The 211,967-nt window shown below is 40.0% G+C and overlaps 5 protein-coding genes across 10 annotated transcripts; 4 read left to right on the top strand and 1 right to left on the bottom strand.

The window, feature by feature from the left end:
• The first annotated feature begins 42,763 nt into the window (after positions 1 to 42,763).
• krt8 (keratin 8) lies at positions 42,764 to 50,464 on the top strand. The gene is made up of 8 exons (XM_054791748.1): positions 42,764 to 43,259; positions 45,270 to 45,478; positions 45,700 to 45,760; positions 47,706 to 47,801; positions 47,897 to 48,061; positions 48,149 to 48,274; positions 48,359 to 48,623; positions 49,735 to 50,464. Exons 1-8 carry the CDS (start codon positions 42,876 to 42,878, stop codon positions 49,965 to 49,967), a joined length of 1,539 nt encoding a protein of 512 aa, XP_054647723.1. The 5' UTR covers positions 42,764 to 42,875; the 3' UTR covers positions 49,968 to 50,464.
• Positions 50,465 to 83,882: 33,418 nt separating this feature from the next.
• On the top strand, positions 83,883 to 91,517 carry LOC129189969 (intermediate filament protein ON3-like). The gene is made up of 9 exons (XM_054792219.1): positions 83,883 to 84,448; positions 85,335 to 85,543; positions 85,619 to 85,679; positions 85,767 to 85,862; positions 85,962 to 86,126; positions 86,964 to 87,089; positions 87,156 to 87,376; positions 87,456 to 87,523; positions 90,794 to 91,517. The coding sequence occupies exons 1-9, from the start codon at positions 83,999 to 84,001 to the stop codon at positions 90,967 to 90,969; spliced, it is 1,572 nt and encodes a 523-aa protein (XP_054648194.1). The 5' UTR covers positions 83,883 to 83,998; the 3' UTR covers positions 90,970 to 91,517.
• Positions 91,518 to 102,793: 11,276 nt separating this feature from the next.
• On the bottom strand, positions 102,794 to 111,172 carry zgc:171775 (STKc_p38 domain-containing protein). Of its 5 annotated transcripts, none has more exons than XM_054792123.1 (12): positions 111,003 to 111,172; positions 109,541 to 109,670; positions 107,369 to 107,427; positions 107,082 to 107,193; positions 105,790 to 105,819; positions 105,408 to 105,455; positions 105,187 to 105,301; positions 105,032 to 105,103; positions 104,445 to 104,524; positions 104,278 to 104,356; positions 103,443 to 103,616; positions 102,794 to 103,335 (listed from the first exon to the last, which is right to left on the bottom strand). In XM_054792123.1, exons 1-12 carry the CDS (start codon positions 111,134 to 111,136, stop codon positions 103,274 to 103,276), a joined length of 1,095 nt encoding a protein of 364 aa, XP_054648098.1. In that variant the 5' UTR covers positions 111,137 to 111,172; the 3' UTR covers positions 102,794 to 103,273. The 5 variants fall into 5 exon arrangements, with proteins under 5 accessions (XP_054648098.1, XP_054648106.1, XP_054648136.1 ...); XM_054792131.1 differs by having other exon boundaries at positions 109,541 to 109,665; XM_054792161.1 differs by having other exon boundaries at positions 107,082 to 107,170; positions 109,541 to 109,665; positions 111,003 to 111,024.
• Positions 111,173 to 112,181: 1,009 nt separating this feature from the next.
• Positions 112,182 to 196,795, top strand: LOC129187454 (plexin-B1-like). Of its 2 annotated transcripts, XM_054786771.1 has the most exons (39): positions 112,182 to 112,418; positions 148,375 to 148,439; positions 151,131 to 152,001; positions 152,073 to 152,315; positions 153,976 to 154,158; positions 155,043 to 155,171; positions 157,257 to 157,357; positions 157,467 to 157,599; positions 157,727 to 157,883; positions 160,316 to 160,424; positions 160,861 to 160,969; positions 162,146 to 162,817; positions 164,906 to 165,004; positions 165,127 to 165,249; positions 168,751 to 168,844; positions 168,927 to 169,096; positions 170,071 to 170,222; positions 170,287 to 170,392; positions 172,544 to 172,680; positions 172,763 to 172,936; positions 174,628 to 174,847; positions 174,922 to 175,164; positions 175,618 to 175,794; positions 176,526 to 176,674; positions 176,759 to 176,859; positions 176,939 to 177,156; positions 177,240 to 177,418; positions 177,517 to 177,583; positions 179,143 to 179,289; positions 179,379 to 179,547; positions 180,104 to 180,207; positions 180,313 to 180,397; positions 180,603 to 180,775; positions 181,361 to 181,521; positions 183,145 to 183,292; positions 186,365 to 186,429; positions 194,093 to 194,168; positions 194,343 to 194,417; positions 195,305 to 196,795. In XM_054786771.1, exons 3-39 carry the CDS (start codon positions 151,141 to 151,143, stop codon positions 195,407 to 195,409), a joined length of 6,414 nt encoding a protein of 2,137 aa, XP_054642746.1. In that variant the 5' UTR covers positions 112,182 to 112,418; positions 148,375 to 148,439; positions 151,131 to 151,140; the 3' UTR covers positions 195,410 to 196,795. The 2 variants fall into 2 exon arrangements, with proteins under 2 accessions (XP_054642746.1, XP_054642757.1); XM_054786782.1 differs by lacking the exon at positions 162,146 to 162,817.
• A 3,271-nt stretch (positions 196,796 to 200,066) lies between these two features.
• Positions 200,067 to 211,033, top strand: si:ch211-220i18.4 (SRSF protein kinase 3). The gene is made up of 12 exons (XM_054786527.1): positions 200,067 to 200,178; positions 203,746 to 203,837; positions 204,048 to 204,156; positions 206,022 to 206,109; positions 206,194 to 206,281; positions 206,439 to 206,545; positions 206,617 to 206,779; positions 206,922 to 206,998; positions 208,589 to 208,696; positions 210,487 to 210,556; positions 210,638 to 210,730; positions 210,849 to 211,033. The coding sequence occupies exons 1-12, from the start codon at positions 200,126 to 200,128 to the stop codon at positions 211,031 to 211,033; spliced, it is 1,233 nt and encodes a 410-aa protein (XP_054642502.1). The 5' UTR covers positions 200,067 to 200,125.
• The last annotated feature ends 934 nt before the right edge of the window (positions 211,034 to 211,967 follow it).

The raw sequence follows: 211,967 nt of genomic DNA, 5'->3' as shown, positions 1-211,967 counted from the left end.
GTTGGCTACTTGCGGTTTTCACTTACTACGGCTATTTTGGGAACCTATAAACGAGGGAACACTGTAATGTCATCCCACAGATTCCAAGTTTCTATCGATCAGCACTCTGCATACAGAGACGAGACAACCCTTCACCCCGTGTCTTATCGAGCAATGGTTTACTGTATAATGAAACCGTTCTAGTGAGCAAGGACCAGCTACATGTCGCTACTTAGTCACGGATGCCTGCACCAATCTACCATGGAAACACTTCATAGCAGCTGACTCACTGACCAAAATGCATAAAACATCCAACTTCCCTTAAAAATAGGAAAGACACTGTAAAACATCCTGTGTATTCTCGCGTTGGTAAGTTTAACACGCTCAGGATCACCCATTCCTCAGAAGTGCAATTTCTCCCAAGTTCAGCATTGCATAACAGTGTAGGGTTACACTCCCGTGCAGACAGACGAGCTGCACAATGGCGCTTTTTTCTTTTTACCACTGTGCTCTGCAGACATCTGGACGTTGCTATATACATAGATAGAATGGAACAGCACAGACATCTGCCAAAACCCAATAGTATTACTGATTTGAACCACATTGTACACTTTTACAGAGACCCACCTCTTGCATTATGCCTGAATTTTTTAAATGAGATTCATCCATTATTGACCAAGGCAAGGCAAGGCAAGTTTATTTATAAGCACAATTCATACACAAGGTAAATCAAAGCGCTTTACAGAAATGAAGGGTAAAGTCACTTCATAAAATAATTTCATAAAAAACAAAAAAATCATTCTAAAATCATTACATAAAGTTCCATAAATCATTCTATAAAACAAAAAATAGATTCAAAATGAAGAGTGCAGATAAAAGACTTTCAGTATGCACAGTTGAATAGAAGTATTTTCAGCTCGGATTTGAACATTGTCAAAGTTGCCGCACATCTTCTGGAAGATTGTTCCAGATTTTGGCAGCATAAAACTGAAACGCAGCCTCACCGTGTTTAGCCTTAACTCTGGGCACCCACAGGAGATCGCTCCCTGAGCTTCTCAGAGCTCGAGATGGTTTATGTGGATCTAACATGTCAGAGATGTACTTTGGCACAATACCATGAAAAGACTTGTACACAAGCAGAGCTGTTTTAAAGTCTATTCTCAACAGGAAGCCAGTGCAGAGACCTGAGTACTGGAGTAATATGATCATATTTCCTGGTTCTAGTCATGACTTGAGCAGCAGCATTCTGGATGTACTGCAGCTGTTTTACAGCTCGTTTACCGAGCCCGGTGAGAAGGCGGACAGGAGTCCAGCCTGCTGGAGTCAAAGGCATGGATTAGTCTCTCTAAATCTGGCTAATGACACTATTCCCTTGATATTGGCAATGTTTTTTTAGGTGGTAAAAAGCTGATGATGTTATTGATTTAATGTGACTGTTAAAGTTCAGATCTGAGTCCATTATTACTCCGAGATTTCTAACCTGATGATTAAGTTTTAGAGAAAGAGTCTCAAGGTGACTGATAACACTTTCTCTTTGTTTCTGTGGGCCAATGATTTCAGTTTTGGCTGAGTTTAGTTAAAGAAAGTTGTTTTGCATCCACACACTGATCTGGTTGATGCAGGACCATGTTCACCGGCCGTTAGTGACACGTAGATCTGAGTGTCGTCTGCATAGTTGTGGTAGGACACATTGCAGCTGCATATTACCTGGCCGAAAGGAACCATGAACAATAGGGGTCCCATGATTGACCCCTGGGGAACACCACAGGCATAGTCATTTGCTCTGACACACAATACCATTACCAATTCCAACAAAGTACTTCCTGTCCTCCAAATAGGACTTGAACCAGTTTAGTGCAGCACCAAAGGCTCACAACCAGTTTTCTAACCTCTGTAATAAGATCACATGGTCAACTGAGTCAAAGGCGGTGCTCAGGTCCAGCAGAACTAAACGACTAAACTTTGCTTGCATCTGTGTTCAGACGGATATGATTTGTCACCTTGATCAGAGCTGTCTCAGTGCTGTGGTGGGGCCTGATTGGAGAGGAGAAAGTCAGTAAGCTGTTGGTATACAACCTTTTCTCAGACTTTTCCCAAGAATGGCAGGTTTGATATGGACCGATAGTTGTTCAGAACTGTGGCATCAAAAAGAAGCTTAATGACAGCAGTTTTTAGGGCCTTTGGAAATGTTCCAGTCTGAAGTGAGATGTTAACTAGATGTGTGATTTGTGGTAGCAAAGTAAATGAAGGAAATGGAAGAAAGAAAAATGAAAAAAAAACCTCATCTTGCAGTAGTAAAAAAAGGAGGAAAAGTATAGATAACACAAATTCTAAAATATTTACGTAACACAGAAGAAACTGAAAAACACATCAAATATAAAAGGAAAGAGCAACGACCAGTCCCTGCCTCTCACCTGAAAAGACAGCTGGGATAGACTCCAGCATACCTATTGAGCCTAATGAGGACAATTAAGTGGTACAAAATATGAATGGAAACATGGAGGAAAAAGCAAGTACAAAATAATTACACCATTTAGATACAGAAAGAGGAAGAATTGTAAAAAAAAATATATATATATAAATATAAAAGCAAAATACATAAAATATTAGACATTATTAGATTATTAAAAACACTGATAAAATCTAAAAATATAAAAGCAAATATAATTTTTTAATTTTATGTTTTAAAAGATATTTTAAAAATGATTACATTATTATTTTTCAAATGTACCGTAATTTCCAGTGTATAAGCTGCTACTTTTTTCTTAAAACTTTGAACCCTGCGACTTATACAGTGGTGCGGATAATTTATGGCTAAATTCTGTCTTTCTTGTGACACCTCCTTTACTTCCGAAGTACTACTAATCGTTTAAATACTGTGCTGCTCGTGAGTCAGTGCGGAAATGGTAACTCTTTCTTTGGCAGGAGCCAATCATGAGCTATCAGTGAACTCATAAGGAGCTCGTCAACCCACAGGAAATTGCAGGAGGTCATTACTCAATATAACAATCTGACTCACGGCGTCATCTTACAAAGAATGCTAAACTCATCACACAGCAACTTAACATTCAAAAGGTAGCTGGGAAATGTACAATACAAATACCAATTAAAAAAAAGAAATAAACAACTATTTTAACATTTTTCCATAATGCATTTCGTCCAAGCAAAGCATTTCATTGGTGCCTGCCGGGGCGCTGTTGTAATGTCATCCTCCTTCTGGGCTCCTCTGGCTCCCTCTGGTAGACAGAGGCAGTATTGTAGTGACTCAGCAGCCATCCATCCATTCATTCATCTATTTTCTATGCCGCTTGTCTTCCAATGAAATGCTTTGCTCGGACGAAATGCATTATGGGAAAACATTAAAATAGTTGTTTCATTATTTTAAACTCGTATTGGTACTTGTATTGTATATTTCATTGCTACCCTATGAGTGTTAAGTTGCTGTGTGATGAGTTTAGCGTTCTTTTGTAAGATGACACTGTGAGTCACACTGTTATATTGAGTAATGATCTCCTGTGATTTCCAATGGCTTGACAAGCTTGTCATGAGTTTTTTCATAGCTCATGATTGCGCTCCTGTCAAATAAAGAGCTGTCTGGTCCTCACGGACTCATGCGCGCCACAATATGCCATTTTATGACGTAGACATGTGCGACTTATAGTCCGGTATGTACAAATATGTTTTTCTCTCTAAATTTTACGTGTGCGACTTAAACACAGGAGCGTCTTCTACACCAGAAATTACGGTAAAAGTTTTTTTCCAAAAATGTTAGTAGAAGTTTTTGTAAAACCAAAAAACAACCAACTAGGAAAAAAAACTCATCTGTATTTATACATGGAAATAGTTAAGCCATACCGAGGCCAAATTAAATTTTAAGAGTTAAAGTAGATTTTTATTTGATTATGTCTTTCTAGGTCTCCCTTGCAAAAGAGATATTTAATCTTAATGGGATGGAAATGACACAAGAAAGTGGCAAAAGTGGCCTTAAAGGGATGGTTCAGATTTTTTTTACATGATGTTGTATCTTGTAACTCACTCCGTATCCGTCCATATTACTACATGGTCTGGCCTGTCCATTGTTGTGTGCATGTGCGTGCTAAACTTTTACCTCTAAAGGCCTAAATAACTAATTTGATTCCTTGCTGGGATGCAGGCTTACTAAAATACATCAAACATTGCTATGAAATCAACATATACTGTACATAAAGAAATGATACCTCCCACAGCAGACATAAAGCCAAGTAATCACAAGCCTCCTTGACAATCAACGACCCAGTTTGGATGCCAACGCTAAAATTGTCCTTTAGATTAGGCTAGACCTTATCTGGATCCTTTATGCAAATGATATGAAGAGCTTTCAAAATGTAAAAAAATATATAACAATGTTGACTACTATCCCTAACACAGCTTAACAAATTCTTGCCACTTTCTTGCGTTATTTCTAGCCAGAACATGTGTCTCTTTGCTGCAGTAGGGGGCAGTGTGGTGCAGGTGAGCAGGTTATGAGTCTCAGGTTAGGTGAGTAGGAAAAAAAAAGGTCAGAATTCTTGTATTGTTTCCACACAATTGCAGCCTCCTCCGCAGAACTGTAACTGCCTTTCATTGCATAATGTGGCTGACTTGCATCTGTGTGTGTGAGCAAGTGAGTGAAAGTCGGACAGCCAGTGGACAGCAAGTGGCTCTTCAGGAGCTTCAAAGCTGTGGGCCGGGGCGTTGGTGTGTCGTTATTGTAATCGAATGGGGCTGTGTGGAGAGATGAAGCAGCTGCTATCCAAAACAATGCCTCGCCGAGAAAAAACAAACTCCACATTCCCACATGCTGTTTAAAAAAGTGTTGGATTGTTATCTGGTCTCGGCATACACAGTGGGGAGGAAATAACATGTCTGCTTGCTACACCCCTCCCTGCTCTTACCTCCCTTTTGAATATCTTTTCTGTGCTTTCATTTCATTTCACCCCTCCTACATCCTAGATAATTCCATTTCCCAAACTTTTCTTTATCCTCCCTCTCTCCCTCCAACCAACCGGTGGCTGATCTTCAGGTATTTACTCTGAGGCAACAACACGTGTTGTCAAACCAGTCTACCTGCCTTTTGTTTTCCCAAACTACCATTTGCTCAGTGGAATATACTCTGGATCCACAAGAACCGAAAGCTGCTACACAACTGGCTGTGTGTTACAGTTTTGGGAATACCAAGAGGGGCACTTTGATATTCTTCACCTTTTTTGCATGACAACCAACCCGGTGTAGGTCAAGATAAACTAAGCTATTTGAGGAAAACATCACATCTTAGATTTGTATTCTGGGCGACAAATCAAATCATAATTAGTTAGTGTAACATTGAATAATATATCTGTTAATTAAGTCATTTATTTTTAGAATATGCCAGTGTCCCGTAATAAATGACATGCAGGCTGAAAATAACCCCTGGGCGGCACTTTGTACACCCTTGCCAAACATGAATATCGAAGAATGGTCATCTCGACAGGTGACATCAATGTTTTTCAGATTTCCATGCAAAATTTGCCTATAAGACTGTGTTACAGTTTATTTCTTGCAAAGATTTAAATCACTCATGCACAGTTTATGAAGGATCAAGTAAAAAAAAAAAAAAAATCTAATAATTTCCTCATATTTTATTGTATTTTTTGTTAAAGTCCCTGTCCTTCTGTAAATAGTTTTTACTGGCTCATTCTCCATTTTTATCAATTGCGAAACAAACTCTTGTGAAATAAACCATCTGGAGATGTCAGAGCCAGCAGTAGTAACTGTATGAAAATACACGCACACACACTGTAGTGTGTGTGTCTGATGCAAATTGTTTGGAGAGTTGGCCTACACCCATGCAAACCTACATGGTTTCCTTTGACTGTCAGGGTTACACAATCATCCTTTCTGGAGAACACTGTACACAATGGCTGCGCTCCAGTTGTGATGTAAATTCACACACTGCACACACATTCTCACAAAGTATACACAACTGGAAGTATGCAAAGTTACCTTTGCTTAATATCACCTGTGCTAGCTTCACTATGACTTCACTTGTTGCTTGTTGTATGTTAGTTTGTACAGCATGCGCACTGTAGTGTTTGCATTAAAGGCATGGTTACATGAATGCTGAAGAAGAGGACTATATATACTGTATATATTTTTTGATAAATAAATAGTATTGCACAACTCTGGTTCCTGTCTTTTTGCAGCTCTGAAATAGCAACTCAACACGCGTATTTCCTAGATAGGACAAGAATGCAAGTTTGGTCAAAGGGCAATTTTTTATGTGTTAATGGCAGGCTGTTGACACATTGACTAGGTGTAGATCCATATCAATTATTGACAGTGTCGCACGGGCATTACAAAAGGTGTCAGCGATCAGCCATTTGATAGTTTACACAGAGTCTTGTGCTATCACACATGCATGCAAAAACAGCAACATTGTGCACAAACAATCGGTCTTTGTATCAATTTCATCAGCACAGGCTTTGTTATTGGATGGATATTTTATCTTGGAAATCAAATATAACTGTTTTAGTCTGAAATTTTGATTACAAAATGTCCAACCAAGGAGTCACCTGGTTTCGATTTTTAATTGAAAATGGATTAAACAGTGTCGTCAATACACGTTTCAATAGGGGGGGGAAAAAAACACAGTGGTACCTCGGTTAGCGTCCGCCCCAGTTAGCATGTTTTTCTGTTAACGTTGAAAATTTATCAATTTTTCTTCGGTTTGCTTGCATTCTCTGGTTAGTGCACAATATGCCGCTCGTCTCGTGTTATTAATACACCGCGTGAGTCCAACTGTGTTCTTAACATGGAGTATTTTTTATCACACAATGTTCTTTCTTGTTAGCATCCTATTAGCTAGATAATAAAATGGCAACCACAACCAGAAGTCAGCTACATTACGTCACCCGTCCATGATGTCATCAGCAGTTGACTCTCAAAAATGTATCACAAAATTTTTACAATTATAGTTTTACATGCATCAAACAATTCTGAATGCATATACTGTAAATGATGAATGAAAGGGATAAATGAACATTTAAGGTTACTTTGACCTTCATTGAATAAGTGACTGTTTCCAAAGACATGATGTGGCAGCGAGATCAACCACCACCATCTTCCTGTTTTGCTATGAGTTATTTCTTGAATTCAATAGTGTTTCTCATCTTCTTTGTCAAAATTCTGGCACTTTATTTTGGGTTATTGAGGTGAGAAACACTACTGAATTAAAGAAATAACATATCAAAACATGAAGACGGTGGTGGTTGAGCTCGCTGCCACAGCGTGTCTTTGGGAACAGTCGGAAACAATCACGTCTTCAATGAAGGTAAAAGTAACCGTAAATGTTAATTTATCTCTTCCATTCATGATTTATATGTATTCATTTACAGTTAAAATTGTTTTCTGCATTAACCATTATAATTGTAAAACTATAAAATCTTGTTTTGTGTTAACATATTTGGCCATCTGGAACGGATTAATTGGATTATGTTACTCCTTATTAAAAGATGTTACTCGGTCAACGGCCTTATCGGTTAGAGTCTGACCTTCTGGAACAAATTAATGACACTAACTAAGGTTCCACTGTATCATGTTTTTACTTGGCTAACCATTCCCATAGGCAATATTTGCACTGCATGCTTTGGTGCCCAATTCCAGTTTTTTACTCATATCTGACTGTTTTTTGTTTTTGTTACATAAACACTTGATCCATGCACCGTAAATCCAGCTTTAAATTGTGCTAAAAGTGACTGCAAGCAACAAGGAGTTGACAACTAGAGGTGTCACGAGACACTCAGTTCACAAGATGACACGATATAGATTGGGCTGGAGATTGGGCCTACGAGAACAAATCGAGACAAGATTTTAATTACTAGATTTTTATTACTTTTAAGAAAAGTACAATGAAAAATATGTGACAATATATTGCAATCTACTAATTTAATTTCTACTACGTTACACTCTTCTGCACTCTGTGTGTATGCTAGCGGCCCCGGCTCCACCCACTGAGTCAAAGAGACTGTATGACTGACAAAAGGGCTCACTCCGTTCAGGTCGTTGCTCTATGGAACAACTGCACAGAGTGAACTCTCTTCCTGCCTGTTTGGAGGTGAGAGACGAGGAAAACAAACACATATGCACATGGCAATATATTGAGGCCGGCAAAATGATTAAGTTCATTTTCATTTATTGTGTGATCAATTAATTTATTATCGTCCCAGGCCTTGTACCCATGAGACATTTTTTTCTGAACGAGAAATCTTGTCATGTTTTAATCACGTTAGTCACGTTTTAATCTCACGAGCTCTTGTGACACCCCTATTCGCAACTCTCCTGAATCGCTGCACAAGGAAGGGGGAAAAAAATAGTATACACCCCTCCTGTGTCAACGATGCTATTATGTTGTGACAAACGTACCACATAGTGGCAATGTTATTTATGAGCCTGTCCACATGGGAACATTTTCAGGTCAAAACGGCAAAGTATTTTGGTGTTTCAGCCTCTCATCCACACAGGAACAGCGCGCTGGGTGACCTGATACATTGTTTTTTGAGAACGGATTCCAGAGTGGGAAAATCTGAAAACGCCGGCTTGCAGTTGCCATTTAGACAGGCAATACGACAACGATGACGTCGCCGACCCAACGGTGCCCCGTCGCCGTCACGTTACCAAGAACAAGAGGGAGCCCCGAGCGCGAAACTGCAATGGTGGACTTCAGAGCTTTGTTTGTGCTGCAGTTGGCGCTACTAGCAATATTGCAACAAAACCTCGCCGCCCTTTATGAACTACGCGTGGAGCAGAGACGCGTACACAATCACATGCCTCGGATTCCTTCATGGGATGGCATTGCAGTTTTGCCCTGGAGCAACTGTCTTTCAGCGTGTCTGTGATGGCAGCAATTTTAGAGTTCAGCTGCCGCATGTTTTCATTGTGACGGACTCCTCATTCGGACTCCTCCATGAGCTCTATCGTCCTCCACTTCAGCTGAAGATCCTCGTAGAAAGCAGCCTCCATTGGGGCCTTCCTAGGAGTCTGGCCTTCCTATGGTTGTCCAGTTTCATCTGTGTGAACAGAGACAACAAAAACACCATAATGCATAGTTACATTGTCATCTTTTTAATAGCCTTTATGTTTCATTTAATGAACATTTACAGTATGTTGGGAATTGTGTCTACGTTTTACCAGTGAGTGAGTTGGTGCTAGCTACGATGTAGCATAACATATACTGTAGCTCATAGCAATTAGCACTAAATTAGCATTATCAAACTTACCTGCCACAAATGTCTGCGATGGCTGACCACTCCAGGAGGAAGAATGTCACTTGTGCTGGTGTGAGGGGAGTCTAAGGAAGCCGGAGAATCAGGCGAAGGTGTTGAAGAATCATTTGGTAGCATATCCCCACTTTTGATCCCAGATGGAATGGCACAGGTTGCTGGCGACCCACCCCATATTTCCTCGCAAATTAAACAAAAAAGAAGTACCACACGTCCATAACCATTTCAGCACCCAGAATCAGCCATGTCCCCAGCAGGATACTGCTGCCGAAATGCCAACATAATATCCGAATATTTTGACTGGCACGACTCCCAGTCCACATTCTCCTGATACTTTTTGGTCTTGTACTCACTCCGTCGTCAGTCAAGACAAAGGACTCTGGTTTTTGGCGCGCACTAGCCATCTCCTTGTTGTTTTTTGCATGTAGCAAAAGGCGACGGACTTATGTGATGCATGCTTTCTTCTTCTACAGTTTGGTGTGTCACGTGATTCCGTCTGCGTGTGTGTTCACAGCGCCACAACGTAGGTGTGATGATGCGTTCCTGTACGGATGCAACGCTTTACGAATCAGGCACAGTGTGGACACAACTTTTTTTTTCAAACCGCCAAAAATAAATCCTAGGAACATTGTCGTGTTTGACCCTCATAAGTGGGATTGAATTGAAATTTCTCACACAGCTCAATGCACCCTAGAAAACCCCAACTTTAGGGTGTTTTTGAGCAAGGTTGGTTGAAAAACACAGCCATCATCAAGCAAAATGTCTTTGCAGGAGCACGGGCGGGACTTAACTAACTGTCCATAAGTCATTGAGCTTTGGTCTAATGATTTAAAATCTTTGAGGATATCTGCATCCTGTAAAGATACTGTAGGTGGTAAGGCAACTGGAACAGCATACAGTATGTGATTGTTTGGGTTGGTGTACACTGCAAGAGTTATGTAATGTGGAACCCACCTTATTTGCTGCCAAACGCTACTTCCCCAAACAGTTACTACACTATTTCCTTTTAATCAGAACAATGGACAAATTAACAAAGTCAGCCTGTGGTCTATTTAGTTTCATTAAAGCACCATACAGTCAGGGGAAGCACACACACACACACACACACACACACTATTGTTAATTCAAATTTCAAAGTAGTTTAACCTGTTGGTCTGCTAATGTAAAGCCAACTTGCATTTTCGTTATTTCTTTAGCACATAGTAATCACAATACTGTGTCTCATTGTGCGACCGGGAAAGAGAGGTTATACACACACACATGCACACATATACACATCAGCAACAGATGACAAGCTACACACAGCTAGTAGTCTAACGTCTGATCTATGTTATGATGGTTTAGCCAGTGTGTATGATGTTTGGCCAGTGTTTGTTCTTGCTTTGTGTGGTACGAATGTGTCAGTCATGAACCAAACGACTCTTAAGTGAACGGACCAGCCGAGAATCAGCAGTTTTTTTTCTCTGTATTTTTGTCTATTGAAGCCAGTTGTCAGTCAGCTGTCAACTACATAACATAGCATGTGAGTGTCTGCACTGAGCAGGACACAGGTACAACACACAGTAGCAAACAGCAAACAGACAAAGAGAGCGGGAGGAACAGGAGAGGCAAAAGAGACAAAACGCTGGAAAATGCTGACTATAATAAGCCAGATAAATAATACACATTTGATATAATGTGTTTTTTGTGTTTCGTGGGCGACCGGAGCTGGCTCCTGCCTAGAAGCTTTGTTTTGTTTTGTTGTTTTTTTGTCTATGTTTCCATTTCAAGCCTCACGTGACTGATCATCTTTCAGCTGCATGATGTGGCATCTCAATGTCTGCATTGAGCAAAATTTGGATGAATTCTTATCATATCGGTAATATAAAGAGAGTGCAGCGCTTGCAAGATTAAAATATTGTATCGATCAGGCGCCACAAATAAAACTGCATGGGCACATTAGTATAAGTGTAAGTATAATAAGCTATATAAAAAGATGTTTTGTACATTGTTAATTTATTTACGCATAACTTTACATTATCGTTGGTAATGTCAAGCAACAAAACATCTGTAGAGCCATTTGGGGGCCAAAAGGAGTCAGCTCTTTTTATTAAGCCGATCCATATGACATGATAATGCACATTTATCATGAGGACATTTTTCTTTGTGGGGACATTTTGGTTGGTCCATGCAAGAAAAATGCTAGGATGAGCTCCTTTCACCCCATTTCGAGAGAGGGTGTATGTGCATATTCCTGGGTTAGGGTGGGGGAACATGCTGCACTGGGCCATGAGTACCTCTTTTTGTTATAACAGGTGAATTTACTTTGAAGTCCACATTAGAAAGCTAAACCACATGTGCATTCCTACACATGCAAACGGACACACGCTCAAACACACACACACATAGCACCACTCCCATATAGGTCCTCTCCCATTGGGTCAGGCGCACTAATTCACTCCAAATGTCCGACAAGAGTTATTGACCTGGGTGTGGAAGTGCAGTGGGAATGAATCACACTTATGTAACGCATGATAAGATTGAGTGAAGTGAAGCAAGCATATACAGTACATGCATGCATGTTGGAGATGCTAGTATAAACTGGATTGTACAAAACAGAAAAAGAAAACACTGTTCTTGTGCTGAACTCATCTGCACTGGCCTTCGTTCGCAAACAAGAGTCCACCTGTGACTTTGTGTTAATTGACCTTGAAGATAAATGGTCGGGCACAGCGAGTCCGCTGAGGATTTTTAAGTACCTCCTTTTTCAGGCCACTTTGTAAACAGAAGACAAGTGAGGAATTGGCCACCTCACATTCTTACCTTAAAGCTATAAATCTGGCTTCAAGTGCACACTGAAGCTCTTGTTTGATGAAGGCCTCTCTGTCTCTACTTTTTTTTTTTTTTTACTGTCCTTTCACTTTATTCCCATCTATCTGCTTATCCCATAATCTATGTTTGTATTACCTGCCTCAGTGTTTGCATGAAACACATACTGTATCTATTTGCAAGGTTACATGGACAGTTCCTCTTTTCACTCTTTTTTTTTAAAAAAACTTTCTTTCTTATCCTTTACTTTAAATGGGCTATGTAATACAATAATCATACAACTGGAAATGTTGGCTCATTGTCATGTTGCTCTGAGGCAGGGGTCTCCAACTTTCATCATTATGAGGTCTTCCTGGACAAAAAGAAAGGGGAGGCGAGCTATTTGCGTTATATTTATGTCACTGGCAACATTTAAATTGTTTATTTATTTTAAATGATTTATTTAGTTATGAATCAGATCTCCACTCAACCAGTGTGGTCGTCTATATGCTATTTTTTTGGTAATTTTTCATTAAATTGACGCATGATGTATGAATTAAACATTTATAAAAATACAAAGATTTGAAACAAATATTCTATGGCTCTTTTCGTGAGCGACTCAAAATCAGGTGGCGAGCTTCCGGTAGCTCACGCCCTACTTGTTGGACTCCTGCTCTAAAGTGTCCTCGAAGGTAACTGGGTCAGTCATGTTTTAAGTCCTAAAGTTATAAAACCAATAATTGCTAATTTACCTAATTTGTTGACTTGTTTATCACTATACTGTTATATCTGTTACAGTTTTTGTTTTATTTTTAATCCTTGGTTCTCGTCTTTTACAGCCATGTTCACACAAATACATATATTTTAAAAACGCATTTTATTAATGTGTTTTGCATAACAACCGTAGGTTCTTGTCCCTAAAAACTGAGCTTTTGGAAAACTCCAAAAGAAAAAAAAATGTCAGAAACTGGATAAAACTGAGCTTTTGCTTCATGTTTTTAAACTTTTTTTAACAACAGAACATGGCGTTATTGACTTAAGGGTGTGAGTTTCATTTTTACAGATAATGACAAATAAAGATTTTAAAGATAATGTACACGCCATTGTACTGTACATCTAATATTTCATTATATTGATGAACAATGGCATTATGATGTACGACTAAGTCAGTTGTGGTTGATTTTTCAGGCTTCTGATTAGCCAAAATGTGCATGGCAGCCGGTGAATGTGTCTTTATGTGGACAGACATGTTTTAAATCTCCACTCGTGTGGATGGACATTTTTTTAAGACTGGAGTGGAGGAAAACATGTGTTTTTGAAAATATCTGCGTTCGTGTGGACATAGCTTTAATTTCTGCCAGTTGGTCAATAAAGTTAAAAACAAAAACTTGCTTTGCAGAGGCGCCCCAGACATCTCACTTTTTAAAAGTGAAGAGAAAATGTCACACAAATGTATAACAGAGTCAACTGCTATTAATATAAAATATAAAAATAATTCAACACAGATTTTCTGCTTGCTGAACGGAGGTCTTTGAGGACATCGTGTGATACAGTGTAGCTTCAGAGGTGTCATTTCTCAGAGAAATTTTGTTCAAATTCCAAATTGTACAACCTTAAGACCATTCAACTTCAGACCATCCACTGTACTCCAGTCTGTGAAGCCTCCAGGAGATAACAGGGCCTGCAGAGAGACAGTTTTATGTAGCACCAGAAACAACATTTGCATTCCCCAACAACCTTCCAAAAGATAGCGCTCGTTTGGCTTGGCTGATGAAATGTTACATAAAAGTCGAACCTCACTGGCTTTTGGTTCCAGATTTGGTGTAAATCAACTTTTTGCAGCATAGATGGCTTTTATTCTTAATGAGCTGAAGTTTCTTGAAATATGCCAGTTAGTATAGCAGGATTGCGCAAAAACTACACCACTTATTTCCATGGAACTTTGTGGCTAGGTGGCATGTGTGCACAATACAGAAAACATAACATTTTGGTGCACATCAGACTAAAAATACAGAGGAATACATTTTCCTCCTTTGACTTTATTTACTGTGCATATGACAATAAAACTCTTGAATCTTGAATCATGAATCTTTACTACGCTATCTAGCACACCTTAGCTTGCGGTGTCGCCGCACGGTGGCCGAGTGGTTAGCATGTTGGCCATACAGTCAGGAGTTCAGGAAGTCCTGGGTTCGAATCTCTGCTTGCGCATCTCTCTATATTCTCCCTGTTGCATATTCTCCTGTGCATACCTGGGTTTCCTCCCACATTCCAAAAACATGCATGTTAGGTTAATTGGTGACTCTAAATTGTCCATAGGTATGAATGTGAGTCTGAATGATTGTTTGTCTATATGTGCCCTGCCATTGGCTGGCGACCAGTCCTGGGTGTACCCCGCCTATCGCCCACAGTCAGCTGGGATAGGCTCCAGCATACCCCCGCGACCCTAATGAGGATAGAAGGCATAGAAAATGGATGGATGGATACTAGCAGTGTTTCGATGTCCCGGGTGTCCCCATGTTTTTGTCTTTTTTCACTTCCGATACAATATTGATATGCAGCCTTGAAAATCGGCCAATACTGACATTGATCCGATATTAGCACGAATCATGCATCATTTTATGACTTATTTTACAGTGTGGAATGTTAGAAAAGGCTTGATCAAGTGATATTGCTCAAACAGAGAGCAGCCACAGTAAGTACGAGAAACACTTACACATTTACTTCTTTATGTATCTGGGGTATAGTTTTATCCAAAATGTAGTGGAGGTTAGGTATTATGTAGCGTATGCTGTAGGGTGATGCTGCTTTAAATGCGCGATGAGGTTTCCCGGTTCTGTGCCAACACGGGAAACTTGCGCATGACAATCAGCTGCAGTGTCTTTTTCTGACTTTAACTAAAAATACTGCTGCACGGCCGACATCAGTCCTACTCCTTGCTACTTTGTTAACACGTTAGCTGTTGTTGCCATCACGTGGGCACTATCCGGTTGCTGCTGGATAGACGTGCTTGGACGCAGTCTGGAATTGACTGTATTGGAGTGCCAATATCGGAGATTTTAGATGCAGGCCGATATGATCAGATACTCGTTTTTTTGCTAATATCAGCCCGATATCCGTTGTCAATATCGGATTGGGACACCCCTAATTAATGTTATTTGCTTATTTCATTACCCTCTTCAGACTTGGCACAGAGCCTTCATATCATTGTTCTTAATGAATACACTTTCATTTTTATACATGTAACAATGTGAATTACAATTTTCTAAAGCAAGGGTTTTTTATTGTCTTAAGAAGCTTAAGAAAAAAAAGAAACATGTTTTACTGCACCTGATAATCTAACTTCAATTTTGTTTTAAGATTTCTTACAGTGAGAGAGTAAATGATGGGGTAAGCAGAAGACTCCACAAAATATGCTCCCAGTTTTTCAGATCATAGGGCAGGCCCCAGTTGTATTATGTTACTGAGGGGAGGATCTCTGTGCCACACTTTGAAAACCCCTTCTTTGCACTGTTTTTTTCTGTGCCTTTTTAAGTTACCGCTTGTAAAATAGCCTAAATTGTCTTTGCTGAAAGTCAAGCAGGCATTTTACATGTAAAAAGCACGTATGCAAAGTGCGTGGGAAGCTAAAGCCCTCTTGTCATGGAAGAGAACATGTTGTTCTAGCCTGACCTACAGCTGTACTGGCCTGTTGTCTTCCCTTTGGCCATCCATCCTGCAAATCCTTTCTCCGTTCGCATATCTGCGAGCCTCCACCCTCCTGCAGACACTCCTTTCCATGCCTAATGACTTTTGCTCCCGTTCTCTTTCTTCCTTTGCCCCTTTTGCCCATTCGGGCACATTCCAATCCTCTGTAATCATACGGGTTGTGCAGTGCAGGGGTTTTCTCCGCTCCAGTAAACCATGTTTTGGACAAAGACTCTCTGGTTGTTAACTGTTCCCAGCAAATGCCCTGAAAGAAAGAAGTGCATGAAAACATGACTAAACTAAACTTAAAAACACTTTATTTTGCAGATTTAGAGGATTTTCAGCATGCTCAAGATTATGTAGCTTTCCCTAAAGTCTGCAAACAGGCCCAGTCTCAACTCACGTTGCACATTAGCACAATAACCCCTTGTGAGTCAGGAGACGAAGATCATGGATTTTAAATGTTTGGAACTTTGTTTTGTGTCTTCTAATGAATGTTTTCAAGTGATAGCCACGAGGAGATGAGTCATATCAGCTTAATTTCCTTATTGTGAGTGTTGCACCGTTATGGAAATCTTTTCCCCTTTTTCTCGCAAAGCCAGCTTGCAAATTGCTTTGGCAGGCTTGAGAAAATCCATGTTACGCTTGTGAGATTAAATATATCGTCTGATGGCACAGTTTTCAGCTTGGGAAAGCTTCAAAAATATACAATAAGGTAGGAAGTTGGGACAATCAAGCAGGAAAAGGGAATTCAGACTATCAGTGTCATGCATCTTATTGTGCCAGCGCCAGAGTGACACACCTTGATGCAGCACAATAACCTTGAAGTTCATTTTTTTTCCATTTTTTTCATCATACTTTTAAAAAAAACCACCTGGTGTTCCAAATGTTCTCCAAACCATTTTCCAACAACACAACCACAACAAATTCCCCACATTGTAGAAAACAAATGCAACCACTCTTGTCCTGTTTTAGCTCCATTTGCTTTGGAATAACCTGCAGGTCCAAAAATAAAACTATCATCGTCCATGGTGCTCCTGTTTCCAAACTAAAGCTTTGTTCTTTCATGGTGAACACTTTGTGGGAGGCCATTTGGCATTTTTGGCATTTTTCTCATATCACTGCTATCCTCTCTCTGTCAGTGAGGAGGGAGATTGGAAACAGAGACTCCCTGCATTGGTTTTATCATCACTTTTTAAAGGTCCCCTGTGATGCAAAATTGACTTTTTCAATGATGACAACAGTCAAATGTGTCCCGAGAGCTTGTTTATGAGCACCAAACATGACAAAAGTCTATCGTCCCCCTCCCAGTTGAGAGAAGAGGTAGACAAACGGTCACTTTTGAAGTTTTCATGATGTCATTAAGTAAAAGCCGCCTTCCTCATGGACATGACACCGCATCTGACCTGCCCCGGCTACATTAGATGAACCCACCTTGTGTATACGCCCACTACTTCACAGGAGAGATTTGTAAAAAAAAAAAGAAAAAAGAAAAAAAGGCTTTGTTACACATCTTAAAATATGTCCTGGAACTCTGCCAACTATCCATCAGTGAGCTACAGATGTGGGAGCAATACGTTTGATCACTTTGTTTTTCTTCAGCGTGCAGGCTAACTTAGCGAAATGTGAGTGTAATGTTAGCATTTGTGTCCTCCTGTCCCACTCCTTTATGTTTTGTTGTTCTATGTGACATATGCTGTCTATTATGTTAGAGCGCTTCTTGGAGCCATACCCTGGACACAGGTGTGGACAAACACGGCTCATTAGCATTAATGCTACAGACATGGCGTGTTCCCATTAGTCCAGCATCAAGGATACAATACACTATTGCAGCACCTCTGATACTTATTTAACATTACTACAATAGTGTAATTTGGGATCTTTAATTCTTTAATTCTCATTTGAAGTCTTCTCACAACTTTATGGTTTCCATGCAACCAGCAGGGTCTCCAGGATTATCTTTTCCTGGCCCAGAAGTGGCCACCATGAGACAAAACACCTCTTGTCTGGATTAAACACTTTGTTTTATTTACTGCCTGCTGGTCGTAGCGGGTGACACTGTTGTATCGGGCATCATCATCAGTCACAGAGTAAACACACACAATGCAGTGGATCCTGGTTGACCTCCGATTTGTTTAGATTTTTATTGATGTATGTATCTATCTGTCAATATGGTACATTCCAGAGAGCTTCAACAAAATATCCCAGTTGGAGCTTCTGAGGTCTAAACTCAACGTGTCCCAGTTGAAAGTAAATAAAAAGTAAACAAAACATGGCTGTGTAAGTGTGTGTAAGTGTATTGTTTAGCACTGAAGATGCATTCGATGCAAAACAGTTTACGGTAAACGGTGTATACTGCAGTATATACAGCATATGTGTTACTATAATAAATAGGGACAACTATAGTTTAAATAACCTTCTAATTTACTTTTGTGGGCACTGCCATTAATGCGTGATGTTGGTCTGTATGATCTTGGGGAACATCGAGCTGCGTACCAGTGGACTTTTTCAAGTTGTATGTCAGAAATTTCCCACTTCCCAGTTTTCTGGAACGTACCGACTGACTGTATACAATCCGGTCTGGGTCCCACTGAAACCGGTCATTTTCTTAGCTAGTTAGTTAATTAGTGGTAAATTGGATTTCAAAAAAACAAACAAACTGCAGTACAGATTAAGATTAAGCTTTTGAGGATGGATGGTACATGTTCACAGCAAGAACCAACTCAAATTTTGGAGCACAGGTGAATAAAAATATGTATTGTTCAAGTTGTTTTCTCTCATTGCCAGCTGTTCGAAAAGAAATGATGTAAATCTGAAAACTTGCAGTAATGCAATATTATAAAGTTATTTGCAGATGACTGCAGTGCAATGTCACTGCAGGACATTTTTTTAATGAGTGTAATTTCTCTTGTGCACATATTTTTATGCCAGAAATCCCTTTGATACTACAGTCTCTCCTGAGTGACTTTCTGTGTGCATCTAATTTTGGTATTAGTTTCCACTGCTGTGGTTAGGTTTGCCAGTCAGCTGTGCCCCATTCCTGGTGTACCGCCGAGCTATGCCAATGTGTATTTAGCGTCTTTCACTTCTGTTTGGGTGTTTGTCTGGTGACAACTTGTGGTGAACACGAGTTGCTGTGTAGTCACTCATGCTTTGTTGTGATGCATTTTTTTTCACTAGTGATAATGATTGCCATACTTCTTAAAGCAATATAATACTACAGTGGAACCTTGGTTAGCATATGCCCCGGTTAGTTACTCATTGTCATTGTCAAAGTCATTGTCCCCCAGCTTCGTTGCCCTCTTTAGTTCTTTGCTAACTAAAACATTTGTCAGAAGTCTCTCCTTTTTTTTTATCGATCACAGCTGCAAAATAACCCACGATGGAGCCAAACAAAGTTTGGCTCCAAAGTGTCAGGAAATCAAGAAATAACTTGTAGCAAAGTACTGTAGGTGTTTCTCCTCCTCCCTCGCTGCTCGACATTGCCATCTTTGTCAACAATCAAGCTAAAAGTGACGTTAAATGTTCATTTAGTCCTTTCATTTGTCTTTTATATACAGTATATTTATATGCATTTACATTTTTTTTCTGTTTTTGTTGTATATTAAATACAGTGCTCCCTCATTTATCGCGGGGAATAGGTTCCCAAAACAGTGAACAGTGAAATCTGCGAAGTAGTCAACTTAATTTTTTGACAATTATTATATACAGTATGTTTTAAGGCTGTAAAAACTCTCAGCATACACTTTATACACTTTTCTCAGACAGGCATTAACATTTTTCACATTTCTCTTCTGTTTAAACACTCGCAAAGTTCAAATTTCATTTGAATTTTAATGATCAACCTGCTAAGTTGGACACAAGAAATTATTACGTGACTCACGTATATTTCACTCCCCGTCTTCATCAAGGCGCCGTTCTGCTGTAGCGTTTTTGTATCCTTGTTAACATATATTGCTCCAGTCGTTGTATTTTCCTCCTCCTCATCGTCCTCCATGAACCGAAGATTCATTTATTCCGTAATGGCGCCCTCTAGCCACAACGTCTACCTTCCTTCAGCATGTCCAGAAGTCCAACTTTTTGTGTAATGGCTGGATTCCTCTGCCTTTTGGGTGCAGAACGTTTCGTCGACATTGTGGGTTTTGTCGGGGAGAAAACTTGCAAACATACAGAATTCAGAGTCACTCTTCTTTTTTTTTTTTGGTGGTTAGCAAGCAGCTCACACGGTTAGCTAGTTTTCTAGCGATGGCCACAACAGGAGATTGATTGACAATGGTGTACAGCCAATCAGGGCGCAGAAGACAATGGGCAGTGCAGACAGGAGAGAGAGAAGAGAGAGACAAGGCCACCTCTGCTCAAGCACAGAACTACAACACTCAAATTCCCACAATGCAATTTTCTTAAAGGGCCATGCTCGGACTGTAACAGCGTTCATACACTGTAAAAAAAAACAAAAACACTAAAATTGGACACAAAAAAATCTGCAAAACAGCGAGTCCGCATAAGGTGAACTGCGATGGAGCGAGAGAACACTGTACAACAAATAAATGTTCTATATTAAAAGTGTTTTGTGCTTAAGATTTTTCGGTGTTCGGAATGGATTACAGTGATCCCTCGCTACATTGCGGTTTCGCAGCATCGCAGTTTCGCAGATGGTTTTTAGTTGTTTTCTTTTACAGTTACGAATGTGCATTGTGTTCTGCATCCTTATTGGCTAAGGGAGAACCCGCCCATTGTGTTCTGCGTCCTGATTTGCTGTAGACCGTTGTCAATCAATCTCGTGCCGTGTCTCCTGTGGTTGTGTTCTTTGCTAGCAAACAGCTAGCAGTGTGACTCTGAACTCCGTATGTTTGCAAGTTTTCTACCCGACAAAACCTACAATATCGACGAAACCATCTCACAAGAAGTTTGACTTCTGGACATGCTGAAGGAATGTAGAAGTTACACGGCTGTAGGGCACCATTGCGGAATAAATGAATCTTCGTTTTGGTACACAGTCACTATTAATTAATAATTAATTAATAATTAATAATTTCTTATGTGTCCAGCCTTGTAGGTTGATCATTCAAATTCAAACAAAGGTTTAAACTTTGAGTGTTTAAACAAGAGAGAAATGTGAGAACATGTTAATGTCTGTCTGAGAAAAGTGTTTAAAGTGTACGGTGAGGGGTTTTACAGCCTTAAAACATATTTAATAATTGTAAAAAAAATAAAGCTGACTGCTTTGCTGAGTTCACTTGTTGCGGGCTATTTTGGGAACCTATCCACCGCGATAAACTAGCGAACACTGTAATTGGATTTACATCATTCCTTATGGGAAAAAGTGATTCTGTTAGCGTTTCAATAACGTTTTGGTTTGAGGCGGACCTTCTGTAATGGATTAATGACACTAAATGAGGTTCCACTGTACTACCATAGTATAAAGTTATAGCCATAATACAAAGTGTAAAAGATTAGATGTGGCATGACTTTATGTAACTCATGGTCACGCCCGTATAAGTAGTAAAGCGGCCTCCATTCACTCTTTAACGCCAAACCATGTTTATTACACCAATATTAGGAGCACAATGCAAACACTGCACTCAGTCGTTCTATTTCTTGCACTTTTTAAAGTGCGTTTAAACACAGACACACCCAGCTAACATACAAAGCATGATACTGACTTTTTATGAAAGGACAAGAAATGTGACACCAAATCAGCCAAATCATGAATTTGCACGCATCTTGCAGATGACCTCCTGCACCCTCGCAATCGACAAATCAATCACTTCATTGACATGTCACATGAAAGATGTTCTGATGTGCTATTTCTACAACATGAGTGGTGCTTACTAGCGAGGAACATTCTTATTGAATGACACGCTTGTCAAAAAGACATGAGACTGTACACTGATGGGAAGGATGGAGAAGCACATCACTCATTCGCTTGTGAGATCTCCATAGCGACACATTGTAGCGTTGTGCTAGATAAGGGCAAAAAAGCCAATTTCACAGCAAGAAAAATCTTAATATGGATGTTGAAAGCTTGTCTAATACGATTTTGAGGTAGAAACCGTGATGGTGTAAACGTTGACCCCTGCTTCCTCAAGTATCTTTGACTGAATGTCAAAAGTCAATAGGTTTCATGTTTTTGACAGAGAGCAATACACTAAAAGTGGAAAATTGTCTGATATAAGTCTGATATAATCTACTTCAAAGCAAGTGTGTATTATCTAATATCAATAGGTTTTTTGATCTAAAGTGGGGAGTTTAACATTGATACACTGACACAAGATAACTGAGGGCAAAGGGCCAATCAGTAAGTGTTCTATTGTTGGCAGCTGATCATCTTTTGTCAAACAAAGATCCTATTGATTTTAGAAAGATAGGCAACATGCATAAAGTGCCTCGACTCAAAGGTCATAGTAGTAAATTGTTTCTTGGCCCCACTTTTTAAGGGTTCCTATTGCAATTAGTACATTAATAAAACGAGAATCCTTAACAATGAAATGCTTTTGGAAACACAACAATTTGCAAAATGCCTTTTGTCCAACAGCTGCCATACTTCCTGGTTACACCACATTAGGACCTCAGGAGCTAAACTAATAACATTCTAGAGACTTAAGCTGAATCCCGATTCTACCCCTTAGCCCTTCCCCTTCATTTTACCCCTCCCCCTACCCCTTAAAACCTAGGGCCATTAAGAAATGGGACACCACTTGATTCTCATTGCATCATCACCCTTCACCACTTGTGACTTGTGACATAGCCAGTTGGGATAATTAAATTTCATAATAAAAAATGTTTCCAACATTTCATACATTTCTACATGATACATAGCCTACCTCACAACACCTTTTTTAAACAAAAAGCACACATTTTTACAAACTGACATTTATTGCAAAACAACAAACAACTCAACGTTAGACGTTAGATTCCAAAAGTTGAATCAAGTTTGATAATGTGGTCGCCATTATGTTTACATCTTTTATTTAGCTGACCTCCTGACAATCCAAACTGTATGCTGAATGCAATAAACATATCTCACCATGACAATCGTTGGTGGACGACGGTGGCAATAATTCACAGCAAACAGACTTCACTACGAAGTGCTGCGTTACATGAATGATTAGATTAGAAAACGCCGACGTCACTGTACACTCTGGAGCGGGGAGAGCCACCTTCCATGGCCGGGCGAGGTGCATTGTAGGCGGACATACTGTATGTCCGGGCATCCTCCGCGCTTCCATGGAGCTCAGGGGACCCAGAGCATAGAGCGGGGGATAGCCACCTGCCGTGGCTGAAAAGGGGGCGCTTTAGTTTGACACAAACATGGCCAGTTCAGTAATGTAGATTCTCCTCGCTAGTGAGCGATTCATTTTAAAATACAACTTACAATGAACAGGCTAATGTAATGCTCTCTCTAACTAATCATCTACTAATTTATGAAATGCAGTAGATTGCAGTGAAGTTAGATATCGGTGTGAGCCCGGCTAGTAATAACTACCGAAAACAAACAATTCAAAACATGGCGAATATTTACATGGAGTAGCAAATGATTGAATATATAATAAAACATGAGTGACGTTACTGTGAAACTCAATAGTTGCATAGCATAATAGCATAATTACTTACATTTATATGTTTCTTTTGGTCTCTGCGGTTCCGTCTTCTCAGCGGGTGTCAGAGCTCTGCCTTCCCCATCTTTCCAACTGTGGTGTCCTACCACATTTGTTTTCAAGGGGTATATACACTCCTGATCAAAATCTTAAGACCAGTTGAAAAATTGCTAGAATTTGCATTTTGCACATTTGGATCTTAATGAGGTTTTAAGTAGAGCTACAATACGCAAAAGCAAGAAGGGGGAGTGAGACAAAAAGCATATGATAATATGATACACACACTACTGTATTTACACTACTTATGATTAAACCCATTCATGTACAAAGATATACACTTGAGAATGCAACAGGAGGAAATGACTCCCTTAAGCTAGAGTATATGAATTTACGTATGCTTCCAACTTTGTGGGAACAGTTTAGGGAAAGGCCCTCTGTTTGCTTGTACACAAAGCACGGTCCATAACGACATTCTTCGATACGTTTGCTGACCTCACAAATGGTCATTCTTGTAGAAAGTCCTCCCAGAGGAGTGTTACAATCCCACTCATTTTACACTTCCTGTAGATGTGCCATATGTCTTATTTTCCGTGCCAGTTATGCCAACCATAGAGCATTCCAGTTGGAACGTCACACACTTGTTTTCCAGGCTTCACTCCAGTTTTTTTTTTTTTTTTTGCCTTCTCTTCAGCAGAACTATAAAGTCTTTTTAGAAGAACTGCAGTGACATTTCGACTGCACACACTAGTACTATTGTTCTGTTCTGTGACTCCATTGACCGAGTACAAGACTTTTGTCACTCAGACCATCATTGAATTTTGTCTCAGTGGACATATTGTCACGAGGTGTTGTAGTGTGGCGTGGTTCTGGATCCTGAACGCAGAGGCAGGAGGCAGGTGAGGCTTTACAGAATTCATTCTGTTCCACAAAAAAACACAAGGCGATGGTGCCAGCAAAAAATGTGCACCATGGAGAAACAAACTACAAAGTACTGGCTGAAGGCGGGTACTGCTGAATGCTCAAGTAAAACTGAAAAAACGCAGGTCTTAGGGTAGCAACACAGGTGAAGCATGGAGTGGAGAGGTATAATACGGCGTTCCCCAGCTCTCAGCAGTCAGCCTAAGTAGAGGGCGTAGGCAATCAAGCTCAGGTGTGTTCATCAGCTCCACCTCCAGTCAGGAACATGGGATCTGGACAGAAGGCAAACCAAAAGGAGACAAGGGCGCCAAGCAAGGGCACGTGGAACGTGACACATATGTCATTTGTTTATGGGAGAATATGGACTTCTGATGGAAGAACATCTGTGTTGTATGAGACTAGTTGTTACACAAGATCAGTAAACGACTTCACTGTATGATATTCTATTTTTAGCAATACCGTAATTATACTGTACTGCATTAGTGAGTTGAGATGGCTTTTTTTTATATATATGTAGGGCTTTCAATTGATTAAAATATTTAATCACGATTAATCACATTTTGTCCACAGTTAACTTGCAATAATCGCAGATAGAAAGAAGTTTTTATCGATAATAAATGTACCTTTGAAAGTTCATTTAAAAGTTTATAATACGCCTATTAACATGAGACTGGATAATATATTTGCTTTATGCATTTTTTGTTTATTAAACATTCTGTTTTTTAAAATAGCTCAACACAAAATGGACCTGACGCTCTGTGAAAAGTTATTCAAGTGAATCAAGTACGCGATTCACAACTTTATGCACATGCACTCTGTGATGCGTGACTCTGCTGAATCAAGTACCCGATTCACTCCAGTGAGTGACTCATAAGAACTCGAGTCAGTAAAAGGAATTGAGTTTCCCATCATTACGCTTTTATCACCACATACTAAGGTGACACAAGTCTTCCAAATAGCTGTCTTCGGCTATCCCTGCCGGTAACTAGTAAGTCTTAACCAAAATTTTAGCTTGCAATTCAAAAAGTCAAAGACCACTGTATAAATGACAATAAAAAATACCTGCAGTGCTCCAGCAGTTTCTACAGCCGAGTCCAACAATCCAACTCACAGTGGGCTGAGGGTCAAACATGACATACACACGTTAATTACGCATCCAAAAAAACCCAGTGCCGTTAAAAAGAATTTCCTTTAACTTCTTATTATTGCACTTACTTTGACATTTTTTTAACAGTTCAGTACACATACTATTGCTGTGTTCAAGAAAAGTGGGAACTTCTGCAATCTGACAGCGAATAGAGCATAGGAATGCAGTTCAAAGTTATTTTTTTCTATTTTCTATGCTGCTAATCCTCATTAGGGGTTCACGGGGGTATGCTGTAGCTGACTTTGGGCGAGAGGCGGGGTACACCAATCACAAGGCACATATTAACAAACAACCATTCATACTCACATTCATACCTATGGACAATTTACAGTAGAGTTGCCAATAGGCCAAACGTGCATGTTTTTGGAATGTGGGAGGAAAGCAAAGTACCTAGAGAAAACCCACGCACGCACGGGAAGAACGTACAAACTCCACACAGAGATGCCCAAGCGGAGATTGATTTGTATAAAAAAAAGTATTTTAAAATAAGTTATGTTGCTGCTTCACAAACAAAGCAAATGCTGGCATCTTGTTATTGTCAGCTATGTTTTTTGTTTAATTTTTGATGATGAGCCTCGTAAGCTTCAGGTGGGATAAATCCCACTTCCCAGTAGTCTCCAACGCAGTTTATAAACTGGGGATTGTTTGTTTTCTTGATTTGTATTCTTGCTGCATTTAAATGGATGCTGCTTGTGTATCAAACAGTCAGCTGTTTCAAATCACATGCTTGTTTCATAATTTTTACACCAGCGCTGACCCTGAAGTGACCGTATCCCGTTCCTTTTGGTATGTGCTGCAGGCCTGAATACCAGAAATGGACCAGATGAAGTTGAGTAGATGAAAGCTGAAATACAAGAAGTTGGGTTTTTGTTACTGTCTAACCTGCAAGGCAAGACGGGTAGAAAAGTAAAATGGCATATTACCACAAAGATCATATTGTCATGAGAGCATTGATATTTACTGTAAAATCAGCATAATTCATAGTTGAATGGTTCATTTTGTATCCTGAGTGTGACCTGCACGCATCAATCAGACTCGGTTCAGTGAAAATATAACTTTTGTTGTCAATCATCTTCTCAAATTTGGAGGCCAGCGAAGACACTTGGGAAAAACATGATGGCATTATACATCATGTTTGCATTGGTTGTTTAGAATTTTGTAATGTTTAAAGGTCACGGTACATGTTGGAATTCATGTTTCGCCTCAATGAAGCTCCCCACTACCAGCAGCACTTGACTGTAGGCAAGACACAGTTATCCTGGCACTCCCTTGTGTTGCCAGATATTTAGACAGCAATGGCTGCGTGTTGACTCATTTTCAGTGGATAGTAAATCAATACTGCTATACAAGCTGCACACTGACTACTGTAAAGCAGTGATGGGCGGTGCATTCGGTACCTGGGCCTTCAGTGGACTGGCCAGAAATTTTTTCACCGGACACTTTGAGAGCCAGTATCTAAAAACAAAACAATAATGATCGTAAATACTGTATGTGCCATAGCAGGGTGTTGAACTTGAGTCACCTGTGCAAAGCAACATAGTGGTCATCAATGACCCATATAGGTATCTAAAGCAGTGATTCCCAACCAGGGGTACGTGCATCCCTAGTGATACGTGAGCAAATTGCAGGGGGTACATGGAAACATTTAATCTCCAAGATAATAAGTAAATATTCTCAGTCATTTCATATTAAGTCAGACAATAAAATGGAATGTGTGTGCTACAACTAGTTTCCCCAAGGAGACAATAACCTGTGTGTGGCACAGCTGTGCCAAAATCATTTCGATGATCGATGATCAACACGTATCAGTGAGGGAGTACTCATGGTATGACAAATAGGCTCTGGGGGTACACAAGACAAAAAAGGTTGGGAAACACTGATCTAGAGTGAGAGGAACTCCAACACATTAAGTAAGATTGTCGCGATACCAACACTGTCAATATACCCGACTTACATTACTGCTAGCAAATTCAAATCTGACTAATTTCCACCGGTGATTGGAGGTACGCCGGTGCTTGTAAAGTTGGCGCTCAGCCAAATGTGACGAGCAGGACGGCTCTGTGATTAAAGGTTAAGACAACTCCAAACATCTACACTACATCATTTGAAGAAGTTCACAATCAATGCTTATCTAATAACAACGAAAGAAATATAAAATATTGTAAGAAAAATACATCTATTTAATTTTACAGTATTGCCCCTTAAAAAGATGCACTTGCTGCTACATGCGGATCATGTTAGAATGATGAGTGCATACTATACAAAGAATTACTCAGTTTTGTAACATTCCACTGTACTTATATATAGCATTGTAAGCATTAGTCTCCTTTGTGAAACTGTCATGTCCAGACAGCTACACCTACGGGAGCTGAAGAAACACAATGGACTTTTGTGCTAAAATAGTTAGCGCCAAAAGGGGATTTGTCAAAAAGAGCAAGAAAGATTGGTAACACTTTTCGGCACTTATTTTACACTCAGTTAGGGAAAGGAAAAATAAATACGTTCATAGACTTCCCTTTTCTGTGGTGTTTGTCTTTGTATTGTTCTGCAGCCCTGAGGGACTGTTTGGGTTAGAACACAGACATTCCTCACCACAGAAGAAGTGCCAAAGGGAACACAACCCAATACACACAACCCACAATATTGATGTGCATGAGGCACAGCAAATCTCCATCATGCCTCTTAAGTCAAGCTTCTGTGTGTATGTCCGTATCCATGGTGACCACACTCAATGTCAAGAGCAGTTGCATACATGTGCTTCTGGTCTAGTCGTCAGTGCGCTGTGGTAAACCCTGTTTCCATAGCGATTGTGGGTGTGGCAAAGGGTAAAGTCAGATGTGCGGTAGGCAGGGAAGAGGGATCACGGGAGGACATGAGGGAAACACATGGGACGCACAAAGTTTACGTTCAGTCATTTTAAGTAATCACTGTTTGTTGAATAAGGCAGGAAATTCTGTGGATCAAAATAAATGGAACGGAATGCAGGAGACAGGATCAAATTAGGAATATTTTTGTGGGTGGAGCGCTGGTGGTACCATCAGGTTTTTTCGCCTTTGCCACTTTTCCATTGTGCAAATTCATGCCTTGCTTTGGTTAGTAAGCAAAGTAAGGACAAGGCCTGGCATGAATCATGGCTGTGTGGCAACAGTGTGAAAAGTAGCATCCATGTGATGAAGTTGTGTTTCATGTGTGCTTGAAAAATGTTTTTTTAAACATATGGACACTCGTTAGACTCTCGTATGGACACTCCAATAGACGTCTAGGGCTAGACTGCCCTGCTAAGGGTTAAAAGTGACTTCCTTTTCTACGCCTTTTGTTGCCATGGTGATGGCAACAACACAGGGCCACACTCCATGCGGTTGTGGTTTCCCTCAGAGTATGTGACTCGATGTCGGAAGTGAGTCTTGTGGTTGAAAAAGAACAATGTGATTCGTAAAAAAAAAGTCTGTGCGATGTAAATGTCCATTAAGAATGGATAGTGAATTGCCATTGTGCTCAGTCATTGTATCATATATCATATCATAGCATAGCATAGCATAGCATAGCATAGCATAGCATATATCATATATCATATATTATATCATATATCATATAGCATAGCTTAACATAGCATAGCATAGCATAACACAGCATATACATATATATATATATATATATATATATATATATATATATATATATATATATATATATATATATATATATATCATATATCATATATCATATAGCATAGCATAGCATAGCATAGCATAGCATAGCATAGCATATATCATGTCAAAAAGTTGACATTTTGTTCCATGATAGAGATTGTAAAAATGTGACAATGACCATAGAACCGGAAATTTAAGTTACTGTGACATAGTGTTGCAGTGAAAATAGTCCTGGTATCTCTGCCTCAGGCAAAAAGTTGACATAATGAGTGTGAAATGTTAGTAATTACAAAGGTAGGAAAATGTGATGTCATTGTGACCTAGCATTGCAGTCAAAGTGGTACAGGTGTCTCTATCCGGGTCTGCTAAAACGACAGTAAGTCAACAACAATAATAATAAAAGAAGGATGCATTTACATGACGATGCATGCAAATTTGCCGTGTGAGTCGGTACACTCCTCTCTGTTCAGGCTGCTCAGTGGAATATGCCTGCGTCGGCAATAAATTGACAATAATAAAAGAAAAATAACTATACAGTTGAAAGATTCTATGCACATTTTATAATTTTTATGTTGTTTCTTTTCCTTCTTCTTTTTGCACTTACACCTGATGAGAATGTTAAAATGTAAAAATGTACAACATTGCCTGATAGATTTTGTGAGCTTGACCCCGGTACAGATTAATTCACTGTACTGTACTGTTTCAGTTTCTAAATATGTCCCACTTGGTCCTATAGTGTGCCATAGTGTACCCAAGTGTTGAATACAAAGTTGCTGCTGTAAAAGCTTCTTGAGGCCTGTAGGATCACCCAACTGTATTATTATAAACATGCCTGCCATTCCATAGCAGGATGTTGATTGAACATTCAGTTCAGCTTGTAGTTGTACTGTTAATAACAGCTGTGTTGGAGCATACAACACAATGACACTGAGCAGCAGTGACTTCCACAAAAATAAACTTACTGTATTCGTGCAGAAATACCTTTTACTGTATATTTTTATATCATGCTACTGATGAGGGTTGGGCATCGTTTGAATTTAAGCGATTCCGGTTCTGATTCTGAGTCCTCGTTTGGATTCCGTTTCCTAAAAATTCTCAATTCCAATTCTTTTCAGAGATATGTATCAAACCATTGAACTTGAACATAAAAGTTTTGAAGTCTCTTTAGCGTTACACGATCACAAATGATTTTTATTTTTCAAAACCTCATAAAAACACAATTACAGACATCCTGTTGTTTATGTGTGGGAGAGTGTCTTATGATGCAGAATAGATAACGTGTAGTTTAACCATGTTACCGAGCTCCTACGAGCCTGCATGTTGAATATCAAACAAGTACGGTGAATGGTGAACACAACGCGGGGTTTGGTCAACTTCCTGGATACAGCTAGCGTTAACGTCGGGTTAACACAGCCTTACATTAGCTGGATACTTGAGTTGGCCACCGTATTTGCAGCACAAAGTATAATTTGTTTGCTGCTTCAATGTTGGCATAAAATCAACGGAATGTATTGTTTACCTGACTGGTTGGAAAAAGTCCAGTGTACTGCGTCAAAAACAGAGCACTAATCATGTGTTTAATCATGTTAGTGGTGCACCCTCTTTTGCATGATATGATGGCGTTGCAAATGTTTTCGTGCAGAATTTCAGCCAAACTTTTGAGCTCTGTTGCACACTGTCCATGGTTGAAATTGATGAACACAAACGCTTCCTGACGCTTCTTCTTTGTTGGTGTTATACGGCCATTTTTTCCGGTCAGCAGGCTGGTCGGTCATCGACAGTAGGAATCCAAATTTTAGAAAATGAACGATCCCGGGAGAATCGGAATGTTAGTCCTGGTTCCCGTCAATCCTGGATGCCCAACCCTGCTACTGATACTATGATATCACATAGGTTAGTGCTTGTCATTTTTCTTTAGAGCATACAGCATAATGGGAAAGTGAAACAATAGGGAATAATGTAAAGGAAGTGTCCAGTTTACTTGTTTACCTACATGATTATCCCAGACGTCCAACAAAAGTACAATAATCTTCGTTGTCAGAACTTGTAAAATAAAGTAGATAAATATACATACCCACATCACTTTCCAGGACTGTAGTGTTTTCAATTGCATTGTTACATACATGAATTACCCCCACATTGAAGTAATCCACATTTGCTTCTTAAAGACTGATATCACATGAATTTTGGAAAAAATATTACAATTGTTAATATTACATTACTATAAAATTAGTATTGCTATTATTCTTGCCCCTATCAAATTTTAAAGAATATTTGCATTGGTTTATTTAATGTTTAAATTACTTTTAATTAAAATGTTGAAACAACCATAAGTGAAAAACGTAATTATGCATTAAAACAAGGTTACCAGTAGGTCAACAATGTTACGTCTGATAATGAATTTCAGAATTACGTTGCATTCTTTTGACATGTTTTATGTCATCACTTGGAAGACAAGTTCATACTTAGAGTTCCTTGAAGGACCATGTGACGCCTAAAATGACTCACTTGCCAGAATGCGTCATTTTCAAATGAAATGTGCCAAATTGTCTGTAAGCCTCAGCTTTCTACTACACAATGGAAAATATGAACTCCAACAGGCTCTCGTCACTAAGATTCACGGTTGAATGTTAATAGAGAGGGAGTGGCGATGTGTCCGTCTTCAAATAAAAATGAATCTTCCAAAGAAAATTCCAAGCATCATCAGTGGTGTTTCTACTGTATGTCATATCATCTACTATAACATATTGACCCCTTAATGGGGAGAAACATTTTACCTGTTAAGGTTAATTTTATCTTCTTATTGAATATATGTTTATCCATCCATCCATTTCCTGTACTGGTTGTCGCTCACTAGTGTCGCAGGTATGCTGGAGCCTATCCCAGCTGACTTCAGGCGGGCGAGATGCGGGGTACACCCTGGACTGGTCGCCAGCCAATCGCAGGGCACATATAAACAAACAACCATTCACACTCACATTCATACCTATGGACAATTTAGACTCACCAGTTTACCTAACATGCATGTTTTTGGAATGTGGGAGGAAACCGGAGTACACGGAGAAAACCCACGCACGCACGGGGAGTTAACATGCAGGGGAAGCAAACTCCACACAGAACCCACGATCACCTGACAGTGAGGCCAACATGCAACCACTAGGCCACCATGCAATCAAATTTATATTTAGTTTCTTATATTTAGTTTCATATTTTAGTTTTTTAGTGGGGCGTAGACAACCATGTAGATCTGTCAGGTGTATCAGGTTGGCCACGCCTCAAAATTACAGCTGATAAGCGACACTTCACAGTGGTCAGGTGACACTTCTGAGGAAGACTTCAGGTAATGGGCGATTCATGTCAAGGTAAAACACCATCTAACATACCTAAAAATAGCTTGTAAGAAAATAAGAAAATAAACATATATTCTATTCTCAGACAACATGGATAAGGAAAGCACTGTTTGGTCTAAAGAAGGCTCTAAGTAGAATTTGAAAATGCAAAAAGAACAAATGGGCGAGAGACCAAAGAGTTTTTGACTAAGCAATTTATTGCAAACAACCATTAATTTGAAATGGGCTGTTCATCAGCTGATCAGAAGTTTAAGACCATAGCTAAAAAAAAACCCTAAAATAGAAAAATCGTTCCGAAAAGGACTCAGTAATGAGTAGCTGCGCCATTCTTGTTAATCACCAGTGTTCCCAGGTGGTGAAGATGGCTTCACAGAGGGCATTCACTGAATGGAACTGATGTCCATTTTTGTAAACTTCTATTGCAATTCCCCAAATGTTCTCAATTGAGATCAGGGGAACACACAGGATGGCCCAAAACAGTGTCGTTATCATTGTCAATTACAGCATTGTCCCAGTCATTACCACACAGACGAGGGCCTTCAGTCATGAGGGATGCCCTCTGCAACATCTCCACATAGCCATCAGCCGTTTGACACCCCTGCACAATCTGAAGCACCATTGTTCCATTGAATGAAGAAGTACCCCAGATCATGATGGTGCTTCACTGTGCCGTTGTAGAAAACATCTCAGGTGGTATCTCCTTGTAATGCCAGTAATGTTGGAAACCATCGAGTCCATCAAGGTTCCATTTCCACTTTCTTCCACCTTTCAGTGTCCCATATGTGGTGCTCTCGTGCATTTCCCAAACAGGCAATTTTGGTGGCATTGAAGGTTAGTTGCTTTTATTTTAGTATGATTGCACACATGAATCTGACATTTGATATACAACGCTTAAATCAAAGACCGAGGCCGCTGCTCCATGTTTTCCACTCTCAATTTTTCCAGAACTTTCCAAGGAACCTGGTGTTCTGGAGGAAAGTGTAGTAAAAAAAACAGCTCAGTGCCAGCGAAGAGGGAGGCTGCTTTTTTACACAACTTAATGTTGTACAATGTTCAAACACACACAACACAATGGGGTCTTAAAAAACACAAAGGCTCGTTTATGTGCATAGTAATTACTGTGTATCCTGACAGGAAAGCCTGCCGGACAACCTGATCTTATTGATAACTTGAAAAATGGTTGTAAAAAAGGAGAGAAAATCAACCTATTTAAGCCAAATGTATAATTTGCCAACAATAATAAAGATGCTGAGAAGCCTGTTATTGTGAGAAATTATTCAGATATGCTACTTCTGCCAAGATGGGTGGTGTTATTTATGTTGGTGCCATGGTCTGGCAATATATCGCTCAATAGTCCAATCGTGTATGTACTTGACTTTTCTTACCATTTCCTACTAAGTAAATTCTCACGAGAACACGTTGCTTACTATTAAACAAATATTGCTTCCAACACGGCCATTGTTCTTGCTCTAGCTTCAGATCACACAACACTGTAATTGTGTGCAGAAATACAGTGGTGTGAAAAAGTGTTTGTCCCCACAGTTAATCCATAATTTAACTGAGATTAATTGAGATCTATCAGTCTGGAAAAGGTTATAAAGCCATTTCTAAAGCTTTGGCTCTCACAGCCAAAAACAGTGACAGGCATTAAGATGAACCTTTCCAGGAGTGGCCGGCCAACCAAAATGACCCCATGAGCTCAGCGACGACTCATCCGAGAGGTCACAAAAGACACCACAACAGCATCCAAAGAACTGCAAGCCTCACTTGCCTCAGTTAAGGTCAGTGTTCATGACTGCACCATAAGAAAGACACTGGACAAAAAGGGCCTACGTGGCAGAGTTCAAAGACGAAAACCAATGCTGAACAAAAAGAACACTAAGGCTCGTCACCTTGATGATCCCCAAGACCTTTGGGAATATACTCTGTGGTCTGACGAGACAAATGTTGTACTTTTTGCAAGGTGTGTGTCCCATTACACCTGGCGTAAAAGTAACTCCGCATTTCAGAAAAAGAACATCATACCAACAGTAAAATATGGTCGTGGTAGTGTGATGGTCTGGGGCTGGAAGACTTTATGTGATAAATGAAGCCATGAATTCTGCTGTTTACCAAAAAATCCGGAAGGAGAATGACTGCCCATCTGTTTATGACCTCAAGCTGAGACCAACTTGGGTTCTGCAGCAGGACAATGATCCAAAACACTCCAGCAAGTCCACCTCTGAATGGCTGAAGAAAAACTAAATGAAGACTTTGGAGTGGCCTAGTCAAAGAACTGACCTGAATCCTATGGAGATGCTGTGGCATGACCTTAAAATGGCGCTTCATGCTCGAAAACCCTCCATTGTGGCTGAATTACAACAATTCAAAGATGAGTGGGCCAAAATTCCTCCACAGCGCTGTAAGAGACTCATTGCAAGTTATCTCAAACCCTTGATTGCAGTTGTTGCTGGTAAGGGTGGCCCAACAAGTTATTTATATTTTATGGGGCAATCACCTTTTGTGTTTGGGCAACAGTTGTGTTGTCTTTGACTAATATTTAAATTACTTTGATGATCTGAGACACTTAGGTGTGACAAACATGCAAAAAAATAAGAAATCAGGAAGGGAGCAAACACTTTTTCACACCACTGTAAGCAACTGTTGAGTATTCATAGGTTAAACCGATGCCTTTGAAAATGTACAATTTGTACTTTTTGAGGTAAGACTATCCCTCTAAAGATGCACAATATGTCACCATTTCAATCATGGCCAATAGATATGCTTGCTCATGTGGAGTTCAGCTGGTTTCTTTTTTCATTTATGAGGAGTGCGTTCATAGACCTACTTAATGTGGAAAGTGCCTTGAGATAACTTTTGTTGTGATTTGGTGCTATATAAATAAAAATTTAATTGAACTGAATAATCCAGCCATCCATCATTTTACGGATTTGCTGCGACATCCAAGCCAATTAGTAAGCAGTAAAACTCCAGTGGTGTCTCAATACTTACGTCCAACATGATCATGCACATCCTCAATTGTTTAAAAGCTTAATTGATTTTTTTTTTTACACCTATATGACAATTAACAATGCTTAAATATGATGCGTGAGGTGCTTTTTGTGCTAATATTAACAAGGCGTATTTTATTTTTTACACCTTCATGACATAAATAAGTTGATCAATGTGTTAATTAAAAATTGCCTGTTCAGTTAATAACGACTTGAGGGGCGGCATGGCTCAGGTGGTAGAGTGGTTGTCTCTCACACTGAACATTGCGGGTTCAATTCTCTGTCCTCCCGTGATCGTGTCCTTGGGCAAGAAACTGAACCCCCAGCTGCTCTTGATGCTGCGTCATCAGTAAGTAAATGTGCTAACAGTGTCAAAGCTTTGAGTACTTTGGAGGTGGGAAAGTGCTATAAAGTGGAAGACCATTTACATATTGATGCTGGAACAGATTATTTCTATTTCCATTATTATTTATGGTGAAAAAAGCCAAAGAGGGCACTATCAGAAATCAAATGATGTTTACTATTGGTCTATTTCATCATAAAAACAATGGCACAGCACCAGAAGCGTGCTCTTTGCAGAATGATTGTGTATCATCTGTCTGATCACAAGTAAGGTGGGTCTGATATTTCTTGTGACTGAGGTCAAGCCAGCCATGTGGACTATACCACAGGATACATGCATGCACGCACACACTCTATGTGGACCTTTAGTCGCTAAGAATCCATAGTAGACGTCCCAGCATAGAGACATCTTAGGGAACCTATCTCTGTCCACAAAGTATGTTGCAATTTGCCATTGTATGTGTGTTTGTAAGTGCTGACTATGATGAGTGTTGATGGGTGTGACCCGCACTCTTGACCTCAAAATACACACACGGTGAAGTGTTTGCGATGTTTAATCATGATTAAAATGATGAGAGCTGAGGCCGTACTCCTTATGACATGTCACTATTTGTTTGCATAAGATTTTAGTAGGAAATTGCACAAAAATATCAAGTACTGTATCATGTGGGCAGATTTTTCTGGGAAAAAAAAGCCACATAAAAACCTTACGAACTACATTAAAAAAAAATCTTAAAAGTGTAAAAGGAAGTCAACCACTGGTGAACATCAAAAAGCAACAAAACACTCTGATACTTTGACAAGAAAGCATAGTGCTGGACAAAAGTATTTGGACACTTCTAGAGTCTTACGGCTTGGAATTTGTGTGACTTCCACAGTGGAGCTCTGTGCAAAAGTCTTGGGCCAACATGAGATGATCACCGACAACTAGAATGTCACTTAGCAGAGCACAAACCCCAGCGAAGGCTGAATTGTTTACACAATTACAAATAATAATTATCATTTGTTTGTTAGTTAGCAGGCAACTTCCTGCTTCATGGAGGACGATAGACAGGGATGCCATTATAATTGTGGGGCAGGTGGACCATTATCTGGTGGCATTAAATTGTAATAATAAATTCCTAATAAATTCCTGCATTAGCCTCTTTGGATGTTTCTGTTGGGGTGAGGACACTACAACCTCACTACACTGTCTAATTAGCTGGCAGCACAAGTGAATGTCGGGATATAGGACTGGACAAACAGACTTTTTTATTTAACTGAGTCACAAAACAATGCTGGTACATTTTGAAATGTTTTATAACTTTGCATTTTGGCCTAAGCATGATGCTTTTAACTGGTGAACTTCCTTCCACAAATTGTAACAAAAAGTAAAAATGATAAAAGTTAAAATAAAGACGGCAGTTGTAGCTGCTGCTACTAATCATTTATGTTCATGTGTAGTTATGTAAAGACACGTGTAAAATGTACCGCAGATTGCAGTAGATTAGCTTTATATTTATGCTGAAAGAACTACAGTTCCCATGATGTTTAGAGTGCATTACCATTGAGTAGGTCAGAATTAGACGCTCGTATCACATGTGTTGATAGAAGTCATATGCAGCGATTGTGTTTCGATCTGACAAATCTTAAGTAAGTTTACTACAACTCCTGCTTGGACATGAACACCGCCACAGTTGTTGATGAAAAGGTACTGTAGGCTGGGTTGCGAGGTTGATAGTGTACACAAAGCACTGCCACTTCCATATTACATGTATGATCATTCACAGTAGTGATGGCATAGTTCACAGTCCAATAGACATCTGGCTGGCCTGCTCCCTCAAGACACCTGAGAAATATTGTCACGGTTTAATGTTGTCACACCCCTGCTGCTCTGCTGTACATACTGTACACTGAACACTAGTATATGCACATTTCATTTCTATATTATTGTCCCTTTTAGATAAACACTGGTGTGTTTGCCACAACTCAGTAATTTGGTGAGCATTTAGCAGGATTGTATTCTTGACTGTCGATGGACAGATGGTTCACAGTCAACCACATGATGACTCAAACTCAGAATTGGTGAAATCCTTCCAAGCACTGACAATAGTTCCCGTTTCTGTAGATTTGAATCAACCAGCCACATAATTATAATGCAATCATAATGCCTTCTCTACTGCCATGTTGGTTTCGCAAAGCAACTTTATTGATGCACATTTCGCTTTCTCTCAGTCACAGTCACAACATGGTAGCAATATTGCCAAATGTTCTTTTTAGGCTTTGGGTCAGAGCCCTCTTTTGCTTTGCAGCCCTGTGTTGAATGCCTCTGCTCTGGCTGGCATCTGCTGCGGTCTAAAGGGGAGGATGTGAGTTTTATTTTGGTACATTTCCATGACGATGATGCAGGAGATGTGCCAATGGCGGGAAAGGAGAAGGAAGAAATGAAAAAGAAACAGAGGAGGAGAGGTTATGGCGTTGAGGCTTGGACTGGTTAATGTTAAGCCATGAGTCACCATGGCGAGGGACTAGGGAGGGAGGAAGGAGGAGAGAACGCTGGGCGGGGTGGGCCTTGGTGGATCGCAGCCTAGTGAGGAAAAAAAGTGAAGTTACATTGCTGGAAGTTATGAGTGATATCAGCATGCAAGAATGATGAATAGGCCTGCACCATCGAATGCAATGCTTTACAAGAACTGCTTAGTAAAAATGAACAAAGATAGTAATGTTCAGCTTTAATCTAACAATATGTTCTCTCAGATAATAAACGTCATCATTTTCTTGGTAAACAAACTTTTTAGATTATGTCTCGAGGAATTGTATCTGTTCTGTGTTGTTTATCAGTAGTCAGATACATGTCACTGTTATGGCAACACATGATATACTGTACAACCACATTTACAATTTGGGTCTTAAGATGAAAAAGGCTTGCAATGCAGTTCAATGCCTGTGTAAACTACAACCACAATAATGAAGATATTGTTCTATTAACACCTCTCAGGCAGTCTACATCAAAATTGTATTTTATTTTTATTTTTTTAATCCGGTTATTGCTCAGTTAGTAATACCTCACTGACAGTTCCAACCAAAAATGTTATTTCATTGAATTATATTTTATTTTTAGTTCTATTTTTACCTTACAAAATGACAACTGAAATAATAAAGCTTTAATGAATGAATACACGATGACAGTCGCATAATTATAATTATTTTGTTTTGGTTTTAATACTTCTTCTTATGGGTACGTAATGTCAATCAAAATGTATTTTGTTTTATTTTACTATTAGAGACCCTCAATTGGTACTAAATGTTGTGGTCGTTGAACGAAAGATGAGTCATATTATGTTCACATTAGGATGAAGGTCATAACATGTATATAATACCACATATGTTGTATTGGAGACACGTGACTGTAGTGTAAATTGGCACAGATAACAAACAGTAGGATATTGTCTTAAATGTCTTTGTAACAGTACAAAAGGGTCCATGCTAAATTGCTTTATGTTAAGTCTAACATAATCCAGGTCCCATCGTAATGAAAGACAGCTGGTAGAAAGTGTACAGCTCAGTCTTCTATTGAGAACTTGACGGTAATAACCAAAGAATCTTGAGCTCTAAAGCTCCCCAAAAGTGCGAACACAACAGTAAAATGTCTGGATGAAAGATACCTGAGCGGTGATGGATGTTATGTGACGAGCCAAAGCCAACAAGTCCACTCTTGGGTCAACTTTTATCAGGAGCCGCTCTTAATCTTCTACATCAATAGACGTCATCGCTGCAAATACAGTATGCCCACATTCTGGAAGGGTCGTTGTAGTGCTTCAGGAAAGGTGAAACACATAATGAAAAGTGGTAATATCACTAGACCTCAATTCAGCGAGCATCCAAGCATTAATCTGGGCTTTTGTTTAGCTTTTACTTTGTTTTTTGTGGGGTTTTTTTGCAGTCCGAAAGATGGAGCGGCCTCAAAATTAATTTGCACTGGAAGTTATAGGCAGTAGGACAGGACGTAGCCCAGGCATTGCTCAGGTTAGTCATTAACCAGGTTGCTACTTTTTACGACTCGTTACCAAGGGTGCATCCTCATCCTCAGAGTCACGGGGTTATGCTGGAGCCTATCCCAGCTGACTTCGGCCGACAGGCGGGGTACACCCTGGACTGGTCGCCAGCCAATCCCAAGGCACATATAGACAAACAACCATTCACACTCACATTCATACCTATGGACAATTTAGAGTCTCCAATTAACCTAACATGCATGTTTTTGGAAGGTGGGAGGAAACCGGAGTGCCCGGAGAAAACCCACACACGCACAGGGAGAACATACAAACTCCACATGGAAAATGCCCAACGGTGATTCGAACACAGGTCTTCCTGATCTCCTGCCTGACTGTGTGGCCAACATGCTAACCACTAGACCACCGTGTGGTAATGATTAAATGTAATATTTATTATTTAAAAAATATATATATATATATATATATATATATATATATATATATATATATATATATATATATATATAAATACAGTACATATATAATTTGTATATTTTCATATTCAGTATATATATTTATATTATATATTATTGGATATATAATTATTATTTTCAAAAAAAAGAATTAAGTTAAAAGATAAGATAAAGATAAAGACTTTAGTTAGGTAGTGATGGTATGATTATTAATGGTGTTTGTAATCCTGTCCAGCTCTCAACCCACAGCCACTTATTGTACACTACAACAAAAGTGCTTATAACAGCAAACATTAGTTTGATTGTTGCATTTTTTCATAAATGTAGTGTATTTTAGTAATTAGTATCTATTTAGTACTTTATCAAAACTTAAACAGCCCCTGATAGGAAAAAGGATCCCCACCCCGATCTAGAATAAAGACAGGAAACTGGCCTGTTAAAACAATCTTAAGGAGACGGGAGGAAAAAAAGACAGGAAAGTTGTCTTGAATAACGGTATTGCAACGTAACAATAACAGATACATTTAGTGAAAGCGATTCATTTTTTAAAAGTAAGATAATAACAAACTGCATTGCTGAAATGTGTTGATGACAAATTTGTTGTCTACATGTGAAACAAATGAGGGAGATCCTGCATGCTACAGTGTGGACACATATATTAGTTTTTGTGACATACTGATTGTAAAATAATAGTCAAATTCCATTGGTTCTGCATTAACTGTTGTCATTCATGAATCCCTTAAAGATCCTGGGGATATGTTTTGCCTTTCAGTTTTTTTTATTTTTAATATGTCATTTTGGCTATAGGTGGAATTTGTCAGAGGATATTCATTCTTATATTAATTTTCGAATCATTTATTTTTGACCGCTATAAGTGAATTTCTGCGAAGTAGGATTCAATATTAATAAACTGAATATTTTTGTAGTTAGAGCATAGAAAACATGTTTATGACTTTCTAAATCCAGGTTTTAACATTATTGGAGCCCTGTAGACATGAGCTGAACACCCCAATAGTCACTTTTACACTATTATTCTTTGTTTACATTGCTCAGGCTCATCACATTGCTCAGGCTACGGGATCACTGCAGGGACAACAAACAGTTGCCGCTAGCATAGCAAGCTTCTGAGCTAACTAATTAGCCTCTCCAATTTACTTAATCTAAACTTAAGAAAGTGTTTCAAACGAAGGGGGGAGGAGGACAAAGAAGCCAAAAACGTACCACTTCCACACAGAATGAGAGAAGAAACTTTTTTTCATTCGATCTCAGCCATGGCATGTCGGCTCCGCTATGCTGGCTCTTTGGCCAGTCACTATGCAGTGTGAAAGGTAATGTAATCTAACATCAGGTCTCATAACATTACTGATGCATAGTGACCAGAATACTACATATAACTTCATTGAATATTGATTAATAATAGGCAATCCTTTATTAATTAATTATTTTTTGAAAAAACGCTATATAGTGAGGGAGCAATATTCAAACTGTGACATAGCGAGGGACGACTGTGTAGGTGCTTGTTTTCACTTTATTTTAATTTATTTTCCTGATAAAAAAAACAGTTCTATAGATAGTTCTAAGATCTGACTCCAGAAAGCCAAAAATGTTCAAATAAAACACATTTTTACAGTTTTACAGTTATAATTTTACAGGCGGAAAACAATTCTAAATGCATATAAATATATAGAAATGACAAATAAAAGGAATAAATGTAGAATTTAACGCCATTTTTACCTTGATTGAAGACGTGTTTGTTGACCGCTGATTTAGCTAATAGGCAGCTAACAAGTATGTTTGGTAATGAAATACATAAAGAACACAGCTGGACTCGCTTAGTGTATTAATAACTCAATAAGATATGCACCGTATTGGACGCTAACTGGGAAATTTACACAATCCAAGGCAAAATTTTGCCATACATTTTTTATCTTAACTGAAAAACACACTAACCGAGTGTTCTGCTGTATTTGATATGTATATTTCAGGCAGAAGTAGTTTTAAAAGAGGGAGTCGTTTAAAGTGGAATAAAATATAAAAATATATTAATTTTATAGCAATTTTTGGGAAGCTGACATATTTGGTCCTTGAGTGAGAGTTTTTATTTAGAATCTGATGCTGTGGAAAAAATAACAATGCATCAAAATCAATGTTCCTGCCGATCAATGACCCATCTCTGGGCATAAACACAATAATAATTTATTTCATATATAAGTGCATTATTTGTTTTTTCAATAAAATAAAACAGTTGACAGGCTTCAAAGGGGTAAAACCCCACAAATATAATTAATGTTTGATATGCATAGTTTCAGGCTGAAGTAGTTTTAAGAGAGTACTCTAAACTGATAGCAGACCAGCCTTGACAACATTGTTCACAGTACAGTAGTAAGCAGCAAAGCCTCCAAAAAAGTTTTCTGTTACAACATGGAGGCCTGCAGGAAGGTCAGGTAATGGTTTTCAGTGGCTGACAATGTGTCATAGGAGTGTAATATTACAGCCCGGCCTCCAGGCCTTTGCTCAGGCCTGCAGCCAATAGGAGTGCAGCACAGTCTCCTCCCATACAGCAACAAGTGCTTTAAAACTCCTCACTAGTCCCAACTCTTCCTATCCACTCTGGTCTCTCTTCCCTCTGCTGTCCTGCCTGCCTGCGTTGCCAAAAAAACTTCTTCATCCAGCACAAAAGCAAAGAACCACCTCTAGATCTCACCATGGCAGCCAGTTACAGGACCAGCACGTACAGCGTGAAGAGCTCCAGCGCCCCCAGGAACTTCAGCAGCAACTCCTACGCCGGATCGGGAGGTATCAGCTCCCGCAAGAGCTACACTGTCAAGAGTTCCTACGGCGGGAGTGGCGGCAGGGGTTTCGGCATGGGCATCACCAGCTCCAACGCCTACGGCCTGGGTTCCAGCATGGGCATGAGCATGGGGGGCTCCATGGGAATCGGCCAGGCCCCCATCACCGCCGTGACTGTCAACAAGAGCTTGCTGGCCCCACTCAACCTGGCCATCGACCCCACCATCCAGGCTGTCCGCACCCAGGAGAAGGAGCAGATCAAGACCCTCAACAACCGCTTTGCCTCATTCATTGACAAGGTAAGACCAGTGATGCACACTAAAGCTGTGCTTCTCCCTACTACTTTTCATGCATGTTGAATTCAATAAACTTGATGTACTTCAATGTAACCTTGTTAAGCAAGGTTCGAAACAAACTACACCCTTTTATTCCAATGGTGATCCCGTCACCAATGCTCCCCATGCCCCTACCCCATCCTCCCACCCCAGGCGGCTTTTTTCATGATGTACAGACAAAAAGAGAGCAAGATAGCAAAGGGTGTGTCAGGCCACAGCACAAGTTACCTTGGGACTGGTTTCCTCCCTTTAGCAGGGGTGGGGTTCTTTCTTATTGCTCACCCCACCCCCACCCCAACTCTGACCTTTGGAGCACTGAAATGCTTCATTTTATCACAAGTGTGCTCTTATAAGGCCTGAGTTAATATTTCAAAAGGCTGCCGGTGTCATGTTCGCCTTACAGCAGCTGTTGGGTGCAACAAGGTTAAACTTCCTTGTAGTTTCTTCAATTTAAAAGAATATACAAGCAAATAGCAGTGAGATTGTAACGTGTACCCTTTGCTGTCACACTTCTAACTTGGGTAAATATTTACCCCCACCCCTCTATCTGCCTGTAGATGAAACTTTGCTCTATCCCTCCTCCTCCTCCTTTCCCCTCTGCATTTGCCTTTGCAAAAGGCTCCATTTACAAAAACAGGAAGGCACAAGGGGAGAAGGGTTAACACGCTCTGTTCCTCCATCACCACATTTTTCCACCATGTTCTCTCTCTCTCTCCCTCCACACCCCGTACCCAAACCCAACAACCTACGAGCCCACCTCCATCGCCCACCTCCCTCCGTCTCCTGTCAGGATGCATGTTCTACGTCACGGCCTTCCGTACTAAAAAGGCACAGGCAAGCCAGCAAAGTTCCAAAGCAGACAGATAAGATCAACAATGACTGTAGAAGGCGAACAGGAGACATGGCCAGGTTGACCGCCCCCCCTGTCCCCCTCCTTCCCAGCCTCACCCCACTACAAGTCATTGTCAGAATTTTAGAAAGTGGAAGGAATATTATTAATTATAATTATTATATTTAATATATTTTAAAAGTATATATTAAAATACTGTACATACAAGTATAGTCTTCATTTCAGACCCAGACATAATATATTTATTTTTAAGGTTTAAAAAAATTCTCTATTTCAGGACCACATCCCTTACTTATTTGCATTTTTTTTAATTAAAATATAACATTAACATATTTTTATTTATAAAATAAAATAAATGTATTCTCCATTTCAAGACCATATTTTTTTATTCATTTTTTAATATATATTAAAACCGATACAAAAATACTGTGTCAGATTCAGAGCCCATGTTTATTCTATATTTTTACTTGCCAAATTTGAAGTTCATTCATTCATTTTCTATGCCTCTTGTCGTCATTAGAGTTGCGGGGGTATGCTGGAGCCTATCCCAGCTGGCTTTGGACGAGATGTGGCGTACATCTAATTATAATAATTATATAATTATATTCTGTATTTCAGACCTCTAGTATACTATATATTTTTTATTTAAAAATGCATAGATTAAAAATAATTAAATGTATTACTATTATTTTATATTATTATACATGATTGTCAATGTATTACAATACATTTAAAAAATAATAATGTCCCATAATTATTGAAATCTTTTTCAATGTAAAACTGTATGATAGTCAGAATAAAATAATAATATAATATATAATAAATAATATTATTTTATTATATACATACTTTTAAATAAGACTATTTATTTCTTGTATTAATAATTACATGTATACATTCAAATTAATTTCTAAAAATAATAGGATTCTTCAATTCTAGACTAGTAAACCACTGAGTAGTAAAGGAAGGAAAAATGTATATATTTGTGTTCATGTCCATACAGTACATACACGCATGGTCAATAAAACAACTTGATTTAAAAGTATGAGAAAGCAATGAGTATTAGACAAGAAATCTGACCAAATAACACAAATATTTATTCCTCTTTTGCTGTATCCTCACAGGTGCGCTTCCTGGAGCAGCAGAACAAAATGCTAGAGACCAAGTGGAACCTGCTGCAGGGTCAGACCACCACCCGCTCCAACATCGACGCCATGTTTGAGGCCTACATCGCCAACCTGCGCAGACAGCTGGACAGCTTGGGCAACGACAAAATGAAGCTGGAGGCCGACCTGCATAACATGCAGGGCCTGGTGGAGGACTTCAAAAACAAGTGCGCACATATGATTGTATTAATAGAAGTATAGTTGCACATTGCACACAGCAGCATGCAGGCCTGCGCATGTCTGCGTTACAAACACTTGTATTGTTTTCTTCATTTGTTTCCACTAACCAGCTAAGGACTCCCAAGGGAGAAAAGTCAGCCTTTAGTGATGGAGGACTTACACCTCCTAGTGTTTCATTGGTGTATGACACTCGCTCTTTGTCTTCCAGGTATGAAGATGAGATCAACAAGCGTACAGAGTGTGAGAATGACTTCGTCCTCATCAAGAAGGTCAGCAATCTTTAATTCACTTTGTTTTCTTTTTTTCTTTTTTTAGTTAGTCAAGTCAATGCACTTCTCATATGAAGCACACCACTCTTCTTTTCATCAGAAACCAAAAGAACTACAGAGGCAAAAGAAAGAACATAGTTTTACAATGAAGTGTGGCCGTCAACTAGTCGAGTCGAGAGATATAAAATATACAGTCAAGACAGGGCGTTGAGTGTGTGGGTGTTGAGTGAAAAACACGTATGTCAAGTTTTTGGTGCGTTATTGGCTTTCTTTGTTTTTGGAACAATCAAAAACACCTAAAAACTTTTGTTGTTGTTGGGGAAAAAAAACCCTCACTAAATGTGTAAATACAAACTTTTCATTAAACAACAAAAAATAAAAAAATTAAAATATTTTGTGTTGTGGATTAGAAAAATAAAAAAATAAAAAAAATCACAACTGTGTAGATACATGATTTTTTTTTTACCGTAAAAACAAATGATTTTCAAATTTAAAAAATTGCAATATTTGGAGATACGGTCGTCCCTCGCTACATCTTGGTTCCAACATCTCTTCTTGACTCTATTGCGGTTTTTCAAACTTGCGGTTTTTCAAACGTAAAAAAAATGTATAAAATATCGCTGTTTTGTGGTTGACTACGGCCTATGATTAGTCCATAAATATGCATATTTAAGCAAATCGTATGTATTTTCAAATTAAGCATTTTCAAGCATAAAATGGCTATATGAACTAAAATACAAACACAGTATAAGCCATTAACCAACTTGTGAATGTAGTATTCTACATCGGTCACTAGGTGTCAGTAATTGCTCGGTGAGACCACCACGACCGAAGCACCAGACTTGAACAACCGTCTTTTATTGCAGGTTTAAATTAGCTCACAACAAGCACAATAATAATAACATAATAATCATAACAACAACACACTGTTGTTGCTGATGTTACTGGCCATAGCCCACCACAAGTTAAAACTCAACTCTGAACTCTCAACATCACTTGCTCCCCGACAAGGTAAACTGTCTTAAATGGCTTATTTTCTCTGATTATATCTACTATATTGGGTTATATGAATGTAAAGGTGTAAGGTGTATTGTATTGTGTCTGGTGTATGGGTGTTATTTCCTGTCTAGGTGGCTCTAATAAGGTTAAAAATCGTATTTAGAAGATCGTAAACTTTTCTATTCCATAACTATGAAAGTATTACATTTATAAAGAACGAATTCTACCTCGCGGAAATTCACTTATCAGTAGAGTCTGGAACCAATTAACCACTGTAAATGAGGGATTACTGTACATGTTTTTCGCCGGAAAAACATTTATTTTTTTGGATACAAAGAAAAAAACTCACTCAATGTTTTATCAAAGACATACTTGAAACATTTTTTTTGTTCTTTCGGTTAAATAAAAGCAAAACTTGAAACAAATGGGAAATACCAGATTTTCATTTGAAAAAAGTGACCAAAACTTCTGTTGGTTTTTGATTAAAAAATAACAAACAAATAGATGCTTTGTAATGGAAGATAGATACTTTATTGATCTCCAAGAGAAATTCACAAGAACCACATAACATACATTTCTTTTTGGATCAGAAGAAGACACATGTTTTTTGTTTTCATTCATTCATTCATTTTTTTCCATTTGTTTGATTAGTTTTTTGCATTTTGGAAAAAAGAGGTTATTTGGAGGAACATGCTTTTCTATGAATCCCAACAAATGTTTTGTATTTTTGTTGTCTTTTGGGATAAAAAGAAAACTGAAAAAAAACTATATATATAGATATTTTTATATATATAGATAGATATATATATATATAATAGAAAAATTCACCACATTTGGAGATGCACTTATTTATTTGATATTCTAAAGTTACTTTACGATCAAATTCTTGCTGTTCTTACTTGTACATTAGACATATAAAGCATATGTATCTCTTTGTTGTGTCCAGGATGTTGACGAGGCCTACATGAATAAGGTGGAACTGGAGGCTAAGCTGGAGAGTCTGACAGATGAGATAAACTTCCTCAGGTCCATCTATGAGGAGGTATGGACACAAAAAGACTTAAACACTTGTAATATTATACCGTAGTATAGCACTCCTTAGACGGCTGGAATTAAAATGTTATTTTTCTTGTTTAGGAACTGCGTGAGCTCCAGAGCCAGATCAAGGACACTTCTGTCATTGTGGAGATGGACAACAGTCGTAACTTGGACATGGACGCCATCGTAGCAGAAGTAAAGGCTCAGTATGAGGACATCGCCAACCGCACCCGGGCTGAGGCAGAGACATGGTACAAGACCAAGGTAAAAAAAGAACAGTCTGGCCATTTAAAAAAAATCATGTTTCAGAATTAGTGCCTAAAACGGATTGTTTTGCTGATGTTCCCTTAGTATGAGGAGATGCAGACATCCGCCAACAGATATGGAGATGACCTCAGGGCTACCAGGACAGAAATTGCAGACCTTAACCGCATGATTCAGAGGCTGACATCTGAGATTGATGCAGTCAAGGGACAGGTATGGCGATGGAGAAGTCCCACGTTGAAACCCAAATCATCCAGAGAAAGTGCCTTCATATTTGCTGATCTAAATTTCTTCCAGCGCGCCAACCTGGAGGCTCAGATTGCCGAGGCAGAGGAGCGTGGCGAGCTGGCGGTGAAGGACGCCAAGTCCCGCATCAGGGACCTGGAGGAGGCACTGCAGAGAGCCAAGCAGGACATGGCCCGCCAGATTCGCGAATACCAGGACCTGATGAATGTCAAGCTGGCTCTGGACATCGAGATCGCCACTTACAGGAAGCTGCTGGAGGGCGAGGAGGACAGACTGGCCAACGGCATCAAGTCCATCAACATTTCCAAACAAAGCAGTAAGTCTCCTTCATCGTACTCCAAATGTGTTTGTCTTAATGAACATTTCTCAGAGATGAGTTTTTCCTGCTTAGTTTGCATAGATACTTGCTTGTTGCTAGGCAGAATTCACATGGCAAAATCTAACAGAGACTCACAAATGGGAAGTTCTTTCCCAAAAGCAGCACTATAAGGATTTTGAGGCAAGTTTATTCAACAGCTTTTTACAATGGAAACACTGCTCTGTAGTAAATATAAAATGCATATGGAAGATGGAGACACATACTAAGGAAGTTTTTATATATTTATTACATTGTTGATATTTTTAAAAACATTTATTTTATATATTTTTAATAATTTAGATTTTTATTTAATAATTTAATACATGCATTCTTTTATTTGAACTGCTGCTCTGTGTTATATATAATTAGACATCTTTTTTATATTTAATTATTTTTATTTTTAAATTATCTTGTTAAATAAATTGCATAAGAATTAATATAATTACATAAATATATAATATATTATATAAATAGTTATTATTTGTTTCATTCAATTCATGTTTTAATAATTAATTTTTTTGTTTTATTTGAATCACTATTCAGTATTACATGTGACTATTTTTTAATTATTAATTTTATTTTATTTTTATTTGAATTGCTGCTCTGCATTACATATAGCAGAAAAAGCATTTAACATTTTACAAATTATTTATATACTTTTTAAATTGCAATTATTCAGTAAAATTGTAAATTCACGGAATACAAGCTAAGAAAATGACTTCATGATAAGAACAATGGCAGATGTTTATGTTTATATACATTAATTTCACTGTTCTGTAGTTAATACAAAATGCATCTAAGCTGCATCGCAGAAAATAAGACTGACACACACGAAGGAATTTTCCAACTTTAAGTTGACAATTTTATTTTTATATACATTAATTTCACATTTGAATTTAAGTGCTCTGTATTACTCATAAAAGTCAGTGTCAGAGGGCAGTGAGAGGTCACAGTACATACATACTGCAACTGATTCAACAGCGCCTCGGCTGGTTGCAGAAGTGCGCCACCAATGTCTCCATTGCATTTTAGTCCTGCTAAAAGTGTATGTGTTGTTCTGGTTCCCCAGCGAGTTACGTCCCCATGGACATGAAGAGCAGCTACTCCAGCACCTACTCCAGCGGCTACGGCGGCAGCGGCTACGGCAGCGGCGGCTACGGCAGCGGCCTGGGCGGCTTCAGCAGTAGCAGCGGCAGCAGCTACAGCACCAGCACCCAGAGCAAGAAGAATGTGGTCATTAAGATGATTGAGACCAAGGACGGCCGAGTGGTGTCCGAGTCCTCCGAGGTCATTGAGGATTGAGCTAGTTTCTATGAGCTCCCTTTATTTTTGTCCTTCTTTGGTAGTTTTTACACTTACATTTCAAGCCCGCCCACACACACTTAACATCTTTTTTGTCATTAACATGTTTTAAGCTTGCCAGTCACATAATAAACAATAAAATATGCTACCAATTACATGAAAGGGACCAAAGAATCTATTGTGTATGTCTGATAGCTGTCTCTGGAAAGTGACGTTAAAAGTGAAGGCAACTCCGAAATTTGAACATACAGCTACTCCACTCACTAAAGGACTGCTGCCCTCCTCCTCCTTGTGGTGAACAGTGGCGTCGAAGGAACGTGAACGTACTGAAGTGTCCATGGTCTAACTAATGTCTATCAAACTCCTGCTACAGTAGGTAGTGCATGTCTTCCCCCCAGCCTGTGCGTGTCCTGTAACCGGAGAGCGCCCACGTGACGATAGTGTTGTCCTGAGGTGCTGTTTTTGCTACCACACCAAATAAAAATGTCTGAAAAACATGCTGTTTTTGTTTCTGTTTGACTCCCTCATTGAGGAGCACTCAGGGGACTATAATATAGAAATATGAATGACAGTAATCAGTGTACAGCTTATATAACAGTATACATTTACAGTACTATTAACTGAGAATGAGTCAACACAGCCATTGTTGTTTAAAGAAAGGACAACACAAGTGAGTAACAAGGTTGTGACTTGCCCATACTGTACAGTCAGGCATGGTGGTTCTAGAGTCATGGTCTGGGGCTGCATGAGTGATGCCAGCAACTGGAAACCTGTGGCTCATTGAGAGGAAACATCAATATATACTTTGATATTGTGAAGCAGAAACTGCTTTGGGTACAGATGGAGCACCACATTGCCTTCTCTAAGAGGGATGGCCACAACAATCTTTGGGTCAGGATGAAGACTGTCATCAATCAACTATTTGTCACTGCCCTGTCCACAGCACCTGATGCCTGCTCCTCCACATGGATTGTACAGAGTCTATTATTGGGCACCCCTCCAGGTATGCTTGTAAATTTGGTCTTTGTTCCCAATTTATCCCTTACTGCACTCTAGAGAGACCAGCAGCCGTACGCTTACTCCACAGATAAGGCTTAAGTCCGCATTATGATAAGTTTGCTTGCTGGTAAGATAGCACCATGGGCCTTTCCACTGCAGTCACCCATCCCGAACGCCACACTGGAGATGGTGGAGTATTGACTGAGTTGTCCAAAACTCGCAGGTTTTTCACTGGAATCGCAGGTATTCGTCTCTGTTAGCTTGTTCACTTACCCTGCTGCCGCTAGCTAAATTAAAAAGCAAACCAGGTAACATGGCATTGATTGTGCAACTGTGACTCTAACTGCATTTATAGAAATGCATTAAACCTGTGGAAAAAAGCAACAGATCTGCTTCTTCCCTCAAATCTTGTCACATTCAAGATTCAAGAGAGTTTTATTGTCATGTGCATGGTAAAACAGCAGTTATACCATGCAATGAAAATCTTATTCTGTTCATTCTCCCACGAAAAGAAAGAAAACACAAGAAAGAATAAGAACATAAGAAACATAAACACATAAACATATATACCAATAAATTAAGCAACAACAACAGAAGAGACATTAATACAAATAAATAATACAAATAAATAAATAAATAAATAAAGTGCTATGAGTGTGTGCGTGTGTTGCGTGCGGCGTGTGTGAGTGCTTCGTTGAGAAGCCTGATGGCCTGTGGGTAAAAGCTGTTTGCCAGCCTTGTGGTCCTGGACTTCAAACTCCTGTAGCGTCTGCCTGACGGTAGGAGTGTGAATAATGAGTGTTGTGGATGTGTGCTGTCCTTGATGACATAGCTAGAGTTAAGTAGAAATGTTGTTATTACACGATAAGAATTACACCATATGTTCTTATAATAGTCACACATTGATCAATTGCTTATATGAGGCTAGATTCAAGCATAATGTTATTACATATTCTAGTTTTAAGAATATTGTTCTTCAAAACAGGCTTTCCCACATTCAGAATTTCTCCAATTAAACTAACCTATATACAGTATTTATGGGACATGGCAACTCCACACAGAGATCACGTTGCAACAGAGATTTGAACCCAGATAACCTGATTGTCAGGCCACCATGCAAGCCACTCGTCCACTGTGCAGCCAACAATGGTGCTCATTGGCATGTGCTCACTCCTCCCATGCTATGTTTACCACCATACTTATTGTTTCTCTATACATGAGCTGTTTAACAAACATTAAAAAAATATTCAAATTACTGTATATGGATGGGACATTTTATTTTCAAAAAGTGTGATTGTGTCTAAATTTTGCTTAATTTAAGAAGACCTGTTGTTGGCTTGATTTGCATGTAAATTCACCAATTTTTATGGTAATGACTTACATCGGAGTACATCACATATTACAATTCACAGTTCCACATGTCCAAAAGGAGCAGGAAGAAGCAAAGGTTATTTAATCCTACCCTTTTTACACTAATTACAATACATTTGTTTGCTCCCTGTATTCCAAATGCACTCTCTTCTGGTTGAATGCATGATGTAATAATGTGGTGAAATATTAGTCACTAGAGTCCCTTGATAGAGAGAGTTACAACATGACGAGTCGAAAAAATACGGTCACGTGACTCGTGGAGCCATCTTGGAGCCAAATTCACGTTTGCGTTCGCCTTTATACAACAGAATACAACAGTATTCTTGGCTGTATTGTTGTTTATTCATCAAAAATGCCGGGTTGTTGTGCATTTGGATGCACAAATAGACACGACAAGGGTTTCAAGCTGTACAGATTCCCTTCAGATATCAACAGACGGACAATTTGGGAGAATAAAATCAACCGTTTGAGCTGGAAGCCAAACTCGTCTTCAAAGCTGTGCGAGGTAGTTCAATTGAGAGTGTTCGGTCCCATGTGTTGTATATTATACTGTTTATAATGTGGCCCAATTTTAGATTTATTTTGATCTGTATGGTTGGGGAACCTCATTTCGTGCACTTAATCTAAACTGCAGTTATTTTATGGATATTACATTGAATACCTTAATATTCTTTATACCACTTTTTACATGCATTGTCGTACTGTGCACGCATGAATTGGCCCCAACATGGCGGCATAATCTCAGTTGTCGTAACTCTCTCTATCAAGGGACTTTAGTAGTCACATTTCTTGTCACCATAAGTACTTCATATGACAATCATAATAAATAATATGTATGCAATAGACATAATAGAACATAGCTGATAATGGGTGAATACTGACAATGAACTCACAAAAATGAAGAGTTGGTAATAAGTGTGGTAGTGATTAGACATAGCATTGACAAATAAAAAAGAACAGAACATAGTTGGATAATGGGTGAGTACTGGCAATGTATTCACATAGGAATGAGGAGTAATAAGTGACAAGAATGAAGAGTTAGTACAAGTAGTGAGTATAGTCATGATTAAACATAGCATTGTATGTACACAGTGTGTCAAGACTCTTCTTCCTTGTACTTTACAAACATCAACTGCTTGTATTGTTTCTTGAAATCGCTCATGTTAGTGTATTGTTTGAATTCCTTGCTGAATGCTGAAGGTTTTTAATGTTCCCAAGTAAAAAAAAAACCCATGCGCGGTCCTCGGGACCATAACCCCCCCAGTCGATGAGGTACCCGCCCCGCCGTCCAAGATAGCTTTGGCGGTGAAAGCGGGGTGACCCTCAATCACTTTCTTCGACTTTCTTCGATTCCACTGGCAGGGGCAGGTCCCGGGAAGACAACCAACCTTCTGTCCCGGCTTATAGTCCGGGGCGGCAGTCCGATGGCGATTGGCCAGCTTCTGATTGCGCCATGCAGTGCAGGTCAGGGCGGCCTGAGTGTTGCGCCAAACACGGTGGACACGGCGGAGATGGGAGGCCACTGAAGGAACCGTGCATTCAGGTTCCTGGGAGGGAAAAACTGAAGGCTGGAAACCATAGACCACATGAAAAGTGGACATTCCAGTGGAGGAACACACCAGCGTGTTATGTGCATATTCCACCCACGGAAGGAAGAGGGACCAAGAGGTGGGGTCTTGGTGACAAACACACCGAAGGGAGGCCCACAGGTCTTGGTTGACTCGTTCTGTCTGCTCGTTGGATTGGGGGTGGTACCCTGAAGAGAGACTGGCCGTGGCCCCCAGAGGCTTGCAGAATGCCTTCCAGGTGGAGGAGGAAAATTGCGGGCCTCTGTCAGATACCACGTCACTGGGGATGCCAAGGGGGCGGACCACATGTTGGACTAGGAGCTTGGCGGTCTGACGGGCAGATGGTAGTTTGTGGAGAGGAACAAAGTGGGCAAATTTGGAGAACCTGTCAATGATGGAAAGGACGGCCGTAAAGCCTCTGGATGCGGGGAGTCCAGGAACAAAGTCCAATGAAATGTGTGACCATGGGCGGGACGGGATGGGAAGTGGCCGCAGAAAAAAAGCCGGAGCCCAGTGGGAGGACTTGCTTCTGGCACAAATGGAACAGGCCACCACAAAGCTCTTGGAATCTGCGTGAAGAGTGGGCTACCCGAAATGTTGGGAGATCAGGAAGGCAGTCCGCCTAGCTCCAGGGTGACAGGCGAGCTTGGACCTGTGGGCCCACGTCAATACATCAGAGCGGAGGGCACGAGGAACAAATCGACCGACAGGGTGTGTCTTTCCCGGCCTCCATCACACGGTTCATCGCCTGCCATTGGATGGCACCGAGGATCCGAGCCTTAGGAAGGATGGTCTCTGGGCAGAAGTCCTCAACAGTAGGGGCAAACATCTGCCACAGCGCATCCGGCTTCCCGTTGCGTGGCCCAGGATGGAAGGTGAGAGTGAAATTGAATCTCGTCGGGAACAACGACCACCGTGCCTGGCGAGGGTTGAGGCATTGGGTGGAGCGGATGACAGGTTCCTGTGGTCTGTGTAGATCGTGAAGGGATGAGCTGCTGCTTCCAACCAGTGACTCCACTCCTGAAGGGCCAGAACTACAGCCAACAACTCCCTGTTGCCAACATCATAGTTACGCTCAGCTGGCGACAGACGCCTGGAGGAAAAGGCGCAGGGGTGCAGCTTCTGGTCGGAGCTGGAGCACTGGGAGAGTACAGCCCGACTCCTGTGTCGGACGCGTCAACCTCGACAACAAAAGGGAAAGAGGGGTTAGGATGGGTAGGAACCGGGGCGGAGGAAAATAAACTCTTAAGGCGCCGAAAGGCCAGGTCAGCCTCAGGCGTCCGGCAAAACGGAACTTTAGAGGATGTTAGCTTGTTCAGAGGTTCAGCAACTTTACTAAAATGACGAATAAAGCACCGGTAAAAGTTAGCAAACCCAAGGAACCTTTGCAAAAGCTGCCTATACGTAGGAGTGGGACATTCGACCACTGCTTGGACCTTAGCAGGGCCTGGTCTGATCTGCCCCTTCTCCACAGTAAAGCCCAAAAAGGGTACCGAAGAAGCGTGAAAGGAACATTTTTGAGCTTTAACAAATAACCGGTTCTCTAATAATCTCTGAAGCACGAGCTGAACGTGAAGATGGTGAAGCTGTAAAGAGGGCAAAAAAATGAGGATGTCGTCCAAGTAAATGAAAACAAACCTACCTAACATGTGCCGAAGGACGTCATTAATAAGGCATTGAAATACCGCAGGCGCATTGGTGAGGCCAAAGGGCATGACGCAGTACTCGAAATGGCCAAGGGGTGTACTGAAAGCCTTTTTCTACTCGTCTCCCACTCGCACTCTAATGAGGTGAGCTGCGAATGTTCAATTTGGTGAATATTACCGCATCATGCAGAGAAGTGAATGTCGCATCGAGGAGAGAGAGGGGATATTTATTGCGAATGGTGATTATATTGAGCGCGCGAAAGTCAATACATGGCTGCAAGGTGCAATCTTTTTTCCTTACAAAGAAAAAACCCGCCGCCAAAGGGGACGAAGAAGGTCTAATGTGCCCCGCGGCCAGGGAGGAGGAAATGCACTCCTCTAGGGACCTCTGTTTGGGCTGCGAAATGTTGTACAGCCGTGTGGAGGGCAGCAGCGCACCCAGTAACAGGTCAATGACGCAATCATACGGGCGGTGGGAGGGAAGTGTCATAGCGCGGTCTTTACAGAACACCTCACTAAAGGAGTGATATTCCTCGAGGACCAGCGAGAGGTCGGGTGGAACAGGTGTGTAAGGCTTAGAGAGAGTGACGAGAGGAGAGGCAGAGCGCAGGCAATGATAATGGCAAAATGTGCTCCAACTAGTGATCTTAAGTGTGAAGGGAAGACCTAATATGACGGGAGCAGACCGAGAAGACATAACAAAAAAGGAAATAGTTTCGTGGTGATTACTGGAGAGAGGGAGAGAAGTCGAGCGTGTCTGATGTGTGATGTTAGCGAGGAGGCGTTCGTCAAGAGAACAAACATTTTTATTGTCTACAGGCTCAACAGGGATACAAAATTGCTCCACAAGCCCCCTGTCAATAAAATGTTCATCCGCACCCGAGTCTACCAGAGCACAAATGGGATGACCACCTCCCCAACCCAGGACAACATACCGTCAATCTGTAGACGTCCCACGGCAGACTTGACGGCAGGGAGGGGAGGTGAAGTCTGATCGTTCGAAGTGACGCTCCTGGCTGGAGAAGGTCGTCGTGGACGGTTGGGACAGCGGGAGATGGAGTGGTCCGCCGCTCCATAGTACAAGCACAGCCGGAGAAGCATGCAACGCCTCCTCTGGCCTACAGCCGGTTGTCTCCCAGCTGCATAGGCACCACCTCCTCCGCGAGCTCCGTCGAGGGTCCAGACGAGGGAGGGGAGGAAGGCGGCAGAAGCGGAAGCATCTCCTGGCGGCGTGGTGATGATGGCGCAGTCATGGGAGGAGGAAGCACCCTCAGCTGCCAGGCGAGCTCTCGCATGCGGTTATCCAGTCTGATGGAAAGGGAGATGCGTGCAGGTCTCATCGCGAGCTGCCAGTTCGTCCTGCATACGAGAGCTGAAGCTGGCCAAGAACACGCACCGCAGGGCTTTCTCATCCCAGCCGCTTTCCAGTGCCAGGATGCGGAAAGATATGGAGTGATCCGCCACTGAACCAGAGCCCTGGCGCAAGAACAGGAGGCGTAGACCAGACCAATTAGGCAGACTGGTAAGCAGTTCCGGTTTACTCTCACACACCACCATAGCCCACTTGGAGGCTATATGCCACTTTGGCAGAGTCTGAGGAAAAGGTCTGAGGCTGCTGATTAAAGACCAAAAGTCAGTGATGCAGGAAGAGTCTGCACCCACCAAAGTCCCCTGCATACCTGGCAGGGTGTGGCAAATTGGGCTCCCGTGGGAAGTGGCTGGAGGACGGGAGGGCCGGTGAGCCTGAGGGCAGCGGAGAAGGAGCCTCTGGTGCTGCTGCCAATGACGGCTCTGTCAAGCGGTCCATGCATGTCCCTTATGAGCGTTGAAAGGTCCTCCAGCGTCTGTTCATGGCGACTGAGCACATGGCCCTGTGTTTTTGAGGGCAAACTGAACACGCTCCTGTTCTGCGGATCCATAATCTGGCTGGATTATTCTGTCAGGCTCAGGGAGCCATGTTTCTTGGATCCTGAAATGCAGACAAAGGGATTAGTCCAAAAGTACAAGGTATATTTAATGTAGAAACAGAGGAGGCAAAAAACAGGAACTCAGGGCGACGGTGCAAAAACTAAGGAGGGCACAGTGGGCAAAAAACAAGGACAGCACTGAACAAAAAGGTACTGGAACTACCACGTGAGCTGGACGGATAACTGATGCAGCAGGACGACAGAGCTGGTTGGAGTGGCGAGATGAGCTGCAACAGGAGGATAAAGGTAAGTGGTAGCAGGAGAAAGCAGATGAGGAGACTAAAAAGGGTGCTGATTGAAAACAGCTGCAGGGATCCAGTAGCTCCGCCCAGCTGAGGAGATGTCAGAATCTGAACAAGTCAACAGAGGAGTAGTGAGCAATAACCTACAACATAAGAGGAAAGACAATATTTTTTCAAAGGTGAGGTGTTTGTTAGCCTTGTCTGATATGTGGACATCCATCAATATGGATGCCTAGCTCGCTGTATGCCATTTTATGGATGAGAAAACCAGGCTTGGTTTGGTGCTGAGGGGAGTGCAGGCCTTCCGCCAGACTCACACTGCTGAAAATATTGCTCGTATGAAAGCCTCCATGATGGAGGAATTGGGCATTACCAATAAGGTGACATGTATGGTCACTGATGGTGCTCCCAATATAGTTGGCTGTGTGAGAGAGCTCAAGCTTCGGCACCATATTTGCATCGCACACACACTGAACCTGCCTGTGAAGAAGGCACTTGACCAGCACCCTGTGCTCTCTGGCGTCCGAGCCAAAGCAAGGAAGCTGGTTGACTACTTTAGAAGCAGCACAGCTGCTAAGGTATGCTTTTTCCCTTTATTCCAATTTATAATAACGTTAATAGTTTGTCTGTGCTTCTACTGCAGTGATTTCATGGCCTACTCATCTGCATCTTTGAAGGAGAAGCTTACTCAAGTACAGTTTCATCTGGGGATGAATAACTTGAAATTAATCTAGGAAGTGGAGACCAGGTGGAACAGCACGTATTTGATGCTGCAATGTTTGGTTGAGTTCAGGGAGCCGGTTGGAGCAGCATTAGCTGGGCTGCAACACGACATCCCATTCTTGACCTCAGATGAATTCAGTATCATCGGAGGCTGCCTGTCTTTACTAGCTCCATTCTACGATGCCACTGTAGAGCTGTCAGCAGAGGAAAACGTGTCTGCCTCTAGAGTCGTACCCTTCATGAAAATGCTGGAACAAACACTTCAGGAGGAGGTAACAAAGCCAGCACCTGCAGTGGCACTGGAAGTGGGTGACCAGCTCATCAAGCAACTCCGTGAGAAGCTGTACACTTTGCAGTCGATGAGCATCACGTCACTTCTGGACCCCCACTTTAAAGTCATCAGATTTTTCAGCCAAACAAAAGCCACAGAGGCAATAAAGCGACTGACCTCAGAGTGTGCCACCATTATAAGATCAAAACAAAACACAGAGGAAATTTCCAAGTCTTCCACCTCTCGTGATGTCACTGGAGGTAATCTATTATTTTACATTTTGAGATCATTTATTTTTATTAGAACACTTACTAACACGATCTGTGGTTTCTTTTTAGGTCGCAAACTGGACACCAGTGTCATGGAAGCACGAAAAACCCAAAATGTAACTGAAGATGCCACTATGGAGGTCCAGCTGTACCTTTCTGAACCAAATATCAGCAGGCTGGAGAACCCCCTGGTGTACTGGGAGAGGTAAAAACTGTTGTACCCACATTTATTTAAACTGGCAATTGCATTTTTGTGCACGCCAGCATCTTCTGTCCTGTGGGTGTTTTCAAAGGCTAGAGAAGTTGTGTCAAAAAAAAGAAATCGTTTAAAACCAAAAACTGTTGAGAAACTGTTATTTTTTAATACAAATGAATAAAATCTCCCCTGTCCCGTACATCATTGACCTAGTTCCACAAGCATATTCACTGTCCTCTGCCGGCATAAACCCATGTCATTTTTCTAAAGTGACAGAAAAACATGATTACACAACCTTCCATATCATATGATAGTACCATTTGGGGAAAATGTACACAAACAGAATACATTCAAAAAATATTTTATTGTACACATATGTGGTCATTAATGTAGAGACATTTCCTCATACATTTTTTGTTATTCATGTACACAAAAATTCAATGAATCATTCACAATGTGGTTCGGATATACAGTAGCTGCCTGTGATTATACCTGGCCAGTAGGTGGTTTCGTGCACATGAAGCTTCGAGAAATGAACCCTTTCTCGAACCAATTGGCTCAAGTGGTTCGATGCCTCATGAGGCTTCATCTCACCATCACTAGCTAACGCTAGCACAAACCACTGCGGGAAATAGCTTGGCAGGGAACAAACAGATATTTACAAAAAGCAAAGAAAAGGGCGACCAGAAAGTAACTAAGCACAAGGGTACTACAATGCTGGGAGGAGCAAGGAGCAGGTAGCAGCTAGCAGGTAGCAGGTATCAGGTAACAATGGCAATGAGTGTAGTCCACAATCTAGCTTTAGAAGGCCGGATGGTTAATTGCACACAGGTGTGTCAATTAGCTCCTCCCAGGTGGCTCAGCATGAATTAAACAAAATTGGCCAAATTGAAACAAAATAAATTAGCAAACTAGGATAATAGAACCCAGAGGAAAATGTTATTGCTCAAAGCTTGCTCCTCTCCAGCTCAGTGGAAATTCTCATCTCGGCCTCATTTTAGAGTGTATTTAAATGTATGCACCTTAAAATACAAACATTTAATTTAAAATACAGATGCTAAAAACCCAAAACAGCTAATGCTTTTGATGCAGCATCTTAATAAAAAATAAAAAACCAAAACACTGACTTATACTTCATCATCAGCTGAGATTATGCAGCTAGCTGTAAACACGACCACATTGGATGTAAATTCGAAAACAAAGCATTACTACTGAAAATAGTACTAGAGCAGAACCTTGGTTAGCGTCATTAATCCGTTCCAGACAGTCCGACTCTAACCGAAACAGACTATAAACCTAATTAAATTCTCCCATAAGTATTAATGTAAATACAATTAGTCCGCTCCAGAAAGCCAAAAATGTGAACACAAAACATGTTTTTATAGTTTGACATGCAGAAAACAATTGGAAATGCATATAAATACATCTAAATGATGAACGAAAAGGACAAATGAACATTTAATGCTACTTTTACCTTCAATGAAGGCGTGATTGTTGCCAAAGACACAATGTGGTAGCGAGATCGACACGGACACCACCTTTGTGTTGTGAGTTATTTCTTGAATTTAATAGTGTTTAATAGTGTTCCTCACTCACCTCAAGTATCTGCCTTCCTTTGCTTTTGTTACCTTGTCAGTGTCGTACGGGCAACCTGACTACAGCAAAGAAGAAAACATCTCCTGTCGCTTCCAACAACTTTTATTTCGAATGCGGCAGCAAGAGAGCAGCTCAGAACACACCAACCACTAGGCCTTCAGCCTCTCACCTCTTCTTCACCCTCGCCCCTTGCACATGTGGCCAAAGGTCACACAAGACCCCGACTACATAGCTGTCCGGGCAATGCCTGTAACACTTTTCCCTGCAATATAAATAATCCAAAATGAAACCAAAGAAAGTTAAAAAGAGCCAGAACTTTGACAAAGAAGGTGAAAGACACTATTGAATTCAACAAATAACTCATAGCAAAACACCAGTAGATCTATTTTACGGCAGAAAGCATCCCTTCTCCACTCCCAAATTGCATTGCTTAACTTTTTACGTAGCTCAGTACGTAGCTCAGTCTTGGTGGATGTCATAAGACGCCATGTTAACGAAGTATTTTAACAAGAGTCACATATAAAATAACCTCCCAACATATTACATATATAAAATGTGGTTATTGACCATTTATGTTCATACATTTAAAACATAACTATCATGGCACGTGACGTCGCAGAAGCGCTGTTGTTAAAATTAGCTAAAGGAGGAAGTGACGTAGTCCTTGCGCATGTGTGGGACCGATTGCGCTTCGGGTACGTATTGCGCAGTGACGGGCGTTGGAGCTGACTTCCACTTCCTGTTTCCATGTATTACCAAGCTAGCAGGCTGCCAACAAGGTCATTTTGTGAAGAAACTACATTAACAGTTAGCCTTATGCAGTGTATTAATAACACAAGATGAGTGTCATACTGTATGCTAACTGGAAAATGTAAGCAGACCAAGGCAGCATTTATGACATTCAACACACTAACCAAGCAGTATGCTAACCGAGGTTCCACTGTATACCATTAATGGAAACAAAGAGGTTACTGATATCTTCTGTTCTTTTACAGCAACATAATCCAAAACTATTGTTTTGATAGTTATTTTATTCACAAATGTGTCCCCTATTGGAGGCAATGGTAGTCGTAGTAGTATTTTTATTTGTGAAATGCACTGGGAAGAGGACCTTGCACTGTATCAGAGTATGTCGTGCAAAAAAAGCATCAACATTTCATTTCCTCCTCCTCCCATCTCCTCCGCCCACGTCCGCCGCAAGGGGCCCAATGTGTTATAAATTGTGGAAATACAAGTCTGGGCAGGGTCACGAGTGAGCAGCATGTCAATCAAAGACTCGTGCCTCTCCATCATGCCTCTCTTGAACTCTACTTTCTCTGTTCAATAATAAAAATAATACAAAAATGCATTTTTACCAGAAGGAAAGCTCTGACTTGCATGTCGATAACCAGATCAAATCAGAGAAAAATTTGACGCCACCTGTTGATTTGCTGCATAAATCTCTAAAACCTAAGATGACACATCTTTTTCAGACTTTTTTCCAGGGAGAAAATCAGTGGTGTAGTATTTTTGGGCAATAAAAAAAGATTTCAAGCTTGACAACAACATGCTGAAACCACATATTTGGAAGGTCGAGCTGTGGGTTCCGAGTACTGAAAGGAAAAAGTTGTAAAGTCCAAAAGCTTTACAGTTTACAGATTAAAAAAAAAGTTGGCATTTGCAGTGCGGGATGCTTAGGATGAGACTGAAGTGGCTGCTGAGAAACCACTACATGCCTGAACATTCATCCTCCCATTGCCTTTGTTCCTCTCTGTCTTTGTCACATCCATACATTCAACTCACAGAGGTCTCTACATCTGAGATACAAAGTCCACTGTTTGTGTGCCAAACTAGTAAAATCCTTGCATACTGAGTATAAATTAAACGGCAAGCTCTTTGAATCATCACAAAACACCTTAAAAGTGCTTTGTGAGGCTCATTTGTTGGTGTTTTTTTAGTTCAGGGGAAGCAAACCAAGCAAATGCAAACGGATTCAGCCTTATGTGAACCCATGCCAAATACTACACCTGCAAGAATCACTTTAGGCCTGAATTGGTCATTGAAATACATAATATTTTGAGAAATTAAACAAAAAAACAGAAATCTTTTTCACCGATTTCGGGGGCAATTTTGCTCACTAACAAACAAATATAAAAACTTGATGACCTCGAGTGGTGGATTAAACTCATTTTAAACACAATTTACCACTGGTTGCGCTACATCCAAATGGCCACCAGAGGGTGACATTTTCCCATAAAACTAGTGTTTTGTTACAACATTAGGTACACTTGCACATCTATTGAACTCCAACATGAAAATAAAGACTAACCACAGCCTGTCAAAACTTTTAGAGAACACAATTTTTCCTGTTTTTAGAGACTGTCCTGGCGACTCCATGTTTTCAAAGATAACATCTTGTGTTACTTTTCCTGAAGTAGCTCTGACATAGCTTTTTTGACTTATGTTTTGGGTCATTATTTTGCTGTAGAACAGTTCTTCTCAAATAGTGGGGCGAGCCTCCTTGTGGGCGCGGTGAACTGTCAGGGGGAGCGTGAGAGGCAGGAAGGACTTTCAATATTAGTGCAGACCTGCCATCATGTATGAATTTATCGTACTCAGCATGCAATTTGACTCTTGAATATGCTCGTATGCTTCACTGCTCTCCATTCTGTTGCATTTCACTGGTTTTGGTTTCGAGTTCAGTCTGTACAGTACAGATAAATAAACACTGTTGTCAGTTTCTCAATAGTATTTCAATTTCTGTTCCCCAGTGGGGTCATGACAGAAAATAATTGAGAACCTGCTATAGGATGAACCCCTTACCAACTACGTGCATAGCTGAGGGTACTGCATGGCGCTGCAGAATGCTGTGGTAGTCGTTTTGGTTAAGGGTGTCTCTCACGTAACCAGGCAGGGTTCGTACTAGTCACCAACCCTGGATCCAGGAAAACAGCTCCACACTATCGCACTTCCTTTTCAATTTTTGATTAATCTGTTCATAATACCTTATTCCAGTCTTCAGTAGTCCGTTGGCGGTGTTTCATGGCCCAGGCAGGCCTCTTTGTTTTTTTCTGACGCCTTAAAAATGGTGCGATTGGCTGGCGACCAATCCAGTGTGTACCCTAAAGTCAGCTGGGATAGGCTGCAGCATACCCGCGACCCTAGTCAGGATAAGCGGCATAGAAAATGGGTGGATGGATGGATCTTAACAACAGCTTTCTTGCTGCAACTCCTTAATACTGCAGCTCTTCACAGTTGAAACTGAGACTTGCTTACTACGACCACTATTAAGCTAGACTTGAAGCTGTTACCCTGTGAGCCACCTAACGCAAGCTGTTAACTCTCACAAACTTGTGTTCTGATTCGGTTGTGGCTTTGTGTCAGTCAGGCCTGTTCTTGTCAGAGTTTGCCGAAGTTTCTGAATGCCTTTTGATGGTGAAGGAACCTGTACTCGCTGACACTTTGACTTTCTCTGCACTTTCTCTGTAGGAAAAACCTACATTTTTAAGTGTTACGATGGTCTGTCTCTCGTCCATTGTTGCCTTTCTCTTGCGATGTTTGTAGAAAGACCTTGCTTTCTGCAGTACAATACTGTTCAACTGATGCTCACAAGGGTATAGTAGCACAGCCAACTGTCAAGGCTTGATAAACCTCCATTGCCGCAGAACAGCTTGAAATTGATAATCCATTTTGTGGTCTCTGAAAAAGGCCTTTTTGTATAATTCTGCAATGTACATTATTTTTCAGTTTTGGGTAACCTTACCCCTTTTTTTTAAACTCTGGCACTTCACCATGTACCTTTGTAGCATTTCAAGCTATTCATTGGACTTGAACGACTTGAATTGCAATAAATAACTGAAAAAATTGGGCTGTTGTACAACTTTTGACCGATAGTTTATATGAAATTATAATATTTATTGTCATCTTAATGTGATACACTACCAATGACACAAAACTACCTGGTGGTGTTTCTAATATATTGATTTCCTTATTATTGTTAAATGACTCCGCTCCCCGAACATTATGATGCATTTATAGTTGTACACCACTGCAAACTACAACCACAGCAACAGAAGCCATCGTGAAAGCTTTAAAGAGTATAATTGAGTTTCTAATTACATCAGAAGAAGACCTTTAAAGAAGAATGCTGTGAAGGGTGCAGCAGAGCATGTAGAAACCTGAATGTACTTAAATGTACTTCTACTTTCCCAGAAGGAGGATTACTGATCTTACTATTTTATAGCAACAGAAAGACTTCGGCCTTAAAAGTCGGTTGGTTCGTGTGTCTGGTGTTTGAATTGAGTATTTTAGAAGGGAATTATGTACAAAGATGTACCATAGAGGTGGATGAACCCAAATAATGACATGTTCTTTGTTTTTAATTACATAGCAATGTTCATGAAGGGAGGTTATGGCAAAATGGTTTAAATGTTCATGCAGAAGAATAATTCACAGTGGGAAAGTATGCTTGGGTACGTTTTATTGCTTTTTGAACATAAGATAGCACAACTACACAAAAATAACTTGTTCATTTGCTGTAAATCCCATTGGAGGTGTAGGTCATTGATGTAGAGCTGGATAATGGATCAGAACCAGGAATGATATTCAAACTACTACCACTATTTTAACTATTACAGATATGTATTTGACAATATTTTATTTGACCAGCTGTGTTCAAATTTTATTTGAAAAAAATTAATTCTCCTTCATTTTACAGTGAATAATACAGTTTCTCATATATGCCCAGCGGTGTCTGTTTATGCATTTTGCATTCTTATACTATTACCATATACTATAGCAGTGGTCCCCAACCTTTTTTGACCCACAAACACAAGCCGGGGGGGGTGTCGTACATTATAGCGATCTAATTTATCTTATTTATTATGTATTGTGTAAAACTAAGACATGAATAACATCAAATTAAAAGTACAAAATGAATGCCGACCCACCATCCACCAGTTCAAGTTCCAGCCAAGTTTTTCCAGAGAGATTATTACATCGCTGTTTGACGTGTGTGGTAAAAGGCAGTGTGCTAGCATGAATGAACTTGAGACAAATGTGCACATTAGCACTCAATAAGTCATCAAAACTTACCTTTATGCATTCCCACATAGTATCAGCATTTGACACCAAATATGAGGTGAAAGAAAAATGGTAGAAATACAGTAGTAGTCTATCTGTGCGGCATGAGATAAAGTTAGCACACGCACAATGGACATGCGTCAAGTGAGACGGATGGAACAGAGAGAATCCGGCCACTTTTCAAAATAAAACATAAAAAAATGAAATAATGGAAGTTATTTTTTCTTTCTGTGCGGCCCGGTACCAAATGACCCACGGCCCGGTACCATTGTACTATATTATACAAACTAATTATATTCTTATATACTAAATTACTAATATTGAACATGTTTTATTTATATTATTTATTTTACACAAATACATAAGATACAGACTGAAAGGGGCAAAGCAAAGGGGAGTGAAGGTGATCCCACCGCGGCCAGCAGCCAGCCACAGCTAATGCAGCCATTATCGGCGCAAGGTGTGCTCCCCGTCTCGCCAGCACTGGGTGCATATAACGGCGAAGGCGTTGGATGAGGGAAGAGATGTGTGTGCGAATGTGCATGTGAGTGTCCCTGGATGCATGAGTGTGTAGGCCCGAAGACGTTCCCCCAGACTGGTGCCTGATCTTGGAGCCTCAGTTCGCAGGGTGTCATCGTGATAACACAGCAGTTGTCATGGAGATGTCCATGAATGTGCCCTTGACAGAGACAACAAACAACAGATGTTTGTGAGGAAGAGTAGGGGGGGCCAGAGCGTTACTTGATAAATGTATCAAGTAATATATATAAGTAAATATCTTAAGTTACTTGATAAACATACTGTATAATCATGTATTATCAACATCACATGCAGCAAGACTTTTCTTTTCAATTGCCAATGTAAACATCAGCTTTACGGTGCCTTGTCCACTGGGGAGGCAGGAGCTCGCAAAATCCAGCATTCATCCACTTTGCCTGTTACACAGAATCCCCAGCATCCCCCGATAAGATAATTAGATGAGTGATGTTGACGCTAGCGTGCGGTGTGTTGTGTGAAATACTTAGCGACAATTCATTAAAACACAACAGTGGCGGGAAAAGTGAGTGTCCGGTGTTAACCTTCCCATTGTGGAATAACCTGACACACAGACGGTGTCCTACCTCTTTTACGGCTCTGATACGACCTTTGAAGGTAGAAGATAGATTGCTCAGCTCGGTGGAGCTTTTCACTCGACTGAGCAGACGCAGCATGAGGAGCTAAATTTCCTTATAAGGTATGTAAGTTCTTCACATTTGTCTGGGTGGGTGAGGCTCCACCTTGTGTGCAAAAAGAGTGGGCGGAATAAAAAATGCCCGTGATGGATGGCTAATTTAATGATGCTATCCGGCATATGTTCCTTAGCAATTAGATGTGCACATGCGCTTCTCATTGCTCTCTGTTTCAAATGTCAATCTTGATTAGAGTCAGCGCTGCTATTTCAGCCTGCATTCTTCACTGACTGCTGCCTGTGGGCTGGGCTGGCTTTTTTTTGGCAAGGCTGCAGAAAGCAGGTCCAGGCAAGAAGACACCATAGCTCAGCTAATGAGAAAGAGGTCAGATTTGAGGATGGAGGACCTGCACAGTGGCGATGCAAAAGTCACAGGGAAATGAAAATGTAATGATTAGTAAACATATCGCATGAATTAACTAAAAAACCTACATGCTTTTGTTTTACTATCAAAACATGTGTCAAATGAATGGATTCAAACACTAACATAAAAAAGTGTGGCCAATTGAGGAAAGTTTACTTTATGCAACCCCAGCACATTCAGAAATACAGTCTTCAACTTTTTGTCAAACACAAAGGTGAAAGCACAAAATAATGAACGATTCTGCAACTTAGTACATTTCCAGTCAAATGACTTTGATGTCATCCTTATATTGCTTGCAACCACTTGGAGAAATATGAGGAAATACTGTGATGACACAGCCATACAGTAGAAGCCTTTGTTCATTTTTACCAGCATTCGGAATTCTGGGTATTGCATCTTGTAGTTATTGTTGTTTACAATTGTTTTAAAATTATGATTGAACGTATTTTGGGGGATTTAAAAAAAAATTGTGTATTATTTAATGTGAATAATATTAAATAATAACAAATAACAATAAAAACAATATACATGCTTAATAATATATAATACCACACAATATTATAATAATGGTCTAAAACAAATAATATTAAATTGGATTTTCTATTACGTAACTGCAGTTAATAAATATTATTAATATACTATTATTAATAATATACTATTATTAATAATAGAAATATAAACTCTTAACTGATTTAAAATACATCCTACTAAATTTAAGTTGTATGATTTAATTGTATTTAATATAAATACCATTAAGTAATAATTCAAATATAATATTTATGTAATTATATAAAATAATTAAACTATGCATAATATTGATGACCCTAAAATACATCATATTGAATTTTATTTTGTATGGTTGCATATAAATATTATTTGGTAGTAAAAAGATAATATAATCTTAATCAGTCCGCCGCACGGTGGTCTAGTGGTTAGCATGTTGGCCAACACGGTAACATCTTGGAGAGCGGGAAGATCTGGGGTCGATTCTCCATTGGGCATTTCTGTGTGGAGTTTGCATGTTCTCCCCGTGCGTGCGTGGGTTTTTTCCGGACACTCTGGTTTCCTCCCACATTCCAAAAACATGCATGTTAGGTTAATTGGCGACTCTAAATTGTCCATAGGTATGAATGTGAATGTTAATGGTTGTTTGTCTATATGTGCCCTGCCATTGGCTGGCGACCAGTCCAGGGTGTACCCCGCCTGTCGCCCGAAGTCAGCTGGGATAGGCTCCAGCATGCCCCCACGACCCTAATGAGGATGGCATCTTAATCAATAATATAAAGATAATGTTGATTTAATATAAATAATATTTATTTTTTAGGATTTTATTTTTATGATTAGCCAAAGAGGCCATCGCATGGACGTCATGTATGCATGAAGTCAATCTTTGGGACTGTGACGGTCGATCCTGGGTGGGAAAAATAAAGGCATTATCACATCATTGCCCTCCCCTCCCAAAGGGTGACCAACAGACATGCCATTTTTACCCCTGAGCATGCATGTACTGGTAGTTCTCGCCGCTCTCCAGGCCCACACCTCTCCATCCTCAGCCCTGAGCCTAATCCCCAAAACCCAGAGGTGCCAGCGCATGCCGCATGCTTGCCCTGCAAACTACAAGTGTTGTGTGACATGCACCTCCAAACAAATCCTCGAGCTCGCGAAAGGCTGACTCTTGTATTGCATCGAACAGCCGCAAAAAAAAAAAAAAATCCCCTCAACCAATATTGCTCGTCTGAGACAGGAAGCCATCAAGCCAAACAGAGGTGTGGTTTGCTCACTGAGCTGACACCACACATTGAAGCCCGACAAAGAACCACAAAAGCAGGGGCGCTCAAAGTGCGACCCAGGGGCCATCCACGGCCCATGGCTCGTTTGTCATCGGCCCGAGGCACACTGCAAAACAAAATTAAACAAAAAAAACCCAGCAAAAGTGGCAAAAAAATAGAGCAAAAGTCACAATGAGAAAAAGCTGAAACATTGACAACAACAACCAATGACCAATAATAACACAAAGCTTTGTGTTTAAATATGTATAACTTTTTAAATACCTTTCAACAAAATAAAAAAAAAACATACACTCCTGATCAAAATCTTAAGATCAGTTGAAAAATTTCTAGAATTAGCATTTTGCACATTTGGATCTTAATGAGGTTTTAAGTAGAGCTACAATATGCAAAAACAAGAAGGGGGAATGAGACAAAAAACATTTTGAAAAAGTAATTTATTGAAAACAACAATTAAACTGAAATAGGCTGTTTATCAGCTGATCAAAAAATAACAAAAAATGTTCTTAGTAGGACTCAGTAATGAGTAGCTCCACCGTTCTTGTTAATCACTGCAAAAGTGCGAGTGTTTCCAGGAGGCTAGTGGGAACTTTGCTCCAAGTGGTGAAGATGGCTTCATGAAGGGCATCAACTGTCTGGAACTGATGGCCATTTTTATAAACTTCCCTTTCCATCCATCCCCAAATGTTCTCTATGGGATTTAAATCAGGGGAACATGCAGGATGGTCGAAAGTCTGCATGCCAAGCTCCAGCTGTCCTCCTCATCCCTACCCGCGTGACCTCCTGTGCAACGCTGAGAGGCGGTCAGTCCACCCCCCGCTCCTGCACCTCAGCTCCTGCGCCATGTCATCTCCCGACACCACCGGTGTCCTCTCCACAATGTCCCGGTGTCCTCTCCAGACCCCCCCTGTGCCTGCTAAAAACTCACACAGAGCAATGAAGAACTTCATGCTGCGTCTCCTTCCTTCTACTATGACTGTGTGCTCTTTGCTATGAGGCATTCAGGTGCACTCGTAAATGTATTCGGAGCTAATTGTTTTTCATTTTTATTCACGTACCCCCTATGACAATTGGCCCACTTTATTGTAAAGACCACAGCGCTGTCTGCTGCATATTGTGGGGCACTGGCCTACTTGCCCCTACAATGTAAAATTACTATTATAAGTTTAAAAATTTTCATATGCCTTTTGTCTCAGAGCTTGGCAGCATATTAGTGCATGTGCTGAACACGTGTACCTGAATCTCAACTCTGACCACTTTGAGTTTGCATGATGCCACATCCCCACAACATTAAGTGGAGTCTCTAAACTGTCCAAAGGTGTGAATGTGAGTGTGAATAATGTCAAAGGGGGTAAGATTGCAAGAGAAATGAATGAAGGAACCATTCAGGGTTAATTTTTCACATGCGAGGAGGTGTGGTTTTTACCTTGAGGTGCTTTGCATTCTTTTCATGACACATCTGGCCTATTAATTGAGCCCAAAAGCCAAACCCTAACCTAAAGGTGCGGGACAAAGAAAGTACAAAGATCACTGTAAAAACTGTAAAACAGCATGAGAATATAAAATTTAACACACATTTTGTATTTAGATGGGAAAATATAAAAGGCTCAAACGTATATGCAGTATGTAGAAGCACTGCTACAGTGTATGGAACACTGCTTTGCAGTGATGTTAGCATGGAGATCATCTTTTTGCAGACGTGGCTCTCTATTGTGCCGCAGGCTGATGCAGCTGCAGTGAGTGTTATATAACAATTGAAGCCTTTAGCAAGTTCCTTCATGCAGCCAGACTGAGCAGGTAGAGGCAAGGCGCCGTCAAACACTGATGGCTTCATAAATAATCCTCCTTTTAAATTTACAGCTTCTGTCTCTGATTTATAACCCAACCTACTCTTCAGAATACCCAAAGGGGCTCTGCTTCTAGTTGTACAGATATTGCAACACCAAAAATTTAATAACTTTGCAGTGCAACCACTGATAGACACCAGAATCCCAGCCACTTAAAGACACAATTATACATACATGAAATGATGACCAATATAGTACTGTGAGTTAGAGGTGTGTTGACAGAAGTCACCATACTGTGGTTTTGCGTGTCAGGATCTGAGGAGCTGTTGAATGCTTGACCCCTGGCATGCAGAGACAGGGGCGGAAGTGTGCAAATAAAAACATTTTAATACCAAAAACCGGTACTCACAGTAGTGCAGGATTAGGTAACAAAAGGTGACAGAGAATAAGGCTCTTTGACAACAAGTAACAGGTAAGTGAGTAGTTCAGGTGACAGCACAGGCGAGGAGAAACAAGTTAATGAACCAGCACCGTCCCTGCAACGACGCTGGGCTTTTAAACCCCACTAATTGTAATTGCAACCAGCTATGCACAATGCCTTTGGGGTAAAGTGGCTGTGTTTGGTACCTGGGCCTTCAGTGGGGACTTGAATTTTTCTTGGCAAACACTGTGAAGGCTAGTATTGTTAAAAAAATCATAACATATTGCGAGGTAACATATTGTGAGGTTCATGGCTGGCGAGGCACTGACTCCTTTGGAGTTTTGTTTTAAATGTTAATACAGGATGCTCATAAAGAGGATAATCAAAAAAAGAAGAGACTAATTCAACTTTGGTTAAAAGGTGTTTTCAAGTTGTTTTCACATAATTCTTAGTCCCATTTATTTTCTTATTAACTGAAAAACATTGTCTCAAATACATGTTCTTACCTTTTATCTTTATATGAAGTTCATGCATCGTCCTTCTCCACGAAACGGTGTGCTACTTTGTTGTAAAAGTCTGATCACCTCCTGGTGAGCTTGGGAATATCATCCACATAGCAGTCAAATTCATTCATTCATTATTTATTTGGAAATGTAGCTCTAGCACTGGTGTTTGTGTATTTAATCTTTTTTTTATCATATTATCATATTCTCATCCTGTGGTACCTTGATATATTTGTGCAGTGCTCTATTTTATTCATGGATCTCAGAGAAACTCCTCTGAGATTTTCCTGCAGTTGCCCTGTCATTAGGCTATTCAAGATTCAAGATTCAAGATTCAAGATTCAAGAGAGTTTTATTGTCATGTGCATGGTAAAACAGCAGTTATACCATGCAATGAAAATCTTATTCTGTTCATTCTCCCAAGAAAAGAAAGAAAACACAAGAAAGAATAAGAACATAAGAAACATAAACACATAAACATATATACCAATAAATTAAGCAACAACAACAGAAGAGACATTAATACAGAAATAAATAAATAAAGTGCTATGAGTGTGTGCGTGTGTTGCGTGCGGCGTGTGCGAGTGCTTCGTTGAGAAGCCTGATGGCCTGTGGGTAAAAGCTGTTTGCCAGCCTTGTGGTCCTGGACTTCAAACTCCTTCCTGGACTTCAAACTCCTTCTTCTTCAAGGCGTGATGTAATATTATGTCCTTCTCATTCAATGCCAAATATGGCCTTCTTTTCTGATTCTACACCGTATTTCAAGAGCCAGTATCATGTAGCTTTTTGTGTAGCATTGTTGCAAGATAACCACTTTGAACTTCAGCAGTTATCCAGTTAGCTTGCTAGCGGCTTGCCAATCCACATTCAAGTCGAGGGTGTCAGCAAGCTGATACTGAAGTGTGGTCAGGAAAGCGCCAAAATAGTTCAGAACTCCAATAGTGACAGCAAAGCGTGTTGCCATGAATGTCCTTTCCAGCCAACAAAAAAGTCACCACACTCAGTGAATTACTCCAAAAAGAAGCACTCTAAGGTTTATTTATACTGTACATATTTATCCACCATTAGATGACTACTCTATGAACTATAAAATGCAATTTCTGGAGAAGTTGCCTGTGAATGCTGAAGAGCTGATGCTGAGCTAAAATCCTGAAGGGATAATTTGAAATTATGGGAAAAAGCTGAATTTTTAATGCAGAAAATATTTAACCTGAAAGTCCTTGTTTGAGAAAAGTGGAAATAGTAAGAATTCTGAAGTTCAAAGGGAATTTCTGTGAGGGCAAAAGTTTATTCCTTCATTCAGTCATTCATTTTAATGCCGCTTGTCCTGAAAATGTTCACCTAAGTGAAAAATTAGAATTTTTGGGGGGGTGTGGAAAATTGGAATGTCCTGAGAGTGCGGTGTGTTGACGCTGGTCAGTTGGGGGGGGGGGCACTGTGAAGTAGTCCTGAATAAGCTACACACTTCGACCTTTGAATGGTTAGAATCGGTTAAGAAAAGTGGAAGTAGTTGATGGGAATAAAGCTGCACAATAATATGCTTTTTCACTACACCACCATCTGCTGGACTAGGTGGGGAAATGATGCAAACATTACCACTTCAATATCTACTGTATATCAGACAGTGAATCAAATTTTGTGACCTCCCTTTCTCAAACAACCATACATCTCTAAATAAACATAGAAATTGTTCAGCTAGCATCCTAAACGTCTACATCTTGTGACCAGGGTTTGACCATACAGCATTTGGACTGTGCAAGTCGAGTGAGATTTTTCTACACCCACTCACATTCTCTGAGATTTTTTTTTTGCTTGTTGACATGTGTGATCTAGGCCAAGTATTCAGCTTTGCCACTTTGCTGTTGGCTGCTGTGGTCAAAGGTGTAGTTGGCAAGGATCAGAGTTGTTGATAGATATATGCGAGAGAAAGTGAAAGGAATAAGTCCTTCTTATGTGATGGGCTCACACCACAAACACACCCATCTTTGTTGTCTTTACGGGAAAAGAAGCTAATCTGGGAACTGTCATGACCACACATTGATACCTTAGACCAGGGGTCAGCAACCTTTACCACTAAGAGACATTTTACCTCCTCTTCCAGTAAAAAAAAAAATAGTCTGGAGCCGCAAAACATTACACAGTTTATAAACTTTTACAGCCCATCCGTTCCAGATACCCACAAATTTGAACACAAAATACTTTTTATGGACAATAATTATATTTTTACATATGGAAAATTATGCAAAGATAATTACAAATGACAAATTAATGGACAAGTGAACATTTAACATCACTTTTACCTTATTTAACTCTATTTGCAGAGTTTTGCAGAGGGGGAGGAGAAGGAGAGGAGATTATTCTTGGAGGGCAGTGTAGGACAGTATAATACTCTTTAAGTGAATTGATATCTGGATAAGAGGTAATTTAGGTTTATTCAGTTAAAAAGGGGCTATTTACATTATTTACAAGTGAAATGTTGATAGTTCGTATATACTGTAAGTTAAAAGTTAATTTAAGGTGTACTATTTCATATAGCAGTCGAATAATAAAGAAATGTTTTGGCTTTCCTATGTAATATATGTACATCTTAAATTGCTTTGACCCGGAAGAAGCTATGAGGCTATGTAATGAAGAATGATGAAGAAATGAAGAAATCTAGTTCATTTTGGGTGCAAAGGCCAGAAATCATGCATTAATATTTTATACTCACATTGTCTAAAAGTTTACCAGTAAACACATTTTTCAGTAATTCACATTTCAGTTCAATATGCCAATAAAGACCATTACATATAATTCATTGATTTCATTCAATTCATAGATTCAATAGCATTTCAACCAATCAGACTACGTAGCGTTCATTATATACAGTCCATGTTCTACCACTGGTTATCATCGTGTCTAGTAACCATTACAAATGTGTAAAAAGGGAGACAATCATCAAGAAAATAATGCAGCTGAAATCAAGGTAAAATTACAAAAAGCCAATGATGACGCTTTTTGATTAGTCATGAAATAATAAAAACAAGTAAATGGGAAAAAGCACGTTTTCGATGGAGTTCAGGGCGTGTAGTACCACATTATGTAGTAATGTAATACATTTTCAACTCATTATGTAATAATGCTGCATTTTGTAAAAACTGCTATATTTCATTAGGAAATTCTTGATCGCATTTTATAACAAATCTTGCTGCATTTTGTAACAACTTGTTACATATTGCAAGTTATTACCAAATGCAGATGCTGCACTTTTTTGGGAAGAAATTTGGTGCATTTTGCAATAAACCATTGAAATCGATGCCTTAATTAGAAAAACAACATAAAGCATGTCTGCTTATTTAGAATTCATTTTAAGAAACTAACACAATGTTTCATTGGTCAAACCTAAATCAAATGAACTGGATTTATTATAATGGAGAATGTGTTTGCAAGCTTGAGACAAAAGCTACACTAATTACCGTAATTTACGGAGCCAATCACGAGCTATAAAAGAACTCACGACGAACTTGTCAACCCATCGGAAATGGCAGGAGGTCATTCCTCAGTCTGACTCAGTGTCTTAGATAGAAGGATAAAATCATCACACAGTGACTTAACACTAACATGTACCAATACGATTTTAAAATAAAAAAAAAAAAAACATCACCTATTTTAACTTCTTCCCATAAGGCATTTTTCCCAGCAGAGCAGTTCATTGGCCAATGGCTGCAGAGGGAGCTCATGAGTTATACAACAGGGTGCTGCCATAAATGAATGAAAGGTAGGCGAGGGGGATGAAGGATATGGAAGGTGAGGAAGGACGGGACGGATCTGGGGGGATCCTGACAATGTAATAGCTTATTACAAAATGCGGCAAAGCGAGTGTCTGCAAGCACTTTGGCTTTCACGTAGTTGAAGGTAAAAATGAGCTGGACAAGAGCCAGACAATATGCAAGCTTTGTCTTACAAGCTTAAAATATTTTGGGAACACAACAAATTTGAGAAACCACATAGCACGTTTCCACCCAAACCAGGAGGAATAACAGCCACCTGAAGTTGCTGCCAATCAGAGAACCATCGAGCAAGTGATAACTAATTTTCCACCCAACTAGGAACAGGCAAAGCAAATCACAAAACTGGCAGCTGGCCGGACATTCTCCTTCAGGACTTTTTGGTAGACAGCAGAATCCATGGTTCCATATATCACAGCAAGTCTTCCAGGTCCTGAAGTAGCAAAACAGCCACAGACCATCACACTACCACAACCATATTTTACTGTTTGTATGATGTTCTTTTTCTGAAATGCGATGTTATTTTTATGCCAGATGTGATGGGACACATAGCTTCCAAAAAGTTCAACTCTCATCAGACCACAGATATTTTCTCAAAGGTCTTGGGGATCATCAAGATGTTTTCTGGCAAAATTGAGACGAGCCTTAATGTTCCTTTTGTTGTTTGTTTTGGAACTCTGCCATGCAGGCCGTTTTGCCCAGTGTCTTTCTTATGGTGGAGTCATGAACACTGGCCTTAACTGAGGCAAGTGAGGCCTGCAGTTCTTTGGATGTTGTTGTGGGGTCTTTTGTGACCTCTTGGATGAGTCGTCGCTGCACTCTTAGGGTAATTTTGGTTGGTTTCACCACTGTTCCATGTTTTTGCTATTTGTGGACAATGGCTCTCACTTCGGGATGAGCCGGATACTCGTTATAAATGAGCATTCGTTACGGATAATGCATTTTTGCAGAATACGAGCACGAAAAGAGTACAGATCGATTATGCGTAATCGTGATGAAAGAAAATCCTCAATATATATTCACTCTTCACGCTCTGTGATTGGCCAGTCACACACAGAGACCGCCCCTCCTGAGACAGCCTGTGCAGGCTGGAGCCACAGAGGAGTTGATCGGTGTCTCATTCACGTGCACGGTGCTATTGGCAAGTCGAAAACGGCTCGTGTGGCATGCCCACTGCCTCCACTTTATTAGGTTTTCCTCAGCTTGCCTCTATTTCGGTTTGTATCTAAAGTTACTTGGTAAACTCGTTTCATAAAGTATGCAGTGCATTTGACAAGACAGCGCTGCGCAGGCTTGTGTTGCGTCAGTCACTTATGCACAAGTTAGTAATACAATACATTGTCATTATTTGATTTAATTTAATTTGATTTTTGATCCACACTTTGATTCTACACAATAAAGGTGTTTCTTCTCTATATCTAAAATGTCAACAATAATTTAAAACAAAAACATATTCAATTCAATTCAATTAAAAACTCACACTATATCTGCACTATTTTTTTATTTGATTTTCTTTTCATACAGCACTTTGGTCAACTGGCGTTGTTTTAAATGTGCTATATAAATACATTTTGAATTAAAATTAAACTTAATTGAATAATCAGCACTTTGGTTTTACACTGTACAATGACAATAACAGCTTTTCTATTCAATTACTAAAGTTCAAAACTATTTAAAACATTTTTAAAAAGGAAGAAATGAAATCAAAACAGTATAGCAAATTAAAACCGAATGTTAATATTTGGTAAAACTATTTTGGGTAACTAGCAGACAGGACCAAGAAATCTTTTTTGCAGTAAAACATTTTTGTCATTCTAATTTTGTTTGCTCAACATGCAGTATTGTCCATTGCAATATGGTGCAAGTGATGGCAAAGCAGCGCAGACGGCCATTAAGTGAGAGAATTGCTTTACAGTATTCTGAATTATCATTTTGGTTCTGCAAGTTTCAGCAGGGTGAACTCCATCCTGTCTCTGTGACGGTTCTCACAAAGCACATCTCTGGCCTGCAAACATTCCACTGCGTGCGCTAACAGGAAGGCTTGATCCCATTTCAGACAGATCGTGTCATCCGTATCAGCATCCACATGAACAGTAAATGAAAAGCTGTTCAATAGGCATTGCGGCATTTTATTTTGTAAAGCGCCATTTTATAGTTGTTTTTCTTTCGTATTTTAAATAGCTGTTATTTAACATGAAACAAGTTTCAGGACATGGTTAACTTCTTTTTACACTTGTATGACAATTAAGGCACATTATGTCATTATGTCTCTATTATACTATAGGTTAAGGCTTATTCTGTTTAATACTATACTATATTATAATACTTGTACTGTCTTATACTGTAAGTCAAGACTTGAGTGTTTTATTGTGTTATATTTTCCTGATAGCATTGCTTAAATTATTTTTACACTTGGATGACTGTGAAGGCATCATTAAAATGGCTGTGCAGTTAATGATGGTGATAGTTTCATGCTGGAACAGCTTATTTCTATTTTTCGATGGGAAAGACATTAAAGAATAAACTCATATCTTATCACAACTAGCCCTGGTATTTATTTCTCTTTGGGGTGTGACACTTGCCCTACAGCAACAAGAAAGTTCATTTGGAGATTCTGGACCCTGAAGACACTTCTAGTTTCAACAAGTAGTGACACAGCAGGATATCGTCTTATGTCATGCATAAACTGACATTTATTACATTAATTGAAGTATTTATATAGTGAGGTGTATATAAAGAAAATATTATATATAGTTTTAAATGTTTGAATTCATACTCTGATAATTACTGCAATAATAAATATTATTTTCCAGTTTTAGCTATTTAATCTTACTTAGATTTGTGTTTTTTATCAGGTTTCATGTTTAATTTCATTGCCCTGTGACTGGCTACTGACCAGTCCAGGGTGTACCTGGCCTCTCGCCCAAAGTCAGCGAGGATAAGCTCCAGTATACCCTCGCGACCCTCGTGAGGACAAGCGGTATAGAAAATGAATGAATTAATGTTCATGTTTCATAACATGAATTGATTCAGTGAAGTGCGCTCACACTATTTACTGTATATGAATGGATATATTAAAATGTATGTATTAAAATGTCTTCCTGATTTCTTATTTTTTTGCATGTTTGTCACACACAACTGAACACAAAATTCAGTTTTAAAATGAAAGTTTTTAATTAATAAAGGAGAAAAAAATGGTTGCACGGTGGCCTAGTGGTTAGCATGTTAGCCACACAGTTGTCCCTTACCTGAACATTTGTAGTATTTTCTTGTCTTTGTGACTGTTTTTTCCTCGGGTTCCGCAAGCTGCGGACATCAGCGCCTTTCGTTATATCACCTGTGACTCCCACCTGGAAATATTGCATTAAAGAACAGTGATTTGTTCCTCCTGCCTCCGTATTCTGTGGCCCACCTCACTCACCACCGTAACAGGATGAAAAAAATCTAAACCTACATGGCCCTGTGTGGAAAAAGTGAATTGATTGTAAATTGATTAATTTAGATGAGTCTGGAAAAGGTTATAAAGCCATATCTAAAGCTTTGGGAATCTAGCGAACCACAGTGGATGTACTGCCAGATCGGCTTATGGTAGAGAAATGAACATTCAATACACAAGCAACAGCTGTGGTTGACATTCCTGCTGTCAACATCCCAATTGCACGCTCTCTCAAATCTTGCGACATCTGTGGCATTGTGCTGTGTGATCAAACTGCACATTTCAGAGTGGCCTTTTATTGTGGGCAGTCTAAGGCACACCTGTGCACTAATCTTGGTGTCTAATCAGCATCTTGATATGGCACACCTGTGAGGTGGGATGTATTATCTCAGCAAAGGAGAAGTGCTCACTATCACAGATTTAGACAGATTTGTGAACAATATGTGAGAGAAATGGTGATATTGTGTATGTGGAAAAAGTTTTAGATCTTTGAGCTCATCTCACAAAAAATGGGAGCAAAAGCAAAAGTGTTGCGTTTATAATTTAGTTGAGTGTATATAAAGAGAGAGAGAGAGCAAAAGAGAGAGAGAGAGATTGTGTGTGTGTACATATTTATAAAGTAGAAGTAAATTAACCTAATACAGTTTTGGTGGGGTGTCTCTTTGTTCTGTGGACACATTACCTGCAGACCTGAATGCATAATTAACAAGGTGGGGCATGAACAACCCTGAACTACGACATTCAGTCACTTAACCTGAGTTGCAATGGAAATGCTTGGCCAAAATAACATTTAATACTGTCCATTTGAATGCCTCTGGTGTTAAACTTAAAAGTTTGGCTATTTTTTGTTTATTTTATTATTAACTACGCAGAAAAACAAACTACAAATAACAAAGTGTGGCACTAGTTAAAAGAATACAGCATCTAACTGTACGATAGTATACCAGAGTCTGTACACTACCACAAATGTGCATGCATTTACTCATTAGTCCACTCTCAAGAGGATGGTAATGGTAATATGTATATGCATATGTAAGAACATCACATGATTACACTTCCACAATTAAACATGTCCGAAAAGGAGTTGTGAGAAGCCAAGCTTATTTAAACCTACCCCTTCTCCGTGTCTTAGCAAATACGGATAGTTTCATGATCTACATAAACACCAGGGTTTCCCCTAGGATTTTTTGAAGCTGTGGTGGTGGGCTGCATGGGAGGCGGACTGCTGCCGCTGCGTCGGGCCGCTACTGCGTCACTGTGGCAGGATTTCTTTTTTAATATTTAAATTTACTGTCGGTAATAATGTAACATTAGGGACATTTTCAAAGGCTTGAACAACAAATTCATTAATTAACTTTAAATGCCTTTCTCTCAGCCTCTCTCAGAAGGTGATTCTGCATGTTTTTTCAATATAAACATAGGGAATATACAGTATATCTTGATTTACTGTATTTATAAATATAAATATTTATGTACATTGTAAATGGTCTTTTACTTATATAGCACTTTTCCACCTCCAAGGCACTCAAAACACTTTGACACTGTTAGCACATTTACCTACTGGTGATGCAGTATCAGGAGCAACTGGGGGTTCAGTATCTTGCCCAAGGACACTTTGACACAATCATGGGAGGACGGAGGACGGAACCCGCAATGTTCAGGTTGGGAGACGACCACTCTACCACCTGAGCCATGCCACCCCATACATGCATTTCAGGAGTGCACACAAAATGATCTACTTCTTACTATAAAACATACAGCATATACAGTACAAAATTTTACTGGTAAACTTTTCAACTACTATATTAAATACTAATTAGTATATAATTAGTATTTCACATTCACAGCTTCAAACTTTACAGGTAATCAAAATAGTTGATATCTTTCAGTAATTCACAATTCAAATCAATATGTCAATAAAGATAATTCCTAATGATCAATTATCAATTCCTAATGATAATTCCTCGATAGTTGTGTACATAAGCTGAGTAATATATCAGTGAACATAGCTATGTCGCGTTCATCATGTATTACATCCAATTAGCATTTGCTATACAACATTGCAGACACCCTATACCAGTAATTAAAAGGATTATGCAAAAGACAAGGCAAGGTAGTCAAGGCAACATATTAAAATGCTTTCAGCAATGGGCACATTTTCCAATTCATTGTGAAATTGTAGTTTAACAAACAAACTTGGAGAAAATACATTTATGAAGTAGAGTTCATGACAGGAAGCACAGCCCATCCATTTTCTATGCCGTCTATCCTCATTAGGGTCACGGGACGGGGGTATGCTGGAGCCATCCCAGCTGACTTCGGGCAAGAGAAGCGGGAAGCGCAGCCATACATTTTTTTTTTTTTTTTACAAGTGACGGACAACATTTGTAAGAGATATAGGCATCTTACCGCTGAGTTAGTTTACCCGTAATCGGAATAATAAAGATAAAAGTTGCATTATCCGTGTGTGGCTGCCGACATCTGTTGTCCACTTTTTTTATGCCGCCGCGGCACAAGAGTGAATCAGGTGGGGACTTAATGTCAGCTGACTGATGTCATATGATATCTAGGAAGTGACACTTATGATGTAAGTGACACGCGACCAACACTACCTTCGCGATCACCCTATTGGGCAATAGAAATTCATATTTCCAACAGCTCTGCAAAAATGGGATCCTGTATTTGCCGGCGTGCAAAAGATGGCATCATCAAACAGTCTCTCGTGTAAAGCTTATAAACTAACGTGGGTGACTAGGAGCAAACGAGCTTGCTCCTTTCATTCATCCATTTTTTAGATTAGGAGAGTCCGTGGGACGTCCGTGAAAATGCTGCTTTTTCATATATCGGGTGTATTTTTATTCGTATATATGTTTGTTAGGTACATTACTTTTCCTCTTCAATTTCGCATCAGATTTACACTGACCTCCAGTAGTCATACGACAGGTTGAATGTGAAGTCCAACTTTAAGAGTGCTAGGCCTACATGAAAATTATGACACTTGATTTTGTTCCTTGGACTTTTTGATGATCAAAAAAATGTAAATAGCTACTCCGTTAGCTATTTACATTTTTTTGATCATCTGACTGACTCTGTTGCCTAAAGGCAGGTATTTCAATGAAGATGTTTTACAATGTTGTACAATGTTGTTCAAAGTCACGTTGACAAGCTAGTTGCTGATGCCATATCCATTGGTTTCTCAGATATGTGTTAATTCCACTACAAGAGATATGTCATGTTACACATATCGGTATCGGTATTGGCTGATATCGGTATCGGAAATTGAGAGTTGGACAATATAAGCATATCGGTTATCAGCAAAAAAGCCAATAATGGAAATCCCTAGTGACAATATAAAAATACTTTTCTCACCCACCCGGACGGTATCTATTTCAAGCTCAGGTCCTCTACCAGAGGCCTGGGAGCTTCAGGGTTCTGCACAGGAGCTTAGTTGTTTCGTATTGCTCTCTTCTGGATGGAGATATCAAATGGAGCCATCCACCCAGCCTGGGGGTTACTGTCCCCCGTGGTCCGATCACTACTGTCACGACTCTTTCCTTCACACCCCACATTTTCTCAAAGTCTTCCTTCAGCCCTTGGTATTTCTCCAGTTTTTTGTGTTCCTTCTTCTGGACGTTGCTGTCGTTCAGGATTGCTACATCTATCGCCACCGCTGTTTTCTGATGTTTATCCCACTACCACTATGTCAGGCTGGAAGACAACAGATGTTTTGCCACAATAGATTATTAGTTCATGGAGGGATGAAAGAAAAGAAAAAAGAAAGTGAAAAAAGAAGATAAATTTAAAAAGTAAATAAATTATGGAATCATTTAAATAACTAGAAAAACACTCGGAGAGGGCATAGTTTGGGATTCACACCAAAATAATAATCCTACATTTTTTGGACCAGTCTTTGATATTTTGTAGAACCTGTTGGAAACTTGTCCTGCATTTTATTTTCAAGCTCTCTGAGCAGAGCAGAGCATTTGTGGAGTTATATGCACAAATGCCAAAAATAGTCCTTTCTCGCAATGTGAAAAAATCCTTTAAAAAAATTTGTGGAACCAGATCCAGATCACCCCTCAAATTCTTCCATATCCCATTTCTGACAATTCCTGAAAATGTAATCCAAATCCATTCAGAAATGTTCAAGTCATTTTGAACACAAACAAACAAACAAACAGATAATCGCAGGCAAAAACAGAACCTCGCCGCTGCGCTTGCGCTTGGAGGTAACAATGATGATGATGATGATGGTGAAGATGATAGAGACATAAACAAAATACATTAAAATACATGCAGTTCAAATATAAATGTAATATATAAATACAGGGGTACAACAAATATAAGGTATAAATAAATGTAGGATACTGTATAGATGAAGTGATAACTTGGTAAATAATAATAAATGAATGAAATTCAAGATAAAAGATATCTGACAATTCTCAGGATAAAGAATATACTGTGTAAATAATGACACTGTTTTCTTCAGTGAAACCACCAATGTCTTTGCCAATATGTTTTTACTTCTCTCTCTGAAGCTATTCTGCTGTGACCATGCAGGTGTGTCAGTCCGTATCATTTTACAGACGTGTTACCTGTCTAACAGTCCACATAAGCCCGCCTCCCTGCAGGTACATCCATGTCATTGGAGGATGGTGTTGCTCAGGAGGACCTCCTTTGCTCTCAGAAGCCCATAAAAAGCCATCACAAACAGGGAGAAGGTACTTAGAGGGACTTGACTCTCCTCTTAGTGGACTCCTCTGCTCTGCTGAACCTCTCTCTCTCTATACTCCCCTCTCTTTTTCTGTGCGACTCCTTTTCCTCTCAAAATGGCCAGGTCCATGCGATCCAGTAGAACCGTGACCACCAGCTATGGGTCTCTTGGCAGCAGCGGCGGCAGTCTCGTTGGCGGCCTCGTCAGCGGCCGAGGTGGTGGCAGCAGACAGGGCTTTAGCTCCAGCTCTGCAATTGTATACAGGTCGACACCAGTGATGGCCTCTAGCTCCTCAATGCTTAGATCAAGCATGGGTGGTGGTGGTGGTGCTGGAAGTTTCGGCATGAGTTCTGTCAGTGGAGGAGGTTATGCGATGGGCTCAAGTGGATTGGGATCTGGCGGAGGTTATGGTATGGTGGTGCCTCCAATTACCAACGTCCAAGTCAACCAGAGCCTGCTGGCTCCCCTGGACATTAAGATCGATCCCAGCATCCAGACGGTGCGTCTCCAAGAGAAGGACCAGATCAAGAGTCTGAACAACCGCTTTGCAGGCTTCATTGACAAGGTAGGTGTAGGTTCATATCCAGAGACAACCTTCAATGAAGCCATTGGTTTATGGAAAGATTGATGCAAACTCTATATAAACAATCACCGAGCTCCCGGACTTTGGATGCTCGAAGTCCATGACCATTGCTGGACCCTTGCCATCTGTCTTCTAGCGAGAGGCAGAAACACTATAGTAGTCGTATCCAGTGTACAATGTCGCTCAACTCAAGGGGTGATCAGGTTACAACTGAATGGACTCAAAGTCCTTTAGTGGTACAGCAGATGCTATCTGTGAGTAGGTTCAAGCTTACCAAAGGCCAGGATACTTGTATGTTGTATGTATGTTTAACCAGCGTAGCAAAATTCTGATGATTAGCTCCAGACCTCTATCCCTTCATTCTCAGGACGTCAGCTGACGACTGTGAATTCATCCCACACCATCTGCATGAAAGTCAGCGATGTAAACCACTTTGTCACCCTCACCCTAAATTTGGACAGTTTTTGCATGGATTCTCAAAAGGTGCCAGAGAGCAAATATGCAAGGTTTCTTAATGGGGAGGGGCCAGATGAGGTGTGGCACCCAAAACAGAGGGATGGGCTCCAACCTTGTTCCTCCAGGCAAACTACATTAGCTTTCATTATTAGCGAGCAGAAGTCCAAACATGTTCATCAGATTACTACATGATCTCATTACAGCAACTGACAACACAGTTACATTAAAAGCCTTTTTTGGTTGGGGTTGTGAAGGGGAAATGTTGTTAACAGGGGACACAGAGATAAGAAAGAAGACAAGGGAATATCTTTATAATGCCATGATGGTGTATCCTTACCAAAACACTAACCCTAACCATAACCTTTACCCTAACCCTAACCCTAACCCTCTATTTAAAATTCATTTTTCATAGGTGTGCTTCCTGGAGCAGCAGAACAAAATGCTGGAGACCAAATGGCAACTGCTGCAGGATCAGACCGCCACCCGCTCAAACATCGATGGCATGTTTGAAGCCTACATCGCCAACCTGCGGAGGCATCTGGACGGACTTGGCAATGAGAAGATCAAGCTAGAATCAGAGTTAAAGAACATGCAGGGAATTGTGGAGGACTTCAAGTGCAAGTAAGAACACCAGAAAGCCCCCTTTGCCAGCTGTCGTTCCCAAACTGATTTGTCCACGTTTTGTGACTGTTTCAGATATGAGGATGAAATCACCAAGCGTGGTAACCTGGAGAATGAGTTTGTTCTCATTAAGAAGGTTGCAGAAGAAACTCATTTTCCTCTATTTCTGCAACTGGAAAGCCAATATAACAACATTTAATGGAATCTTCTTATCTCCCAACAGGAGGTTGATAATGCCTACATGGGAAAGATTGACCTTGAGGCACAAATCGATAGTCTTCAGGATGAGATTAACTTCCTCAGGGCGATCTACGACGCAGTACGTAAAGCAAACCTCAACTTTTAAACACCGTATGGAGTTCTGGTGTAAATATTCCCCCCCATCAAGCTTAACACACTTTATGCCTTTTTATATTAGGAGCTGCGTGAGCTCCAGAGCCAGATCAAGGACACTTCAGTCATTGTGGAGATGGACAACAGCCGCAAGCTGGACATGGACGCCATCATTGCAGAAGTGAAGTCTCAGTACGAGGACATCGCCAACCGCAGCCGTGTTGACACAGAAGCATGGTATCAGCAGAAGGTAGGTTTTGGAGTACTTCTGCCAATACTGTCAGACAGTGTGAATTTATATAGCATACATCATACATTAGAGGAACCTAAATGAACCCCAGGCACTGTAGGAGGCATGGAGGCATGAAAAAACTCTAAACCCTAAAAAAGAACCAAGACAGTAGGATATTTCTCCTCTACTTGCGTGGTTTATGTTGTAAAATAACATGTAAGATAAGCATCACATGATATTGGAGTTATTTAGAAACACGTCCAATAAAAAATGGCAATCTCAGCTGTTAGTTGTTGTGTAATGTTCTGTCCATGTTGTCTAGATGGCAATAATGCACAATATACAATGTGATTACAAACAAACAAAGAAGAAGTCAACATATTGGCCATTAAATCAATAAAACAAAAAGAAACTGTATACCAAAATACCTAATAGACCTGATAAAAGTCACAAAAAGATTTCAGGTCTACGGAGTTAAACAACTTCTCCCTCAAAGTGTCAGGGATTTCCTTCCTGTCACTCACACACACTAGTGACTCGGAGAGATGCAGCCGCAACACAGAGACCTGCTGGGGGAAAAAAAAAGTATCTCAAAGTTTGTTAGCATGTTATCAAACAGAGGAAGATTGCGGTACAATTAGTAAGATTGTGCTGAACAATGAAACAAGTTATAAAAAAAACAGTTGAGCAACAAAAAAAAACAGTTTTGCAGTGGTATTGAAAACATATTTTAAAAATGATATTTTTTTCTTTGATTTTGCCTTAGAATGGGTCTTGAAAAGCAGGGGTTGTCTTATATTTTAATAACCATCTGTCCAGAGAAACACCATTTCAATCACGATATTCTCCCTCCAGTATCAGGACATGGAGGCCTCTGCTGGCCAGTATGGAGATGACCTCCGCAGCACCAAGAACGAGATCGCAGAACTGAACCGTCTGATTAGCCGACTCCAGAACGAGATTGACGCAGTCAAGGCTCAGGTCTGTTCAATGCTCGATCAGACAATGTATCCTGAACACATCATCACCAACGTTCCTAATTTGCAGCGTGCCAACCTGGAGGCTCAGATCGCAGAGGCCGAGGAGCGTGGCGAGCTGGCGGTGAAGGACGCCAAAGCCCGCATCAAGGACCTGGAGGATGCCCTGCAGAGAGCTAAACAGGACATGGCCCGCCAGATCCGGGAATACCAGGAACTCATGAACATCAAGCTCACTCTCGACATTGAGATCGCCACCTACAGGAAACTGCTGGAGGGCGAGGAGCAGAGGTACACAAAGTTTGCCCCAAGTAATCCTTTCCTAAAAGTGCATTGTGTCACACCATTTTTTTTTTTTACTTCTCTGCAGGATTGGTGCAGGCGGGGCAAATGCAACCATCCACATACAAACCTCAGGATCGAGCAGCAGCGGTTATGGTATGGGACTTTTTTCTTTCCATTACTAGGTGTTTAATAGGGGTGCTCCTATCGATCAGCCACAGATCAGTATGGGCTGATTTCCTTGAAAAAGCACGGTATCGTCATATGCCGATACTTGCTTTATAACACCGGTCACATCCGCCGATCATCTTCGCCCCCATTGCAGAATCCAGCCTATAGCGACCATCTCCTGCCCACTTTCCCTTCACAAAACCAATACAAGCATGGCTGCCATGTGGGACTTACCTGTCGTGAGAGCGATTTAAGTTTTGCACCCTGCAAAACATGCCACGAAAAATGTCTTGGGGGGTGTGCACTTGGCAGGGTGTGGTGAATTATTGAGGCTCGCCATGTGAAAGGGCGGGGCGGTAGGGCGGCGGCTAATGTAGCGCCCGTGTGTGTTGAAGGTCTAAGGCAGATAGCCCGAAAAGTGGTTGGATTTGTCGGACTGCCTGAGGATCCTGCTGGAGCGCCATAAAGCTGATCTCGTATAATTTTCCTCGAAGTTTCACCAGTGATGTTGAAAAATTAAGTCAAATATGTTTTTGTCTAAATTTTATGGTTCCCCTTTCATATTATGTAGCCCACGGGTCACCAACGTGGTGGGAGCCCCCCACGACCACATGAGGCACCTGCAAGCCTGCTTTTCATTCAGGTTTTCAGTTAATAATGTTAGAACACTGGGAAGAAATGCATTCTGAAATACAAAATGTGAGTTGTGGATACCAGCATTTTGTTAATGTTCTGGTAAAGCAAGCATATTCGCTTTGTTGGGTTGAAATAAGCTGTTACATATAATATATACATACAATACATACATACACTATATTTATATATACATATAAATAAATAAGCTGTTTGCTGTTGAAATAATTGTTACAAAAATGAGTAGCTCTTGATCCTTTTCATTTTGTAAAAGTAGCTCTCACAAGAAAAAAACTTGGTGACCCCTGATAGTATATTTAAAAATGTACCCTTAATCTATGTGATCAGTCTCACCCCATTTCACTCATTGATGATCGGTATTGGCAGCATAAAGCCCTGATCGGAGCATCCCTATTATTTAATACAGTACGCAATATTAATACTTGATACATAGTGATACGATTACAAAACTAAAATAAATCCTTATAATAATGTCAATAATCCGTATATAGCTGTTTTGGAGTAATATACTTACTGTGTGTTCTGTACCAGTCTTTTCCTGTGTAGATCAATAGAGTTTTTTAGTTTACATGAATAAAAAGGCACACAAAAATGCAACTTTACATGTCGTTCAGTAGCCTTGTCTCATAACTCTTACTCTAATAATAATAATAGAATTTAAAATAATAATAGTATTAATAGATAGACAGAAAGATAATATAATGGATAATAGAAAGGAATAAGAAAGTAATAATGATAATTATCTTTATAGAGCTGTTCATTTTCTTAGTTAATGTTAGGTCTTACTAAGGAGTCCTGTTCCTGTTCTTGTTCCTGTCCTTTACTGTGTGCATATACAGTCGACGCCCCTACAACGTAAATAATCCGTTCCAAGAACCTTTATGTTATAGGGATTTTATGTTATACGAAGCGTAAAATACATGTAAATAACCTAATCCCAAAATCTTCCCAAACTCACACCTTTGGGCCTTCAAAATATTCACCAAAGTACACCAAATATGGTGGGAAAATATAACAAAACAGCATAAACATAGTGGAGTAACATTCCAATATAAAATAAGGTAAATAAGGTATAATGGTCGATGGAGAATGGCCGTATAGTCGAGCAATATCACTTAATTTCATACCACCGTCATCCTTCTGGATCATTTCCTGCTTTGTTTCGATCGACAACATTTCCCTTTTTTTCTTATCCCTTACACTTGGTTTAGGGCCCATGACTACGGTCATTTTAACACAAAGAAAAGTAAATAAATTAAAAAGAGATTTCAATGCGTGCAAACTAGTTTAAGGGCGACTACGATGAGGAACAGAGCAGCATGTCTCTCTAAACACACCAACGCGCTGGATTAGTCAGCCAATGAGATGAGAGCGTCGGCGGTGCTCCGATAATCAGCCAATGAGACCATGAAGCATCAGAATTTCTGCATAACTTCCTGTTTCGTTTCGATCGACAACTTTTCCCTTTTTTCTTACCACTTACACTTGGTTTAGGGCCCATGACTACGGTAATTTTAACACTAATAAAAGTAAACGAATTAAGAAGAGATTTCAATGCGTGCAAACTAGTTTAAGGGCGACTAAGATGAGGAAGGGAGCTCACACACAAACTGGACGCACGGGATAAGTCAGCCAATGAGATAAGAGCGTAGACGGTGCCCCGATCATCAGCCAATGAGATGAGAGCATAGGCGGTGCCCCGATAATCAGCCAATGAGAGCATGAAGCGTCAGAATTTGTGGATAACTTCCTGCTTCCTTTTGATCGACAACTTTTCCCTTTTTTCTTATCCCTTACACTTGGTTTAGGGCCCATGACTACGGTCATTTTAACACAAAGCAAAGTAATGAAATTAAGAAGCGATTTCAATGCGTGCAAACTAGTTTAAGGGCGACTAAGATGAGGAAGGGAGCTCACATACAAATGTGGACCCGCTGGATAAATCAGCCAATGAGATGAGAGCGTAGGCGGTGCCCCGATAATCAGCTAATGAGAGCGTGAAGCCAGAAGGCGTCACCAAGTGTACTCTGTTAGTCTCTCTGTCGCTTGCAGAGACTTGACGCTTTACGTTATATGGGATTCCTTACGTAATACGATGTGAAAAATTTACATAAATTCTTTACGTTCAGTGGAATTTACGTAAAAGGAGGTTTAAGTTATGCGAAGTACTACTGTACAGTATATGTGTATATATATATATATATATACAGAGAGATAGAGAGAGATTTCTCTGACTTCCTGTTCCTGTACTTTTCAGTCTCGGTGGGTAGAGAGAAATATAGATTAGATAAATATGTAAATGTCACGAACCTGTTCTGACGTGGCAATTCTTTTTGCAAAAAATAAATGACTTCACTTCACTTTTTTATGAATGTCAAAAAAATTGTGCTGTTGGAAGAGAAGTTTCCATTTAAATTGGAATTAAAATAAATATTAAAGCTAATTTAAAATATTTTAATTTATTTGTTTATGTTTTTAAAGCAGTTTTCCTTGTATGTGTTTTTTCTTCCTCTCACTCATACGTGTGACCTGGAGAGACGCACTTGTTACACAAGATACCTTTTTTTCATATTTATATCGTATCTGTATTCCCATCACCAGGTGGCGCTGGCGCAGGAGGTGGCATGAGCATTGGAGGGGGCATGGGCTCTGGGGGTGGCATGGGCATGAGCTACAGCAGCAACATGGCTGGTGGCTACGGTGGCTACGGCGGCATGGGCACCGGCGGCAGCAGCAGCACCATGATGACGTCAAGAACCAGCCTCTCTCGCCACTGAAACAGCCCATTTTGTCTCTCCTGTTCCCTATCAGGCCACTACTCAATAAACCTTCCATAGCTTACATAGCATACATTCTTCATATAGATGCATTTCCTGTTCTTTGTAGTTCTGTAGCCCTTATTTTTGAGCAGCACACTTTCAGAGTCAGAGGTTCCATCCATCAAGCAGAGGTTGAGTCATGATAACACAAATCAGTCCTCTCTTGTACTCGTGGCTGTCTTTTAGTTGCAAGACACACTGTCCTGTAGACAAGAGCTTAACTGTAGTATCAGGACAGAGGATACCCTGCAATGCAACTAGTCATCACACAAACAACAAACATGTTACACATAAAGAGGTCCTAATAAAATGAAATCACTGCATGGTGCTCTTTTGTTAAGGCTTACATGTTAGCATGTACGAGGCAGTCACACACAGTACATCACTATTTCTGCTAAAAGTTCTACATGCAGCACACATGCGGCTGTTGTTTTGTCTGCTTTACTCTGAATGGAAAATAAACATTGTTCTCAATTAAATCTGGAATAAAGCTGACTTTCAATGTGTTTGGTGTATTTATTATTTATTTGTTTATTTTTAATTAAACACTCCTGTTGCACCACGCCTACGACAATTGACGAAGCCTGTTATAATACTTATGGAAATGTAGTATTTTGAAGTGCAGAAAATTAACAAGGACATGAAATTATTATTGACTTTATAGTGTTACTTATTCATCCATCAGGAATCTGTCTGTCAATACTGAAAAGTACAAATTAAAGAAATGCCTTGTCTTTCATAGTTAACATTGTTAATCTATTTCAGTAGTAATATATAAATATATACTGTATATATATATATATATATATATTCCATAAAGCAGGGGTCTCTACACTATCACACAAAAATTTGCAAAGCTCTCACATTTCAGCAGCTATTTTATTATAGTAGATTTTGTCAAGGTACATTGCTGTAGTAATGAAACTTGGATATACTTCAGAGCAGTCTGCTTGTATAGTAGTATCGATTTACTGAACTGTACTGATTTATTGTAACCCATGTGACTATACCGCACAGTGAACATGTCCAAATTGTGGCCAAAAGTGTGAATATTTTTACACTAATGATCCACAGCACCCCAGTGCCAGTAGCACTCGTGCATCCCCAGACACAAAAACACAATTACCTTGTTACTCACTTGTGTTGTCAGCTATATAGACAATAACAGCTGTGTATTGACTAATTTTCAGTGGATAGTGAATCTATACTGCTATACAAGCTGTAAACTAGGGACGTCCCGATCCTATCTTCAGGATCGGGATCGGCTGCCGATCCGCTGTATTTGTGAAGATCGGATAATATCGGCTTCCGCCACGAGATCGGGCCGCTCCAGTGGCCGTATCACGCTCGGAACTCTGAGCCTCACTCCAACATGGTAGGTGCAGTAATGCGCCTCAAAGCTGGTTGCCACTCGACTCCGGCCACCCGCAAGAAGAAGAAAACGCAACACCACCATGCAGACATGTCCACGTTGGACGTTGTATGTTCGGTTCCGTAGCTACAGCGGTAGTTCCCTCTCACTGTGCCCGGACTGCTGCGTCATGGTGTAGGGACCTCGCACAGGGAATGCTGCTCAAGCCGCTGGTTGCTCATAACAGGGATCCCACAAACACTACTAAACATGTCGAAACCGCAGCGAAAAACCTTGGAAACTCCTGTGTTATCGTATTTTCACGACCATTAGGCGCACCGTATTAAATGGTGCAGTCTCAGTTACAGGTGCTATTTCTATATTTAGCACATAAATAAGGCGCACCGTATTATTGGGCGCAGGTATGGTCAAACATGCGGTAGCATGCTAATACATACCGTGTCGCTCAGGAGTCAGTGAGGAAACGATAGTGCTTTATTTCTTTGGGCAGATTAAGAACAGAACTCTCATTCAGTTTATTAACCCCACTTGAAATCAGGAAGGTCATCACTCAACACAACAGTCTCAGTCATGGTGCACAATTAAACAACTAAACATCACACAGCAACGCAGCAGATAGACAAAAACAGACAAGACACTACCGCTATTTGTGCAGAACAATAACTAACAACTATATAGCTCAAGCATGTAACTTTAAGAGCATTTGCACAAAACAGTACCGCACAGCACGCTGGGGAACAGGAAGTGCTCCCAGTGACGCTAGAATACTCCAGCATGCATGCACGCTAAAAAGGCAGCGGGAGCAAAACTGAGTTCGGTTGTACTTTATAGAAGTATTTAACAATGTACTCACGTTATTTTTGATCAATCCTCATCCACAAATCCATCAAAGTCCTCATTCTATTGTTGGTCATGCTGTGTAATAAAAATGTACATTCAGCAATGCTTCGGTTGCATTAAGCATTATCTGTAATGCTTTGAAGAGCTATTTTCAGAACCATATTCAATTCCACAAAACGTATGTAACGATTTAAATACAAACAAACAAACAAAAACAATTGGTACCGGATCGGATCGGATCATCAAGACTATAAAAAGATCGGATCGGAAGCCAAAAAATGTTGATCGGGACTTCCCTACTTTAAAGTACAGTAGTACCTCGCATAACGTAAACCTCCTTTTACGTAAATTCCACTGAACGTAAAGAATTTATGTAAGGTTTTTGCATCGTATTACGTAAGAAATTCCATATAACATAAAGCGTCAAGTCAGTGCAGGTTCAGACTAACAGAGTACACTTGGTGACGCCTTCTGACGCTTCATGCTCTCATTGGCTGATTATCAGGGCACCGCTTACGCTCTCATCTCACTGGCTGACTTATACAGCGCCTACATGAGTTTGTGTGAGAGACAGGCTTCTCCCTTCAACCTTTCTTCCTCTTCGTAGTCGTACTTAAACTAACTTAAAGAATTAAGTTAAGTTACAAATTAAAATTTTGCACACAGCATTATCGTGTAGTGTGTGTGCGTTTGCCCGTGAGACCAGCTGACTCTTAGACTCTTTGAGTCACGTTTCGAGTCAGGCTAGTCCTCCTCCTCCTCCTCCTCCTACTCCTGCCTCCACTTGCGTGCTCCTGATCAAGACATCTCGTGAACGGTAAGATTGTTTTTGTTTTTCAGTTTTATTCATTTACAGTAATCTTATTTATTACCTTATTTTATGTTGGAATGTTACTCTACTATGTTTATGCTAACGTTTTCTTATATTTTCCAACCATATTTGGTGGACTTTGAATATTTTGAAAGGCCAAAGGGGTGAATTTGGGAAGATCTTGGAACCGATTAGGCTATTTACATGTATTTTACGCTACGTATAACATAAAAACCCTATAACATAAACGTTCTCGGAACGGATTGTCCCTTGAGAAGATATACTGTAATAAAAATGCTTGCTAAAATGTGAGGGGTGTGCTCACTTTTGTGAGATATTGTATCTGATTAGATTGCTTTAAAAGTGACTCATCATCTAGTGTCATCTTGACCGTCAAGTCAGATTATTGTATGGTATGTCATTCACAACAAAGGTGGGTTTAAAAGATTCTAAGAGATTAATATTTGGCATCCAGACTTGACAGATGAAATCCTCACTTAAATCTCCATCACTCAGCACTTCAGCGACTGAGTCATTTGCGGTGAAAAGTGTATTTTAACTGGGAGTTTCTCAGGCACAGAGCGTGACAAAATATAAAGTGTAAGATGCAAGATACAGTATATACACATTGCAAAAGAGGCCGTGTTACATAAGCGAGTCAAATCCCTACAGTACAGGTAGTATTTGCTAGCAAATGTGGAAAAACACACTGCAGCCATGCAAAAGACTTTGTCACCAAAGGTTGTTTGCAACCAAGGAATGAGGGGCCACACCCATTTGTAAAATAAAATGAGATGTCTTTTTTTCAAGGCCAAGACATTACATACACTTGCATAGTCTAATGAGATCAAGTAAAAGGTCTGCATCAAAGATTCTGCCATTTTTACAAGATAATCATGCACATTTGATGACACAATTTGTTAGGCGTGGTGGGTTGTTTTTTGTTGTCTTTTTTGTGTAGTAAAAATAAAAACAAAAAGGTTAAAGTCGCACAAACTGCAGGTAATGCAAGTTGGAGTCAAGATTTTAATGTAGATATATTTTAAAATTCAGATGAATCCAGTGTTTTGGAATTTGTCTATAATTGTGCAATACATGAATCCAGTTGACATGATTAGGATTCTACAGTATATTGTAGCATTGTTGGGAGCACTCCTGCTTCCCAGCATCCTTTGCTGTGAGTACTTCTTGCTGGCAGCATTCTTTGCAGGACTGCTTTGAAAATAGTTGTAAATATTACATGTTTAAAATAATAAAAATATTTACGTTTGGTATGTTTTATGAGAACTCAAGTTGATTGAGAAATCTAAGCAAAAAAAAGTACAAAAATATATCTTTTATAGCATTTTTTTGGAATAGAATGTTTTGTCCTCTAGGGACCCAAAAGGGTGTGAAATTAAAAGGACTCCAGAGGGTTAATGTTACGTAAATTGTCGTTTGTGATTCCATATAGTGTTGGTAGTTGCGAGTGCGTCTGCTTACCTGCTGATGTTAAGTTTGTTGCGTGGTGCTTATTTCTTTGATCTTTTCTCACACCATGGCCATGGTGTTATTTGTAGTAACCCCCATCCATTCCTATAGTGTGCCAAGCTCATTGCAAATTCTGTCCGGACTATTTCCTGGCCAAATAAAGAGCAACTGCCTATCAAGTTGCTGAAGCGCTTCTGAGCGTCTTTTTGCTGAGGCAAGATTGCCACAATATATTGAGCTAATGCTACCCCCTTGTGGCCAAACACATAACCAAGGACAATAGACTTAAACAATTAGGCATAAACAGGCCTGGCTACTCGACATCCATTTCCATAGTATGCCCTGCGCAGGTTTGGCCGCCATAATGGTGAGCAGAAGCCAGATACACTGCATTGTAAACATCCCCTCGGCACACTGCTGAGCCATTAAATTGCCTAATAGATGGTCTCAAAAGACCAGATTTATCATTTTTCAAGTTCCCCCAAAACAAAGACAGGTCTGTGTCATAAAAATGTTGTAGATTTATAACATCGGTTGTTGTAAATCAACAGGACAGTGGACAAGACTCAGAGTGTACATTGTGTGGGACTCCCACACAATATGTTTCTCTGGGTGATTAGTTTAATTCATGACAAATCAGTAATGATGATGATTTAGGCTATAGTATATCAATTTTATTAACAATCCCCACAAACACATGGCCAACGTCAGCCCGCCGAATGGAACAAGGTCGGCCTGACGACTGTTATCGTGGTCGGGCCGACGGAGTTTTGACTGGCGGCTCAACCGTCGAACCGACGGAGACTAATTGCCCTATTATTTTATCTATATTTATGGTGCCTGTGGTCATAGGAGCACTGGGGGCCGTGTCCCCCACACTGGAGAAGTGGTTCCAGCAGTTACCTGGAGAAACATCAGACATCTCCGTCCAGAAGAGCGCAGTTCTAGGAACAGCTAAGATGCTGCTCAGGACCCTCAAGCTCCCAGGCCTCTGGTAGAGGACCCGAGCTTGAGATGAACAGCCACCCACCCGATTTATATATAGATATATAAATAAATTAATAGAGCAATTAGTCGCCAGCTGGCCAGCTGTGAGGCGTAATCCCTCCAGCGTGTCCGAGGTCTTCCCCGGGGCCTTCTCCCAGTCTCCCACAAATGTTGCTCAGATTGAAGTTACAGATGTTCACCATCGCCTGGTGTAAAATAGTAACTGCATGAGGCATCATATTTGTCTTTATGACTTGTTAAATTCAGCAATGTTGCTTGTTGCAATTTTGCGACTTTGGCGCTTAAAAGGGTTAAGACAGTGAAGTAAGCATTTCAGCATACGATAAATAAACACGTGCATAGCAAACAACTCCTAAAATAGACAATGAGGTAAAAGTTGAAACCGTCTCAGCATAAGATTATTAAAAAATTGCATAGCAAACACATCGTCGCATGTAGTAGGTAGTAGCGGTGTCGGCCCCCCCCCCCCCAGTTGTATAGATAGGTGCTGCACCTACAATAGAATGCAAATGTTAAAAGGTAATAATAACCAACGATATGAGAGTTACTGTAAGTTGTAAACACACTTATTGTATTGTATATTGTATTGGAAGGTTGCCCTCTTTTGTAGTTTTCCTTCCACCATATCAAGCTCCTCCAGACTTTGTACAGGGAGGACGAGATCCCGAAGAACTTCCTGTTCTTTGGTCCCCGGTACAGGCTGTCTGTTGAGTAGCAGCTTCAGCATGCGTGTATTTTCTTGCCAGTGTCTCAAAACCTGCCTCGTGATCACCATCTCATCACTGTTGGAGTGTACAGTACCAAATGGGGACAGTACAAACAGGCATGATTATTATCTTACATCAGGGGTGTCCAAACCTTTTCCACACAGTGCTGCACACTGAAAATCAAAGAAGTTGGCATAAATGTCTCAACTGGCATAGAGCTGTAACAATATATTCATATAAAAAAAACCCAGTAAGCATCAGCTTCCTGTGAGTCAAAAAGTTATTCAATAGTTAAGATTACAGCATCAATAGCACATATTGACGACAAACTCACCGGCTACAAGTTGGCATGAATGTCTCAACTGGCGTAGAGTTGTAACAACAAATATATGAAAACCACTAAGCATCATCTTCCTGTGAGTTAAAGGGTATGAGGTGCATTACCGCACCTACCATGTTGGAGTGTGGCTCAGAGTTACGATATGGCAACCGATCGGCCCGATCTCGTAGCGGAGGCCGATATTATCCGATCTACAGCGGATCGGCAGCCGAACACGATTTTGAAGATCGGATAATATCAGCTTTTGCCACAAGATCGGGCCAAGTTGCTGTATATCTTTTAGTGATGGAATTTCGCCTCATTTTATGCAGTCCGTTCTTTTGGATCGGCTCACTAAAAACAGGGCCGGCTCTTTCGGCTCCCAAGTGGCTCCTCCTTTTTTGTTGTCTTAAATTACTGTAACACATATAAGTCTGTGTAGGCTCTCAGTCGTACAGGAGTTGTCTATCGAGGAAAAGGCTTGTTGAGACGTCATCTGTACTTCTGTGAAGAAGGTGTCGGATGTTTCGCTCCTCATCCGAAGAGCTTCGTCAGCGAACTAATAAGTGCTGGTAGCCTAGGCCTTAAATACAGTAAGAAAAAAATAAAAAAAAATAAAAATAGCTATTTTTGTCAAACAACAGAACCCATCATTGAATCGGAATGGTGGTTTGAGGTTTAATTTGGACCCTGTGTTCAGCAGGTTACTGAGACCAAAACCCACAGCTCTTAGTCATGCAAATGAGGTGAAGGCAGGGCCAAGCCAGAACAATAGATGCTAACGAGCCAGTCGTTCATACCCAATTCAGGGAGCGACACTTCCCTTTTATCGGAGGTGTTAATAGCAGGATAGAATTATACCACTACTCCGCCCAGGCTTAGTGTAAGGAACCAATAGGAGGAGGGTGTTGGCACACCAATTCCGCCTACTCTTACTGTATTTAAGGCCTAGGCTATCAGCACTTATTAGTTCGCTGACGAAGCTCTTCGGATGAGGAGCGAAACGTCCGACACCTTCTTCACAGAAGTACAGATGACGTCTCAAGAAGCCTTTTCCTCGATTAACACATCTAAGTTTCTCTATGATTTTTACATTTATTTCGCCATTTTTTGTCCGCTAACTGCTCCTTCATTTTTCAACCAATTCACACCATTCAAGCATCAAATCGTTCAGCTTGTTTGGGAATAGTCTGCGACCATTTCAGGTTTTTTTTTAAAAATTCCCAGATTTTCCAAAAATCCAAACATTCCACAGAATTCCACCATTCGCACATTTCTCAACCGATTCAAACCATTCTACCATGAAAACATTCCACACATCCAGGGCTTCCCACTACCATTCCAAAAATGCCACTTTTTCCTGACATTCCCACATTTTCTTTGATTGTAATTACTGTAATTTCCTTTGATCTCAATTACTCAACTACTTCAACATTTTTCAACCAATTCTAACAATTCCAATATCAAATCATTCATCAAAATCCAAACATTAAGGCTACCTATTTTCCACATTTAAGAAAATTAAATTTTTTTCAAAAATGTTCACTTTTCTAGAAACTAATTAACTCTTAAGGAATTTCCTTTGATCTTAATTACTGTAAGTTCCTTTGATCTTACTTATTCAATTGCTTCAGCATTTTTCAACCAATCTTCAGTAATAACTATAAAAGCAATCTTCACTCGCTAAATGTCCTGCAAAATCAGTTAGGATAATCCATAACGCTGCGTATAGAGAACATACACAAACCTTTTATTTCTAAAATCACAAATATTAAAATTTGCTGATTTTGTACATTTTTAAACAGCTAAAATTATGCATAAAGCAAACAATAACCTACTACCCCAAAATGTCATACAATACTTTTTTACAAGAGAGGAGAAATATGATCTCAGAGAAAACCTACACTTAAAACAAGCGAGAACAACGCTAAAAACCCCCAGCATTTCAGTACATCCCGTTATACATCACTAGGCCTGTAACGATAACAAATTTTGCTGGTCGATAATTGTTCTACAAATTATCGTCGATCATCGATTTTATTGAAAAAAAAAAAATTCTACCATTTTTTAAATAATTATCATGAGAGGTGTACTTCAATGAGCCATTGCAATGTTTTGTTTATATTTGCCGACCAAACGCTTCAGTTAGCGTTACTGTCAGGACGAAGGCTCCGCTGTCCAAGGCAACTACATTGGTATTTTTTTTTCCAGTTCAGAAAACTCTCCATGTCGGTCGTCTGTGTTCATGCGTTCACCGTGTTCATTCTGTTTAAAACCGAAGTGTTCCCACATTGTGGCTGTCGGCATTCGCCTCAAAAACCATCGCTTCTGCGGCATCTTAATGTTAGCGTATGCTGCCTCACAAAGCTCACTGCTATACCCTCTGTATCCTCTCACTAGTATCCCCGTCTCCACAAAGAGGCTGAATGAGATGCGAGTCCACTCTCTCCGTTCATTCCACGAAAAAAACAACGCGCACAGACAAATGCAGAGTGAACCCTCTCGTCATCCAGCTTTCGTGGCACAGAGAGACGAACAGATGAAACAAATGCATTCATGCGCATGTTAATTTATCTAGGGCGTCATAATTATTTACCCGTTTTTTTAGTTGTTCGATTAATCGATTTATCGATTATCGAGACAGGCCTATACATCACATATAATTTGTATACCTTTTATTCCTTTTTTTCTTTTTATTATTCCTTTTTTCCACTCATTTTTGTTTTTCCCCCACCTCATCTGGCTTGCTTGTATTCCTTTTTATTATTCCTTTTTTTGCTCATTTTTATCTTTCCCCCACCTCATTAGGCTTGGGCATTACCACGCAATGTTTTCAGACACTGCAATCATCTAGTTCAGTGGTCCCCAACCTTTTTTGACCCACGGACCGGCTTGTGTTCCCACAAGGGGGGCTTTTGTTATTATATTATTACATTACATTATAAAACTATTAAATTAAATTACATTATAGCGACCTAATTTATCTTATTTATTATGTATTGTGTAAAACTAAGACATGAATGACATCAAATTAAAAGCACACAATGAATGCCGACCCACCATCCACCAGTTCAAGTTCCAGCCAAGTTTTTCCAGAGAGATGATTACATCGCTGTTTGACGTGTGTGGTAAAAGGCAGTGCGCTAGCATGAATTAACTTGAGACAAATGTGCACATTAGCACTCAATAAGTCATCAAAACTTACCTTTATGCATTCCCACATAGTATCAGCATTTGACACCAAATATGAGGTGAAAGAAAAATGGTAAAAATACAGTAGTAGTCTATCTGTGCGGCATGAGATAAAGTTAGCACACGCACAATGGACATGCGTCAAGTGAGACGGATGTAACAGAGAGAATCCGGCCACTTTTCAAAATAAAACATAAAAATGAAATAATGGAAATTATTTTTTCTTTCTGTGCGGCCCGGTACCAAATGACCCGGGGATTGACCACTATCTGTATCTGTTCACCCATCTAAATGATCTGTATCGTATCTGTACTCGGAGTAGATGGGGCATAAACCTGAAGAGGGAGTGGTTTGACCAGAAATGGGTGTGGCTTAAATCGGTACATTATTTTAAGTCTAAAATTGACATGGAATGATCAGAAGTTGCTATATTTATTGTTTATTATTCAGCTATATGTGTACTGTGTGTGATCTGTAATTAATTATTTTTGAATAATCTGTGAAATTTTAAAAAAATCCATGCCAAAAAATGTGGATCGGTACACCCTTATTGTACACTGTTGTCCGCATAGCCGCCACGTTGCATTCACGACTAGTTCATGGAAATTACGCCTGTCACGAAGTTTGAACATTTCAAAATGTGGCACGCAGCACCGCACAGTTTACACATATTTCACATCTAAAGATTTAATCATTGGCACGCCATTAGCACGCAAAATTGCATACCACTGCGGGGACAAAGTGTGTGCAAGTGTAAACGAGACTTATGCCTGAAATGCGTTAAAACTAGTTTATGTAGTGTTTGCCTTCTGTTTAAGTTATGCATAAGGCGCGCAATGATTGGCACTGTTTACATGTAGTGTACAACATAGTACACATGATGCACATTGTTCTCGCATGGATATGCATTGTCACCACCACTTCCCACATTTGTGAAGCAGTCGCGGCATCATTTGGTTCCGCGTGACGCCACGCTCTAGCAGGCATCACCCTAAACGTATGCCAAGAGATCGGCCACGATTAGTATTGGTCGAGTTCCGTACAAAAACACAAAAACCAATGGCCGTGCTGCAGCGACATGACAATTCATGTCATGACAACACAAACGTGTGCTGTGTCACGTAGGGTTGACAACACACGTACTGAGCCGACAAGGAATGCACTTTGTTCCGTATTGCTGTGAGAATAAACAATGGTTTCAGTTTGAGGGCCGCACGGTGGCCGATGGTTAGCATGTCACATTCATGTGCCAATCATGAACCCATGACCTGGGTTCAAATCTCCGCTTGGACAGTTTGCATGTTCTCCCCATGGGCACTCCGGTTTCCTCCCATATTCCAAAAACATGCATTTTAGGTTAAATGGGGACTCTAAATTGTCCATAGGTATGAATGTGAGCGTGAACGACTATTTGTCTATATACTCTTGCCCAAAGTCAGCTGGGATAGGCTCCAGCATACCCCCGCTACCCTAATGAGGATAAGCGGCATAGGAAAAGGATGGATGGGTTTGTTCGTGTGTTTGGACATTCCCTTGTCAAACATTGGTGTTCGACTATTGTTGCATCTTTGCCTATCACGCTTTGCCTATCTGTCCCCAGCTAGCTAGCTACAATTATTCACCTATTTTCTCTGACTTTTTACCACAGTGACATATTATTTTTCAAACAAACAAGCAATGCGGTTAGTTTGGATCTTGTTTTTCTCCCATGGGGAAGTGGATATTATGTCCATCGGGTACGTACTAACTTTCTCAAGTGTCTATTGGTGTCATTATACGATATGTCTTGTCCTCCAACCACTATTTGTGCGTTGTTGTTTAATGAACAGTACCTATTGGCCAGGGACTATTGGAATTGTCTAATGACTGCCTGGCCAATAGCACTCATCAGAAATAAACTGAAAAATGTACAGTTACATGTGATCGGTATTGGTATCAGCAGATCTCACTCATGGATGATCGGTATCCGAATCGGCAGCATAGAACCCTGATCAGAGCATCAGATCATTCTTATCACGTAAACATGTAATTTAATGTGAAAACAATGATTACCAGTAGGCTTTAAAGGAATTTAATACAACAACATGGTGACATAATGGCTCATATAAGGATATACATAGGAACACAGACAAACAATTTCTTATAATGTTTTATGTTTATATGTTTGTTGATGTTGAGCTTATTTGTGGTGGAGGGGTAGTGGTGGTGTCTTCTTGTGTTAAAAAAGCAATATATTGATATGCAGTGTAACTATACGCTATTATCTCAGAAGAAAATTCTGAGAGTTGGTCAGATTATGTTACAGCAAAACAATCATCATTTGCAATGCACCGAAACTTCCAACCTGAAGTGGAAACGTATGTCTTAACTACTTTGACCTTCTGTGTTTACAACTTCTTCTACATTGATAAGAAATGTGGTTACAGGTAGAAGTACCTTTGGAAGAGGCTCCCACATATAAAGAATGTATGGAGTGATACCTCTGTGTTTTTTACTTCACCTTCACAGTGAAGTTAATTTATTTGTTGTGCCGACGCATCACCCTATATGGCTGTCTTACTGGGATCATCAGGGTCAAATGTCATGATCTCCATGTGGATGAGACCTGATAAAATTAAGAAAAAAGAATTAACATAATCCTTCTTAAGAGATAGAAGTACTATAAGTAGTGACTGAATCAGATAATACATTATATTCAACAGTCGCACTTACTCTTCCATTCCCCGATAGCGAGCTCCAGGCTCTCGAAGGAGTCGTCATAAGGCTGAGAGTCTGGTTCGCTCTCCGTGTCGTGATATTCAGCCAAGAAGGGGTGCGACAGTCCTTGCTTGGCCGTCAGCCTTGTGTCTGGATCCAGCAGCAACATGCCCTCCAATAGTGACACAGCTGCAGGCACACAAAATGCAAAAAATCTTTAAAATCACCAACTCATTTTGTCTTTGAGATGCTCCCATAATAAAGTGTAAAAGGAAAACGTAGCTCTCTTTGACCACATTGGACATTTATTATCAGCCAGCATTATAGCGCTGATGAGTTCATTTTAAAGAGTACGACAAGTATAGAAGTTTCACACCAACAGCTGAGCAGCACTATTAACAAAGCGCATGCAGACGTAGATAAAGACAACTTATAACACTTCAAAGGCAGCTCCTCTATATTCTGAAGTTGATAAAAGAGAACAACATCAAGCATTTGCCTACAGTCGCAGCTGTTAACGCTAATGTTATTTTTTTTCACGGCAGTTATTTGCTTCTGTAGACCCACTATAGTAGATAGGAGTGTTGGAGCTGTATTTATCTATTAATAATTTAATACTAAATAAAGAAAATAAACATTTATCCACATAAAAAAATCAACTGCAGGCTATCAAGCGTGTGCCGAAGCAACAGGGGGCGCAATTGCAAGCTTAAAGGCCACTTAGAGCCAGTTAGAAGCATTTTCCAGGACAAGCAGAACAACAACATTAAAATACGTTACGCATATTAAAACACATTAAAAATGACAAATTTATATGTACTGTTAAATATATAAAATTATTTCAACCCACCATTGTCCTCCATACACTCGAACACCTCCTTGAAGTTCTTCTTCTTTTGTGGCGGGAGACCAAGGACATATGATTGTGCCTGGAGAACATGTTCTTACATATCGTTATCTAAAGCTGTAGACAGTGTGCACTAATACAGTATGTGCCAGATATGAATAAAAACATACGTCTTCACTCTGCATCTTCTGCACCAAGGAGGTGTCTGGTGTTCCAGTCAAATGGAGGATCTTTTTTAGTTGATCAATACCTGGACAGCATGGTTAAGGAAGGCTCCAAAGTGTACAGGTTATTTTTGACGTTGCCTTTTTACATGCATAACTGTCATATAAGTTGTATAAGTATAAAGAGAGGCTAAATAGGAGTGTAATAAACTAAATAAAACTAAAGTGAAGTAAAACTACTCAGCAAAAATATGCACTTGCGCCCTACTTTTGGCCTTTAGCTATTATGCTTTCAACTACATGTGATTAACATTAGCATAAAATGAATTTATGAATGCAATTGATATGTAATTTATTGTATTTGTCATATTTCACGCAGCAGCCACATCCTTTTCCTACTGTACTTCGCAGTAAGTTCTATTGCCTGTTCTATGGTTATCATTACAATTTTCCTCTTTGCCATCACTGGTACCCTGCTGCAGTGACATCACCGAAAAAGAACAGCGATGTGGAAGGTTCCACTGTAATTCACCGTAAAGATTGTATGTACTTTAAAAGACAACATGAGTCTGTGGTGCCATATTTGAGGATACTGTCGTGTCCAGGAAATAGAACCTGGCCAGTGATCATCTCGGCCAGGATACAGGCGGCAGACCAGACATCCACTGTGACTCACAGAGACAAACTTTGCTGTCACTAAAATAATCAAAAATGGCCCGCTTGTAAAATATTGTCGACATTGTCGTACCTGTCTGACTGTAGTGCATCCAGTTGAATATGACCTCCGGAGCTCGATACCAGCGGGTCACCACGTAGCCAGTCATCTCACTCTCTGTCTGCCTAGCTAGACCAAAGTCTAGTATCTGACAAATACATAATTAAACATCAAGAGCTTGTTAAAACCCAGCAAAAAACATTGCAATTTAAATAATTGCCTGTTCATTTTGAATTCATTTTACACAAATGTACCTTTAGTTCACAGTTCTCATTTACAGCGAGGTTACCGGGTTTCAGGTCCTAAAAATAAAAAGTATTGAAAGACTTGACACAACTTGGAGTAAAAACATGAGAACATTGTAAAGAACCTAAGCAAATTTATTTGCTAAGTTGGAGTTAGGGAAAAAATAGGGAATTTATAGGGGAAAAAATTAAGTAAACTAAAGTACAAACTCTATCCTGATCAAATACATTTCAAAAGCACTGGACTGAGATACACCAAACATCACTTATTCGAATGTTGTTGTTCAAGAAGTCACTCTACTCATGTAAACTAAGCTAAGGTAAGCTTAAATCAGATAAACTGGCAAAAGTGTATGAGAATAAATGGTGTATTATTATAAAAAGTACAAACCCGATGGATAATTCCTGCAGAATGGATGAACTGTAAAGAGGGGAAGCACAAATTAAAGGACATTATATTGAAACCAGTTTAAGATAACAGAGAATTCTGGAAATATATATATATATTTTTTGTCCTGTCCAGCCATTAGGGCTGATAGAATTGTTGCTCTCAATGCCCTTGCATGTTAAACACATTTTCTCTGCCAGAGAAAAGTGTAAGATACTCTTCCCTTTGTTATATAGATTTTATTTGACTTAATTTGATGTTTTGTTGATATGCAAATTAGGAGCTGCCAGATATATACAGTATACGTGCATAAATGTGCACGAATGTGTGAACGTATAATTGTCACTGAGGATGTATGAAAGGAGAGGGACTGCCTCCCACCACCCAGCAAGCCCCACGCCACACAGCCAGGCCACGCCCCACCACCAAAGAGCCACTGGACACACGCGGCGGGCAGAACCAAGACTGGCCCCCCAAGCGAGAGACCACACCCTACAAGGGCAGACGGGCACGGCCACACACCAGCGGGCCCAGAGGCGCCCCCGCCAATCAGAAAGGAGCCCGCCCTAAGCCCACACCCCCAGGGAGCGGAACCCGCCTTGAGCCACCCCGACCCCCGACAGGACCACCCTGCTCAGGGACGAGGGAGGCATTGACCCCACAACCCATGGAGGCCTGTGCCCATCACCCACCCCCACGGAGCCAACCCCCGAGTACCCCAATAAAAAAAAAAGAATAAATAAATAAATAAATAAATGAACTCGCACAAACACACACCGTTATTGGCCCTCACAGTTCCACTAGCTGGAGACTACTGGAAAGGTAAACTAGACTGGATTTTTGACATTTACGTTATATTCGTGAGTCCTATTGCTGTTAAGTTACAATTCTACGGCTTCACTATGAGTTGGTGTGTGTTGACAGGAGTCACCATTCCTTCATTTTGTTAGTTAATTCCTAGTGTAACCCACCCTGCTTCACACTGCTCGCACCGGGGCTCGAACACAGGACCTTTGCAATGGGAGACGAGAGCGCTGACCACACGGCCAAAAGCCCGGGCTGTCGATCGCGTGTTCAGCGCAGCTCTCAGGGCAGAGGGAGTGAGGTTTACCAACGTACACTTGCGCAGCCTCACAGGTTGGCATCGGTTACACTTTAACAATTTTTTACTTTTACTTTTACAATTTGGCTATTGCTAATAAAAATATATATGCTACCATAACACATGTTAAAAGAGACTTTCTCAGTAATATGACGTTGCGGGTACATGTAAATACCATAAGAAAAGCACTTACTTTCAGTCCTCTAAGAAGCTGGTAGAACAGGTATGTGATGATGCGGTCGGTTAATCTCCGCCTCTTCATGATGTGGCCCAAATCCTGTGCTACAAAGGGCATCACCATATAACTGGATGCATGTGGAAAAGAAAGGGGGAAATAGGTGGGGAACAATCCAACTAAAAGAAATGATGAATAAGCTTGCTGATAACATCATGAACCTCCCTACACACATATGCATCTACATTTTGAAAAGTTCTCGACAAGCTGTGACAACTAACAGAAGAATGTGGTTGCGGACTCACAACGTTTGGAATTTCTCCACGGAGGAATCAGGTGTGAAGACGTCAAGGAGACATATAACCTTTGGAGGAGCAGAGACATCTCGGTTAGATACTTCTCTTCATGCACTAACACTAACACTGGTTGACTTCCAAGTTGTTTCAAAACATATTTTCCCATTCCAATTGTTCCATACTCAATACAGGCAATGCTTTAAGTAACATTTTTAACATTACACATACAATAAAGTCAAACTACTCATCCTTAGAAGACCCCTGATATACACATAACACATACAAATGTGCTGTTTCTTGGCAAACTTCATGCTAGTCGTTAACCATAATGCTTTCAACTACATGCCGTTTTTTTTTTTTACCGTTATTAGAAACCCGTAGACATGAAATAACACACCTATAGTTACCTTTGTGCTCCTATTGTTCTTTGTTGACACCATATGATGCACAGGCTACGGGATAACTCAGGGACACAAGAGATGGCCACGGCTTTAAGCATAGCATTCTAGCGAGCCAACTAGTTAGTCTTCAATTTCTTTATTCTAATATTAAGAAAGGGTTTCAAATGGAGTGGTGAGGAAGGACAAAGTAAAAAGCCAAAAATTACCACTTCCACACGAAATGGGAGAACTTTTTTTTCACTCTACCATGTCGGACACTGGACACTCAATGCAGTGTGAAAGAAATCTAATGTAATAATGTCATGTCTCATCAATGTTTTGTGTCATTACTGATGTCTAGTGATGCTTATGAACTGTCTTTCAATATTTTGGGACTAATAACAGGCCATCGTCAACCATGAAACAGTGATCATTTACTAATTAATACATTTTTGAAAAGCGCGATTGAGTGAGTGAGCTATGTTCGCAACGTAGCGAGGCAGCACCCGCTGCTGCTCAGTGAGAATAGAAACTGTAGAACAATATGTGCTTTCACTTTTAAGTCCCCAAATACCAGAAAACTCTCCAACGACGCCAGAAAAAGTCGCTAAATTTGTCGCTAGTCGCTTTTGAGAAAATATGCCGCCAATAGGGTTTGGAATATCGCCAGATTTAGCAAAAAAGTCACCAAGTTGGCAACACTGACTCAGATAAAGAAATAAAAATGGTAGGTGTGCAACAATAGCACCTTTCATTTGTTTAGTGACAAAGAAAGACAGAAAGCAAGATAGACAAAACCGGAACCTGGTCACTGTTGATGCACATCAGAAGAGTGCACACTGAATAAAAACAGCATGGCTTCAAAAACAACAACTTGCCAAAATTCTCAGTTAGCAGCTGTTGCATTAAAATTTACTGTTGGGATATAAAATGAAGTTGCCGCAACAGCCTTACCTCTTTTTTTGGTTGCACTGGGAGTGAGGTATTTAGGTTGATAAGCCCCTGATGGTTTGTGATGTGTGAGTAAGGGTGTAAATATCAAGTTGATTCACTGAATATAAGTAGTCTCTGACTACTACGTCAAGCTCTACCGATGTAGGGCAAATGAGGGTATTCCAGCAATAAACAGCCTAATTATGGAGATTAGAAGCACAAAATGGTGGGTTTCCCCACAAACAAAACAATATTTTGAGAGCTACTCACTTTTATAACATTTATTTTCATAGCTTATTTCAACCCAAACAAACCGAGTATGCTTGTTTTACCAGAACATGAACAAAACACACATTTGCTTCTGTAACTTCATCACTACTCTACTACTACTGTCTTAAAAAAGAAGCACTATCTGCTGGATTTGAATTTTCCCTGCACATAGATTTGTGGATTAGGGTCATGCTAAAGGCATGTTCCTCTTCTTGTTCTCAAATATCCACATAAAACCAGTCTTGGTGTTTAGTGTCTTTCCCGGATTAGCTCCCCAAAACAAACAGTTATGTATTATATAACTATATTACAGTATATATTGTATACGGTAAAGCCTGTCTTCACAAGCAGGAGCACTGCATGGATGGATGCGGGCTCCAACAACAAACAACACTCCCATCTTGGCGCTGGGCTGAGGTGAGATTATGTGTGCTTTTGTTGAATGGTCCACAAAGTCTACTTGTCCTCAAAATCGACTTTGGTTGAAAGCAACCAAGAGACGAGGACAAAGAAGACTGAGGTATCAATGAATGTGTTATCATCCAGCCCTTGAGTGCCGTACCTTCATTCTAAATTCCCTGGTGAGCTTTTGACTTACATTTTCATGTTGTATATAACGAAGCAGCCTGAGTTCTCTGTAGGCTCGTTTGGTGTGGATGAGGGATTGGAAAGGACGATACAGCTTCTTAATGGCGACCTTCTCCTTAGTCTTCTGGTCTATGGCTGAGCTAACACACACAATATTACATTAAATGACACAAGAGGGTCTCTAAAAACATTCTATTTATACGTTATATCAATAAATATATATATTATTATTTCTGTGTATAGTGACTATTGCAAGAACACAGTTAATACAATAATAAATAGCCTAAAAAAATAAATTTAGTTTAAAAAACTATGAGTTTTACAATTTAAAAATATTAGAAATGGAGGTAAACAAGAAATTAATCTAGGTCATGAAAATATTATTTAGATCTAGAGTGCTCCGTTACCGTGAAATACTTGTTTCACAAAAGTGAAATAAACATGTTTTGCAGATTTATAAATGCAGAAATAATACACAGAAACTATGAATTTTACCATTTTAATATGTGGCTATTGTACAATCTTTAGAAATTAGTCTAGGTCACGAACATATTATTTAGGATGCTCTATTAGTCTTAGAGAGCACCATTATTTTCCATGATCTCTTTTCGCAAACAGGAGAGATTAGATACCACAGCATTTTAACAATATTTTGATCAAATTCTTGAAGTTAATCAAGAAAAAGAGCTGCTTTAAACTTGAAACCTTAAACATAAATTCCCTTCGTAGATGACTTCTAGATAGATAAATAAATGTTATTTCGCTACATGAAAAACATTACAAAGAACTGTCAGTATGATGACAGTTTTGCACAGTTCTGCGCCACTGCAATGACTGTACAACCACAATATGAAACCAATTTTTAAACTAATAGCATTCACGCAACTCAAATTGTTGAGCTCAAATTGTATTGTGCAAGTACAGTATACCTAATGTATTGACCGGCCGGTGTATATGACTAAGAGAGCAATTCGACCTTGTCAGTCATTGGTGGTGGTTTATCATTAGATATGTGGTGTTCTTCTAGGCTTAAGTGCTCCTCTTGTTTGCAGAGGAGATTCTTGCATATCAGTGGACCTGCATTGACTTGCTGACTTGCCTGAGGCACACAATAGTGCTTCTGTTTGCAGATGGCAGATAGCTGTGGGTGCATGGAGTGGAATGCACACTTTGAGCATATAGATAGGCTCAGCACTGAAAACAACTTGGTTTAAAGAGCTTTTAAATTAGGGACCTTTGGGCCTTTTGCAAACACGGGCTGGCTTAATGGCACGTGTGGGCATACCAGTCCTTAAAAACATACGTAAATATAAATATATAAATATTAAATATAAATATTTTTAAATTATTGTCTCCATAACATTTCTATACTGTACATGTATTAATATGCAATATATTTGATAAAGATCAACATACAGAATATAAATCATATTATGGTATGTATGGTGTTATCCCGCATCCCAGTCACTCACCAAACTGTCCCATAGGCACCTGAGCCAACAGACCGCAGTGCAGTGTATCTATGAGGGACTTCCCAGGTTGTCTTCTGGACTTCCACTCTCTGAAAGCCTGGTCTGACCGCATATTCCCTCGGTGGAGAATCCATGGTGCAAATGTCCACTCTGGTACTCACATAAACTGTTTCTACCTGACAGGTAAGAGTATAGTAGCAAAGGTTGGAGGAGCAAAAAGACACGCCCCTACACCAATAAACCACGCCCCTCTAGTGACACTAACAAATAAAATAGGCCTACTTTTTATTGCACTGTTACTATCTATCAATCTGTCTACTGTATGTGTCTGTCTGACTTAAGCACCATTCAGCCTTGTTCAATGATTTTCTCTTGGTCAGTGTGTTAATATATATATATCTCTTAAAGGCTCCATAAACTCGGTCATAAAAGCACAGGCACATTTCCTCTGCAGTAAAACGTAATAATTGTGTAACCCACAAAAAAACAAAACTAACAACAACAAAAACAACATAAAGATGCTGTTATGTCATTTCTGGCCAGCAGAGGGGGACACAAGCTAGTGTTGAAAATGACAACATGAAAAGTGGTAAACCAGTTTATTTATTCATTTATTTTAATGTACTGTATATATTATATTTATGTGTATATATTAGCTTATTTATCTGTATTTCGTCAATAGTTGCAGCATCCTGATGATGAACTAACTTTCGAGCTGGGTCCTCCATGAGATATATTTAAAAAACAAAACTCTTTTTAACTTCATGTTAGCAACCAGACAACACTAGAAAACCATTTTTTGGGGCACAATCTATAATTGTTTTTGAGCCTCCATACATAAGTACTTGTGGATGAACTAATAAGACCTTGCTAAGTTAACGTCATGCATAAAGGCAGTCAAAATGGAATCCGGGCGACCAATTCATAATAAGAGTATGGTTTAGTAACTATTTGGTGACTTTCTGCGTTTGTTTTGATTAAAACAACACATTTATTGGAGGTGTTTTAATAGTAGTGTAGTTTCATACAGTGTATCAGTAAATTTAGCTGACCAAACATGTTTAAAGAGCGGACCTTTATGTGATGGATCTTAATTTGAAAGTAAGCACATATCGTTTCCTGTCCCTCCCTGTCATACTGAGTGTGACTTCACCTAGCTTCTCATTGAGGCTGGTGGACGCTCACGCATGAAGAAGGAGTCTGTGTCACCAACACATTTTGGCTTCTGACTAGCACGCCTTTCGGAGCCACCTGAGTTTGTTTTCTAAATTTATATAAGTGTCGTTTGAGGCATCTTTAAGTGCCGCGAAGTGTGAAAGTGGATCTACTTTGATTACCATAGTAGTTGGGGAGCCGCTTGTCTCCGCGACATCATCATGGACAGTTAGTGACCCCGACCCTGCACCCCAACTAAAGGTAAGCTCTTGTAGAATGATTTAAATAAGAGAACTGAAACTTTTTTGCGTAATTTGTATCAACTCTGGACTCATAATCCCTCTCATGCGGTCCACTACACCTTTTTGAAATGAGTTTTGCTTTTTAAGGGTAAGAGGACTGTCCAAGCAATTATCGTTGGTATTTACGTCTTTTGCAAGGCATCCTGTGTAAACACGCGCACACACACACAAATACACATACACTCTGGATGGTCACCCTCTTTGTCAGCTGACAAAGGAATGTGTGCACCAAATGCCAAACTCCATGTTCACCTGCTAGCTGTGTGTGCAGCATAAGGGAGTTTGATATATCCCTCCTGTGGCAGTTATTAAGATTTATGAGGAGCACCACTGGAGATTCTCTGATTAAAGAGGGGACAGACAAAGAAAAGAGATTAGATATTCTAATGAAAATAAAAATAGTCAATTTACGTGGGGAAAGAGAGAAAAAATAAGCCCCTTTCACACACGGCTTCAAAAGCCAGCCTTTCTCTGTCCTGTTCTGGGATATACAATCTCGAAATCTAAGTCGACCCCGCAGTTTTCCACCTTCTGAGTATTATACCTGTAAAAGATTTTGCAATGCCAGGACCAGGATGTGAAGTTGAACACCTGACACTCACTTCTCCCGTTCTGTTGCAATTGTCACTGTCTGACAAGTGCGCCATCACACGTTTGACCTAAAAAGTTGTCCTTTTGCCGTGTCACTGGTTTGTGTGAACAGTACTAACATGTCAGGTTGACAATTTTCCAGCTTTGGAGGTAATATCAGAGCTGTAACAGAAGTGGCACCTGTGTGAAAGTGTATCAGTCAATGTAAAGTTTTACTGTACATCCGACACTCACTTCTTCTGCTCTGATGTGTTGAAAGCAATGATCACTGTCCTGCACCAGTCACATGATGTCATCAAGCATCAAAGTATCTGATTGTGGAATACCATGGTGCTGTGGGAAAGTGTACAAAATTGCTGCAATATCCGGCTTTTGCTGTGTTCTGTATAGACACAGGCGAGTGAATGCCGGCTCTACAGTATGTCATTATGCTCGACCCCTACCCTCTGATTAAGCCAGGGATATTTGAAACTTGATTGGAACGTGTGTGTGGAGGGACAGCCGTGTTGCTGTTGTCTCAGCTGTTCAGAAGCGGCTGTAGGTGAGGCTTGAATGTTGTTCTTGCATGCTTCTCACTGGCATGTGCTGTTTTGTTGCATTCACATACCCTGTTAGATATAAAGTCCCTTGTTTATCGCGGTTAATTGGTTCCAGACCCGACCGCGATAAATGAATTTCTGCAAAGTAGGATTCAATATTAATAAATGGAATATTTTTGTAGTTAGAGCATAGATAACCTGTTTATGACTTTCTAAATATGGTTTTAACATTAGAGCCCTGTAGACATGAAATAACACCTCTATAGTCTCCTTTACACTCCTATTATTTGTTTACGGCAAATTGTGCAGGCTACGAAATCACCAAAGGGACACAAGAGACGGCCGCCGATAGCATTGCAAGCTAGCGAGCTAACTAGTTAGCCTCTCTAATTTACTTAGTCTAAACTTAAGAAAGGCTTCTTGAGACGTCATCTGTACTTCTGTGAAGAAGGTGTCGGACGTTTCGCTCCTCATCCGAAGAGCTTCGTCAGCGAACTAATAAGTGCTGGTAGCCTAGGCCTTAAATACAGTAAGAGTGGGCGTAATTGGTGTGCCAACACCCTCCTCCTATTGGTTCCTTACACTAAGCCTGGGTGGAGTAGGTCTAATCCTCTCCCGCCATTAGCACCTCCGATAAAAGGGAAGTGTCGCTCCCCGAGTTGGGTATGAATGACTCTGATACTGGCTCGTTAACATCTATAGTTCTGGCTCGGCCCTGGCTCTACCTCATTTGCACAGACGTAAAACTTAAGAAAGTTTTTCAAATTGAGTAAGGAAGAACGCCAAAGCAAGAAGCCAAAACTTACCAATTCCACACGGAAACTTGTCTTTCAATATTTTATGACTAATAATAGGTCATACGCAAACCATGAAACAGCGATCATTAATTCATTAATTTTTGAAAGAGAGTGAGGAAGTGATGTTCAAACCGCAATGTAGTGAGCGGCAACTGTACAGTAGGAGGCGGGGCTTCTGTCTGTTGAGGTAAAATGTACCTCAATATACACTTAAGGGTTTATTGTTGGAGTCCCAAGTTTTCCAGACTGAAGGACATTGGACCCCTAAAAGTACAATGAGCATGTGGGCCCTTAGTGATGCCATCCAATGCTGTTGTTTACTTGGAGCGGGCCAAATATGAATGGATTATGTCTCATTTGCAACCTTTTGTAAAGAATCTCATGCTGACATATGCCAGCCCAGAGCCCCCTCAGTCTGCCCCATTCTCTGCGCTCGGGGTGTTTCCAGCTTCCAGACATTCTTGGATAGCTGACCATCTGCTAGCTTACAGAAGTGCTATATCGCATTACCCACTTTTGACTTATTTAAAGGATATGAATAAAAGCATGCATCATCATCATGGGTGACTTGTGCGTGCATTGGATGCAGTCCATGAGAGCCGCTTGGATGACAACCAGATATTTTCAGAACAATATGACAATTCCTTCTTTTTGTGGAGCGCTTTTGACATCACCCCATGGTGCAGTTGTCAATAGGTGGCATGCAGGAAGTGGTTTGGTTACCATCTGGACCTCCAACCCCTTAGACCTACATCACACACAGCAATAGGTTGAAAGGCACTTAAACTGCAGCTGGTCACTGAAAAGTGATGCTCCACAGCTGAAAGCACCATTTTCTATCTAGGCCTTTCTATGAATCACAAAAGTAAGACTTTGGAAGCATAATCGTAGTGTAGGTGCCAAGTCAGGCTGGATGCCTTTTGAGCAGCATGAAGACAATGAATAATGAGGAGTCTTAATGCTTTTGAAAAGGGATGCCGAGGGAACCCTGCCTTGCATCTGTTCAATCTCAGGTGTCACTGTAGGGCATGGAAAATGACATTTAGTTTCCCGTGAAGGTCACTTTAGGACGAGGGATGGGACTGATGTATAGATTAACTGATCATAGGAATTATAATTATGATGTGGAATTTGAGCAATCCAACATTTGTATGTAGTAGGCTTTGTTTTGAGTCAGTGTAGAAGTGTGACTTAAATTTCCACTAGTTTGCGCCCTAAACAGGCTGCTCTAGGCAAGTGAACAAACTCAGTCTTGTGCAACATATGTCTGTATTTTTTCAGACATAAGAAAAACAGTTTCTTAATGGAAGTTTAATAATAGTTGTCTGTGTTTTTATGAATAAACAGCTTTCGTGCTAAAAACGTACAGGACTATGGGTAATGAGATCGAACAACTGTGTGATCAAACATCCCTCAACAGTGTTTCCCATAGGACTGCAATCTATTTGTGACGTATTCACATAATCGTCAAATTTGCATGTTGCATTTTGTCCATGACGCACAAGAAAAAAGTGAGTAAAAAAACATGAAAAGCAACACAAATCTTTAGAACCACAGTACAACCTTGTTTAGCGTCATGAATTTGTTCAAGTCGGTCCTACTCTCACCAAAACGGATGTTAACCAAATCAAATTTTCACATACAAAATAATGTAAAAATCCAACTACAGTAATCTGTTCCAGAATGCCAAACATGTTAACACAAAACACGCATTTGCATTTTTACAATTATAGTTTTACATGCAGAAAACAATTCAAAATGCATCTAAATATATACAGTCATGGAAAAAAATTATTAAACCACCCTTGTTTCTTCAGTTTCTTGTTCATTTTAATGCCTGATAAAGCTAACGGTATCTTTACAAATATACAAATATAACAATGACTATTTTTGTGATTAAAATTAAATTCCTATGGCAATAATTCAAATGCTTACACCTAATTTAGTGATTCTTTTTATAACTCTCCCACCATTTGCACGTGTCTTCTCAGCATACCTGAAATAATTCCTAAAAATAAGTTGCAAGAGTCTCGCTTTGTTAAAGTTCAGTGTGTTTTTATGTGTCTACTATGAGAATGTGCTTACAATATCTGGGTGTTAAGGGAACGCCCAAAAATACCTTCATCGGCCCTTGCAGCAACTGGTGGTCTCGCATGGTGCATTCTTCTCTTGTGGGTGTTTGTGCTACACAGGGGTGTTGGGAGCGGAGAATTTGCACTTGCTGGGGCACCACAGGCTTCGTTGGATAGATAAGGAAATCCCGAAAGCATGCTTTCTGCTGTCCGTACGACATAACCCAAATGTCCCTCAAATGGTTGATTCACATATGTGCAATGTTTGCTTACTGCATTGAAATCTGGAGGCTTTAATTAAGTCTTTGAGGGTGTTTGGCTAACTGTCAGATTGGCAGCCTAATTAATAGGGTTGGACATTGTTTTAATTCTGGTTCTTTGTTTTGATTCTTGTTCCTACCAATTCTTGATTCTGATGCTTTTTAGAGGCAGGGTCATAAAAGTTTGTATGGTTTAAATAAGGGCGCTACCAGAGTTATTTTTGGATGGAATGTCTGAACTTCTCTGAATTGAATTGAATAATATCATGATATTAACTTTACGATGATTTTCTTACAGGGCTATTTTCAACCAGCATATACAGTGTATATATAACCATTCAACTTGAATAAAAATGTTCTAAAGTTTCTTTTTACAAGAGTACACTTTCACAAAAGATGTTTATTTTTGAAAAGTAATACACTTTTTTTGCTGCCTCAGTGTTGATGAAAGGTATTTTTTATGAAACCCTTAATTTGTGAACACAGGTAAACAGGATATAGCCAAAAGCACTCTTATTTTGAAGTGTGTTTTGTGAGTTGAGAAGGTCCCTTGACTGTTGACAGAGACTTACTGTGCAAATGATAAACTTGTCTAGCCGTGGCTACCGTCCTTTATTTACCCCCAAACTTCCACATCAGCAAGCATTCTGAAACCTGGTTTACATTGGCATGAGACAGACGTCATTTATTGCTTGACTTCCCAGATTCTGACTGCTTAAAAGAAGTCGTCCGACGTAGCGCATCAAAGACCAAGTACTCTACTTCTATACCATGAATGTGTAAGCATGAATCATGTTGATCGTGTCTGTTCACCCTCTTTTGCATGATATCATTGTGTTGCAAATGTTGTACTGAGCCGACTGCTCTTTTTTAAGTTAAGCCAAACTTTTTATCCGCTTCTTCTTTGCTGATGCTCACCAGCTACTTCTTCATTGGTGTTCGCGGCTATTTCTTCCAGGTCGGCGAAATGCGCATCAAATATCGGAATCGAAATAAATACATTGGACTGATCCTGGGAGAATCAGATGGTTAGTCCCGGTTCCCATCGAGGCTTGAGACTTGATGCCCAAACCTATTAATGAATGCTCACTGCCCAGCACCGTAGAGCTCGATTGGCATTTGCCATACAGTAGACCACCAGAATTGGCAACTACACCACTGGTGCCCTGTGCTCTTCACTGATAAGAGCAAGTTCAACCTGAGCACGAGACAGACGTGAAAGGATCTGGAGATGCCGTGGAGAACGTTATGCTGCCTGCAACATCATTCAGCATGACCGGTTTGGTGGTGGGTCAGTGATGGTCTGGGGAGGCATATCCCTGGAAGGACGCACAGACCTCTACAGGTTAGATAATGGCACCCTGACTGCTATTCGGTACCGGGATGAAATCCTTGGACCCATTGTCAGAACCTACGCTGGTGCAGTGGGACCTGGGTTCCTCCTGGTCCACGACAAGGCCCGACCTCATGTGGCTAGTGTATGCAGGTAGTTCCTGGAGGATGAAGGAATTGATACCATTGACTGGCCCCCACATTCACCTGACCTAAACCCAATAGAACACCTCTGGGACATTATGTTTCGGTCCATCCGGCACCTCCAGGTTGCTCCTCAGACTGTCCAGGAGCTCATGGATGCCCTGGTCCAGATCTGGGAGGAGATCCACCAGACACCATCCGTAGTCTCATTAGGAGCATGCCCCGACGTTGTCAGGCATGCGTACAAGCATGTGGGGGCCACACAAACTATTGAGAATCATTTTGAGTTGCTACAATGACATTTTAGCGAAATGGACCAGTCTGCTGCATCATTTTTGGGGTGTCTTTGATTTCCCCCCTCTATAGGGTGTTCATTTTCATTTCTATCAAATTATGTGGCATCATTTTGTTACTAATACATCACCCACTTATTATCAGGAAAGATATTCTTGATAATTTTCCCCCCAGTTTAGATTTGATGTGTTTTCAAAGTGTTCCTTTAATTTTTTTGAGCAGTATATATATATATATATATATAGTGTATGTGTTAATTCCTCTCTCTCATAAAAAGACACCTTACACCCGGCATGACTTTTCCTCCCATTGTGTAAGTTTTTGGCTTCTTAAGTTCAGAAGAAAAAAATTCAAGGCTAACTGGTTAGCTTGTTAGCTCACTAGCTTGCTGGCTAGCGGCCGTCTTGAGACACTGCAGCATTAGAGTTGCAATGTGGTGTAAACAATAAATAGTAGGAGTGCAAAGGTCTTTAAGGCTATAATAATGTTAAAAAATGTATTTACAAAGCCACAAACAGGTTTTCTATGCTGTAACTATGGAAAATATTTGATTTATAAACATTAACTCGTATACGACGGAAATTAATTGAACACCATTGGGTCTGCAACCAATTAACCGCTATAAACGAGGGATGGCTGTATACATATTTTTAATTGTTAAAATTCTAGATGTAACATTATTTCTGGTTGTGAACATTTAGTCGGATCTGTACCAATTTTAACAAACAGATTCTTGACCCATAAAGCAGTCCTGCAAAAAACTGAAATGTAAGGGGTCACTTTTGTGAGCTACTGTAACAGTTGATCTGTAGGCATGTAGAGAAAATGCCTATAAAATTTAAATACTCTCTAATGTATATTTTGTGAGATATTCAACATTTGTTGTGTAGTTGACCGCAACAAAAAGATACAGTCCTCTAAAATATTATAAATTTGTTGAAATTTTAAGGAAAAAGAAAAGAAAGGACAATATTTACTGTGAATTAAGGTTTTTTTCCAATGATTTTTGTGTGCTTGGTGGTATAAAGATCTATACTATATTTCATCTGCCCATTTGGTTTAAAAACGTAATAATAATTCCCAGAATTCATGGTAAGTTTTGTATTTGTTCGTGTTTTGTTTGAGTTACATGAAATCTGTTTAATCTATTTAGTGAGATAAGCCTGCTGTGTTTGTATCTGAAAACAATGTAATGCAATATGGACAAGATTAAACCTTTACAATGTAATCCACTTTTCAAACTATAATCTGTTTATAGCTGGGATGGGAGAAAAAGAAAGAGGAGGGTGTGGTTCTATTGTACTGATGCAGCCCTCGGGCCGTGCACAGTTGTTCCTGCCGCTTGCCACCCGCTTCTGTCACACATTCCCTGGAGCGCCCCAGTCCAGCCTATAACTTAAACCTCCAAAACATAACCCTCTGGCCTTTTACCATCCATATCTACAAAACAAATTATCATCTAATTTATTGCTCAATCCAAGTTATCTCTAGCTGCACTGTCATATCTGATGTTTTTCAAGATGTGAGAAAGTCCAGATTCTTAAGGAAATAATGCTGCCTGTTTTTGTCTGATTGTGATCACTGACTGAATTGAACAAACCAATAAGTTAAGGGAGTTTGAGTCTTCCATCACTGCTCAGTTCTGTCTCTGCTTGAGCCCTTGAGTCCCGTCCCTATGTGAGCTCAGTTGCCTGAAGCCAAGAACGTAAAACCTGCTTCCCCCACAAGCCTATGGCCCTAATACCCACTGACAAACCCCAGGACAGTTGCTTTTGCAGAAGTATGCCAGCGATCGGACTGCCTCACAGCCGTAGAATTCCATTCGATTAAGGCGTGCGTTCATTGCATTTTTTGATGAGCAGGTGGTACTGGCAACTGTCAGTCGTATTCATTACACCACCTGAATAAGACTCCAAACTCTGCCTTCTGGTGAAACACAAACGTAACTTTCATGAATTTTATCTTCTACCATGAATTACCAGGAGTCAGTGTGATCAATATCATTTGCACAAGTGTCAAGATAACATCCTGGGAATTGATTGATCAAGTAAACCCGGCTTGACTTTGGTGTATTCTGCTGTCAGTTTAGTGAATGAACTGGGGATTATGTGTTTGTCCACACAAAAGCACATCTCCGGGCCAATGCTAAGTCTCCTCCACTCAAAGCTGACTTTGGGGGACTGCAGGTGCTCGCTCTTATGAAGTAGTTCATCTGATCCTCATCTTTATTAGTAGCAAAGGGGATTTAGGAGCGTCAATCTAGATGCAAAGAGATAGCACATGGGTGAGATCTCCTTAGGCTACTCAGGAGAGTGGGATAAATTGGAATCTTTTCCCCTCAGGGTCACATCTCTCTGGGATCCTTGTTAAACCGTGTTCATGACGTTGACTCCCTTGTTTGTTTCTAGTTGCAAATGTAACAGTTATTGGCGTACAACAGTTTAAGAGTTTTATGTAGTGATAAACATTACTGTAGTAAAAGACTTGTTATAAAGCTGCTGTATGCTGACAAGGATGCATTCAAGAAAGGCTGTTTATCAAATTGAACTAATTTTATTATTTTTTTCCCTTCACGAGATGTGTTCTTAAGAGGATGTTTACATTGGAGAATCAGTTTAAGTTTTTTTTTTTTTTTTTTTTTACACTAAAACCCTTTCTAAATCTCCCACTGATTAATCAGAAAGCCGTGGGGAAAGTAATAAGGTTGACGATTAAACTATAAAACCCTCCAGGCTGCCTGCCACCCAGCATTAAGTCAACACATGCAAAAGTTTCTCCCAGCTTTTGTGGTTTCTCTGCCAGGGCCTTAATTACAAATTCCAGCAAAAACCTTCAGGCTTGCTTTGTTTTTTCCTTTGTTTCTCTTGAACACAAGTCATTTTGTAATGTACATGTTGAAGCGCTTGAATAGGGGGCGTTTTTCAATAATTATGTATTGTGTAAAACTAAGATGGAGACAACATCAAATTTAAAAGCACAAAATGAATAGAAACCCACCAATCCATCACTATGATACATCAGGCTGGAGCCTGGAGCACTCAATAACATCATCAAACCTTGCCTGTATGCATTCCCACTGAGTAGCAACATTTGGGACCAAATATGAAGTGAAAGAAAAATGTTAAAAGTACTGTATAGTAGTGATTGAAAAATCGTACGCGACCGACACATCACTACAGTATAGTAGTCTATCTGGGCAGTGTGGGAGAAAGTTAGCACACGCACAATGGTGCGTTCAAGGACCGTTGAACAAAGTGGGACGAGTCACCGCTCGCAACAAACATAAACATGAAAAATCGTAATTTTCTAACGGTATATTATTTTTTGAATAAAACAATGGCCCATATTTCCAAAATGTATATGCATGAAATTGCAGAAAATGCAATAAATTTGATATAGTTATTTACAAATGTACTTTTTTCGAAGTGTATTTTGTTGTTTTTTTTTTAATCATTGCACCTGAAAAGCCCTGCCATAAAGGACATTTGTGGCGCCACCTATGGGTTGTGCTCAAAATGCTTTGGAAAGACATGCTTGTGTACATGTAATCTCCCCAACGTTTTACAATTATTAAACAAACGGTTTATGGCCCATTAGTTGGTATGTCGATGTTTTGCTTGATAGTGGCCATGTTTGTCAACCAATCTTACTCAAAATGTACAGATATGTGCCTGTCAGTCCCCCAAAAGTGTGCACCAAATTTCATATGATTCAGCTGAACACCCTAAAGTTACATTGGGTGTTTTGTACAGCACTCTAAGCTGTCTATGTTTCATGTCAGTCTGACTTGACAGTTTGGGTTTTAATAACAGCGCCACTATGTGGTGTATTTCTCAGAAAAATAATAGCACAGGTAACACAGTAGGGCTGCATGCTGCTTCCGACCGGATGTGGATATCGGATAACAATCCGATATCAGTAAAAAATTATTATATTGGCCTGCATCTAAAATTTCCGATAGCACTCCGATACTAGCAGTCCATTCGAGACTCCACTCCAGCACTTCTATCCCGCATAGAGCCGTGATCACAACAGCAGTGTGTGCTAATGTGCTAGCAAAGTTAGCATGGAGCAGCAGGAGTGATGTCGAAATCTGACAAAGATGTTGCAGCTGAATGCAAAACCCCGCCATGCACAAGTCCCTCGCAGTGGCACTGGGGAAGATCAACACGACCAACCCCATCACACACTGGAAGCATAAGGATCCTCGCAACACAAAACAAGTCTTTCTCATATCTACAGTTGCCGGCTATTTTCAGTTTTCTGTTTGAGTAATATCACCTGATTTTTTTTTAACATACCACACTACAAAATAAGTAATAAAAGTATGTATGATTTGTACTGGGCCGCACGGTGGTCTAGTGGTTAGCACGTTGGCCACACAGTCACAGTCTGGAGATCGGGAAGACCTGTGTTCGATTTTCCCCTGGGGCATTTCTGTGTGGAGTTTGCATGTTCTCCCCGTGCGTGTGTGGGTTTTCTCCGGTTACTCCGGTTTCCTCCCACATTCCAAAAACATGCATGTTAGGTTAATTGGAGACTCTAAATTGTCCATAGGTATGAATGTGAGTGTGAATGGTTGTTTGTCTATATGTGCCCTGCGATTGGCTGGCGACCAGTCCAGGGTGTACCCTGAAGTCTTTATCTTTAATCTTTAATCTCTCGAAGTCAGCTGAGATAGGCTCCAGCATACCCCCGCGACCCTAAACAGGAGAAGCGGCATAGAAAATGGATGGATGGATGGATGATTTGTACTGATATGGATATATTGACCGATATTGACCAATACTGAAGGCTGCAATATCGGTACTGTATCACTAGTGTATTTTAACTTATGGTATATCGTAGTTAGTCAACTATGTGACGCATTCTTGGACTCTCGTGATACTAGAACAGTTTCACTCATTTTGGTATGGTACAGAATTTATTTGCGATTTCTTTTGTGTAGAATATCAAAATACCTGATCTACACAGTGGAACTGTTTGGTACTCTCCTGTTAGTTCACCAACTCCATGGTTTTTAAAGGCTGGAGTTGGACGCAATGTTTTCCACTGATTGGTTGACGAGAATCAGGAGGCAAAACGTGAATTACACATCACCCACCATTCCGCCCACACATCCCATAATGGTTTATGCAAGTGCCTTCAAACTGTACTGCTCCAAAATGTACTGGACTGGCCTGCAGCACTTGGACGAAATGTGGCTTATATTTCATGCTGTTTGCACAAGCGGCATGTAAAATGAATACTGACATTCCACTCATTCTTGCTGTACACTCCCATCCCCTGTGCAACTGATGTGATTATTATTTAATAGCTTACCTGATTTTGTGAGTAACTTTCTTTCTTTCCTCTCCATAAAATGACTGCACATCACTTGTTTTCTTGTCTTTACCTGTAAATGAAAATAAATTAAACCTACTATTAAAACTTTCATCTCTTTATTGACTGTTGGGAAGTATATGTTAGGCAGCACAGTTGTCACAGTAATAAGCAGGTGATGTTTTTCATGATGTGTATCCGCCTTTTTACTGCTGAGTTGGCATGTTCTCCCCGTGTTTGAGTGGCCTTCTCACACAGTCAAAACACTCTGAATCGCCCTTAGGTGTGAATGTGAGTTTGAATGTTATATATTATATCAGCCTTAAGTTTGACTGGCAAACGTGTCCAGAATGATAGCTACAGCCTCGTGCAGATCATCCTGATGCATTTCCTGCATTATTCCTCCTGCATTCCACTTGGCCATAAACTATGGTGCAACAGGAAATACTTATCCCACTTAGGTTGAAATTTATCTGTGAGTTTGGTATTGAACCTGAAAAGTGGATTTGAATTACTAAATTCTCAGGCTCACGGGATCTGGCGGAGATGGTTTTTTTTTTTTTTTTTTTTTTACTTTTATGTTGGGTGTTTGTGAGTGGCTGCTCACCAACAGAAGGAGAGAGTAGCACTGTAGGAATGATACTTTTTCATAGTCAACGACAGTTAAAGTCATTACAAGGTTTCCGCTACATGTAATTGATTGTGGCGCAGCGCCACGACAAAATAAAAGCCACCGCACCTTTAAAATTAGTTGTATTTTTTTTTACTTGAAAACAATGTTTACAAGTAATATATTGTAAGAATGGATATATGGTATATAGATACATATATAGCTTATTATTTATGCACACATTGACCACAATTAGTCTGAAAATAATTGAAAATATCATAAAAATGTTTTACTGCGCTTTATTTTGACAAACATTCACCGGAATCGCCTGTCTGCCTTGTTGGCACATGCGCATGTGTGACCTTAAAAGGAGGATTGACATTTTAGGATATTACTTTAGGTGCTCTCAGCAATTTTGCCATGAAATTTTTAAAACAGTTTTTTAATGTTCTCGGTTCATGTTCTGCTGGTTGTTGAAAGAATATGAAATAAGTTAATAAGTAAAGAAGTCATATAAATTGTTGCAGACGCAGCAGTGGCACAGTACAGCGGCGGCAGTCCGCCATCCCATGCAGCCCACCACCACAACGGAAACTTTGCGTTAAAGGCATAGTTTGGATTTTTTGACATTAAGTTGTATGACATCCCCATCAGCAGTGTAGTACATCAACAGCGACACACCCCCCACTTGCATACAAACGAATGCACAGACGGCAGTGCGCAGGGATACGGCGGGAGACAAATACAACCCCGAGCGTTTTGTGAGGTTTGATTTTTTTTTTTTGAGAAGGCTTTTTGTGATGCAAATGTAGTAATCTTTTCAAAGCATATTGTTTTGAGAAGCGAAACTCTTTACTTGATTGTCCCCAGCAACTAAGCGGAACTACGTTCTTCACAGAAATCTGACCAGAACTGGACTTAGGAGACCAAGTGGGGGGGTAAGTCGCTGATGAGGATATCATACAACTTCATGTAAAAAAAATCCGAACTACTGGATCCCTTTTAAGTAAAGGATTTTAGCCTGTGGCCAGTGTAGTACAGGAAACCAATGGTTTGCACAGGTTACAATAAAAGCATGTTTTTGACATAACTCCCATAACAGACAATTTTTAAATAAGACTACACGTTATTCCTTTATTTAGTTTAGGGGCATTGTAGGCTATTTTCCAATGAGCCATCATCAGTTCATTCATGAACTCTCTCTTAGCAGACATCTAGCTCCTCCAACCTGACACAGCACATACTGCATAAGCACTGCTTGTGCACACTAGGCAGAAAACCTTCCTTTCTATGTCAATATGTAGCGGAACCTCTGGAGATGTGTTCCAGGAAAGTTAACATTACAAGCAAGTACCATTTTAACACACTTTAACCGTCATACAAGTGTAAAAATAAGCTAGCCGCTGTTAATATTAAGATGTAAAAATACGTGTGGCTTAACTTTGGTATCAGGTGACACTGGAGTCAATTGCAATTTCCGGTGTATCATTTCCTCTTCTTACGTTCTTACGTTGTTGAGGATGACCTTTCTATAGAAATAAGATTTTTTTCAGGAAAAGACATAAAGGGCTTAAAACACCCATGCTGTAGCTCTTATACACCTGAACAGTTACACACAAAAGAATGAAAATGTGTCAAAAAAGGCACTTCTACTGTGTCGCCTGTGCTATTATTCTTCCAACAACTACACCATGTGGTGACCCCAAGTGGGACCCCCAGAAGTCAGATTGACTTGAAATTTTTCACACAGCTCGATGCACTCTACAAAACACTCAACCATTTGGATAATGTTTATAATACTTTCAGCATCTTTACAGTGTTCCCTCGTTTATCACGGGCGGTAAGTTCTGCAATAAGTGAAATCTGCAAAGTTAAGACAACTTAATTCTTTTTACAATTATTAAATATGTGTTAAGGCTGTAAAACTCCTCACCATACACTTTTTGCACTTTTCTCAGACAGGCATTAACATTTTCTCACATTTCTCTCTTTATACACTCAAAGCTCAAACTTCATTTGAACTGTAACGATCAACCTACTCGGTTGGACACAAGAAATTAAGTGACTCACACATATCACTCCTCTGACCGTTTCACCCTGACGCCGTTTCGCTGTAGCATTTTTGTATCCTTGGTAAACAATATTGCTCCTGTCGTAATTTTTCCCTCCTCCTCGTCCTCCTCCTTGAACCGAAGATTCATTTATTCTGTAGTGACGACCTACAGCCGGTTAGCTTGTTCTTTTTCTTCTATTGTTTATTGGTGGTTAACAAGCAGCTCACACGGGTAGCTAGTTTGCTAGCAATGACAGGCATGAAGGAAATTGATTGGCTGTAGACTATTGTCAATCAGGATGCAGAAGACAATGGGAGGTGCAGACAGAAGAGAGGGAAGAGGGAGAGACACAGCGTCCTCGTTCTAAAGCACAGAAATACAACACTCAACTTCCCACAATGTAATTCTTCTTAAAGAGCCAGGCTCCACCTGTAACAGAGTTCATACGCTATAAAAAAAAAAACAACAACAAAAACAAGCACTAAAATTGCACCAAAAAAAATCTGTGAAACAGTAAATCTGCGAAACGTGAACCTCCACGGAGCGAGGGAACACTGTATTACGTTTATGCTAACATGTCTCCCAAAGCATTTTCACCACAACCCATAGTGGGCGCCACAAATTCTATTTACACTAGGTGCCCCATAAGCATTGTAATCTTTCAGATGACTGTGTAATATGCTAACATCTCACATGACATAATTTACAACAGTGATGTGATGTGGAACAGTAAAAATTTGAAGGAAATAAATAATAACTGCTAAATAACCCGCCAAATAACCTGCCGTGCTAGCACTTTTAATAAGGTGAGACAACAGTATTGAATTTAAGGAAGAACTCATTGCAAAGTATGAATATGATGTCCCCTCCCTTTCGCCCTCTGTGCTTCTCGCCATCTTCACCAACAAGTCGTCAATAAAGGTAAAAATTATGTTAAATGTTAAATTTGTTAATGTTTTCTTCATGTAAAACTATAACATTTATACATTTTTTTGTTAATATTATTTTTTCTCTCTTTTTTCCATTGGGTTTTTTCTGTCTTTTTTTGTTTTAATTTATGTTGTTTGTTAAATTTATTTTATTTAAAAGCTCTTGACATTCCAGTTATAATGTTAAATGCTCTTGAGAAATGAAAGTTGCTTTTGTTAGTGTACTTGCATTATTATGCCATATATTACATTAATGCAAAAAAATGGTCTCAAAATAATATTAAACAATAATATTGTTTATTTGTGGGACAATTATTGTCCAGCAAAATTTGTTATTGTGACACTGGAGCCGATTTACCTTATTTTCAATGAGGAAAAATTTCTTTGGTTTTTGTACATTTTCATCAAGTTTTCATCTGACCTTCTGGAACAAATAAATAACGAAAGATCAGGTACCACTGTATTTTGAATTCTATGACTTCAGGTGGCTCAACTTCAGAGCTTCCATTGTGTGGTTTTATAATGAGACTGTAAGGTAGTCTTGCTAACAAAATGGAAGATAGTTTCCCATGATTTTGGTAATGTTTTATCTTATTTCCAGTATGCTTAACAAAGCTACATTGAAATACATCACATGTTTCCACTTCAGTGTGTTGGAAAAGAATTAGGAAGAAGATCTTATTTAATCATATCCCTCCTATCCACTGTGTTTCTGTCTTCACGTGGGGTCCTTCTGCCTCCCACCAGAATCAACACGAATGCTTATTATTTTGATATCATGCATTCACATGAAAGTGGGTGACAGAAGCAGGAAAAATAGACCAGAAGTGTGTTGTTATTGTGTGTGTGTTTAGACTTGGTAGGGGGGCAATTTAGCAGCTGGACAAACAGACTTGATCCAATTACTGTTGCACAAGAAGACCCCTAAGGAGTATGAAGACCATGGCAGAAACACAGGAAACATCCAACCTAAGTAAAATGGTGGAAATACAGAGTTGCTTATTTTTTGTTTTGTTGTTTTAAGGCACAAAATATGACAAAATGCATGTGTCAAAAGAGCACTACAATAAGCTATGATGTATCCCCTCCACTTACCCATCATGCCTTTGTTCCCTGTCTAAATAGCCCTTCCTATCCCCCCTCGTCTTACTGGGCCAAATGTTGACAGGCCTTGACTGTCTGCTTCCCCTTGGGTCCCTTCCCTGCTGCCATTTGTTGCATCTTTTCTTCTTTCAGCCTGCACAGTTTGACCCCCGTTGCCCTTGACACTTGCGTTTGTGTGGCGTCAGCCAATCAATAGAAACGACTACTATGGCCTAGTGTCAGATGTTGGGTCTGCTAATTGAAACCAACAACAAGTCCACAGTAGATGACAATGAGCATTTTTGGGGGGGAATTGCATATGTGTGTCAGGGTGATGAATGGAAGAGGATGGGGAGTCTGCCACATTCACATGGTGATCATCAGACATGTTGTCTTTGTTGGGAGAAAAAAAGAACATTCTAAATGGACCCATTTAAACCTTAATACATTTTGGTAAGCTTCTAGGGTAAATGTTTTATTGAACATTATAGTTTTCCAAAACCTCCTTGCCAAAATCTGGGGGGCTTACAAAAAACTTGAGTTGAATATGAACTGAAAGTATTGCAGTATTTACTAAAGCATATTAATAACTAATTACCTTAACTTAACTACTTTGTAGTGTTGTAGCGATGCTGGCCTTTCAATTGGCTGATAAGTAGGATTGGGCATCGAGTCTCGAGCATCGATGATAACCGGGCATAGCATTTTGACTCTCCCCGGATTGTTAAATTTTTTTTATTTCTAATTTTGAAATATCCCCGAATAGCAAAGAAGAAGCCGGAGAGCACCAACAAAGAGGAAGCGGCCACAGAGTTTGGCTTACAGTCATAAAAAAGAGCAGTCGGCTCAGTGCAACACAGTATCATGCAAAGAAGGGTGACCGGGTAACATGATTAAACACCTCCAAATTCACAGTGTAGAAATAACAGAGTGCCCTGTCTTTTGATGCACTATGTCGGACTTCTTCTAAGTCAAACTCAGGCCTGGGGGCCAAATCCGGCCCGTGCTGCAATTTTTCCGGGATTGTGTAAATTTTTGGAAAATAGTATTGAGTTGGCCCGCATCACGGACCTTATTAAACAAAGTGCTTACAGCGATCTGAGTAATTAAGCGATTCCTCCAGTATAAACCACTCTGGCATTTTTTTTTTAAAAGTGGAAACAATATTGTATATAGAAATTCACAACGATTCTTAATAAGGGTGCCAGATTCAGGCCAAAAGTTTAAATAATTTAATTGTACATGACTTTAACTATTACACCATGTCTATACAAAATACCACCTTAAAGAGACAAGACAGTCAAAAGTGATGATTTCAAACTACAGTAAAGCAAATGCTGGGGAATGCGTAATCTGCCCATTCCACAGATGCAAACTGTTCTGGGTTACACACCTCACGGATTGGGATGTTTTTGTGTTGATATAAAATACTGTAGCTTTTGCCGGACAAAGGTGGTTGATGAACAGTCACTTTATTGAAATGAACAACTATGTTAAAACAACCATAGTCGTACGTCCGTGGACTATCAGAAAGTAGAAATTTCAAGCAGGAATGGATGGACACAAAAAAATGCAAAATTCCCCCACTCCGATGTTTAAATAAATAAATAAATAAATAAGTGATCGCTGTTTTGTGGCTGACTACGTCCTATTATTAGCCGAAAAATATGCATAGTTAAGCAAATTGTATGTATTTTTTATGCCCAAAGTAAGCATTTTCAAGTATAAAAATGGCTAAATGAACTAAAATACAAATACAGTACAGCAGTGCCTTGGTTATCGTCATTAATGGGACTCTAACCAAAGCAAATTTTCCCATAGAAAATCATGTAAATCCAATTTCTGTTTCAGACACCCAAAAATGTTAACACAAGTCACATTTTATAGACAATAATTATAGTTTTACATGCAGAAAATGATACAAAAATAATTACAATTGAAAAATGAATGGACAACCGAACATTTAACATCATTTTTACCTAGTTTTGTTGGAACCTCCCCCCACAAAACACAAAATAAACACAAAATAAAAAAAAATGATCAAACATCAAATATCAACGTTGTAGAACCAATAAACATGTATTGTGCTGTTTAATATAGAAAATACACAAGCCCAGTGTTGTCTGTTAGTCAGCTATTGGCCAACACAATTCTGCGCATGCGTGGAGATTTGAAACCAGAAAGGTGAAGGGCGAGATGTCCGGAACAGACTGAGTAGCGAGGGCAAGGGGCTCTACACAATTCTACACAATTGTAGGACTTCTGAGACTCTGAGAACTTTCTGTAAATTTTTGTGTGTGTTTCAGTATATTTATGTATGTGTATGCAGTATTTATTCAACAAGAATGGTTTTCATCAGACAGTAAATTATTTTTACATATTTTCTAGCAAAACTTTGGAAAATGCAGTCACTGTAAATCAACAAAATTATTTAAGCAGACATAAGTGACTGTTCAAAGCATCAAGACTTTTTTTTTTAACTGAACTTAAAAAGAAATGACAAGTATTGACTGTTTTGTTGTGTTGAGCACAAAAGAAAAGGCCTGCTTTCAAAGATAACATAATTAATCAGAAGCATCAGTCAGACTCTTCTCATTAATAATGCATCCCGAAGCATCCTGACATTGAGCGTGTAGCCAAGCCTTTATTCAGATATTCAAAATGAATGCCAGGCGACAGTCTGGGTTGCTTTTGCCGCCTCCTCGGCTTTAGAAAGTATGCTTGCATGACATACATTCATAGTTTATTCAGCTTCTGCACTAACCTTTGAGTTCAATTATCTAATTAAACAACATTTTGAATTGAATAAGCATCTTATTGCTGGTACTTGGATTGCTGCAGGTCCACACAATATCCATTTACTGGATTTGTTCAAACACATTGTGGTTTGTTGTTCTAGATTTAGCGGTTAGCTATTTCATAGGTTATGGACAATATTATCATTTGTACTTTCGGACAGGGAGGCATGCGTCCAACGTGACAAAATGGCAAAAATTCTATTTTTTATCTGTATTTGCGCTGTATTCTTGCTGCACACCAGGCTGGACTACTGTAATGGCCTTCTCTAAACAAGCAGTAAAACAGCTGCAGTGCATCTAGAATGCTGCTGCTCGAGCCCTGACTAGAACCAGGAAATATGAGCATACTAGTCCAGTACTCAGGTCTTTGCACTCGCTTCCTGTCGCTCAGAGAATAGACTTTAAAACAGCTCTGCTTGTGTACAAGTCTTTTCATGGTCTTGTGCCAAAGTTCATCTCTAACATGTTAGAGCCACATAAGAGAAGCTCAGGGAGGGGTCTCCTACGAGTGCCCAGAGTCAGTACTAAACACGATGAAGCTGCGTTTCAGTTTTATGCTGCCAAAATCTGGAACAATCTTCCAGAAGATGTGCGACAATCCTCAACGTGGCAAGGTTCAAATCCAAGCTGAAAACACTTCTATTCAACTGTGCATATGACAACTGAACGTATTTTATCAGCACTCTTCATTTTTAATAATTATTTGTTTTGTTTTATGGGATGATTTATGGATATTTATGTAACGATTTTAGAATTATTTTGTTTTGATGGAATGATGTGATGAAGTGATTTTACCCTTCTTTTCTGTAAAGCACTTGTGTGATGATCTTGTGTGTGAGTTGTGCTCCATAAATAAACTTTCCTTACTACATTGGCAGTCAATACCAAAAATCCCAGAGTGCACTATTTGTTGTTTGTTGAGTTAGTTAGCCGTTTGCGACATTTGGTTCATGTCGAATGATATAGGAGTTCCCGAGAACATAAGTGTTACCGTTAACAGAACTGCATGATTTGCACTTTGGGACAGAGAGGAAAGGTTCCAAAGTGACAGAGTAAATTGTGCATTCTTATCCAGATTTACACCAAAATGTATAGCGCATGACTGTATTCTGGCTATTCACAAGTTCTATGGAAATTCAAACAAATAACCAGAAAAACGGGCGCTCAATACCCCAGGGCTTTGTCCCATGTACTGTAGCTCAGTATATTAACCAAAATGTTATAATCCGTATGAGGCAGTGCAATCTGCTAGCTACAACCTCAGTAATAATTTATGGCTAGATCATGACAAAGTCAAAGCGGTAAAAATTCTTGGTCCATATTTGCACATTTTGTTGTGTGAAGTTCGCAAAATGTCTATCGCTCCCTCACACGCACACTAATTTCTTGCCCTTTCCATCCCTGTTTTTTTTTTTTTTTTCGATTTTTAGTTGAAGCCCTGTGGTTTGATCAATCATTGATGATCCCAGGTGTCCTGAGGCCTCTGGGGACATCCTAATTTGCTATGCCAGTCTTTATGTAGGCTCACACACACACATACACCTTCTGCGTCCCGACCCCTTCTTGCGTTTCAAGATCAGCGTTAAACCATATTGCTGTCTCCTCAATTTCCCTCTCTCGCCTTGGCTCGTTCTTATCTCTGCTCTCTGCTCTCTTCCACCCCCCACACTGGACGAGGGGAGCAGTGGCCTCATTTAAAAAAGCAATGGGGTTCCCTAAGCCATTAGCCATATTAGTGTTGGGTCCATGCCCGTGTCCCCTTCTCAACAAAGACATCTTAACGCTTCCTGGAACAGTTTGGTTGGCATTTGTCAGGCCTGACCGATTTTATTTTTTTTACTCCCGGAGATGCTGTTGGTGGCAGCGTTTAGGTTGTGTGATAATACAGCTGTTGTTTTTGTGGTTGTTTTTGGTGTTTTTTTTACATAGGCTAAGATTTTACAGCTGAACAAAAAAATAATGAAAAAATTGCAAATTTCTAAATGACAGATTCTTTCGATCCGTAATCATTGCTTTGTAATTGAACGGCTATTTTTGCACTGTTTTGGCCTCTTGTCCAATGATTTTTGGTAGGGGTGTCCCGATAAAAATGCTTCACTTAGGATACCGATATTGCAGCCTTAGTATTGGCCGATTCCAGTATCAGCAGGAATCATACATGCTTTTATTACTTATTTTGTTGTGTGAAATGTTCGACAAGGTTTGTCAAGTGATATAGTAATCCCTTGTTTATCGCGGTTCCAGACCCGACCTTGATACGTGAATGTCGTGAAAGTAAATAAAATGTTCCATTTAGAAAATGTCAGCTAATTAAATGCAAAAATCCTGACATTTATTGATGCAATACATCACTGGCCAATTTTGTCCAGTATTTCAGAAACTGATGTAACTTGGCTAACTTTTAAAATGGGTTGTCATCCTCTGCACACATTGCTACAAATTTCTTAAACTGTAATGGCGATGCTTGTGGTTAAGTATGATGTCCTCACCAATGCAATTCCAATTGCGTTATTAATGTAACATGAGGCAAACAGCACTCTTATTTTGAAGGCGGGAAACGTGTAATGTCTGTTGAGAATGTCCGTTGACGGTTAAGACGAGCTGGGTGCGAGAATAAACGTGTCTCTTGTCCCTGGTTCACCCAGCGCTTGCACAACGTCAGCGGGTATTGTAAAACGCCCAGTTACATTAACAAGCGGTAAAACTCAACACAGTGTAAACACACTCATACAGCCTCAGCCGCACAAACACAGCCGCTTTTACATGCTCTGCTAAACTATGCGAACCCAGCTAGCTTTCAATCACGCTCCGTAAGAGATGAGTTTCGGAGTACGGCAACTTTCGCTGGTACTTCAGGTCGCCGTTTTGACATGTTTGGCTTGAGAGGGGGTGGATTAGAGTTTGCGGTCCGCCGAGGAAGTGCTTCCCCAAACAAACATTCCTTCTCCTCACGATGACAGCATTTCATTCACATTTTCTCAATTTACATGAGATTCCGTGTTTAATAGTAGGTTCCGTTTTTATTGGCCAATTCCGCAATTCTGTTAACACGGAAATCATAGCGCCCGAACTCATGATCTCTATTCAAAGCAAAAAAAAATCCAATTCACATTTTTTTCTAGAATTGCAAAGCCCTGCTAGGGATGTTCCACTCTCTTAATTGGATGCTCTTGTGTCATGGACGGCGACTGCAGCAGCGACATTGGTGGGCAGATTGATTTTAAAGAGATGACATGTAAATGAAAAGGGTGTTGTCCTTGTGATTAATGACATCTACAATCCTCTGCCTGCCTTCCCGAGGATTTTATCCGGTGCTTAACCCTTTGACAAAAACTCCTTTGTCCCCAGATCACAATAACACACCTCTGAGCTTTAACACAAGCCGAGCTCAGCTCATCAATCATCTTTGATTTTCTGCCAGCGATTCAGATAGTGAGGCAATGGTGACTACACTGTGTGTGTGCATGTGTGTGTGTGTGTTGACGAGAAGATGGAGAGAGCACAGTCTATTAAGCATTTGACAATTGAAGACCTCCCACTCGAAAACAACCTGCTCAGATTGTCCTCCCTCTTCCAGCCCAGGTTGGAGGTTGTGTGGGTGGCAGGGTGTGGGAGGCGTATCTCCGGGGGTGTTCATTTTCTTACTAATGAAGCTGTCGGTCACACGGCTTGTTGACAGAAGGCCAGGATATCACTCCCACAAATGCCACTCATTCATAGATAGGAAAGAGTAACAGGAAATGAGTTTGAGACCAAGTAATTCAGTAAAACATCCAATGTTGTGTTGTTTTCATGTGGCGTCATGCATGGTAGTGGCTCAAAGTTTAGTGTAGCCCTAAGGGCATATTTTTGCTAAAGATTTTGGTTGAATTCTGAATTATTTACTTTGACCCTCAGGAAGTCCTGTTTAACCCTTAAGGTAGGTGTTCATGACACCAAAAAAAGTTTGAAATAAAAAAATGAACAAAATGAAATTACTCACTTAATAAAACATTTTTGTCATAATGCTGTCATAGATAAAATAAGCAACTAGGAAATAGGACTGAAATTAAGTGGTGATTTTGACACGCCCGCCCAGCATGTTTTCTGAACCATCTTGGCTGTGATGTCACAACCAGAACGCGTTCCGGGAATCAGATTCAAACACATGCAGCCATGAACTCTCAGAAAAGCCAAGAATAGGCCTGTCATGATAACAAAATTTGCTGGACGATAATTATATATTATTCATATATTATTTTAAAATTATTATTGTCAACATTATTTTGAGACCATTAATGTAATAATATATGATGTAATAATGCAAGTACACCGTATCAAAAGCAATAAAGTTGAACTTCTCAAGGGTATTTAAAGGGATGGGGGAATGAAAAAAAGTGTGCGTATATTAGTGGTGCAACAATACATGTATCTGTGTAGGCTCTCAGTCGTACAGGAGTTGTCCATCGAGGGAAAGGCTTCTTGAGACATCATCTGTACTTCTGTGAAGAAGGTGTCGGACGTTTCGCTCCTCATCCGAAGAGCTTCGTCAGCGAACTAATAATTGCTGGTAGCCTAGGCCTTAAATACAGTAAGAGTGGGCGGAATTGGTGTGCCAACACCCTCCTCCTATTGGTTCCTTACACTAAGCCTGGGCGGAGTTGTGGTCTAATCCTCTCCTGCCATTAGCACCTCCGATCAAAGGGAAGTGTAGCTCCCTGTAGTTGGGTATGAACGACTCTGATACTGGCTCGTTAGCATCTATTGTTCTGGCTCGGCCCTGGCTCCACCTCATTTGCAAGACTAAGAGCTGTGGGTTTTGGTCTCAGTAACCTGCTGAACACAGGGTCCAAATTAAACCTCAAACCACCATTCCGATTCAATGATGGGTTCTGTTGTTTGACAAAAATAGCTTCCTTTACTCCTCTTTCAAACCATCTGTTTTCTTTGGCCAAAATCTTTACCTCGCTGTCCCCAAAAGAGTGATTTGTTGCTTTAAGGTGTAGATGTACTGCTGATTGAGGCCCGCTAGAATTGTCCCTGCGATGTTGATAAAGCCTTTTTTGGAGCATTTGCTTAGTTTCCCCAATGTAGTGCTCTTCAGACTACAATACATGTGTTCTGTATCGAACCGTTCAATATACAAGCGCACCGTATTGAACAACACGCAGTTTTATATTTATTTGATCAGCTTCTGACAGTGCTCTCTGCTGAAAGTTCTGTGTATCTGTTATCAACTACGCTGCATTGTGCATTGTCAAGCACAGAGCCACTGAGCTCCGCCTCCCACATTCATACCACACTGCTGAGAGAAACTACATGCAGGCTAGCTCATTGAAATATGAGTAATGCCTTTCCTGATGTTGAAGATCTTCCACCATCCTTCAAATCTGGCGTTTGGGACCACTTTGGATTTCATGTCAAGGATGACCTTGATGGCAAGTGCGTTGTGGACAAAAGAACAAGAGCATGTCGCAAGTGTCACATAATGCTAAACTCCGTCGGTGGAAATACAACAATCATGACAACGCATTTATGCCGACATCAGCCCAATGTGAAAACAGAAAAAAACAAGGAGCACACATGATACTACAAACTTTACCCGGGTCATTTAGACAGCCATTAGCACATGATTCAAAGACGGCAAAAAAGATCGACCGGGCGATAGCCACTTTTCTTGCTGTCGACCTGTTATTTATTTAATATGTTGCTGAGAATGTACCCCAGACGGTATGGTAAAGCTTCAGCATCAGACCCTAACCCAACCGTATCGTATGACTGACAATTTGCTGCATACTTTGAATTGGGAAAAAGTTAGGACCATCTGGTGGACAAAAATAAAACACAAAAATTGAAAGACAGTGGTCCAAATCTTAATAAATGAATGCATTAGTTTATGTTAAGATAAATGTGCTGCTGTGAGAGGGGGCAGCACGGACAGGGACAGGAGCAGGATCAATAGGCTGATCAGGAGAGCGAGCTCTGTCCTGGACGGTCCTCTGGACTCCGTGGAGGAAGTGGGGGAGAGAAGGATGTTGGCTAAGCTGACATCCATCATGGACAACACCTCTCACCCGCTACATGACACTGTTGTTTCCCTGGGCAGCTCCTTCAGCAGCAGACTGTTACATCCACGGTGTAAGAAGGAGAGGTTCCACAGGTCCTTCATACCGACCGCTGTCAGGCTCTACAACACCTGAACCACCTGAACCATGTTGTAGTCACTATGCATTCTTCACACTGTACTCTTTACTTGCGTATCTTGCTTGCTTGCTGCTGTAACAAGTAAATTTCCCCGCTGTGGGATAAATAAAGTACATACATACATACATACATACATACACGTGGCGTTAAAGAAATTGCGTTTTCGATAGGACATTTTGTTGCGAGGAACAAATGTGTTTATGTGTAGTTTTGCCATTTTAGGCAAATATAAACAACACATTTGATATTTCTAGATTTTTTTTTGTTACAATAAATTAATATCCCCTGGATATATTCGACCTATACTCATTCAACACAACCAAAATTGCTTGAAAATAAAAAACTTTATGTGACAAAATGGTCCAAGGCTCTCTTAAGGATGCCATTTCTACCTTTTTATGTAATGACCACGCAATGGCCAGGATGTATAAACCAATATGCAAGACGCCTTCAGTGCTCTAACATGGACAAAGATAGGTGAATTAGCAATGCCTGTCACTGGTTCCTTTTTGAAGGATTATGTCTGCATGAGTGCCCTGGCTTCAAATGAAACACGTCTGGGATGAAACACGTCTGCAGTCTTAGCATGTGTACACACCGGCAATTAGCTATTAAGACCAAGTGTTTGATTTTTTTTTTTGTTCTCTTCTCTGGTGCAACATTTGACTGAAGTACTCCAAAAATGAAGGAAGCTGCTGACGAAGCAGATGGTTTTAGGCTTAAGCGTGACCACCCTTGGAGGTTCTAATACAAATACTATTCCCACATTATTATTTTATTTCTCCCCAGACTATCTACAGTGTCTGCTAGAACAGCTGGCCTTTTATCAGATTGCTATTTGAGTTAAAAGTTCAGCCTCCAGCTCCCAGATTTGCTCAAAGCCCCGACTGGTATTCCTCAGTTACAGTATAAATAAATAAAACAAAACAGAAAGCAAAATGCACCCTATGAGCACATGATGTATGTATGTTTTATCTATATGTCACTGAGCCAGAGTGACTTATTGACCTGGATAACAAAGGCATAAATAGTCACCCTTAAGGTTTAAAGCAGTGATGTCCAAACCTTTTCCAGCGATGGCCACATATGGAAGACTCAAAGACTCAAATTTTTAGAAAATGCTTGGTATCCAGATGAATGTGTCAGAGCAGTGGACAGAGAGACGAGTGAAGGATTAACCGAGAGGTGTGAGACAGAAGGGGGAGAAGGACTGGCTCTACTTGACATGTTATGAGTCAAAGGTTTGCCAGAGGTCATGGGCTGTGAAAAGTGTTCATGAATAAAACACAATTTAGACTCTCAGATTTTCTAAATAACCACTGCTGAGTTCCTCTGGGAATTAGATGAAGCTTCTTCATACTGTTTGAGGTGCTCTTGAGACTTAATCTTTTCATAGAAATGATTAAACTAGAGACTGGGCAGAGAGTAGACCTGGTGTATTAGCAATAATGCATTGATTGTGTGTCACTAGCCTTGTGGCTGGATGTGGGACCTTTTTCATTGCAGCATCTGGAATTTAATCAACTTGCAGAAAACCAGGCTTCATGCTTCGCAAAGCCCATAAAACTTAAAATTAACTGACTGTATTATATTGTAAGAAAGAAGTAAGTAAGGTATTTGCCTTTGGGGACACGTGTGTTCGGTTGACCACGGACAGCGTGACAAGCTGATTAAAATGCCCACAGACCGGGAGAGCAAAACCTCCGCTCTGCATACGCTCAACCAAGGCAGGTTGTCAGGACAACGAAAGGACGACAAAGAGCTCTCTCAGACAATTGAGTGCAGTGAAAGGAGAGGCGGCCACGAGTGTGTGTGTGTGTGCGTGTGAGTGACTTGGAGTGATGTTGTCTGTACAAGCAGTAGTTGGTAATGTATGCAGACTGTCCCCAAACAAATGAGTGGGCCAGGCTGTCCCACTGCCACCTCCTTAGCATTCTGCCACACAATGACCCTACCAGCGTCTCCTCAATGACGTCATGCTTCATTTGAGCATATGGCCAGACTGAATTGAAAGCCCAAACTAACCACAGAGAAATATTTGTCTCCTTTTTCTAGCGCAAGAGAATGATGTACGAAATATTTTTAAAAATTACAACTTGATGTCCTAATTTATAATGCTACCTGATTAATGCACATTTTTAACAAGAGAGAAGAAATTCAACCTCAGGGAAAAAATGTAATTTAAAACATTCATATTCCCACACAACATAAATATAAAGAAAGACGTTCACCACTATATAACAACACAAAAATAAAGTCAAACACCAAGTGAGGAGACCAAAGCAAATCATACATATGAGAAGTTAATTCTTTAGATGCTTACTTTCTGACCTTATGAGATGACCTGAACTTCAAATTAGTTTGACTTTTGAAGCTTATTTATTTAGTTTGAACTTGGAAGGTTTAACTCCTCAGTCAAGTCACAACTGTTGTTTACAGCAGGGGTTTTCAAAGTGTGGCACAGTGAGAATCCTCACAGAGAACATAATACAGCAGGGGCCTTCCTGGCTCCCCAGAAACTTACTTTCTGGAGCGTGTTTTGTGGTGTCTCCTGCTCACTCCAGACTCATTTTCCATTCTCGAATCCATTCAGTTTCCCTCTAAATATAACTGAAGTTAACAGAATTAAAAAAAATGTTTTTCTTTATTTTTCTCAAGCTGAAGTGTTCTGGCACCTCCCACTTCGAAAACAGCTTGTCTACTGTGCCTTTTGTATTATTGTCAGCCTCGAAGATAAGTTTACATTGAAAACTCGCCCAGTGGAATGAGACCATGGAACCAGCTGAAAAACCGAGAACTTGACAGAATTGGACATGTTCCTCTGTTGCAAAGCAGCACTAACTGGTGTGAAGAGAATGTAATCCATGTCTTCATGGACTTAACATTGTGTTAGCAGCACCCAAAGACTTGGAAACCCTTCGAAAGATGCACAACTCACATGCCATACTAACTGTCCATATTTAACTCCACCCTTGGATCTCAAAGCCGTTTGCTTGCCTCCTGTGACAATTTAACTTGGGCCATCAGCTGCTTTTGTCATTCACAGTACGCCCGCTTGTCACCCCATGTCTTTGATGCTGGAGCTGTTTACCTGACAGCTTACTTGTATTGTATGTACTTTATTTATCCCACAGCGGGGAAATTTACTTCAATTTTATTACAAATTACAAAATTACGACAACCTTCAGTTGTAGTGTATATTTCCATGAAGGTGCAGATTTATGATCTTTCTTTGACTCAGAAGGGGTCAAGAGGTCTAGGTGGTTCCTGTTTGCTTTTTGCAAAGTGGTCATACCCTGCATGCTTCTACTGCTTATCAGAAAAGCATCGAAACAAGGATCATCCAATCGCAGATTGCCCAAAATTAAGGGAATTGACACCATACAGTATGAAACTGATCTTATCCACCGATCTTATCTACTCCTGCAAAGGTCTGAAAGTCAGCCACTGTTCCCTTTTGCTCTGCCAGACTGACAGCTAGCAATCAAGTTAAGGCTAAAGCTAAAGCTCCCCAGACCAAAGAGTCAAGCAGCTGCCTGCTGTTAGCGCTTATGAGCAGTGAAAAGAGCAAAGCTACTACGAGGAAAATGATGGAGTTCGTAGCATTGGACAACCTGACATTTGCGGTTACTGCACACTTTATTTTTGGTAAGAGGCTTAAGTCAGGTCTGCAGTGTAACCTGTTGTGCAAGTTGTGTGTTACGTTCTGGTTGGTCTGGAGCTGGAGGGAGGATCGGATGGAGGGAGGATCGGCGGAGGGTCGCCGGGCTTGCACGTGCCCCACCATGGGACGAACGGCGAAGTCGGACCAGCCTCCCCACTGCCGGCGAGAAGGTGTCCGGTGGCGATGCGGGGTCGCACGACGGTGCAGTCTGCGAGCTTGGCAGACGAGGAATCTCCGTGAAAGACGAGTGGGGCGGCCGGGTCCGCGGCGACGAAGTGGGAGGCGGCCGGGTCCGCGGCGACGAAGTGGAAGGCGGCCGGGTTCGCGGCGACGAAGTGGGAGGCGGCCGGGTCCGCGGCGACGAAGTGAGAGGCGGCCGGGTCCGCGGCGACCAAGTCTTACTCTCGGCTGACGGAACAGCCGCAGAGGACGAAGGCTTACTGTCGGCCGAAGGAGGAGGAGTCGCCGCGGCGCACGAAGGCTTGCTCTTGGCCAGAGGACGGGGCGCTGCGGCGGAAGAGGGCTTACTCTCGGCCAAGGAAAAGGTTGCGCCAAAATCCTGAGGCAGCTGTGCGGCGAGGAACACACAGCCGACCGTAGCCCCCCCCCTCAAGGGACGGATCCCAGACGTCTCCAGAAGGGCGGAGAAGGAGCTGGAGGTGGGCCTTACGTCCGGTCGCCTGGCCGAGAGCGACGCTGGTCCTCAGCTCCCGGAGGCGCTCCTTGAGCCCGCCAGGTGCCGTGTAGTCCTGCAGCATCCGCTCGCAGCAAGCGGCCATCTCCGCAATGCTGCAGTGCACTGTCTCTGTGGGGGTCAGGTTTGGCTGGTTCATTCTGTTACGTTCTGGTTGGTCTGGAGCTGTAGTAAGCTTGACCCCCGGTATGCAGAAACGAGGCATTTGGCGTGCAAACAAAAAAAGTCTTTAATTGAACAGGTGCAGGGATAAACAAAACGCAACAGAGGAGAAGCTCTGTGACAAAAGGTGCAGATAGTTCACGTGACAGCACTAACTAGGAGACGAGAAGCATGAGTCGCAATGGCAATGAACCAGCACCGCACGTACGACGGCTCTGGCCTTTTAACCGCCGCAAATGACAGTTGGCCGCAGCTGTCCGGCCAACAGGCGTGAAGCGGCTGTCTCCGCTACCACGCAGGAAGTACAGCTTTCCAAAATAAAGGCACAGGACAGGAAGAACTCACTCCTGTCCTGCGAAACCTAACATTGTGGTTGTTTTTACAATGTGAAAAATAAAGGACTAAAGGAAGTGATATAATTTAGTAGTTTGAACAGCAATATTCTAAACTTTTCATTTATATTTAAGAGAACTATCTTGTGCAGTTCAAACAACAAGTTTGTGTTGTTTCTCAGGTATTGTTCATTGTTTTTCAACAAAAAAAAATTGCTGTCGTCATTTTTTTTTTTAAATGGTATTGGCCAAAATTTGAACCGGCAGGTCAGGCTTTTTTCAGATCGATGACCAGCCAGAAAATGGTAATCCGATTACCCCTACTTATCATCAGTAGATTTGTGATTATACAGTAAGGCAATGGCCTTCAGGGTGTTACCTTTTTAGTGAACAGACCAGTCAGTGTTTTTTGAGCTCACAAACTGAATCATGTGGGTAGATTAGATGCTGTGAAACTGAAATTGCGAGTTGTCAAACATAAACTGAGCCTGAACCAGATTAGCATGGATACTACCATAGAGTAGCAGTTTTATCAGAACTGGACATAATTTCTTCTTCAGCATATACACAGTTGCAGCGATATCAAGGTGTAGATTTGCTGACGTTGTGACCCCTGGTGACCATGCATTTCATCAAATTATCAGACATGTTAAATGCAGATTTTCCTTTCAATATGTAGCAAGCCAGCTAGGCTTAACACCTGCTTTTTTCTCTGAGACTCTCCGGGTGAAAAGATCCTGCCATAAATCGGCCTCAGTGAGTTTGTGCGCGCGCAAATGAAGAAGTGTGTTTGTGCCACTGCATTTATGTGGATGTGTGTGTCGGCTTGCTTTCCAAGGGAAGTGGCTTTGATCCCGTGTCCGCTCAGGCCGAGCTCTAGGCCAGAGAGCAGTGAAAGGGACACTATTCCCTATAGCGACAGCAGCACAGAGAGCCCCTTCAGCCCACCGGAGGGGCCTGTAGAGAGGCCCCTCTGTATGTGCATGTGAACTGAGGGCAGAGAGATGACCGTTGACTGTAAAGAAGGTGACGGATATGGACAGGAGCCAAGCATGTCTGCATCAGCCTTTCATAATGTTAGCGCTTTCACTGATCCAACCATCCACACATACACACACACACACACACACACACACAACCGCAGCAACACTTTGTGCAAATGTTCTCACCAAATACGTAAATGAGAGTGAAAGTGAGATAATGCTTCCACTTCATCTTCTGAAGTTTGTGTTTACATTAACAGACTTTCAACCTGTTGAACTTCCATGTGACTACTTGACAGATGGATTGAATGGTTGCAAAAAGCATGCAGAGATGACAATGTACGTGCTTATTAAACCAGGCAGAAGGCATTTTATTTTGGAATATTTGGGTTATATGACGTTATGTCACAAAAGCTGCCCATATGCTCTTAACTGCACAGGCATTGCTGTCATGGCAAGAATACCAGTGTGAATACTAAAGCAGACCACACCAAAGTGTGCACCAATTTTCTTTTTAAAATTTTAGGAACACACCTTATACCGAACCACAAGTGCGAATGCAGCCTAAAAGAAAAAAATACGAGCCTTGTTACTGCTGGTCCCATTGGGAAAGAGTGCCTATCATTTCCAAGCGAATGGTACTAAACAGCTTTCGTTATCATTATCATTATCATCAGAAACAAGAATTAGTGATATTGTCCAGATTTTGTTCATCTACTGACAGTTGCCAGATACTTCTTGCAATGGCAGCAACAGTAGCAGAGTGTCTGCCTGCTGTGGTGTCACAGCGAGCCATCAGCCAACCACTGATTGTCTCCTTCCTATTCGTTAAACTCATTGTGTGGGTCAATAGAAGGTATTTTGAAAGTATTTTATGAGGAGCTGTACTGGGAGTCCAGCCATATTGCTTTTGATTTACACTTTATTGTGCTTTTACATTCTTTCATTAGCTAGGCTCTTTAAACTTTATGTGCCCTTCAAGTACAACTGTTAAAACAAATATATTTTAACTAAGCATTGGCTCAGGATCATAGCAGGCTGACAATGGAGATGGAATGAGATCTGGTTTAGCAGATGGTTTTATTTAGGTCTTGACTGTCAGTAACCTGTCTTGAAGCAATGACTTTTGCCAAAAAATTGTGTGTGTTTCAGAGCTGAATGCCTTACTCCGGTCAGGACTTTCAAACTTGGCCCTTTCGGCTGCTGGCCACATTCCTAACCACTCGACCACAGATAGCTCAGCCTTTCCAGTTGTCGTAGCTCCCAGCTATAGTTTTGTTTCAAGGGAGGTGCATGTCACGACAGGTTATGGTGGTAGTCTTGTTGTGTGTCTACAAACTTTCTGGCCTGTCAACACAATTCAGTGTTGTACCTTGTCAATTAAACATCAAAAAGAGGCATGGAACTCTTCCCCATCATTGAAGTTAACTCTGTCCATTCTCAGTTGATCTCAGTCACCCTAATCTGCACTTTGGGTGCAATGCTCACAGCAGTGACTGTGAGGCCCAGGGCCAGACCCAAGCCAAGCCACCAGAACACAACAGAAACAAGGGCTGTGCTCCATGGCTCCAGTCCCAGTGTCTGTTGCTGCATCACTACTGCTGACCCCTACATATTTTATGGGGTCTTAGTCATTCAGTGGGCTGTCACGGCTCATTAGGGTGCTTTAGTGATGAACTTGCACAGTAGAGGCGGTAACTGATTTATGAATGTGAACAGAATGTGTGACAGGATAAGACAGGGTTGTCTAAAATATCACAGATGACTACAGTGTTTTGGAAGCCTATGAATACATTTGCTAAAACACAAAAACATAGCAAGTTATACAGTATATCTATAGTCATTTTGTGACCACCACCAGTCCTGCAACTACAATGCTCTGTGACAGGTTATTGTACTGTACTGCATATCCTATTATGCAGCATACCAGAAACAACTGATGATCTTTGATGATTAGAGAGAAACTGCCCACTTGAGGCGAGGCTGTGTATTTGTATTGTTCGTTTTCATTAGCTGAAAGCCAATCTTTGACTTTAACATTGAAGAAAAATATGAGAAATAACTATAGTTTCATTTTTTTTGTTTTAGTTTCCAAGGCTGGATTACAGCTACATGGTTGAAATGACACAATTCAATACTTGTGACTTGTGACTGAAGCATCCATGAGCAAATTGGACCCTCTCAGTGTGATCCTGACATCATCAAAATATAATAAGACGTTTTAAGACATATAAACATGCATGTCTACAACACAAAAACAAACCAAAGACTGCCACCATGAAGCCTAAACAGCAAAAGCAATGACTGTTACTATAAATGCTCCAATTGATGACAACCGTTGAGTCTCCTCTAGTCTCCTGGTATTTGGTCTACAAAAACAAATAACAGCCAGGGTCTCCTAATAATGCTGGATCAACACACATTGTCATTAAAAGCTCCAGCTCCTAACCTCCTGATGTAATTTTTGTAACATTTGAAATATCATGAGTGGTCAGCATTCAGCAGCCTTGTCTACCTCTGCATGCACCTTAAAATGTTGCTACTCAGCAACATCTACCAGCAGTCAACTATCTGTCATGTGTGTTACACCTGCTACACTGTTGTTGACAATGACTTAATCACTGGTATTGATGCCGGCAGAGCAGTTTGCTCCTTACTGGTATTACAACATTGGTTTTGAGATTTCACATTACAACAACAACCTCTCTCCAATTATTGCCTGCTTCCAATTAACACCCAATCCTCTTTGTGGTTTATGTAAATAAACACATTTAAACACTGTAATATTACATGTGAAAAAACTACAGTCATTATAGTCGTCAGGCATTTGAATAAGTAGTGGGAAATCCATCCTATTATTCAAGTCCATGCAGGATTGTGAAGTGAGCTCTCTGAAATATCCCCAAGAGAAATATCCCAAACTAAACTTCCTTTCACATCAACCACAGCTGTATTACTCCCTTCTGTTCTAATCCTTCCCTTCATGTTTCTGGTAGTTCCACAAGACGGACTCCTTGTCACATGCTAGCTCATAGGGGAACCACAATTGCTGGTCGGCACAAGGAGGTTCCCATAGTGATGGGGTCAGTTGTAGCCTATAAATAAGTTGACAGCGGCATGTTAGCTGGTCAAAGAGCAGGTGAGGACACCTGCACAGATTAGTACTGGGGGATTTTCTTCTAGCTAGGGAACTTGTCCTTATGTTATAGTAATGTGTCGTTCACGAATGAACCGGCTCAGGAGCCATTTTGCGTTGTTGGGAGCCAATTGGGACACGAATATTTTTTTCCTTGTCTTTTTTTCAGTTACAGGCAAATGTCATTGGTCAAAATGTGTGGTGGCGTTGCTGTGTCCACACTGAGTAGGGGGACGGATGGAGTTAAACATGCTGTGGTGCTCTTAAAGCCAATTTGTTTGTGAGAAATTTGCATGAAGAGATTTGACCTATTTTGAACTAATTTGGCTATTGAGATGTGTCTTTGTTTTTATAACATTATACTTGTATTATAATGTACAGTCATGGAAAAAATGATTAGACTGTGCTTGTTTCTTCAGTCTTGTTCATTTGAATGCCTGATACAACTAAAGGTACCTTTGTTTAAACAATTACAACAATGACAACAAAAATAGCCCATAAGAGTTACATTTTTGGTAGTACAATTCTATAGCTATTCATGTAAGCACTTAAATGATTTTGGTTATTATCAAGAAAACCATGGAAGTTGCTAGATATCAGCTCTTAATTAAACTCTTATGAGCTTTATTTGTTATCATTATATTTTTCCAAACAAATGTACCTTTAGTTGTATCAGGTGTTAAAATGGATCAGTAAACTGAAGAAACATGACTGTATTTTTGCAGCTGTTCATTGAGGTTAAAATAAACCCATTTAAATAAACATTTGATATCATGTTTTTTACTGTTACTGATAGTTTGTTCACTTCCTGTGTTTAATTTACAGTTACCATTTTCTAGTAGTGAAAGGATAAAGATGTGTAAAGTTAATCAAGATAAATAAATAAAGGAACAATAATTGACAGAAATATTGTATAGTAATAATAACTACAACATATATGATGAACAATGCCTTAATACAAATTAATGAAGAGTAAGTACAGAAGTAAAAACTGACAAACATGTTATAATGCGTAGATAAGTTATTAAAGTATGTTATACATTAAACAAACATTGTAATCGATATATATAATATAATATCAATGACATGTATATACTGCGTTATTCAATAACAATAAATAAAAAGGAATCATGAATTAATTCTTCTTCCTCCTCAAACCTTGTATAAGGATTGCTGAGTATTTGCATATATGTACATTTGCTGTATGCATTTTAAGCCCTGTTGAGCAGCCTAAAGTGAATGCTTCTTATTCTGCTCATGAATAAGTGAAGACCCACCCCCTCACCAGACAACACAGTTCGGCACATGCAGCTGCTCCTGGATGGCCTCCGGTCATGTCCTCCTGTAGACACCCAGAGTCACCTCCTCCCTGTCAAAACCTCCTTGGCTTTGTTCTTATTGTTTCCCCACAAAGTAGATGGTTAGGTAAGATAGCATGTCTCGACAGTCTTGCCAAAATAATGGCATGCAATGGTGCACAAATATGTGTTTTATGCACAATTTATCCCCCCGCTGTCATTATGTTGAGTACTGGTCCATAAATGACACTTGGCAGCGCTGCATTTCAATTAAAGTAATGATCCCTGTAAGTGTCTATCTCTAACGGCATGGTGTTCATGCTTTCGACCATGACCTTTCCTCAGCGAGGTCAACAAAAGCGCTGAGGAACCTGCTCAATAATTAAACACAAATGGGAATGCTCTCAGTGTCCACAAGGTACTCTCTCTGAAGTGTTGAGTGATGGCTGTTGGGATGGGAAATGAAAGTTGCTTTGACTCGTTCAGCTGTAAAGAACATTGGGCGTTAGTCAAAACTAAGTGTAAGTAATCGGATCAGAGATTGTGACACATGGAAATGAATGATGTGCTACTCTGTTTGTCATGCACGTTGCCTCTGTTAATGTCTAATGATTTTTTCTTTTGGTTAATTTTGACAGAAACTGAGAAGAAATGGGATATGATTAGGTGTTGGAAATCTTCAACTTAACAAAGATCGTCAATGGTAAGGCTGTTAATGCATGATAGGATTACCACCAATGTCTGTTTTTTTTGTTTTACTTCCATTGTTACAGTATAACAATCCTTACGCCGCTAGCCACTGTTGCGAGCTGCTGTTTTGAGCTGCATTTTAGATGACCTACATGTCCATGATGATTTATTGGCATTTATTGTCATCTTTAAATAAATAAGGATGACAATACAGACAGGACTGTGGTGTGAAAAAGTGATTGCCCACTTGGTGATTTCAATGTTTTTGCATGTTTGTCACACCTGAATTTTTCATATCATCAAATTTAAATATTAGCCAATGACAACACAACTGAACACAAAATGCAGTTTTTAAATGAAACTTTTTATTATTAAGGGAGGAAAAAAATCCAAACCTACATGGTCCTGTGTGAAAAATTGCTCCCCTGCCGGCCAACCAAAATTACCCCAAGACCGCAGCAATGACTCATCCAAGAGGTTACAAAAGATCCCACAACAACATCCAAAAAACTGCAGGCCTCACTTGCCTCAGTTAAGGTCGATTATTATTCCACCATAAGAAAGACACTGGGCAAAAACGGCCTGCATGGCAGAATTCCAAGACGAAAACCACTGCTGAACAAAATGAACATTAAGGCTCGTCTCAATTTTGCCAGAAAACATCTTGATGATCCCGAAGACCTTTGGGAAAATACTCTGTGGTCTGATGAAATCAAACTTGAACTTTTTGGAAGGTGTGCGTCCCATTACCTATGGTGTAAAAGTAATGCCGCATTTCAGAAAAATAACCTCATACCAACAGTAAAATATGGTGGTGGTAGTGTGATGGTCTGGGGCTGGTTTGATGCTTTAGGACCTGGGAGACTTGCCGTGATAAATGGAACCATGCATTCTGCTGTCTCCCAAAAAATCCTGAACGAGAGTGTCCGGCCATCTGTTTGTGATCTCAACCTGAAACAAACTTGGGTCCTGCCGCAGGACAGTCATCCAAAACACACCAGCAAGTCCACCTCTGAATGGCTGACGAAAACCAAATTAGACTTTGGAGTGGCCTAGTCAAAGTCCTGACATGAATCCTATTGGGATGCTGTGGCATGACCTTAAAAAGGTGGTTCATCCTGGAAAACCCTCCACTGTGGCTAAATTACAACAATTCTGCAAAGATGAGTGGGCCAAAATTCTTCCACCATGCTGGAAGAGATTCATTGCAAGTTATCACAAATGCTTGATTGCAGTTGTTGCTGCTAAGGGTGACGCAACCAGTTATTAGGTTTAGGGGGCAATCACTTTTTCACGCTGGGCCATGTAGGTTTGTATTTTTTTTCTCCCTTAATAATACAAAGATTGATTTAAAAACTGCATTTTGTGTTCAGTTGTGTTGTCAATGACTAATATTTAAATGTGTTTGATGATCTGAAATATTTAAGTGTGAAAACGAAAGAAATCAGGAAGAGGGCAAACACTTTTTCACACCACTGTATGTCTGAGTTCATTGTTTTGGCTGAACATGTCACTCAGGATGAGACATTGCTTGTTTATGAACTGAGCTAAGCACTATGGCTTATACGTCTATGACAGTGATCCCCAACCCCTGGGCCGCGGCCCGGTACCGCGCCGTGGGTCATTTGGTACCGGGCCGCACAGAAAGAAAAAATAATTTCCATGATGTTTTATTTTGAAAAGTGTCCGGATTCTCTCTGTTACATCCGGCTCACTTGACGCATGTCCATTGTGCGTGAGCCATCTCTCGCCGCAGAGATAGACTACTACTGTATTTTTAGCATTTTTCTTTCACCTCATATTTGGTCTCAAATGTGATACTACGTGGGAATGCATGAAGGTAAGTTTTGATGACTTATTGAGTGCTAATGTGCACATTTGTCTCAAGTTCATTCATGCTAGCACACTGCCTTTTACCACACACGTCAAACAGCGATGTAATAATGATGCGTCGGCATTCAGATGTTGTTCATGTCTTCGTTTTACACAATACATAATAAATAAGAGAAATTAGATCACTATAATGTACGAATAATAATAATAATAATACAAAAAACAGGCTTTGCTACACATCTTAAAATAAACCCTGGAACCTTTGCCAACCAGCTGTCATTCAGCTACAGACATGGGATCCGTAAGTAGAGCTTGGCTACATGGCAAAAAAAAAAAAGAGACGTGAGTTAGATAAATGTGGTTTTCTTCAGCGAATAGGCTACCCTGGGATAAAATGTGACATCTGTAACACCGCCCCCACTCTTTAATGTGATATATGGCATCTATTACATGGACAAGTGCAGAATTGCAATGTGTATATGTAAAAAGTATTTAAGGTGCACAATAGTGCTTCTTGGAGACACGCACTCTGTTGAAGACATGCATGGACAAACACAGTTGATTAGCAATAAAGTTTTAGGCACACAAAACAGCGTGTTCCCAGTAAGGCTAAATTCCAGCATTAAGGCTATGATATTGGCCAACACACTTCCAATATGCTATCGTGGGCGTCTGAGACTTATTTAAAAGTGAAAAATAGTATGGAACACACATGTCATTGTCAGTTTCTAGTCAATTTAATCATTTGCAACTCTTATTTTAAGGCATCATGAAGTAGGTTGTGGACTGTGCTCTGATACATCAGGAGCATAGACTGCAGGGATAAAACAACAACCAACTTGTGTAACCCGACTGAAACTTTTCTTCACAGAATATCTGCCATGCTACATGGGAAGGCTCCAAACTGCTCTCTATCCTTGTTCCTTATCATCGACATCATCCTTGCCTTCGTCCATGCGCACTCCTATCCCAGTTTTTCCCGTGATGACACAGAATTCCAGCACCTGGTCCTCCACCCGGACCCATCCATGGGCAAAGTATACGTGGGTGCCAAGGACCACCTCTTCCAGCTGGATGGATTAGATGGGTTACGTCTAGAGCAAGAGGAGAAGACTGGTCCCGTGAGTGACAGCAAAGACTGCATTCCTCCTGTCACGGAGTCCAATTGTCCCCAGGCTAGAAGAACGAGTAACTATAACAAATTACTGCTGGTGGATCCGAATGCTTTAGAGTTGATCACCTGCGGCAGTGTTTACCAAGGAACCTGCCAGAAACGGAGCCTGGCGTCGATCAGTGAGGTTCTTTTCTCCACCGAGAGGCCCGTGGATACACAGTATGTGGCAGCAAATGATCCATCAGTGTCAACCGTGGGGCTTGTGGTGGGGCTTCCGGATGGGGAAAGGACTGTGATGTATGTGGGAAGGGGTTACACCGCCAGCCAGCCACCCATTTCCACTAGACACCTTTCATTCGAGCCTCTCTTTTCCTACGAGGAGACAGCCAAGCTGGCCGTAGCTGGGCGTCTGTCGGAGTACGACCATCACTTTGTGACCACATTCACACGGCAGAACTATGTCTACTTCTTGTTTTACCGGCGAGACATCAAGTCATCATCCAGGGAGTACCAGACTTATGTTGCTAGAGTTTGCCTTGATGACACTTCTTACTATTCCTATGTGGAAGTACCACTTGTTTGCAGATCCTCATCCTCTAGAGTGTACAACCTACTCCAAGCAGCTCAGGTATTTATATTCATGTGCCTTCAAAAATTATGAGTTTCTAACAAAGATTTACTTTAAATGCTCTGTACCAGGTGGGTCACGGAAGAGACAGGGAGGGCGAGGACCTGTTGGGAGTCTTCTCCACTCGTGTCAGCTCGGCAAACCAAAATCCCTTGGATGGCTCTGCTTTGTGCGTCTTTTCTTTGGATGAACTTGACAAACATATTGACACAACAAGAGACCTGTGTTACACCCAACATGGGATGGCACAGGATGGAGGAGAAGTGGCCTACATAGAATACGAGGTCAAGTCTAGCTGTGCCAATTTACCCATGGTATGTACACAGCATCATTCTTGCATCTTTAAACTATCCATAGAAGAATTGCACACTACGCTGTTTCGTTTTATGTGCTTGTAACGGCCTGGATACTTGCTAATAACCTAAAGCAAGTCATCATCATAAATCATTCCCTGCTGTTCTGTTTTACCTGATGTAGATTGACTCACTTGGTTTCAGTGGTCAGAGAGAGGGTAAACATTGTAAAAAGTCCAGCCAAGCACATGAAAGGATGCCAGCATTAGCAAGATTAAACAGCATCAGGGTATGCATGGAAGTGCTTCTTGTAATGAGGCCACAGGACTGTAAAAGCCCAGATGCCCCAGAAGTAGCTTTGCCCAGCTGCAAGACTCCAGTTGACCCCCTTTGCTATCCATAGACACTCACATCTTTGCCAAGCCTAAGAATCATTTAATTGGATGGTTACAGATCAATCAGTTCAAAGCAACTTGGAATCGAGTGTGCAGCTATGTAAGATCTAGTCAGGAGAAAGGGTCATTTTTTCAAAACCAACACAAGGACAGAAAGAGAGACAGACTCAACATGAGAGGAAAAAAATACACAAACATGATAATTAAGAATTAAGACAAATGGAGTGCACTACATCGCTGCAAGCAACTTAGGTGCTGTTGATTGTCTCTAAGTTCAAATTTGATGTCTAAAGAAAGAGTGGAATCTACTTCTTATACCCCTGAACTGGTTTCTCAAGGGTGAAAATTTGTCAAAACATCCACACTGTGTTGCCTGTGCTATTACTTTTTTGACAAACACACAACATGGTGCTACTGTTATTAAACCCCAAAGTTTGACTTGAAACACCCACTATAACTTCAGGGTGTTCAGATGAAGCACCACGAATTCTATTACACACACCTTTAGGGACTGACATGCACATGTCTATAAAGTTTGAGGAAGAAAAACACGGCCGCCATCAAGCAAAACGTCTTTGTAGTGGCACAGGTGGGACTTACAATGTAATTGCCCATAAGTCATTGACCATTTGTGTAATGATTATAAAACTTTGAGGATATCTGTATTACATGTATGCTACCATGTCTTCCAAAGCATTTTGAGTAACTGATAGGGGGTGCCACAAAAAATTCGGACATCCCATCCATCCATTTTCTATGCCGCTTCTCTTCATTAGGTTCGTGGGGGTATGCTGGAGCCTATCCCAGCTGACTTCAGGCAACAGGCGGGGTCAACCTTGGACTGGTCGCCAGCCAATCGCAGGGCATATATCACATATAAACAAACAACCATTCACACTCACATTCATACCTATGGACAATTTAGAGTCACCAATTAACCTAACATGCATGTTTTTGGAATGTGGGAGGAAACCAGAGTACCCGGAGAAAACCCACACACGCACGGGGAGAACATGCAAACTCCACAAAGAAATGCCCAACAGAGATTCAAACCCAGGTCTTCCCGATCTCCTGACTGTGACTGTGTAGCCAACATGCTAACCACTAGACCACCGTGTCCATTTGGACATCCCATGGAACATTATTGTTGCACAACACAACACCAGCATTCAAACAGGCGTTCAAAACATTCCTCCATCCCAATCTGGTTGAGATAAGATCTGAGGTGCTATAACAGGAAATAATGACCAAAGATCAACCCTACCATGGTCATGTCTATGTTGCAGAACACCCTTCAGGCATATCCCTGTGGCTCCGACCACACCCCGAGTCCAATGGCAAGCCGGGTGCCTCTAGAAGCCAAGGTTGTGTGGCAAACCTTGTCAACCCACCTCACTGCTGTGGCTGTCAACATCCGTGAAGACCACAGCATTGCTTTCCTGGGAGACTCCAAAGGGACGCTGCACAAGGTGATACTCCAGACTTCCCTTGGTTGCATTTGGCAGTGATTTGAATTTAATACGGATAATCCCACTTAACATCAAACCTTATCCAAATTTAAATGTTTGAATGCACACCTTGCACCTGACAATAAATTTGCAACAAATTGCAGCTATTTTATCCCCCTGGAAAATTCTAGTCATTCCTAGCAACATAATCCATGTGTTTTTTATTTCTTGCGCAGCAGTATGTGATTCTTGGCAACTTAAATGTGATGCATTTTTCAGCTAATATTATAGGAGTACAATATTTTTGTTTTGAAAGCATGTTTCTCCAGAAATGTGGATGATGGCTAGCCAACTCTGTGGCTGTGTATCACCACCTGTAATCACCACCATCAACGTCCATATGATAAGGATTCAAATAAGAACACTGTATTTAATAAATAAAGATGATATCCATATTTTAAAACCTAGTTGAATACCTCCAAACCACCAGGCACTCCAGTGCTGCTTCCATTGGCATTGTGCGCTGAGTGCATCCTCATAATGGAGATTCTGACTCTTCCGGACGGAGAGAGGCATCTCCTAATCTCATAAACATAAGGCAACTTGAGAGTTTAAAGTGCTTGGGAATCACTTCAAACCAGAGGTGTCCTCTTGTGCTTCATATTGGATTTGGCAGGGTGTTAATCACATTCATGGCCACTTCTACTGTGATCCTGCACGAGTATGATTGGATTTGGGTTTGAGTTGCGTGTTGAGGAAAATGCCCATTTTGTTAATTATTTTTTTCATCCTCTATCTGTCTATCTATCTAACCATTTACTTGTCCCCCTACCTACCCACCAACAGTAGCTACAGTACTGTTTCTGGTTTGTGTGATTATTCTCTGATGATCCTCTGACCCTCAGGTGTATCTGGGACAAGATGGCCAAGTGGAGGTGTATGCCAACGCAACCATCCAGCCCAACTCCCCTATTAACAGTGACCTACTCCTTGACCAGAAAGGCACACACATCTACATTATGACCAAAGATGCTGTAAGTCCTCGGAGGATAAGTACACTTTGATAACCAATAGAAAAGACTATATTAGATATAGATTAAAAATTAGCATTATGACCGTAGTTACATTCTCTAGTTTCTATCATACACTTGATGTTAAAGGTGCTGTTTGACTTGGTTAGGTACTGCATGGGGGAGGCAACTTTCAAATGTGTATATTACGCCCTCTTTCCGCTCCAACGTTGCAAGCCACACCCCCACACCCCCACACACTACAGTAGTTATGTCTATTAATAATAGCCATTTGGCAAAGATTTGCAACTAACGTTAGCTATCATTGAATGTATAGGCTATAATAACCACGCAATGATTCCAAATTGTCGGTTCCTTCTGAAACTGCTTGTGTATGTTTATCTGCAAGTGCAACGGACATGCATGTGTATACGAGACAGCGGTGAGTGAAAGCCATGAAAGCCATTCATTTTATTCTCGTAGAACAATATTTCTACAAAGTTTAACTTTTAATTGTGATAAATACAGACATTTATTTGTTCAGTCTGTACTTTTAAACCAGTACTGGTAATATATGCTAGCCAGTGGTTGTGTTCTTATATTTTTCGTTGTAAAAAAAAAAAAAAAAAAAAGTGTAGTTCATAGTTTAGAATAGCAGCTTTGAGATATTCTTTGAAGAATGGGTGAATCATATTCCTGTCAATCCTTGTCAGCATAAAAGCAAATTTACTGTGTATCCAAGGTCAAGAGCTGTAATACCAACCAAGTTTCATCTGCATCTGATCCAGTTTTGCCTGCAATTCACATTTATATTATACATTTTTTTTCCTTGGATCCATATCTGGACCTAGATGGCTAATAAAAGACTGAAGATGTTCACTCATTGATTTTACAGGTGACAAAGTACTGGCGAATGCTCTTGTTTGAAATATTTTAACAGATGTAGTTTTTTTGGTGTAGCGCTTTGTCCTTTCAACCACTCTCCCAGATGTCTCTATACACAAGACCAAACACAGCTTGGCATTCGTTGGTGAAATAATTGATTGTTTGTCACAATTGTCCAGGTTTTGGGAGTTCCTCAAGCTGCGTCTCTGGTACAAAAAAAACAAAGGAACACAAGGCAATGAGCAGAAAGGTCGCATGAGAGAGCAGCTGGCCGTGGAGGCCAAAGGCCACTCAACTTCTGTGTTTAGTATAACAATCAGCGGGAGGTTTGGGGTCAGACACGATAATGGTATTGATCAGAGAAAGTGGGCTACATTGTTTTGGCACACTCCTGACAGAGTTTCTGTGTGGGAAGCCAGAGATGCTGATGTATGGAAAAGTGCTATTCGTGCATTGGCTGGTTTATCTCACTTTAAGGCCAAAGGGATTATTTCAGATATTTGTGCTTTTTAAAGACATGTTTACAGATACAAGTTATGCCATACAGATCCAGATTTTTTTAAAATTTATACACAGCTGGAAACACAGTTACACCCTTGTTGTGCAGTTGTGCAAAACCAAAAAAAGTTGTTCACAAAGGGTTACTTATCACTGTTAGAACATGTTGATGGCTAGCAAACTGCAAAACCTACTTAGCTCGCTCTAAAAACCTTGATAGATACTGTACAGACTATTTTTAAGTAACATTTTAGCATAGTTAACTGAAGTGTAAAAAGCAGAAGAACATGCAAAGGTTGTTTAAAATTACAAAAAACTAACCACAACATAATGTTCTTATCTTTGAGTACCATTGTTTGTTGTTGGTTGGGATTGTTTTATTATAATGATTGATGCCATTGTAAAAGGATATGCACTCACAAAAACACAATGCAAAAAAAACATATTTTTAAGACATAATCAAAGATATTTTTATATTTATTTAAGATATTTTTACCTTTGGGTAACTTCTTATAAGCCATTATGTCTGTATCACAGCTACATCTTTCCATGTCATCGGTGTGGTGTGTGTGACAGGAAGAAAAGCTCTGACTCGCTTGGGGCAATTCGTTTGGTGCCACCTGTTGGTTTGCATGTATACATTTCTAGACCCCAGATATAACTTTTTTCAGACTTCTGGAAAGAACCCAATCTTTTATTTGTGTCAATACAGTATTTGACTTTCAGGTAGAGAAGCGGCCAGTGGCAGAATGTGGAGATCACCTGGATTGCCAGTCTTGTCTTTCTGCTAATGACCCGTACTGTGGCTGGTGTGTCCTGGAGGGAAGGTAAGTCTGCATACATACTTGGAAGAATTGGGCTTCTCTGTTTTTTTATCTGTTGTTTTCCTTGTATTTCTTGCATACTTACTGTGTAACTTTTGCTTTGGTGCTTCAGGTGTGGCCAGCGCTGGGAGTGCCGGCGAGGGTCAGAGAAGGGTCAGTGGCTGTGGAGTTTCAATCAGACGCAGCAGTGCCTCAGCATCCAGCATCTTAGCCTGTACAACATCAGCCGTGGGGAGAAAACTGATGTAAAGTTGACTGGGGAGAGGGTGTTACATTCATATTGCTTTTACATAGAACTATACACAATATAAATGTATCAGCGTTTTTGAAGCTATTTTAGTTATGGTCAGATTGTCTTTCCCTCTCCCATAGATCACGGTGTCAGTGGATGGGCTTCCTAGTTTGGGAGAAGGAGAGGCCTACTCGTGCTTCTTCCATGACACAGAGACTCCTGCCGTGTTTGCAAACACCGGTGTGGTATGCCCCACTCCTGATGCCAGCAGTTTGCCCAGAATTGAACGTGGAGATGGTGAGCTTCAGGCAGTTTTGCTGGTTTTTAAGCGCATGCCAAAAGAAGAGATGGCGCTATAACCCTAAGATAGAAATTGTCTGAAAAAATTGACCAATAGTAACGTTACAATGGTACGTACCTCCCAGAAGTGGGGGAAAGTCAGTGTTTTGCAAGTCTCAAGTAAGTCTCAAGTTTTTAATTCAAAGTTTCGAGTTAAGTCTCAAGTAAAGGCGTGCAAGTCTAATGGGTACCACACACGGGAGGCGGCATTGCCTCTTGTCCATTCATTTTCAATAGAACCTGGGCGATTGGGCGATTATTGCGAGTCAACGTCCAGCCAAGCGACACGTGAAATTCCTGCGTGTGAAAGTTTGTGCTCATGCATGTCATTGTGCCTGGCTTGTGACGCGATCTCAAAAAGTTGAAAAATGTTCAGCTTTTCATCGCATTCGCCCAGACGAGGACCAATCAGCGGGAGTTTCGTGGATGGATTAATGAGCAGACAGGATGCTAATCAGTACACTCTCACAGGTAAACATGGAGGAAAAAGTAGTACTTGCCGCGTCAGATTTCCCAGAGCTAGTTGACATTTCTTAAAAACAATACAGAGATATAAAGAAAAAAGCAACGGCATGGGAACATCTTCAATACTAGCAAGATCCAGTCCCGGTAAGATTATGCGATGAACACCGGCCACTTTTCCTCCTCTGAACTACTTTGACACCCCAAATTCCCTTCACATCTGACAGCCAGTCGAAACTGTGGGAGAGTCGTTCAATTAATTCTAGATGTGAACGCGTTTCGCCAATCGCAGTTGTTTGTCGCCTCCCATGTGTGGCACCCTTAAGTCAAGTCTCAAGTTAAGACAAGACAGTTCAATGCAACAAGTACTTTTTGCTGTTTCTTTTACTTTTGTGTGTTTTTTGTGATACCACTGCATAAGGGTACCAGTGGAACCAAGGAAGAAAAATGTTATAACCATAGAGCCAGAAATTTTACTTACTGCGGCACAGGAAAGGGACTGGCTGTTCAGTACAATATGAGAAATGCAGTGAATTAAATAGCAATTATATACATACTGTAAATTCTGGTGTATAAGCCGCACCCACTAAATTTAGAGGAAAAAACAGATATTTGTTCAAAATAGCATATTGTGGCACGCACGAGTCCGTGAAGATCAGTCAGCTCTTTATTTGACAGGAGCCAATCATGAGCTATGAAAAAAGTCACAACAAGCTTGTCAACCCATTGGAAATCACAGGAGGTCATTACTCAATATAAGAGTCTGACTCACGGTTTCATCTTACAAACAACATTAAACTCATCACGCAGCAACTTAACACTCAAACGTTATAACTTAGAAATACAAGTTTAATATGAAAAAATATATATTTTAAAGTTTTCCCATAATGCATTTTGTTTGAGAAAACCATTTAATTCGAGGAGCTACGAAAGCATAGAAAATGGTGCTGCAATGCTGCTTCTGTCCACCAGAGGGAGCCAGAGGACCCTAAGCCCAAAGCAAAAAGAGGGAAGCTGACGTCATGGCAGCGGCCCAATGAATGCGTTGCTCAGACGCAATGCCTTATAGGAAAACTTTGTTTTTTAATTTCTAACTCATATTGGGACATGTTTGTATATTTGTATATATACCTTTTGAGTGTTAAGTTGTTGTGTGATGAATTTAGTGTTGTTACTAAAGTGTTCTTTGATAGATGACAGCGTGAGTCAGACTGTTATGCTGTTATACTGGTATATATACTAATGACCCCCTCTGATTTCCAATGAGTTGACAACCTCGTTGTGAGTACACTGATAGCTCTTGATTGCCTCCTGCCAAAGAAAGGGCTATCGTTTCCTCACTGCCTCGGCACAGTATTTAAACAATTAGTAGTAGTTCTGAAGTAAAGGAGATGTCACAAGATTAGAATTTAGCCATAAATTAGCCGCACCGCTGTACTGTATAAGCCGCAGGGTTCAAAGTTTAAGAAAAAAGTTAAATGGTCACGGTAAACAAATTTTACCAATCAGTTATAATAGAAATACAATATTAATTCCAACGGTACCAATAAAACGCCATTAGGTGCAGTGTCGTTCTGCAAACTTTGTTCTCTCTGTCAGGCATCTTCAAAGACTGATTACTTATACTTTATTTTACTTTCATTAAACAGTGGTTAACTTGTTTGTTTTTTTTTACTCACGTGACCGCTGAAAATGTTGAAATGTTACTTGAACTATCTGTACAGCTAATAAATGTTTTATGATGGTCACAGGTTAGGACTGGAACAAATTAATAGTTTATTATTTATTATGGGAAATATTGTTCTGCAATTAGAACCATTTGAAATTGTGTTTTATTTTACCTATATTGAAGTTGCAATTGGGCAAAAGCCTAAAATACATAGGGAAAAAAAAAGTAATCATGAAAAACTGATTTGTTTCTGATGCAGAGTTCGTGATGGTGATCTTGTCCCTACGTTTCCTGAACGTGACCGTTGCAGAGACTGAGTTCACCTTGTACGACTGCAGCCTGGTACAGGAACTCTCTGGACGACGGCCGTGAGTGTACACACCCACACACGGCATGTGTCACCACACAGTTTTTATCACGCATCATGTGCTATCCTGCCTGGGTGAGACTGTTTTTATTGAGCAGGAAGCACAATAATTCATTCATGAACAGCTGTTATAGACATTGTGGTCTGTTTTTTATTTTTATTTAGCATGTGCAAGATTGCGTAATAGTTTATAACATACAAGGTCATGATGCATATCAGCAAAAGACAAGCAAAATCCAGGAAGCATTAAGTAAACCATGCACAACCACAAAAAAGTCATAAAAAAGTAAAGCATAAAAACTTATAAACGTCATTGCCTGTCCCAGATAATGCATGTGTGAATTAAGGTATGTTTTAGGAGATGTTTTATGGTCTTTTATTTCACTGGCATTATTCACAAATTGCTTTATTGTTAACTTTTTTTTTTTTTTTATCAGTTGCCAAAGGTGTGTAAGCAGTCGCTGGGGGTGTAACTGGTGTATTCATGAGCATGTCTGCACGCATAGACACACCTGCAGCCAAGGAGTCACTATTTACAACCAAAATGTGAGTCAAAGGCTTTTCATTGTTGTGTACAGCATCTCACAAAAGTCACATTTCAGCAAGCAGTTTTATTACAGTAGTACAGGGGTATGTCTTCTTAAGGGACTACTAAACAATGAAACTTGAATATATTTTAGAGCATAGGTATCAAACTCAAGGCCCGGGGCCGGATTTGGCCCGGCATATAATTTTATGTGGCCCGCGAAAGCCTTGAAATAATACATGTCAAAAGGACACTTATTTTAATATTTAAATTTTTTTTTGCATATATATTGAATTTTTTTTATGAATATTAATTTGTATTTTACATGATTTTTCATTATTTTACTTTTATACCATTGTAAAATTAGTATTTATTTATTTATTTATATTCTTGTATTTTTATACTGTATGTATGCTGTAATTTAGTATTTTTTTTACTTGATATAAATATATTTAAATAAGTGAATGTTTTAATATATAAAAAAAATTTACAATAATATAGAAAATGTAATATTTAAAACATATTTTTGCAATAATTTAATAAACATTTACAATAAATAATAAAATAATACATTAAAGTAAAAGCAAAATATTACCAACAAAAACAACATAAAAATGTATTTTTCTTTAAATCAAAAAGACAATCTTTCTTGCCAAATGTATTTTTTGTCAATATTGACAGAAAACCTTATATTTTTTTGCTGTCAAATCCAATTTAAAATGTCTATTTTTTAAATTAGTTATTAATGAAAAATTAATATAATAATTATGAACGAATTTCTAAACTTGGACAAAATTTGGACATGTTCACTGTAAGGTGTACTCACTTACGTTGTCAGCTATTTAAACAATAATGGTTGTGTTGTCTCATTTTCACTGGATAGTAAGTCTGTACTGCTATCCAAGCTGTACATAGACTACTCTAGTACTAGTACATCTAAGTTTAATTTCCAATGTTTTGTCTCTTGAGAAGATGTTTGCTTAAATATGGGTTGTACTCACTTTTGTTAGAAACTGTTTTTGCATCACACCACACGTTTGTCTATTGGCTTCGCTTGTGTACATTTTCCATTCCCAGTCTTGCTTTATTGTTATTATTTTTATCGTAAGTCTGCTCATTTATCCTAATTTTTGTCCTCCCTTGCCTTTTTTTCTGTTCCTTTCTTGCTTGTTCATTTGCGCTTCTTCATTGACAAGTTCAAACCGCCGGCACCCACCTTCCCACCACCCACCAGAAAACAGACCACTTTACTCCCGACTGTGACAACCGCTACTACAACAACAGTAACAGCAACACAGCCGCCATCCACCATGCCTCCTGCTACCACCACTGCAGCTGCCACCACAGTGACAACCCTCACCGCTCTTTACAGCGAATCTACATCACGCCTTCCGCAGGACATGACTCCCACCTTCACGGGGACCACTAGCCTGCACACGGATGTCAGCGTCACAGACGGGTCCCCTTGTCTGACCACAACCTCTCGTTTTTTAGAGGATGAGACTGTTGATTGGCTGATCCAAATTACTGACAACACATCTCGTACTACATCACCAAGCAGCACAACTGGCCCAATAGACACTGAAGCGGAGCCTTCTGGCTCTTCCTCTGGTATAAGCTCAACCACATCCAGTGAAGTTGGTACACTAACTGAACTAGCTGGCAGTGATTCCAATGAGGGGATCCTTGTGGTGAGCTCTGAAGAGAGTGATGGCTCTCTATGGATGAAGGAGTGGCCTGAGGTGGAGGCAGATGGGGAGTCACTCCTTCACGAAAACCTCACCTTTACACAATCACCTGACACTGTTATTAAACCCAACATTGATGCAAATGACCAAGGAGATTCCTCTGTTGGTTCTTACTTGATGGTGAGTTCAGAAGCTGCAGTTTGTATACATCTAATTGTCAGCCGCTTACTTGAATTCCTTTGCGTCTTCAACTAACATTATAATACAGTCAAACCTGCTTCAGTCAGTCTCGTTTAATCGTGTTGAACAATTCATCAAGTTCTGGTCCACTGTGTTGTTGTTGTTGTAAGTCGACGTCAACGTACATGATCAACCACTTTTTCTGAATACAAAATCATTGTATTTCTCAATACAAAATCGGGATGAACAGAGGGTGGTATAGCCTTGATGATTATGTTTACTTTAAATAGCGCAATCCAAACCTGCACTTTGCACCCTAAAGTGAGGGACATTGTGCAAATTCCTCAGCAAATGAGGAATTTCAATTAGGTTCAATTATAGTATCTTCAATTAGGTGTTGAAACTTTCTCACCTGTACGGGCTGATGTCAGCAGGGGCTTTTTTTGAGCTGACAATCCCCCTGGTCAGAGCAGCCATTTGAAAGAATGGTGCAGCAACTAAGAAGTAATGTGGCCTCCTTGTGCCTTTTGCCGCTGAGAGGGTCGGGATGGGTCCTCCATCTTGATGACGTGCTTAACAGAGACACTGAACAGGATACAGTGGTGTGATGGGTTTATGATAATAAGTTTTGATAATGACACCAAACCGGGAGAGCAAACCGATACTTTGCATGTGAAGTGATGACAGATGACGTACAGCAGTGAAAGGAAACGTGGTAATGCAAAAGAAGAATACATTAGAAACTTGAGTGTAAATGGAATAAACGGTCAACAAAAATTAAGGCTTGCCAGCCTTTCCTCTCTTCTCCGTCATCCCCGGCACAAGCAAATGCACAGCATTTATTGCTTCCGCATACGTAAGCATATGTTTTAACCTGGACACGCCGCTCTGAATGATGACGTCACTAAGCGTCACCACTACTCCACCGTAAACTACCAGGCATACAAAACATCCTTACTTTGCATACCTGTATAGTCCCCATAAATGTCACTTAAAAGGAGTTTCAAATAAAGACAGATGAGTTAAATATGAATACTGAATTAAGTGAATTAACCACTTGACCAAAAGAAGAAAAAGCAAATCATCTGTATTTCACAGGTCCACCCATGACCACCACATACCCAGAAGACGATAACATCACAGACACAGACTATTTTCTTTTTCGTCTTTATCGAGTCTTTATCAGTAAAAGTGCTTAAAAAAAAACACAAATCCATATAAAGCCTGCCATGCTACAATCAAAAGCCAAAATGGAAAATAGTCAAAATGGCATAAAAATACATCTACAAAAATATTTTGGTAATCATCACTAACATTATTGTCAAATTTTCTCATGTGCACTCTTTAGTATGGAACCAGGCCAGATTTCTTCTCACCAGAGGCATATTTCCCAAAATTTTAGATAGGTCCTGGAAGATAGGAACCGTATAAAATAAAGTGCAAGATCCACAACCAAACCCTATTGAACTTCCTAGTCGCTACTACACATCGCATTTCTGTATCATATTGCCCTAACTCATTGCATTAATGTACACTTTACAATTGCAGGCATCACTTGTGTTTCGGGCTTTCTTTTTTTTTTGTTGCTGAAAATTTGCTTTTCACACCCATTCCTTGACTACATGACAGACATGAAGTTGACCTCTGCGCTTGGCAAATGTTTAACAATGCTCAGAGCACTACAAAACCTTAAATGTGAATGTAAATGATATTTAAATTTGACACACCTTCCCACACACTTTATGTGGATGTAGCGACGCGCTCGTTAAGCGCTGACAACTTGTCTCTTTATGTTTCTTGCCGTAAATCAACATGCAAACTGTCTTTTTGGAAACAAAACACTCCTTTCAGTGTATTTAGGGAAACATATAATTTTGTGTACTGTTTGATAAGATTACATTCATCTGTGATAATTAGTGGTAACTCCATCATTGTCAATGTCCACAAACTGAACCAGATTTTCTTGAATTCACCATTGTTGCATTTTGCCTTTTTCGGTAATGACTTTCATAGGGCTTCTGATTGACTTTTAAAGTGCCAGTGTATTTGTAGATATACTACATAACCTAATATTGACATATATTTCAGGACTGTCCTTGTGTGGAGAAAGTTCAGGAGTCGTCTCTCCTTCCTGTCAATGTCGAGAGGAAGATCACGCTAGTAGGACGACACCTCCACCTGTTTCAGGTCGTTTAACCATTCTCATAAGTTGATTAAGCATATTATTTATGAATATCTCTCTGTTTATTATTGACATACCACTTCTGTGCATGCCTTAAAAAGTTAATGCTTCTTTGAAATACATTTAGGATGAGAATCTGGACTATGAATGCATGCTAGACATTGAGAATCGGTCAGTGGTGGTGGAAGCATCGGTGGAGCCAGATGACAAACAGCAGTCAGTCTTCTTGATCACTTGCAAATCACACGAGGTCAGAACATCTTTTTTTTTCTTCTTAATTATCACTTATTCCTATTCTTATTCTTAAATAGTATTATAAAGAACAACGTTAAGAAAGCAGACTATCCTCCCTATTTCATGGTTGGAAACACTTACAGGAATGACATGAATGCGGTAGCTGAAATGTTAAATGAATATTTTGTAAATATTGGACAAAAACTGGAAGAGGAAATTCCAAAACAAGACACAATTGATGAAGGGATTGATATTATCGATAGGAATCTTAATTCTATGTTTCTCACTGCTGTAACCAAAAAGGAGATCACTGACATTGTTAACCATTTTAAGGCAAAAACATCAACTGATTGTCATGGAATCGAAATGGAAACAATTAAAAGGGTCATCAATGAGATCGCAGACCCGTTAACATATATTAGTAACTTATCATTTCAGACTGGAATATTTCCAAGCAAAATGAAAACAGCCAAGGTGGTTCCAATTTTCAAAAAAGGAGACAAACACCAATTTACAAATTATCGACCAGTTTCCTTGTTACCACAATTCTCGAAAATTGTGGAGAAGCTATTTAATAATAGGTTGGACAAATTTATTAATAAGAATGAATTATTGGCAAGTAGTCAATATGGTTACAGAGCCAACATTTCAACTTCTATGGCACTGATGGAAATCACGGAGGAAATCACTACTGCCATAGACAACAGAAGATGCGCAGCTGCAGTATTCATGGATCTGACAAAAGCCTTCGATACAATTAATCACACTATTTTAATTTCAAAATTAGAAAGGTACGGAATTAGAGGTTTAGTCTTAAATTGGGTTAAAAGCTACCTAGCAAAGAGGAAACAATTTGTAAAGCTAGGAGAATATACATCTGGGAGTCTACACAATACGTGTGGAGTACCACAGGGGTCCATACTGGGACCAAAACTGTTTAACTTGTACATTAACGACATTTGCAAAGTAACTAACAACTTAAAATTGGTCTTATTCGCCGATGATACCACTGCTTTCTGTTCTGGTGAAAGCACACAAGAACTCATTAAAAAGGTCAAGGATGAAATGGTCATATTAAAGTCATGGTTTGACAAGAATAGATTATCTCTGAATTTAAGTAAAACTAAAATAATGCTATTTGGTAATAGTAGAAAGGACACGTACGACCAAATACAAATTAATGGAACGGATATTGAAAAAGTGGAAGAATATAAATTCCTTGGGGTTATAATAGATGAAAAAATGAGTTGGAAATCTCATATTAAATATATACAGCAAAAGGTGGCGAGAAATATCTCTATATTGAATAAAGCAAAATATCTTCTTGATCAAAAATCACTCCACACTCTGTACTGTTCCTTAGTATTACCATATCTAACGTATTGTGTGGAGATATGGGGAAATAACTACAAAAGTAATCTTCACTCACTCACTGTACTGCAAAAAAGATCTGTGAGGATAATTCATAATGCCAAGTATAGAGAACATACAAACCCTTTATTTTTAAAATCACAGATATTAAAATTCGCAGATTTAGTACACTTTCAAACCGCTAGAATAATGTATAAAGTTAATAATAACTCGTTACCCAAAAATCTAATCAAGTATTTCTCAATCAGAGAGGAGAAATATGATCTTAGAGGAAAATTAAACCTAAAACATTTATATGCGAGAACAACGCTGAAAACCCATAGCATTTCCGTGTGTGGAATTAAATTATGGAACGGATTGAGTAAAGAACTCAAACAATGTACAGAGATGAGCAAATTCAAAAAACAATACAAGCAGTTGATGTTTGCCAAATACAAGGCAGAAGAGTCCTGATTGTTCTGTCAGGTTTGTTATTTTATTTTATTTATTTATTTTTTTTATTTTCTATTTTATTTTATTTTATTTTATTTTTTATTTATTTAATTAAATTTTATTTGTTATTTATTTATTTCTATTTATTTATTTATTTTTTTTTTTTTATAATTTTCTTTGTTGTGTTTAAAAAAAAAAAAAAAAAAAAAGCTTTGTTCTTATTTATTTATTTATTTATTTAGTATTGTCATCATATTATCATTATTATGAATGTTCTCTCTTTTTTTGGGGGGACGGTTATCTCACCGTTATCTATTATGTGTTATCCTGACTATCACTGAAAACATGACATGGAATCCAGGAAGTGAACTACATGTACTGTACTAGATGTAGAATGGATGGGGGGTAGGATTAAATAAGCTTTGCTTCTTCCTACTCCTTTTGGACATGTGGAACTGTCAAAAAATGATTCACGAGATGTATTTCATTGTAACCTTCATGTTCAAATAAACTAAACCAAACCAAACCAAACCAAACCTGTGGTCAAAACATAACGAGCGACCCAAATGTCAATGAAATAATGACATTATGTTTGCAAAAAATCAGTAAACTGAACTTTATTGCTAATATATTATTTGCGTCAATACATCTCATTAATTGTTATTTTTGTTGCTTGTCACAGTTAAATGTTTCAGATCATCAAACAAATTTAAATATTAGTCAATGACAACACAACTGAACACAAAATGTAGTTTTTAAATGAAACTTTTCATTATTAAGGGAGAAAAAAAATCCAAGCCTACATGGCCCTGTGTGACAATGTGATTGCCCCCACAACAACATCCAAAGAACTGCAGGCCTCGCTTGCGTCAGTGTTCATGACTCCACCATAAGAAAGACACTGGACAAAATTGGCCTGCATGGCAGAGTTCCAAGATGAAAGCCACTGCTGAACAAAAAGAACATTAAGGCTTGTCTCAATTTTGCTAGAAAATTGATGATCCCCAAGACCTTTAGGAAAATACTCTGTGGTTTGAGAAGACAAAAGTTGAACTTTTTGGAAGGTGTGTGTCCCATTAGATCTAGTGCAAATGTAAGGCCGCATTTAAAAAAAAAAAAGAACATCACACCAACAGTAAAATATGGTGGTGGTAGTGTGATGATCTGGTGCTGTATATAGAACGGCCTTTCAAAGTTCTCCAGAAGTCCCTGCTACTGCCTCAAGATGCTGCTCACCACAGAGATTCCAGGATTTCATGCGAAAACTTGCAGAATTTGTGCGTTGTGCACTCATTGGTAGCAGAGGCCACGCACGTCACACGTTTCTGTAGCGAAAGTTCCTCCTACACTAAAAGTGCTACGTCATGTCTGCATGCTCCCAAATTCGCACTGAGGCTGTACTCACCACGTACGGATCCCCAAATTTTGCCCACGTTTTTGCAAGTCGACAGCACGCACTTGCAAGTACAGCAGGTTAGGACCGCTGCTTCGGCCCAACCAGTTATTGGGTTCACTTTTTCACAAAGGGCCATGTGGGTTTGGATTTTTTTTCTCCTTTAATAACAAAAAGTTCAGTTGTGTTGTCATTGACTGATATTTGCATTTATGTTGATGATCTGAAACATTTAAGTGTGACAAACATACAAAAAAAATAACAAATCAGAAAGGGGGCAAATACTTTTTCACACCACTGTATGCTGTTCTGTTGTTTCAGTTTGCTTATTCTGTGCTGATGGAGGAATACCCAGCTGAGATCAACGTGAGGAGGAAAGATAACTTACCCATCGACAGCGCTGATGATCTTTTTGGTTAGCACGTACACAGGAAGTATCCTTGATCTTTGTGTTACAATCATATTTCCCATCTAAGCTCTCTTTCTGTTTCCTTCAGTGACTCTGTTCAACTGTGCCGTGGGGAGGTCCGACTGCAGTCGGTGTCGTACTGCTGACCCCAAGTACGGCTGCGTGTGGTGTGGCGGTCCTGCCGACTCCCACTGTGTCTACCACCAGTCTTGCACTGATGACGTCAATCACACATGTCCTGCGCCTGTCATTCATTTTGTAAGGATTTTCAAAATAATTTTTAGTAGGGCTGTCACAAATAACACGTTAACGGCAACAAATAATTAATTTAATTAATTACGTTACAATTTTCAGTGTAATTAATGCATGCGCATCATGGCAAGCCAACCTCCATGTTATGACGGCAGACGGTGGCACTGCGTAGCATCCTCACAGAGTCACACAGAGTCTGACGCTCTCTTATAACTTTATTGGGAATTTTTGCGAGATAACGTAATAACTTTTGCAAGACCTCACAAAAGTTTTGTGACTTATTGCGACCCCAAATTTGTTCATGGACTTCCTCCATACACCACAAACAAGAAGTCATGCTCTAAGTTGTTGCACTAACAACATCATTTCTCAGATTCAGTGGCCATTATCAGCTATTAAACCTCAATGGTGACACTTTGATCAGGAAGAAGATTAGATAGTATTTCTTCTAACGTTTAGGAGGTACAAACTGATTAAAAATGCTGCTGCGTCAACGTCTGCTACTAGCAGATGTTTGTGTTGAATTTCCAAATTAAGAGCAGCATATTTGTTGAGTTTCTAACAAGACCATGTTTATGTATAGGGCAAGCAGTGCACATGGAAGAACCATCCATCCATCTTCTACCGCTTATCCGAGATCCGGTCGTGGGGGCAGCTTCCTAAGCAGGCTATTTGGGAGACATAGTCTCCCCGAGGCCTTCTACCGGTAGGACTTGCCCTGAACACCTCCCCAGGGAGGCGTCCGGGAGGGATCCTGACAAGATGCCCAAGACGCCTCATCTGGCTTCTCTCAATGCAGAGGAGCAGAAAAGCAGGCCCTCCATAGTCCTTTTGAATAAATGATTTTATAGCTATGGTGTGCACTTAACACCCCTGAGACATTTTCTGTATAGCACAGGCTATGACTATCTATGTATGAATGAACTGTGATCTGATCTCTGTGATCTCAAATATTTATTGCCTTTTGTCTTGTGTTACAGTTGGATCCTGTGTCGGGCCCTATAGAGGGGGGCACCCTGGTGACTATTTCAGGCTCCAATCTCGGCCAGAGGGCTGAAGACATCCAGAACTCCGTCACAGTTGCCGGAGTTTCCTGCAGTGTCATCAACAGCAGATATGAAGTCTCCTCAAGGTAAGTATGCCGAAACATGAATTAGCGTACAGAAGCTTGCTTTCGACACAAGTCTGTTGTATAGGATTGTGTGTGAGACAACGAGCAGCGATGGAGAAACAAGTGGTCAGGCCTCAGTCCGAGTGAGGGGAGGAGCTCTTGGATGGTCGGATCAAACTTTCAGCTTTAAGGTAAATACAAAAACAACAGCAGTTGAACTGGACTTTGTACAGATGGCATTTATATTATTGGACTAAATTAGGTACAGCTTCAAAGTCAAATGAGATCTAGTGCCTGCATTGGTATTAAAGGTCCCATATTATAGTGTTTTTCAAAACTTTTAATAATACATTTTATTTAGAAGCACTTTTTGAAAAACTCAAAGGCACTTTACAATAAAGCAAGGAAATGAAATCAATACAATGTACATTATAGCAATAAAATACAGAAAATATCAATTATAGAGTTAAAATGGCAATAACTAAGTACTAAGTACTTAGTAAGACTTTTTTGGAATTTTGCCCATCTTCCACAATCCTTATGTAAGACATGAACACATGTCTTTCTCTTTTGTGGGCATTCTAAAGATACTGTATAAAAACCGATAAAAAGATGCGGTTCATTATTGCACGTAATGGGACACACCTATGCCACCTACAAAGGCCGCTACGAAAACACCTCCAAAACCTCCAACAAGGTTTTATGTTTTACATACATGCTGTGACCATGTAGTAACAGGTACCTTCATGATAACATGTAATGCTTACAGTATTTTGCCTTATTTTGGTCCTTTTCAGCATTACCTGAACTTCCTTCCTGGATGCATTGATTTCACATAGCAACATCGAAACAAACGCTACACCTAGCATTAACTATTAACATTAACTGTGCTCAGGTTTCACATAAGAATTGTGGATGATGGGCAAAATGCCAAAAAAAAGTGCAGTTAAAAACAGCATGACAGAGCTAACAATGCAGTTAATGGGACACACCTACGTATTTTGACTATAACTATATAAGTATTTTGACTATATTTATATACATGCTGTGACCATGCAGTAACAGTTACCTCAATGATAGCCTGTAATGCTTAAAGTATTTTGCCGTATTTTGATCATTTTAAACAACTTTTTTCTTGGACTCATTGATTTCACAGAGCCCATATAAAGTATAGGAACTAGCACTACTTCCGTCAACAGCAGCAGCATGTCATGCATGTGTCTGTTTGCAGCTACTAATCAACCTAAATATATTTGGATATTAGTTTTGGTGCATATTACCCAGCCCCATATGCTAACGAGCTGTGTTTGACCATGCCTGCCCTGACAGAGTGTGTGGCTCCAAGAAACACTATTGTATTATCCACTTTTTACATATACACTGTAATTCTGCACTTGTCCAACGTAATAGATGCCATATATCACATATTAAACTTAGAACTCCCACATTTTTAACTGACAGATAGTTGGAAGAGCTCCAGGCTGTAAGATGTGTAGCAAAGCTTACTTTTTTACAAAGCTGTCCTTGGTGAAGTAGTGGGCTTACCCACGCAGTGGGCTAATCCAGCTAGGGACGTGCCAGAGGTGGTATTATTTCCATAAGGAAGGAGGTTTTCCTTCATGACGTCATGAACTTCAAAAGCGACCTTTTGAGCACCTCTTCTTTCAAAAGTGTTGCAAAAAACTGAGGGATATTTTTATCATTTTCGGCACTTATGAACAGGTTTTAGGGACATATCACTGTCAGAACATCATTGAAAAATCAATTTTGAATGCATCTCTTATATTGGATGTCATTATTAGAATTTTGGATGATAACTTCATGTTTAGAACATATTTGCAAAACAAAGACATGGATGGGACTTTCTGATGTTGAGTTCACAGGCACCAGTTCTTTTGATCTCTTGAGCCTGGTTCAGATACATGTAACAAAACAAAGAAAGCGTTGTTGGGCGGAGGCCAGATGATTTAAGAGCTTGCCACGAAAGCATTCCCTTGGTATTTATTTATTTTTTTGGATTAAGCTTGAACATTGCGCTACTGGTGTGGTCTGTTTCTGATGCACGCCCGTTTCATTCCATGCTACAGTTTTACTAGGCACCACTTTCAATGTGTAATGTAAGTAAAAACCTGCTGTGCAATGAAATAAAATCCCATCTCATTAACTGCATTTATAGTAAAGACACACGCAGTTTTTAGTTGATTGGCACAAAGTGACAAGTAAATCAATGGTTTACAGGCTGTGAAACCCGTCAGTGTTTCCAGTATCTTCTGGTGTGTTTTATCAAATATTTTTTATTTTCTCTTGGTATATTTTTAGCACTGTTTCTGTTTCATTGCCAGGATCCCACACTGACTGGCATCACTCCCCAGAGAGGACCCAAGGCAGGGGGCTCGTCCGTCACCATCAAAGGTCACGGCCTTAAGACGGGTCACCCAAGTGACGTCAACGTCCTCATTGGAGGAGTTCCATGTATGGTGTAAGTGTCACATCACCGCCTTTATCGAATAACGTTTATTTCATATTTATTTACTCTTAACATGTGAACTGTCTTTGTTCAGACTCAACATTGATGAGGATCAAATCTGCTGCCAGACCAGAGGAAGCAACAGGACTGGAAGACACAGTATCACGGTGCGGTTTGGAGGGGCCGAGCGCCACCTACAGGGTGTAGTGTATCATTACACCCCTAACCCAAACATCACAAGGGCTGCACCATCCAGAAGCTTTCTTAGGTGACTTTAAAATGTCTTTTTTTTTTTTTTTTTTTTTTTTTTTTTTTTTTTTTACCAATAGCATGTATGCATTATCGTCCTTTTATTGTAAAGATCAAATATTTTAGACAATAAAAATACATTTGTAGTATATTTGTATTATGTTATATTACTATATTTATATTATTCTATACAATCATTATATAATAATAATAATGTTAATAATAAACACAATTAGTAATTCAAATTAAATTATATAGTACATGTAATGTCATTTTCCTCGGTTACAGAGCAGAATGATTTTATTTACAAAGTAAATTTTTTAATGTTTTGCACTAAAAACAGAAAACGAATCTGTGATCATTTTATACAGTATTTTTTGTATCCATGGTTATTGCGCGCGCATGTGTGTGCGTATGTATATATAAAAATAGCGCGTTAACGGCGGGAACTGATATATTTCATTAATTACGTTTTTAGTGTCATTAACGCACACACATCATGGCAAGCCACGGCTCTCTATTATGACAACAGTGTAGCTCCTCACAGAGTCACACAGTGTCTGATGCTCCTTTCTAACTTTATTCTGACCTGAACACATCAACAGCAGTGCAATTCCAACACCATATATGTACCTCCTACTCCAAACAAACACGTCTCTCGTCCATTCATTGCAACACTTCCTCATTGCCACAAGACAGAGCACGAGATGCATTCATGGACATTCCAACATCACAACCACATTTTATTGTGCGCGTATGGGTGGTCTAAATAAACAGAATTGCAATGAAAATCAATAAGCGGATGTTCTTATCACTCACTTTGTAACTCTTAATGCGGAAGTACAATTTGCTGAATATGAGTGTGCTCGGAAATCCCAGAAAATTCACTCAAAACATGTCAATTCAACTTAAATGACGTGGTGTCTTTGAATGCAACTCCTCATTGCTCATAACAACACAGTTAAAGCTTATTCAAGCCTACACCCCATCCATTTCATATCAGTTGCAATACATTTGTTCACTTCCTGTATTCCAAATGTACTCTATGCTAGTGTAACGGATGCCAGCCTATGAGGCTGTGCAAGTGTACATTGGTAAACCTCACTCCCTCTGCCTTAAGAGCTCCGCTGAGCATGTGGTCGACAGTCTGGGCTTTTGGCCGTGTGGTCAGTACTCTCGTCTCCCATTGCGAAGGTACTGTGTTCGAGCCCCGGTGCGCATTTTGAAAAAGTAATTTATTGAAAACAACAATGAAACTGAAGTAGGCTGTTTATCAGCTCATCAAAAGCTTAAGACCATCGCTCAAAAAATAACAAAAAACTCTCCAAACCAGGACAAAAAATTTTCTCACTAGGACTCAGTCATGAGTAGCTCCACCGTTCTTGTTAATCACTTCAAAAATGGGTTTGGGCATGCTTGATGTGAGTGTTTCCAGGAGGCTAGTGGGAACATTGCTCCAAGTGGTGAAGATGGCTTCACAAAGGGCATCATCTGTCTGGAACTGATGGCCATTTTTTCTCATTTTTTATGTCGTCCATTTCCAAAATAAATATACTGAATACCTTTTTGTTGTATTAATGTTGTAAAGTCAAGCAGTTTTCTAACTGCAACATCGCTGATGCATATGGCGGATGCCATTGTGCAAAATGTCACCTTGGTTAAAAAAACAACCATAGCATCATCTATCATTCCTTTTCTTTCTTTCTGCAGTGGAGGCAGAATCATTCGAGTGTCTGGTCAAAACCTGGATGTGGTCCAAGAGCCAAAGATGCGGGTCACACTCAGTCCACCTGATTCTCTGCCTCCCAGGAGGAGGCGGAGCATCAGTCAGGTGAATAAAGCACAAGACCAACAGAAGCCACTGAAGCGACGGCGGAGGATCGTCCCGGAGGTGGACTGCTCTCATGGTGCACTCTGCCATGTCAAGCAGGTCTGTTTAAGTAAAGAGACAAATCCCTTTTTTGTGTGTGGTACAAATGACCATTCTTTCCGTCCTTACTCCAGTATGAGTCTCGCTGCACAGTCAACAGCTCCTCCCTCATCTTGTGTCCAACGCCGGCCGTGGGTCCGGATGCCAGGAGAGCCAGGGTCAAAGTTCATTTCTTGTTGGACAGTCTCCATTTTGACTTTAACACTGTGGGCAGTGAAGCTTTCAGCTATGAGCCCAACCCCAAGCTGTACATACTCAACCGGAATGACCCTGACAAACCGTACCACCACAAACCTGGCAGCATCATCTCTGTTGAGGTGGGTATGAACAATGGTCATTACACATGGACTATGGATGATATTCCGGTAGGAAATTATGTTATTAGCAATTTTGTGGTTAATTATTTATATATATATATATATATAGTTTTAATTTTGTAAAAAGGCTAAAAGAACGTGCAAATATATATATATATATATATATATATATATATACTTAAAGACAAAATGTTGTCTTATTATTAGTGATTAGTCAACAATTCAGATTTGTTCCTTTTGCATTGTTTCTTTTTTGCTTTATGTTTTCCATTTTTAATTGTATTTCACAGGCCAATAACATATGAACCTTTAATATTTATATTTACATATTTATTTTGCATTCTATTTTAAAGTTTTCACTGTATCGAACAAGGGTTATGTTGCATTGTAAAGCTTTATCCTTAAGCAAGGATCTTTTTGTTATCTTGTTCTGTGTCCATTTGTACCATCTAGGGAGAAAACCTAGACCTGGCCATCTACAAACACGAGGTGGAGGCTCGAATTGGGCAAGGCATATGTTCCGTGAAAACCCTGACCCACAATCATTTGTACTGTGAACCACCAGCCAAACAGCCATCAGTAGCAGCCAGCCAGAAGAAGGATGTTATGGACAGCCTGCCTGAGTTCACCGTGAGTTTGATTTATCCATCTTCTATACCGCTTATCCTCACTAGGGTCGTGGGTATGCTGGAGCCGATCCCAGCTGACTCCGAGCGAGAGGTGGGGTCAGGCCGCCAGTCAATCACAGTGTACATATACTGTAGACAAACAACCATTCTCACTCACATTCATACCTATGGACAATTTAGAGTTGCCAATTCGTGAGTTTGATATTTTAGTGAATAACTTATTTTTACACTTGTATGATTGCTTGATTGCTTGCATCCATCCATCTTCTAGACAAACAACAATTCACGCTCACATTCACACCTATGGACAATTTAGAGTCAGCAATTAACCTAACATGCATGTTTTTGGAATGTGGGAGGAAACCGGAGTACCCGGAGAAAACCCACGCCCGCACTGGGAAAACATTCAAACTCCACACAGAGATGTCCATTGGAAATTCAAAACCAGAACTTCCCGATCTCCTGACTGTGTGGCCAATATGCTAACCAGTAGGCCACCGTGGGACCCTCATTGCTTGCAGTAAAAGTTAATATATGTTTACAAATGTTGACAGTTTGATATACGAACAGTATTTTAGATGGGGAAAATTGAAACAAATTAGAGTTTGAGGTTCTGTTATACATCCAGATTTTCACGCTGCTCTGGTATGGGTCTTGGAAAATATGGATCAAGCTGTATTTCAGTATGGTGCATCCGTTCCTAAAATTGGAAAATTGTTTCTGTTTTTCCAGGTGAAAATGGGCAACTTGAACTTCTCCCTGGGTAGAGTTCAGTATGACAGCCAAGCACAGTCCATATTCCCCTTGGAGGCTCAGGTGGGAGTTGGGGTGGGAGCCTCCATAGTGGCTCTCATTGTGGTCATTATAGTCCTCATTTACAGGTAAATACATGAATAGGCAAGTACCATGGACTCATTTTTTGATTTGTTTCTCACTCATCAATATGTGGTGTTGTTGGTTGTCAGGAGGAAAAGCAAACAGGCAATGAGGGACTATAAGAAGGTGCAGATTCAGCTGGAGAATCTGGAGACCAGTGTGCGAGACCGCTGCAAGAAGGAGTTCACAGGTACTATTTCTTAACATTCTAAGATTATTAACTCACAGTCTGGATCTGCTTTGACTGTATGTATGTTTTCTTCCTTCAGATCTGATGACAGAGATGATGGACATGTCCAGTGACTTGGTGGGCTCAGGCATTCCCTTCCTGGACTACAGGGCCTACGCCGAGCGCATTTTTTTCCCAGGCCACCAGGAGTCACCACTGAGACGGGATCTGGACGTGCCGGAAAGCCGCAGGCAGACTGTGGAGCAAGGCCTGGTTCAGCTGTCTAATCTGCTTAACAGTAAACTGTTTCTCACCAAGGTCAGCCGTCACCATTATACATTTGTCTTTCTTCTTTCATTTGTTTTCCTCATTCATTCTTCATGTTCTTATTCATCTTGCAGTTTATTCACACTTTGGAGGCCCAGCAGACATTTTCCCCAAGAGACAGGGCCTATGTGGCATCACTGCTGACTGTGGCGTTGCATGGTAAATTGGAGTACTTCACGGATATACTGAAGACATTGCTCAATGACCTGGTGGAGCAGTATGTGGCAAAGAACCCAAAACTGATGCTTAGGAGGTCAGAACGACATCAAAATTGTCCATGTATTTCTAAATAACGAGGGCTTAATGTAAGTATTGTGATATGCTTATTCTTGTATTCAACCTTTTTTCCAGAACTGAATCAGTGGTTGAGAAACTTTTGACAAACTGGATGTCAATTTGTCTCTTCAACTTCTTGCGGGTAGGTTGTATTTTGTCTTTTTACACTCACTGAATTGATTTACCTGAAGTGCAAAGAGGATGGTGCGTTAATTGGAAGCCGAGGCTGTTATTTCCATCCATCTATTTTCTATGCCGCTTGTCCTCACTAGGGTTGCAGGGATAGGCTGGAGCCTATCCCAGCTGACTTTGGGCGAGAGGCGGGGTACACCCTGGACTGGTCACCAGCCAATCACAGGGCACATATAGACAAACAGCCATTCACACTCACATTCATACCTATGGACAATTTAGCGTCTCCAGTTAACCGAACATGCGTGTTTTTGGAATGTTGGAGGAAACCGGAGTACCTGGAGAAAACCCATGCACGCACAAAGAGAAAGATTCAAACCTCTAACCATTAGACCCCCGTGTACCCCCTGTTATTTCCAAAATGTGAAAATTCATTCAGTATGACAACACAATATAATACCTTTAGAGAATAAATACACTGGATGTCGCATCAAGCTCTCAGAGAAGAGCTGTACTGTCTAGTTTGTCCCACCTTCTCTTTGAGCATGAACTGATGAAGCCTTCTTGGATGAGAGGCAAAACGTCTTCTAAGAGACCCTGAAAAGTCCAGTTGCAATCGATTCAATGCCCAGAGAATACAGTAACCTGGATGAATGAGAATATTCACAGGAATATAACAGCTGATCATTTTTAACTATAATAATACAGTATTTTGGGTTGTCTGAGGAAGTGGAAAAGAAAACATAGTAGCTCTCTTTGACCACATGGTCAAGTATAGTAGCAACAGAACCAATGGTATAGTAGCGGCAAGGCACAAACTGCTCAGCCAGCATTAGTACTGCTTATGAGTTCATTTTAAACAACAGAACTGCAAGTGGAACACACATGACTTTCACACCAACAGTTGAGTAGCGCAACCAACATATTTAAGCGCATGCAATAGTAGGTAAAGCTGCTGGATGCTGACCATTCATAATACAGTCGTCCCTCGCTACATTGTGATTCGAACATCTCGCTCTCGCTCTCGCTCTCACTCTCACGGTTTTCAAAAATTTATTAATTAATTACATGACCGCTGTTTTGTGGTTTATTATTAATGGAAAAATATGCATATTTAAGCAAATTGTATGTATCCATGGCCTAAATTACACATTTTAAAGCAAAAAATGGCAAGATTAACAAAAATATAAATATAAGGCATTCAAAAGATGCAATATGATGTGTAACACAGTATCTGTGACTACTTGTTGCATGTGCCTTTTAAGAAGCGAGGCGTGTGAAGTGATGTGTGTGACGTCAGCTAGCTAGAGTTCACTGGGGCTGCAGCCAATTAACCGTGATAAACGAGGGATGACTATACTTCAAATCCAGCTACTGCCATCTTGTGGAGTTAATAAAATCATGGGGGAGTTACCTACAGCCATAGCTGCTAATGCCATGTTTTTTGCTAATTAGAGACCCCAGTTGTTATTTACGTTAGTAGACCACGCACCTCTAGACTGTGCGGTGGAACATATTCAGTATGTTCCATTCCGATATAATTTACTCTCTATATTAATTCCTTTCCAGGAATCAGCAGGAGAGTCCTTCTACATGCTGTTCCGGGCAATAAAGCACCAGGTGGATAAGGGACCAGTGGATGCCGTTACAGGAAAAGCCAAGTACACTTTAAACGACAACCGTCTGCTACGAGAGGATGTAGAGTACCGTAGCCTGGTTAGAGCACACACTACACTATATAAATACCATAAAAGTGAAAATACTGTAAAACTCTTTGTGTTGAAATAACAATTCTGTTTATGCAGACCCTAAATGTTGTGATGCCCTCCGCCAGTGGAGGCGCCTCCACACAGACGATGCCCGCCAAAGTGCTGGACTGTGACACCATCACCCAGGTCAAGGAGAAACTTTTGGACCAAACTTGGAAAGGAACATCCATCACCCAGAGGCCACATGCTGACTCCTTACACCTTGGTAAGTCTCTGATAAGAGGTGCTGTGTGCTTTTCTTTTTTCAGGAATTAATTGTAATTTTGGTGCAGTTTATATATATGAACAAAATTGCACTAGAGTACATCACGTTTGCTTTTGCACAATTCAACAGGAATAAACACTTATTTAATCCTACCCCTTCTCCATGTGTCTGCAATTATATCATGATAGTTTGTTTGCTTCCTGTGCGTAACATGTACCAGGTTACCATTTTCTTAAAGAGGGGGGAAAAGGATAAGAATGTGTCATCGTAAAGTTTATACATAAAATTTGCGGGTAGCTTATTCAGTAATAAAGAATAAAATCCAAATATTGTATCAGAATAAAATCAATATATATACAATACCTTAAGTAAATAAGAAAACAAAGGTCTGTTAGATGTATCGATAATAGCAAATTAAAAACAAATGTATATACATGTACATACAACAAATATGCACAGGAGGATGCAAATATAGACACAATGTAGGCACCTATTGCAGCATGTGGAGAAATGGTGGTCAAAAACACCTCATCTTTGTCATTATTTTCCCACCCAGAGTGGCGCTCAGGTGTGGCTGGTCACCTGATCCTGTCAGATGAGGACCTGACCTCAGTGGTGCAGGGGTCCTGGAAGCGTCTCAATACATTACAGCACTACAAGGTCAGTGTCATCTTCAACGACTGGAGTTATAACTCAACCCGAAGATTCTATTTTTGGATTTTATCCATTCCAAATGTGGTAATAATAGTGTATTTTGTGGTGTAGGTCCCAGATGGGTCAACGGTTGCTCTCGTCCCAAGAAACGCAAAAAATCACCTTCATGACAGCCATGATTACATGCCTGGAGAGAGTAAGTTGCTGAAAGCTATAGTACTGAGTTTAAATTACCAGATGAGGTCGCTGTTTGACTGTGCACTGTACCAATGTATATTATCATTGTAGATTTAGTCCTGAGAGTCACCATTAGTTTTGGAGTTAACTTTGCACAGTAAACTATAGAAAATGACCACAGATAGCAATAATAGTGGATGTATTGTTTGTTTCCCCCCCATCAGAGACTCCTATGCTGGACGACGGTGAGGAAGGAGGCATTAAGTTGTGGCATCTGGTGAAAGCCAGCGAGGAGTTGGAGCTGCCCAAACACAGGAGGGGCAGTATGAGGGAGAAGGGTGGGGAGAGAGCCAAGGCCATTCCTGAAATCTACCTTACACGACTTCTCTCCATGAAGGTAACCCAGCATTTGTCACACATTGCATTGTGGTCTTGTTCTCTGCCAATGTTTTAATGCCTCCTTACTTAGAACAACTTTTTTTAACATGAATAATGGTGTGGATTCCATGAGAAAGTGGAAAGGAAAATGTAGCTCACTTTGACCGCATAGTAATTTATAAACAAGTACAATATATTACACAATGCATGACAGTTTCCAAGAAACATTTCCGCCTGTGTATAACAACAACAAAGTGAAACAAGTGAATCAATTCAAATACAGTGGTGTGAAAAAGTCTTTGCCCTGATTTAATTTTTTTTTTTTGCATGTTTGTCACATTTAAATGTTTCATATCATCAAACAAACTGATCATCTATCATCAAACTGATACTGATACTTGATCATGATTGCGCAACACGGAACCAATGTTGTAATAATGGGAAGGAGTAAACCGCTCATTGTTTCCAAAAATAATTCTCTTTATTTGAAATAGCTACTGCTTACACAATTTCTGTCCATGAAGGCAGCCCAGTGTCACATAGCACGTAGTCGTCATAGCAGGTTCTCTGACGTTTATGAATGTCTATTTTGCTGCCTTGACAGGGCACGCTGCAGAAGTTTGTGGATGATTTGTTCACGGCCATCCTCAGCACCAGCCGTCCCGTCCCTCTGGCTGTCAAATACTTTTTTGACTTGTTGGATGAGCAGGCCCTGCTGCACAACATCACCGACCCAGAGACCATCCACATATGGAAAACCAATAGGTAACTGGCTCGCTGTTTTGAGGCAGTTCTGGTTAAGAAGATATACAGTGATACTTACATGTAATTCAAATAAATAAACACTCACAAAATTGTGTTGAAAATAGGTAATACATTTGCTAAAAATGTAAAGGATAGCAACCCCAGAAGACACTTTTATACTTCTACTATGGGATATACCATATTGTACTTTACTTACTGTACGAACAATATTTAAATATAATTGACAATATAATCATTGTCACCTTGTGGTGTTTTATAAACATTTTTGGAATTACCATAGTGACGCGGATGTAAGCTATTTTTCTAGAAAAAAAAGACTTATATTTTTTTTAAAAATCTTATATTTTTAGAAATGTACCGTAAATTCTGGACTATTGAGCACTGAAATAAGCCGCACCCACCAAATTTAAAGAGGAAAAAAAAATGTGTGCATATATAGGCCGCACTTGTCCATAAACCACAGGTGTCCACTTTGCAACATGGGATATTTACACAGAAAGACACACTATAAATCTTGCAGTCACTCAGTGTTCCCAGCCTCACTCGTTAGCTCCGGTGAAACGTGAAATGCTTTTTTTGTTGCAGTTCAACAGCACTCCAAGCAGCTGTAGTAATTCTACATTTGATCAAACTTACTTAAGATTTGTCAGACGAAAACATGATCACTGCATAAGGCTTCAAAATGTGATATTTGCTTCTATTGCGGAAATGCACAACTTTCTGTTTCAGCGCTCTAAGCATCATGGGAACTGTAGTTCTTTTAGCCATAAATTAGCTGCATCATTGTTTAAGCCGCAGGGTTCAAAGCGTGTGAGAAAAGTAATGGCTTATTGTCAGGAAATTCCGATACATGTGCAAACTTGACTGGTGGCGCCAAACATACTTCTCCCCAGTTGAGTTGAGTAAAAGCTTTTCTTTCTGTCAGTCACGCATACCAGTGACCCGGAGAGATGTAGCCGCAACACAGAGAACGGCTGTGGGGGGAAAAACGTATCTCATAGGTTGTTAGCAAGTTAACGAACAATAGAGGAGCTGTAATGATGCTAATTTTAAGATGATGGTAAGTATGACGCAGTCATCATAGAGCTAAGAAATACTGTACTGTATATTCTTTTTTTAATACCATCTACCAGTTGGTTTTTCACTGATAAAACATTTTTCCAAGGATGGGTTGCGAAAAAGCAGGGCTGTTTTATATTCAGTGTTGTCTTATATTCAAGCTAATGTATTACTTTAAAGCAGTGCTTCTCAAATAGTGGGGCGGACCTCCCTGGGGGGGACATGAGAGGCAGGCAGGACTTTCAATATTAGTGCAGACCTGCCAACATGTATTAATTTGTCGTACTCAGCATGCAATTTGACTCTTGAACACGCTCGTATGTTTCCCTGCTCTCCATCATATTACATTTCACTGGTTTCAGTTTCAAGTTCAGTCTGTACAGTCGAGAAAAATAAATAGATATTAGTTTCTCAATTGTATTTCAAATAGGAGGGGCGTGAAAATATTTCTATCCCCCAGTGGGGGCATGGCAGAAAATAACTGAGAACCACTGCATTAAAGAACTCTCTAGTTTGTTTGTTTAGAAACGTAATAACTTGTGATCTCTTTGCGTCACCAAACAGCCTACCGCTGCGATTTTGGATCAACATCTTGAAGAATCCTCAGTTCATCTTTAACGTGCAGACATCAGACCATGTGGATGCTGTGCTCTTTGTCATTGCTCAGACGTTTATGGATTCTTGCACCATAGCTGACCACAAACTGGGACGGGTAAGCTAATCAAACTTCACTTAGCAGAACAACCAGCAGAACATGAACCAAGAACATTGCAAAACTGTTAATTTAATGGCAAAGTTGCTGAGAGTACTTAACGTCTCAAATGTTGAGCCTCCTTTTGTTACCTGACCTATTTACCGTCCAATAGTACTATATGACTATTAGTACGAAGGTACTAAAACCTAGATTTAATTTGATGCCTGCGTTAATTTGATACAAATACATGGGAAATGAATTGTTTAATAATATATATTTTTTAGTTCAAAATAACACAATTTACAAAACAAAATAACAATTAACATTTTTTTTTTTATTGAAATGTATCGTGTACAAACAATATAAATTGAGAGTCTGGGATTATGATAGCACAGGTTTTTCCAACTTGCAGCACTATTAAAACTACTTTGACAAAAAGAAAGGAGAGGGGATCTGTTTGTATTTTATGTGACTGCCAACGTTTCAATTGCACTTTATTTACAAAGCACATCTCCACATATTGTGCTCATTTGTCATTAAATACAGGCATCGTGTTTGAATAGAACACTTATAGAAATACAACGAGGGAAAGGCTTCTTGAGACGTCATCTGTACTTCTGTGAAGAAGGTGTCGGACGTTTCGCTCCTCATCCGAAGAGCTTCGTCAGCGGACCAACAAGTGCTGGTAGCCTAGGCTTTAAATACAGTAAGAGTGGGCGGAATTGGTGTGCCAATGCCCTCCTCCTATTGGTTTCTTACACTAAGGCTGGGAGGAGTTGTGGTCTAATCCTCTCCTGCTATTAGCACCTCCGATCAAAGGGAAGTGTAGCTACCTGTAGTTGGGTATGAACGACTCTGATACTGGCTCGTTAGCATCTATTGTTCTGGCTCGGCCCTGGCTCCACCTCATTTGCATGACTAAGAGCTGTGGGTTTTGGTCTCAGTAACCTGCTGAACACAGGGTCCAAATTAAACCTCAAACCACCATTCCGATTCAATGATGGGTTTTGTTGTTTGACAAAAATAGCTTCCTTTACTCCTCTTTCAAACCGTCTGTTTTCTTTGGCCAAAATCTTTACCTCGCTGTCCTCAAAAGAGTGATTGGTTGCTTTAAGGTGTAGGTTACTGAGACCAAAACCCACAGCTCTTAGTCATGCAAATGAGGTGGAGCCAGGGCCGAGCCAGAACAATAGATGCTAACGAGCCAGTATCAGAGTCGTTCATACACAACTACAGGTAGCTACACTTCCCTTTGATCGGAGGTGCTAATGGAAGGAGAGGATTAGACCACAACTCCTCCCAGTCTTAGTGTAAGGAACCAATAGGAGGAGGGTGTTGGCACACCAATTCCGCCCACTCTTACTGTATTTAAGGCCTAGGCTACCAGCACTTGTTAGTTCGCTGACGAAGCTCTTCGGCTGAGGAGCGAAACGTCCGACACCTTCTTCACAGAAGTACAGATGACGTCTCAAGAAGCCTTTCCCTCGATGGACAACTCCTGTACGACTGAGAGCCTACACAGACACTTATAGAAATACTAAGAGGTGAAGCAAATGTTCTTTGAACTACTCAACATCCGCTGGTGAGCTACTGCTAGCATTGGAGCTACCTGTTGGAGACCGCTGTGACAGCATCGATTTTTCTGTTAGACACACATCTAGTGTTTTGAAAACTAACCATAAGTATTATAATGATAACAAGAGAGCAAGATTGTTAAGTGACTCTTATAAAAGTAAGTTGACATGAATGTGACTTGTAGGTCACCCGTCACTGGACAAAAACGAGCTACTAACTGCCATCCAGAGGCACTGAGATGCATAATGTGTGAACAAAGATGCCACAAAGTCACGCACACTGGCTTCGCCTGTGATGAGCTGTCGTCAATTCTCACGATAATAAAACAAAGTGAACATCAACACAAGACTTCTATCTGGTCAGACATGCGCAAGTGCCAACAGGGCAGACAGGCAATTCCGGTGCATGTTCATCAAAATAAAGCACAGTGAAACATTTTTGTAATATTTTCAATTGTTTTCAAACTAATTGTGGTCAATATGTGCATAAATAAGCTGTATATGTATCTACTGTATATATCATATACAGTACATCCATTCATACACAATATTACTAAATCTTTGTTTCAAGTTAAAAGAAAATAATTTTTAAGGTGTGGCAGCTTTTATTTTGTTCTGGCGGGCCACCACGGTCAATTACATGTAGAGTGATATTTTATGAACGATTCTTTTATGTATTCTCCATCTGTGAACGGCTTCCCCCTCCTTACGTGCTCCAGTGCAGCAAGTCAGCGAGGACACTAGCAGCTGTAGTTGAGTGTGTGCTTTCATCCACTTCTTGAAAGTATGTTTGCTCTGCTCAACCTTCCGTAGTAGTTTGGAAATCTCTGTCTTACGCCCATCTGCAATTGGGTAATTTTCTGAAAACGTTGAGCGCCTGCTTTAAAATTGTGTTTCAACGTTACATTTTCTGTTGTTTGTTTGCCACATATCAAGCACGAGGGCAGGTGAGCCACTATCATTAGCAGTGAAGGCAAAGGAATGTGTCCATTCAGAATTAAACTCCCGATTTTCTTTCAATATTTTTCTTTTTAGGGACATATTTATGCTTACGGCTAACTTATCGTGGGGGTAGCGCACGTTCAAGACCTCTTTTCAGTGTCTCACTGAGCATACTGCCCCAACTCCCCTTCTCCTTGGTCATTCCAATCAGCAGTCAGAATGCAGTGTTGATGCATTCACAGACTTGCAGTGAGTTGGATATTTTAAATTCTTTTCGGAAATGCATTATTTACTCCACTTTGGTGTTAAAAAAAAATCACAGAGCTCTGCACGGGAGGCGCAACAAGGAGGAAGCAGCTGCAAGCTTCTCCGGAGCCTCGGGTTGCTGACCCCTGAGCTAGGCGAATAACTCTAGCTAGCTAGCTAGCTGCCGCCACTGACAGCAATCAGCTCTGAAAGGAATTTATCAGCATATGACGATCACTTGTTTTTTACGGAAATTGGCCGATACTAATATAGGTGGCCGGTCGATCGGAGCATCCCTAATTTGTTCATATTTGTCTTCCTTACACAGGACTCCCCCATCAACAAGTTGTTGTACGCCAGAGACATCCCGCGCTACAAACAGATGGTGGAGAGGTAGGAAATATTGCAGGCAGTCGGCCCTCGACCCGGGGCACAGTGCGGTGGAGGGGAGGGGATGGAGGCCTGGGACAATCTGTCAGAGCCAGACAGTGTGGAGATGATTGTGTGTGAGGCTTCCATGCATGGATGCTCTCGAAGCAGACTGCTCATCACTGCTGTCTGCTGCACATGACACCGGTGATGACTTAAAGCTTCATTAGATAGCAAACTGCTGTGCTGTCTGCTTTATAAGCATTGCTATTGTTGCAAAGGTGACTGCTCTAGAAGATTGTGCAAAGATACTGGGGATGTAATTCTCTTTGTGATAGACAATTCTATTCGTATGTAGATACACAGGTTACAATACGGTTCAAAAACGATATATTTTCAAAACGGAACGATTCGATACGGTTCGATGCAGTGTTCAAATGATACAATACGATTCAATTTGATTGTAACGCTAATGTTTGGTGATCATTAATCTTACATTATAAAATGAGGATCCCATTACACTCCCCTCCAAAAGTTTGGGAACACCTGAAGGTGTGGCATTCCTACAGTATTTTCAAATGTGTAAAAGAGCACATTATATCCCCAAGTATGTTGTAAGGCACTAGCAAAAATAAAGTCAACAGAATAAAATGTCAAATGTATTTACTTTTTAGACACAGACGAAAAAAGGCTTGCTGAATGAACATCTTTTTGTATGATGGTATCAATAGAAAATATAACAATTAAAAAAACAAAAGTCTTAGCCTTCATTCCAATCAATAATACGAAATAAATAAATAAAGCAAAGTCTCTTAAATAATGACACATTTCCTCAAAAGTGGCACAAATGTGTCCAAGCAAAGATAAATAAGTAGAACTGTTTGTCACATGGGTGCCATAAAAATGCTGTGTTAACGTGGAAAAGTAAACAATCCCATACTGAAAATGTCACAACAATAGTAAGTGTGCAACATTTCAGCCTGTGCGTAGTGTTTTCAACACTCCAGGTAGGTAACAAAGGTGCAACATTTCAAAGTAAACAAGTTACAAAGCAAAGAAGTTACCATACTTGTCTCTGTTGGTCTGGCTGGTCAACATATGTTGTGCTCCCTTTGGACAGACCTGCTCTGCATAGTCTGCGTGCCTTTTGTCGAGTTTTGCGTCCTTCTTGTAAAATCCAAAGATGCTCCAAACTTTTTTTTTTGCTGATGTGTTGAAAATCTTTGCGTGGTCACTAGCTTGAAAGCGCTAGAATACCTGCTATTATTTACATCCATTCTCGTCCTCAGCCATGGCAAGCTATGGAGAATGCGCAACAATCCTTTTGCCGGCAGCCCAGTCTCTCGCGTTGTTTAAAAGACACTCTATCAACCGATTGCTTCTCTCACGATACCCAGTGCATAATCGATTAATCTAAAGATTTATGACTGATTCTTATCAATACAGGAGGCTGCCACCGACGTAGCCGAATCAATCGCTTGTCAAACCGCATCAGTTTATCATTCACAGCCCTAGAAGATACCCTATGGCAGTGATTCCCAACTCATGGGTCATGACTCAGAAGTGGGTCATGGACAGTGATGCTGTCACATGTTACTCTAAAATGCCCACTTTTTTTCAATAACGAGCAATCTAACGCGTTACTATTTCCAAACCAGTAATCAAATTAAAGTTACTTATGGCAACTTGTTGGCATTTTTTTTTTAGTAAATAGATATACACTGTATTTGCCTTCTTCTTGTATCTCAGGGAGTGACGTGTTTTCAGCATGAGGACAACTCACGTGCAGCAACACACAGCAAGGAACACAATGGAGGGAGGAGAGAGATGGGCATTTTCTACCGGGAAATACAGCCATTATTTTGAGCAGCGGTCGCCAACCCGTCGATCTTTGGGAGTATGCAGTCGGCCACAAACATATTAGGAAAAATAAATGCATTATCACATTTGTGTCCTCCCCTCCTTGGCTGTGACCGACAGGAACACAATTTTGACCACTGAACATGCCGGTATGCCTTGCCGCTCAACAGCTACCGCCAACGCCACCCCTATGAAGAGCCACAAAAGCAGGGGGTATCCAAAGTGCGGCCCTGGGGCCATCCGTGGCTCCTTTGTCATTGGCCCGAGGCACACTGCAGAAGCAAAATTCAACCAAAAAAAAACAGCAAAAATGGTAAAAATACAGTAAAAGGCACAGTGAGAAAAAGCTGAAATGTTGGCATCAACAACCAATAATAACACAAAGCTTTGTCTTTAATTATGTATCAGTTTTTGAAAACCTTTCTACAAAATGTTAAAAAATTTAAACTATTTCTTTCAGGAAAGAGGTGTTAAAGGAAAACTGCACTTTTTGGAATTTAGCCCATCATCCACAGTCCTTATGTGAGACATGAACGCACATGTTTTTCTCTTTTCTGTGCGTTCTAAAGATATAAGAACAGCTAAAAAAGAGGCAGCTGAGAATGCACGTAAAGCCCTCTGAAAAAAACTCCAAAAATCGCCAACAACGCACATTTACATATAATGTGACCTGCGTATTAACCAAGCTACAGCGACATTGTTATTATTATTATTATGATTAACATTGTTACTCGCTCACAGCGCATCAGCGCCTCGCGCATAATGCCTCAGGCCACCACCAAAAGGTAACGCTAAATATTGGAACTGCTGCTGTGTTTTTGTTTTTGAGTTTGGAAAAGTTAACGCTAGGTGTAGCATTCGTTTATACTGTATGTTGCTATGTGAAGTCAATGCACCCAGGGAGAAAATTCCAGTAATGATTAAAATGACCAAAATATGGCAAAATACTCAAAGTATTACATGGACATGAATGTACCAGATACTACATGGTCACGGCATGTATATAAAACCATAAAACACTGCTTTTGGAGGTGTTCTATTAGCCGTCTTTGTAGGCGGAATAGGTGTGTCCCATTATTTTATATGTTTAGAACGCACAGAAAAGAGAAAGACGTGTGTTCATGTCTCACATAAAGATTGTGGATGATTAGCAAAATTCCCCCAAATTCGCAGTTTTCCTTTAACTTCAACTTTCAATGTCAGGAAATACATTTTTGACATTATTGTTAAAAATGCACTGCCAATTAAATGAGTATTGGCAAAAGAAGTTGTCATTTTTATTTTGAGGCAGTGGGAGGTGTTGTCGGCAGCTGTCAAGGTAACTAATAAAGTAACTTAGAATCTAATTTAGTTACTTTTAAAATAAAGTAATCCATAAAGTAGTTACATTACTTTTTAAAGGAGTAATCAGATTACTTTAATAAGGTACCTGTGGCAACACTGGTCACAGACCCGTTTTCAGTGGGCCAAGAGCCAATATATTACCGTAATTTCCGGACTATAATGAACCTACTATAGTGAAGCCGCACCCACTAAATTTAAAAGAAGAAAAGAGTTGAATTAAATAAATGCTTTTTTCCAAACAGTGCCGAACAGTGCATGTAACACTATGGTTAAACAGTATCCCACCAGAAAAGTCATTCTTCGCTGTCCTCGTCTTCCTCCTGGGAACTAAAACCACTAAAGTCGTCCTCTTCAAGTGTTGGAACGGAACAGCCCCACAATTCCCTCAGGACACATGTCACCAGTCTCGCTCTTTTGTTGTTGTTGTTGTCGCTACCAGCATCACTCTCGCCCCGAGGCAAATCAGCCTCCGAGCCCATGCTGTCCTCCTCAGCACGCAGCAGTCCAACCCCCACGGATCCCATCAGCGGAAACGGTGGACCTCTCGACATTGCTCGACGCTGCCAAGATCATCATCATCCTTTATTTTACCAGATAAACCTCAATGAGATTAAAAATCTCTTTTACAAGAGTGACCTGGCCAAGACGGCAGCATAACACAAAGTTTCTGACAAGACATTCCCAACATACAGTACAACATTCACAATGAACAACCATTTCATTGCCCAAGCCCATTCATTTCACTTTCCTTTAAAATAGCCTTAAATTCACCTAACATAACAAGTTGAGATAAGTTGCAGTTTGCAGCTCATTCTATGCAAAGTGTGCAGCGTACTAGAATTCTCTTACCCAACTCTGTTCTGACTGTTGGAATGACCGTCAGTACGTTTTTCTGACAGCGCAGTGCATACTGTTGTTGGTATTTATGCATGTATGTACAGAGGTAAGATGGTAGGAGCCCAAGTGTACATTTCTAAATGAAAGTCAACCGTTGAGTCCACCTGCAGGGATCGAAACTCAGCTGCAGCATACAATGTGCAATAATGAACACCATTTCCACAGCCAGTCTTAAACCGTAAAGCAGAGTGGTAAACAATGTCAGGCTTTTTTAAATGATGTTCTGATGTTCATAAGACGGCGGTCACCATTATTCAGCAAAGGTAAGAAAGTAGCAGAAATTAAATGTTTCCTTGTATAAGCAAAGAAGCAGGATTTATTTCTGAAGAAAATAAGTTTTAGCTTCAGTTTATGTACAAGATGCTGGGTGTTGTTTGAAGGACAAATTTTCATCGATAACAGTGCTTAAGTACTTGTAGGATGAGACCATTTGTATTTCTTTCCCTTCAGCCTTTTTGATTTAAGTGTGTGCTGAGAGGGGAGCCGTTTTCCATTTGAGAAAACCATGACTTTAATTTTGTCTGCATTTAGCACGAGCCTTAGCTGACTTAGATGTGCCTGAACAGCATCAAATGCAGATTGTAAGAACTCAAAGGATAGGCCAATTGAAGGACAGAAACAATAGATGACTGTATCATCTGCATAAAAATGAAAAAAAGGAGCTCAACACATTTTGACAAAGATTGTTCATATAAATGTAAAACAGCAACGGACCTAGAACAGAACCTTGGGGTACTCCTTTAGTTACTAAAAGGAAAGAGGAAGACAGACAAGCAAAGTGTACAAACAGAGTTCTACCTGACAGATAGTTAGAAAGCCAGCCAACAGCAGTGTCAGATAATTACAAAGCCGATTTAACAAGATGTCATGATCGACACTGTCAAAGGCTTTAGACAAGTCAATAAAAAGCGTTGTACAGAACTTTTTTACAATCAGTGGACTCAATGATATCATTAACAACTTTAACTGCAGTATTTATTGTTTTCGGAAACCAGATTGCAAATATTGCATTATTAGATACAAACTTTTTTTTTTGCTGATGTGTTGAAAATCTTTGCGCGGTCACTAGCTTGAAAGCGCTAGAATACCTGCTATTATTTTACCTGCTATTATTATTATTATTACCTATAATATATAGCATTAGTGTTATGCAGTGATTGTGTTTTGCTCTGACAGATCTTATGTAAGTTGAATCACGTGTAGAATTATTGCAGCTTCTGTTTGGACTGCTTGGTCTGCCAACCATCACTATTGTAACAGTTTGATTTAGAGGAGGTTGATTGGTCATGCCTGGAAAGCGGGGCGCATGGATGACGTCACGTAAAGGCGAATGTTGTGTGCTCACATGTTGTGTGAATAAACAACACATCACATAAACAAAGAGTACAAGTTCGTGAATTTTTGCTGGACTACTGCATGATGAAGAGGACAACTCAAGCTAAACGGCTAATTTGCCTGGAGACGAAAGATGCTGAGAGCGACAACGAAAGGGAGAGAGACTGACAAACTGTGTGATGAAGGAACTATGATCCTGTTCAGTTTTGAATTATGAGCCTGTTCCATTGTGAAGAAGAGGAAAACTTTAGTGGTTTTAGTTCCCAGGAAGAGAATGAGGATGGCAAAGAATGACTTTTTGAGTAAGCTACTGTTTAACTAGGCATGTTACACACACTGTCCTGGCACTGTTTGGGGAAAAAAGCATTTATTTAATCAGAAGTTAAAAAAATCTTTGTGTAACATCTTTCTGTTAATTTTTATTGGAAAACTATAAAAATGTGATTTGTGTGAACATTTTTTAGACATGTGGTGTAACTGTGTTATGAATCTGTGCAAAGAAGCAGAGTCAACCGCTGATAACAGATGGGTGGCGGAGCTGCCTTTCGATTTGTGTTTCCATGTAATAGCATGCTAATACGCTAACAAGGAGGTTTTGTGACAAAAGTGCTTTCAGAACACTGTTGGACTCACGTAGTGTAATAATAATACTACAACACGTGCGCCATATTGTACGCTAACCAGAAAATGAACGCAAACTGAGGCAAAAATGTTGCCCTAAATTAACTATGTATAAAATATTTAGCATAATAAAATCCCCAATGATATTAAGAAAAATAAAATAACCAAAATAATACTGCAGCATCATAATAAATTAAGATAAAACCAAACAAAATTTGAATAAATTATGTACAGAATAGGGCCGCATGGTGGTCTAGTGGTTAGCATGTTGGCCTTACAGTCTGAGATCGGGAAGATCTGGGTGTGAATGTCCGTTTGACATCTCTGTGTGGAGTTTGCATGTTCTCCCCGTGCGTGCGTGGGTTTTCTCCGGGTACTCCGGTTTCCTCCCACATTCCAAAAACATGCATGTTAGATTAACTGGAGAGTCTAAATTGTCCACAGTTATGAATGTGAGTGTGAATGGTTGTTTGTCTATGCGTTCCCTGGTGACCAGTCCAGGGTGTACCCCGCCTCTCGCCCGAAGTCAGCTGGGATAGGCTCCAGCATACCCCCGGCACCCTAATGAGGAAAAGCGGCATAGAAAATGGATGGATATACAAAATATTTTGCAAAATAAACTTCTGTACATACAATACAATCCAAACAACATTGCATAAAATTTAACAGTGCAATATTATGAAACAAGCTAGCGCAGTCGTTCAGTTTTTAGTGATTCATTCATGACTAGGTTTGGGCATCGAGTCTTATTCTGCACCCAGGTTAGTGCGTGTTTCAAAGACTAACATAAACAACAGCATATGTGGAAATCTTTTTTCATGAGCTTTTCAAAAGTAAACATCTTTTGTTAAAGTGTACTCCTGTGAAAATAGATCTGAGATACTGTAAATTCATAGTAAAGTTGATAAAAGTTGATTACATTCAAATAAAATACTCTGGTTAGCACCCTCATTTAAACCATGCAGACATTCATGACCCTGCCTCTTGAAAGCATAGGAACCGAGAATAGTTAGCAAACGAGGAATCGCAATCAAAACTGGAGTCGTCCGAATTCAAACGATGCCCAACTCTATTCATGACTCACATCTACAGCAGCCGAGATGCAGATGCTTGGCTAGCACCCGTGATCAGTGAAACTCGAGTCTTTGTCGAGCACTCATGGTGCAGCTTGGACATGAAAGGGAAAGGAGATTTGATTTCAGGCAAGGAACAGGTTGTGTTTTTCACAGGGCTACTACTTGTACATTTATACAAATGCAGTGAGGGTAACAGTTGCACAATGAATGACATGCTATATGGTTTCTTTCTTTAATTTAGCTAGCGGTAGCAGGGGTGAGTCTGTGAAGGAGTTAATGGAGAAGAGTACCAGTGAGTCCGATTCTGTAAAAAAAAAAAAAAAAACTTGGGGAGCTCGCACATTTGTACACCCAAGAGCCACGCGATGAAATGAACATAATAGACGGTTTGGAATAACTTAATACAATTTCATGGAACAAATATTGCAATTTAAGTAGTAAATGTTGGTCAGTGCTTCTGATCGTGTTTAGTCTAGAAGAGAAGGCCTTGCTGGCCATGACGGCACACCACTAACAGAATATAACAGTATAGACTGTATTTCCTCTGTCCTCAGGTACTATGCAGACATCCGTCAGACCATCTCAGCCAGTGACCAAGAGATGAACTCGGCTCTAGCGGAGCTCTCCCGTGTACGTTACCTGCCTGTCTTGCAGTGTTACAAGATGTTTTTCTTACATAGAATCCCCATAAATCATACATGACGAATATCCTTTTGAGATGGATGCAAGAGTTGAGGATGAATTATGAATGGAAACCAATCCACCTCTTTCACCCCCTGATGGTTCTTCTCTGTTTTCACACAGAACTACGCTGGGGAGGTCAACTTCTTGATGGCTTTGCACGAGCTGTACAAGTACATCAACAAGTACTACGATCAAGTGAGTGTCACTAAATTCATTGATTAAATGAGTCTAACATTCTTACAAGCCGAGTGTACATTTGGAAAATACAGTACTTTTAATTATTTCTACAGTGGACCCTTGCAACTCCATCACAGGATTTGGAAATTGTATTAAATATTGTAATTTATTTTTTCATAAGCTGTAGTAGTAGGAGAATTAATAGCATTTTCAAGGGGTTGTAATTTTGAGTTTAACATACTTTTACAGTGCATTAACTTTTTGTAATTGTTTTTTTTTTTTTTTTTTTAAATGAATAGAAATTCAGTGTAGCCTTAAAGGTTAAACAGTCAACAGTCAAATTGTCGCCGTGAGTAAACCGTTACTAACTGTACGAGTGTTGCAAATTCGCAATTCTCTAAGCGGATTTGGACATCATTCAGATCATGAAACTTCTTGTTCAATGTATTCAATTTAACAAAAAGACGGGGATGCATAGAGTTGAATAAGCATAACAGTAACACTCCACTGTCATTCAAGTGTAAAAAGTAATTAAAAAAAAAACGGCTTTAAAAAATAAGTTAACCACTGTATAATAAATTATATAAATATATAAGATAATACATAATGTTTCGGCAGTCTTCTGGATTGTTATATTTTTGTAAAATGTTAGGTTGCTGTCCGAATTGCTCATTCACTAAACTCCTACGATGCGTGTCACTTGTATATCGCTTAGTCGTAATTACCTTTTTAAATGGCAAAACGAAAAACATGTAGCATTGAAATGAATGGAGAGCCGAGAGAAAAGTGTCAGAGATCTGGGTGGAGCCTGTTCTCTGCTGCTCTGCTTGGCCAGTCTCTGTCTCGTGTGGTCAAATATTTATTTTATTTTCCATTTTCAAATAATCATTTCTGTCCGCCATCAGATCATCACCGCTCTGGAGGAAGACTGCACAGCCCAGAAGATGCAGCTTGGCTACAGGCTGCAACAGATTGCTGCTGCCGTAGAAAACAAAGTGACTGACCTATGACCCTACATACATCCCCATACATTTTCCCTTTCGCCACAAAGACTTTGAAGGGGGAAAAGATCCCAACCTCCTCAATTTTAAAAGACCAATTTTCTATACAAAAATATGAATGTGGAGGCATTGTGGCGCACGAACAAGACACTCCGTGTTGTCAAAAGGAAGCAATATGGAAGGGTGCTTGGTATTTCTTGGTGGCTCTTGGTTCAGAGCCACATAGAACATTCCTGCAAATGTGTAAACGTACAAGCATCAGTTCTCAGAAGAGCAATGGTGAAGATATGGTGGATGTAGTGGATGGAGAAAAGGAAGTTGATGTAAAAGATGACTTGAGGGGGTACCCATGCTGTTATGAAAGTCTTACAAGGAACTGCCACCCTTTTTCACAATTTGCTTTCAATCCTCCTTACTGAAATGCAGACACACTACATTCTTATTGGCGTGCTGTAGTTTCTAGCATGGCCCAGTTCTTTTTTTTAAGGTTTTATCAGCTTCACCACTTTTTTTTTTTAATTTAAATCCAAAAAACAATCCGTCCTCTGTAAAATACAGTATGTTCAACTAATCAGGCCCTTTCCCTTTTATAAATTGGTAAAAACAAGATTGAATGCATCCTTTAAAAGGTATTGTCATTCATTCTTTGTTTTCAAATTTTGCCCATTTTATGTTGGAAAACATAAGGAGGCGTCAGTGGCTTTTGTTAGTTTTTTTTGTGGGGGTGGGTATATTTGTAAACAGTTAGGTGTTGCTTTTACAGAAGACAGCTTTTTATTGTTGTCGTTAGCCTTTAGCACAAAGCACCTGTATGCCAATGCACACTGCCTTTACTGTAGCTTTTTTTCCCCCTTTGACAGTCAAATTCTGTGCAAATATTCAATCAAACTAAAGCCTAATGAGACAAATGTGGTTTAAACATTAGACAAAAACAGCTTGCTTGATATTTAGCTGATTTTGATGCTGTCTTATTATGTCTTTTGTTCTTTAGCTTTTACAAATTTAATTTATTTTGTATTTATTTGATTGCTTATGTCGGCAAGACTGTGTTGATTTAGTTGCCGTTCCAAGTCATCTGGTACTTTTTTCTTTTTAAGAAAAAAAATTCAATCTTTGTTATTATTTTTTACCTTGAGTTGTTTTAGGACATGAGATATTTACTGTGACTTAAAAAAGTCAAATTCACTGTTTTTTTTTGTGCGTGTCTATGGTATTCCTGAATAATGTTGCAAGCGCTCACCTTGTAAATACACCTTGTAGTGTTGCCTGTAGCTTGGATGCAAAATGGCTTTCTTTAACTGTTGTGACTGTGGATTCCAGTAGATACACATGTTTCGAAATGATCCTGAGTCTTCGAAAACTTTGCAAAGGCTAAATGTGACGCAATAAAGTGTTCCCAGTTCTAACAAAGATTGTAATTATTTTAAGCCGTCGGCATTTAACATCTTAACATAGGTGAAAAACTGTCGCTTTCTTCAAATTTGACAGTTTTTGTTAAAGAGGAACTGGAATTCACAAATAACGCCAATAGGGGCAGCAACTCCACTATTACTATCAAGGTAAGAGTTAGCTAGCACTATAGCTACATGTTTTGCTGTCTTGTCTCTCAAAATATTAATTCAAGTATTGACAATACACAATAACGAACTTTAATTTTTTTAATTGCTGACCATGTTGGCAATCCATAATGTGTTTACAGCGACAAAATAGTTTTGTGTGTCTGTATTTGAAACGCTGACCCGGCAACAAGACGGACTTGCCTGTGTGTATGTCTTTAATTAGCACCATGTTTTAAAATAAATTCAGGTTGAATTTCAGCCGATGATAGACCACTCTGGTAGAGGGTCATACTAAAATTATACGGACAGTAAGTTACCAATGCTAGGGTCCTTTGTTTGCCACTCAATTTCGTGAAGTGATATGGTAAGGGAAGACAGACTAGTTTCTGTAACTTTCTCATTTGAGTTTGAATGCGCCTTACAAGATGCCTTAGCAATGTGTGAACTAAGTACAGTCGTCTATCGCTACATTGCGGCTGACTATGGACTATTAGTAAAAAAACAAATACAGTATTGAAAGTCAAGTTACATGTAGTATTTTGGTCACTAGGCGTCAGTAATGTTACATTTATGAGACATGACAATTAGATTGCCTTCACACTGCATGAAGTCAGCCACGGCATGTCTGACATGACAGAGAAAAAAAAGTTCTCCTCCCATTCTGTGTGGAAGTGGTAAGTTTTTGGCTTCTTACTTTGTCCTTCTTCCCCATTCCGTTTGAAACCCTGTCTTAAGTTTAGAATGAATGAATTTGAGGCTAACTTGTTAGCTTGGTAGCATGCTATGTTTAAAGCCTTGGCCGTCTTTTGTCCCTCTGCAGTGATACTGTAGCCTGTGCTGTAAACAAAGAATAATAAGAGTGTACAAGTGACTATAGAGGTCTTATTTCATGCCTACAGGGCACTAATAATGGTAGAAAAAAATTATTTCGAATTTATGCATTTAAATTCACTTATCACGGTCAGGTCTGGAACCAATTAACCGCTATAAACGAGGGATGACTGTATTGCAAAATCTTGTCTTGGGTGTGTGATCCAAGATGGCTGAATAAACAAGCAATGCTATTGACATAGTGTAAAACACTGGACACGACTGCACGGCTGGCATGTGTTTACACTGACATCATCTTTTATTCTTCACCTGTTTTGCATACAAAAGCTCTGGAGCTCTGCAGGAACATGAGAGACGACCACCGCTTTGACAATAAACTTTATTCAGCACGTTACTGTACATGACACTGGCTTATTATACGACAACTGGGAAAGCGTATGGGAACCCAGGCAACACTTTTGAGTACATTTTCAATGAAAAACCACTACAACCAAAGTTCAACTGTAAATACAGTGGGCCCTCATATCTGTTTCATTTGGATTGGGGAAAAAAGGGATAATTCCATTTTGTTTTCTTTTTTGTCATGCCACCACACAAGGGTATTGGTGGCGGCAAATTGGAACAATTTGATGCCAACCATTGAAAAACCATAGAAACATAGTACTCACCATTAATGAATGATAATGGAAGATGATCGATAGAATGGATGGAATCTGATTCACGGTCTAGCCTGGTCATCAGGCTAGCACTACAATGCTGTGGCGACGCTTCCATCTCCCTCTAAAGTGGCTAGCAGTGGTACCTGGCTCCGCTGCTCCACAGGTCATTGGGTCATCCCGGCTAGCTCTCAGAGAAGTTGTTCCTTTCAGCCTTTAATTCTGGACCCGAAGGAAAAAAAATGGTCAGCTGTTGTCACCACACCTCTAGAACGTTAACTGCCCCAACAAGAGCTTTACATAACTCTGAAGGTTTGCAAATGTCTTGCTTCTTATTGTTCAGTGCTACCAGTGCAATATTTACTACTAGTGAGTTGTCCGTGCAACAGCCTGCATATAGTATGCAATTCACTCTTTGATGCAAGAGAACAAATGTGCCATCTTTTATAGTCACACTGTCATTTTAATTGTAAAATTCCAAAATGTTTTTCACATTTATGAAAGACTTGAAAAAAAACAACCTTACATATACACTACATTAATTAAATCTGCCGACAAGAAAATAAAGTTGAAATGGAACCATCTAACCATCCATCCATTTTCTATACCGCTTCTCCTCATTAGGGTCGCGGGGGCATGCTGGAGCCTATCCCATCTGACTTCGGGCGACAGGCGGGGTACACCCTGGACTGGTCGCCAGCCTGAAATGGAATCATTATGTAAAAAAATACATACAATATGAAAAATAATTTCTAAAAATGTGACACAGTGTTGCTCACCTTCTTCACTGGGACAGGGAGTGGTAACGTTATGGGGAGACAGAATGCTTTGACTGGATTGTAGGTATATGTGGACAGAGCCTGAGTTGTCCCCAAGTGACATGACAACAGTGCAAAGTTATAATGATGTTGTTATAATGTTGCACCTGTCCATGCAAAGATGCCCTAGCCATAGCTACATATTTGTAGTTTCTGCGATGAATAGTAAGCTTCTACAGCCTTACAGTATGTCATTTGAGTGTGGACAACTGTGCACGAGAGTGAAGACCACACACATTCCAGCAGATCACACACACACACTTTGTAAAATGTTTTACTGGGCAGGGAAATGCATACATTTTAAAACTAAGCTAAGGTAAAAGTCTCTTCTATTCTCGTTAAAGTTGTTTGCTTCTTTGCTTCTTGTTTGTGACTTTAATGCCTCTTCCACAGAAGTTATGTTCTTATTGCTATTACTAAAGATGATTGCACAAAAAATGCAAACAAATTTGAAAGAGAGGTTGGGAACATAATACATTTTCATGCACATGCAAGAATTTTGTGCTGATTTCAATTAGCATGGAAATAAGCGTGTAGAGTGTGATCTGACTAAGGAGAACCTGTTCTCGTGCCAGCTTTGGATACCCTGCGACCCCTGTAGTGGCAAGGTCACACTCCTTGGCAGCTGTTACTCCTCCTGCTGTTTTTAGTCACATTGACCTGACACTACTACTGCAACACACTGCAGAGAGAGAGAAATACAGTATAGTAGTGAATGTACTCCAATGGTAGTCCAGCCACCACCTACCACATATTCTGTACTATTACATGCAGCCCTGCTAACATTGCAAGGATATCAGTCTTTCAGCACCGCATATTCAGACGTTTGCTAATCCTCAGATCGCTGCAGGATCGCCGTGCATGATGGAGAGGAGTCGTCGTTCACTTTATTCAGCCCCGTTGCAGCGCCACACGTGAGTGTAGGTCTTTTGTTGTCTAATATAAAGTAAAAAAAAGTGCTTTGCTGCATGCATTTGTACTATTTCAGCTTCTATATTAGTGCGTCATGCACAGCTGCAGTGTGCCTTTGCTCCTAAAATGCACTTTTAACAGCCTTTTTGAGAGATCTGCGGAAGAAAGCATTATTCTAATCATCATGGCAGTGGCTACATATGAAAATAAATACCGTTATTTTTATACCTGAAGATGGTGTTTCATGTTATGGAATTAGTGATTAACATGCAAAATATTGCTTGATTGTTTTGGCATGTGTTTCAGTGTTCACCTTATCTTATCCAGGCATTCTATCCAAAACAGGAGCTGGTTGTCAGGCTACGAGGTGCTACAAAATGATTAACAGCTCAGTTGGAAATAGCACAGCAAGTTTCCATGACCAGTCCAGTCTGTAAGAACCTTTTTATAAAAGTAGTTCATCGGAGCAACTCGATGCCTGACTGGTAATATTTGACTCACAACATCATGTAGACGATGCTCAGTCAGCACAGTCGGGGAGGCGATACATTGCGTGTAATTATCTCTGCCAAGGACAATTTTTAAAAACGAAACTGGTGAAAACTGCAAGTTGCGTTTTGTGGAGACGTGCAACACAGGATGTTACTTTATTAGTAGTATTTTTATTTATTTATTATTATTTCAATATTTTATTATTTCAATAATTCAAAAGTCAAAACAAATAATTTATGTCCAAATTATTTTTGCTCCAGAAAATGACATAAGGCACCACACAAAGATATATCATGTAATAATTAACTGTACTTTTTTGTAATTAAATAATGACTTCCTAATGGTAATAATCCAAATTTTTTTGAGACTATGTTGGTATACATTTATTTTTAATATATGGTTTTAGTTACTTAAATCTTAATTTAGTTACTAAATCTAAAATGTATAGCTGTGTACCAGGGCTGTTCCGAGCCACACTTTTTGGCCTCCGATACGATCCGATTTTTTTATCGTCTTGCCGATCCAATCCCGATCCTTTTTTTTTTTTTTGATAAGTTTTTGTGACAAACATTAATTTGTGGAATTCAATATGGTTATCAAAATAGCTGTTCAAAGCATTAAAATATTTTTTTATTACACAGCATGACCAACAGTATTTTTTGGCTTTTGTAACAAACCTCCGTGAGTCAGGTCCCTAAATCCAATAAAAGATCCAATAAAAGTCCATCCAATAAAAGATAAAATTGGGGGGGGGGGAAATGGGCGTGCAAAATACTTTTAGGGTAGGATAAATTGTTTGACATGGTTATTAGGGGTGGGAATCTCTGGCCACCTCACCATTCTATGCGATTACGATTCAGAGGCCTGTGATGCGATGATGAAACGATTATCCATGCATCTTTTTTTGTGATCAGTAGTTTGTCAACTTTTTCATGCATCATTTTTTTCTAGATATAATTTATTTTTACTCACTGTGTACTACTAAAACAAAGCATATTTGTAAAGATTCACAATTAAAAGAAACATGAAACATGAATTTTCTTATTCCATTATCTTTTAATAATTGGAAGGTTACATCTACCAACATATTTCCCATTGCACAGAACCAGCAGGTAAACTAAAGTGCACCCGTAGCCGCATGTAAAAAAAATTAACAACTTTTAACAACTATTCTGCGTAACCATTATAAAAATAAAAATCTGCCATTATTCACAAATAAATAATAGACTTCTGAATTCAAACAAAAATCCTGAGCATAGAATCTCTGTCAAAAACAGCTTTCATACAAAATATAAATTTCTGTACCAGCGGCTCTCATACAAGAATAATGCTTGCAGACGTCAGTATATTATGAATAAGCAAGTTGGGTGGAAAATTAGTTATCACCTGCTCGATGGTTCTCTGGTTGGCAGCAACTTCAGGTGGCTGTTCGTTCGGCTGGCGGTTCGGGTGGAAACCTGCTACAGTATGTGGTTTGTCATATTTGTCGTGTTCCCAAAATATTTTAAGCTTGTATGACAAAGCTTGCATATTGTCTGGCTCTTGTCCAGCTCATTTTTACCTTCAACTGCGTGAAAGCCAAAGTGCTTCCAGACGCTCGCTTTAAATCCAGTGGGTGGGGGTCGAAGTTTACGCTCAGCCATTCTGGTAGCGTCTTACACTTAGGTGCACCACCATAAACTTCTGCTTTCTGTCTTTTTTTTCCTTTTATTTTGTTTCGTCAGCATCAAATATTGACATTTATGATTCGATTAATAATGGTCAATGTCCGCATCGCAATGCATCTAAGAATTAATTAATTCTCCCATCCCTAATGGTTATAGATCAATTTCTGATCTGATTTCGAAATATGACATTTTTTTTAAACAAACTGTCTTTGAAATCCCTATAAAATCTGTTTTACTTTTTCCCACATTCCATTTTTTCTATTCAAATTTTTTTTTATTCCATTTTTTTTTACCTTTTCCACTTATTTTACCAGCATAGAGTGTGTGCTATTTGGGTTAGTGAATAAAATGTCTATGAATGAAATGCAAAAATCCTTACATTTATTGATGCAATACATGATTGGCTGATTTTGTCCAGTAATTGAGAAATGGATGTGCAGTAGTTTAGCTAACTTTTCTATTGGGATGTCAGCCTCAGCACATATTGCTACAAAATCTTCAACATCTTCAACAAACTGTAATGATCCGTCCGCCTGATCTCGTGGCGGAAGCCGATTATCCGATCTTCAAAATACAGCAGATCGGCAGCTGGTTTCGATCCTCAAGATCGGATCGGGACATCCCTACGTTGTGCTGTAGAGTTGAGGTTTTGCAGATAGGGCATAATAAAGTATTATTACAATGTTTATTGATTTAAAGTAATGCAAAAACCGGTCTTTTTTTACGACTTAATATTGAACGGACACACTGTCCTACTTTTGATAACTAACCCTAACCACACTGACCCGAATATAAGAGTTATTCTAAAAAAGGCAAAAATAGACTTGTCTGATATTGCCGGTCTAGAGCGTTATTACTGCAAACCAACAAGTGGCGCCAAATGACTTCTCTTTAAGCAGCTCAGTGCTTTTCTTTCTGTTACTCAGACACACCAGTGACCTGGAGGCCTTGTTACAAAAAAAGTGTCTCAAAGTTTGTTAGGAAGTTCACAAACAACAATAATTGTAATTGTAACATTATGGTAATTTAAGATAATGGTGATCAATAAATGAGCATCATCAAGAGTGATCTTAAAGTGTCGAACAGCTAAAAACTACACCCTTTTTTGTAAAAATGTCTTTTTCTTCATTTGTAGTTAACAAAAATAGGCCTTGAAAAAATTCTTATACTTACACTGTGCAGTTTTCTGCTTCATTTTGTGACCACTCGACTGTAGATGGCATTTGTCCTCATTTTTCTCCATTTCTGAGTGAATAATGTATGAAGCCTAATGATAAAATGTAGGCATAACACAGGAGATGTGTTTCTATGAAGGTGCTGATCCAAATTAGGACTGTTTGGCCTTGATGGAGGTCTGTTGCGTATGACTGGAGTTGTTACTTACTCATGTGTGTAATTCTGCGTGTGCAGTAAATGTGGGTTATCCCACAGTTCCGAGGCCCGAGCATGCCTGGAGCAGCTGGAGCTCAAGGACGCTGAAGACCCAAGAGAATATTGTTATGGTATGACAGTGTTTCACATACTCATTTACAAATGACACTAATAATCTCTCACTGCTATGCAGCTATACAGTATTTCATAGTTTAGACACAGTTTCAATGAGAAAAAAGACAATTATCTCCATTAAATATTGCCAGAAATGTGTTGTACACACAATGGATTCAAGCCTCATAGCTTTTTTCTTATATGTGTTTTGTTTTTAATCTCCTCAGGTGGTTATCACCCTGTGCAGATAGGTGACACATTTAACAGAAGGTACAAGGTGCTCTCCAAGCTCGGCTGGGGTTATTTCTCCACAGTGTGGCTCTGTATGGACCTCAGGTATATATTTTGGGGTATTTCACTACTTCTTGAATGAAAAATGCGGTGACGAGCGATAGAAACATGAGCATATGCTATATTGCGGTTCAAATATTGCTCGCTCACTATATAGCATTTTTTTCAAATAATAATTAATAAATAAGTGAGCGCTGTTTCGTGACTATGGCCTATTATTAGTCAAAAAATATTGACAGACAATTTATATGGAATGAGTCGAGCCGAAATGCCATGACTGAGATCGAGTGGAAAAAAATGTTCTCCTCTCATTCCGTCTGGAAGTGGTTAGTTTTTGTCTTCTTTGTCCTCCTTCCCCACTTAGCTTGAAACCCTTTCTTAGGTAAATTGGAGAGGCTAACTAGTTAGCTTGGTAGCTTGCTATGCTAGCGCCGGCCAATGTCTTGCACTGATCCCGTAGCCTGATCAATGCGATGTAAAGAAAAATAGGAGTATAAAAGTGACTATTGGGGCGTTATTTCATGTCTACGGGGCTGTAATAATTTTAAAAAACCCATATTTGGATAGTCATAAACAGGTTTTGTATACTGTAACTAAGAAAATATTCAATTTATTAACATTGACTCATATATCACAGAAATTTGTCTGGAACCAATTAACCGTGATGAAGGGGGGAGGGATTACTGTAATCAGTTTTTATGAGACCTTTGGGGGCCCTTGTAAATCTCATGGCCCTAGGCAATTGCCTGTGATTGCCTAATGGTAAGTCCGCCCCTGTATATATCACTTGTGAAGCTTACAGAGGATGAGATGCCTTCTTTAAGTAGACTCTTGATGTGAGAGTACATTGTCCGATGGAGCTCTGGCAGGACTTCCAGGTAGCAGTAGCGGGGCTCCGAGTGAGAGAGCAGTCAGCGGAACCCGGTGTCTTGCACAGCTGAGAAAGGCTGGTCATCTAATCCGATGAATTCGGTTATTTTTCGGGTTATCTGCTTAGCCTTCTGACTGTCACGCAAGCAGGGACAAGTGTTTCCCAGCCTTTGCTGCTACGCACTGTGAGCCTCAAAAACTCGCCATACTCCGTCAAGTGTTCTTCAAATTCAGTATTAAATTAAAGCTACCCCCGGCTAGATATTTTTTGTGGCATGTGTTGCAGGGTGCAAACGTTACATCACACCGCACACGGTTCTCTATAGGTTGCAGGCTGCAATAGTACTAGCCACAGGTGATTATTTTTTGTGATCGGATTTTTTGTGATTTGAAAGGCATTGTTCAGCATATGTACTTTTCCACGGAAATCAGCCACTACTGATGGCCCATCAATCGGGGCATCCATACTACAGTATATACACATAGTTTGTAAAACCAACTAAGAATCATATCCAACACAAAATCTTTCTAGTATTATTACATTATAAATTAAATTTAAAAAAAGTAAAAATAGATTAATAAAATATAAAACAGCAAAACTAAAATAAATACTTTAATAATATGTACCTAGATTTTACAATTATTCTTATTTTAACAATTGTATCCAGAAATGATCAGAAATTAAATTAGCAATTAAATTGTAAAGAAAAATTGTTATGGTAAAGTGATAGAATTTATGAATTAAAAAATCATGTTGGAAAGTTTTCTAAATTACCTTAATTGAGTAGAATTTCTACGTAGAATTTTCACAAAGAATCTTTAACCATAACCATAACCATTAAGTTTGAGTATGAGGTGCTTTGGCATTTACATTTTGATATATAATGATTATAAGTTAATCGTATTCCAAACATGTGGCATTTAATTATATAATATAAATATATAAAAATATGATTCTACTTATTATTGTGCATTATTTTTCCACACTAAATGCTACTACATTGTGATGATACATGCTAAATACGATGCGCTGGTTGCAGTTTGGGTCGGCGTGTTGCAGTGAAGGTTCTGAAGAGTGGAGCCAGTTTCACTCAGGCAGGACAGGATGAACTTACTCTCCTAAGATGTGTGAGTATAACTCTTTTTATGGCTTCCAACATGTCCTTTGTGTCTCTTTTTAAGCTCTTTCTTATTTCCTTATCTTATTTACAGGCCGGTGGTTCTTCCAGCAGACATCCACACAGTGAGAAGATTGTTCAGCTTCAGGATGAATTCAAGCTGGCTGGAGTCAATGGCGTTCGTGTCCTTTCTGAGAGATAAATAATCTGATGATAATGACGAGTATTCCAGTCATAAATATACAATGGATCCTCTAAAAGAGGGTACAATGTGTATCTATCTAGTCTGTGGAATTGTATGCTTTAAATTATTTTTTATCCCTTAATGGGTACTGTTAGACATATGTCTTGTGTTGGAGCTACTGGGACCAGACTTGAGAAGTTTGCAGATGCACTTTGGGAATCGACGACTGTTTCAGCCTTGCGTCAAACAAATACTCACTCAGGTAAATAATGTGCTGTGAATATATTATTATATTACTGCAAATACATCCATTTCATTATTATTTTGGTTCAGGTGCTGCAAGGTTTGGATTACCTTCACAATCAGTGTAAAATCATCCACACGGACATTAAGCCAGAGAACATCCTGCTGTGTTTGAACGAACAGTCTCACAGTGGACCAATGGGTAGCAGCAGTATGTTCGGTGTACCAACTGAGGATGAGGATGAGTCTACAGGCACATATGTTTTAGTTTTTTTTATTATTATTGCTACAGATGTATGCTGCACAGTTGAACAAGCGGTACCATTAATTAATTAATTGTAATATATTAGTCTTTGATTGGATTTTTATCTATTTTTCCTGTTTTTTTCTTCCAGAAAAAGAAGAGGCCACACCCTATATGTTAAATGAAGCTACAGTGAAGATTGCTGACCTGGGGAGTTCTTGTTGGGTGGTCAGTAGCTTCTGTTATTTTAATAACAAACTGTTTTTTTGAATTGTATTTTATTTCAAAACTTTAAACTTGAAATCGAGATTTTTAAATAAATAATAAAGTAAATAAGTAGGGATGTCCTATGGCCGTTATTGCTATAAAAAATGTTATATTGTATCATATTGGTATCTGGGGGTTTTTGCCGATAATTATTATTGCATTCATTAATGACAAAGACAAAACAGGAAAAGCGACGCCAAAATGGAAAAAACAAAGACAATGCAGAAATCATTCTTTTGTCTTTGTCATTACCAAATGCAATGACAAAACGCAAGTGGAAAAGACAAATACAAAACAGGAAAAACAACGGCGAATTGGAAAAAACAAAGACAATACAGAAAAAACAATGACAAAATGGAAAAAGAATATGACTACAGTTGTATTTTTTTTTAATTATTGCTTCTCTTTGTATTTCCACACGTATTCCCTTTTAATTTTGGCACACCTGTGATTCCACACTTGACCAATACTGACAGTGCATCAAACCTAACGCTAACTTGGACAGTAACATGCTGTATCTCTCCATTCTTTTTGAATGTAAATACTCCTATACACTTTATGTTGACGTAATCAATAATGCTTGATTAAAACGTGCATTGTTTCTCTCAGACAAAGCGCAAAAAAATAAAAAATAAACGTTAGTTCCATTCCCAGTGTCACAGTGCCCTCTACTGGTCAAGCTAAGATAGTTTTGTCTCAAGGTATGTTGACGTGACTTGTGCGTAACTTACAAATAACGTGTGTGAACAGGTGTCAACGATGGCATAACTTATTGCCCGCGTATGCGGGATGTATGAATCATATGTTGACATACGTCAAAAAGTTTTATGCAGGCACAAAATTTTTGGACGACTTAGACGTATGCCGGCGTGCTTCCACATGCTGTTAAAATATACAAAACTTACACATAACTTATTCGACGTACACCAGCATATTGGCCAAATTTTTCATACGTTGGCATAAGCTGGTTAAATCGTCAAGGTGTGACAGGGCCTTCAGGAAGAATCACTTGGAGACACACTGAGCTAGTGTGCCTGCAGTAAAATAAAAAGTGACCGAAACAGTGCTGATTGAGTTTATTCACTGATTGTGTTTGTTTAGAATTTCATACTTTGCACTATGTTTTTATATGGATGTTTGTGCCAAATAGAAATGAGTAACTTTCCAAATGTATGAATTAATTAAGACTAACCTGTATAACTTGTTGACAATAGAAGATGCTATTTTAGATGAGTATCGGTGAAGATTTTTTTAATGACACTTGTTGAGACAAAATGTTTAAAATACATAAAAGACGTAATAAATAATACGTAAAAGAAGCATAATGTGGTCATTTATTACACGAGATGTTTCTTTTAGGGAAGAGCTGCTGCCTGTCTCGGTATCGGTTGATATTGATATCAGTAATGAAGTTCTGGGCAATATCGGTATATCAGATTCTGTTAAACTGCCGATATCAAGCATCTCTATGAATAAGACCATGTAATGAATTGTTTATGTATAATTAACTTTTATGCCACTCTGGTAATTTTTATTTTTTTGTTTGAGTAGTACAAACATTTCTGTGGGGCGATCCAAACTCGTCAGTACCGTTCACTGGAGGTCTTACTGGGGTCCGAGTACGGACCGCCAGCGGACATCTGGAGCGCCGCCTGCATGGTGAGAAACCAATTGAATATTGTCCATCCATCCATCCATCCATTTTCTATACCGCTTCATCCTCATTAGGGTTGCGGGGGCATGCTGGAGCCTATCCCAGCTGACTTTGGGCGACAGGCAGGGTACACCCTGGACTGGTCGCCAGCCAATCGCAGGGCACATATAGACAAACAACCATTCACACTCACATTCATACCTATGGACAATTTAGAGTCGCCAGTTAACCTCACCTGCATGTTTTTGGGAAAGTGTGAGGAAGCCGGAGTACCCGGAGAAAACCCACTAATCAAATCAAAGCTTTGACTACAGTTGATCTTGCTTGGTGTTTAAAGGTGCTACTCCTCCTTGGCTCCAAGGACAAGAAAATGTAGTATATATTACCTATAGTGGTTTCAGAGAACAGTTGTACAAAAAAATTTCTTTATTCTTCACAAACAAGTGGACCAAAAACTAAACACTATAAGGGTGATGCTACAATTTTATTCATAAACACTATTTGTCTCTGTATTATTTATACAATGTTTAAAAAAAGTATAACAGAAAGACAGGCAACTCAAAAATAACACTAGAAGCATGTTTATTCATGTACAGTTGTCCTTCGCTAAATCGCAGTAAATCAAACATCGCTCCCTCACTCTTTTGCAGTTTTCCAAAATATAATTAGTTAATAAATAATGGCTGGGCTGCACAGTGGCCAAGTGGTTCGCCTGTTAGCCACACAGTGAGGAGATCTGGAGGATCTGTGTGGCGTTTGCGTGGCGTGGGTTTTCTCAGGGTACTCCGGCTTCCTCCCACATTCCGAAAACATGCATGTTAGGTGGCAACTCTAAATTGTCCATAGGTATGAATGTGAATGTGAATGGTTGTTTGCCTATATGTGCCCTGCCATTGGTTGGCGACCAGTCCAGGGTGTCAGCTGGGATAGGCTCCAGCATGAATAAATGATCGCTGTTTCATGGTTTACTATGGTTGACTATTATTATCGTGGTCCATTATTCGTCAAAAAATATTGAAAGGCAAGTAATATTTTGTATTCTGGCCACTAGGCGTAAGTAATGACACAAAAGATTGATTAGACATTACATGACATTACACTACCTTAACACTGCATGTAGTCAGCCATGGCATGCCCGACATGATAGAGTGAAAAACATTTATCCTCCATTCCATGTGGGAGTGGTAAGTTTTTGTCCTTCTTCCCCACTTGGTTTGAAACTCTTTCTTAAGCTTAGAATAAATAAATTGGAGGTTAACTAGTTAGCTCGCTAGCATGTTACGCTTGTGTCCCTGCAGTGATCCCGTAGTCTGCGCATTAGCAATGTGGTGTAAACAAAGAATAATAAGAGTGTAAAGGTGACTATAGGGGTGCTATTTCATGCCTACGGGGCTCTAATAATGGTAAAAAAAAAAAAAACGTATTTAATCATAAACAGGTTTTCTATGCTCTAAGTACGAACATTGTCTTTTGTTAATATTGAATCGTGCTTTGCGGTCGGGTCTCCAACCAATTAACCACGATAAACGAGGGACGAATGTTTTTAGATCACTACTTTGCATTATATATAAAATACACATTGGACCGAAAACAACACCAACATCAACTGGATATGAGTAGCACTGCCTCACCTGCCCCAATGCAGAGGCATCACTGCCAATATACTGTAAGCCTTTTGTGTATTACCTATATCACACTCTGGCCGTTAACATAAGTTGTAAAAACTTGACTGTATGTTTTTTTTTGTATGGACGCTCAGTAAGTCAATATGTAATCTTCTCCTGTGTTCACTCAGGCCTTTGAGTTGCTTACTGGAGACTCACTGTTCGAACCCAAAGCAGGCGCCTCCTTCTCCCTGGAGGAAGGTATGTAGAAGACTACTGACCACTATAGCTGCATGGTTTGTAACGCTTAAAACAACATATTCTCTATATGTACATGTTTAGATCATATAGCCCAGATCATGGAGCTGCTTGGTAAAATACCACCAACTGTAGTTTTTTCTGGGAAATACTCTTCACAGTACTTCAGCCGCAGAGGTAAGTGTATGTTCCTCATTTGTTTATTATATGCCCCCAAGATTTCCAAAGAAAGAAATGACTTGAGGACCATAACTGTGCTTGACAAGAGCAATAGTGAACGCTTATCTTCCCCTAGGTGACCTTCGGCGTGTCGGACCGCTACGGATCTGGAACCTCTACGACGTTCTGGTGGAGAAATACCACTTCCCCTTGGATGAAGCCTCCACGTTCTCTGACTTCTTACTGCACATGTTGGATTATTATCCAGAGAGGAGGGCCACTGCTGCACAGTGTCTCATCCACCCTTGGCTAACCTCCTGAAGGTCCTACAAGGGATTGTAATGCAACCAAAGACCAAATGTTATGTTTTGCTAGGCAGTGAGATCCCAACCTGAGACCAAATACTGCCCCGCTGGGCCAAGTCGTCGCTCAACCTCCCCCCTTCCCCCACACCCTATCCTTGGGTAAGAGCAGGAAGTGGGGTGGGTTTTAAACGTCATTAGAGCCATCAGGTGCGCACCCTCCTTGATTGTGTTCGATGGTAGGGACGCTCGACATGTCCAGAGAGCTCATCAGCAACACCTGGCGTCCCAGGTGTGCCCCCCTCTGCTTTGAGCCCAGCAAGGGTCCTTGCGCTTGATTTGTAGCCACTGACTGCTTCTTTCGACCGCTTCAGAGACTGATGTTATTGTTGGATCAGAGCCTGTCCATGAATGCCAAAGTCTTTTATGAGCCTGGTGGTAGAGGAAGCCACAAAATCTACATCCTACTTCAGCTGGATAGACCGTGGCCTTCCATTCTCATTGTTGTGCATCTGCTGCCAGATCTGTGTAGCACAGTTTCTTTTGTTCGTAGGCCTCTTCGGTGGAATCCTCCCATGGGGCTGTGAGCTCTATGATGTTGACCACCTTTACTGATGTCTGGCCTGAGGGTGGTGGTTGCAATCTCTAGGGCAAAAGTTAGTTGCTTGCCAATATCAACTAGCATTTTCCAATCTACCAAACCAGCTTCTGGTTTGGTAGGGGGGTGGTTAAGCTGTTTCTGTCCCTCTCGAATGAATGTTGGCACAGAGATGGAATTGTTAGCTCTCAGGGGCAAGGAGTTGATGGTGTTCTTCTTGGTGTTCAAGGGCTGCTGCCAGACTCTTGAGGACTCTTGAGGTTGGGTCCTCGTGATACCCTACCACTGGTGAAGGTTTTTGGGGGATGGGAGCACATCATATGTAGCTATTATGATGAAGCTGATGTTGCTTGCT

This window comes from Dunckerocampus dactyliophorus, chromosome 1, assembly GCF_027744805.1.
Source record: "Dunckerocampus dactyliophorus isolate RoL2022-P2 chromosome 1, RoL_Ddac_1.1, whole genome shotgun sequence".
In the NCBI taxonomy this organism is placed as follows: Eukaryota; Metazoa; Chordata; class Actinopteri; order Syngnathiformes; family Syngnathidae; genus Dunckerocampus; species Dunckerocampus dactyliophorus.
The sequence above is the reverse complement of the archived record's forward strand: the minus strand, read 5'-3'. Positions and strand labels throughout refer to the sequence as shown.

Excerpts from the sequence above, each read along its gene's own strand:
- LOC129187454 (XM_054786771.1), top strand. The coding sequence starts at position 151,141 with ATGCTACATGGGAAGGCTCCAAACTGCTCTCTATCCTTGTTCCTTATC. Across the intron at positions 180,776-181,360 it reads CACGACTTCTCTCCATGAAG|GGCACGCTGCAGAAGTTTGT; the intron begins GTAACCCAGCAT and ends CTGCCTTGACAG. Across the intron at positions 194,418-195,304 it reads TCAACAAGTACTACGATCAA|ATCATCACCGCTCTGGAGGA; the intron begins GTGAGTGTCACT and ends GTCCGCCATCAG.
- krt8 (XM_054791748.1), top strand. The coding sequence starts at position 42,876 with ATGGCAGCCAGTTACAGGACCAGCACGTACAGCGTGAAGAGCTCCAGC. Across the intron at positions 43,260-45,269 it reads TTGCCTCATTCATTGACAAG|GTGCGCTTCCTGGAGCAGCA; the intron begins GTAAGACCAGTG and ends GTATCCTCACAG. Across the intron at positions 48,624-49,734 it reads CAACATTTCCAAACAAAGCA|CGAGTTACGTCCCCATGGAC; the intron begins GTAAGTCTCCTT and ends CTGGTTCCCCAG.
- LOC129189969 (XM_054792219.1), top strand. The coding sequence starts at position 83,999 with ATGGCCAGGTCCATGCGATCCAGTAGAACCGTGACCACCAGCTATGGG. Across the intron at positions 85,680-85,766 it reads AGTTTGTTCTCATTAAGAAG|GAGGTTGATAATGCCTACAT; the intron begins GTTGCAGAAGAA and ends ATCTCCCAACAG. Across the intron at positions 85,863-85,961 it reads TCAGGGCGATCTACGACGCA|GAGCTGCGTGAGCTCCAGAG; the intron begins GTACGTAAAGCA and ends TTTTTATATTAG.
- zgc:171775 (XM_054792123.1), bottom strand. The coding sequence starts at position 111,136 with ATGGATTCTCCACCGAGGGAATATGCGGTCAGACCAGGCTTTCAGAGA. Across the intron at positions 109,671-111,002 it reads GGTGCCTATGGGACAGTTTG|CTCAGCCATAGACCAGAAGA; the intron begins GTGAGTGACTGG and ends TGTGTGTGTTAG. Across the intron at positions 105,302-105,407 it reads ATGAGAACTGTGAACTAAAG|ATACTAGACTTTGGTCTAGC; the intron begins GTACATTTGTGT and ends TGTATTTGTCAG.
- si:ch211-220i18.4 (XM_054786527.1), top strand. The coding sequence starts at position 200,126 with ATGATGGAGAGGAGTCGTCGTTCACTTTATTCAGCCCCGTTGCAGCGC. Across the intron at positions 206,546-206,616 it reads TCAAACAAATACTCACTCAG|GTGCTGCAAGGTTTGGATTA; the intron begins GTAAATAATGTG and ends ATTTTGGTTCAG. Across the intron at positions 206,780-206,921 it reads GGATGAGGATGAGTCTACAG|AAAAAGAAGAGGCCACACCC; the intron begins GCACATATGTTT and ends TTTTTCTTCCAG.